The sequence below is a fragment of the Megascapheus bottae genome, chromosome 25, assembly GCF_031878675.1.
Source record: "Megascapheus bottae isolate mThoBot1 chromosome 25, mThoBot2.hap1, whole genome shotgun sequence".
NCBI lineage: Eukaryota > Metazoa > Chordata > Mammalia > Rodentia > Geomyidae > Megascapheus > Megascapheus bottae.
This window is the reverse complement of record NC_143533.1, coordinates 693,504-948,112: the sequence shown is the minus strand read 5'-3', so window position 1 is coordinate 948,112 and position 254,609 is coordinate 693,504. Positions and strand designations below refer to the sequence as shown.

At 45.0% G+C, this 254,609-nt stretch overlaps 4 protein-coding genes, 1 long non-coding RNA gene and 2 other non-coding genes across 9 annotated transcripts; 3 read left to right on the top strand and 4 right to left on the bottom strand.

The window, feature by feature from the left end:
- Positions 1-11,611: 11,611 nt before the first annotated feature.
- Eef2k (eukaryotic elongation factor 2 kinase) lies at positions 11,612-69,533 on the bottom strand. Of its 2 annotated transcripts, none has more exons than XM_090357827.1 (18): positions 69,448-69,533; positions 49,624-49,931; positions 36,341-36,441; positions 34,029-34,089; positions 31,942-31,979; positions 30,823-30,994; positions 26,485-26,634; positions 25,758-25,890; positions 25,370-25,497; positions 23,253-23,451; positions 20,993-21,060; positions 19,794-19,871; positions 19,549-19,611; positions 18,354-18,488; positions 17,997-18,185; positions 16,584-16,708; positions 14,101-14,279; positions 11,612-11,775 (listed from the first exon to the last, which is right to left on the bottom strand). In XM_090357827.1, the coding sequence occupies exons 2-18, from the start codon at positions 49,864-49,866 to the stop codon at positions 11,666-11,668; spliced, it is 2,172 nt and encodes a 723-aa protein (XP_090213953.1). In that variant the 5' UTR covers positions 49,867-49,931; positions 69,448-69,533; the 3' UTR covers positions 11,612-11,665. The 2 variants fall into 2 exon arrangements, with proteins under 2 accessions (XP_090213953.1, XP_090213954.1); XM_090357828.1 differs by having other exon boundaries at positions 23,253-23,448.
- A 7,611-nt stretch (positions 69,534-77,144) lies between these two features.
- Trnal-uag (transfer RNA leucine (anticodon UAG)) lies at positions 77,145-77,226 on the top strand. Its single transcript has one exon. It is a non-coding gene; the product is annotated as a tRNA-Leu (tRNA).
- A 2,075-nt stretch (positions 77,227-79,301) lies between these two features.
- On the top strand, positions 79,302-79,383 carry Trnal-uag (transfer RNA leucine (anticodon UAG)). The gene has a single exon. It is a non-coding gene; the product is annotated as a tRNA-Leu (tRNA).
- A 1,973-nt stretch (positions 79,384-81,356) lies between these two features.
- Positions 81,357-99,395, bottom strand: Sdr42e2 (short chain dehydrogenase/reductase family 42E, member 2). The gene is given in 11 exon segments (XM_090357826.1): positions 81,357-81,776; positions 85,108-85,181; positions 87,225-87,288; positions 88,611-88,676; positions 89,642-89,779; positions 91,072-91,154; positions 93,880-93,955; positions 95,147-95,265; positions 96,392-96,449; positions 98,001-98,096; positions 99,031-99,395. Coding segments are annotated over 11 exon segments (1,476 nt in total). The 5' UTR covers positions 99,319-99,395; the 3' UTR covers positions 81,357-81,362.
- Positions 99,396-109,082: 9,687 nt separating this feature from the next.
- On the bottom strand, positions 109,083-162,995 carry Vwa3a (von Willebrand factor A domain containing 3A). The gene is made up of 35 exons (XM_090357824.1): positions 162,852-162,995; positions 161,951-162,069; positions 159,339-159,425; positions 158,126-158,258; positions 151,608-151,726; positions 151,433-151,510; positions 147,924-147,978; positions 146,280-146,378; positions 144,624-144,730; positions 142,357-142,482; positions 140,605-140,713; positions 140,102-140,167; positions 138,370-138,495; positions 137,687-137,822; positions 137,148-137,251; positions 134,701-134,781; positions 133,572-133,666; positions 130,921-131,040; positions 128,837-128,911; positions 128,470-128,614; positions 127,308-127,503; positions 125,992-126,062; positions 124,974-125,123; positions 123,238-123,328; positions 121,265-121,375; positions 120,150-120,247; positions 119,499-119,636; positions 118,018-118,126; positions 115,503-115,647; positions 114,288-114,432; positions 113,786-113,937; positions 113,156-113,279; positions 111,412-111,509; positions 111,180-111,245; positions 109,083-109,520 (listed from the first exon to the last, which is right to left on the bottom strand). Exons 2-34 carry the CDS (start codon positions 161,965-161,967, stop codon positions 111,194-111,196), a joined length of 3,558 nt encoding a protein of 1,185 aa, XP_090213950.1. The 5' UTR covers positions 161,968-162,069; positions 162,852-162,995; the 3' UTR covers positions 109,083-109,520; positions 111,180-111,193.
- Positions 162,996-165,290: 2,295 nt separating this feature from the next.
- LOC150046109 (uncharacterized) lies at positions 165,291-177,007 on the top strand. Of its 2 annotated transcripts, none has more exons than XR_016539642.1 (3): positions 165,291-165,413; positions 166,548-166,646; positions 176,772-177,007. It is a non-coding gene; the product is annotated as an uncharacterized LOC150046109 (long non-coding RNA). The 2 variants fall into 2 exon arrangements; XR_016539641.1 differs by lacking the exon at positions 176,772-177,007 and adding an exon at positions 168,783-168,883.
- A 1,673-nt stretch (positions 177,008-178,680) lies between these two features.
- Positions 178,681-249,185, bottom strand: Mosmo (modulator of smoothened). Its single transcript, XM_090357825.1, has 3 exons — positions 249,080-249,185; positions 185,586-185,798; positions 178,681-179,514 (listed from the first exon to the last, which is right to left on the bottom strand). Exons 1-3 carry the CDS (start codon positions 249,183-249,185, stop codon positions 179,330-179,332), a joined length of 504 nt encoding a protein of 167 aa, XP_090213951.1. The 3' UTR covers positions 178,681-179,329.
- Positions 249,186-254,609: the final 5,424 nt, after the last annotated feature.

Here is a 254,609-nt window from a genome sequence, read left to right as displayed (position 1 = left end):
TCTATGACCTCCCGGCTCTGATTAATTTGATTGGCCAAGCACAAGTGACTAAGATCTGACACCATCTCTGCCATCCAAGCAGAGGCTTTCGTGTCCCAGTAGTGTCTCTCCACACAGGGATAAACATGCCATTGGCATTTCACTTTGTTGGTTGCTGTACTTGAACTCGGGGCCTGGGCACTGTCCCTCAGCTCTCCAGCTCAAGGCTAGCACCCTGCCACTGTGAGTCCCGAGCTTGGTGCTTGAGTGCTTCCCCCCAGCTTTTCAGCTCAGAGCTAGCACTCTGCCACTTCGAGCTCCAAAGCAACTCTGTCCCAGCATCCTGCTGGCAGATTAGACACCACAGTCTCACAGGGACTTTGCTTTGCCCGGGCAGGCTCAAAGCTGCGGCTTTCAGATCAGTGAGTCCTACAAAAGGCCACGTTACTCCAATTAAAGCAACAAGGTGGTCAACACAGAAATAGTCTCTAAGCATGAGCTTACCTAGAACTTGGTGAGGGCCAAACTTACATCTGAATGAGGATCTGCTGTCCTTCTCCATGGGCCTGCTGGAGATTGCTATAAAGTAACTTACAAGAGTAAGCTGAAATAGCAATAAAGCAACCATTTTGGTAGTCCTAATTTTCCTTGTTTCTTTTTTAGAAACAAAACTTTAGGACAACTTTACTTTTAAATTTTGTTCAGAAACCATTTCTACTTTTCTTTAAAACTTTTACACCTTTTAACTTAAACTCTTAACACTTTGGTCTTTATTTGCATTTGAAAAACCTTTAAGGCTAAAGGAATTCCCTTTGCCTCCAGGCCCCCTAGGGCCCAGGTCACTCCCTTTGCCTTTGCAGAGGCTTTTTGTTTTATTCTGCAGTTTAGATTATTACTGCCTAAAACTCCATCAACAGTTTAAACTCAAATAACACTTTTTCCCTAATGCAAGAATTACAAACATCAGTGCACCAAAAGTTATCATCAGACTTCCAGTGTCAGTCTGTAAGAAAAGACAGATAGGCAAAGTTTTTGACATTAATGAACAATTTTACATTTAAATCTCTAATACATGTCTCCAAACTTTAAAGGTAATAAATCCCAAATACCCTAATACCTCTGGGCTAAACAGGATACAATGTTTACAATGTAAACAGCTGTATGCCTAGCAATAAAATGCAGATTTCAGGATCTAGAAAAATATTTACCAGTTTTTCTTTAAGACAACATAATAATCCTTTGAGACATTGTAAAACATTCAAACCTAATATTTTTCTTGAAGTTTTAAGCTTAGATTTACCCAATTGCCTTTGTGTTTAAGTATGAATTTATCCATAGTTTTATACAGCATGCTGGTAATTTAACCTTGAACATGTTCACTCACTCATTCACACACATTCATACTCAAAGATCTTAAAGCGCGCAAAATTAATATCGGCCATTCATTTTCCGGAAGTTTGTGTCAAGAGAGCTTTGCCAATTTTACTCTTGCAGGTGAGAACCAGGTTCAAAACAAAACTTTTTGCAAGGCAACTTAGCTGGAATTTATTTTTCCAGGGCTTGTTACAACTGCAGACATGGGGGAGCGGCCATGCTAGGCCCAGAAATGTTCAAATAAATAACAAGAATGTGTGCTTGAGTATGCACAAAAAAACCATAAAGATCCATACTTAGAAATGGTACCAATTTTAAAGACAAAACTGGACAAGGAAAAATATGTAACACGAACAAGACAGAGAAGCGGAGACTTTTAAATAATCAGACATTGACATATAACAAGAAAATTGGACTCAATCAGATGCACTTAACACAAAAAACATGAGCTCAGATGAATGTTTTCACCAAACAGCTATTTTTAGATTTAGACATGTCTTGCTGGTGGGACTCTCAGGTATGCCTTGTTATTGACAAGAAACCCAGAAGGGGAAGGGGGGGTCAAGGCATCCCTTGACCACCCAGGCCTCTATTTTAGGCCCACAGTGCACCCTTTTTTAAAAAAAAAATAAAATAAAATAAAAAAATAAAACAAAACACAGTCATACAGGGGGTTGGCCAACTTCTACTTACCTCTGGAGGCCTTTGCTTTTCACCTCGGCATCTTTTACAAAAAAAGGTTATTAAGAGGGATGGTAAAGACAAAATAAAAAGAACAATCCTTTATCTCAATAGTATACAATTTGTAAAAGAACAATTGTCACATATTAAATTGTGTAGAGTCAATGAATATGTTAAAAGGTCCCTACATAATAGTAAAAGGAGGAGAAACACAGCTCATATGAATGTGTGGAACAAGTGGATCAGTAGCAGTCCCAATTGACATGCACAAATAACTCAGGTCCTTCCCACGTCGCAGGATGCACCACTGGAGGGTTGGGGGTGTAGGCCCAGTGAGTCGCTGCTTGGATGGCCACTGTCGCTCTCCACAATCCGAACGCAGCATTCAGGCAGCCAGCAGGCGTCATTTTCTCCTTGTGAAAAAACACATACATGCCCTCGACCCCAGGTTAGAACAGGATCGGGTCCATGCCAAGCACCAGTTAGGGGATCCTTCCACTTTACTAAGGCAAAAGCACGCTGCTCTCTTTTTTCCCAGAATCGCTGAGCAGCAGATAAATTATTTGAATCCAAATTCAAAAAATTTAAAACAAATAAAGCATGATTAAGTATATTCACAGGGGTAGCGGGATACGACTCTCCTTTCTGTATTTTAGCAATTTGATGCTTTAATAATCCATTAGCTCTCTCCACGATGCCTTGACCTTGAGGATTGTAAGGAATGCCTGTAATATGAGTGATATTATAGGAATGGCAGAAGGATTGAAATGCTCGGCCTGCATAGCCAGGGCCATTATCCGTTTTTATTTGCGAGGGAATCCCCATCACAGCAAAACATCGAATGCAGTGAGAAATACAATGTTTAGTGGCTTCCCCAGCAAGGGGGATGGCCAGGATAAAATTAGAATAAGTATCTACAGTAACATGAACATATTTTAATCGGCCAAATGATGGAACATGTGTGACATCCATCTGCCAAATGTGATTAGAAAGCAGTCCTCGTGGATTTACCTAAATGAGGAGCTGGTGAGAAGGGCACTTCTACTAGATTTTTTTGTACGATTGGAATTACATAACCTTTTCCAAGCCTCTCTCGCCGCAGCATTTATTTGTAAATAGGCCTCCTTTGCATAACCCAATTGATCTTCGGTGTTTTTATAGGTTCCCTCTCCTAACAACTGATCAAAAGTGTAAGGCAGGTTCTTAGACCTATTTGTTTCAATTTTAGCCCGACACTGTGCAGTGAACTCTGTCTCCCATAATAAGTACTCTCCTGCACTAAGGCATGCTCTGGCAAGCCGCTTCCAGTCATTTGGGCATGCAATACCAGCACACGCGGCCTCCAATATTACTTGAGTAAAAGGGGCAGTTGGCCCATATTGGGAGCAGGCATTTTTTAAATCCTGTAATAGTTTAACAGGAACAGGTTGATGGTATACTTGTTCATCATGATCAACTAAACTAGGGAAGCATCGAGGCCCTGAAATATCTTCCCTCTCTCTAGCAGCCTGAGTCAGGTTTAATTGCGATGCACTGTGCCTGGTTGTAGTGCCTGTTAAAAGGGACTTGTTGCTAGGGCCTTTAGGCTTGCCTAAAGGTTGAGAAAGGGATTGAGGCCGTAAGGCTGCAGCCGGAGGCGGTGGGTGTGAGGGGTAAGGTTTAGAATCAGACACCATAGTGGCCTGAGGGTCATCTTTCTTTCCTACTTCTGGGGGTGCTCTCTGCTCCATCCCCATTTTCGATAGAAGATGTAGGATTTCTTCTAACTTCTTCTCCATCGTAGCCATCCGGCCCTCCATTGACTCATCATAACTTTCCTCCTTGATATTCAAACCTGAATTCTGATACTCAATATCTACTGGTTGTTGTTCCCTTTTCAAGATCTCACTTAGACTCTCTTGGGCTGCGGCATATGGCTCAGCCTCAGGTTTTTCAGAAGGGTCCTTTAACTCATAAAGTTCCCTTAATTCAAGATTAAGTTCAGCATTTTCATGTAGAGGATCTATGCATTCACTTACTAAATTCCATACAGTAATAGCCTCTACTGGGGTCTTTTCGGGGCCATATACATTATAATAATCTTGAATTCCTTTTCCTATCCGCTGCCAGGTTTTTAGGAATTCCTCCTCTATAAACCTTGGGCATGCCTCCTCGACAAACTGTAGGAAGCTCTGAAGCACCCCTTTTTCCACCCACGTTCCGTGGGCTTCAAGTAGGCCTGTTAAAATCGGTACATATGACCTATGGCTATGAGTTTGACCCATAATTTTTACTCCTGACTATACACTCTCTTAAGATCCTCTCTTAATAGTCCTACGATGTGTTACTCACCACAGCGGGGTCCTCCACCGTCGTCCCAGATTTTCAGGGTCCCTGTTCGGGCGCCAGTTGCCGGGGCCTACCGGCAGCAAATTGGGGTTCCTGAAATAGGGGGCAGGGACTGGAAAAAATAGAAGAGACAAACACATCGGGTCTGGGAGGTCTGCAGCCCAGGCAAAAACTGCTGCCGCTTTATTGTCAACTCCAGGCTTATATCCCTTCTTGAAACCAGGGAACTTCCAGCTGTTACATTCATATGGTAAATCTCAGGTCATTTAAACAGAATAAGGCCAGAAAACAATAAGACAATAAAGTCATTTTCTGATGCAAATCAAGGTACAATTTGATTCCACTCTGGCTCCCAACAAGAGACAGCATTCAGGTCCTGAGTTTGAAAAAAAAAAAGACAGTTCTGGTTATGTTATGTTATATATTAACTTTCATTAGCACAGTCCAAGCTGTGGTTCATAACCTTTCATCCAGGCGAGGCGTTTGGGCTTTCCATGTTTCTCCTTCTCCTTGAATCCCTTCTCAATCTGGTTTTATTTGATTCTCCATCAACCTTTAACACGTATCATAATGTGCAATGTTTTATTTTTCTGGGGGAGTTTGTTACTTAAGATCTCAGCCTCTAGGGCAGCTACAATTATAGCTTCAAGTCACTGGTGCCCAACTGGAATCCTTTGGTTTAGCACAGGTTTATTTTAATAAAGGAAGGAGGAATTTTTAAAAAGTGGGAAACATCTCCTGCTCCCCACACCGGAAATAGAAGGGAAAAGACTCACAAAGATGGCTCTCATTTGTAGCCTTGGAACTCTGAAGCAGGGAAAACACACCTTCATCCTAAAAGACAAAGGATTTTGGGTAGATAAGATAGAAAGGGTAGCTAGAGCCACTGTAAACACAGGGATAATAGATAATTTTAAGAATTTCCAGCTGGGAGCATGACCTAGTGGTAGAGTACTTACCTAGCATGCACAAAGCCCTGGGTTTGATTCCTTAGTACCACATACACAGAAAAAGCTGGAAGTGGTGCTGTGGCTCAGTGGTGAATACTAGCCTTGAGAAAAGCCCAAGACAGTGCCCAAGCCCTGAGTTCAAGCCCCAGGATTGGCAAAATAAATAAATAAATGAAAATAAAATAAATCCTTTGCTAGACTTCTAATTCTCTGAGTTGACAGTTCATACTTCAGTAAGGGAAGAGGACAATGCACCCTTTAAATCTTTTATTCTTGAAACCACATAAACCTAAGGGTAAGATGAACTGGGAGCTCTGCATTTCTATTTTTCAGCTTCTCCTGGTATTTTATTGTGTGGCTACTGGGGTTAGAACTCAGGGGGCAAGGTGCGTTTCCTTGGCTTTTTCCACTCAAGACTGGCAGGCTACCACTTGAGCTACACTCCACTTCCAGATATTTCCTAGCTAACTGGAGATGAGTCTTAACTGCCCGGGATGATTTTTTTTTTGGGGGGGGGTGTTCACTCATAGGGTTTTTGTACTCTAGGCCTGGGCTCTGCCCCAAAGCTCTTCAGCTCAAGGATAGCGCTCTACCACTTGAGCCACAGCACCACTTGTTTTCTGGTGGTTAATTGGACGTAAGAGTCTCATGAACTTCTGTGCTTGGGCTGGCTTTGAACCATGATCTTCAGATCTCAGCCTCCTGAGCAGCTAGGATAACAGTAGTAAGTCACTGGCACCAGGCCCTGGGGTGATTTTTAGACCTTGACCTTCAGCCTCCTGAGTAGCTGTGATTACAGTCTTGAGCCACTAGAACTTAGCTTAATTCTAGGGTTGGTTTTTTGTTTTGGGCCAATACTGGAACTTGAACTCAGGGTCTGAGCACTGTCCTTGGACTTTCTCAAGGCTAGAGCTCTACCACTTGAGCCACATCTCCACTTCTGGAATTTTCTGTGTATGTGGTACTGAGGAATAGAACTGGGGTCTTTGTGCATGCTAGGCAAGCACCCTACCACTGGGTCAAACTCCTGGCCCTCTAGTCTTTTTGATCATGTGGCTTAAACTCTGTCCCTGAGCTCTTCAGCTCAAGGCTACCACCCTACCCCTCGAGCCACAGTGCCACTTCAGGTTATTCTGGTGGTTAATTGGAGATGAGTCTCACAGACTTTATAGGGCCTGGGCTGGCTTTGAACAGCAATCCTCAGATTTCAGCCTCCTGAGGAGCTAGGATTACAGATATGAGACATTGCACCGAGCTCAGAATTAGTTTTAACTGAATAAAAACTTCTTGGGCTGGGAGTCTGGCCTAATGGTAGAGTGCTTTCTTAATATGCATGAAGACCGGGGTTCAATTCCTCAGTACCACACACATGTAAGTAGTGCTGTGACTCAAGTGGTAGAGCTCTCCTTGAGGAAAGCCCAAGGACAGTGCCCAGGCTCTGAGTTCAAGCCCCAGGAACTTCTTTTGTAGAAGACCAAGAGATGTAATCCTCCATTTTTCACCCCATTTTATTCCCCTTTCTCTATGCCAAGTTCACTATGCCAATTCGTCAGCCTTGTGGGACTTCTCTGACAATAAAATTGGGTTCTCAGTTTTTTCTTCTGTTGACCTAAAATTTGGCTTTCTTAGTTCACTGATTCCAGGAAGCCTGTACCTTTCTGGGTATCCAAAATTTTGCTATTGACTCTTCAATTTTCATGGATTAGTGCCACTAAATAAATACCCTTCTATCACTGCTTTGAGGGTTAGGAGTAAGAGGACTTTTTTTTTTTATCTTGAAACTGGATGATCACCAGATTTATTTATTGACTAATTTATTTTGGAACAGTAATAGGGCTTGAACCTAAGACCTCACATTCTCACTGGGCATTTTCACTCAAGGCTGGCTGTTGTTCTACCACTTGACCACACCTCCATTTTGCTTTTAGGTAATTGGAAATGAGTCTCTCAGTCCTTCCTGCCAGGACTGGCTTTGCATAATGATCTTCAGATTTCAGCCTCCTGATCTACTAGATTACAAGACGTAAGCCAACCAGTGCCTAGCTGCTAAGATTTTCTTAAGATTTCCTTTGAATCAAAAGAAATTTATGACGTTTATTATCTTTTTTGAATCTGACGCTGTAGAATATCCTTTGTTTCATAGATGAAAAAAATGGGAGACAAAGACAGTATTGTATATTTTATCTAAAGCAAACCACAACAGAGGACACATGTGGGAATCATTTATTAACTTTTTTTTTTTACAAACGTTAAAAAAATTGGGAGACATTTCATTAAAAAAACAACAAACAATTCTCAGTAGCGTGTGAAAAATTGGTAGTACAAAGCATTTGATGGGTGAATGGGATGGGAATTTTTTTGTGTGTGTTTGTGAATAATTGAAGAGTCCTGCCCCAGCTGGCTTTGAAACACCAACCTCACATCTGTCTCCTGAGTAACTAGGATTACACCCAGCTTGGTTTTGTTTTTGTTTTTCTTTTTTTTTTGCCAGTCCTGGGCTTGAGCTCAGGGCCTGAGCACTGTCCTTGGACTTTCTCAAGGCTACAGCTCTACCACTTGAGCCTCAGCACCACTTCCGGCTTTTTTTTCTATATGTGGTACCGAGGAATCGAACCCGGGTCTTCATGCATGCTAGGCAAGCACTTTAACCACTAGGCCAAACTCCCGGCCCCTTGGTTTTGTTTTTAATCAGGTGACATTTGAATTTGAGATGGGAAGGCAACAGTTTTATTGGCAAGGATGAAATGGAACTTAATATATATGCACGAAGAAGAAATCTGAAACATAAGCTACTTCTCTGGGTCCCACTCAGGGAACGACAGACACAAAATCCAGGCTGCAGATACGTATGTAAACATCTATTAACTCATAAAACATGTCCAGAATGAAGGAAATAGAATTACTAAAGCAGCAAGACGGGCAGTTTGTGTGTCTTGGCTCTGCAAGAGTTTATCTGATGATGACTGAATCCACACTGATATCTAGAACATCAAGGTCAGCTTTTCATAGGCTGTGGATAAAACTGAAAAGTAAAGGCTCTGTTCATTTATTCAAGGACATTTTTAAGTTTGATCTAAAATTTAAGAATATAGCAGTGTCTTTAAAAATGGAAACCCAATAACTGGTCTTCATACTTAAAATCCATTTTTGTAATTGTAAATACAACTTAATGACTTTTACAGAAATGATGTATCTATTATAGTATTAAGACTCAATTATGGAAACAAAAGGTTTATCTTTGTGATTACTGTTCTTAATGTCTACATGACGTTATTTCTTCTCTTTTTTGCCCCCCTTATGGTTTATATCATATTGTTACTGTATCTGACTTTGGTAAATGGTATATTGTATATATGTTAATTTGTTTATTTGAAATAGGGAGAGGAAGGGGAAAAACAAGATGATTGGGAGGAGGTGAGGAGAGGGAAAGTGGGAGAAAAACATGGGAAGGGGTATCAATGTTCAAGATGTACCCACTACCTGACAAATGTAACTGTAACCTCTCTATACATTACCCTGACAATAACATACAATAAAAAAAGAAGTTTAGTGCCCAGGATTACAAGTATGAGCCATGAGTGTTGGCTTTATGACTGGTTTTGCATGTACTTCAACAGCAAGACTGAGTAGTTTAACCGAGACCAAAGGACCTTCAAAGCCTCAAATCTGTCCAATTAGCCCTTTACCAAAAACTCTGCCTACTTCTGCTGGAGGACAGGTGATATACAACTGAGACATGAGATGGGTGGCTAGAAAAGCTCTTTGCATATTAAAATCTCAGGGAGCTATCTGCATATTAATCTCAGGAAGGCAGGAGGCTGAAAATAATGAACGAAAAACATTAAGTATAAGATGCTTGATGATATGTTGCTTCTTAATTTTTTGGCCCATTATGGGCTTGAACTCTGGGCCTTGGGCGCTGTCCCTGTGCTCTTCAGCTCAAAGATACCACCCTACCCCTTGAGCCACAGCACCACTTCTGGTTTTCTGGTGGTTAATTGGAGATGAGTCTCATAGACTTCTGTGCTCCGGCTGACTTCGAACTGCCATCCTCAGATCTCAGCCTCCTGAGTAGCTAGGATTACAGGTGTGAGCCACTGTGCCCAGAGCTCCTTACATTTAACATAAGAATAGTAATGATGTGCACTGGTTTAAAACATGAAGATTTCATACAAACCAACTACTACTTAATCTGGTTCTGAGGAAGCATGAGTGATTTTAGGGCCCATTTCTAAAGTGCAAACTATGAAAAGTTCATACACAGACAATGGGCATAGCCAGCTGTGGGTGAACTGAAGGATGTTTTTCCTCTCGGGTAGTCATTTTTATTTATGTAGGTTCTGAGGTTTGAATTCAAGGCCTTGTACTCACCATTCTAGGCTGGCACTCTATCACCTGAACTATACCTGGGCTTTCCTGCCTGGTCTGGCTTCCAAGCAGAATCGTCACATCTCAACTTCCTGAGTAGCTAGGATTTTAAGTGTGAGCCATTAGAGCTCAGGAGCTAACATGACTATGGTTTCTCCTGGAAGACTGCACTATGGACTTTAGCACCTAATGCTTGACTGAGTTCATGACTTTCTAGCATTCAACATCAAAGTCCTCAAGATATGTTTCATTTTATTTTTATTTTTTTTTGCCAGTCCTAGGACTTGAATTAAAGGCCTGAGCACTGTCCCTGAGCTTTGCTCAAGGCTAGCACTCTACCATTGAGCCTCGGTGCCACTTCTGGCTTTCTGTTTACGTAGTTCTGAGGAATCAAACCAAGGACTTCATGCCTTCTAGACAAGTATTCTACCACTAAGTCACCTTTCCAGATCAAGGACCTGTTTTGTTTTTAATTTTTTTTAAATTTATTTTTTGAGGGTGCGTTAGGATCATCCATTTTATAACTCTCATCCTAGTAGGAATCAAGGACCTGTTTTAAATGAACAGGTTAGAAGGGCTTAGATATTATACTCTAGCTTTTTTATGTTTGACTTTTACCCAAAGGAAGAGGCTGCTCTAGTAGTTGTGGTTGATCAAAGCAGGCTCTTTTCTTGTTGAGTTGTGACTCCAAATGAAGTCAGGCTAACATTAAATCTTAACTCTTTTTAAAGAAACTCAGTAAATAAAGTAAAAAAAAAAAAAGGCCCTAGGGAAACTGCTGTATGAGTGTTTACAGTTTTCACCCTCTGATTCTCAAACATTTAAGTAAGTCTCAAGGGGCTGCTACTGACAACAGCTGCAAATGACAAGAAAATCAGCCCAGCTTTAAGCAGAAAATGCCAATGTGATGGGTAGGGAAGGGGGTTCTGCCAGGGGGGTCGGAGCCCTGTACTCAGAGGCTGTACATTGTGGGAACTTGACTGGCATTGTAGTGGCTGTCCATGAGATACACAATTCGAATTCCAAAACCATTGTCTTTATTTTTGCCAGTCCTGGGGCTTGAACTCAGGGCCTGAGCACTGTCCTTGGACACTTTTTTCTCAAGGCTAGAGCTCTGCCTCTTGAGCTATAGCACCACTTCCGGCTTTTTCTATGTATGTGGTACTGAGGAATTGAACCTGGGTCTTCGTGCATGCTAGGGGAACATTCTACCACTAGGCCAAACTCCTAGCTGAAAGCCACTATCTTTATAAAGGGAAGTTTTCTACCCCAGCTGATTTAAGAGGTAGAGGTAGTAAATGCATGTGTACAAAAAAAAGCAAACCTGTTTTATAAAGCCTATGTTAAAAGGAAAGCATGTATTAAGAATTGAAATCTAGCTGTTTTCCAGAAATTTGGGAGCAGGCAAGGAAGAAATTTTGTAACAGTCAGCTTAGGTTCAGCCTGAGGAAGGCAGCCTAGATTTTGAAAAATGTCATGCGCACTTCCACACACTCGAAGCAGGAAGGCTCTGCTCCAAAAACTCCCCCAGGGACAGTGCGTTTGGGCACTTTCCAATTGCTTGTTCTCATTCACTGAACACAGGACTCTAAAGGCCTGAGATTGGAGCCCAGCCTGAAAAGGCTGATGAGAAAACCCCTGACCTAATCCAGTCAAGACAGACAAGCACTTCTTACATCCCATGACCAAAAACAAGGAAAAGAAAATCAAAACAGTACTTTATAACAATATATTGGGTCATTAGGCTGTCTTTCAATCCTCACTCCCCTAAAACACTGTCCTGAGGGATAGTTAAGAGTATCTCTGCTAATCGCAAAGACTTGGTTCAAGCATCAGAAGAAAAAAAAAATACAAAAGTAGATTTATATCACCCTATAAAAAAGACTTGCCCCTCCTAAATCAAAAAGGATCCCCCCCACCCCAGGCCCACCCCCACCTCCAGCCCTTTTGTTTAGAACTAGCTGGCAATGACTTTTCCTGGCACGTTATTCCTCCATCTGGGCCCAGGCTTCTTCTGCCTTCTCATAGTACTGGTTGGCCAGCCGGCCCTTCATGGCTTCCATTGCTGCCTCAGCCGCCTGGGTATACAGGTCCCCTAAAAGACAGCAAAGTGGGGCACAAGAGTTAAACCACTGACAGTATTCACTGCTCAAGCCCTCAATTTGCTACAGAACCCAAACTAAGCCCTGTGATCCCTCAAGGGGTGTCAATCTCTTGTCATGTGATTAAACCTGGCCAATCAGAATGCGCCTCCAATCTCTACTAGTTCAGAGGCTTGGGCTATGCTTAGGTCAAACAGTAAATTGTGGTTTAGAGGTGGGCAGATGATTCAATTTGAGACAATGAGAAGGACTTTTTGTAAAAATGAATTCATGCGTCAGAAGTGTAAGAACTGGGAACGTGGCTTAGAAGTAGAATGCTTGCCTAGCATTCATGAAGCCATGGTACCACATAAACAGAAAAGGCCAGTGGTGCTGTGGCTCAAGTGGTAGAGTGCTAGCTTTGAGCAAAAGTTCAGAGACAGGAGCATGGCCTAGTGGTAGAGTGCTTGCCTAGCATGCCTGAAGACCTGGGTTCGATTCCTCCGTACTACATACACAAAAAAGTGAGAAGTGGTGCTGTGACTCAAAGGGACAGAGCTCTGTCCTTGAGAAAGCCCCCAAATAGTGCCCAGGCTCTGAATTCAAGCCCCCAGGACTGGTAAAAAAAAAAAAAAGTAAGAAAAAAAGAAATTACAGCCAAGCCAGATGCTGGTGGCTTATATGTGTATGTAACCGTAACTACTCAGGAGGCTAGGATATTAAAATCAAGATTGAGCCCTAGCAGAAAAATCTGTGAGACTTTTTTCTCCAATCAACCAACAAATAGGTAGACATGGAGGGGGGCACAGATGGTAGAGCACCTGCCTTAACTGAAAAAGCTAAGAAACAGTACTGGCATGTGTGCACACACACCCACATACACACAATTTATGCTGGGCACTGGTAGCTCATGCCTGTAATCCTAATTATTCAGGAGGCTGAGATCTGAGGATCAAGGTTTAAAACCCAGCTTGAGAAGCAAAGTTCACAAGACTCTTATTGCCAATTAATCACCAAAAAGACAGATGGGGAGCTGTGGCTCAAGTGGTTGAGCATTAGCCTGGAGAATAACAAAGCTCAGGGAAAGCACCCAGACCCTGAGTTCAACCCCCAAGATGGGGAAGATTTTTGCTTTACCATTTGCTACTTTTTTTTTTTTTTTACATAACTTTAAAAATCTTTCCAAATTTATTCCTGTGAGGTTGGTTGAATCTGAAGCTACAGAATCTGAAGATCATTGGCTGTATAATCATTAAATTACTCGGCTAGGTATTAGTGGTGCGTATCTGTAATCGTAGCTACTCAAGAGGCTGAAACCTGAGGATAGTGGTTCAAAATCAGCTGGAGTCGGAAAGTCCATAAGACTCTTACCTCCAATTAACTTCACAAAAAGATAAAAAGAAGCTGTGTTCAAGTAGCAGAGCCTTGTGCCAAAAACCTCAGGGACAGTGCCCAGGCCCTGAGTTCAAGCCCGAGGACCAAAACAATAAATAACTAACACAAATGAAGAAATAAATATATCCAGCCAGGTCCCAGTGGCTCATTCCTATCATCCTAGCTATTCAGGAGGCAGAAATCTGAGAATTGCATAGTTTGAAGCCAGCCTGGGCAGAAAAATCCAAGAGAATCCATCCATGTTAAAAGGTTGACATGCAGAAATGCTAAGGTGCAACATGGTTCAAGTGAGAGATTACCAGCTTTAAGAAAAAAAAAAATTAGTATAAAAAAACTGGGGGCCAAAGCCGGGTGTGGTGGCTCATACCTGTAATCCTAGCTACTCCGGTGGCTGAGGTCTGAGGACAGTGGTTCAAAACCAGCCCAGGCACTAACGTCCATGAAACTCTTATCTCCAATTAACCACTAGAAAACTAGAAGTGGTGACATAGCTCAAGGGGTAGGGTGGTAGCCTTGAGCTGAAGAGCTCAGGGGCAATGCCGAGGCCCAGAGTTCAAATCCCATTACTGACAAAAAAAAAAATCCAGGGCTAGGATTGTGGCCTAGTGGTTAAGTGCTCGCTTAGCATGTATGAAGCCTTGGGTTCAATTCCTCAGTACCACATACACAGAAAAAGCTGGAATTAGCTTTAAGCTTGTGGCTCAAGTGGCATAGCCCTAGTCTTGAGTAAAATGTATCCAAGGACAGTGCCCAGGCCCTAAGTTCAAGCCCCAGGACTGGAAAAAAAGATAGGGGAGTGAAACCCTAAATTCACACAATAAATAAAACATTCACATACAATCCAGTTCCATAAAAACCCTTCCAGGTGAAGAGATAACCTGGTCCTTGTGAGACTAGTAGGAAGAGAATTACAGCCTTCCCTGGCCAGCCATGTCCTGTCCTACCTGACCTCTGCATGTCCTTCTCCAGCTGGAAGCCACCAGAGTACAGCATCTCGGCCTCTCTGGCCAGCAGCGCGTACCGAGGCTCATGCTGCATCCCGTCGTACTCTCCGCCCTCGTCACAGTCTGTGGTCTCCAGGGCAGTGCTGTACCAGTGCAAAGACTCGGGCCAGTCTCGGCATCTTGTCAAGAGAAATGGAGGAAAAGTGGGACCTTAACTACAGCAATGCAGCAATGTGGAAAGATGGGGATCCCCTCTCTTTTTCCTATAGTACTTAGGTCAATCCATTCAAGAGATACCTTCGTATCCTAGGCCTCTGTATTTATCAAGAGGGCAGTCCTTCACAAAAATGGTAGCTGGGTATCGGTGGCTCACACCTGTAATCCTGGCTAATCAAGTGGCTGAGATGTAAGAATCATTGTTTGAAATCAGCTTGGGCAGAAGAGCCCAAGAGACTCGTATCTCCAATTACCTAGTAAAAATCTGGAAGTACGTGTGTGGCTCAAATGGTAGAATGCCAACCTTGAGTGAAAAGTCAAGCAAGAGCATGAGACTCTGAGTTCAAGTCCCAGTGCTGGCATATACATACAAAAGCTTTCTGTGGGATTGTCAAGACATCCTGAAATATTTTAAGTGGAAGAAGCTTCTTTAAAAGATAGTGTTTTCTTATTTACAGTTGCATTGCACATGTTGAAACAAAGCTGAGAATCTCAGAAACACTGAAGTAATTTTCCCTGGTAAAAATGATAGCCAGGTGTGGTGGCTCACACCTGCGATCCTAGCTTCTCAGGAGGCTGAGATCTGAAGTTCAAAGCCAGCCTGAGTAGACAAATTCCAGAGCCTTAAAAAAAAAAATTGGTGCCAATCCTAGGATTTGAACTCAGAGCTTTTGTACTCAAGGCCAGCACTCTTCTCACCTAATCTACAGCTCCACTTTTAGCTTTTAGGTGGTTAATTGAAGAATCTCATGGATTCTTCTGTCCAGGCTGGCTTCCAACCACAATACTCAGATCTCAGCCTCCTGAGTAGCTAGGATTAAAGGACTGAGCCACCAGCATCTTGCCCAGACTCTTATCTCCAGGTAGCCAGTTAAAAGCTTGAACTAGAAGCATGATGGCTCAAGTGGTAGAGTACCACCCTTAAAGTGTTAAAAAAAAAAAAAGCCAAGACAGCATGAAGCCCTGAGTTTAAGACCTACTACTGGCACAAAAAAAATAAGCCAAAAAATACCTGCCTTGTCTAAGTCATAAAGATGCATTGGTTCATTCATTCAAAGAACCACTGGCCTTAGGCTTCAGTAACTCATTCCTATAATTCTAACTACTGAAGAGGCTGAGATCTGAGGATCATGATTCAAAGCCAGACTGGGCAACAAAGTCCCCGTGAAACTCTTATCTCCAATTAACTACTAAAAAAGCCAGAAGTGGAGCTGTAGCTCAAAGTGGTAGAGTACTAGTCTTGAGCACAAAAGCTCAGGGACAGTGTCCAGGCACTGAGTTCAAGCCCTAGGACCAGTATCAAAAACAAAACTACAGATCCGGAGTTTGGCCTAGTGGTAGAGTGCTTGCCTAGCATGCATGAAGATCTGGGTTTGATTCTTCAATACCATATACATAGAAAAAAGCCGGAAGTGGTGCTATGGCTCGAGTGGTAGAGCTCCAGCCTTGAGAAAGTCCAAGGATAGTGCTCAGGCCCTGAGTTCAAGCTCCAAGACTGGCAAAAAAAAAAAAAAATTCAGGAGGCTATGTCATCTACCTAGTTTTTGACACAGAGCTGGATATGACAGAACCACAAACGTGATTACCCCTTTTGAACCAGTAAGACAGCAGAAGAGCCCTTGACACTAAAGAGGGGGAGCTAGCTCCCAACCTGATTTAGAATACAAACATGTTCTCCACACTCCCTCCCCAGAAGACACCCCCACCCCCAGAAGCCAAGTTTCAGTGTGAACCCTTAGAGGGTAAACAGAAGGCTCACTGTGGGTTCCATTTCCACAAGCACCCTGGGGTCCTCCACTCCTGGGCCAAGCTGAGGAGTTGAGAAGACACTCCAATGAACCAGAAAAAAGCTGGAAGTGGAGATGTGACCCAAGGGATAGAGTGACAGCTTTGAATAAAAAAGCTCAGGAACAGGGCCCAGGCTGAGTTCAAGCCCCAGCACTGGAGTGCGTGCTCTCTCTCTCTTTTTCACACACACACACACACACACACAGTGGAAGACAGTACATATCAAAACAAAAATAGGAAAAGTCTATTTGTTAAAACTGCCACTAATCCTATGATAATAGATAGAATAGTGATTCTATGAGATTTTTCTTCTCATACTGGATACAATGGCTGCCATCTGCTTTATGTGCCACGTGATGTGAGAATGATGGGTCCATGGTCAATGGATAGGTAACGGGCTCCGGTCTGATCTGATTCTCAGGGGAAGGAGACGCCAGCAGCCCGTTTCCAGAGGCCCCACCTGAGCACAGTCTCAGTACCTGTCTGGGCTGAGATTCTGTCCAGTGTCAAAAGCTCGTGCCACTAGGATCATGGATTGTCTGTCACCAGCTTCAGCCGCCTTCAGTAAGTAATCGAATCCTTTTACTTTATTCTCTTCTGTCTCCTGTCAATACAAACAGAGGAGGAGGGGCTTGAGGTTTGAATAAGAGGGGGCTACCAAGATCTCATTCAGCCTCATTATCAATTTCTGAATATTTTCAACAACCCAGAAAGAAATACCACACCTTTGAACTGTCTCTCCCAATGCTGGAACTCACCCTTCCCTTCTGCCCAACCCTAGGCAACAATGATCTACTTTAGGTTTCTATGGTCTCTAGACACTCTATATAAATGGAGTCACACAACTGGGCATGGTAGCACACACTTGTAATTCCAGCACTAGGGAGGCAGAGACAGAAGAATCATGAGTTTGAGGTTACTTTGGGTTACATCCTGTCTCAAAAAATCAATAAAATGCTCAGCCTAGTGGCTCACGCCTATAACCCTAGCTAATCTGGAGGCTGAGATCTGAGGACCGTGGTTCAAAGCTAGCCCAGGCAGGAAAGTCCATGAGACTCTTATCTCCAATTAACCACCTACTAACTGGAAGTGGAGTTATAGCTCAAAGTGGTAGAGTGTCAGCCTTTTGGCAGAATAGCTCAGGGACAGTGCCTAGGCCCTGATTTCAAGCCTCACAATCACCAAATAAAGAAATTCATAAATGTCTAGAGTCATAAATGTGTCTTTTGGTGGGGAGGTGGGGCTTGAACTCAGGGCCTGAGCACTGTCCTTGGGCTTGCTCAAGGCTGGAGCTCTACTATGATGGGTCACAGCACCACTTCCTGCTTTTTCTGTGTATGCGGTACCAAGAAAGAAGGAAAAGCAGACAGACAAGATAATGGTTTCAATGTATCAATACATTGCTTTGCATTAATAAATCTGTTCCAGCTTAAGACTCTTTTATGTTCATCCCTAAATTCTTCATCTGATGAGACCAAAAAGTTACTAACCCCAGACTCAGTGTCCCAGGGAGGGGCCCAGATGCTGGTGGCTCCCACCTGTAATCCTAGCTACTGAGGCAGATGAGATCTGAGGATCGTGGATAGAAGCCAGCCAGGGCGGTAAAGTCTGTGAGGTTTTTATCTCCAACTAATGAGCAAACATGTGGAACTGGGCCTGTGGCTAAAGTGGTAGAGCTCCAGTCAAGCAGAAAAAGCTCACAGAGAGGCCTTGAGTTCAAGTCCCTAGACAACAGTCTTTCTCACTTGTTTCTATCAGTGTTTTCTGTCTTTTTCATTACATGTTGCCATTTATTGCCTGAATGTGACTGTGCCCTCTCACTCACTCCTCCAAAGTTGATCAATTCTGCATCTTTCAATTACTTCGGGTTACCTGAGTGCTGAACCCCTTACCTTCAGAGAGACATCCGCCAGGACGCGGTGAGGCAGCTGCAGGTACATAAGTCCCAAGGCCACAATGGCCTCCAGCTCACCCAGGTCGGCTGCATGCTCCAGATGGAAGACTGCTGACTCTTTGTCCCACTCCTCATCCTTTTCACAAAAGCGTCCACCCTCGTGGTAGCGTACCATGGCCAGATGGACCTGCCACACAGACTGTGGTGTGGGCCTGGCCATCTGGAGGCCAAGGCCGCACCCAAAGGCCACCTAGTCCACTTCCTGCAGGAGGAAGCAATTAGCCAAGCACAGGCATGAGGCTGGGGCTCTGGCTTAGTAGCGAGGAGGTTTGCAAAACAAGGCGTCTAATGGTACCTTCCCCAGAACAGATTTTCCAATTTTCTTGTCCAGTTCCAGAGCGTTAAGGCGTTGTACTTCCTTGGCAACAGCTGAAGGCCTCGGCAAGTGGAGGCGGGAGGGCGTGAGAAGGTTCCATGTTTCCACAGAGACCTGGGAAAAGATCAGTGAAGAGTTTACACACCAGAAAGGAGCGGCTGGGGCCAGATGTGCAGTCACAGCTGTAGGCAGTTCCTATGACATGCTAACAAGAGAACAAGCCCTTACAACATCAAGCCCTTTCTCTCCCTTTCCTCTCTACAACCCTTGGCTTTTTCACTCAAGGCCCTGATTGAGTTCAAGCCCAGGCACTGGCACTGAAAAAAAAAAAAAAAAAAAGTCAGGAACTAATGACTTATATCTGTAATCCTAGCTACGTAAGAGACTGAGTCCCAAAGATCACAGTTCAAAGCCATCTCAGGCTAGAAAATCCATGATTAACTACCAAAAAAAGGGCAAGTGGATCAGTGGCTCAAGTGGTAGAGTGCCAACCTTGAGTGAAAAAGCTCAGGGGCAGTGCCCAGGCCAAGTTCAAGCCCCATGACCAGCAAACAAATAAACAAAACCAAAAATGAAAGTAAAGCCAGACTTCTAAACACATGAGCTACAGTTATCAGTGTCATTTTGTTAGAAACAGCTTAGGATGTAGGAATAAAGACAAAACTCAAAAGGAACTCAGCAAGGCAAAGTTTACCTCTCCAGAAGGGTGTATCATCAGCCAAAATCCTGGCAGGCAAGCACACAGAGCAGGCAGGCTACTCCCTTTCTATCCCTAATCCAGCAGGCCACACCCTTCTGCTTCCATTGGAAGAATGGCCTTTCATTTACAGGATGTAATTAACATTCAAGGAGCTTCTAACAGAATCTCTTAATTAAAGTGCTCAGGAAAAGGATGTATATAAAATGTAATTAACAAGGGCCAATCACCTTGCCAAAGTAGAAAAACTTCAGAAAAACAAATTTTCTCAAGATTAATAGAAAGACTCTGATAGAAAATTGCCTCACAATTTCCACTCCAGGACCAAGTATTATATCTTCCACTAATTCTCCAGCATACTACACGAAACTGGGCTCAAGGAATTTGCACCTTTGCATAATGGACATGTGCAGGGCAGGCGGCAGCAGGAAGAGAAAGAGCAAGAGAATTTGCAAGAAGTTCCTAAGGGAGCATTACCCTTCCTGAGCTGCCCAGGCTGTCTTCGTCAGACTCCAGTCTCCGGTTGCCATTTGAGTGGCCCTGCAAGGGAAGTGAAGATTGACAGTTGACAGGCACGAGCCACTAGTGCCCAGCTGGTTTGATATTTAATTCAACTTGTTATGCTCTCAAGATCCATTCACAATCGTCCTCTAATATTTTATCCTATTGGGGGGTAGATGAGGAAAAAGAGGCCTCATTGCTATTGCTTGGAGGACACTTACATGATCTCGGAGGTCCAGATCATCTAGTTCACCCCGTCTTTCACTGGGGTATCCACTGTCCCCACTGTTCTCAGAGTCCTGGGGAAAGAGGGTAACCTTAGGGTCTTAGTGGACCTCTGGACATTTTCTTTTTTTTTTTTTTGCCAGTCCTGGGGCTTGAACTAAGGGCTTGGGCACTATCCTTGAACTTTCTCAAGGCTAGTGCTCCACCACTTGGGCCACAGCATCATTTCCAGCTTTTTCTGTGTATGTGGTACTGAGGAATTGAACCCAGGACTTCATGCATGCTAGGCAAACACTACTACTAGCTCACACTCCCTGCCCCCCAATCATTTCTTTTTCTCCTTTGTCCCCATCACCTTCCTTAACATCCCCAAGCCTCTGGCCCTTGCTGCTTGGGAGACCAGGAAGCATTAGGAAGCAATGGGAAGTACTTGAGCGCTGGAACCATACTGCCTGAGATACAGCCTGGTTGTTAGTCTCTAGCTGATGGATAAAAGTCTTGGTCCTCAGTGACTGGGCTATGACAACGCTAGGTTCAACAGTGGAAGAATCAATTCTTTGATGAGTTAGTTTATAGTTTCTAGTCAGAGGGGCGAGGTCACTGGTGTAGGCCTTTGAATTTTTTTTTTTTTCCTGGTTTTTGAGCTTCAACTCAGGGCCTGGGCACTTTTCCTGAGCTCTTCAGCTCAAGGCTAAGATTCTCATGAGCTCCAGATCTCAGCCTTCTGAACAGCTAGAATTACAAGCATAAGCCTCTGGTGCCCAGCTTTATAGTTTTCCTTTATACACTACATACATGTTTGGGTGGAGGCAAACCTGCTACCTTTAGTTTCTCTCTGCATCCACTGAAGCTGTAGGAAGCACTCTTTATCCAGTCACGGCCGGAACCTCATGGCCCCCTGTGCACTAGGATCCCAGAAGTTAACCATTCATATGCATGACAAAACCTAACTCAGACCAGCCAGGCACTGCCTGGAATCCTCCTTCCATAACCAGGTCTGGGGACTGCAACAGACTCAGCTCTTCTCACGAGGAACATCTGCTTGAGGAGCTGGTTGAGATTCACCCACCTTTCCCTGCCCCATCCACACTCTCCTGGCAGTGCCCAGAGCAGACCTGGGCTGGTTGCCCACAAGGGACGGGCTGCCATGCAGAATTACCTGCGGGGGACTGGAGCCCCAGGCCCTTCCACTCACCCGATGGTTATCCAGATGGTCAGGATCTCTGTGCACCATGTTATCAAGGTCACCAAACATGGGCCAGTCTGAGCAGGGACAGACAAAATGCATTAATTGACTCTATGGCTCAAACTTTCAAAAGAGCAACCCATGGCCTACAACAGACCATACCTTCTCTAAACCTTTATTTCCCTTCCTTTTTTTTGGTGGGGGAGGAATCAATCACGGGGCTTGAACTCAGGACTTGGGAGCTGTCCCTGAGCTTTTGTGCTCAAGGCTCTATCACTTTGAACCACAAGTCCGCTTCTAGTTTTGGATGATGACCTGGAGATAAAAGTCTCAGCCAGCATCGGCAGCTAGGCAGCTCGGTAGCTCTGCCTGTACTCCTAGCTACTCAGGAGGATGGGATCTGAGGATCAAGGTTCAAACCCAGCCCAGGCACAAAAGGACCTGAAACTCTTATCTCCAATTAACCTCTAGAAAACAGGAAGTGGGGCTTGGCTCAAGGGTAGGGTAGTAGCCTTGAGCTGAAGAGCTTAGGGACAGAGCCCAGGCCCAGAGTTCAAGCCCCATGGCCCACAAAAAAAAAAAAAAAAAAAAAAAAAAAAGTTTAATACGTGTGTGTGTGTGTGTGTGTGTGTGTGTGTGTGTGTGTGTGTTGTGTATGTTTGTAAAGAACTATTTTTCCAGGGCTGGAAATTTGGTCTAGTGGTAGAGTGCTTGCCTAGCATGCACGAAGACCCAGGTTAGATTCCTTGGCACCACATACATAGAAAAAAGCCAGAAGTGGTACTGTGGCTCAAGTGGTAGAGCTCTAGCCTTGAGAAAGCCCAAGGACAGTGCTCAGGCCAAGTTCTAGCCCCAGGACTGGAGCAAAAAAAAACAAAAACAAAAACAGGGGCCAGGAGTTTGGCCTAGTGGTAAAGTGCTTGCCTAACATGCATGAAGACCCAAGTTAGATTCCTCGGTATCACGTATATAGAAAAAAGCTGGAAGTGGTACTAAGGCTCAAGTGGTAGAGCTCTAGCCTTAAGAAAGTCCAAGGACAGTGCTCAGGTCCTGAGCTCAAGCTCAACCCCAGAACTGGCAAAAAAAAAAAAAAGTTTTTCTATTTGCAAATAGTTAAAAAAAAAAAAAAAACCCCAAAAGATCTTATTTTGATATGTGAATGCTGTATGAAACAAATTTCAGTATCTATAAACAGAACTTTTTTTGGAACACAGCCACAGTCATTCAAATATTATCTGATTGCTTTCAAACAGCAAACACAGACACCATATGGCTTATAACTTAAGACATTTATTCTCTGACCTTTTATGAAAAAGTGTGTTAACTTACAACTTCAAGCTAGTCCAAAGGTCTCCCCCAGGAGACATCTAATTAAAAGACTGGTTTCATGTCAAAAATCTCCCTCTACTGCTAAGTCTGGTCATTCACAGCCTGTCCCAGAGGAATAAACAGCCAACAATTCCAAAACTTGATCAGGCTCAGCCTAGCCATTGCTTTTTATCAACATTTTTTGTGTTATTTGTTTGTCCCAGTCTTGGGGTTTGAACTCAGGGCCTGGGTGCTGTCTTGAACTTTCTCAAGGCTAGTAGTGTGCTACACTTAAGCCACAATACCACTTCCCCTGTGTATGTGATGCTGAGGAATCGAACGCAGAGCTTTGTGCATGCCAGGCAAGCACTCTACCACTAAGCCACACTCCTGACTCCCTTGAGGCTTTTTATTGATTTCTGTTGCTGTTTTGCTCAAGCCACAGCTCTACTTCCAGCCTTTTGCTGGTTAAGAGGAGATAAGAGTCCCATGGACTTTTCCTGCTCCAACTGGGTTAGAACTATGATCCTCAGCTCTCAGCCTCCTTAGTAGTAGTAGTAGTAGTAGTAGTAGTAGTAGGTTTACAGACATGAGCCAATGGCACACAGCTAGGCTGAACCATCTTTACATTTAACTGTGTCCTACTATGTTTTTATTCGTGAATACTTTATTCTGAATTTTTACATTGCATATATAAAAGGAGATTGGGATAAAATTTTTGTTTTTGTCTAAGAAACTGAAAAACGTTACCTCATTTCTGTAACGAGGGATATTTTCAAGGCATTTGGATAAAGTGCATTTCCACAGTTCATTCAAAGAACTCACTTGTGAAAAAGAAGCTAGAGTGTAAATCTTTGGGGACTAGCATATATGATTTCTTAAACTGGAAAACCAGTTTAGTTCTGTTTGACCTGATGTGTGTCCCTTCCAATCACAGTGGCCAGGCCAAACCATCACTCACGGAGCTGATCCAGTTTCTGGCTTGGTGTGGCAGAAGACGGGGAAGAAGGGAGAGAGTCGAAGGTCACATCACTCATGTTGTCATCTCCAGAGTTCTCTGAAAGGCGAGGGAGCAGGGGGGGGCGGCTGCCAGAGAGGGTCCTTACTCGGGGACTCCCACACTTTTCCTCTGTACCTCTCAAGATGGTTTTGGCTGACTGCTGTGGACACGAACAAGGATAGTCAGGTCACACAGGCTCCCTCTGGGGTGCTCTGTCCAGTGTTCCCTCTGCCTTTCTGCCCTTTCAGACAAGACTCTTGCACTAGCCCAATCCTCTTGCCGGTTCTGGGGCTTGAACTCAGAGCCCGAGCACTGTCCTTGGACTTTCTCAAGGCTAGCGCACTACCACTTGAGCCATAGCACCACTTCTGGCTTTTTTTTTTATGTATATGGTATTAAGGAATGGAAACCCGGTCTTCGTGCATGCTAGGCAAGCACTCTACCACTAGGTCAAACACCCGGCCCCCCAAAAGAAAATCATGAAAAAAATTATTAACATGAAATGAGCCAGTGTCTCATGCCTGCAATCTCTAGGTACACAAGAGGCTGAGATATAATGATCCCGGTTTGAAGCTAGCCCAGGCAAGAAAAGTCTATGAGACTGTATCTCCAATTAACTACCAAAAAGCTGGAAACAGAGCTGTGGCTCCAGTGGAAGAGCACTAGCCTTGAGCAAATAAAGCTAATGGACTTGCCCACGTCCTGAGTTTTAAGCCCTAGTACTGGCATAAAAAAAGAAAAAATGTCAATGGAAGGTGCAAGAAGGGCAATGTGGAATGGAGCTCAGATGGCCTGTCAGCCACCATTCTCTAAAGTGCCAAACTATATCCAGAGTCCCCAAGCTGGTCTTGCCAGTATTGTGCCACATCTGGTCTCTGTAGTGGGAATTTGGGGGGATGGTCCACCCTTCTCATATGAGGATTATGTCTGGTCCACTCATTTGTCAACATACCCTACACCTCCACTTGCTTTCCTTTGCTCTACCACTTGAGCCAATTTCTGCCTCTGGCTTTTGGTGATTAATTGGAGATAAGAATTTCCTTGACTTTTCTGTGCAGGCTACCTTTGAACTCAGATCCTCAGATCTCAACTTCCTGTGCAGGGTAAACCACCATATTCAATTCCTCTCAATTTTCTACCTGCCTGTTTTCTTTACTCTATGAATGAAGTCAAGCAGGACTCCACTGATTGTTTTGGGGATTCTTAGATTTCAACTTCCTGAGTAGTTAGGATTACAGGCAAGAGTCACTGGCACCCAGCTAAAACCTGTATTTAGTTAAGTGCTGCTGAGCCTGGCTACATCTCACTGGAAGTGGGGCTTACTGTGTAGATGGCAAAAGGGCCAGTCACCTGAGTGCTAGTGGCTCACACCTATGTAATCCTAGCTACTCAGGAGGCTGAGATCTGAGGGTCGTGGTTTGAAGCCACTCCAGGCAGAAGTCTGTGAGACTTTTTTTTTTTTTGGTGGGTCATGGGGCTTGAACTGGCCTGGGCACTGTCCTTGAGTTCTCCAGCTCAAGGTTACCACCCTACCCTTGAGCCAAGCCCCCCCACTTCCCATTTTCCAGGGGTTAATTGGAGATAAGAGTCTTAGCTCGGGGCCGGGAGTTTGGCCTAGTGGTTAAAGTGCTTGCCTAGCATGCATGAAGACCCGGGTTCGATTCCTCGGTACCACATACATAGAAAAAAGCCGGAAGTGGTGCTGAGGCTCAAGTGGTAGAGCTCTAGCCTTGAGAAAGTCCAAGGACAGTGCTCAGGCCCTGAGCTGAAGCCCAGGACTGGCAAAAAAAAAAAAAAGAGTCTTAGGTCCTTTAGTACCTGGGCTGGCTTTGAACCTTGATCCTCAGATCTCAGATCCTGAGTAGCCAGGATTACAGGCATGAGCCACCGCACCCAGAAGTTTGTGAGATTCTTGTCTCCAATTAACCACCAGAAAGTTGGATGTGGAGCTGTGGCTCAAGCGGTACAGTGTTAGCCTTGATCAAAAATAGCTCAGGAACAGCGTTCCTGGGTTCAAGCCCTATGACAGACAATAAAAAGGGCCAGCTAGGTCAAGTAGGGTCATACAGGGTACCCACCAGCAGCTTGGTGTTCTGATTTACTGCATCCTGTTCTCGTGGGGAGAGGTCGAAAGGAGTGAGGCCCATGCTCTCACAAATCCTGTTGCAGGAATGAGAGTTGAAGAAGAGAGCCATCCCTCGGACACCTGCGGACAGAACAGGAGGATTTGCACTATATTCTGACACAGTGATGGGAGACCAGGTGGTATGTGATACAAATTCATAACCACAGCTAATGGAAATTACACTGAGTTGGAAGAGAAGGGTCAGACTTCTCAGGATCCCATGTGGGTGGATTTAGGAAGGGCTGTCTCAGCATGCCTTCTTAAGTATGCAAAGGATCTTTTAGGTGAGAGAGGTAGAAGAGCATGGTTTCTATAGAAACTGGCTGGTTTCCCCCACCTACCAAGGTTGCCATCTCCAAAGTCAGTGCCCATCTCAGTGTGGATCTGGGGATCAGTGTAGAGGTCACCCACACCCTGGATGTCCACAACAATCAGCTGATGGCCAGAACGTTCAAATGTGAAGTGGCTGAAGGCCTGTGGGGGGGTTAGAAAGAAAGAGGTGGCTGTAAGAGACTAGGCAAGCCAGATCTCAGGAGGCTGAGACCTGTAGAGTGAGGTGTGAAGCCAACCTGGGCCAAGAAGTCCACGAGACTCTCATCTCCAAATAACCACTTAAATGCCAAAGTGGAGCTGTGGTTCAAGTGATAGAGCCAGCCTTGAGCAAAACGTCTAAGGGACAACACTCATCTCCTGAGGTCAAGCCCCAGAAATAGCACCAAAGAGATGGGGGGAGGGGAGGAGACGTAGGAGAGGAAAGCGACACAGAGATCAAACTGTAGACTCTGTAGACACAGGCCAGACACTGCTGGAGGTTAAAACGGTCCAGAGCTGCCTATGTTGGGGTGCTTTCTCCACAAGAGGGAGTTGACATAGGAGGAAAAGACAAAGACTGGAGATCTGTCCACTTCTGCAGAGAACTTGGGGGATGCAGGCATGTGACGACCCTCTTGGGTCTATACAGACCTAAGATGATTTCTATTCTCCAAGAAGCCTGAGGGGTCTCTGGGATGTGAGACCCCATTCCACAAGGATCCTCCTCTGTGGGTGATGGTGGGTGGAGCTTCTCACCTGTGGTGTCAGGCGGATGTTGTCATCGCGGACAAAGCCTGAGTTGGAATTGTATTTGATGTACTTGCCCTCGATGTAGTGCTCTAGGTGGAAGAGGGGCTGGCCTGGCCTTTCCTTCAGCTCTACAATGCATACCTGCATGATGTCCACCTGGTGAAAGGGCAGACAGCAAGGTTAAAGGGAGGGGCAGCGCCCATGTTATCCTCTCTGTCTGGGCTCAGATCCTGGCTCCAGGACTTAGTAGTTTTCTGTGGCTGTGGCAGGAACTGCTGCCTGTTCCTAAAATTCACTTTCCACTCCCTGTCTTCTTTTAGAATAAAAAAACCTTGATCCCTGAGTTTTAACAGGATATACTACCAGGATCCATCACCAAGGGAATCACATCCTTCAGCTTGCCATGCAACTAGATGTTATGTGATCGCACTGGCGAACATGCAGGCCTTAGCTTCAGCCTGTCCAGCAAAGTAGGCTCTGCTTTAGAGCTAGAACTCCCCTCATAGTCCACAGCAACCTCAGAGGGTGCAAAGCAACAAGGTAGAAGAAACCAGGCTACCCAATGACTTCAAGGGCACATGACACTAGCCCATCCTGAGTGAGAAAGAAACCACTTGTCTCCGCATATACTCCTGAGTCTGTTTGCTGGCCACTTCCCTTGTGTCTTATACTAATACTGTGAATTTGGGCAGTTTCTTACAGCTCTCTGTGCCTCAGTTTCCCCACCTCCACAAAGGGTATCTGAGCACAGAAAGAAATGTGCTGATTCATAAGGAGTCTGTTAATATTTAATGTAGACAGTTTTAATCATCTCAACCTGTAAATAATGGATCTTTCCCTGCAATGAGTAATTGTGAGGAACTCTGATTTTTTTTCTTTTCTTTTTTTTGGGTGGATCATAGGGCTTGACCTTGGCCTGGGCGCTGTCCCTGAGCTCTTCAGCTCAAGGCTACCACCCTACCCTTCAACCAAGTTCCAATTCCCATTTTCTAGAGGTTAATTGGAGATAAGAGAGTCTCAGGTCCTGTTGGGAGTTTGGTCTAGTGGTAGAGTACTTGCTTGGCGTGCACAAAGACCCAGGTTCAATTCCTTGGTACCACATACATAAAAAAAAAAAAAAAGCCAAAAGTGGTGCTGAGGATCAAGTGGAAGAGCTCTAGCCTTGAGAAGGTCCAAGGACAGTGCTCAGGCCCTGAGTTCAAGCCCAGGACTGCCAAAAAAAAAAAATGAGTCTCAGGTCCTTTTTTGCCGGGGCTGGCTTTGGCTTTGAACCTTGATCATCAGACCTCAGCTTCCTGAGTAGCTAGGATTATAGGCGTGAGCCACCATGCTCGGCTGGAACTCTGATATTCTTTCCTCAGTTGTTTTTTTGGTCAGTCATGGGGCTTGAACTCAGGGCCTGGGCTCTGTCCCTAAGCCCTTTTGCTCAAGGTTGTCGCTCTACCACTTTAACTCACGACTCCACTTGCACTTTTCTGGTGGTTAATTGGAAAGAAGAGTCTCACAAGAACTTCATCTCAGCTTCCTGAGAAGCTAGGAGTATAGTTACGAGTCATCAGCACCCTGCTTTTTCTTGATTTTTTTTCAAAAATGTGATATATCTTTAGTTTTATGCACCGAGAAAATGCAGTAAATATTGTACATGGCTTATAAAGGAGGGTAGAGGAGATCTGTGACCTTGTCACACAAGGACTTAGTCACAGCACCTCAATGCCACCCATAATATGGGAGGAGCTAGATGGGGCGTTACGTAGAAAATGACCTTCCAGGGAGACCGAGTCACGAACAGGCAGATAGAAGCTAAACAAGCAGAAAAACCCCAGAACTGACAGCTGAGATATTCTGGACACACAGTCCACGCACAGGAAGTGAGAGGGTGGTGCTCAGAGTTCTGAGTCAGTGCTGGCCTCATGGCTTAGTCAGAGGGCTCAACAGGTATAGAGCTCAGGTCAAGTTTACAGCCAGCACAGGCTTCCTCTACCATGCTCCTGTCCCTTAATTCAATACTGTGATCATTTCCTACTCAGCACATGAAAAATACATCAAATCCCAGTAACTAAATAAGTCTGGGCGCTGGTGGCTCATGCCTATAATCCTAGCTACTCAGGAGGACTGTGGTTCAAAACTAGCTATGAGGGGCCGGTGTACTGAGGAATCGAACCCATGCCAGGCATGCACTCTCCCACTAAGCCACATCCCCAGCCCACTGCCAGCTTTTTGGTAGGTAACTGAAGAGTCTCACAGATGCTCCTGCTTGGGCTGGCTTTTGAACACTGATTCTTAGATCTCAGCCTCGTGAGTGGGTAGTTACTGGCATGAGCTACTAGCTCACAGTAAAATGCTTCTTCAGATATTTGCAAGCAACAGGAAGTTCTGCTTGGCAAAGTCATGAAAGACTCTAGGGACTCAAGTGAAAGCACCAACCTGACAGAGGATGGGGAAACTCTAAATTGGAGACCTGGTCCCTAATCCTGGCCTCAAGAGTGGGCATAATGGCTCAGCAAGAGACCAATCAGCAAGTCCTGCCCTCTGGACATTATGATTGACTCAGCACCTGACCTAATGATAGCCAATGGTATCCAGAAGCTCTGAGACTTTCTTTCATTGGGACTTATGAGAAAAGATGTTAATTTTACCTAGGAGGAGAAGACAGAGAGCCTGAAGCTCACCAGGACAGACCTGTCATTACAGGTAAAGAAGATTCCTGACAGTGACATCAACATCAAAGAATACCCAAGCCAGAGGTAAAAGAAGACCTCGGTTTGGCCAGGATGCCTGTAGCTGGGTCTATTTTTTTTCTTTTTGTTTTGTTTGGTTTTTTTGGTTGGTCGATGGGGCTTGAACTTAGGTTTGGGCGTTGTCCCTGAGCTCTTCAGCTCAAGGCTACCACCCTACTCCTTGAGCCATAGTGCTACTTCTTAATTAGTCTCACGGACTTTAGTGACTGCGCTGGCTTTGAACTGTGATCCTCAGATCTCAGCCTCTTGAGTAGCTAGGATTACAGGTGTGAACCATTGCAGCAGCCAGATCTACTTTTCTGGTTCAATAAACAAATTATCTTTTTGTTGTTGTTTTGTGCTGATACAGGGCCTTGTACCCTTGCTTGGCTTTACTTTTTTTTAAATGGAAAAATCAAATATATTCAGTAGAGATAGATTTTTCTTGTCTTTTTTCTTTTTTTCCTGGGGGCTCAGAGCTCCCAGATGGGTTACAGGCAGGAATGAGGGCTTCTGGGACACAGACTTCCTGTGAAGACATGGAAAGGGCCCCAAGGAACAGGATCTAGGCACAAAGCCACCAGTAGATGGTGCCTCACACTTTCTCCAGTACAGGGTCTTCCTGTGTGCTTTCTACTCATTCTCAGACTGGAGGTACCTGCAACTGGCTACACACAGGGCTTCACTTTGGCATATGGTGAAACCTCTGATGGCACGAACCCCACCCTCACCCAGGCTATGTGGGAAACCCCACCTGGGGGCCTTCCCAGGGCTACCAGGCTTCTGTGCCTTTAAGCAGGGTCAGTCCAGTGAGGATCCAGACTGTTACCCAGCATCCTCTCTGCTCAGCCACCTAAGCCTTAAGCTTTATGGTAAGGTGTATCCCATTTTCAGTCTTACTCCTGAGCTTCTTCACATTTGTCCCTTTTCTCATTCATGTTATACTGCTTTATCGTATTCCCTGAATTTACCTTTAGCTCAAGGAATCTTGTTTGTTGTTGTTTGGTGCCTGTCCTAGGGCTTGAACTCAGAGTCTGGGTGCTGTCCCTGAGCTTTTGCCCAAGGCTAGGCATTCTATCACTTGAGCCATAGCTCAACATATGGCTTTTTGTGATTAGTTGGAGATAAAAACAAAAATGCTAACACATCTCATCTGTACATGTATATAAGAAGATTCCAATCTCAGAGCTCTGTGTTCAGGAATAAATAACTCTGCAAATAGAGTATATGGTTCACTGTGCCCAGTAAATCCTGGCTCTCATTGGTGGCTCGAGGCTAAGATATGAGATCCCAGATCTCAGCCTCAGCTGACAATTGGCTCAGAGACAGCCTAGGCAGGGAAGTCCGTGAGACTTTCCTCTCCAATTAACCACCAGAAAAACAGAGTGGTCTGTGGCTCAAAATGGAAGCACTAGTCTTGAGTAATAGAGCTCAGGGACAGCACCCAGGTTGTAGAGTTCAAGCTCTACAATTACCGCCACCAGCAACAAAAAAAAAGGTGGTGTCATTGGCCACTGGTAAGAAAGTTAAGAAGGGACCCCCCTGGATACTTCCATCAACCTTCTTAGAACCACACACTGCCCTTGGCTGCACTGTGGGGAAGGGAGGCAGGTGGGGTAGCACACACCTGTTTGGGGGGCTTGTGTCGATTATACTCCTCCCCCCAAAGCTTGGCCTCCATCTGCAGGCGCACGTCTTCAAAGTACACATCTCTGTCCACGGGCTCGATGTAGCGCTTGGCCACATAGTTGGAGGCTCCTTTCCATTGCTGGGCATGCAGGAACTTAGAGAGCTTCTTCCTGGGGTAGAGAAGAGAGCCATCTGCAACTCTGGGGTTCACTCAGAATACATCTCTGGGGCCTCAAGGCATCCTGACCCTGCCTGACCTGGTTGGCTGCAAGAACAAAATGCAGGAGATTGGGGCGGGGGGTGGGGAGGAAACACTGCACCCTTCAAAGGCCTGGAAACAGGTCCCAGTCACTCAGTCTTGTTTTCCATTATAAGGGCCTGGGCACTGTCCCTGAGCTTTTTTTGCTCAGGGTTAGTGCTCTACCACTTTGAGCCACAACCCACTTCTGATTTTCTGGTGGTTAATTGGATGTAAGACTCAAAGGGACTTTTCTGCCTAGTCTGGCTTGGAACTTTGATCTTCAGTATTCAGCCTCCTAAGTAGCTAGTATTTTAGGCATGAGACACCAGCACGCAGCTGCTGGTGGTTTTAGGGAGGAGGGGGGGAGAGAGGAGAATAAATATACCAGGGCTTGAATTCAGACCTGGACACTCTTCCTTAGCTTTTTTACTCAAGGCTGGTTCTTTATCCCTTGAGCCACACCTCTACTCTCACTTTTTACATGCTAACTGGATGTAAGAGTCTCAAGGACTTTTCTGCCCAGGCTGGCTTTGAACTTCAGACCTTAGCATCTTATATATCTAGGATTACAGGTGTGAATCACCAATAGCACCTGGCTTGGTATAGGTCATGGTTAAAGATCTTCTCTTCTAGTTCCCTTGACCACCAGAGTAGGGATGGGCAGTCTAAAAATGAATAGTTCCCATTTTCCTGCAACCTATTCCTATAGCTGGGTCCCATAGCTGGTTTAACAGAGACTAGATGGACAGGAACTTGGGCTGCAGGGAGACAGAGGCCACTGTCTTTGGGTTTTGGCTTGTGATATCCAAATGTCCCAGGATTTAGGATTCTGATGGAGTCTGGTCAGGACCCCGAGCACTGGACTGAGGCACTTACGTCCTGAAGCACTCTCTCATGGCTCCACGACCGAAGGGCTGAAAGATATGACACAGACAACCATCAGGCTTCATGCCTCCTGCTCCCCATCAACATCATTTATCCAGTGGGTGAGCACTGGACCGCATCTCAGTCTTAACACTCTGGACCCTCCATCCTGTGCCCCTAGGCCAATGCACAGAGGCTCCTGGAACAAAAAGGACCTTCTATTCCTCCACTGTAACTCAGGAAGCCAGGATGCTGGTCAGGAGGGGGGTGGGATAAGATCCCTAGCCCTGAGGAACAGAAGGTAGAAATAAGAAGGTACACCTGTAGTATACACCTGCAGTCCCAGCTACACCAGAGGCTAAGGCAAGATCATCACTTGAGCAAAGGATTCAAGTACAGGTTAGGCAGGTATAGTATGACCCTGTCTGCTGTCATTTGATCATTTTTGTTTTTATTTATTTGTTGACTTTTGTGCCTGTCCTGGAGTTTGAATTCAGGGTCCTTTGCTCTCACTTGGCTTTTTTTGCTCAAGGCCAGCATTCTAGTGCTTGAGCCACACCTCCACTTCTGGTATTTTGCTACTGAATTATATGATAAGACTCACAGGCTTTTCTATCTAGGTGGGCTTTGTTTGCTTTTAATTGCGTTCTTTCTTTCTTTCTTTTTTTGTCAGTCGGGGGTCGGGTCGTGGGACTTGATCTTTTGACCTGGGTGCTGTCCCTGAGCTCTTCAGCTCAAGGTTACCAGCCCTACCCCTTGAGCCACAGCACCACTTCAGGTTTTCTGGTGATTAATTGGAGATAAGTCTCATGGACTTTAGTGCCCCAGCTGGCTTTGAACATCGATCCTCAGATCTTAGCCTCCTGAGTAGCTAGGATTATAGGCATGAGTCACTATGCCCGGCTTTTAATTGTATTTTTTTGGGTGTGTGCCCTTTTTTTGGCACTGGGGATCGAACCCAGGACATTATACTTGCTAGGCAAATGCTTTGCCACTGAGTTACATCCCAGCCTATTCAGGCTGGCTTTGAATCACAAGTCTAAGATCTTAGCCTATTTAAAATGCTCGGATTAGCGGTGTGGGCTACCAGGACCTGGATTTGCTATACATTTTTTTGTTGTTGTTGTTGCCGGTCCTGGATACCGAAATCAGGGCCTGAGCATTGTTCTTGGGCTTTCTCAAGGCTAGCACTCTACCACTTGAGCCACAGCACCACTTCCAGCTTTTTTCTATGTATGTGGTACCAAGAAATCGAACCCAGGTCTTTGTTCATGCTAGACAAGCACTCTACCACTAGGTCAAACTCCTGACCCCTGTTACACATTTTGGAGATGAGAGCTCTCACTACGTTGCCCAGGCTGGCCAGAAACCACTGGCCTCTAGCCATTCTCCAGCCTGACTATGGGGACTACTATAGGTATGCACCACTGCACCCCACTTCTATAGCTTGGTTCCTGAATATCTCCTAAGGGCCTGGAGAGGCGCTGCTGTGGAAGCAGGCTGTAGTGGGAGGTGGTGAAAGCTTGAGGTGAAAGAAAGTGAGGTCACTGGGAGTTAGGAGAGGCATGTTAAGACCCCCCCCCCTTTACTTCCTGGCCACCATAAGAACAGACCTCCACCATAGGCTCCGGGCATGATGTACAATGCTGCAGCCAGTCCAACACATCAGCTCCAAGCCACTAGGACTGAAAGTTCTGAAGCTATGACACATACTAAAAAAAAAAAGGTTATGTTTTTGGTTTGGCATCAGTGGCTCCTGCCTATAATCCTAGCTACTCAGGAGGCTAAGATCGGAGGACTGGCCAACCAAAAACAAAAACCAGCCTAGGCAGGTAAGTCTGTGAGACTCTTAGACTCACTAGAAAGCCAAAAATCAGAAGGGGAGCTGTGGCTCAAGTGGTAGAGTGCTGGCCGTGAGCAGAAAAAAAGCTGAGGAATAGCACACAGGTCTGGAGTTCAAGCCCCAGAAATGGCAGAAAAAATTACATATATTAGCATGAGGAATCCCTAAGTTTAAAAAACTTAGAAAGGGTGTAGAGAGGAGGGCACAGGGACTAAAGCTGGCTGGAAGGGGTTTTGGGGGTTCAGGGTTTGCTCACCTGAGATGCCATCTTGATTAGAACTTCATCTTCCAGCCACTCCCCGGTGACAGCACTGTATCTGCAGAGACCAGAGCCAACTCAGTACTTTATTTTGTCTCTCTGGAGTCCCCACAGCCTTGTCTGCAGCTGACTCCTCCACAAGACAATATCACAGAGCTGTGCAGTTTTTATTCTTTTCTTTGGTGCTAGTACTTGGACTTGAATTTGGGGCCTAGGTAGTGTCTCTTAGTTTTGTTTTGTTTTGCCAGTTCTGGCTTGAACTCAGGAGTTCAGCACTGTCCTTAGGCTTTCTCAAGGCTAGAGCTCTACCACTTGAGCCACAGCTCCACTTCTAGCTTTTTGCTAGTTAAATGGATTTAAGAGAATCACAATTTCTTGCCTGAGTCAGCTTCAAACCTTGATCCTCAGATCTCAGCCTCCTGACTAGTCAGGAGTATAGATGTGAGCTACAGGCCCCAGCAGGGCTATATAGATCTTAACAAATGCATGCCGAATAAATGTCTAAATAAACAAATATAACTGGTTTATGTAATCAAATAACAAGCCCCAAGGAAAGAGGCAGCAGTACCCTCATCACTGCCAGGCTCTTGGGAAGAAGGAAAGAGGAGAAGAAAAAGAAGAAGGATGAAGGAAGAGAAAGAAAGAAGAAAAGAAAGAAAGGGGGGGAAGGAGGAATGGAGGGAGAGTAGGAGGGAGGGGGAGGAGGAGGAGGAGAGGAGAAGGAAAAAGAGAAGGATCAGGAGGAGAAGGAGGAGAAAAAGAAGACAAGTGAGAGATGAATATTCTAGGATACATTCATCTTTCTGAGAAAATTCTAGCGTAATCCTCTTTCCAGGCATTCCCATCCCTCAGGGTTTTAAACAGGCTGCCTGGAGGAAGCTCCTGATCTCAGGGATCACTAATGTCCAACAATTCCCCTGGGCCCAGTTGTTCTTAGCTCTGGCTGGAGGTCTCCTCTGGCCCATTTCTCAGCTGGGGCAGACTCCAGGACACTCTTAGCCCTGATGAGAACAGGTTTCTCAGATCTGGAAACCTATACAAGAATAAACAAGCAGAGGCCTGGCAGGTAGCCCCTCCCTGGGGGAGGTGGGAGCAGGGTGTGTGTGTGTAGCTCTCCAGAGCTGTGCATGCTGCATGTGGCCTATCCCAGGCAGTGATTTATTATTATTATTATTGGGGTTTTTGTTTGCTGGTGCTAGAGCTTCAACTCTGGGTCAGAGTGTTGTCCCTTGACTTTCCTTCTTTTTAATTTTTTTATATTATTATTAAAGGGTGATAGTTACATAAGTCAGGTAATGACTACATTTCCTTTTAGACAATATCATCCCTTTCCTACCTCTAAGTTTTTTCCTCCCATCCTCACCCACAAGTTGCATAGTTCATTTTCAACATGTTCCTTAGCTTTTTTTTGTCCTTGGGCTTTTCTTTTTTGGGGGGGGGGGCGGGGGGGAGGCATTACTGGGACTCAAACTGTGGGCCTGGGTGCTGTCCCTGAGCTCTTCAACTCCAGGCTACCACCCTAAAGTAGCCTGCATCCCAGAGCTGCCCTGAACTCTCAATCCAGAACCCCAGGATTATTTGGTACTGTGGCAGAGGGCAGCCTAACCTGTCTAATATGTCCCCGCGGCCCCATTACGACTCCATGAAACAACCCACAGTGCTGGGAACATGCATAAACACTCAAACAATGGCTACTGTTCCATCTTTCCTCTCTTTCTTTGGTGGTACTAATATTTAAACTCAGGGCCTTGCCGGGACGAGGCAGAGGCTCTACCAGTGGAGCCAGACCTGGCTGCTGTGATAATGGGTACAGCGTACCTTATCCAAAAAGCTTGGAACCAGAAGAAGCATTTCAGATTTCAGATGTTTCCAGATGTTAGTAGTATTTGTGTAGACCTGACTGGTTAAAGGTTCATAATTTGAAAATTTGAAAGGCTGCCAGGCACAGTGGCTCACGCCTGTAATCCTAGCTACTCAGGAGACTGAGATCAGAGAACTATAGTTCACAGCCAGCCCAGGTACAAAAGAACTGTGAGATTCTTCTAGAACACTGGATATGGGGCTCAAAGGATAGGGCAGTAGCCTTGAGCTCAGGGACAGCGCCCAGGCACGGAGTTCAAGCCCCATGACCCACAAAAAAAAAAACAAAAAAAAAAAACAAAACATCTGAACGGCTCCAAAATCCTAACTGTGGATTTTTCAATTGGGGTACTTGCCCTGTATTACTCCATTAAGCCTCCCCTGGGTATGAGTGGACACAGAACCCCGTCCTCTCTGGATTCTTCAAGGCCCCCAGAAAAGTCACCAACCTGTGCCTGGTTGCTCGCTCTGTGGTAACATCCTCAAGGTGGAACTCAGCCCAGGGGTCAGGCATGTGCTTCGCCTTCTCAATCGCATGCTTCCAGGTTTCCTGGCAAAGGGGACATTAGATCCATGTGTAACTCCGCTGTCTTTGTCCTGCTATCTTCCATCTTCCCTAGGGAGGATGGCAGCTTCCAGAAGAAGGAAGGATGCTCAGTGACTGACTCAAGACTTTCACTGACATGGAATCTTTGGGGACTATGCCAGTCCTGGGGTTTAACTCAGGACTAAGATGCACTTCCCGAATTTTTGTGTTCAAGGCTAGTGTTCTACCACTTGAGCCCAACTCCACTTCTGGCTTTCTGGTATTTAACTGGAGATAAGAGTCTCACAGACTTTCCTGCCCTGGTTCCCTTAGAACTGCAACTCTCAGATCTCAGCCTCCTAAGTCACTAGGATTACAGGCGTGAGCCACTTGGTGCCCAGCTAAGATAGGCATCTTAATTATATACCTCTTCATTTGCATACAAAAAGTTGAAAGTGAAAATGCTGGACTGGGAGTGTAGCTCAGTGATAGGATGCTTGCTTAGTTAGTGTGTACCAGGCCCAAGGTTCCATCCCTAGAGCCAAAAAAAAAAAAAGCCAATGTTGAGGCTGGGAGTTTGGCCTAGTGGTAGAGTGCTTGCCTAGCATGCACAAAGACCCAGGTTCGATTCCTTGGTACCACATACATAGAAAAAAGCCAGAAATGGTGCTGAGGCTCAAGTGGCAGAGCTCTATCCTTAAGAAAGTCCAAGGACAGTGCTCAGGCCCTGAGCTCAAGCCCAGGTCTGTCAAAAAAAAAGTTTCAGCTGCGAGTGGAGCCTAGTAGTAGAGTACTCACCTAGCATGCACAAAGCCCTGGGTTCATTTCCCTGGAACTACAGATACAGAAAAGGCTAGAACTGGTGCTCTGGCTCAAGCAACAGAGCACTAGCCTTGAACAAAAAGTGTCCAAGAACAGTGCTCAGGCTTTGAGTTCCCAGGACTGCCCCTCCCCCCAAAAAGGTGTTTTGTTTGTTTGTTTGTTTTTTAATTTAAGTGATTCATGACTATAATCCTAGCTACTCAGGAGGTTTAAAGCCAGCGTGGGCAACAAAGTCTTTGAGACTCTAATCTGCAATTCATTACCAAAAAGCTGGAAATGGAGATATGGCTCATTTGTGGTAAGCCAAACCAGAACACAAAGCCCTAGGCTCAAGCTCCAATACTGGAATAAATAAAGAGGAAAAAACAAAACAAACAAACAAAGGCTAAGCATGGTATACATGTCTGTAGTAATAGACATTTGGGAAGTGGAATAATCACTTGAATTTAGGAATTCAAGGCCAGCCTGGGAAACACAATGAAATATGTCAATCCTTCGCACATATATCTACCCATTCATACATACATACAAGGCTCCACAGTTTTTCAAAAGATTGCATTTGGGGCTGGGAATGTGGCTTAGTGGTAGAGTGCTTGCCTGGGTTCCTTAGTACCATATGAATTAAAAAAAAAAGATTGCATTCATCTATAATAGGAATTTCTGGCCCTAAGGACACATACCCCTATTTATCTATTTATTCATTTATTAATTGGTCAAACCTAGGGCTTGAACTCAGGGCCTGAGCACTGTCTTGGGCTTTTTTCTCAAGGCTAGAGCTCTACCACTTGAGCCACATTACTACTCCTGGCTTTTTTCTATGTATGGGTATGGAGGAATCAAACCCGGGTCTTTGTGCATGCTAAGCAAGCACTCTACCAAACTCCTAGGCCAAACTCCTGACTCCTGGAGATAAGAGTTCTGGAGAGACTTTTCTGCTCATACACCCTTTTAAAACTAAATATATAATATCTCAATTCATTGTCCTGAAAGCAATCCATACAAAAGCTCAGCGGATAAGGCATCATGTTAAAGGTATGTTGCCTTAGCAGGGTACCAGTGGCTCATGCCTGTAATCCTAGCTACTAAGGAAGCTGAGATCTGAGGATCCCAGTTCAAAGCCAGGACAGGCAGGAAAATCTGTGAGACTTTTATCTCCAATTAGCCACCAGAAAACTGGAAGTGGTGCTGTGACTCAAAGTGGTAGAGCACTAGCCTGAGCATAAGAGCGCAGAGAAGGTCCAGGCCCTGAGTTCAAGACCCATGACCAACCAAAAAAAAAAAAAAAAAGAAAGAAAGAAAGAAAGAAAAGAAAAGAAAAAAGCTCAGGACAGCTCCAAGGCCCTGGATTCAAGCCCTAGGACTAGCACACATGCATGTACACACACAAAGGAAAGAAAAGGTAACCTCCCAAACAAGAGTTAAAGCATCATGTTACAGGTATGTTGCCCTAGCTGGGTGCAGGTGGCTCATGCTTGTAATCCTTGTGACTCAGGAAGCTGAGATCTGAGGAACCCAGTATAATGCCAGACTGGGCAGAAATGTCCCTGAGACTCTTATCTCTAATTAACAACCAGAATACCAGAATTGGAGCTGTGGTTTCAAGTGACAGAACCCTAGCCTTGTGCACAGCTCAGGGACAGTGTCCAACCCAGAACCTGATTTCAAGCCCCATGACTAACAAAAAATACTTTTAAAAGGTATGTTGCCCTAACACAGAACATGGATTTAACCTCTGGACTCAGAAGCCAGGAAGCAATCCCCATAAATACTGCCAAACATGTGCAGTGCAAGACAATGAGTCAGGTAGAATTTCACTGTTTTCTTCAGTGTTCCAATCATGCCCAGCTCTACCTACTCAATGCCAGTGATGTGAGGGCCAAAATCACCTGCAGATCTGTGTGTGTGTGTGTGTGTGTGTGTGTGTGTGTGTGTGTGTGTGTCCTGAGGCTTGAACTTGGAGCCTGGGTGCTGTCCTAGAGTCTCACGCACTTTTCTGCTTGGGCTGGCTCTGAACTGCAATCCTCAGCCCTCAGCCTCCTGAGCAGCTAGGATTATAGACAGGAGCCACCAGCACTGGCTCATTGTTTCTTTTTTTTTGTTTTTGTGCCCATATTGGCACCTGAATTCAGGGCCTTATGCTCCTACTTGGTTTCGTACCCTCCCCTCCCCACTCAATTTGGCACTCTACATTTGAGCCATACCTGCCCTTTCAACTTTTTGCTGGTTAGTTGGAAATAAAGAGTCTCTTGGATTTGTCTGCTTGGACTGGATTCAAACTGTGATCCTTAGATCTCAGCCCCCAGTAGCTAGGATTACAGGAATAAGTTACGAGCACCTGGCTTGATTCCCCTTCTCCAGGTCATGTGCCCAGCCTGCTTGCCTGATCTCATTTCCTTTCTGAGACAGAAAGCTAGCAGTTGTATAACAGTGCTCCAGGCCATCTGTCTAGCTCTCACGTGACTAAGTACTTGGATTCACTTCCCCTGGTCCTATGACCAAGAATACTGAACTAAAAACACCTTCCTGTCTTCAGCTTTACACTCTTGTGCAATAGCTCAATGGTACACACACACACACACACACTTTTTTTTATTGTTTTTTGTTTTGTTTTGTTTTTTTGTTTTTGTTTTTGCCAGTCCTGGGCTTGAGCTCAGGGCCTGAACACTGGCCTCGGACTTTCTCAAGGCTAGAGCTCTACCACTTGAGCCTCAGTACCACTTCTGGCTTTTTTCTATGTATGTGGTACCGAGGAATCGAACTCGGATCTTCATGCATGCTAGGCAAGCACTTTAACCACTAGGCCAAACTCCCGCCCCCCCCCCCTTTTTTTTTTAATTTAAATGCTGCATGCATGCATTAAAAATCTGAATGGAACTGGGCACGCCTTTATCTCCAATTAACACCCAAAAAACCAGAAGTGGAGCTGTGGCTCAAGTGGTATAGTGCCAGCCTTGAACAAAAAAGTTAAGTGGACAGCACCCAGATCTCGAATTTAAGCCCCAGCACACATGCACATACACAGGCAAACACACAACCAGTGACATTCACTAAAGTAAAAGTACCCTGGCCTCTTGGGAGTCCTTGCCAAGATGTTATCCTATCCTTCACCCTGTGGCAATCTGTAATCACATTCCCCATCTACCATGATTTAAAGAACCAGGCTTAAAGAACAAGAGGATGTGGGGCTAGGAAAAAAAAAAAAAAACATGAGAAGGGTAACAATGTCCAACAAGAAATATACTCACTACCTTATGTATGTAACTGTAACCCCTCTGTAAATCACCCTCATCATAAAGACAAACAAGAAAAAAAAGGAACAAAAGAAATTTCTTGCCAAACACCACCAGCAGTTCAGGGACTCAATGCCAAGCCTGCCACACCCTGGCTACCTCATAAGTTATAAAAGCCATAAAGAGCCAAACACAGAATTATCACATGACAGTGATTCCATGTAACAGCCCAATTCCACCAGACCAACCAGGAAGAAAGGGAGAGAAGGAGAAAGGGAGGGAGGGAGAGAGGAAACATGCTCACAATAACAACAGCACAATGACTATGCAGGAAGAAATAATCCAAATGCACCATGAAGAGATTTAAAAATATGGTACCCGTTCAATGGAATAATTCTCCGGAATAAAAAGGAGGGAAGGGTTGGGTGCATTGCCTCACATCTGTAATCTTAACTACTCAGGAAACTGAGATCTGAGGATCAAGATTCACAGCCTGAGGAAGGAAAATCCCATACACTCTCCCCCTGTTCCCAATTAACTAGCAAAAAGAGAGCTATAGCCTGAAGTAGGAAAGAAAAAAAAAAAAAAGCTGGGTGCAGTGGCTCATGCCTGTAATCCTAACTACTCAGGAGGCTGAGATCTGAGGATCAAAGTTCAACAGGCAAAAAAGGACCTGAAACTCTTATCTCCAATTAACCTCTAGAAAATGCAGAAGTGGGGCTTGGCTCAAGGGTAGGGCAGTAGCCTTGAGCTGAAGAGCTCAGGGACAGCGCCCAGGCCAAATCAAGCCTCATGTGCCCCCCCCCACACAAACCTATGGACAAGTATGTAGGCCTTGAGTTCAAGCCCCAGTTCACACACACACACACACACACACACACACACACACACACACACACACGAAAAAATAGGAGCCAGGGGTGGGGGGAATGACAAAGAGGGAGATGGGTATAAGAGTGATGGGATCAGTGGAGTATATCTATACAAGGGTAACACATCATGATGAAATCCCCTCTTGTAAAATGTATGGGGGTGAAGGAGGAATCACACAGAGTCTAACATGAATAAATCTTTAGAACCTCATGCTAAGACAGAGAAGCTTAGCACAACACACACTATATGACTATGTATAGGAGATGTCCAAAAAAGGTAATGCTTGAAGACAGGAAGCAAATTAAGGCTGGATCCAATGGAGATATTTTAGAGTCAGAGTGTTTCTTTTGGAGGGAATGAAAACATAATGGCTGCAGTGATGAAATCAGAAGTGCATGACTATATGAAAAGCTGTTGATTTGTACGTTTTACTAAGTACTTTTTTTTCTTTGGTCTGTCATAGGGCTTGAACTTAGGGCCTGGACGCTGTCCCTGAGCTCTTTTGCTCAAGCATAGTGCTAAACCACTTTGAGCCATAGTACCACTTCCAGTTTTCTGGTGGTTAACTGGGGATAAAAGCCTCACCAACTTTCCTGCCTGGCTGGCTTTGAACCACAATCCTCAGATCTCAGCCTCTAGAATAGCTGGGATTAAAGGCATGAGCCACCAGCACTACTGGAACTTGAACTTGGGGCCTCACATTCTCACTTGTCTGTCCATTCAAGGCTAGTACTTTACCATTTGAGCCACACCACTTTTTGTTGTTTCATTGGCAATAAGAGTCTCATGGACTTTCCAGCCTGGACTGGCTTCAAATAATGGTCCACAAATCTCAGCCTCCTAAGTAGCTAGGTATACAGATGTGAGCCACTCGGTTGATTTGTACATTTTATTTAAATGGATACACTGACCAGGTACAGTGGTTCACATCTGTAATCCTTCCTACTCAGGAGACTGAGATCAAGAAAACTGGTTCAAGGCTAACAAAGGGGAAAAAAAAGTTCACGAGACCCAAACTCAACCAATAGATGAGTGTTGTAGAGAGTTGTCATCCTAGCTACAGTGCGAAGTATAAAATCAGAGGATCATGGGCTGGGCAGGCAAAAAGGAAGACCTTATCTTAAAAATAACTAGTGTGGGGGCCGGGAGTTTGGCCTAGTGGTAGAGTGCTTGCCTAGCATGCACGAAGACCCGGGTTCGATTCCTCAGTACCACATACTTAGAAAAAGCCGGAAGTGGTGCTGAGGCTCAAGTGGTAGAGCTCTAGCCTTGAGAAAAATCCAAGGACAGTGCTCAGGCCCTGAGCTCAAGCCCAGGACTGGCCAAAAAAAAAAAAAAAAAAAAAAACAGTGTGAGGTGGCTCAGGCCTGTAATCTTAGCTACTCAGGAGTGTCAGCCAGGGCACTAAAGCTCAGAGAGACTCTTATCTCCAATTAACCACCAGAAAACCAGAAGGGACTAAGTGACAGTGACCCTGTGGCTCAAGGGGTAGGGCAGTAGCTTTGAGCTGAAGAGCTCAGGAACAGCACCCAGGCCCAGAGTTCAAGTCCCAACAACTGACAATAAATAAGTAAATGAATAAATAAGCAGTGTGAAAAAATAATGAGGGGAGGCTCAAGAGAGTATGCAGCGTAGTAAGTGGAAAGTTTCTTTCATCTCATTTATCTGGCTGGCTGGCTGCCTATCTCTATCTATGATCCTTTGATCCATCCATCACCGTGCTGGGACTTGAACCCACAGTCTCAAGCCCTCTATCACTGACCCACAGCCCAAACCCTTAAGCCTTCTTAAGTCTCCATTCCCAGAGCACTGGGCTGTGCACCTGGGTACCGACACACACATACATGCCTGCATGTATACACGTGAGTGCAGGCACACATGCACACCACACGAGTTCATTGCCTCGGGATTGTTTGCTGTGGTCACTGCCTTATGAAGCCTGAGGCTGCCCGGCTGAGGCCTCTTGGGCCCTAAGGGTTGGGACACCTCTTTGCCAGGTGAGTCACTAGGCCAGTCTCCTAATCTTCCATCCTTATCTCATTCCAGAGAACACAGTTTCTCACAGTCCCTCCCCACCCACTAGCTTAAGTGCAATGGAAGGTGGCTGACAGAAGTGGGAGAGCAGGAGAGCAGGTGTGCCCATACATGCAGCGGATGGAAGACATTCGTGTTAGCCCAACCTCTCTGAAAGGTAACTAGTGACACCCAGCATGTCATTTTGATGTTGTTGTGCCAGTACTAAATCTTGAACTCAGCACCTTGCATCCTTGCTTGACTTTTTCCCATCAAGGTTGGAACTCCACCTCTTCAGCCCCAGCTCCACGTTAGGCTTTTTCCTAGTTAACTGGGGATAAGAGTCTCAGGGACTTTTCTTTCCCTGTTCGCTTTGAACAGAGATCCTTACATCTTAATCTTCAAAGTAGCTAGGATTACAGGCATGAGCACTAGTACTAAAAGTCAACTTTTGCCTCAGCCATGTTACTCCTGGGGCATTCTCTGATAAGGGCACACGCAATATGCAATATCTTCCAAGGAAATGATATTCAAACACTAAAAATGACAACAAAACCCACTGATGGCACACTTGAGGCTGGGGATTCTAACTCTACCCTTGAAAACAACAAAAACAAAAGACAAGCACAAAGGAAATAAGACCAGGCCAGGCACTGGTGGTCATGCCTGGAATCCAGCTACTCAGGAAGCTCAGATCTGAAACTCACAGTTGAAAACCAACCCAGGCAGGAAAGTCAGAGACTGTTATCTCCAATTAACCAGCAAAAAGCCAGGAATGGAGATATGACTCAAGTGGTAGAACACTAACCTTGAGCAAACTAAAAGCTCAGAGACAGCACCTAGGTCCTGAGTTCAAGCTCCAGGACTGGCAAGAAGAAAGGAGAAAGAAGAAGGAAGAAGACCAAGGACCAAAAAAAAAAAAAAAAGCTAGTCAATAACAGAATCAACTCAGAAGCAAGATCTCCTGAGATGGAAAACAGCCTCACCATTTCCTGGGAAAGCCACTTAGGTTCTTAGAGCCTGAGGTTTGTTACTGGGCAAAATGCCAGCTGTCAGGGACTTGCTGTACATGCAAGCAAGGCACGTACAGCCAGCCCACCCCGCCCTCAATGCCTGCCACACAAGTTCAAGTTACTGGCTGCTCCCAGGGGAGGGGAGGGAGCCACAAGAGCGAACAGGTTTGCAATGTCTCTGGGAGATCCCATGCAAATACGTGCTTCTGTATGCAAAGGATCATTCTGGAAGAACAGCCCTGGGCTCAGCGGTGGAAGGCTCATTTTTCCCATCGTCCATACAGAGGGTTTGTTTGGATGGATTCACTTTATCTGGGACATATACTCATCACATATTATGAAACATTCTGTATTATAAAGTTTACTTGGAATCTATTATCCCTACATATTATATAGAATATAATTTACTACTACACTGTTTATAATAGGGAAGAAAAACAGAATTTCAATCAAAAGGCTGGAGTGTAGTTCAGTGGAGAGCACTTGCCTAGCACACATGAGGTCTTGGGTTCAAATCCCAGTATTGCAATTTTTTTTTTTAAGTCAGCTAAGTAAAATGGCTCATGTCTATACTATTGGGGATATGAGGATGAAGGTGTTTGAGGCCAAGCCTAAGTAGACAAACCCAAGAGACTCCTATCTCCAAGTAACTAGCACAAATGGTAGCATGCTAGCCTTAAGGGAACAAGCTAAGGGACAGTGCCCATACCCTAAGTTCAAGCCTCACTACTGACACAGCTACACACACACACACACTAAAAACCCTCAAGAAGAGCTGGACTGGCCAAGCACCTGTATTCCCAGCTACTTGAGCCAAGACTTGAGAACTACAGTTCAGAGCCAGCTCGTGCTTATCTCCAATTATCCAGAAAACAAATCAAAACAAAACAAAACAAAACAAAAAACCCAACAAAGAGAAGTACAGCCATGGCTCAAGTGGCAGAGCACCAAGACTGAGCAAAACAAACTAAGGGACAGCACCTAGGCTTGAACTCGTGTTCAAGCTCCTTTACCAAACACACACACACACACACACACACACACACACACACACACACACACACCACACATGCACGCATGCGCACACACGCATATACACACACACACACACATACACACACACACACACACACAAAGGACTGATTAAATCACATCTATTATATAATGAAATACATGCACTGAAATTTTTCTTAAAGTGTTCTCTAGATGTGCTGATATGAAAAGAGCCCCTCAATATCCTCAGAAGACAGTTTTTATAAAATAAAATTTCTCACCTTATTACAAAATTAAAAACATGTGGCTGGGCCCCAGTGGCTCATGCCTATAAGCTTAGTTACTCAGAGACTGAGACTGATCATCAAAATTCAAATCCAGCCTGTACAAGAAGATCCAAGAGCCTCTTCGTTTTTGTTGGTGGTGGTGGAGTCAGGGAGCTTAAATACAGGGCCTGGGTGTTGACTCCGAGTCTTTTGATCAAGGCTAGTGCTCTACCATCTCTGTTTTTCTTTTTTTGGTGGGTCATGAGGCTTCTACTTGGCCTGAGTGTGCTATCCCTGAGCTCTTCAGCTCAAGGGTACCGCCCTACCCTTGGGCTAAGCCCAACTTCTCCTTTTCTAGAGGTTAATTGGAGAAAAAAATCTCAGGTCCTTTTGTGTCTGGGCTGGCTTTGAACTCTGATCCTCAGATCTCAGCTTTCTGAGTAGCTAGGATTACAGGTGTGAGCCACCACACCCGGCTTGCTCTACCACTTTGAGCCAGTGTTACTTGCATTTACATTCATCTTTCCTACCCGGGCTGGCTTTGAACTGCAATCCTCAGATACCTTGAGTAGTTGGAATTACAGGTTTGAGCCATGGGGTGCCGGATTCTGTAAGACTTACCTCCAATTAACCAACAAAAGGCCAGAGATAGAACTGTGGCTCAAGTGGCACATTGCTAGCCTTGAGCAAAATAGCTCAGAAACCCAGGGCTCAAGCCACAGGACTGACATAAAACAACAAACAAACAAACAAACAACAACAACAACAACAAAAACCTGTATAAGATATATGCTTATTCTAGAAATGACAGAGATGTAGAAAAATAATCTCTCCTAATCCTAGTCAAAGGCAACCCCAGTGAGTGGTAATAAGCTTCCTCAGAAGCTGTTATTCTTTATGTGTACATATATATATTTATGTAACACATACATATTCCATGTGTCCACACACATGTATGCATATGCACATGTGTATATGTGCCAGTATATATGTGTATGCATGGTATATATATATATGTTAATTATCCCCTGCATTCAGAGAGTGCCAGCCATGTCTGCAAACTGAGAGAACTCCCTATAATACACACACACACACACACACACACATACACACATACACACACCTACACATAATTGAAAGACATTATAGTCAGGTGGGAAAAGGGGAGCTAATTCCAGTAACCCCCAAGCCATGGAGAAGGTGAACACAACCCAAAAGAATTCTGCCTTATACAGGTCAGGACTTTAGAGGAAAGGTTATCTGTCAATTTGTGTGGATTATTCATACAAGTAATTCATATAAGTAATATATACCTTGTAGGGATGTGTGTGTGTGTGTGTGTGTGTGTGTGTGTGTGTGAGAGAGAGAGAGAGAGAGAGAGAGAGAGAGAGAGAGAGAGAGAGAGAGAGAGAGAGAGAAAGAGAGAGATCACCAAATAAGTTTTGCTATGTAACTACTAATACATATTCTTTTTTTCTTTTTGTGGGTCATGGGGCTTGAATGTGGCCTGGGCTCAAGGCTACCGACCTACCCTTTGAGCCAAGCCCCACTTCCTGTTTTCTAGAGATAATTGCAGATAAGAGTCTCAGGACCTTTTATGCCCAGGCTGGCCTTGAACCTTGATCCTCAGATCTCAGACTCCTGAGTAGTTAGGATTATCGGCATGAGCCATAGTGCCTGGCAATCATATATATGGTGGGTTTTTTGTTTTTTTCTTTTGCCAGTCCCGGATTTGAACTCAGGATCTGAGCACAATCCTTGGGCTTTCTCAAGGCTAGAAAGAGCTCTACCACTTGAGCCACAGCACCACTTCCAGCTTTTTCTGTGTATGTGGTACCAAGGAATCAGACTTGGGTTTTGGTGAATGCTAAGCAAGCACTCTTACCACTAGGCCGAACTCCCAGTCCTAATATATATTCATTTTATGTTTAACAAATACTAATACATATTCATGCTTATTAGTATATTTTATCTTAATATATATTGACCACTTGAACCATGGCTCACTTTCCAGCTCTTTGATGGTAAACTGAAAATAAGAATCTCATGGACTTTTTTGCCCAGGCTGGTTTCAAACCTTCATCCTTAGATCTCAGCCTTCTGACTAGTTAGATAAGGTAACATCAACATCCTGTCAGGACCATGTCTGTCAGCTAAAAAGATCCTTCCTCCCATCCTCAGGGACAGCATCTAGGGCTGAGTTCAAGCCCCAGGTCTGGCACCCAGATGTGTATGCATGCACATGCGCAAAACAGGCGCCCCTCCTGATGTACAGGAGGTCCTTCCCACGACCCCTGGACCCAAGGCTAGGAGTCCCTTCCAAAGCTGCTTCAGGAAGGGAAGTGATATAAATTGCATCCAGCCGCTTTGGGGGGCCCCCAGCCCCAGAGGAGACCTTCAGGACTATTTCTGGAGCTGCCTGCCCAAGTTAGAACTCTGTCCTGAAAGGGACATCCCTGAGAACAAAATTATTAATTTGCTAAATACAGACTAATTCTGAAGTTACAAAAGAATGGTTTTAATTTCAAATCCCACAATGGCAATAGAACTTTTTCGCTTATTTCTAGTGCCTACAGGTATTTATTGTTTGAAAGTATCAATTAAATGACAGCAGCATTGTTACCTTATTTTGAATTTTGCCTCCACTGTTTTGTTTTGTTTTGTGCTGGTACTGGAGCTTGAATTTTAGGCCGTGAGCTCACTCAGCTTTTTTAAGACTGATCCTCTATGGCTTGAGCCACATTTCTACTTCTGACTTTTCCTTGGCTAGCTGGAGATGACAGTCTCTTAAATTTGAGACTGAACTGAAATCCTCAGATTTCAGCCTTCTGAATGGCTAGAATAACAGGCATAGGCTTTCAGTCCCTGGCTCCATCTCATTCTTTTTTATTTTTATTTTTATTTATTTATTTATTTATTTTTTGCCTGGGCTTGAGCTCAGGGCCTGAGCACTGTCCTTGGACTTTCTCAAAGCTAGAGCTCTACCACTTGAGCCTCAGCACCACTTCCGGCTTTTTTCTATGTGTGTGGTACCGAGCAATTGAACCCAGGTCTTCATGCATGCTAGGCAAGCACTTTAACCACTAGGCCAAACTCCTGGCCCTCTTTTTTTATTTTTATTTTTATTTTTTTAAAGATATATTGCTGACTATAAGTAACTGGTAATGCTACGAGTGTGTGTGTGTGTGTGTGTGTGTGTGTGTGTGTGTATCTACATTCAAGAGTAATATGTTTATAGTGTGCAATGTGCTCTATGTTTTCTATTTTATTCTGTTCTGTTCCATTACTTTAAAAGAACCTGGGTAAGCTGGACTGGTAGCTCCTCCCTATAATCCTAGCTACTCAAAAGGCAGAGAGCTAAGGATCATGGATCAAAGCTAGACTGGGCAGAAAAGCCTCTGAGACTCTTTTCTCCAAATAACCACCAAAAAGCCACAAGTAGAGATGTAGCTCAAGTAATAGAATGCTAGCCTTGAGTTTAAAAAACAAAAACAACAAAACAAAACATAACAAACTAGCAAGCCAGATGCTGGTGGATGATGCCAATAATTCTGGCTACTCAGGAGGCTGAGATCTGAGGAAAGTTGACAGAAGCCAGCCTGGGCAAGAAAGGCTGTGAGACCCTTATCTCCAATTAACCACCCAGAAACTGAAAGTGACACTGAGGCTCCAAGTAGTAGAGCACTAGCCTTGAGCAAAAATGCTTAGGGATAGTGCCCAGGCTGAGTTCAAGCTGACGACTGGCAAAACACACACACACACACACACACACACACACACACACACACACACACACACACACGAATAAAGGACGCTAAACATCCTTTAAGGAGGTAGGGGTACAGACTCCTCCCAGCTTGGCAGACAAAACCTCAGACTTCAGAGTACTAGCCAGGGTTTGGAGCCACGAAGGACCCCTACCAGTGAACCCCCAACTCCTCAGCCATCTTGGCAGGGGAGGCAAGTGCTAAGGGGAGAACAGGTGTGTTCACTCACCTTGAAGTGGAAGGAGCTAGCCGGGGATTCACAGGAATCATTTTGCTTGCTTTTCCTTACACTGTATAAGTTATCAGCCTTCAAATTGGCATTCTGGTGGGAGCCGGGGTCCTCAGTGATGGGGCAGATGAAGTAACCATCCTCATCGTCGCTGTCCAAATCAGAATCTCCATCTCTGCCCACTTGGGAGGTCCGGCCGCCATCGACGCCTTCCATGCGGAAGATAAGGTCTTCGTCTGCCATGTTGCAGGGGCAGCACAGGGAGGCGTGGTCCAGCCAGAGTTACTGAGCAAATGCAGCAGAAGGTCCTGGGAGGAAGCAGAGCCAGGTGTGGGTGCTGGCACCCCAAGTGAGAGCTAGCCAGGTGCCTCAAGGCACGCAGCAGCTCCCTGGAGATAGCAAGGACCACACCCAAGCCTTTGGAACCACAGAACCCTTCAGGTTTTTTGGTAGATAACTGGAGATAAGATTCTCATGGACTTTGTTTCCCACACAGGCTTTTTAATCACATTCCTCCGATGTCAGCTAGGATTCCAGGCATGAGCTACCAGCACCCAATCAGAAATGCCGCTTAAGCAAGCACAAGGTACCTTTTAGGACATAAATTAGATCAAAACTCCTCTGCTAAACACTTTCCAGCAACTTTCCTTTGTTTTAGATATAATATATACAATATAGGTTTATATAGAGACACATATAATAATATCTATTTTATATGTACACATTATATATTATATAAACTTATTTTTTTTGTTGTTCCAGTACTGGGGTTTTAACAGAAGACCTTGGAGGTTTTCCTGAGCTTTTCTGCTCAAGGCTGTCTTGATACCACTTGAGCCACATGCCCAGCTCCCTTTGTTTTCCTAATAAAACCTAACACCGGATTGAAGCCGCAGCTAGAGTGGTGTGCTTGGCCCCTGCCCACTCTCTCCCAGCCTTGGCTGTCCTCCGGGGACAATGGTTTTTGCCTGTGGAACTGTGAACACTTCAAATGTGTTCCTACCTCACGGCCTTGGTACTTCCTGTTCCCTAGCCCTGAAACAAGTTTCCCACAATGGGTTCTTTTTCACCATTGAGATCCCAACTCAAAAGTCTAAATCTGAGCCCCCCAAATTAAAGAACCACCTGCTCAAATGCATGCTCAACACTTCCTCTCTTTTTATCTTTCTTGTGCCAGGATTTGGGCTTGAACTCAAGGCCTACATGCTCTCCCTGAGCTTTTTTTTTTCTGAAGATTTAGCACTCTACCACTTGAGCCACAGTTCCTTTTCCAGCTTTTGGTGATAACTGCAAATAAGAATCTCACAGATTTTCCTGCCTGGGCTGGCTTCTAACCTAGATCCTCACATCTCAGCCTCCTGAGTAGCTATGATCACAGATGTGAGCCATCAGTGCCTGGCCTACAACATCTTTCTGGGGCTTGAACTCAGAGTCTGGGTGTTGTCCCTGAGACCTTTTCATTCAAGGTCTGAGCCATAGCTCAAGTATTCACTGGTGATCACTGGAGACAAGAATCTCATATCCTTTCTCACTTATGCTGGCTCCCAACCACAATCCTCAGATCTTGGCCTCCTGAGTAGCTAGAATTAGACATGAGCCACATTCTTCTTGTTCATTTTCTTCCCAATAATTCTACCAAGCTGAAATGGATCTGTTTAGCTTTTACTCTGTGTTGCCCATAGGATAATTCAGAAAGTGCCTGGGAGAAAAGGTACTCAGTGCACTGCAGGAATAAATGAGCACCTCTGACTATGTTCTCCACAGCATAAAACCTAACAGAACTAACTGTATATCCATAAGGCCGGTTAGATAACTACTACTGTGCCTCTTCCTCCCCCAGGCAAAAGCACTGTGACTACAAGATGGAAAGAGGAAGCTCTGATAAACCACAGGCTTGCAAAGATAGTCACTATACGTTCCTTGAGTTTATAGGGTAGAATGCACAGCAAACGAGTAATTCATGCTCACTTTTACAGCCCCTGTGTTTTTATTTTTATTTTTATTTTTTTTGCCAGTCCTGGGCGTGAGCTCAGGGCCTGAGCACTGTCCTTGGACTTTCTCAAGGCCAGAGCTCTACCACTTGAGCCTCAGCTCCACTTCTGGCTTTTTTCTATGTATGTGGTACCGAGGAATCGAACCCAGGTCTTCATGCATGCTAGGCAAGCACTTCAACCACTAAGCCAAACTCCCGGCCCCAGCCCCTGTGTTTTTAACAGAAGTGCTAGGAACTGGGTGGGGAAAGAGACTCATCTTTTCCACAGTGCTAGGATAATAGACCAGCTGTATGTGTCTCTTCCTCACACTTAGGCAAAAATTACCTGAAAATGGTCTGAAGACTTCATTATAATAGGTAAATCTGCCAGGCACTGGCAGAGGTCATGCCTGTAGTCCTAGATACTCAGGAGACTGAGACTGAGGACACTGGTTTGAAGCCAGCCTGGGCAGAAGAGTACCTAAGACTCTTTTTTTTTTTTTTTGCCAGTCCTGGGCTTGAGCTCAGGGCCTGAGCACTGTCCTTAGACTTTTTCAAGGCTAGCACTCTACCACTTGAGTCTCAGCACCACTTCTGGCTTTTTTCTATGTATGTGGTACCGAGGAATCGAACCCGGGTCTTCATGCATGCTAGGCAAGCACTTTAACCACTAGGCCAAACTCCCGGCCCCATACCTAAGACTCTTATCTCCAATTATCCACCAAAAAGCTCTAAGTGAAAGCCTAGTAGAAAGCCAGCCTTTAGTGAAAAAGCCAAGTGAGAGCGTGATGCCCTGCATTCAAACACCAGGATCAACACAAACACCTTATGGCTACTAAACAAACAGAACTTTTCTGAGCATTACAAACTCCTGGGGGTCAGGAGTTTGACCCAGTGGTAAAGTGCTTGCCTTGCATGCACAAAGACGGAAGTTCGATTCCTTGGTACTAAATACATAGGGAAAAAAAGCCACAAGTGGTGCTGTGACTCAAGTGGTAAAGCTCTAGCCTTGAGAAAAAGCCCAAGGACAGTACTCAGGCCCTGAGTTCAAGGCTCAGGACTGGCAAAAAAAAAAAAAGAATTACATCTGTAAGGAACTGGGAGCTGGAAGTAGAGGGAACTTTTAGATCATTTTAACTTATTACAAAGCTGAACTTCTCTCAACCCAAATTAAATTAACTAGTTAAAAAAAAAAAAAAAACTTTAGGATCAGGAGAGTAGCTTAGTAGTAGAGTGCTCACCCTGCATGCCCAAAGCCCTGGGTTCAATTGTGGCTCAAATGGCAGAGCGCTCACCTTGAGCAAAAAGTGTCCAAAGACAGTGCCCAAGCCCTGAGTTCAAGCCCCAGGACTGGCAAAACAAACAAACAAAGAAGCAAAAAACCCACAACACTTTAGTCCAGGTTCAGGTGGCTCATGTCTGTATCCTAGATCTCAGAACTATCACCAATTAATCCTGAAAAAAATAGGGGGTGCGGGACAGCAACGGCTATGGCTCAAGTGGTAGAGCAAAGAAAACTCAGGGAAAATGTCCAGGCCCCAAGTTCAAGACCTAGGACCAGGAAAAACAAAAACTCTTCAGACACAGTTGTGATGACACACATAGCACCATCTATACATGAAACTGACACTGGAGGCTGACTCAGCCAAGTCCCAATGTGTGTACGTATGTGTGATTAAGCACCCATACACACATACACATATGCCAGTCCTGGGGCTTGAACTTGGGTCCTGGATGCTGTTCCTTACCTATTGTGCTCAAGGCTGGTCCTCTTCCACTTGAGCCATATCTTTTACTTCTGGCTTTTTGTTGAAATCTCCCAGACTTTTCTGCCAGGGATGGCTTTGAACCATGATCCTTGGATCTCAATCACCTGGGTACCTAACAAGTCCAAGCCACTCATGTCTAACTGTTATTTTCCTATCTTTTATTCTATTATCCTTTTTTTGTTGTTGTTGTTAATGCTCTGCCTATGAACAATTTGAAACTCCATGATCTTTGCTAAATTTGTTTCTTACCCTCTGGCCAAGACAGAGCCCCCAACCTGGAGCCAAGATTAAACAGATTTGATCCTACCTGCAACTCCAATCTCGAGGTCACCTGTTACCCACACTTCTGTGCCTGCTCTGTCCTGGTCAGTGCCTGGCTAGAGTCCCTGCTGACTGAGACAGCATGGTGGCCAGAGCTGCTAGTGGACTGGGCAGACATAGCATCTCTGGAGGGCAAGACAGTGCCAGGAAAAAGCTAGACACACAGCTTCACCTGCAGACCCTCAGCCCTTGCTCAGTGTTTTAACCACAGAAGCCTGGCTGTCAGAAGAAAAATCCTGGCTCTGCTACCTGGGACCTTACCAAATTAATCTACCTTGCAAACTCCTCCATTTATTTATTTATTTATCTATTTATCTGCCATTTGAGATTGGCTTGGACTCAGGCTTTGTGTTCTCCCTTAGCTTTTTTTTTTTTTTTTTTGCTAGTCCTAGGACTTGGACTCAGGGCCTGGACACTGTCCTGTCCTTGGACATTCCTCAAGGTTAGTGCTCTACCACTTGTGCCACAGCACCACTTCTGGCTTTTTCTGTGTGTGTGGTACTAAGGAATCAAACTTGGGTCTTCATAAATGCTAGGCAAGCACTCTATCAATAGGCCATGCTCCCAGCCTCTTGCTCAGCTTTTTCACTAACATCTGAGTCTGGAAACCCAGCCATCAGAATGTTTAAGTCCAGCATTTTTGTTTGTTTGTTTGTTTGTTTTTTTATAATGCAAGCCCTTGCATGGCAATCCAAATTTATTGAACTACTGATGCTAAGTTATACAAAATTGTACCACTTTAATTAAGGCTTTTTAGTTAACATTTGGCCACCTCAAAGTAGTTGTAACATTATGTTGGTCAGTTTAAATACTGTGGCTCCCTGTTGGATAGACACACAATCTTTATACCCAAACGTTAATGCATACAAAGCAACAAGGCATTGTTAAATAAAACAGCAATAATTACTGCAAATTAGGCCTTGTGACTAATTATACATGATTAAAATTACTTCCCACAGGGGCCAGGAGTTTGGCCTAGTGGTTAAAGTGCTTGCCTAGCATGCATGAAGACCCGGGTTTGATTCCTCGGTACCACATACATAGAAAAAAGCCAGAAGTGGTGCTGAGGCTCAAGTGGTAGAGCTCTAGCCTTGAGAAAGTCCAAGGCCAGTGTTCAGGCCCTGAGCTCAAGCCCAGGACTGGCAAAAAAAAAAAAATTACTTCCCACATTCATATCCACAGTACTCGTCCACCATTTAACATCTCAACCAAAACGTTACACATGGGAAACAATCACTAACAGGCAAAAATACTAAACCTGTATATTTGGTATTGCAAATACACTTATGCATGAGCAAGCAAGGGGTTCACAGTGAGAATCTACAGCTGCAGAAGCCTGAAAATGATTTACAAAAATTGTTAAATCAGGGGCCGGGAGTTTGGCCTAATGGTTAAAGTGCTTGCCTAGCATGCATGAAGACCCGGGTTCGATTCCTCGGTACCACATACATAGAAAAAAGCCAGAAGTGGTGCTGAGGCTCAAGTGGCAGAGCTCTAGCTTTGAGAAAGTCCAAGGACAGTGCTCAGGCCCTGAGCTCAAGCCCAGGACTGGCAAAAAAAAAAAAAAAAAATTGTTAAATCATTAAAAAATTATTTGAAAATATACACTTCTTGTTGTAGACCCCCACTGTATACACAACTATAAACATTTTTCCTTATGTAAACAAAAAAAGAAAAACACATCATAAGATTTGAAAGGTCTGGACATTTCCTTCCCAACAGATATTAAAGGCAACGTCTTTAATCTAATACATTATACTGAAAAGACTATTGAATTTTAAAGACAAGATCACTGTCTCCACAGGTTTTTGAAAAATTAAAAAAACTATATAGCTGTGTTAATCAAAGCGCTTATTTTGTACAATGATAATGACCTTCAATTTTTTTTTAAATTACAATAAGCTACAAGTATCAAAGAAGCAAAGTTATCTGGAGTAGTCTATATAAGAGCTCTTTGGACTTTCTTTTATTATGCTAAAATAGTGGTGCTTTTAGGATTTACATTATTGTACTCTCCAATACAAAGAATGGGGATGTGTTAAAGTATACAGTACACCATTTTCATACATGTACAACATTGGTGGATGAAGAATGTCTCTTAGCAGTAATACTGCTCTGGTTTTACCAGCAGCATACTGTAGGACTATTATATAAGTAAAAATCTCTCTTGTGATACTGGAAAGTGATTAGAATGTGCAAACTGATATAGTAGCTTTCATCTGCCTCTTAAAGGTACCACCACAGGAAAGCCCATTTAAGATGTTGGTAGGTTTAACAAAGTTGGAATGCTGGCACTGTTGAATTGGGCAACAGTTCTGGCTCAGAGCTACAATGCATTTATTATATTAAAGCAGATGACATGAAGACTTTTTGCGAGCCTTCCCAGGTACTGGAATTTTTCTGTTAATTTGCCACACTAGGTCATAAAAAATCTCATTAACATTTATTTTTGATTTTGCAGAAGATTCTAAGAACGCACAGTTGTTCCACTGTCTTACTAGATTTTGACCTTGTTCCTTTCCTACAACTCTTTCATCTTCCAAGTCACACTTATTACCAACCAGGATAATTGGAACATCATCAGTGTCTTTAACTCGAAGAATCTGCTCTCTCAGATCTTGTAAGTCATTAAATGTGGTAAGTCCAGCATTTTTTGCTGGCTCCTTTGGAAATGGAATCTTGTAGACTTTTCTGTCCCAAATGGCTTCAAACCTTGCTGTTCAGATCTGGGCCCCCTGAATAGCTAGGATTACAAATGTGTACCACAAGTGTCTTGGCTCCAACTCCATTTTACAGCTAAGTTACAGTGATTCCACAGCTAGTGCCCAGAGCTCTAAGGCAGAACCACAGCCCATGGCTATATCCTGACCCTGGGACCCCAAAGCTGCTGCAGATAAGCAGCTGTGACCTCGCCTGGCACTGAGCCTTGTACTCACACACTTGATGCATCCAGAATTGAGGGATCCTGGTAGCCCTGTAGTTTGTGAACTGTCTTAAGTCTGTTCCAAATGCAGCTGTAGTGGCTTGTCAAAGCTTCTTTCTTAGCACTGCACTAAGCACTTGGCCACTTGGAATAAAGAATACATTTCCCAAACTCCTTTGCAGCTCAGTGTGACCAAGCTCTGGCCAATAGGATATAAGCTGAAGGGCTGCATGCAACTTTTAAGGAAGAGCTCTTAAAGGGAGAGAGTGTGAGCTTCCCATTTCCTCCTTCCTTGTGGCTGGAAGGCAGGTGTGAGTGCTAGAGCTTGAGCAGATCTCTTGTAGGCCACAAGGTGCAAGCAAATTGCAGAGACATGAGACAGAGCACTGGTCTCTCACATCACAAGGCAACATTAATAATCGTGGGGACTTACATATAATATCCATAGTTTGATATCTATTTTTTTTTTTTTGCCAGTCCTGGGCTTGAGCTCAGGGCCTGAGCACTGTCCTTGGACTTTCTCAAGGCTAGAGCTCTACCACTTGAGCCTCAGCACCACTTCCAGCTTTTTTCTATGTATGTGGTACCGAGGAATCGAACCCAGGTCTTCATGCATGCTAGGCAAGCACTTTAACCACTAGGCCAAACTCCCGGTCCCCATAGTTTGATATCTAAATCTATAATCTTTTTTTCCCCTCGCTGATCCTATCTGGTCTGACAGCCCTTTCTCTCATATGCCATAAAATGTCATATCCTTTTATAATAAACTGCCTGGCCAAGGTCAGCCTGGGAAAGCTGTGGCCTCAATCCATGTCCTAAATTGCTCTCCCATTTGTAAAAGAAGACAGGGTTTGTGAGGGTACTCCACTCCTCTAGCCAGGCAAGGGACTGTGTGTGTGTGTGTGTGTGCTCTTATAATTCTTGTCATTTATAAAGGTGATGTATAAAGGGGTTACAGTTACATGTTAGGTAATGAGTATATTTCTTTTTGGACAATGTCACACCTTCTATCATTCTCTCCCAGTTTTTCCCTCCAGTCCTAGCACACAAGTTGAATAGTCTGGAGCTTGAACTCAGGGCCTGGGCACTGTCCTTAGATACTTTTTGCTCAAGGCTAGCACTATGCCTCTGGAGCCACAGCGCCACTTCTGGCTTTTTCTGAGTATGTGGTTCCAGGGAATTGAACCCAAGGTTTTGTGCATGCTAGGAGAGCAATCTACTACAAGGCCAAACTCCTAGCCCTGTCCTTCCATTTCCGTGCCCCCTTATCCACCCAAAGACAGGAAAATGAATAAGACAAAAAGAAAACAACAAAGAAAAAAACCTCCTGTTGCCATTTCCTGAAGTTCATTTCAATAAATATTATACGATCAGAGGCATATAAGCACTACACCTTTGCGTTCCACCCCTATGATATCCTCCTTTGGTCTCACTGTGTACGAATGCCTAAAGTCCTGTGTAATCTATCATGTCCCAGGGCATATTTTAGATCAGGCTTTTGCATATGAGAGAAAACATGTACCATTTCTCTCTCTGAGCTTGGCTACCTCATTTAACATTGTTATATGTCAATCCATTTCCCTGCTGGCAAGGGATTCTTTTTCTTTTTCTCCCTTTGGTAGGTTGTGGGACTTGAACTTGGTGTCTGGGTGCTGTCCCTGAACTCATTTTGCTCAACGTTAACAGTCTACCACTTTGAGCCACAGATCTACTTCTGTTAGCCCACAACCCAGCTCCTGACTCCTGCTCGGATTATCAGGCTTCCTGGAAATCTGCAACTCATTTAAGTCCAAAGACAGAGCTTACTCCAGTGCACAGAAAGCCTGAAAGGACCCTGTGCTTTCCCCTCAGGCCCAGACACACTCCATTGCCTCAAAGACAGGCAGTCAGAGACCCCAGCTCCAACCCTGCTCTGCCCCTTGTCCTCTGTGGCTTCAGCAGTCCTGAAGGACCTGACAGCAAGTGCCCACTCAGCTCTGCCACACACATACATACACACACACTGCCCCTTCCATAGTGATGGCACAAAACCAGTGCTGAGAAAGTGCAGCTGTCGTCAACATTTTTATCACGAGGCAGGCTGGCAGCCCAACCATCTGGTTAGTGGCCAAGCCAGCTTCTTCTCAGACAGCAGACTATTTGAGGCTCTAACCACTCTCTCAATCTTGCCAATCAGGGGTCCTCTGGCAGCCAGGGGAGCAGGAAGCTACACTTGCAAAAAGCTTGGGGCAGGCCTGAGGGTCAAGCCACAGTGACTGCTGGACTCCTGGGGCTGCCGGAGGAACGGGACTGCCTGCAGAAGCAGCTGTAATATCCCACCCAACCCCCATGCCAGGAGTTAGCAAGCCAGAGCAAATATGGCCCTCGCTGCCCCAGCCAGTGCACACATGGCAACACACAAGAGCATCTCTCAGCAGTGACACAGGAGACAGAGGTAATTACAGGGCACATCACGTGCTATTTTTTGGTGGGGGGAGGACACTAGTGATTAAACTCAGGACCTCAACTTTGCATGTCTCCTCAGTCCCTGTGCTTTTAGATTGTTCTTCAGATAGGATCTTACACTTTTTTTTTTTTTGCCAGTCCTGGGCTTAGACCAGGGCCTGAGCACTGTCCTTGGACTTTCTCAAGGCTAGAGCTCTACCACTTGAGCCACAGCACCACTTCTGGCTTTTTTCTATGTATGTGGTACCGAGGAATCGAACCTGGGTCTTTGTGCATTCTAGGCAAGCACTCTTTTACCACTAGGCTAAACTCCCGGCCCAGGATCTCACACTTTTGCCCAGTCCCATTCTGGACTGAGATTCTCCTACCTCGGCCTCTCAAGAATGGAGGATTACAGGTATGCCAACTATGTGCATTTTTCTTTTTCTTTTTTTTTTTTTTTGCCAGTCCTGGGCTTGAGCTCAGGGCCTGAGCACTGTCCTTGGACTTTCTCAAGGCTAGAGCTCTACCACTTGAGCCTCAGCACCACTGTTGGCTTTTTTCTATGTACATGGTACTGAGGAATCGAACCCAGGTCTTTGTGCACGCTAGGCAAGCCAAACTCCCGGCCCCTGCATGCTTTTACTCAGAAGAAAAAGAGGCTGCGAACCAGTGTTTTCACCCTAGCTACTTAGGAGGCTGAAATATGAGAATCACAGTTTAAGGCCAGAGCAGAAAAGTCTCTCCAAAATTCCTATCTCCAGAGGCCAGGTGTTTGGCCTAGTGGTGGAGTGTTGGCCTAGCTTGCACAAAGACCTGGATTTGATTCCTCAGTACCACATACATAGGAAAAGCCAGAAGTGGTGCTGTGGCTCAAGTGGTAGATCAAGTGGTGGGAGCCCATTAGTTCCTATCATTGCCAAGTACAAGGTGGCATCCAGTGTTTAGTGGCAGAGCTGTGAGGCCAGTCCCTCACGTGTGCTATTTGTCTATCTAATGTCTATAAAAATCATGTTGCTTTGAGGTTCAGAAGAGCCCAGGCCTCTTCTGCTTTCTTGTCATCCCTGCAGTGCAAAAGTCACACCTTTTTTCTATCTTATGCTGAAAAGAACATCTAACAGGCCTGGAAAGGTGGAGGAGGGGGGAAGGAGAAAGGAGACGACAGGGAGGCAGAAGTGGAGATTAGAGAAGCAAAGGCTAGACAGCCTATAAGCAGAAAAGATCAGAGTTCAAGTCCAGCCTGTACCATATAGAAAACTGTGCCTTAAAAAAAAAATAATAATACACAGGCCTGGAGTTTGGTCTAATGGTAGAGTGCTTGCCTAGCATGCACAAAGATTCCTCAGTAGCATATACATAGAAAAAAGCCAGAAGTGGTGCTATGGCTCAAGTCCAAGGACAGTGCTCAGACCCTGAGTTCAAGCCCCAAGACTGGCAAAAAAAAAAAAAAATACACCCAATATATTGACTTACAGTTCATGCTCTAAGAGCTGTCAGTGAGCTCTTCTGTTCAAGGCTAGTACTCTACCACTTTGAGTCACAGCTCCACTTCTGGTTTTCTGGTGGTTAGCTAGACATATGAATCTCATGGACTTTCCTGCCTGCGCTGGCTTTTTTTCTAGAGGTCAGTCCTGGGGCTTGAACTCAGGGCACGGGCACTATCTTTGAGCTTTCTCAAGACTAGTGCTCTACCACTTGAGCCATAGCACCATTTCTGGCTTCTTCAGTGTATGAGTTACCAAGGAATCAAACCCAGGGCTTCATGTATGCTAGGCAAGCACTCTACCACTAGGTCACACTCCTGGCCCCTGTGCTGGCTTTGAACTGTTATTCTCAGATCTTAGCCTCCTGAGTAGCTAAAATTATAGGTGCCACAGTGCCTGACATCCCTTAGTTTTTTTGCTCAAAGCTCTACCACTTAAGGCACAGTTTCACTTCTGAGTTTTGGGTGGTTAATTAGAAATAAGAGTCCCATGGACTTTCCTGCCCAGACTGGCTTTGAACTGTAATTCTCAGATCTCAGCATCCTGAGTAGCAAGAATTAGCCAGATTGTGTGTATGTGTGTGTGCATCCAATCCTGGGGCTTGAACTCAGGGCCTCCTGCTCACCCTTGTTTTCTTCACTCAAGGCTGGCACTCTACCACTTGAACCATGACTCCACTTCTGGCTTTTTGGTGGTCAATTGGAGATAAGAATTCCATGGACTTTTCTACTCAGGCTGGCTTTGAACCATGATCCTTAGATCTCAGACTCCTTAGTAACTAGGAATACAGGCATGAGTCACCAGCACCCAGCCAATCAATGTCTTTCTGCCCTACACTGTACATGTTTGCTGGTGTCAAACCTCATGTTGGTGTCTCACTACTGTCTACATTCCAATCTGCAGAGACATGGTCAAAGGTAAACACTTAAACTACTTTTTTTTTTTTTTTTTGCCAGTCCTGGGCTTGAGCTCAGGGCCTGAGCACTGTCCTTGGACTTTCTCAAGGCTAGAGCTGTACCACTTGAGCCTCAGCACCACTTCCGGCTTTTTTCTATGTATGTGGTACCAAGGAATCGAACCCTGGTCTTCGTGCATGCTAGGCAAGCACTTTAACCACTAGGCCAAACTCCCGGCGAACACTTAAACTATTAAGAGAAATAGTACTTCATGTCAGAACCCAGGTTTCCAGCCATCCTTGCCCGTCTGTTCTTTCCTCCCTGACATCTCAGGCTGCCTACCTCCAGGCCCAGGACCAGTCTTCAGGGCCAAGCTGGCCTCCTCTCCCTGGCTGCACTCTGTACCTCTCACCCCAACGCCTCTTTTCCCACTCAAGTGCAAACCTGTTTTGTAAGATTCACCTCCACTTCTGACTTCCTCCTAAAAGCCAGGGCTAGGACATTTCTTCCCCTATTAAAACAGCAGATAGACCAGGCGTGTAGTCTAGTGGTAGATTGCTCACCTAGCATGCACAAAGCCCTGGGTTCAATTCCTTGGTAGCACATACACAGAAAAAGGTGTAAGTGGTGCTGTGGCTGAACTGGCAGAGTATTAGACCTAAACAAACAAAGAAGTCCAATGACAGTGCCTAAGCCCAGAACTGGTAAGCAAAAAACAAAACAAAACAAACAGCAGTCAAGTCCAACCCAAGGGGTTGATCAAGCAACTGGTGCCTGACAGACAGCACTTTATTCCTACCAGGCTTTCTTCCCCTCCTTTCCTTTTCTTTCTTTTTTTTTTTTTTTGCCAGTCCTGGGGCTTGAACTCAGGGATTGAGCACTGTCCTTGGGTTTTCTCAAGGCTCTACCACTTGAGCCAGGGTCTTTGTGAATGCTAGGCAAGCATTCTACCACTAGGCCAAACTGTCCCCTACTCCTTTTTCTTTCTTTCTTTCTTTCTTTCTTTCTTTCTTTCTTTCTTTCTTGTGTGTGTGTGTGTGTGTGTGTGTGTGTGTGTAGAGGCATAGGGACTTGAACTCAAGGCATCATGCTCTCATTTGGCTTTTTTTTTTTGTCATCCGTCATGAGACTTGAACTCTGGGCCTGGACCCTGTCCCTGAGCTCTTCAGCTCAAGGCTACTTGCCCTACCACTTGAGCCACAGCACCACTTCTGGTTTTCTGGTGGTTAACTGGAGATAAGAGTCTCAAGGACTTCTGTGCCTAGGGTGGCTTTAAACTGTGATCCTCAGATCTCAGCCTCTTGAGTAGCTAGGATTATAGGCGTGAGTCACTGTGCCTGAATAGTCTCACTTAGCTTTTTTGCTCAAGACTGGCATTGTACCCATTAGAGTCACACCTCATTTACTGCTGGCTGGCTGGGGTCTCACAGACATTTCTGCCTAAGCTGGTTTTGAACTGGAATCCTCAGATCTCTGCCTCCTAGCTAGGATTACAGGCATGAGTGAGCTAAGGGCATATAGTTAAGGTGTTCAGTAAGTGTTTCTGTTGCACCCAGAGCAGTGTGAGTGGCAGGAAGAATCCTGACCCCTCTGGAAATACATACCTCCTAACCCTTGGAATCTATAAATATATGTGACCTTTTATGGCAAAAAGGACTTTGCAGAGGTGATTAATAGGAAAGCCATACTGGATTGACTGGCTATTACATCACAAAGAAAGGAGATGGCAGGACCTCAGGGAGAAGGGCCAAGAGAAGCCTGGCCTTAGTCACAGGAGACACGGAGCTGGCAGGGAGGGCGTTAGCTCAGTGGTAGAACCCTTGCTGGACATGCACAAAGCCCTGAGTTCATCCCCAGTGCCAGATCCAACAGCCAAACCAAACCAAACCAGGATGGTTTGAAAATGCCATACTGCAGCGGTGAGGAAATAGGAGGCCACGAGCCAAGGACTGCCAGTGGCAACTAGGAGTGAGAAAAGGCAAGGGAATAGGCTGACTGTGGCAGATCATACCTGGAATCCCAGTTACTGAGGAGGCGGAAACAAGGAGGATCAAGATTTGAGGCCAGCTAGGGAAGAAAAAAGCGGTGAAACTCCCCCATCTGAATCAGTAAGCTGGCATTGATGGCATGCATGTATCATCCCACTTATGCAGAGGGCACTAAATGGGAAGAAGCCAGCCCAGACTGGCCCAACAAAGTCTCAGGATTATATCAAAGAAATCATTAAGGCACAAAGATCTGTGGACATTAATCAAATGGTAGAGTACATACCTAGCAAGGGTGAAGAGCTGAGTCCAAATCCCAGTTCACCACACACACACACACACACACACACACACACACACACACACACTTCACAAGAGCATGTCAAAAGGAACACAGCCCCACCTGACATTTTGATTTTAGAACTTCTGCCCCCAGAATCGTAACACAGTATCTCTGTGCTGTCTTAATCTACTTTATTCTATCAAATTTGCCCCGCCCCAGCCTCAAGTGGCTCAAGTTTATAATCCTATAATCCTGGCTGCACAGTAGGTTTCCATCTAAGGAGAAGCAATTCAAAGTCAGCCCAAATCTGAGGAATGCTTACCACCAAGTAACCAGTACAAAAAAACAGAACTGGAAGTATGGCAAAAAGGGTAGGGTATGAGCCTTGAGCCAAGTTCAAGCCCCAGTATGGACAACCAAAAACAACAACAACAAACAAAACGAATGCAACCTGTCCTAAATGGATCTTAACTGGTGGCAATTTTGGTACCTCAAAAGGCACACCTGTAATTCTAGCTACTCAGGAGGCTGAGATCTGAGAATCAAAGTTCCAAGCCTAGGTAGAAAAGTCCATGAGATTCTCAACTCCAGTTAACCACCAAAAAGTGGAGCTGTGACTCAAGTGTCAGAGTGTTAGCTTTGAGGAAAAGAAGATCAAGGTCATCAAGGTTAGCACGTAGGCCTTGAGTTCAAGCCCTGGGACTCACACACACACACACACACACACACACACACACACGCCTTCATACTGTCAAAATAGATAAAATAAAATGAAAGCACACGGAATCACACTACAATGAAGAATTATCACATTTATGGAATGGTGCACAGCAGAAGGCTGGTAGCTCTTCTCAGTGGAATGTTACAGTGCTTCCATTAGCCTCCCTTCTCTCCTCTCCTCCTTAAAAACCAATCTTCATGGACTGGGAGTTTGGCCTAGTGGTAGAGTGCTTGCCTAGGATGCATGAGGACCCGGGTTCGATTCCTCGGTACCACATACAAAGAAAAAAGCCGGAAGTGGTGCTGTGGCTCATGTGGTAGAGCTCTAGCCTTGAAAAAGTCCAGGACGTGACAGTGTTCAGGCCCTGAGTCAAGCCCAGGACTGGCAAAAAAAAAAAACAAAACAAAAAAACCAATCTTCACCCCTCACACAGAAACAGGGCAAATAGCAACCTGCTATGGAAACCCCACAATAGAGTCAACAGCGGCTCTGCTGAAACTCACAGAAATGTTACTGGCCATACTTGATTTACAGAATATTGTTTTAGAAATTAGAAAATTGTGCTACAGAAAACAAAGCAGAAAGGAGTGTAGTTAGGAGTTTCACTTAGCAAAATATACTTCAAATATTAATTTTTTTTCCCTCAAAATTAAATCTGCCAAGTTGGGTGCTTGGTGGCTCATGGTCTAGAGGAGACTCCAGCTCCAAAATAAATAACCAGAAAAAAAGCTGGGTTAGAGGCATGGCTCAAGTGGTAAAGAGTCCCAGCTGAACAAGCAAGCTGAGTGAGCATGAGGCCCCTGAGTTCAAATTGAAGTGCTGGTAACCAGCCAGTCTGAGATTTTTTTATAGTACCATCATGGTTTTCTTTGGCTTCTTGGCTTCGTTTAATACATTGGTAAATAGAAAGAACAAAATGAAATTGTAAGCCAGGCTAAGTGGCTCATACCTGTAATCCTAGCTACTCAGGAAGCCGAGATCTGAGGACTGAGGTTCAAAGCCAGCCTGGGCACAAAAGGACCTGAGACTCTTATCTCCAATTAACCCCTAGAAAACCAGAAGTAGCACTGAGGCTCAAGGGATAGGGTCATAGCCTTGAGATGAAGAGCTCAGGGATAGCGCCCAGGCCCAGAGTCCAAGCCCCATGACCACCACCAACAACAAAAGGAAATTGTAAAAGGAAAAAAAAAATTGTACAAGATACAAAGTTCAAAAAGCTCTTGAAGTATCTATATTATTACCAAGAAATGGCCTATATGTTTATAGATCTGCATATTTTACCTATATTTGGAATTTTTATTCATGTATACTCTGTATACATTCTTCCTAGAACTCAATAACTAATGATAGTCTTTTCTGGATGAAACACTCCCTATTTTAGAAATATAACATGTGCTGGTGGTTCATGCCTGTTGTCCTCGCTACTCAGCAGGTTGAGATCTGAGGATCCTAGTTCAAAGGCAGCCCAGACACAAAGTCCATAAGACATTTATCTCCAATTAACCCACTAGAAAACCACAAGTGGCGCTGTGGTTCAAAGTGTAAAGTGCTAGCCTTGAGTGAAAAAGCTCAGCAACAGGACTCAGGCCCCATGACTGACAAAAAAAAACCAAAACCAAAACCCTAACTTTTAGTCCTCTGCTGGACACTGTCCATGCGTCCCCTAGACACAGTATCCTCCAGTAGGTGAGACCCTCCTTCACACTGCACTGTCTTTGCACATCTCTCAGTGGCCAGGCCACGTGTGCATGTCAAACAAGGGTCCACATCTAATGTCTCTTCTAGTCCCAACCCAGAATGCAACACACACCCCATGCGAGACATCACATGAATGAATGAATGAATGAATGAAGAAAAGCTCAGAGACTAGGCATGGAGGAGGAGAGTAAAAAGACTTCTGGGTCACCAGCAGAGGTTCCGGCTGAGACACTAAGTGGAAATACCAAAACCTAGACCATGGAGAATGTTGACAGCACCACATCCAAGATCAGGCCATCTAAGACCTTTATGATAAACAGATCTGAGTTCAAGTTCCAGCTCGTCCACAATAGCTAAGCAATTCTGGGCAAATTATCTCACCTCTCTGAACCTCAACCATCTCCTCTGTAAAATTCTTTCATTCAACAGGGGAGAGCAGAGCAAGCATGGTGGAAAAAGACTTGAAGTTGGAAAGTTGGCTAGGAAAAGCCACCGTGGCACACACAGTCAACAGTCTACCATGAATACGTGACGTGATCCTCTGTTCCCAAATACACTTCCCTACATCCTCTACATCTTGGCTCAGCTATGTGACCCAATATATTTTGGCCAATGGAGTTGCACCAAAAATGATGGTTCCATTAAGAGCTGGCGGCTCATACCAATCATCCTAGTTCATACTCATGAGGCTGAGATCTTAGGATGGAAGGGGTTCGAAGCCAGTCCAGGTAGGAAAGTCTACGTGCTTCTTATCTCTATAACGACCAAAGAGTGGAGATGTGTGAGAGCACTAGAGCCCTGAGTGAAAAGCTAAGGGATACCACCCAGGCTCTGAGTTCAAGCCTCAGGACAAGAAAAAGGAGGAGGGTCGGGAGTGAAACCTAGTGATAGAATGCTTGCCTAGCATACATGAAGCCCCAGGTTCAATTCCTTGGTACCGTACACACAAAAGAGTCAGAACTGGTGCTGTGGCTTAAGTTGTAGAGCACAAGCTTGGAGAAAGCCCAAGGACAGAGCCTAGGCCCTTGAGTTCAAGCCCTAGCTACTGGCAGAGAGAGGGAAAAGAAAAAGGAGAAGGGGAGAAAGGAGGGGAGGGGAAGAGGAGAGGTCCAGCTCTAAAGGCCCTGGTCAGCTGGCCTCCCCTGTGGTCATGCCCAGAGCAGATTCACCCCTGCCTAGCTCCTCAGAGCCCTCTAGAGATGGAATCTCTGTCCTGGGTTTCCACTCAGCATCCCACTCCTCTGTCTGGCACCTATCCAAGGCTGCCCTCCCTTCTGTCTCCTGCCCAGTTCATCTCCTCTTCCATCAGGCCTCAGCTGAGAGGCTATCTCCTCCAGGAAGCCTCCTGTGAGTCCCAGGCAGCAGGTACTATGCATTTCATTGTACAGATAGGGAACCTGAGGAATGGAGAGGTTTTGTGATTTGCTCCATATCGAATATATAAAAAGTAGGTGAGTTGGGTTTAAAACTAGCCCAACCAAATCCTGGGCTTTTCATGTGATCACTTCCTGAACCAATGGTTCTAAAAGCCTAAAATCACAGTCCAGGAACCCCAGGAGAACCACCAGCAGCTTACTGTTGGGCCTCTGGGGGTTGTCAGGGCAACTGAAGTTCTATCACTCCCTCTTCTGATAAATGACACAATGCTGATTGAGCCTGCTCAGTTGCACCTGCATGATGTTGACTGACTCAGTCCCCACAAGCTAAAAATGTTTTTCTTCACCTGCCTATAAAAACCCCAGCTTGCTTAGGTTCTGGAGCAACCTCTCTGGTCTTGACCATGGAGATCTGCCCGGGAACCTACTTTAATGAACTTTCCTTTGCCTCCACTTACCCTCATGTTTCTCCTCTTTCTCGAACCCTTACACTTATCTGAAATTAGTTAGAAATGCAAATTCCCAAGCCAGACACTGGTGACTAACTTCCTGTAATCTTAGCTAGTCAAGAGGCTGAAGTCTGAGGATGGTGATTGGAAAGCCAGCCTCAGTCTCAAACCTGAGATTCTTATCTCCGATAAACCAGCAAAAAGCTGGAAGTGAAGCTATAGCTCAAGTGGTAGAACACCAGCCCTAAGAGAAAAAGCCAAAGGAGAGTGTGAGGATAAGCCTGTGTTCAAATCCCAGTACAAGAAACAAAGAAAGAGGGAGGAAGAATGGAAGGCAGAGAAAGCAATGCAAATCCCCAGAGTGTAGAATGAAACTGTAGAGTGGGCCAGCAATGCAGAGAGAGGTTTGCTGAGCCTCTAGACATTGTCTTGCCTTTTAGCCCCCTAATGGCAGCTACTTCCTGTGGCCGGTCAGGTCTAGGAACGGTACTACTAGTAGAAGGAGCCCTTTGAATCTCTGCGACTTGCAGTCTGGGACAATGGGGGCCTGGAGGCCAGAGCTAGTGCCTTATGTTAATGACTGACCTTTCCCGATTCTTTCTGTGAACTTGGCCCTGGCTGCAGGCCTTTTCAACTCTTCGACCCCCAACCCTCCCACCTCCCAGTTGTGGATGCTGTCTCCTTCACTCCAGCTGCATCCTGCAAAATAGTCCCCCTTTCAACAAAACCTCAGTTGTGTTGTTCGGTGCCAGCCTCCCGCGCTGTCCCTGAAGCTCTGTCATTCAAGGCTATAGTGCTCGGAGCCTCATCTCCACGTTACGGATTGGAGTGCGGGGTCATCGGAGGTGAGGGTGTCCATCAAGAGCTTTCTCCCTACCAGGCTGGCCTCCAACTGCCATCCTCCGATCTCAGCCTCCCGAGTGGCTGGCGTTACAGATGTCATTGCACTAACGCCCAGCTAAAACCAGCCCCTTGTCGTTTGCCTCTGGAGCTGATCTTGAAACTTTTTCCGCCTCAGGGACAAGAACTGGGCCAAACTCACCCGAGTCTTCAACACAGACCAATAAAGCAGCCCAGGAGTAGCGGAGGGGGTGAGGAAACCTGTGTCCGTCTGTCCTGTGTCCTCCACCGCCACTCCCCGAGTCCTGGCAGTCGGCTGCCAGCCCTGCCCAGCACGAGACCAAAACTTCTCCAGGGTTTGCGACCCGATGCAGGAGAAGCAGCAGAAAAACACACCCCGTGGCGGGGTGCGACAGCCCCAGGCCCTGAGTCCGGGGCTTCCACGGAGTTGGTTTTGCGCCATTCTTTCCAGCGGACCGGCCCGGACCGCGAGGGGAACCAGGGGGCGGGGGGACCCCGGGCTCCTCCACCGCGCCCCCGAAGCCCGGGGCACAGCCGCGGGGAGCCGCCTCCTCCAGGGAGCCTTCCCGGCGGGCGCGGTCCCGCCCGGACGCACGTGTCCCGGAGCCCCGAGGACCCCCGGGGGGCGGGGTCCCCGCGCAGGCCTCCCCGGCAGCACCTACCTCCCGATCCGCAGGCCCCGAGGTCCAGGGTGGAGCACCGGCTGGCCGGCCCGGGCGTGGCGCGGGACGGGTGGGCGGACGGGCGGGTGCGGTGCTGCGGCTGAGCCTGAGGCGACAGCCGGGCCAGGCGGCACCCTGAGGAGCGGCGGCCGCGCCGGGGCGGAGCGGAGTGCGGCGGGGGCGGGGCTGCGGCGAGGCCCGGGCGGGGGGGGGCGGGGGGGGGGGGAGGGAGCGCGCGGCCTCGTGGACGCCCCCTGGTGGCCACCGCTGGAGCCGCAGCGCGGAGACCCTGATGTCCGGGGGGGGGGGGGGGGGACTGGTGCACATGCGCACACACACCTCTCCGCCCCCTCCCCTCCACCGCCAGGCTCTGGAACGCCACCTGTTGAACGCATGCGCCCTTGCGTGGAAGTTCCTACACAGAATTGTAAGATGTTCTCATCAGAAACTCCGCTTTTACTAATGAGGGCCTTGCAGATACTGAGACTCACAGAGCAACTGTCGTTCTACCGGCCGTGATTTAGTATTTCCTCCCTTTGCTCTTTGAATGGCATCTTCTCTCCAATCCTTGATGTCAAGATTCTATGCTGTAATTTTTTTCCTTTTTTTTGCCAGTCCTGGGGCTTGACCACCTCAGGGCCTGCGCACTGGCCTTAGGTTTTTCTAGAGCTCTACCACTGGAGCCTCAGCACCACTTCCAGCTTTTCTATGTATGTGGTACTGAGGAATCGAACCCGGGTCTTCGTGCATGCTAGGCAAGCACTCTACCACGAGGCCAAACTCCCGGCCTGTGGAAATACATTTTTTAAAATTTTATTTATGTGGCACTGAGAAATCAAACTCAGGGCCTCGTGCACGCTAGGCAAGCACTCTACCACTACGCCACATTCCCAACTGGAAATACATTTTTTAAGTAAACTTAAAAAAAAAATGGGGGAGACATGACACTTGAAAATATAATGTAAAAATCCATGTTAATAAATTCTTTAATTTAAAAAAGTTTTTAAAAAATTGGGGGAGGAGCCAGGCCGTGTGGCTCACGCCTGTAATCCTAGCTACTCAGGAGGCTGAGATCTGAGGGTTGCCTTGCAAAGCCAGCCCAGGCACTAAATTCCTCTGTGAGACTCTAATCTCCAATTAACCTCTAGAGAAACCAGAAGTGGGGCTGTAGCTCCAGGGATAGCCTTGAGCTAAAGAGCTCAGGGACAGCTCCCTGGCCCAGAGTCCAAGCCCCCGCAACTGACAAAAAAAAGAAAGAAAAAATTAGGGGGGCCTTGAGTTTGGCCCCAAATTGCCAAGTTTGATTCCTTGGTACCACATATATAGAGAAAGCTGAAAGTGGTGCTGTGGCTCAAGTGGTAGAGTTCTAGCCTTGAGAAAGACCAAGGACAGCGCTCAGGTCCTAAGTTCAAGCCCAGGACTGGCAAAAAAAGATTTTTTTCCCCCACAAGCACTGTCTTGTCTTAGACAAGATGTTTTATTCCAAATTCTGAACCCAGGCCTATCTAGCACATAGGATTTAATGAATACCTGAGGGACAAATGGGTACATATAGAAAGGTATGAAGAAGAAAAAAATACATAATAACTATGTTATTATATTGTTTCAGATACTTTTGTAATGGAAAATTAAAAAGTTCACACCTACCAAAATCCTAGCTACTCAGAAAGAAGATGAGAGCTGAGGATCACAGAAGCCAGCTTGAGCAGGAGAGTTTATGAGACTCTTATCTTCAATTAACTAGCAAAAATAAAAGCCTAAAGTGGAACTGTGGCTCAAGTGTACCAGTTTTGAAGGAAAAAGGCAAAAGGAAAGAAGGAAGGAGGAAGGAAGGAAGGAAAGAAAGAAAGAAAGAAGAAAAAAAGGACTAGGGCATGAGTTCAAGGAGTAATATTGGCACATTAAAAAAAATGTTCAAAAACAGGCACCAGTGGCTCAAGCCTATAATCCTTGCTACTCAGGAGGCTGAAATCTAGAGGATGGAGGTTTGAGGCCAGGCTTTACAGAAAAGTTGACTAGATTCTATCCCCAGATAACTGGTAAAAAGCCAAGCTGATGACGTGGCTCAAGAGATAAGGTGACAGCTGTGAGCAATCAAGCTAAGGAAGAGCACAAAGCCCTAAGTTCAAACCCCAGTACCAAAAGAACCTTCTTTGACACAAATAGTCTTGCATTCCTTCAGTGGGTACTGCTTTGGGCCCAGTGGGGATGGGTGAAGGAGTTCTCTCATAGAGTGGAGGTTATACCAAGTTCTTTGTGGAGGAAGGTTCTAGACAAACAGATGGCAAGTGCATAGCTCTATCTGAATCTGGGTCTGCACTTTGTGCTTTTTTTCTTCCTCTTATCACTCAAATGTAAACATTTTTCTTTGGCAGGAACCATCTGCCATTTTCTCTCTTTCTTCCTTTCTTTCTTCCTCTCTCCCTTTCCTCCTTTTTTCCCTCCCTTCCTTCCTTCCTTCCTTCCTTCCTTCCTTCCTTCCTTCCTTCCTTCCTTCCTTCCTTCCTTCCTTCCCTCTTTCCTTCCTTCCTTGTGCTGGCCCTGAGGCTGAACTCAGGCCTCGACACTGTCTCTGAGCTTTTCTGCTGAAGACTTTACCTCTTAAGCCACAACTCCACTGCTGGCTTTTTACTTGTTAATTGGAGATAAGAGTCTCACAGACTTTCCTTCCCTGGACTGGCTTCAAACCTGAGATCCTCGCCTCCTGAGTAGTTAGGATTACAGGCATGAGCCACTGGCACCCTGCCTGCCTACCTGTCATTTCAGCATGCCTGCTTTGGTATAGCCTTGGGGGAACTCATAAGAGTTGACAATGACAGGGCAATTTGCTTTGTGCTAGGGACTGATAATTACTTCCCAGACTGTTGAGTTTGGAATATGATTTTAGTGTGTTTCCCAAAGCTTTGTATGCTGAAATTCAAAACCCATTAGCAAGTATTGTGGGCGAGGGTGTAATCTAGGGATAAAGCTTAGACAGGAGGCTTGCAGCAGGTGACTGGAAGCAGAGAGATCATGGCGGGAGGAGGGGTTGGCATGACTGCCTTGATGAGAAAAATAAGAACAGAAGTGACACCATGCTGTGATTTTCTGCACATCTTGGGAATCTTCTAGCAAGAAACCCAGTACCAGACGCAGCCTTGACCCTGTACCCCCAGATGGTGATGTAAACTAAACTTCCTTTCTTTAAAAATCTTCCCAGTCTGGGACTGGGAACATGGCCTAATAGTAGAGTGCTTGCCTAGCATGCGAGAAGCTCTAGGTTCGATTCCACACTACCACATACACAGAAAAGGCCATAAGTGGTGCTGTGGCTTAAGTTGTAGAGCACTAGTTTTGAGAAACCCAAGGATGGTTCTCAGTCTCTGAGTTCAAGCCCCAGGGCTGGCAAAAAAAGAAGAAATCTACCCAGTCTGTGGTATGGCATTCTTGTTATGGACAAGAAATATTGTTTTCTTTTCTTTAATTATTTTTTAGTTTTTGTGCAGGTCCTGGGACTTGAACTCAGAGCTTGGGTGCTGTCCCTGAACTTTGCACTTGAGTCATAGCTCCTCTTTTGGCTTCTTTGGTACTGAATTGGAGATAAGAGTCTCACAGATTTTCTTACCTGGGTTGGCTTCAAACCTTGATCCTCAGATCTCTTGAGTACCTAGGATTTGAAGTGTAAGTAACCAGTACTGGCAAGTTTTGCATTCTTTCTTTCCTCCTCCTCCTCCTCCTCCTCCTCCTCCTCCTCCTCCTCCTCCTCCTCCTCCTCCTCCTCTTCTCCTCCTCCTCCTCTTCCTCCTCCTTCTTTGCCAGTGCTAGGGCTTGAACTCAGGGCTTGAGTTTTTCTCCAGGCTAGCTCTTTATCACTTGAGTCACAGCACCACTTCCGGCTTTTTTCTGTGGATGTGATACCAAGGAGTTGAACCCAGGGCTTTGTGCATGCTACTCAACCACTCTTGGCCACACTCTCAGCCCCAAGTTTTGCATTCTTCTTGGTGGCTCACACCTTTAATCCTGGCTACTCAGGAGGCTAAGGGATCATAGTTTAAAGCCAGCCAGACAGGAAAGTCCTTGAGACTTTTTTCCCAGCCCCATCCTTGAGACTCTTATCTCCAATGAACCATCAAAAAGCTGGAGGTGAAACAGTGGCTCAAAGCTATAGAGCACTAACCTTTAGTGAAAGAGCTCAGGAATGGAAGCGGTGTGGTGGCTCAAGTGCGAGAGCACTAGGGGAAAAAATCAATTTGTCAAATGGTAATCCCTTTGTACAACTACTTAAACACAAAATAATAATAATCGCAATACCAACAGTTTCCTTTATTCCAAAAGTTGAATGGAGAACTACAAGGTGGATGATGTGCTTTTCTCTCTTTCTTTGCGTTTTCAACAAGGACAACAGATCACTTTTGCAAAAATTATTTTTAAATGTCACGTAGAAACACACACACACACACACACACACACACACACACACACACACAAAGCAAAAGCATCCAGTTGCTCCAATGTCTGTGTCTCTGCCCACTTGCTAGGCTGTGGCTGGCCTTGGAATGTGATCTGTTCTTGCTGCATCTTGGAAACAAATACATAAATCATCAGAAGAGCGGTCAACAGGCCAAAGGGGGAGGCTGAGCAGAGCAGCAAATAAAGAGTTTCCCAACAAACCATGGACGGTGGAAACAGCATTTGTCCAGAGGTTCTGAGCAGCTCTTCCAGAAACAGCCCCTCACCAGCCAGCTTGCTTTCTGTCCATGGGGTCTAGTAGAAGAAGTATATGCTGGAGGGAGGCAGAGGAAAAGGAGAGGGGGAAGGAAAGGAGAAAGGGAAAGGAGGTAAAGGGGAGTGGGGGAGATGGAGAATGAATATGGGATTGGTGGGCTTGTTTTCAAGCCAGCCTGAGCAGGAAAGTCTGTGAAACTTTTTTGTTGATGTTGTTTTTTTAATTTGCTGGTCCATTGTGGGGCTTGAACCCTGGGCCTTGGCTCTGTCCCTGAGCTCTTCGGCTCAAGGCTACCATCCTACCCCTTGAGTCACAGCGCTACTTCCCATTTTCTGGTGATTGAGTGGAGATAAGAGTCTCACAGGCTTTTGTGCCGGGCTGAAGCCCTGGCTGGTACCCCAGCAGGCTTTAAATTGGGATCCTCAGATCTCAGCTTCCTGAGTAGCTAGGATTACAGGCGTGAGCCACAGAAACCCGACAAGTCTGGGAAGCTCTAGTTAACCACCAAAGCAAGCAGTGAAGTTATGACTCAAGTGATAGAGTACAGGCTTTGAGCCTAAAAGCTCAGAAGCAGTGCCCAGATCTTGAGTTCAAGCCCCAGTATCAACACACACACACACACACACACACACACACACACACACACACACACACACACACAATCTACTGGAAAATGCTTTGTGTGACTGTGAGCTGGTGATCTACAGAAAACTCTGTCACCTTCCTCTGCTTCCTGTCCCCACAAGAGTGACCTTCCAGATGGGCAGAAGCCAGTCTCGCGATGTCTGGACACATAAGTCGGGTGACACTTAGGTGTAGGCGGGAACACTGCTGCACACTTTATACCATCGCAATCTGAACCAAGAAAGGGAAACTGAAAGGTTGGTCTGTATCTCTCTGGTAGCATAACATGCTTAGCATGTATGAGGTTCTGGCTTTGAGTCCCAGCACCAGAAAAAGAAGCAAAACGAGCTGAATCCTGGCAGTTCATGCCTGTAATCCTAACTGCTCAAGAGGGTAAGATCTGAGGATTGTAGTTCAAAGCCAGCCTGGGCAAGAAAGTCCTCCATGAGACTTTATCTCTAATCAACAACAGTAAAAGCACCAGAAAAAGCCAAGGGAGCATAGAGGTCTCAGTACCAGCATCAAAAGAACAAAAATAGTGGACTGGGTGCCAGTGGCTCACACCGGTAATCCCAGCAACTCAGAAGGCTGAGATCTGAGGATCACAGTTCAAAGCCAGCTTAGGCAAGAAAATCTGTGAGTCTTTTCTCCAATTAACCATCAGAAGAAAACCAGAAAGTGGCGCTGTGGCTCCCAGTGGTAAAGAGTTATACTTGAGCAAAATAGCTCAGGAACAGTGCCTAAGCTCTAAGTTCAAGCCCTGTAACTGACAAAAATTGTCTAAAGAAGTCACTTTTCCTACAATGTGTGTGTGTGTGTGTGTGTGTGCACACCCATGCACATGCACATATGCTAATTACGGGACTTGAACTCAGGGCCTGGGTGCAGTCCTGAGTTGCTTCTTCATTCCTCTTCCTCTCCTCCTCCTCCTCCTCCTCCTCCTCCTCCTCCTCCTCCTCTTTCTCCTCCTTCTTCTTCTTCACCAGTCCTGGGGCTTCAACTCAGGGCCTGAGTACTGTCCTTGCTCTTGTTCCTCAAGGCTAGTACTCTGCCACTTGAGTCACGGCATCACTCCTGGCTTTTCTAGGTATGTGGTACTGAGGAATCAAACCCCAGTCTTCATGCATTCTAGGCAAGCACTCTATCACTAGGCTAAACTCCCAGTCCCCACCTGAATTTCATTCCAGCTGTAAAGTTCCTTTTGCCACCTACTTACGTGTTCTTCTGCCAGAATGTCCTTCAGTTTCAACTATTCACTATCCTTACAACCCTGGAAGCTGGCTTTCTTATTGATGCAAAGAAATATACAACCACGGGAAAATTAAGCGGGGGAGAAAACAACAACAACAACAACAACCCAAAAACCTAGGATGATTTGAAACTGCTATGGAAAGAAGACTTGAACTTGCTCAAAGGAGAGTTGCATTTTAGCTACCAATGTTTGCTTTGTTTTGGGAATGGAATCCAGGGCCTTGTACTTGTTAGGAAAGTGCTCTACCACTGAACTAGTTCCATTCTTTATTAAAAACAAACAAACAAACCCCAAAACTATTTTTTAATTATCTTTACCTAGCCCCCATTTTAAAATTTAAAATAGTTGAGGTAGAGCAGGGATAGGAGGGAAAAACCAGGTGGGGGAAGTGAAGGAAAGGATAATATTGTCCAAAAAAAAAAAATGTACTCATTACCTGACTTACAGTATGGCAATCCCTCTGTACAACACATTAATAGTAACAATAAAATTATATTTAAAGAAAAGATTTCAGGCAGATCTGAGAGATGTTAACAATTCTGCAAAGTGGGTAATGAAGGGTTCATAGGCGGGGCTCTAATTCGTTGCATTTTTCTAAAAATGTCTTGAAACATCACAAAAATAATCGGGTGGCTGGTAACGTTTGGCTATGGCTGGACAACTGGGACGAATTGGTCAGGGTAATATAGGTTTGGCATTTATGACTGAGGGGTCTTCCACCTGCCAAGAAAGAAGTGGAAGGGTCACAGGCTGGATTCAATGCAAACCCGCCCCACCCCGGGCCTGGAGACAGAGGCGGCGCAGCACTGCCACCTGGTGGTCGCAAGCAACATCTCGGAGGAAAAGCAAAAGAAAAAAAAAATCACTCACGCGAGGAGGATATCAGTATTTAGCATTTTAGGAAATTATTCTTTCTTTTTTTTTAGTAGTTCATCCCTACCGTACTTGCTGCTGTCGGCTACGAGACCATGATGACTTATTTTTAAAAGTTGGGGCCGAGCCTAAGCGAGACATCGACCCCACACTGAGCATGCGCAAACCTCCGAGGGCGGAGCCTGCAGAGCGGTCTGCGTCGTCACACTAACATGACCGAGGAGGAGAGCACCGCAAGCGGGCGGTAGCGTGGCCGAGTGGTCTAAGGCGCTGGATTTAGGCTCCAGTCATTTCGATGGCGTGGGTTCGAATCCCACCGCTGCCACACCCGTACGGTTGCTTTTTATTCCATTTCTTCCTTCACTACCCCCAACCCTTTTCCTCCGGAGAAATTTTATTCTTTAAAATAAAGGAGGAGAGAACGAAACTAGTTCAAGCCTTCACTCTCTAGTCCAGTACACACCTCTCCCACCAATTTCATTCTCTTCAAACAGAATAAGGCAAAAACAAAACCATGATCTGAGGGCAGGGATGGGGGAGACTGATAGAAGGGGTGATATCAGTCGGGTTGCATTTTTTTATAAGCTGATTTGCTGAATGGTTACCCCTTTCTACTAAAAGATCATAAAAGCATACTCAAAAAAACCCCAAAACGACAACATCTGCTCCTATTTCCCCCCAAGGGATCTTATCTGGAACACACCTCAGAAGTTGTCTAGGTCTTACTGCTTCTAGGTCTGAGGCTATGGAAACTAGGTGCCCTTACCTCCACTGGCCAAAGACAGGAACGGCTGACTGTAATTGTGCCTTGATTTTGGGAGGGGCTGGGGCTGGCCCAGAGCAATTGGGGGCTCTGCCAGATACCCAGAAACCTCTGTGCCTGTCAAGGGGTTGGGCAGGTGGAGAGGACACCACATGGGAAGGCAACCTCGAGGTGTCAGTGCCAGCTTCCTACATGGTCTTCAGCCTTGCTTCAGGAGCCCTTGTTTATTCATCCATTAGTGAGCAAGGAAAACATGCAAACACATGTACAGACGTTTTTATTTATTATATTTTTCTTTCTTATTTTTTTTTCTTTTCTTTCCCTCCCTCCCTTTTTTTTTTCTTACCTTCTTTCTTTCCTTCCTTCTTTCTTTTGTGCCAGTTCTGGGACCTGAACCCAGCGCCAGGGCATCCACCCTTAGTTTTTTCCTAGTCAAGGCTGGCACTCTACCACTTGATCCTGAATAGCTAGAATTACAAGCGTGAGCCAGCAGTGCCTGGTTTAATTTCATTATTAATTACACCCCTGAGGAGTGTTCAGCAGGAAACTTGCTAAATCTGGATCAGAAGAGGTTCAGGAAGTGACATTTAGCAGGCCTCGATTCTGAATACCAGACCACAGAAGGGAACAGCGAGGCCTGGTGCTGTGGAGGTAATTCAGGAATGCCAGCAGAATGGACCAACGGCAAGAAATGAAGCTGAAATCATGTGTCTGGGACCCATGCTACTCAGGAGTCTGTGATCTGAGTATCACAGTTCAAAGCCAGCCTGGAGCACAAAAGCCAAGTAAGGAAGCCCTGAGTTTCAAGCTTTAGCACTGCCTCTTCCCCCAAGTCATATAATCATCTGGCTGGAGTGGTTTTTCAACATGAAGACCCTCGCATGGCACTGTGAGATGATTCACCCCGCCCTCAGGGGGTCCAGAGAATTCCTTTGGATTTCCAGCTCCTTGTCTCCCCAAATGGAGCTTAGCCCTGGCTCATGCCAAGACAGTTCTGCTCGCTCCTGGTGGCTCTGAGGATGTGATGCTGAGGGTGGGGGCGGGGCATCTCCAAGAACTGAGGGTCCCAGACAAGGCTGCTCTGTCTCCAGGCTGGTGACCCTGAGTTGTGAGGGGCTGGGGGGGGGCATGCATATCAGCCTGTCCCCTTCCACCTTGGCAGGGAGAGGAAGTAGAGGCCCAGAGCAGAGCACGGATTCTGCTATGGAATGGCAGGCCCAGTGCCACTGGCAACTCTCCCCTTTGCAGCAGCTGGGCAAGGGGGGGCACTGTCTGCATACATGGAGGTGGCTGTGGGATATTCTTAGCTGTCAACATCAATGCCACCAAGATGACAAGTCCTAGATGAGGCCCCAGGTCATTATTCCTGCCACTAGCTCTCCAGGGCTGCCCTCATGCTTGTCCTTATGCCACATCCCTCCAAAGCCCCTCCAGTGAGCCAGGGCCAATGTCTCAGCATCATAACTGAATGCATCCTAAGACACCTTCACTTTACCACAAGGCTCGGAGTAGAGGGTAACAGGACAATGCTAAAGAAGAAACGCCCAAGGCGGAGCCCAGTGACGCATGCCTGTAATCTCTACTCAGTTTGTGTCTTCACACTAAGATGAACAAGGAGGAGGCAGCCACTTGTGGGCGGTAGCGTGGCCGAGTGGTCTAAGGCGCTGGATTTAGGCTCCAGTCATTTCGATGGCGTGGGTTCGAATCCCACCGCTGCCAACATGTGCACACTGAGATCTTTTGTTTTGTTTTTTCTTCCAGTCCTGGGGCTTGAACTCAGGGACAATTTGGGCTCAATGCTGGCTAGCTCTCTGCCATTTTAGCCTCAGCATCATTTCCGTTTTTTTTTTTTTTTTTTTTCTGTGTATGTGGTACTAAGGAATCAAACCCAGGGCTTTGCACTCTACCAGTGGGCCACGCTCGCTCGCGGTTACCATTGTTTTTGTTTTTTTAAATTTTTAAAAATATTGCTACAAATGCCATTTTGAATCTCCAAATGTCATCTCCTCCTCCTCCTCCTCCTCCTCCTCCTCCTCCTCCTCCTCCTCCTCCTCCTCCTCCTCCTCCTTCGTGGGGCTTGGACTCTGGGTCTGGGCACTGTCCCCGAGCTCTTCAGCTCAAGGCTATCACCCTACCCCTTGGGCCTCAGCACCACTTACGCTTTTCTAGAGGCTAAGTGGGGATAAGAGTCTCAAAGTCTTTAGTGCTCAGGCTGGCTTTGAACCTCCATCCTCAGATTTCAGCCTCCTGAGTAGCTAGGATTACAGGTATGAGCCAACGTGTCCGGCTTCCCTTTTCTTTTTCTTCCTGAGATTTATTATTTTTAACACAAGGAAAAGTTAAAGAATAAGGGGGAGGAGAAAGAAATTAATTCAAGCCTTTACTCTCTAGCCCAGTACACCCCTCTCTCACCCACCAATCCCATTCTTTTCAAACAAAACAATGCCAATAATAATAATAAAAAACAAACAAACCATAAAACATTACACAGAGGAAGGATGGGGAGAAGGATGGAAAGGGTGATATCAGAGGGGCTGCATGTTTTTTGTTTTTGTGGATCCTGGGGTTTGAACTCAGAGCCTGGGCACTGTCCTTGGGTTTTCTCAAGGCTTGAGCCACAGCACCACTTATGACTTTTTCCCCCCCTTTTTCTGGATATGTGATACTGAGGAATTGAACCCCGGTCTTCGTGCATCCTAGGCAAACTCCAGCTGTCAAGTCCTCGCTTGACTCTTCCCTTTTGATTTTTGTCATGTGTCCTCTTTTACTGAAACTTGTTTTGCCCTGCTTAGTGTTCCCCGACTCATAAAGCAGGAACCTACAAAGGTTCCGCGGGACTGCAGAGGAAGCCCTGGGCCCAGCGTCGCCCCGAACCCGGGCCGTCAGCCCCCGGGGATCGCGGTGGGTGAGGGGGACCCACAGTCTTCACGCCTGCGCAGACTCAACACTCGCGGCCCAAACGGGTCTGAGACCCAGGATGACAGGTGGATCTCAGACGTGCTCGGACAAGCCCGGGCAGCGAGGAATCCCGGGTACGGGGAGCGGCTGCTGGCCTAGCGGATTCCACACTGGCCACCAACCCGCACTACGCCATCTACACCGCGGGGGCCCCAGCGTCCCCCCCCCCGCCCCGTCCGGAGGCGGGGCTGGAAAGGATAGGGAGCTACGAGGACGGGGTGGGCCCGGGAGGGATTGAACACACAGGGTGTGGCCAAGGCCCCCAGATAGGCTTAAGTGCACGTGTGGGGTCTGAAGGTAGGATCCGCTGCGAATGCTCGTGGCAGGGCCGGACGCACCGGGTATGGGCAGCTGCCTGGAGAAGGTCTCAGAGGTGGTGCAGGCGGTAGAGAAAGGGCTAGGGCAGAGGGAGGGGGCGTGGCCACGAAGCGGGGAGGCGGGGCATGGCGTGTCCGGGGTTAGCCTGTGAGATCAGCCCTCAGGTGGAGAAGGAGGCGTGGCCAAAATCCGAGAGGAGGGATGCATAGCAGCGTCCAACCAGAATTGAGGAGGCGGGGTCAGCACGCAGAGGCCACGCCTGCGAGAGGGGGCGGGGCCAGTAGAGGAAGGGCGGGACCTCGCTCGGGGGCCAGGACCTGGGAGCTCCGTCGGTGCCGGCGCGGGCAGCAGGTTCCAAGCTGGAGCAGGTTGAGAGACTTCGCTAGCAAGAGGCGTGGCCTGGACTTAGGGGGTGGGAGCGATCAAGGGAGTGTCCAGTCGGAATCCAGGAGGCAGAGGTCCCGCCCAATAACAAGGCAGAGGGGTGTGGCCAGTAGCGTGAGGGCGTGGCCAGGACCGGAAGCTAACCCAACGCTCTTAGGGCGGGGCGAATCCGGGCGGGTGCCGGGCCGGAGGGAGGTGAAGCCGGGTGGCACAGCCGCCTACAGAGGCTGCAGGCTTAGGAAGTGCAGCCCCAGGCTCACCAGGCCGAGAAGCAGCAGCAGCCCCAGCAGCAGCCGCAGGAGCGCGCGCGCCGTGCAGCCGCGGGTCTGCGGGGCGGTGGACTGCACGTAGCGCTCCACCGCGTCGGCGAAGCTGAACTTGTCGGGCGCATAGCCCAGCTGGGCGCGGGCCTTGGCGATGCGGAAAGTGTGTGTCACGGCCACGCTGTGCACCTGCGCGGGGGGGGCGGGGGGGACGGGGCGGTCAGGCCCGGCCAGTGGGAGGGCCGAGCATCCCGAGGGCAGGAGCTCCCTCCTTCACCCCAGGGCTAGGAAGGCCCGGCGGCTGGGCCTTGTTCCTAGGTTGCCCTCGTGGGTCATATCCATGCCCCTCTCTCTTGTTTTTGAGGGCCCGCCTCCAAGATGCCTTTTCCACGGGAGCTCTGCTAAATTCACACCCTGGGCAGCACCTCCTGGCCGCCAAGCGGGTCCCTATCCGCAGTCTAACTGTGGCAGATGGGGGTTCAGGGGCAGCCTTCACCCCACCCTGCTAGACTGATTAAGGGTCCCTAAGAGAAGAATTCAATTATGCACAAGTGATTCCAGCCAGAAGTTTTGAGCTCCTGCCATCTAGCCTGGGGTCCACCCACTTCAAGGGTACTAAAGATAGCCATCGATTATGATACTCTGGTTGGCTTTGATAGGCCTTTGGTCATTTAGTTCTCTGAGGTGGCTCCATTTCCTGTTTGGGGACTTGGAAATTCAAGATCAGAGAGGTTAAGGGATTTACCTAAGGTTACAGAACAGCCACATTCGAATCATGTTGCTCCCTGCCATCCTGTGTCACTGATGCCTCCAGTTCCAAAGACACCAGTGACATGATTTTCCTACAGCAGTGAAATAGTCCCTTGGGATCAAACTCTGGTCCTGGACACTTCTGTGCAAGAGGCAGAGAAGCCAGGTTTGTCTGTGTGTGTGTGTGTGTTGGCATTGTTAGGTTTGAACTCAGGCCCCTTGCTTAGCTTTTTTTTTTTTTTCCCCCTTAAGGCTATGATTTGAGCCACAGTTCCACTTCTGGCTTTTTTTTTTCTGGTTAATTGGAGGTAGAACATGTCATGGATTTTCCTGCCTGGACTGTCTTTAAACTACTATCCTGAAATCTCAGCCTCATGAATGGTTAGGATTTTAGGTATGAGCCACTGGTGGTTGACTTAGAGAAGCCAGTTTTTGTCCCTTTCTGGTTTCAGCTACTAAGGTCAGGGTTCGAGGGCATACAGAAGCAAGTTTATTCCAGCTGAGTACGTGAACATTAAAAAAAAAAATTACTACGGGGGCTGGGAATGTGGCTTAGTGGTATTAGAGTGCTTGCTTAGCATGCATGAACCACATCAACAGAAAAAGTTGGAAGTGGTGCTGTGGCTCAAGTGGTAGAAATGTAGCCTTGAGCCAAAAGAAGCTCAGGGACAGTGTCCAGGCCCTGAGTTCAAACCCCAGGACTGGCAAAATAAAGAAATAAATGAAATTACTACAGGCCTATTATATGGGGGACAGCTGTGAGCCATAGAAACAAATCCTGGCCCACAGTGTTCTCAGAGACCAGGCCCAACTGCGGCCTCCACCCAGTCTTCCTCAGAGAGGGCTTAGGTGCCAGTCGGGCAGTTTAGGAAGTTCAATTCCCCCTTCTTTCCCTCAGTGTATCTGGGTTTTTGGGCTGTCTTTTCCTTTGGTCTGTGATCTACCTGGGGAATTACTAAGCTTTATTACCAGCATTGCTCAGGACTGTGTCTGGCACACAGGAGATGCCCAATAAATAAGTGATAATTGGTCACTGAATTAAAAGGCTATGAAGGGCTGATGTGTGTGTTACTGATAAACCAGAGGGCACATGAACTACCGCCCTCAAATGTCCCCAAGTCATAATCCTCAATTCCTGAATTGAACCATGAAATCCAGTTTAGACAAGAAGGATGGCTAAGTCTTTGCCTGGCCACCTTTCACAACACCCTGGCAGCTTTCCCCTCACCCCCCCTTCCATCCATGTGATTCCTGATGCCTTCTACAAAGATAACAGTTATGGTCTGAGATTGAAACCCAGCAACACCACTTACGTGCCAGACTCAAGAGGGTACTTCACTGAATTTCATATCTTTTTATATGGTCACTATTGTGATTATTTATTCCTCTCCCTTTCCTAGTCTGCATGGAATATAGGATAAGTCAAACACCTCTCCCTTCTTTTCTCCTCCTCCATCTTGTATTTATTTTTTCCTTTTCCCTCCCTCCTCCCCTCCTCCCTCCCTCCCTTCCTTCCTTCCTTCCTTCCTTCCTTCCTTCCTTCCTTCCTTCCTTCCTTCCTTCCTTCCTTCCTTCCTCCCTTCCTTCCATTTTGTTTGGCAGGTACTAGGGCTTGATTTCAGCTTTTTTGTTGTTGCTTTTTTTGGGGGGGGGGGGTTACGGATGTTGAACTCTGGGCCTGGGCATTGTCCCTGAGCTCTTCAGCTCAAGGGTACCACCCTTGAGCCCCATTTCCCATTTTCTAGTGATTAATTGGAGAGAAGAGCCTCCTGGCTTTGTAATGCCTGAGCTGGCTTTGAACTGCGATCCTCAGAGCTCAGCCTCCTAAGTAGCTAGGATTACAGGTGAGAACCACTGTGCCCGTCTGTGCTCTCAGATTTTATGTCCACAGCTGGCTCTCTACCACTTGACCCATGCCTCCTCTCCACTTATTTGTTTGCCTGCTAATTAGAGATGCGTCTCGTGGACCTGACTGCCTAGACTGATTCTGTACTGCAATGCTTGCACCTCGGTCTTCTGAGTGGCTGAGATGATAGGTGTGAGCCACAGGTGCCATCGCTGCCGTCCACAGTAGCTTCTCACTACACAGCCACTACACAGTGAGTATGAACTGTGAGCCGGGAGATACAGGCCAGGCTTTGTGTGAGTGTGTGCATGTGTGTGCTGACAGCAGGTTGATAAAGGAGTTGAATGGTTGAACTTGCCTTTCAGAACCTCCAGTCTGGCTGGAAGGATCTGCTGTGCATGGCTTGAACACTGCTGATGAAGAGTGGGCTTTAGGGCCCGGAGTTTGGCCTAGTGGTAGAGAGCTTGCCTAGCATGCACAAAGACCAGGGTTCGATTCCTTGGTACCATAGACATAGAAAAAAGCTGGAAGTGGTGCTGTGGCTCAAGTGGTAGAGCTCTGGCCTTGAGAAAAGTCCAAGGATAGTGCTTAGGTCCTGAGTTCAAGGCCTAGGACTGGCACTTCACACAGGGCACAGCCTGAGCAAATGCCCAGAATTTGGGAGGATCAGAAAGGAGAAAGGCAGGGCTGGAGACATGGCTCAGCTGTTGAGCCCTGCCTTATCAGCACCAAATCTTGAGTTTGAAGCCTAGTACCATCAAATGAATGAATGAGGGAGTGAAGGAGCTATTTATTCTAAAACCCTGACGATTACCCAGCCACAGGGCCAAAGGGATGAGAAGGCGGGCAGTGGGGGGTGCGGAGAAGAGACGGAAGGGGGAAAGCAGTGGCACAGGCCCAGTTCCCCTGGGGTCCCCCTCTTACCTCGCTGCGGGTGAGCAGTGGCGGGATGTTGCAGAGCGGCCTCAGGGCCAGATGCAGGTACTCCATCACCGTGGCTGCAGGGGGAGGGGGCAGGGCCGAGGGGAGGGAGGGAGATAGAATGGGGAGGGCAGAGCGCAGCCAGTTAGCCATCTGGGTTTGTGAGGGAGGGGAGGATGGAAGGGGGGAAAGGAACCTTTGAGGGAAGGGAGGGCGGGGGAGTGGAGAAAAGACTGAGGATTCCTCCAGACTGAGGACTGGTGGGCGGGGCGGAGGGTCGAGGGGCGGGGACAGGGCTGCAAGGAGGGAGGGGCCAAAAGGAGGGGAGGGAGGGGCCAAAGGGAGGGGAGGGCGGGTCCTGTGAGGGGTGGGGTCTGAGTGGGCAAGGGGCGGGCCTAGCTTTAGGCAAACTTGGTAGCTCCTCAGCTACAAATCTTTGCTTTACTGGAGTTTCCTTTGCCTAAATTCCTCTAAACCAGAGGGGGCCCTGTTAGCCGGGAGCCAGGCCACAGAACTTCTTCTTCCAATAGTAATGACGGAAAAGATGCCAAGTTCTCCCTCCAGAGTTTCTGTCTCTTCTGTTGATCCCTCTCCCTCCCTCCCAGCCACCCCTCTCCATCCCCCACCCACAGCCTTGAGTGGGAGAAAGAATGGAACTGAACTCTTTACCTTGTGTTTGAAGCCCTGAGCCACTTTTAAAAAAATACTGCTAGCCAGGTTAATCTAGCCACTCAAGAAACTGAGGTCTGAGGATCAAGGTTCAGAGCTACTCCCAACAGCTCAACAGGAACGTTCACAAGACTCTCTTTCCTTCTTTCTTTCTTCCTTCCTTCCTTCCTTCCTTCCTTCCTTGCCAGTTTTGGGACTTGAACTTAGGCCCTGAGCACTGTCTTTGGGCTTTCTCAAGGCCAGTGCTCTACCCCTTGAGCCACAGCACCACTTACGCTTTTTCTATGTATGTGGTACCAAGGAATTGAACCCCAGTCTTCGTGGATGCAGTCTTACCACTAGGCCAAACTCCTGGGCCCAAGATTCTTATTTCTAATCACTCTACCAGTGGCAAAGTGCCAGTCTTGAGCAAAACAGGTAAGGGTCAGTGGCCAGGCTCTGAATTCAAGCCCTAGTAAAGGCACAAAAGGAAAGGAAGGAAAGAGAAAGAGGAAAAAGTCTTGCCCTTAGTGCCATGCAGTGAAGATACAACAAACATAGGGCCCAGAGTGTGGTAGAATGCTTGTCTAGCATACTGGCAAAAAAAAAAAAGTACAACAGACCTAAAGAAAGGTGCAGCAGGAAAGGCCCTCCTTTGTGGTGATTGAGGGTGGCCTGGCTAGGCTGCTCTCTGCTCTGCACTCCAGCTGGAAGGAGGCCAGCAGAAGGTGCTTGAAGGTGCTAGAAGAATACAGGGCAGCTGTTGGCATGGGGGTAGGAGCAAAGACCCATCTGAGGGTGAGGAGGAGAATACAGTGTCAAATTGAGTCTTCTAAGCCGGGAGTTTGGCCTAGTGGTAAAGTGCTTGCCTAGCATGGGAGAAGGCCCGGGTTTGATTCCTCATTACCACATACATAGAAAAAAGCTGGAAGTGGCTCAATTGGTAGAGCTTTGGCCTTGAGAAAAGTCCAAGGACAGTGCTGAGGCCCTGAGTTCAAGCCCCATGACTGGCAAAAACAAACAAACAAAATGGAGTCTTCCAAAGATGTCATAACTTGCAATGACCTTGCAAGAGGAGGGATTGCTGCTGCTCCCTGCTCCTCACTGAGCACCCCCCACACTGACCTCAGCTTTACAAAGGCCCGGATCACTGGATCCTTGCCAGAGGTTTGGAATTTGAGTAGAGTCTAGATATTGAAGGGCATAGTGGGCTATAGTGATGAGGATTTTGCCTGATAATACTGAGGATCTAACCCAGGGCTTAACATTGAGCTACACTTTCAGCGTTAGGTGATACATTTAGCTGCAGTTGCTTATGCATAGCTGGTATTGGGCTGGGTGTATCTCTGCCTCATTCTAGTCTAGGCCTTGGGTTTCAAACAAGAGAAAATGTGTGCACGTGCACACACACACACACACACACACACATACACTCCTGGTGCATAGAGGGTTTTAATGCACACAAGCCTTACCTGTTAGGTAAACCCAGGCAGTAGGTATTTGGATCCAGGGCTGGCTATATCCTAGCTTGTCAAACTGCAAGGGAACATGGTCTGAGATAAGAAAGTAGGTTGTTCTAAGCCTGGCAGCAGCGGTGCAAGCCTTTCTTTCTTTTCTTTTCCTTCCTTTCTTTCTTTCTTCTTCTTTTTTTTTTTTTTTTTTTGCCAGTCCTGGGCTTGAGCACTGTCCTTGGACTTTCTCAAGGCTAGAGCTCTACCACTTGAGCCTCAGCACCACTTCCGGCTTTTTTCTATATATGTGGTACCGAGGAATCGAACCCGGGTCTTCATGCATGCTAGGCAAGCACTTTAACCACTAGGCCAAACTCCCGGCCCCTCTTTCTTTCTTTCTTTCTTTCTTTCTTTCTTTCTTTCTTTCTTTCTTTCTTTCTTTCTTTCTTTCTTTCTTTCTTTCTTTCTGCCAGTCCTGGGCTTGAGCTCCCCTGTCCTTGGACTTTCTCAAGGCTAGAGCTCTACCACTTGAGCCTCAGCACCACTTCCAGCTTTTTTCTATGTATGTGGTACCGAGGAATTAAACCTGGGTCTTCGTGCATGCTAGGCAAGCACTCTACCACTAGGCCAAACTCCCAGCCCTCTTTCTTTCTTCCTCCCTCCCTTTCCTCCCTCCCCTCCCCCTCCCTCCCTCCCTCCCTCCCTCTCTCTCTCTCTCTCTGTCTTTCTGCCAGTCCCTGGCCTTGAACTCAGGCCTGAGTACCATCCTCGGCTTTCTGAAGGCTAGAGCTCTAGATCTTGAGCCATAGCACCACTTCTGACTTTTTCTGTGTATGTGGTTAGTGAGGAATTGAACCAGGGTTTCGTGCATGCTAGGCAAGAACTCTACCACTAGGCCACATTCCCAGCCCATCCCTGAGCCAATCTTAAAATGAAAAGTTATTCCTGTCAGAAAAACTCGAGCAGGAATAGAATGAGGGTGGGGGGTATGGGGGATATAAGCTCGGATCATTCAAACCCCTTAGTTACTGCAGCTGCCTGCATACCATAGGAAATGCATGAAGAAATGCATTAAAGGATTCAACATGGTTCCTCTCTAACCCAATAATTCCACTCACACATGTGGACCCAAGAGAAATAAACGTGCACATGCACACCAAAAACAGTAGCCCAAAAGCAGAGACCCCAGCCTGATACTGGAGCACTCGAGCTACATCTCCACATCTGGCCTCTTCTGGGTCACTGGCGAGAAGAGCTTCATGGACTTCCAATGATGATTGCCCATCTCAGCCTCTTGAGTAGCTAGGATGACAGGAGGGAGCCCCTAGCACCACTAAGAAGCCACACACGTCTAGAAATGAAGGGGAATCGGGGAGCTGGATGGAGCGTATGGTTCTGAACACCTACCAGGGGAGCCATCCATTCGAAGACGTTGACACTTTCCCCATCATTGATGTAGTACGCCTGGCCACTCTGAGGGAGACATAGGCAAGGGTGGGGGTTGGCTATGTGCTCACCATTCCTGTCCCCGTCCTGTCCTTGAGGATAGGCTTCCAGACACTGCTGTAACCTCGTCATTCTCTCGAGCAGTTCCCAGGCCTAGGGAAACAGCTGGGCGATATTCCCTTTGCATCTGGGGCCGCTGCTACACTGACCAGCTGTGAGGCCTGAAAGTGCCACTCAACCCTCAGCCACTTCAGGCTTTAGGGATTTATGTATTTGCTGTTGTGTATTTTTGATTCTTTTTTTTTTTTTTGGCTGATCCTGGAGCTTGAACTCTAGGGCCTGGGAACAGTCCACAAGCTTTTACTCATGGTTAGCAATCTACCATTTGAGCCACAGGTTCACTTCTGGAGAGAGAGAGCGGGGGGCAAGGGGGGAAGAGATTTATTGGAGCTATAATTCTCCTGAACTTTCCTGCTTGGGTTGGCTTTGAAGTTTAGATTGCCTTGAATCCTCAGATCTCAGCTTCCTGAGTAGCTAGAATTCTAGGTGTGAGCCACTGGCATTCTGCACCCCCCGCCCCTCTCTCCTGGGGCTTGAACTCAGTTGAAGCACTGTGCCGTGCCTTAACTTTTTTTTCTTTTCTATTTTGTTTTTTTTTTTTGTCAGTCCTGGGGCTTGACCTTGGGGCCTGAGCACTGTCCTTGGGTTTTCTCAAGGCTAGCACTCTACCCTTTGAACCACAGTACCACTTCTGGCTTTTTCTATGTATGTGGTCCAGAGGAATTGAACTTAGGGTCTTCGTGTATGCTAGGCAAGCACTCTACCACTAGACCAAACTCCTGGCCCCAAGTGCTTAGCACTTGGTGGTCGTTACTCGGAGTCACAGGGTCACTGGACAGAGCTCATGATGGTCTTTGAGGCTTCCCCCATCCACCTCAATGCCGATGGGTCTCCTCTAGGGGCAGCAGCCGGTGGGACCCCCGGACACTCACAGCCACGTAGCCCTTGGATGCAGTGAGGGCCTCTGCTGCCAACACATGAGCCCGCACCAGATTTTGTACATGGACCCAGTTCATCCTTGTCCTGCGGTCCCCAAACCGGAACATGAGCAGCCTCTTCCTGATGTGGCTCTGGTGGGGGGCAGGGGTGACACAGGTATGCTCACGCTCAGTGGGTGGCTTTCTTTCGCTCCACACCCCCACATCCCCCGTGTTCACACCAGGCCACACTCCTGTGTGTCATGCAGGCTACCGGAGGGGACACAGAGCCATCTGGGAAGATCTGCCTAGCCTTCCCTCCCACATATCCAGCTGGCCTCCCTCTCCAAACCTGTCTGGAATCCATCCCTTCCCCTCTTCTGCTGCCCCCACAGCCACCCTCACCCCTTACCCGCACCCCACTGCAGCCTTCTTTCTTCCCAGCTCTCCACCCCAACTCCTGCAATTAGATCTCTGCACAACCAGGAGGGACCCTGCTCTGCTTCAGTTGTGTGTGTGTGTGTGTGTGTGTGTGTGTGTGTGTGTGTGTGTGTGTGTCTGGCCCAGAACTTTTTACAAATGTCCATGCTGACACATTGAAATGTGAAATAGTTCCTCCTCCTCCTCTTTTTCCTTCCATTCTTCTCCTTTTTATACGCTGATTCTGGGGCTTGAACTCAGGGCCTGAGCACTGTCCCTGAGCTTTTCTGCACAGAGCTACTCCACAGAATTGAGTTGAGTCAAAGCTCTACTTGTAGCTTTTTGGTGTGTTTTTGTGTCTGTTGTTCGTTTTTGCCATCCCTGGGGCTTGAATTCTGGGCCTGGGCGCTATCCTTGAGCTTTCTCAAGGCTAATACTCTACCACTTGAGCCACTGCACCATTTCTGCCTTTTTCTGTATATATGGTACTGAGGAATCGAACCCAGGGCTTGGTGTATGCTAGGCAAGTATTCTATCATTAGACCATACTCCCGGCCTGCCTTTTGGTGTTTTTAATTAGAGATAATAGTCTCATGAACTTTTCTGCCCAGCATGGCTTTGAACGATGATCCTCAGATCTCAGCTTCTGGAGTAGCTAGGATTGCAGGCATGAGCCACCATCATCTGGCTGGAGTGGTTTTCTAACCTGAAGACCCTTGCATGGCACTGTGAGATGATTCACCCCGCCCTCAGGGGGTCCAGAGAATTCCTTTGGATTTCCAGCTCCTTGTCTCCCCAAATGGAGCGTAGCCCTGGCTCATGCCAAGACAGTTCTGCTCGTTCCTGGTGGCTCTGAGGGATGTGATGCTGAGGGTGGGGGCGGGGCATCTCCAAGAAGTGAGGGTCCCAGACAAGGCTGCTCTGTCTCCAGGCTGATTGATGACCCTGAGCTGTGAGGGGCTGGGGGAGCATGCATATCAGCCTGTCTCCTCCCACCTCTGTTCCAGGATCGTGGGGTGACATACCGCCACACGGGGCAGGTGCCTTTGCTCTTCAGGCCCATAAATCCCTGGGGGCCGCAGCACACAGGTCCGAAGACACCCTCCTCCTAGGACACAGCAGAGGCAGTCAGCGACCTGCAGAGCAGGGGCTTGGCAGGGAGAAGAAGCAGAGGCCCAGTGCAGAGCATGGATTCTGCTATGGAATGGCAGGCCCAGTGCCACTGGCAACTCACCTTCCTTTGGGGAACTTTGGGGGAGGTGGCTGTGGGATAAGAATATCCCACATCCAAGATCATCATCAATGCCTCCAAGATGACAAGTCCTAGATGATGCCCCGGGTCATCCTTCCTGCCACCTAACTCTCCAGGGCTGCCCTCCTGCTTGTCCTTGCCAAGCCTGGCAGTCACTTTTCTGGGAGAAGCTGAGTACCAATGGCTGCAATCCTAGCTACTCCAGTCCATCACCAAAAAGGACAGTGCCCAGTCTCTGAGTTCAAGCCCCCAGGACTGGCAAAAACATATATGCACATCTAAGGATGCTGCTACCTGTGCCAGGGCCCTCTCTGCTAAGGGAGGAAGACAGTTTGAGGGAGTGGACTCACCCTGAATGACCATGGCGGCACTCCTGGCAGGCGGGTGTCAGGTGTGCTTTTCTGTAAACAGTCTCAGCTAAGTTTAAACTCTGGGTCCCCAGGGCATGGTGGAAAGAGGTCAGATGACAGCTGCCAGTGGCCAGTGGAGCGCCAGGCAGCCACACGACAGAGAGGCCAGCCCAGGGTATCTGTAACTCTCTGGACTAAGGAAAGCTAGGAATGGTCACATGAATAATTCTCTGACAGAGGATTAGGTGTCCAGCATACCAGCTGTGATCTGACCTGGCCAGGGATGCCCCCGAGAGAAGGGAACCCAACAGCACTGGGTCAAGTCCCAAGGGATGACACAGCTGGATGTTCCTACTGGGACCAAGCAGAAAGGCTGATAGGTCAGGATGGGGTGGAGGGGAGGACATTTTAGGGCAGAGCTCTCCTGTAGGGAGTTAGGCTCTAGGTTGTGGTGCTAACACTGCCCTGGTGTTCAAATCCTACCTGTACCACCTAAGAGCTGTGCTATCCCGTGTGAAGGTAATCAGTCTTGGTGAGTTTTGGGGCCCAAACTCAGTGCCTGGGCATTGTCCCTGAGCTTTTGTGCTCAAGGCTAGAACTCTACCACTTTGAGCCACAGCTCCACTTCTGGTTTTCTGGTGGTTAATTGGAGATAAAAATCTCACAGTCTTGGGCTGGCTTTGAACCTTGATCCTTAAATCTCAGTCTCCTGAGTAGCTAGGATTATAGGTACGAGCCACCAGTGGCCCAGCCTGCCTACCTGCTTTCCTTCCTTTCTTCCCTCTTTCCCTCTCTCTCTCTCTCTCTCTCCCTTCTTCCTATTCTCCCTTCCCTTCTTTTCTTTTCTTTTTCTTTTTTCTTTTGTCATTCCTGGGCCTTGAACTCAGGGCCTGAGCACTGTCCTTGGGCTTTCTCAAGGCTAGAGCTCTACCATTTGAGTCACAACATCATTTCCAGCTTTTTTCTATGTACGTGGTACCAAGGAATAGAACCTGGGTCTTTGTGCCTGCTAGGCAAGCACTCTACCACTAGGCTAAACTTCCAGCCTGTCCTTGGGCTTTCTCAAGGCTAGCATTCTACCACTTGAACCAGAGCACCACTTCTGGCTTTTTCTGTGTATGTGGTACCAAGTAATTAAACCCAGGGCTTTATGCATGCTAGGCAAGCACTCTACAACTAGGCCATGCTCCTGGTCCCTCCCTCCTTTCCTTCCTTCCTTCCTTCCTTCCTTCCTTCCTTCCTTCCTTCTTTCTTTCTTTCCTCTCCCCCTACCTCCTTTCTCCTTCCATACCTCTCTTTTCCTTTTCTTTTATGCCAGTCCTGGGGCTTGTTCTCTTGATCTTGTTGCTCAAGATCAGTACTCAATCACTTGAGCCACAGCTTCGCTTCTGTCTTTTTTTTGTTTTGCCAGTCCTGAGGCTTGAACTGAGAGCTTGAACACTGTCCCTTAGCTTTTTTACTCAAGGCTGGTACTCTACCACTGTCGCCATACCTCCATGCTTCACTACGTGCCAGTTAGAGATAAGTCTCACAGGTTTGTCTGCTTGGACTGGCTTCAGTCTCAGCTTCTTGGGTAAGTAGGATAACAGGCATGAGCCATTACCTTTGGGATGCGGATTCAAATCTACTTAGGTGGATCTGGCACCTGATTTCAAAAACCCAAGAACACCTCAGATGCCTATTTCCCAGGATGCTCTGAGCAGTGAATGAGCCTTTGGCATACACAATTATTGAGCAGAGCCAGGTACCTCATGAGCCAGTGCCTCACGTCCGGGATCCTAACTACTCAGGAGGCTGAGATCTGAGGACTGTGATTCAATGGCAGTCAGAAAAGTCTGTGAGATTATTATTTTTGTTTGTTTGGTTTTGGTCCGTTGTTGGGCTTGAATTTTGAGCTTAAGGCTGTACCACTTTGAGTCAGCGCCACTTCCAGTTTTCTGGTGGTTAACTGGAGATCAGAGTTCTCACTGGCTTTCTTACCTAGGCTGGCTTTGAACTGTTATCCTCAGATCTCAGCCTCTGGAGTGGCCAGGATGACAGTTATGACAGTGATGTGCCCAGGCCTTGCTCCTGGGGTAAAGCGTACAGGATGCATTCTGAATACTTTGAATGGCAGAAGGCCAGACCTGGGCGTGCTGTCCGGGGAATGGCGGGCCTCTGGGGTGTGTCTGTTAAAAGCTATAATCATGCACATACATGGGGGAGGTGGCAGCCCCCCTCCCCTTACTCACCTGGGAGAGGTGTCCCATTGGCCAGAAGGGTCAGCTGGTCTGCAATGGCTTTGGTTCGGGAGTAGTGGTCCATGTGCTGCCAGAGAACAGGTACAGCTGAGCTGGCACAGGGGGGTCAGTGCTGCTGCCAGAGGCATCTACCCAGCCCACCCTGGCCCAGGCCTAAGCCTTCCTTTTAGATTCTGGGAACCGGATGTGACCATAGTGTTGGTTCCGGGGTTTGGACTTAGGGTCTTGGTGCTGTGTCTGAGCTTCTTTTACTCAAGGCTACCATCTGAGCCACAGCTCCAAGTCCAGCTTTTTAGTCTGTGTGATGAATTAGAGATAGGAGTCTCGTGGACTGGATTTGAATTGTGGTCTTCAAATCTCAGCCTCCTGAGTAGCTAAGGTTACAGGTGTGACTTACCAGCTCCTGGCTGTGGCCCCGTTCTGAGTGCTACTGCCTTAAATCTCCCCTGGGGGTAGACAGTGTCACCTTATAGAGTCACTAGAGAAGAGGAACACTAGTTTGAGAGCATTAAGATGACCAGGACACTCAACATCTGCCCTTCCAGGCTCCTGTGACATTTTCTCATTGGCTGTCTCACCTTCTCTCCACAACTTCCCTGCTTAGCACACACCAGGAAGAAACAGAGGCTCTGAGTGTGAAATGACTCGAGTAGAGTTATAGGTAGAAAAGGGCCAGACAGGGAACCAAGGCCAGGTCTGTCTGATTTCAAAGTCTCCTCTGGAGCTAAGTGCTTATAATCTTAGTTACTCAGAAGGCTGAGATCTGAGGCTTCTGGTTCAAAGCCAGCCTGGACAGGAAAATCTGTAAGGCTCTTATCTCCAATCACACACACACACACACACACACACACACACACACGCACGCACGCACGCACGCATGCACGCACAAGAAAAAAAAAGAAAGAAAAAGAAAAATCAGGGCTGTAAATGTGGTTTAGTGGTAGAGTCTTTGCTTCGCATGTGTGAAGCCCTGGGTTCTATTTCTCTGTACCATCTAGACAAAACAAGTTGGAAGTGGTGCTGTGGCTCAAGCAGTAGCTAACCTTGAGCAAAAGAAACTCAGGGACAGTGCCCAGGCCTAGAGTTCAAGCCCAACACTGGCCAAAAAAAGAAAAAAAAAATCAAAGTTCCCTGTGAGCCTGGCAAGCTGAAATAGGAATGGGTTTGTGTCACAGCTGGGGGCTCCTTACCGGGACACACTGGAGTTAGATGGAGCCCCGCCCACTGGCCCCGCCCACCTCTCCTGATCACCAGTTACCTTGTCCAGTGGTAAGTATGGCACGGTGTCCTCATCCCCTTCCTCGATGGGTTTTCCTCCGAATGCCACGTTCACAGTGCTGGTATAGATGAGCCTCTGAACCCTTCGACGGATACAGACTGCAGAGGCAAGTGCACACGTGTGCAGACACACACACACACACCCAGAGCAGGTTGTCAGCTAAGGATGTGGCTCGTAGGAACCTCCTTGGGCAAATCTATGATTTGCAACACCCTCCCCTCCCCCCACACAACCTACACACCTCCTCCAACACCGCCCAAACCCTGGGTCCTCCTAGAAAGTATCCCTAAGCTTTTCAGCTCAAGGCTAGCACTCTACCACTTCAAATCACAGCACCACTTCCGGTTTTCCAGTTTTCATTGAAGATAAGAGTCTCACTGATTTTCCTGCCTAGGCTGGCTTTGAACCACTATCCTTAAATCTCAGTCTCCTGAATAGGTAGGATTAAAGGCATGAACCACTAGTGCCAGATCCTTTTATATTTTGTGTCTGTCCTGGGACTTGAACTCAGAGCCTGGACACTGGTCCCTTAGCTTTTATGCTCAAGCCTAGTGCTCTATCACATGAGCCACGGCTCCATTTCTGGTTTTTTGGTAGTTAATTGGAGATGAGAGTCTCATGGACTTTTCCTGCTGGGGCTGGCTTTGAACTGTGATCCTCAGATCTCAGCCTCCTGACTAGCTAGGATACAGGTGTGAACCACAAAGTCTGGCAGCCTCCTCCTTTTAACTTGGGGGTATGGATTCAGTTTTTGCTCTGGGAGGTGGGGGATGGGGAAGGCAGGCTTGTTTATTTTCCTCCCAGTGTGGTCTTAGTCCTGAACTACCCTGAACTATACAGGAACCAATCAGAAGAAAGACTCACTCCATGAGGACAAAGGAAGAAAAAAAAAAAAAAAAGACCCTCTAGAATCAGAGAAAAATGGATGGCAGACAAGGCTGGACATACTCAGAGGCCTCAGGCCTATTGGGTGCTCTGGTGACTTTTCCTATTGTCCCCAACTCCAGTCCCCAATCCCCCATTTCCAGATACACTGAGGTCATTGAGGCTTGAGCACATCTGCACACAAATAGGGGGTACTTCCACAGGCCCTCAGTTGGGGTAGGGAGGCCCAGAGGCTCCTCTTTTTATGTACCAGCCCTGTTCACACCCTCAGGAGCTGGGCCTGTGATGGGAGACAGGAGAAGAGAAAACACACAGCCACACTTCACTCTGAGCCCCTACCATTGATGACTACTTTGGTGCCTCCAACATTTATAGACTCAATCTGCTCTTTTTGTAGCTAAAAGAAAAGGCGAGGGTGGGAAGTCACCGTGTTACAGGGCAGGGGGTAACAGAACATTTAGATCAGAGATAGAAATTCAAGAGGCAGCCAGGCCCGCCAGTGGCTCACATCTGTCATCCTAGCTACTCAGGAGGCGGAGATCTGAGGTCAAAGCCAGCCCGGGCACCAAAGTCTGTGAGATTCTTATTTCCAATGAACCACCAGAAAACCGGAAGTGGCACTGTGGCTCAAGTGTTAGAGCCTTGCGCTGAAGAGCTCAGGGACAGCACCCAGGCCCAGAGTTCAAGCCCCAGGACTGACCAAAAAAAAAGAAAAAGAAATTCAAGAATTCTTCAGGTAGGAGCAGTGCCCAGCTTTGTCATCATCATCTTGGGTAACCAGGAGGAGACCCAACCCCACCAGGCCCTCAGGTCCCTCTATAAAGTGGGACTGATTCCTTAGTGAATGTCAGCAGGTTTCCTTTTTTTGGGGTGTGTGTGTGAAGGACTGGGGCTTGAACTCAGGACCTGAGCACTCTCCCATAGCTTCTTCACTTAAGGCTGGCACTCTACAACTTGAGCCACAACTGCATTTCTGGCATTTTGCTGATTAAACAGGAGCTAGAAATACCCAGGACTTTCCTGTCTAGGCTGGGTTTTGTTCATCATAGGTTTCGAACCCAGGGTTTGGACATTATCTCTGAGTTTTTTTTTTTTTTTTTTTTTTTTCCTGTGGGTCATGGGACTTGAACTTGGCCTGGGCGCTGTCCCTGAGCTCTTCAGCTCAAGGCTACCACCCTACCCTTGAGTCAAGCCCCACTTCCCGTTTTCTAGAGTTTCATTGGAGATAAGTCTCAGGTCCTTTTGTGCCCGGGCTGGCTTTGAACCTTGATCCTCAGATCTCAGCCTCCTGAGTAGCCAGGATTACAGGCGTGAGCCACTGTGCCCGGCCTATCTCTGAGCTTTTTCTGTTCAAGGCTAGAGTTCACCATTTGAGCCACAGCACTACTTGTGGTTTTCTGGTGGTTAATTGGAGATGAATTTCACAGACTTTCTTACTTGAGCTGGCTTTGAACCGTGATCCTTAGATCTCAGCCTCCTGGGTAGCTAGGATTACAGGCGTGAGCCACTGCGCCCAGCTCCTGGGTTTTGTTAGTAAAAACAATACTGATAATACTGTAATATACAAACAAGTGCAGTCTTGGAGTCGGAGGATACATGTACACACACACACACACACACACACATACAGACACACACACACACACACACACACACATACAGACACACACACACACACATGCTTTGACAAACTGTCACCCAGCTCCTTAAAGAGGCTGTGATAGGAATATCCGGCAATGTCCTCACTCTCCAGTGAGAAGCACAGCTCAGAGAGGTTAGGTTATCTGGTGCTGGGTCACAGCCAGAAAGCAGCAGAGCTAGTATTTGGCGTTGTGGACATGGAATAGTCTAAATCCTCCCAGGAAGAAGTGAAAAGGGCTGTGGTGGGCGGAACCAGGATTCATAGCCCCGCCCCTCTCTAATCCGGATGAGAAGGGGAGGCTCTTACCTTCTCAGCACCAGACATCCCATAGGAAGCCACGTGGAAGACACAGTCCACCCCCTCGAAGGCCCTGAACAGGGCTCCTTCATCACGCACATCAGCCTGAAACACAGAAGGAAGACATAATGAAAGGTCAAGTTCAAGGCAAACAGACATGCCACTTCCAGACCTTGTCACTTACCAGAGCCAGCCCCTAACCTGCCCAGACCAAGCATGTGTGGGTTAGGATTTACTATAGGACCTTACAGGACACTGGCATGGTCATCTGTCCTTACACATTTAGGGCCCAGAGCTGTGTGTGTGTGTGTGTGTGTGTGTGTGTGTGTGTGTGTACCCAGGGGCAAGGCACTCTCTCTTAGCTTTTTTTTTTTTGGCCAGTCCTGGGCTTGAGCTCAGGGCCTGAGCACTGTCCTTGGACTTTCTCAAGGCTAGAGCTCTACCACCTGAGCCTCAGCACCACTTTTGGCTTTTTTTTTTTTTTTGTATGTATGTGGTACCGAGGAATTGAACCCGGGTCTTCATGCATGCTAGGCAAGCACTTTAACCACTAGGCCAAACTCCCAGCCCTCTCTTAGCTTTTTTGCTCAAGGCTGGTATGCTACCACTTGGGCCACAGCTCCACGTTTGGCTTTTTAGTGATTTAATGGAGATGAGAGGCTCACAGACTTTCTTGTCCTGGGTGGCTTTGAACTACCACCCTCAGATCTCAGTCTCCTCTATGGTTAAATTACATGTGTGAGCCACTGGTGCCACCACTTTTGTTTGTATTGGAGGCACAATCTCTTCCTATTGTGTGCCTTTGGCTTGCCTTGATCTCCTGCCTCAGTTTCCTGAGTGCTAGGGTGATAGGTATGTTCTATAAAGTAGGCATTATTGTCTCTTCTGCGAGGAAGACCCTGAGACTCAGGGAAACAGCCACTTTCCTACCTGGAAAGTAAAGGAGCTGGAGTGGACTCCACGGCTGACCCCCACACTGGCTTCGCACTGGACCCCATCTACCACCTCCAGTCCAGCACCCTAACCTCTGTTTTCCCACCTGGATGAACTGGATCCCTGGAGGCACTTCCCACTGGGGTCTGCGGAGGTCAAGCAGGACGACAGAAGAGCCGCTTTTGGCCAGGCTGGAACCCAAGCTAAAGCCCAGGTAGCCTCCTCCGCCTGTCACCAGAACCTGCTGTCTGCGGCCCTGCGTGGGGCTGGCTTGAGTCTTCTGCGTTGGTACGGGTGCGGTGCTTTCCACTGATTCACTGGGTTTGGGCCCAGACTGAGGTGATGGTGCAGCAGCCGAGCCAGCTCCTGACCAGAGTCCTAACCTAGGTCCCATCCCAGCTCCTGACCTGGGGCCTGACCCAGTTTCTGTCCCAACCCTTAACCAGGGTCCTAACCCAGTTCGTGTCCCAACTCCTGTCCAGGGCCTTAACCCAGTTCCTGTACCAGCTCCTGACCCAGCTCCTGTCCCAAATTCTGATCCGGGTCTTGAGCCAGCTCCTGTCCCAGCTTCTGCCTGGGGACCCAACCCAGTCCCTAACTCAGCTCTAGGCCCCAGTCCTGACCCAATTCCAGCTTCAGATCCTATCCCATCTCCTGACTTAGGCCCTGGCCAAGCTCCTGATCCAGCTCCGGACCCAGCTCCTGCTGGAGGTCCTGCGGCAGGTCCTGACACAGCTTCTGACACAGCAGCCAGCCCTGGTTCCGACCCAGCTTCTGTAGCTCCTGGCCTAGGTCCCCACCCAGCTTCCAACCCAGCACTCAATGCAGCTCCCGACTTAGATCTTAGAGCAGGGCCAGATCCCAAAACAGCACCGGGTCCCTGTCCGGACCCCGGCAGGGCACTGGGTCCCGGCCCTGCTCCCAGACCAGCTCGGGAACCTGACCCCCACCCTAAACCAGGCTCTGGACCCGAAACTGCTCCCCAAGCCTGGCAGACAGGACAGCCCTTCTCGCCCTGGCCCGTGGCTCTGCAGGGCGCTGGCGAGGTAACGGTGGGATTGGGCTTCATTCTCTAAGGAGCCATGCAACCCCAAATCTGCACCTGTAGAGAAAAGCAAAAGAGAACATTCCAGAGTCATCTCATGTCACCCGCAGACCAGCAGCCTCCTGGGATGGAGGGGAAATTAGAGTTCCTTGGCTAGACACACATGGCAAACGCCTGGAATCCTAGCTACTCAGGAGGCTGAGATCTGAGGATTTGTAGTTCAAAGTTAACCTGGACAGGAAAGTCCAAGAGACTCTTCTCTCCAATTAACCACCTAAAAGCCCGAAGTGGAGCTGTGGCTTAAGTGGTGTAGCACTAGTCTTAAGGAAAAAGAAAGAAAGAAAAGAAAAAGAAAAAAGAAATTAGGGCCGGGAGTTTGGCCTAGTGGTTAAAGTGCTTGCCTAGCATGCATGAAGACCTGGGTTCGATTCCTCGGTACCACATACATAGAAAAAAGCCGGAAGTGGTGCTGAGGCTCAAGTGGTAGAGCTCTAGCCTTGAGAAAGTCCAAGGACAGTGCTCAGGCCCTGAGCTCAAGCCCAGGACTGGCAAAAAAAAAAAAAAAAAAAAAAAAAAAAAGAAATTAGAGACTACTCTTTGAGCCTCTAATTTGAGGGGGACCTATCTCTCTCAGAGGTCAAGAATCCCCAGATCATTTCACATCCCAGAAGGAATCTTGTCAGACTGGTCAGTTAAAGCACCAATGCTTTGAACTTTATAGCTGGAGAAATGGGTGCCCCACATCAGGCCACATGACAGATTTGTACTGCATTTCTGACTTCCCAAGCCCAGTCCCCCTGTAGACAAGAAGGAGCTGGCTGGAAGCAATAGTCACTGTGTCCGTGTGTCCAGTGAAACTCACCAGACTGGGAGGAACTTTTTTTTTTTTTTGCCAGTCCTGGGCTTGAGCTCAGGGCCTGAGCACTGTCCTTGGATTTTTCTCAAGGCTAGAGCTCTACCACTTGAGCCTCAGCACCACTTCCAGCGTTTTCTAAGTATGTGGTACCAAGGAATCGAACTGGGGTCTTTGTGCATGCTAGGCAAGCACTCTACCACTAGGCCAAACTCCTGGCCCCTGACTGGAACTTTCTAATGGATGATGTATAAGGACTTTTGGAGAAGAGGAAAAGGAAGTGGAAGAGGAGGGGAAGCAGGAAGAAGAGAGAGAAGCCAGGTGCTGGTGGGTCACACCTGTAATCCTAGCTACTCAGGAAGCTGAGATCTGAGGATCACAGTTCAAAGCCCACCAGAGGAAGTCCATCAGACACTCATCTTCAATAAACTGCCAAAGAACCAGAAGTGGAGCTGTGGCATAAGTAATAGAGTGCTAGCCTTGAGTTCAAAGCTCAGTATGAAGAAGGGCGGGAGGGAGATGGAAGGAGAGGGAAAAGGAGTCGTACTGTGCACCAGGCATTAATTACACAAGTAATTAAGTCTCTGTTATGCCATTTGTAATGGCTGTGAGATATGGCAGATGTTCCTTAAGTGACTGAATGACTGATAGGCTTCATGGTTGATGATGCTGACAGTCATAAGAACTCTCTTTCTTCTCCTTCCTCCTTCTTTCCTCCTTCCCCCTTTCTTTCTTATTCTTTTGTATCAGAACTGGGGCTTGAACTCAGGCCAGGGCACTGTCCCTTCGTCTTTTCTCTCAAGGCTGCTGCCCTACCACTTGAACCCTAGGTACCCTTCTGGCTTTTTTTTTTTCTCTCTTTTGTCAGTCCTGGGGCTTGAACTCAGGGCCTGGACACTGTTCTTGGACATTTTTTTGCTCAAGACTAGTGCTCTGCCACTTGAACCACAGAGCCACTTCCAGCTTTGTCTGTGTATGTGGCACTGAGGAATAGAACCCAAATCAGCAGAGAAATGAGCCATGGAAGGTAGAAGATACAACCCCCACCCATGGAGTCCTCCTCTTCCGAGCCCCACTACTTGATCCATGCCTCCAGTCCAGCATGTTGCTGGTTAATTGGAGATGGAATCTCTCAGACTTTTCAAACCAGTTATCCATATCTCAGCCTCTTGAGTAGCTGAGATTAGGGCATGAGCCACCAGTACCAGCTCAGCATTGTCCTATGGAAGGAATTGCTGTGGCAGAGCGCGGGGGTCTGGTCTTGGCGGCCCATCCTCTGAGTGTGCCCTGAGACCCTCATTGGACTTCAGTATCCACAGCCCCAGTGACCTCGGGTGCTCTGTCTGCCCAACAGGTTGGTGCTTAGAGAAGAGACGCCACAGCACTTTGCAAACCAACAGAATGCACACGGCACAAGGGATTTGCTCGGGGGGGGGGGGGTCACAGACGCCGAACAGTGCCTGCACACTGCACACAGTAGGGCAGCACAAAGACGCTGAGTGGGTGGAGTCACACGGGTGCTCTGGCCAGGGGCAGGGCTGACTCTAGAGGCTGCATTTCATTTTCCTGGGGAAGCAGAGGCTACTACTGGTTCCCCGTCATCCAGAGGTGGAAACCGAGTCCCAGAGATCGCTAGGCACAATTACAGGGGCTTAGTGAGTTCGATTCCAGATCCATGGTGGACCCCAGAATGGAATCTGGTGAAAGAATGGGCCGATCTGAGACCATGATGTCAGGAAAGAGCGATGCCCCGCCCCCCCTCACTCCAGCTTGGCCCGGCCAGCTGGCGGGCAGGTCCTGGGACCGCTGTCCTCCCTTCCCTTGTCCACATCTCATCTCCCGGCTGTGCTCACCTGGCCTGGGCTCCAGCGGCGCTGCGTTCTCCGGCCGCTGCGCGGGTCACAGCGCCCAGGACTGCGCGGAGCTAGGCAACGGCCCCGCCCCTCGAGTTAAGCCACGCCCCACCGACACCCCTCCCAACTCCGAGCCAAGCCTCACCCGAACGCCCCGCCCCTCGAGGCCCCGCCCCCTCGGGGCCCCGCCCCTCACCCCTCCCTCACCGTAGCACTGAACAAGCTCCTCTGGGAGGTGGAGCCCTCAGGTTGTCATATTCCCTTGACTGTGAAATGAGCCTGGTTCCTGGAGGCAGAGAGAAGGCCCAGCGGTCGGACCCTGTCCTCCACCCGTGTCCTGCCCTCCTCCACCCGTGTCCTGCCTGCATTGCCCTCTTGCCTATGACCTCCAGTGTTTCCCCACCTGCCGCCTGAGATCCATTTTCCCTCAAGCTCCTTATGTAGCTTGTCTTCATTCCTCCTTTCTCTCCCTCCTGCTTCTTCTCCTCCAACTATTCAGACTCCACCTGTTCTCTGAGCCATCTCGTTAGCCATTCATCCGTCCTTCTACTTTTATCGCGTTGTCTATCCACCTCCTATTAAAGTCTGTCATTCTGTCTTTGCATCTGTCCATTCAAAATTCTCTGGATTCATCAAATCATAGCCCCACTTCTTCCCTCCCTCCCTGCCTTCTGTCTTCCCCTCGCTTCTCTTTTTCTTTCTTCTGCCCATCCCTGCGTTCATCTGCTCACCACACCCTTCATTCTATGTTCAAGGGGTACTTGAGTGTTTTTCCCTATACTGAGGATTCAGGGGCCCCATTATCCCTGGGAAGTTCAATCTCAAGTGACAGCAGCAGAGGGACAAGTGTACACCCAACAGCCCATCCAAGTGTGACTGTGTATGAAGAGGGTAGCTGAAAGAAATCTCCACTGAATGAACAAGCTTGTGGGCATGGAATGGAAGACAGACTGTCTTGATTCTGCTTCACCCTATGTGCCAAAAGGTTGTTTGATCTTTATGATTGTTTTAATCCAATTTTAGAGACAGGAAAACAGGTCCAGAAAAAAAAGAGTTGATGTGCACAGGTAAAGAGGGTCAGTTAAATATTGGTGGCTTACACCCGTAATTGTACTTATTCAAGAGGCTGAGATATGAGGATCACAATTTGAAATCAGGTTGGACAGAAAAGTCCATGAAATTCCTATCTCCAGTTCACCACACACACACACACACACACACACACACACACACACACACACACACGGCAGAAGGCAGAAATGGGGCTGTGTGACTCGAGTGGTAAAGAACTAGACTTTTATTGAAAAACGTAAGAGACAGTACCCAAGCTAAATCGGAAACAGGGTCTACTGTACATATGTGACTGAGATAATGGTTACATGATACCATACATGCAAAATGCGGAACATGGGAACTGCCCACAGTGGTACACAATCACTTTAGGAGAAGTTGGTATTCAAACACAGCCCCTCAGATGATTACACAAGCCTGGGGCTCTGATCTATCTATGGGCTGCTTCTCTTCCTCCTCTCCATCCTTCTCCTCCCTCTCCCGCCTCCCCCCCATCTTCATCATTGTCATCCTCCTCTACCTCTTCTCTTCTTCCTCCTCCTACCCCTCCTCCTTCTTTTGCATGGGTACTAGGCCTTGCTCTCAGGTCCTATGTGCTATACCTTAGTTTTTTTGTAAATTCAAAGCTGGTGATTTACCACTTGAGCCATATCTCCACTTCTGACTTTTTTTGGGTGGGGCTTGGGGCTTGAACTCTGGGACTGGGTACTGTCCCTGAGATCTTCAGCTCAAGGCTACCGCCTTACCCCTGGAGCCACAGTTCTACCTCACGTTTTCTAGTGATTAATTGGGGTTTGTGCCTGGGCTGGCTTTGAACCACAATCCTCATATCTCAGCCTCCTGAGTAGCTAGGATTATAGGGATGAGCCACTGGTACCCAGCTTCTGGTACCTCCTCTTCCCCCTCTCCTCCTCCTTTTCTCCTCCCCCTTCTCTCCCCCTCCCCCTTCCTCTTCCTCCTCTTCTTCTTCTTCTTCTCCTCCTCCCCCCCCTTCTTCTTCTTCTTCTTCTCTGTCGTTCTGGGACTTGAACTCAGGTTCTGAACACTGTCCTTGGGCTTTCTCAAGGCTAGAACTCTACCCTTTGAGTCACAGCACCACCTCCAGCTTTTTTCTTTTTGCTAGTCCTGGTGCTTGAGCTCAGGGCCTGAGCACTGTCCTTGGACATGCTTTGCTCAAGGCTAGCATTCTGCCGCTTGAGTCCCAGCACTACTTCCAGCCTTTTCTGAGTATGTGGTACCAAGGAATTGAACCCAGGGATTCCTGCATGCTAAGCAAACACTGTACCACTAGGCTATACTCCCAGCCCAAACTTCCAGCTTTTTTTTTTCTATGCAGTACCAAGGAATTGTCTTCATACAAGCACTCAACCACTAGGCCAAACTCCCCGCCCTCTGGTCCGTTCTATTCACCAAGACAATCCTCTTCCTTTTCCACGGGCAAGTCCATTGCATCTGTCATCCGTAATGCCGGCTGCTGGTGTTGGCTTGTAAGAAGCCTGGGTAACAACACAACTGTTGTTTTGAGTCTCTTGCACAGTTCATACATTGAAAGTCTAACCCTTAGTACCTCAGAATGCGATCCCCCCCCTTTTTTTTTTTTTTTTTTTTTTTTTGCCAGTCCTGGGCTTGAGCTCAGGGCCTGAGCACTGTCCTTGGACTTTCTCAAGGCTAGAGCTCTACCACTTGAGCCTCAGCACCACTTCTAGCTTTTGTCTGTGTATGTGGTACCAAGGAATTGAACCCGGGTCTTCATGCATGCTAGGCAAGCACTTTAACCACTAGGCCAAACTCCTGGCCGTGATCCCCCTTTTTAAAAAAAGTAAATCAGTTTGGAGGTGAGGAGTTAAGATGGGGTCAGGATACAGTACTCCTCTATAAATGATATCGTCATAAAGACGGGGAATCTGGAGTTGCTTTTTCTTTCTATGAACTGAGCCATGCCTTCAACCCTGATGCTCTTTTTGGGTGCCAATACTACGGCTTGAACTCAGGGCCTAGACACTGTTCTTGAACTTTTTTGCTAAAGGCTAGCCCTCTATGACTTGAGCCACAGCGCGCCACTTCCAGCTTTGTCTATTTATGTGGTACTGAGGAATGGAACCCAGGGTTTCATGCATGTTAGGCAAGCACTCTACCACGAAGCCACATTCCCAGCCCAACTCCATTTTCTAAGAAGTGGAATTTAGGCACAGACATGTACAGAGGGAGAACATTTTGTGAGACTATCAACCATAGAAACTACTAGAAAAAGACCTCTGGAAGGAGTATGGCTCTGCTACTACTAGGAGTGTGTGTATATGGGGAGGGGGGGCATGGATGCTGTCCCTGAGATTTTTTTTGCTCAACGCTAGTGGTCTACCACTTGAGCCACAGATCCACTTCTGGGTTTTTGGTGGTTAATTGAAGGTAAGAGTCTCATGAATTTTCCTGTCTTGGCTGGCTTTGAACTATGCTCCTCAGATCTCAGCTTCCTGAGTAGCTAGGATAACAGGCATGAGCCATTTATAAGTGCCTGTTTTTTTTTGTAGGTCACGGGATTTGAACTCTGGGCCTGGGCATTGTCCCTGAGCAATTCAGCTCAAGGCTACTGCCCTACCCCTTGAGCCACAGCCCCCCCCCATTTAATTGGACAGATTAATTGGAGATAAGAGTCTTACATTCATTTTTTTTTTTTTGCCAGTTCTGGGCTTGAGCTCAGGGCCTGAGCACTGTCCTTGGACTTTCTCAAGGCTAGAGCTCTACCACTTGAGCCTCAGCACCACTTCCAGCTTTTTTTCTATGTATGTGGTACTGAGGAATCGAACCCGCGTCTTCATGCATGCAAGGCAAGCAATCTACCACTAGGCCAAACTCCCGGCACCAAGTCTCACATTCTTTAGTGCCCAGGCTGGCTTTGAACCATGATCGTAGCCTCCTGAGTAGCTAGGATTACAGGCGTGAGCCACCACACCTAGCATTATTTTTTTTTTTAAAGCTACTTGGCTTATAACATTTGTTATAATAACTTTAGCAAGCTAATACAATCGCTGCGGATGCTTTTTCTCTCTATATATAGTGATCCTGAAAGACAACCATCCAAGATCAAGCAGACTGACATTCATCAGGCCCAAGCTTGTGGTCATCACTATCTCTCTGAGCACAGCCAGTTTGGTCAAAGAAGGAGCTTGTTGGGCGGGGAGTTTGGCCTAGTGGTTAAAGTGCTTGCCTAACATTCACGAAGACCTGGGTTCAATTCCTCAGTACCACATACATAGAAAAAAGCCGGAAGTGGTGCTGAGGCTCAAGTGGTAGAGCTCTAGCCTTGAGAAAGTCCAAGGATAGTGCTCAGGCCCTGAGCTCAAGCTAGGATCATGGGCTTGTTCCATCTCCTGGTTTAGTCTGATATGTGAAGCTGAAACCGAGTGACTTTAGGAGGACATTTTGGCTCATAGTGTAGGAGGTAACCAGGTCAGGAGACCATTACCTAGTGGCGGCCTTCTTGCTGGCAGAATTCCAGCATGATACATAGTAGCCCATGGAACATGTAGGGAGTGTGATTGTGTCTATTGTGGTCTTCTTCCCTTCCTTCCCCTTTCCATTGCCCTTCCTCCCTCCCTTTCTCCCTTCCTTCCTTGTTGAATATGACTGGAGTTTATTCTCTTTCTGTTGGTGTGTACTTTGCCACTGTACAAATATATCACAATTTATTGACTCAATGGACACTTGGTAAATTTCCAATAGAGTGCTTTTTTTTAATTTTATTTTTTCTTTTTCCAATACTGAGACAAACTCAGGACTTGGCTGTTGTCTCTTTGCTTTTGTACACAAGCCTGGTATTCTATCCTTTGAGCTACAGTGCCACTTCTGGGTTTTGGGGGGTTAACTGGAGATAAGAGTCTCACAAACTTTCCAGCCCAAACTGGCTATGAACTGTGATCCTCAGATTTGACCCTCCTGAGTGTTGCTGCTCTTGAGCAACACAGGTATTAGAGGGACACCCAGGGCCAGCCTGAAGTCCCCCCAGAGCCGAGGGAGATGGCAAGTATCGATGACCCAGCCCTCCCCCAATTACTGGGGGAAGAAACCACACTGAGCCAGGAGCTGTGTCAGCCATGAAAGTGCAGCAGATCTCTCTTTTATTATATACTGTTGGGGAAAGAGAGGGTGGGAACTGGGAAGCTAGCCAATAGGAAGAGGGCCACCGTGCTATCACTAAGGGTCAGGGCAAACTTTATTTATTTATTTATTTTTGGAAGTCCTGGGCTTGAGCTCAGGGTTTGAGCACTGTCCTTGGACTTTCTCAAGGCTAGCACTCTACCACTTGAGCCTCAGCACCACTTCTGGCTGTTTGCTATGTATGTGGGGTACCGAGGAATCGAACCCGGGTCTTCATGCATGCTAGGCAAGCACTCTACCACTAGGCCAAACTCCCAATCCCAGGGCAAATGTTTAGGTACTAGGTGGGACCAGTGCAGGAAAGCATGCAGGCTCAGTTGAATCACGTACATAGAGATGCCTCAAGAGAGGTATGCAAGGACTGCGAGAAATACCTGGCCAAAGCCCATTAATGGCCGCTGAGCTGGAATGATGAACAGGCCTCAGAGATGGAGGAGATCAGGCCCAACACCTGAGTAGCTAGGATTGTAGGCATGAGCCACCAGTGCCTCACCCACTGGCTTTTTTGGTAGTTAACTGGACATCAGAATCTCTTGGAGGCTCCTGCCCTGGCTGGCTTTGAACTGTGGTCCTCAGATCTCTTAAGTAGGGTTACAGGACTGAGCCACTTACACCTAGCTTAGTGATAGTTAAACAAAATTATCTTCATGGGCTGCTAGTGTGGCCTAGTGGTAGAGTACTTACCTAACATGCACCAAGACCTGGCTTCGATTTCTTGGAACCACATACTCAGTAAAAGCAGGAAATGGCACTGTGGCTCAAGTGGTAGAGAGCTAGCTTTGAGAAAGCCCAAGGACAGTACCCAGGCCCTATGTACATGCCCCAGGATAGGCAAAAAAAAAAATTATCTTTAAGTAGTTGTGCAGACATTTTATTTTAAAGTTCTTTATATATACTGGATAGTTTTTTGTTTGTTTTTGCCAGTCCTGGGGCTTTCACTCAGGGCCTGGGCACTGTCCTTGGGCTTTTCCCTCAAGGCGAGGGCTTGGGACCACAGCACCATTTCTGGCTTTTTCTGTGTATGTGGTACCGAGGAATCGAACCCAGGTCTCATGCATGCTAGGCAAGCATTCTACCACCAGGCCAAACTCCCAGCCCTATACTGGATAGTTTTTATCTCACTCAGACTTTACACACACACACACACACACACACACACACACACACACACACACACACACAGATCACTTGACATGATCACGTGATCAAAGTCAGGTCACTTCAGCCATATTAATGAAATGAGAATTCTTTAAAAAAAATTTGAAAATGACATCATACATGACACCTCTATTTCATAGATAAATAGTGGGCTAGGCCCACTAGATGCAACCTGGCTTTCATCAGCTTGAGCAGAGCATCTGCTCTTGACTGACTTCCAGAGATGTCTTCAGTTTGGTTAGGGGTGCAGGGTGGTCATGAGGCTCTGTTGTTTCTTCTACCTCCAAGATGGGTTGACAGTGACTTTGCCTTGATCATGGAACACTGAGGGAGGAGTACACACAGAAGACTTGGAGGAAGTAGCCTCATCTGGCTGGTTTCCAGAGTTGTGTCTTCACACACAGCTCAATGTTCACCTTGCTTGCTAGGTTCTAGCAGGCTCCAGCAGGTTCTAGCAGGTTCTAGGGGCACATAGATGGTAAGAATAGCAGCCTCCTTTTGAGAGTACCAAGGTTAAGGGAAACAGATAATTGAACAGGAAACTCAAGTAACAAAGGAGCATGGCCAAGTAGAATGCTAAGATAGGAAGGCTGGAAGCTTCTAATTCTGCCTGGAAGTTCCCCACTCTAGCTATATGCTAGGAAACTTTCCCAGTAGAGCTGATGTCATGTGAACTGTGCCTTGGTGGATGAGATGTCACTAGGAAGAGGTGTCAAGAAAGAGAAGCTTCTAGGCAGGGAGTTCCATGTGAAGTTTTGTACTGAGTGACAACTTTTTGTCTAAAGTGTTGGGGGACAGGGCAGGAGAGAGAGAGTAGCATGATGGATGGTCCCATACATGAAAAGCCTTCTCAGTATTCAGGCCATCTTGCAGCCTGGAATGGTGTTTTTCTGTACATAACCTATAGGGTACTCTGTGTGTGTGTGTGTGTGTGTGTGTGTGTGTGTGTGTGTGTGTGTGTGTGTGTGTGTGTGTGCGCGCACACCAGTCCTGGGGCTTGAACTCAGGAACTGGATATCCCTGAGCTTTTCTTTCTTTCTTTCTTTTTTTTATGCTCAAGGCTAGCCCCTCCTTAACCACTTTAACTACAGTTCTACTTCCGGCATTTTGGTGGTTAATTAGAGATAAGTCTCATGGATTTTCCAACCTGGCTTAAAACTGTGATCCTCAGATCTCAGCCTCCTAAGTAGTTAGGAGTATAGGCGTAAACTACGCCACAGCTTTCTATGTTATTCTACCTCTATTCACTAAGCTATGATATGCTTAGTGAGTGATTCTCTGGACCATTCATGGAATAGGCTTTCTGTTTAAAGGAATCATAATTTATGATTCCTCCTTTCATTTTTTATTTTTGTGCCAGTCTTGGGGCTTGAACTCGGGGTCTGGGTGCTGTCCCTGAATTTTTTTTTTTTTTGATCGGTCATGGGACTTGAACTGGGCCTGGGTGCTGTCCCTGAGCTCTTCAGCCCAAGGCTACCACGCTACCCTTGAGCCAAGTCCCATTTCTTGTTCTAGAGGTTAATTGGAGATAAGAGTCTCAGGTCCTTTTGTGCCTGGCTTTGAACCTTGATCCTCAGATCTCAGCTTCCTGAATAGCTAGGATTACAGGTGTGAGCCACCATGCCCGGATAAGAGGATATGCTTTTATTTTTAATTTTTTTTTTTGCCAGAACTGGGTCTTGAACTCAGGGCCTGAACACTCTCCTTGGACCTTTTCAAGGCTAGAGCTCTACCACTTGAACTGTAGCACCATTTCCAGCATTTTCTATGTAGGTGGTACTGAGGAATCAAACCCAGGTCTTCGTACATGCTAGACAAGCACTCTACCCCTAGGCCAAACTCCCAGCCCCCTCCCTGAACTTCTTTGTTCAAGGTTAGTGCTCTACAACTTGAGCCACAGCTCTCCACTTCCAACTTTGTTTTGGTAGTTTAGCAGAGGTAAAGTCTCACAGACTTTCCTGCCTGGGCTAGCTTTAATCCCCAATCCTCAGGTCTCAGCTTCCTCAGTAGCTAGGATTACACGCATGAGCCATGGGTGCCTGGCAATTTCTCCCTTTCTAGGAAAGAGAGTATGTGGCTTGACCCTTAGCATGAGAAGTCAGTCCATCCTACCCTCTTACCTGAGCCCATCTTTTTAGCAAAGCCCAGTCTTGGGTTCTGTGTTCATGTTCTTTTGGAGTTGAGATCTGGTAGGCAGGAGATGAAGAAAGATGGTTTTCCTTGAGGCCCATATTTCTGGGCCTGGCAGGGAGAAACATGGCAAGTTCTTACAGAATAAGGGTGTTATAACCAGAGTGGGCCTGGTCTCAGTGGGGCCTGGGGCTCAGGTGGGAGAGGCTGCTAATGGCATACCTGAAGAACTGGGCTTGCCTTAGGAAGGTTCTGGCTTTGTTGATCTCCTGGGCTAGTTTTTTTAAGTCATCTCCTTCGAAGCATGGCAGTGCAGGGTCCTTGGAAAGGGGAGATGAGTGTGATTTTAGACTATTAAATGATTAGATAGGATGTAAACGTTTAAAATTGTCTAAAGTTTTGCACTGGGACTTGAACTCGGAGACTTATGCTCTCCCTTAGCCTTTTTGTTCAAGACTTGAGATCTACAACTTGAGACACACCTCCACTTCCAGCTTTTTGGTGATTATTGGAAGAGAAGGGTCTCACGGGTATTTCTTGCCTGGGCTGGCTTTGAACCCTGATTCTATCATCTCAGCCTCACAAGTAGCACTGGGCTTTCAATTTCTAGTTTTAAGAATGAATGAATGTAGCTTCCATGCAGGACTTCAGCTTGAATACTTCCGGGGCTGGGAAGCCCATCACCTATCTGAGAAGCCAATCTACCCAGGAGAACTTTGAATAATTAGTGTGAGGAAGAAGAGTAGTCAACCAAGATGATCTTTGAACTGCATTTACATTAGGTATTTTTTTTGTTTTTGTTTTTGCCAGTTCTGGTGCTTAAACTCAGGGCCTGAGCACTGTCCTTGGGCTTTCTCAAGGCTAGAACTCTACCACTTGAGCCACAGCACCACCTCCAGCCTTTTCTGTGTATGTGATACCTAGGAATCAAACCTGGGTCTTTATGCAAGCACTCTACCACTAGGCCAAACTCTCGGCCCCATAAGGCAATTTTAAAAGATGATGAATGAACAGTTCATGAATAATCTCAAAACATATCCACACCCTCTGTTCTTTCTTTCTTTTCTTTTCTTTTCTTGCCAGTCCTGGGGCTTGAACTCAGGGCCTGGGTACTGTCCCTGAGCTTCTTTAGCTCAAGACTATTACTCTACCACTTGAGCTACAGCACCATGTCTGGCCTTTCTATATATGTGGTACTGAGGAATCAAACCCAGGGCTTCATAAATGCCACATTCCCAGTCCATCCTCTGCTATTTCTTGCACAGTCTGGGGCATGTCATAATTCCATATTAAAAAGAAACTAGTTTAAGACAAAACCTTACACTGTATGCCAACACAGTTCCCTATTCCTAAGCCTGAGCCATGCCACCATCAAAAAGTGGTTTTAAGCAATAGGCATCCACCGAAAAGACAGTTTTCCTCACACTCCCTAAGCTACCTGCCCATCACTTGGGCTCACAAGGTCTTAAGCTGAGAACCCAAGGACACTGTCCTTGGGCTTTCTCAAGGCTAGTTCTTTACCCTTGAGCCATAGTACCCCTTCTGGCTTTTTCTGTGTAGGTTGTACTGAGGAATCGAACCCAGGGCTGCATGCTTGCTAGGCAAGCATTCTACCCCTAGGACACATTCCCAGCCCCACTGGTGGTCATTTCATGGGATGGACTCACTCATTCAGCAGCTGGCAACATACCGTGTCAAGGATGAAGCCTCTCGTGAGCCCATCACTTGGGCTCACAAGGTCTTAAGCTGAGAACCCAAGGACACTGTCCTTGGGCTTTCTCAAGGCTAGTTCTTTACCCTTGAGCCATAGTACCCCTTCTGGCTTTTTCTGTGTAGGTTGTACTGAGGAATCGAACCCAGGGCTGCATGCTTGCTAGGCAAGCATTCTACCCCTAGGACACATTCCCAGCCCCACTGGTGGTCATTTCATGGGATGGACTCACTCATTCAGCAGCTGGCAACATACCGTGTCAAGGATGAAGCCTCTCGTGAGCAGCTCATGAATCTGGCAGAGGATATCCTCACCCACAGGGCAGTGGTAACGGCCCCCAGTGAGGGCAGCCAGCTTCTTCAGGAACTCAATTGCAGCTCTGAAAGAAGTACAAAGGTCTCATGGGCTCCTATAGGTGGAGGGAGACTGGCTGAGATCCTCTAGGCCCATAAGGGAAACTTCAGAAGGTGTCCTGGCCCTGGGCCTTGGCTAGCATAGAAACTCTTTTTCCTTCTTTTTCTTTTTGGTGCTGTTACTGGGGCTTGAACTCTGGACCTGGTCACTGTCCCTGAGCTCTTCGGCTTAAGGCTACAGCACCACTTCCGGTTTCCTGGTGGATCATTGGAGATGAGAGTCTCATGGACTTCACTGCCCGGGCTGGCCTCAAACCATGTTCCTCAGATTTTAGCCTCCTGAGTAGCTAGGATTACAGGTGTGAGCCAGTTGTGCCCAGTGCAAGGGGCTTTCTTTTGTAGCATCTGCTTAGGCCTCTGGCAAAGCAATGTCTTGACACAGGACACCCTTAGCTAAGGGAGGCCCAGGATTAGCCGAGGAACCCAGACCTCTCTCTATGACATGCAATTTAGGGAAAGCAACTTGGCCCACCTGTCTTTGCAGTTCAGGGAGATTGTGTGCACCTTTATGTCTTTGTCATTCTGGAACTTTTGGACGGAGTTAAGGACAAATCTGCAGCTTGTGTCTGGCTTCCCATCGGTCAGAAGGTACAATCCTTGTACATCATGGAAACTGAAGGCTTTCTGAGAGCACACAGAAAGGAGGAACAAGGGAGCAGCCTTATCTCAGCCTCCTGAGTAGCTGGGATTAAAGGTGTGAACCACTGATGCCTGGCTCTTACTGGGTTTTTTAAAGGAAGATAAAATGCAGTGGTAGATCTTATCTGTAATCCTAGCTAACCTAGTAGGCTGAGATCTTGAGGATCAAGATTCAAAGGTAGCTCCAGCAGGAAAGTCTATGAGACATCTATCACTAATGAAGAGGTGTGGCTCAAGTGGTAACAGGTGAGGATGAATTCTGAAATGTCTCATGCTGTGAGGGAAGCGTTTGTGGCTCCCTTTGCTACAGGGTCAGGTTTAATGGAGGTACTTGCCTGTAAGGCTGACAAGATTGAGGTACTCCCTTGAGTCTGCAGGTGAGTCACCCATCGCATGGCCTCACGACACGCTGCCTCTGTGGTCTCTACCAAAGCCTCCTTCCATGGCTGTAGATTCTCTGCAAAGCTGAGCAGGTTAAAACTGGAGAGGAGGATAAGGAGGTGGTGACAGAGAGTGGTTATACCAGGCTGGAGCCCAGGAAGTCACTTCTGAGAGGATTCTCACACCCACTGCGTAAGAGCCCTAGAATGAGCCCTGTGGCCCCTTGAGGAGGGCTGTAGTTCACCCTAGAGTGAGAGGGTCTACCCTGAAGATTCTGGATACAGATAGATTTCAAGGCTCAGCACTGCTGGCTCACATCTGAAGTCCTAGCTACTCAGAACAGAAAAGTCCTTGAAACTCTTATCTTCAATTAACCAGCAAAAAGCTGGAAGTTAAGGTGTGGCTCAAGTGGTCATGTGCCAGCCTTGAGAAGAAAGCAAAGGGACAGCCCCTTGAACCAGTCCTGAAATCAGCAACACACACAAGAATTCCAGTTCAGAGACTGGTGTGTAGTTTGGTGGTAGAGCACTTGTCTAGCTTGTACAAGGCCGTGGGGTCCATTCTCAACACTCAAAAAAAAAAGTTCAAAGCCACATGGTGGCAACTTTACTTTCCTTCTGTAGGGAGGGAGAGTAGAGTGCTCTTTCCTGCTCAATATGCCATCCAGAACCTTCCAGGCTTCTTGGAGCTCTGGCAGTGTGCCTGGCCAGGGCAGCTCAGGAAACTGCCCTTGACCTTCCTGGCTCGACCCACCCAATTGCTGACTCTACCACCGCACAGCTCTGACCCACCCACCCCACGCTGGCTCCACCCTGCCACAGCACTGACTCCTCCCACAGCGTGGACTCCACCTACCTACAAGGATGACTCCACCCAGAGCACAGACCCCACCCACCCACAACACTGACTCCACCCCTTCAGTGCAGACTCCACCCATCCACAGGGATGACTCCGCCCACAGCAGGACTCCACCCATAATGCTGACTCCACCCCTTCAGCGCAGACTCCACCCATCCACAGGGATGACTCCGCCCACAGCAGGACTCCACCCATAATGCTGACTCCACCCCTGAAGCACCAACTGCACCTAGAACACTGGCTCCACCTCTCAGTACTGGCTCCACCCACCCGCAGCGCTGGCCCCACCCACCTGCCATGCTGCCTCCTACCTGTCACAGTGCTTCCGCAGTTGCTCCCAAATGAGCAGGACCAGCTCTGACTTCACCTGCTGCTGGTAGGGCCCCATGGACCCAGACATGTCCAGCACAATGCACACCCTGCTCTCCAAGATGGCACCAAACAGCCGGCGGCTCCCTGCTCAGAGATGGGTGAGGACAGAGGTTGGAAAGGAGTGAGGAAGGGGTCCTTCCTCAAGGTGGTTGTGTTTAACACACCTGTTGTCTGATGAGCGAAGTTCAAGGTGAACAAAAGCCATTATGGAGGACAAAGCAAAGTTGGGCAGAGACTTGTGAACAAAGGGATGAGGGATAAAGTAGGGAGGGGGCCCAAGGGTTGGGGAACCCCAGAGGATGACTTGCTCAGGATGCCCCCCCCCCCATTTGGCAGTGGCAGAGCTGAGGTTCCTCCCCGAGTCCTCTGGGCCACACTTCAGTCAGAGGCTTCTAATTCTGGGCCTTCTGACTTCACAAGGTGAAGCAGAGATGATAAGGAAAGGCAGACAGGATGATGATGCGTTCAGGGTTGTGGAAATATGTCTCTGGGACTCACTGGGGTAGCAGGGGGGAAAAAAAACAGACTGTGCTAGAAAGTGGATCAGCTCCTCTCCAGGAAAACTCAAGAGAAAGGAAATGGAGGTTTGGGACCCAAAACTCATCTGGGTGCCCCATAACAATGATCATGTTAAAAAAAAGATAAGAGGGAAGCCGGGCGTGGTGGAACACAGCTGTAATCCCACAATTAGGGTTATTAACACCTGTTTCCTGGACTATAGGCTCTGAAAGCTCACAGAGCATGCTGGGATTTGTCTTCTCTCTCTCTCCTAGCACTTAGCAGGAGAGCATTATTTACTTGAGTGAATGAATGAATGAGGGAGGGAGGGAAGCCTCTGGGTAAGTTGCAAAGTTTGAGTGTTGTGGACCTGTGTGTGAAATTTGGAACTTGTTCCACAAAAGAAGGAGCAGAGCTGGGCTCCAATGTTCATGCCTGTAATCTTAGATATTCAGGAAGCTGAGATCTGAGGTTCAAGGTCCCAAACCACACCCTTGTCTCCAATTAACCAGGAAAAAGGTGGAAGTGTGGCTCAAGTAGTATGTTGAGGTAGGGCAGAAGCCTTGAGCTGAAGCGCTCAGGGACAGCGCCCAGGCTGAGTTCAAGCCCCACGACCCCCCACACACAAACAGAGCAAGTAGGGGACAGCACTCAGGACAGAAGAAGAAGGAGGAGGAGGAGGAAGAGGAGGAGGGGGAGGAGGAGGAGGAGGAGAAGTAGGAGAGGAGGAAGGGGGAGGGGTGGAGGAAGGGGGAGGGGTGGAGGAAGAGGAAGAAAAGCAAGAGGATGAAGAAGAAGAAGAAGAGGAAGAGGAAAGGGGGATTTGCCTTGAGCTCTTCCCCCATGGTCACCAGGACTAGGAATGGGGAGAGGCTCCCCCCTTTTAATCTCACCCAAGCCTCTGACTCAGCAGTGACGCCAGCCTGTGGCTCTTGTAGAGTCCTTGGAAAGCAGCAGCCATGACTACACACTACTGGCAGGGACACAGGGGACAACACCTAATGTCCCCGCACAGGGCCCTGGGGGCTCCCACACAACTTGCTGTATTCCTTCCTTCATGCTGTGCCTGGAACCCTCCAGGCCCTTTCATCTTTCTCTAGCTGTCAACCCAACCTCTCCCTCCCTTGCTTCAGATTCACTCTCCTCTACTTTCTTTTTACCAGTATTGAAGTTTGAACTCAAGGTCTTGAACTTTCTCAGCTTGCTTGCTTGCTTGGCTGGCACTTCACCACTTGAGCCATGACTGCAGCTCTGATTTGTTACTCTGTGTGTGTGTGCGCATGCATGCGCACTTGAACTCAAGGCCTTGAGCTCTGTCTGGTTTAGCTTTTCCTCTCAAGTCTGGTGCTCTACCAATTGAGTCACACCTCCATTTCTGGTTTTTTGCTGGTTAATTGGAGATCAGCCTAGGCTGGCTTTGAACTTCAGTCCTCAGATCGCGGCCTCCACATGTGAGCTATTGGTACCCCAACACAGACTATCTCTGAACCCCTTAGCATCTCTGGGATGCCATCCTTGCTCTGCCCAGTACAGCCCAGAGCATTCACCTGGTCTGGTGGCAGCTTGTGGATATCTAGAACAAAAAAGCAGGAAGGCACCTTCTGGTCAGGACTTCACATCCTGACCAATGGTTAGTTCCATGGAAGACATGGTAATACTCACCTAGACCCATGAGAGGAGCTGCTTCATGCCTGCAGGAAGGTGACCCATGCAGAGGGCCCTGAGTTGGTCAGAACAGGCACTGTTCTTTCTGAGCCTCCTATGCCAAGGTCCCAAACTTTCTGTCCCGAAGCACCTTGCCTGACCTCTGAACCCAGGACTCAAGTTAGAGCTGGATGGCTCTTGGGTCCTTCATCTTTTGATTTGACAGCTGGGGAGAGTCGGGCCTCTGAAGGATTGATTTGGGGGTTCCTGGGTTAGCCTTCCTCTTCCTCTCAGGGCAATAGGCAGACTCACCGGAAAGCAGCCACTGCAGCCTCTGCACATACCGCCGTATAAGCATCTCCATGCTAGAGATGTATGTTTCCATCTCCCGTAGCGTCCACCACAGGTGACGCACCACACCCTGGTTAAGGTTAAACGAAGGCAAATACCCATCAGTCAGTTCTTCCTAGTCTCCAGCTCCTAAGAGCACCTATCCCTTTGTCATCCACCACTGCCCGGACAGCCAGACTTGCGCCAGGATAACCTAGCTAATCAGGAGGCTTAGATTTTCAAGATCGCAGTTTGAATTTTCTTTCGCTTCAATTAGTCAGCAAAAGGCTGGAAGTGGAGTTGTGGCTTAAGTGGGAGAGTACAAATCTTGAGTGGAAAAGTGAAGGGAAAGTATCTTATCCATGAGTTCAAGCCCTAGTACTGGCATGGAACAAAACTAAGCCCGTCCAAACATCTGGGAGGCATGCAGTTGTTGAATTCATTCATTAATAAATGAAATTTTAAGATAGGGCCTTGATGTGCAACTGGCTTGGAACTCAAGATTCTCCTGTCTCAGCTTTTAGTGCTGAGGTTACATATGTATACCACCATGTCCTGCCTGTTTTGTTTGTTTGTTTGTTTGTTTATTTAGAAGCTCTTTTTCTTTTTCTTTTTTTTTTTGCCAGTCCTGGGCTTGAGCTCAGGGCCTGAGCACTGTCCTTGGACTTTCTCAAGGCTAGAGCTCTACCACTTGAGCCTCAGCACCACTTCTGGCTTTTTTCTATGTATGTGGTACGGAGGAATCAAACCCGGGTCTTCATGCATGCTAGGCAAGCACTTTAACCATTAGGCCAAACTCCTGGCCCTCTTTTTCTTTTTAGTACCTGGCTTATTTCCTTAAAAGTAGAAAATGCTTAAGGTGGGGTAGAGTAAAGCCCATACATTTCACGCTTATGGCTAACCTCAGGTGCTAACACAGCCATGAATTTTTGTGATTGTTAGTTTTGTTGGTATTTTTAGTTCCCTCTAATATTGATAAGGACAGGGAGGGAAACAGATTTCTATTTTGTGCTCAATTGTTCTGATGTCAAATCAAAGAAACAAAAGATTTGAGAAGGGCGTGCTGCTTCCTGTCAAATCCCCTTCGCTGGCACCTAGCAGAGTCAGTCAATTCCTGAGTTGCATTTGTTACTATGGAGGGCCATCTAGCCTGTGCTGTGATCTCAGGGCCCTGGGACTTGATTTTCCTTTTCTTTTGTCTTTTTCCTTTTTGTCTTTATGGCTTGAACTCATGGCTTTGATGAAGTTCTACCACTTGAGCCCTACCTTTACTTCTGGCCTTTTGCTGCTTCATTGCAGATAAACACCTCAGTGCTTTGTCTACCCAGGTCTCAGCTCTCCTCACCCAGCCCTCCCCTCCCAATTAGCCCTGATTCCAGGTCTGAGCCAGTGGTGGGGTTTGACTCGAGCTCTATGACATCTGCTCTGTGCTGAGGAAAGCATGGGGCCGCACTGAGACTCACGTGGACCGTTATGCTGGGGAGAGTGCTGCAGTGTCTGGCTGAGGCAGACCTCTGTCCTGCTTTTTGATGGCTGCAGATAGGACCAATGCTTCGGAAAATCTCCATCTTCAGTTTTTTTAGCCCATAATTTGCGATCCACTTTAGGGCACAAGAAAGAACAATTATTACTTATAAAGTATTGTCTATTAAGTAGGAAACTCTGGCTTGATTGGGTTATTCCCTGGCTCATCTGTTAGGAATACACATTTGAAAGCTAGGTACTGGCCCTAAATTCAGGCCCCAGGACTGGAAAAACAAAAGAACCAAGAGCACAGAAATCACCCAATTGGAACCAAGATTAGTTTTCTATTGACTAGCTGGGGAAAGTGATATAAACCAGGATTTGTTGCTTGCAATCTATAAAACCTGAAATTATTAAAGTACTTCATACAAAAATACACTGATTGATTCTCATATCAATCTTATTAGGTAAGTATAATCATCTTCAGCTTACAAACATAGATATTGAATGCAAATACGTGATTTCCCTTCCCAAGGTCAACTTAGGTGCAGTCCTTTATCCACCACAGTAAGCAATCATTTTCTCAGGCTTGTCCTCTCCTAGAAGTAATGGTTGGTGCAAGGAATAATGGTCTAGGAATTATGCAATACCTCTTGACTCGAGCAAACTCTATCCTTCCTGGGCAGCTCGATAGAAGAATTAGGCCTTCTTAAACCCCTTCGTGGTGGGTACTTACTGAACACAGAGCCTAAGAGAAATGGAACAAAGTCATCTTAGCATCCCTCTACCCTCCTCCCCTAACATGCCTCTCTTTCTTAGGTCAGTTTCCCTGCCAGTCAAGTTAGTTGTAAAATTTCTTCTATACGGTTTGTTAATGAGGCAGACAATGAGACTCTTAGGTAGATGGAGAAAATTGCTACTGTTACTGTTTAGATATGAAAGGTTCCTCCCCCCCCCTCAAAAAAAGGCTCAAATATAGAATCCCAGGGTCCTAGCTGGTAGTATTATCTTGGAAGGTTCTAGAAATTTTAAGAGGCAGAGCTAAGATGGAGGAAGTAAATCACTGAGGCATGCCTTTGAAGATTCTATCTGGCCCCTGGTTCCTTCCTCTTTCTGCTTCCTGTCCACCATGATACTACTTCTGCCACTTTTTCCCCATCTCCCTGGCAGGGTCATCTAGAACCAAAATAAAGAATTGTTTTCTATAAGTTGTTCTTCCAGGTATTTTGGACACATTCACAGAAAGCTAACACCACGTGTCATTTAAGGGGAGCTTAGGGAATCTTCATCCCCTTTGCAACCAGTCTTGGGTGTGAGGAATTGTCGCGCGCACACGTGTGTGTGTGTGTGTGTGTGTGTGCGCGTGCGCGCGCGCGTGCCAGTTCTGGGGCTTGAATTCAGGGCCTGTATGCTGTCCCGGAGCTTTATTGGTCAAGGCTAGGGCTCTACCACTTGAACCACAGTTCTATTTCTGGCTTTTTAGTAGTTAATCCAGTCTCACAAACTATCCTGCCGGGGCTGGTTTCGAACTTCTATCCTTAGATCTCAGCCTGTGGAGTAGCTTGGATGATAGGTGTGAGCTACAGATGGCTGGCAGGCAGCTGTCCATCTTGGATGGATTCCAGGGTAACTCAGGACCACAGGAGATCTCTTCTTGAATATTGACTTTTGTCTTTCTCTGGCAGTGTAGACTTTGCATATCCATTTTGCTGGGTTGAAAGAACTGAATTCTTTATTAAAGACAGGCCTGTAGGCTCCGGCTTACCTACACGATTCCCAGATTCGGTGTAGAACAAGTCCATAGCTGTCTCTGCCTCCTTGGTTTTGGTCTTTTGCTTCTGTTCTGCCGTCCATTCTTTCCTGAGCAGATCTGCAGCTGCAGGACATTAATTTGTTGGGCAGGTTAGCCTTATGGGTTCCTGCAGTACTGTTGAACAGCCCGGCAACATTTCAGCCATTGTGCTCCTGTCTAATGGGCCTCTGAGAAGGCTTCGAGGTATCTTTTGTCCTCACCCCAAGTTCCAGATCAGGAATAGCTGGAGTTAGCCTCCATGAGTCCTGATATTTGCTAAGGGCTTGTGTGCCTTATGCCTTCTCAGACTCACATTGCCTCCAGGTTACAGAGGAGCTAGTAAGAAGTAGAGTGAAGCCTAGTGTCTGTGGCTCACACCTGTAATCCTAGCTACGCAGGAGGCTGAGAGCTGAGGATAACAGTTTGAGAGAGAGAGAGGGAGAGAGAGAGGGAGGGAGAGAGCAGGGGGGAGAAAGCAGGGGGGAGGGAGGGGAGAGAGAGAGAGAGAGAGAGAGAGAGAGAGAGAGAGAGAGAGAGAGAGAGAAAGAGAGAGAGAGAGAGAGAGAGAGAGAGAGAAAGAAGAAGAAGAAGAAGAAGAAGAACAACAACAACAACAACAACAACAACAACAACAACTAACCTGGAGGCAAAAAGCCAAGCAAGAATGTAAGAAGAATGTAAGGCCTAAAAGCCAGGCACAGTGGCTGACGCCTGTAATCCTAACTACTCAGGAGGCTGAGATCTGAGGATTGTAGTTCAAACCCAGCTCAGGCACTAAAGTAAGTGGGACCCTTATCTCCAATTAATTACTAGAAAATGGGGAAGTGGGGCTATGGCTCAAGGGGTAGAGTGGTAGCCTTGAGCTGAAGAGCTTAGGGTCCGTGCTCAGACCCAGAGTCCAAGCCCCATGAACCCCACCCCACATACACAAAAAGGTGAGGCCTTGAACTCAAGCCCTCAGTACTGGCGTGCGCGCGCACACACACACACACACACACACACACACACACACACACACACAGAATCCCATCCTAATCTAGAACTCTGCCCTGAGTGCCCTCTTCCCCCCCTCCTCTGCTGATACTGAGGGAACTCAGGGCCTGAGTGCTATCTCTTAGCTTTTGCCCTCAGAGCTGACACTCTGCTAGTTGAGCCATGTCTCCATTTTTGGCTTTTTGCTGATTCATTAGAGATAAGAGTTTCACACACTTTCCTGCTAGACATGGCTTCATGCCACGAACCTCAGATCTCAGCCTCCTGCATAGCTAGGAAAAGCTGTATCTTTTATCTTAAAATGAACATAAGTCTTTGATTTATGATTACATTTATAAAAATAGTGATGACCAGCTGGCTTATCAGAAACTCCTCTGAGTCTAAATTTCCCCCACCATTAAATGATAGAGAACCTCCTGCATAGGACTGACAGACAGGTCTTACAGGGATTATCACCATCATCACTATCATCATCATCATCATCATCATCATCACCATCATCATCATCACCATCATCACCATCATCATCATCATCATCATCATCATCACCATCATCATCACCATCATCATCATCACCATCATCACCATCATCACCATCATCATCACCATCATCATCACCATCATCATCATCATCATCATCATCATCATCATCATCCATGGGGCTTAAACTCAGGGCCTGGGTGCTGTCCCTGAACTTTTTGGCTCAAGGCTGGCACTCTATCACTCTGAGTCACAGCTCCATTTCTGGTTTTTAGGTGGTGATAAATCTCATGGTCTTTCTTGCTCAGGCTGGCTTCAAACTGTGATGCTCAGGTCTCAGCCTCCTGAGTAGATAGGATTACAGGTGTGAGCCTCTCATGCTGCCAGTGCACTGATCGTTCAGTCATCTTCATTAATCACTGAGGTTGCCTGAGCCTTCCCTCCATCCTGCCCCTCCCAACACCAGGCCTTACCTGGGGAGATGGCTGCTCTGCTATTGAGTGGAGCCCACTTTTGAGCTTTCAATGGAGGGATCTTCTCTCTGACCAGGTCATCTTTAATGTTCTAGAAAACAGGCCATCTTTCCCATCAGAGGCCTGGTCCTTTTGGCAGCCCATTACTCCACCCTTGTTCTGTCAATCAGAAACGTCTGAATGGAGGGGGCTCAAGGGTGTGGGAACACACCCTCAGATGTGTTTGAGAGCAGGTTCAGAGGAGACTCTGTGCTTTGGGTTGAACAGATGTACACATGCGCACCAGTGCCAGCAGGCAGTTAAGATTTTTGTTTTCATTATTTTTTTTCTTTCTTTTTTCCTTGGTGATGGAGCTGGGGCTTGAACTCAGGGCCTCAGCACTGTCCCTGAGGTTTTTTTTTAGTCAAGACTAATGCTTTACCACTTCAGCCACACTTCTACTTCCAGCCTTTTCTGAGTACAGTAGATTAGAGTCTCATGGACTTTCCTGCCCATGCTGGCTTCAAACCATGATCCTTTAGACTCCTACATAGTTAGGATTACAGGTGTGAGCCACCAGTGCCTGGCAGCAGACATGTAAGGTCGAAAGGAGGATTCCTTCTCCTGCTTCTCATCACCAGAATGTAGAGACAGCTTTAATCGCCTAGGACTCTACACTGGCTAATGACATCTCTAAGTGGCCTGCTGTGGAAATGACCTGAATACTGCTGCTTGCAGGGGTCTCTAGCCCAGTATTAAGCCTCTTCACTAGAGATCAACTCAGTACCACTGAAGGCCTTGGATCTTGAGATCCTAGGGCTTTCTCTTAGAATCTGGCAAGAGAAGGTCCTACGTCAAAACCTGAGGGAACTCTTTGAATGAGGCAGTGCCTGCAGGTACAGAATTCTCTGGGAATAAACGAACCACTTTCTGGGCTGTTTTTTTTTTTTTAGCTTAAGATTAGCTGTCGCCACAGGGTCTTAGTCAGTGGGCAGTTACAGGATTTCCAGGTGCTCTGTTTATAGAACTGCTACAGGCTGGAGAAATCTTCTCTCTAAAGGTAACTCTAGGGCCGGGAGCATGGCCTAGTGGTAGAATATTTGCCTAGCATACACCAAGCCCTGGGTTCCATTTCTTGGTACCATATACACAGAAAAAGCCAGAAGTGGTGCTGTGGCTCAAGTGGTAGAGAACTAGCCTTGAGAAAGCTCAGACAGTGCCCAGCTCCTGAGTTAAAGCTCGAGGACTGGTAATAAATAAATAAGTAAAATGTGACTCTGTGTGTGTGTGTGTGTGTGTGTGTGTGTGTGTGTGTGTGTGTGTATGTGGTGGGGTGGGTGATTTATGCAGAACACATTTCACAGGCTGTGACTGGGCAGGTCCAGGTACCTTTAAGGTCCTGTATGTCCCTGCTAAGAGCTCATAAGGAACCCCATTTCTTTGAGACCCTCTAATAGAGCTATTGATATATTGGGGGACTAGGTTAGGGAACAAATCAGAGCCAAAGAAGAGTGCCAGGGGGTACCCCTCAGAGCTGAGAAGCAGCTGAGAAGCAGGTCCCCTCCCTAGATGCCATGAAAGAGGCACCTTTCACAGGCCCGGCCATTCCTGAACTGGCCTTAAAAGCCAGGGGTGGGAGTGTGGAGTATGTGTGTGTGAGTTGTCTGGCCCAGCCATTTGGAGACTCAGGAAAAACCAGGAGACAGCAAGCTGGACATAAAATCCTCTGTGTGTTATCAGGGAGAGGGGAGTCAAACCATTCTGGCCACTGAGGGGACCGTGGGCTTGGGAGGACAGAATTTGCTGGGTTGATGTTGCTTCAGCATCACTGGCTTCTCTGTCAGGACGGCTGCCTTTTCCAGTTCTTTCTGTGAATGATTCTTCAACGAGGCCACAAGTAAGGCACACTGAAAGGGGGATGGGGAGGGTTAGATGCGTGCGCATGTGTACACATAAGCATACATGGGAGATAAGAGTCTCAGGGACTTTTCTGCCTGGTTGCGCTTTGAACCAGCACCCAGTTTGTGGGTCAGTCTTATTAACAACAGTAAGTACCCCAAGGCTTAAGGTATTGCAGGCACGAGGCTAGTTAATATCTGGGGATCTCAAGCCCTTAGGCTAAGACGTGCCAGCTATGTCCCTGGGCAGTGCTCTTTAATCCCTGTCTTTTTTTTTTTTTTTGCCAGTCCTGGACTTGAGCTCAGGGCCTGAGCACTGTCATTGGACTTTCTCAAGGCTAGAGCTCTACCACTTGAGGCTCAGCACCACTTCTGGCGTTTTTTCTATGTATGTGGTACCGAGGAATCGAACCCGGGTCTTCATGCATGCTAGGCAAGCACTTCTACTACTAGGCCAAACTCCCGGCCTAATCCCTGTCTTATAAAGGAAGAAGCCAAAGCTCAATGAGTTCAAAGCTCCTGTCTAAGACCATAGTACCTGTTCCCAGGAGTAGGAGAGCCTTTAGGGCAGTGCTATTTTCATTGTAAGACATTTAGGCAGCCTGGTGCCAGTGGTTCACACCTGTAATCCTAGCTACTTAGGAGGCTATGATCTGAGGACTGTGGTTCAAAGCCAGCCCAGGCACAAAAAATTTTGTGAGACTCTTATCTCCAATTAACAGCCAGAAAATTGCAAGTGGCGCTGTGGCTCAAGTGGTAGAGAGCTAGCCTTGAGCTGAAGAACTCAGGGACAGCACCCAGGCCTAGAGTTCAAGCTCCATGACTGCCCCCAAAATAAAAAGACCAGGCATGGGGCCACAGCTCATGGCATACATACCTTCTGGGAGTAGTTGCGTGCCTTTTCGATCTCAGCTATGATGGCGCTGATGTCATCACTCTCATAAATGCCTGGGAACAAACCAAGTCCTGAGTTGGGGCCTGGCAAGGTTTCATATCTGAATACATGGGGGCCCAAGGGCCAGATGAGTTATAATCACCAGTAACTTAGCTGGACAGGCCAGGACTTTTTAGGGCACAGAGTCCAGCCATAGTGATGCCACTAATGTCATAGCCCCACAAATGTCACAGTTCTGAGTTAGGGAGGCTGGAGGCACTAAGTGTGTTCCAGCGTTGGTCACTCCTCTGTTGTCATGACGGTTTGGGTATGAACATACCACTGAATCTGTTATTTATTTCATACATTCATCAGCCCATCTATTTATTGTTGAGATGGGTATATGAAAGAGAAAAATGTAAGCTGGGCACTGGTGGCTCACACCTATAACCCTAGCTACTCAGGAGGCTGAGATCTGACAATCGCGGTTTGAAGCCAGCTTGGGCAGGAACATGTTAGATTTTTATTTCCAATGAACCAGCCAAAAACCTAGAAATAGAGTTGTAGTTTAAGTGGTAGTGTGCTAGCCTTGAGTGGAAACAAAGCTCAGGGACAGAACTCAGGTCCTAAGTTCAAACTCCAGTATTAACACACACACACACACACACACACACACACACACACACACACACATGACATGAAAAAATTGTATTCAAATATAGGATTTACCATTTGATTTTTTTTTTTTGCCAGTCCTGGGGCTTGAACTCAAGGCCTGGGCACTGTGTCCTTGGGCTTTCTCAAGGCTAGTGCTCTATTACTTGAGTCACAGCACAACTTCCAGCTTTTTCTGTATATATGGTGCTAAGAAATTAAACCAAGGGCTTTTGTTCATGTTAGACAAGTACTACCATTAGACCACACTCCCAGTCCCATTTGATTTATTTTTTATATTTTGGTGGGGTGGTGATAGGACTAAGAATGGAACGTAGGTCCTTGTGTTTTTGTTTTGTTTTACGATTGTGGGACTTGAACTCAAGGCTTGGATGCTGTCCCTAAGCTCTTTTGCTCAAGGCTAGCACTCTACCACCTTAAGCCACAGCTCTACTTCCCATTTTCTGGTGGTTGACTGGAGATAAACATCTCATGGACTTTCCTGCCTAGGCTGGCTTTGAACTGAGATCCTCAGATCTCAACCTCCTGGGTATTTAGGATGTCTGGTATGAGCCACCAGGGTTCAGCTAATGTTATATTTGGAAGTTATGATTCATGTGTACCTTTGGTGGAATGTATCAATGGTGTCGAGATAGCGCACTCACCTGTTTCTCCAAACCAGTGGAAGCGGCCGCCAGAAGCCTGTGTGATCTCTTTGTAGGCAGCAGCCGTGTCTGTCCGGCTGGCATAGCGGGCAGGAGGTGTAGCATCTATGTGTGGCTCCCCCACATAGAAGAGACACACGTTCAGCTGGATATCGCAGCCCCCACAGGCCTCTGCCACATAGTCACTGAGTATGGACTGTGGAAGAGAGGAAAAAGAAGTCCTAAAGGCCTACAAGCCTCTGGCCTCCTAATGTGTCAGCATAATGGACCTTTCTTAGGTCTTAACTGTGTGTAGAGTCTAGTACGCAGCTCTGAGCATGGAAATCCGTGAGACTGATTTCTTTCAGCATGAATAGAGTTCAACTCTTGACTTGGTCAAAGAAGATCTGGTTTGTGACCAGCAAGAGAGCCGTCTCCCTACGAGAAGCTTGCCGAGCTAGAAGCAGGGCTAGTGCTCTCCCTACCACTGAAACCACAACTCTACTTCTGGGTTTTTGCTAGATTATTGGAGATGGGTGTCTCATGGTCTTTCTTGACCAGGTTGGCTTTGAACTGTGACCCTCAGATCTTAACCTCCCGAGTAGCTAAGATTATAGGTGTGAGCTACAGGTTCCTGGCTGGTGCAGCATCTTGCACCTTGTTTTTTGTTGTTGTGGTTGTTATTATAAAGGGGATGTTCCGAATGCAGCAGCATCTTAACATCTGGTCTACACAGTGTCATTTATGATGGAGAGGTTAGAAGGGTAAAAGTGCAGAGTGCTTGACAGCGTGCATGAAACCCTGGGTTCTGTCCCCAGGTACTCACAAAGCACAAGCAAAGCGGAGCACTAGTGGTTCACAGGAAGGAATCTGAGATCCGAGGAACATGGTTCAGAGCCAGCTCAGGAATGAAAGTCTGTGAGACTCATCTCTAATGAAACACACACACACACTCACTCACAGACGTGTGCCAGAAGTGAAGCTGTGTTCAAGTGATAGAGTGCTAGTCTTGAAAAAAAAAAAAAAAAAAAAGCTCAGGGACAGTGCCCAGGCCCTGAGTTCAAGCCCCAGGACTGGTATGTGGGTACAAGTGTTTGTGCACACACACCCCCAGAATCCCAGAGAAGCCACTGTAAAGCTGGGAGCAGAGGGATAACGAATGCCTGGCACCAGGCCTACCTACCACATCCTGGTCAGGGATGCCGCCTGTGAAGAGGTAGATGCCCTGAGAGTGGTGTCTTTCTTTGTCCTTGAAGTCTACTTCCATGGTCTTCCTCAGGGCGCTGAGCACATTTCTGCTGCCTTGACAATGCAGGCCCAAGGCCCACCTGGGGAGGCAGGCGTGAGGCTGAGAGGTGCCATTCTCCCCCCACCTCCCCCGCCACCTCCCCCAGGGGAGACAGTGGACACATTTGTCCTCTGACAATTTCCCAAGGCAGTTGAGGGGCAGGGAGTCTAGACCTCTTGGTATAGGGGGATGGAGAAAAGCATGCCTGCCCATAAGGCCTGTCTTCAGACACCGCAGGGACAAAAGGCTTCGGGTCACCTACCGCCAGGCATTCTGCAAATTGTTGTGGTTCACGGGAACCATCTCTGGCCTCCAGCTTTCAATTGTGCTTCCAAACCTTTGAAGAAAGCAAAGGCAAAGCTGGATGCTGGTGGCTCTCACCTGTAATCCCAGCTACTCAGGAGGCTGAGATCAGAGGATCACAGCTTGAGGCCAGCCCAGGCAAGACAGTCCAGGAGACTCTTATTAACCACCCAAAAGCTGGAAGTGGAATACCAGTTTTAAGTGAAACAGCTAAGAGATAGTATCCAGGCCTGAATTCAACCTGCCCCCCCCCCCCATATACACACAGAAAAAGAAAGAAAAGAAAGAAAGAAAAAGGCTGCCTTTTCTTTAGGGAAAGCATGCATCTAGTCTGTAGCCCAGATCTCTTGGATTTAGGTGAACAAAATTCTGGGAGATTTTCTTTCTGGTTGTGACTTGTTCTAGAACATACCAAGTACACAGAGCTGCAGCTTTCAGCATTGGTTGGCTTCCTTTCTGACATGCTGACCTAAGCCTTCTGTCTCCTGTCTCTGCATTAACTCCCCATACCCCAGTGTTCTTTTCTTGGTTTTCTTTTTAAAAATACACACACACACACACACACACACTCCTGGGACTTGAACTCAGGGCCTGGGTGCTGTCCCTACATCTCTTTGTGCTCAAGGCTAGCACTCTACCATTTGAGCCACTTCTGATGGCCACTTCTGGTTTTTAAGTGGTTTATTGGAGATAAGAGTTGCATGGGACTTTTCTGCCTGGGCTGGCTTTGAACCATAATCCTCATATGTCAGCTTCTTGAATAGCTAGGATTACAGGCATGAGCCACTAGTGCCTGGCTTGCTTTTTGATGGTTAATTGGAGGTAAGATTCTCATGAACTGTCTTCTCCAGGCTGGTTTCTTACTGTGACCCTCAGTTCTCAGCCTCTGAGTAGCTAGGATTTCAGGCATGAGCCAACAAAGTCCAGCCTAAAAATATCTAATATTAACTGTTCAGTGGGCTTCTGACAAGTTTTATTTGGTATGAAACTGAGTAAAAATGTCCGTCTCAAGTGGGTTTCTTTTCTGTCTTCCCTAAAGATGGTTTGCAATCTCAAAAGCTACGTATAATTTAATAAATTTTTGTGATAGCGGTATAGTATACATAAAATACAATTTAAAAACTATGTATTGGGAGTGTTGTCTAGTGGTAGAGTGTTTGCCTAGCATGCATGAAGCCCTGGGTTTGATTCCTCAGTACCACATACACAGAAAAAGCCAGAAGTGGTGCTGTGGCTCAAATGGCAGAGCATTAACCTTGAGCAAAAGTGCTCAAGGACAGTGCCCAGACCCTGACTGGCAAAAACAAAAACATACATGTAAAATGTAATTTTAAAATCAAACATAGCATAATAATTTTAGCTATTCAGGAAGCTGAGATCTGAGGCACAGTCCAAAGCCAAGCTGGATGGAAAAGTCTGTGAGAGTTTTGTCTCCAATTAATCACCCAGAAGCTGGAAGCAGAAGTGTGGCTGGAGTGGTAGAGTACCAGCCTAGAGCAAAAAAAAAAAAGCCAAGCAAGAACACAAGGGCTTGAGTTCAAGTTCTGATATCTGGTATGCATGTAAAAATCCATATAGTTTTAAAATTATAAATGGATAAATAGATAGAATGTAAATATATGTGTCTTCTATTTTTATTTACATTTAGAAATGAGAATCCCAGATGGTTGAAATTTTGTAGTCTGCTAGATCAGTCTAAAGGCTTAAGACTCAGACCTGACTGAAACCATCTTTCTAGTTTATTGGCTTGGAAGCCAAATGGGGCAATGAGCTGAGTTACCTTATCCTAGCTGTGTTTTGGGGCCACTTAACTGCCTGCACCCCAGTGAGACAATGTTGCTATCACTTAATTATTCAATGACCCAAACAAGATCACCTCAATCAGATAAAGTGATTAGCCTTCCTGGACTGCTGAGTCGGTGGGATGTCAGTATCTATGGTCTGTCTACTACTTGGGGCTGAGCCCCAAGCCCCAGTCCAGTGCAGCCAGGCTCTGGAGCCCTTGGCCCCGCCCCTCCCCAGGGGAAGCCCAATAGCACCTACGCAATGAGGTTGAAGCAGTCCTTATTGGACAGCTGCTCTTCTAGCAGCAGCCGCAGCGAGTGCTGAATATGAATAATGTACATGGAATTGGTCACGGAGACATCTAGCAGTATCACCACCCTAAAAGAGAAACACAAGCTTCAAGTAGAGAACCAAATCGCTCAGATAATCTTCATTTTGTTCCATTTTACTATTTAAAGTGTTTTCCAAGGACCGGGTAGAGGGGATGCAGGGCGGGGTGGGGGTAGATTTTTTTACAGGCCAAATTTACAGCTTGCCAAAGTCTTCTGTGGGGTGAGGGCGGGGGCTCTGAGATCAACAGGGGTTATAAAGGGGCTTCTTCTTATGGAATGAAGTCTGGGGGATGGAGATCTGGTTTAAAAACTGGGTATAGGTACAGAAAGATTTGCATAAATGTCTTTACTGAAAGGGCTAGCATTCAACATTTCTATAGATCAAGGTGTTTTGTTTTTGGTTTTTTGCTAGTCCTGGGGCTTGAACTCAGGGCCTTGGCACTGTCCTTGGACACTTTTGCTCAAGGATAGTGCTCTGCCACTTGAGCCACAGCACCACTTCTGGCTTTTTCTGAATATATGGAGTCAAGGAATTGAACCCAGGGCTTTATGCATGCTAGGCAAGCACTCTACCACCAGGCCAAACTCCCCAGTCCTAAATCAAGGTCTTTTTGCAGCGAAAACAGAATCCAGAGAAATGGAACTAGGTGAACCCGGGCCTTTGGGGAAATGTCTATTCTTTTAGTGTGTGTGTGTGTGTGTGTGTGTGTGTGTGTGTGTGTGTGTGTGTGTGTGTGTTTGAACTCAAGACCTAAGCACTGTCCCTTAGCTTTTATTTTGTTACCGACTAGACATTTATCACGAGTTATACCTCCACCCTGGCTTTGTATGTATATGCTGGTCCTGGGGCTTGAACTCAGGGTCTGGGTGCTATCCCTGAGCTCTTCAGGTCAAAGCTAGTGCTCTACCACTGGAGCCACAGTGCCACTTATGGTTTTCTGGTGGTTAATTGGAGATAACAGTCTCCCAGACTTTTGTGCCCGGGCTGGCTTTGAACCACAGTCCTCAGCTCTCAGCCTCCTGAGTAGCTAGGATTACAGATGGGAGTCATTATATTTGGCTACTTTTGGCTTTTTGATGGTTAATTTTTGAGATAATCATCTCATGGACTTTTCCTGCCTGGGTTGGCTTTGAATTTGCAATTCTCAGACCTCAGCTTCCTTATTAGCTAGGATTACAGGAGTAAGCCAACAGCATCCAACTCTCATTTGTATCTTTAAGCTCTCCTGTCCCAGGACCCACCCTGTTCTGTCTCCCTCTAATTTTACTACTTTAAATCTGTTCTCCGTTCTCTCTCAATTGCTCCTTCTCTTGTGCTGGTCCTGGAGCTTGAACTCAGGGCCTGGGTGCTGTCCCCGAGCTTCTTTTGCTTAAGGCTAGCACTCCACCCCTTAGGCCATACCTCTGCTTTGAACTTTTTTTTGGTAGTTTATTAAGAGTCTTATGGACTTTCCTGCCCAGGCTGGCTTTGAACTGCAATCCTCAGATCTTAGTCTATGAGTAGTTAGGATCACAGGTGTAAGCTATCAGCACACAGAGCCATTCTCAGGTTGAGACAGTATAGATAGCAAAAGAAAAGCCACTAGCTGGGCTTTCTTTTGATCTTCATTGTCTCATTCTCCTTAACATCTATTACTTCTTCCTTCAACCGTGACCTAATTTCCCTTTAGAAAACACCTCTGCCTCTATCAGTTCATTTGAGCTGGGTAAAGCTGATCCCATGCCAGGCCCCAGGGCTAGGCACTTGGCCCTGAATAATCAGAGCATCTTGTCTCCCTGGCTCGAGGGAATGGCTTATAGACGGGCTGATGTTTGAACCCTGGAGGGGTAGTAGAAAGCAGTTCTCAGGCTGTAGGCAGCCACACCTACAGCCTCACCCCGAGGGAAGGGTCTAGCCATAGCCAAAGCACATGTAGAAGCAAACTGAGCTAAGGATTCGAGATTCAAATCTGTGCTAAGGCTGGGTGGTGGTGGCTCATGCCTGAATCCTAGCTACTCAGGAGGCTGAGATCTGAGGATTAAGGTTCACAGCCAGCCAAGGCACAAAAGACTGTGAGACTCAATGAACCACTAGAAAATTGTGTCACTGTGGCTTAAAGTGGTAGAGCACTAGCCTTGAGTTGAAGTGCTCAGGGACAGCACCCAGGCCCAGAGTTCAAACCTCAGGACCACCAAATCAAAACAAAGAATAACAACAACAACAACAACAACAAAAACCATCAACAAAAATCCACCAACAAATTGGAGATGAGGAGATGGCTCAAGTGGTAGAGCACCAGCCTTGAGCAAGAAAGCTAAGAAAAAGCACCTAGGTCCTGAGTCTAAGCCCCAGTACCAGCACCAAAGTGGGGGGTGGCGGAGAAGAATCTAGAATGACACGCTGATGATACTGTAAGTGACAATGATAATATTGTCCCATTTCCTCTGTGCTCCTCTAGTTACTCTGCTCAGAGGCTCTGACTCCCCCCTCCCCACCAAGCAGCAGCTTCTGAGGCTGCCAAAAGGGAAGTATGAGTTGGATAAAGCGAGGGTCTTCCTGCAGCTCCACAATGGAAGGAGCAGGCTTGGAAAATGTACCTTTTCTCACAGAGCGTGCCCCAGATTCTTCTGCTGGCCAGGGAGAGCCATTCAACTCGCCTCTCGTACATGCGCACAACTCTTCCAAGCTGCTTCTGAAGAGCACGAACAAGCATGAGTGTGAGTGTGTGAGTGTGTGTGTGTGTGTGTGTGTGTGTGTGTGTGCATGCGCGCGTCAGTCCTGGGGTTGAACTCAGGAGCTGGGCACTGTCCCTGAGGATTCCACACTCCTCTCCCCCTCCAAGGCTGATACTCTACCACTTGAGCCACAACTCCATGACTGGCTGTTTTTGGTTGTTAATTGGAGATCAAAGTCTGTGCTTCATGCCTGGAATTCTAGCTACTCAGGAGGCTGAGATCTGGAGGTTGTAGTTTGAAGTCAGCCCAGGCAAGAAAGTTCAGGAGACATTTTTTTTTTTGTCAGCCCTAGAGCTTGAACTCAGGGCCTGGGAACTGTCCTTGAGCTCTTCAGCTCAAGACTACCAACCTCTTCTCTTAGAGATAAGATAGAGATAAGAGTCTCTGTGGGGAGGGAGGGTCTGTGCTTGGGCTGGCTTTGAACCGTGATCCTCTGATCTAGCCTCCTGAGTAGCTAGGATTACAGGCATGAGCCACCAATACCCAGATTTGTGAGGTTCTTATTTCCAATCAGCAGCCAGAAAACTGAAAGTGGATCTGTGGCTCAAAGTGATAGAGCGCTAGCCTTGAGCTCCATGACTGACAAAAAACAACAACAAAAAAACCCCACCTCTCAAGGGCTGGAGATAAGAGCCAACCCGAGCTGGCTTCAAACCATAATCCTCAGATCTCAGCCTCCCGAGAGTCACTGTTTTAAGGGGGACAGTTGAGAAGTAGGGACAGAGGGGTGGATACTGCAGTGTCCAGCCCTTCTGAGCTTGCAGAAGGGCTGTGTTTTAAGCCGAAGTGCCCAGTCTCTTCTAAATCATGGGAAGTTCTACCATGAGACTAGGAAAGAGAGGGTCAAATGGGTTCTATATGGCTTATCCAGTGCTACATTTGGGCGTGTACTTGTGGGTGGAGCTCAGAGACTGTAATTTAAAACAGGACAATGGCTTGGTCTCACCTCAGCTTTGATCCATATTCCAGATGAATGGCACACATCACTCACCTGGTATTCACAGAGGAAGGGCAGGTCCACGTGGATATTTTTTACTGTCCCATCATGCCATTCAAGTTGTACCATTGCCTTCTGAGCTCAGGTGTGAGTGGAACAGAAAGCAGGGGACCAGAGGCACATATGAAGAAGGAGTGTAAGTTTAAATTAATTAGTTAATTCATTGCATTGTGCTGGTATTGGAACTTGAACTCAGGACTTCAGGCTCTTGTTTAGCTTTTTTCTTTCAGACTAGAGTGTTCGACCATTTGAGCCACAGCTCCACTTCTAGCTCTTTCTTTCTGGCTCTTCATTGGATAGAAGAGATTCACAAACAGGCCCTGGCTCGCTTAGAACAGTGATCCTCATATCTCAGCCTGAGTAGCTAGGATTACAGGCATGAACTGTTATTTTTATTTTTCAGTCATTGGGCTTTTCAACTCAGACATGTGTGTGTGCCATCGATTTGTATGGAGCCTGGAACACATCTTCTTTGGGAAATGGGTCCCCTGAATGAGCCAGCCTAGCACATTCTTGGAAGCTACCTCTAAACCCCCACCTAAGCCCTTATCATATGGTTAGCAGCCTTTTTTTTTTGTCAGTCTTGGGGCTTGAACTCAGGGTCTGGGCACTGTCTTTTGCTCAAGTCTAGTGCTCTACCATATGAGTTACGGCACTACTTCTGGCTCTTTCCATTTATGTGGGACTGAGGAATTGAACCAAGGCTTTCATGCATGCTAGGCAAGCATTCTGCCACTAAGCCACATGCCCAGCTTTGTGATATGGTTAGGAGTTGAGGTAATAAAGCAGAATCATAGTAGCCACTGCTAGGTATTGGCTAACATTGGATTCCCAATGTATCCATTACTGTTCTGTCCGCCACCAAACTTCTCTCATCTACCAGCTGCTAGAAGCACTCTGCTGCTACCCCTCTTGCTTTCATTTCAACCTTGTACCTTTCCAAGGATCTTTCTATTGGCCTAGCAACCCTTCCTTCAACTTCTCCTTCTATCCTTTAACTTTTGGGGGGCTGGGTATGTGTGTGCTGTTCCCGGAGATTGAATACAGGGAGTGGACATTGTTCCTAGGCTTTTTTTGCTAGCATTCTACCACCTGGGCCACAGCTCCACTTATCCTTTAATTTTTACTTTCATAATTTTCTTCCTTTACCCCTTTCTATTATCCATCTTTCCATCCTCCATTCTTCTGTTCACACATCAATACGTCCATTCATCCACCCACCTATTTGCCTGCATTCTTATTCTGTTTCCACCATCATCACTCTTTTCATTTTCCCTCCTTACCTTCCTCCCATCTGTTCACATATCCTTCCATCTATTCTCCCTCTATCCACTGACCTATCGTCATGTTCATTCATTCAACATGTCTATCCACCCATTATTCTTTTCCTTCTTTTTCATTCTTTCTCCCACTTCTAATCTGTTTTTTTTTTTTTTTTGCCAGTCCTGGGCTTGAGCTCAGGGGCCTGAGCACTGTCCTTGGACTTTCTCAAGGCTAGAGCTCTACCACTTGAGCCTCAGCACCACTTCCGGCTTTTTTCTATATGTGGTACCGAGGAATCGAACCCGGGTCTTTGTGCATGCTAGGCAAGCACTTTAACCACTAGGCCAAACCCCCGGCCCTCTTTTCCTTCTTTTTATTTTCTCTTTTTCGCTCTTCACATTTCCAATCAGCCAGCCAGCCATTCATATATAAATTCATACATCTATCTTATCATCCATCTACTCACTCACCCATACATCAGCCTATATTTCCATTCATTTACCAACATGTCCATCCATCCATCCATCCATCCATCCATCCATCCATCCACATTTTTCATCCATTCATCAGCATTTCTATTCATTCATCCATCTACAATTCCTACCCTCTTTCCCTCTCCCCCTTCCATTTACCCCCTCATCCACTCAGCTATCCAATAAGCATTCTCTGACTGCTTCTGTATAGCAGATATGGGGGACACAGAGCTGAAGAGTTGTTTCTCTGGGGGGTCTACATGCATGAGCATATGGTAGGGTAATCATAGATGTCTGTATAAGGCACAGCGTGGATGCACAGGCAAGTGTGTCTGTGTGGCTGGAGGAAAGCTTTAGGGGATTGTGGGGTCTCATCTATTCCCTCTTGCTTCATTGACCAACTTTCATTTCTAAGTCTTTGAAAAACGAGTTATTATAGTAGACTTTTTTGGTTTTGCTTTGGTGCTGGAGATCAAACCCAAGGCTTTTTGTGTGCTAAGTGGCACAGTACTCATCCAGCCCTCGCTCTGTTACATTTGGTTGGATGAGTTCTGGAGTCCTGAGTGGCAATTCTGCATTCCACCAGGCTTTCAGGCCCATCTATCCTTGGTTCTGCCTTATGATTCCCTTGCCTGAACTCACAGTAAGGCTGTATGCAGAGCAGCCCTGCTGACGATGGGAGAAAGCCATAGCTCTGAATTTTACCTGGTGGATAGTTGACGATACTGTTTTCTGGAGGATGGGTACAAATTCTTCTACAGGAGAGTATGCGTTGGGGGCTAGCACCTGATAAAGGCTCAACTTCTTGGCTAAAAATAAGAAAGAAAGAAAGAAAGAAAGAAAGAAAGAAAGAAAGAAAGAAAGAAAGAAAGAAAGAGAAAGAAAGGGAGGAAGAAAGGGAGGAAGAAAGAAAGGGGGGCTAGGTAGGTGGCTCATACCTGTAACCCCAGCTATTCAAGAGGCTGAGATCTAGGATCCAGGTTTGAAGCCAGCCTGGGCAGGAAAGTCCATGAGGTTCTTAGTTCCATGGATTTTCACTGAACAGCCAGAAAGAAGTGGAACTGTGGGCTCAAATGGTAAAATGTTGAGCCCAAAAGCTAAGGGATAGTGCCCAGGCCCCAAGCCCTAGTACTTGAAAAAAAAAATAGTGGACTTCAAGGCACTGGCCAAGAACCCCCAATGATTCCATTCTTTTTTTGTTAGCTACCTGTTGTCCTGGAAATTGTCCATCTTCGGGAATTTACCTTTTAGACCATTGACCTTGAGCCATTCTGCAGAGGTCTTGTCCAAGTTTGGGAATTCAATTGTGAGAGGAGCTTCGTGCTTTGGGGGTTTAGGCAAAAGACTTGTGAGGTGTCCTTTGACAATCTCAGTGGAGATCTAAATTAAGTTAGAAAACTCTCATTTAGCTGGGCGTGGTGGCTCATGTCTGTAATCCTAGCTACTCAGGAGGCTGAGATCTGAGGATCGTAGTTCAAAGCCAGCCCAGGCATTAAAGTCTATGAGATTTATCTCCAGTTCACCTCCAGAAAACCAGAAGTGGTGCTGTGGCTCAAGGGGTAGGGGAAGTAGTTGAAGAGCTCAGAGACAACACCCAGGCCCCAGAGTTTAAGTCCCACAACTGACAAAAAAAAAAAAAAGAAAAGAAAATTCTCATTTTACAGAATAGCTTAAATCTAGCAAGTTCTCTGCCACCCGCCCTGTCTTTTTACCACCTTCCCCTTCCCTCCCATCAACTTTACCCACTTCTCTGAAGATTTCTGGCATTTCCAGAGAGGTTGACAGATTCGTCTTTAACATCCTGCCATGCTAAGGCACTTAGGGAACTTGGTTTAGCCCAGTCTCTCCTTGTCCATAGGTGTAAAGTGAAAAACTGAGGTTAAATCTCCCAGCCTGGTGGCAGGGAGCAGAGAGATGATTCCCTTACCTGCTTCATGACATAAGCCAGCTCCTCACATGGGCCACTCTGGCGCAGGGTTTGCACATGGTGCAGGAGGTTCTGGGCCTTCTCAGTTTCTTCCAGCAGCTCATCTACATCCTGGCTAGTGTAGAGCTGGGTGGGTTGATCGGGGGTGGGAGGAGGAGTGGGGGAGAAGCAATGAGCCATCCAGAAATCATTTGGCTATACCAGCAGTGGCCAGAGCAAAGTGAAATTTACAGGTAAGGGGCCCAAGGTCAGAAACTGAGGTCTGATGTGCCAGAAAGAGCTTTCAAATATATGTTGTTCTTTTCAGGGGTGTGTATGCCAGTGCTAGGCCTTGAACTCAGGCCCCGAGTTCACACAAGGCTAGCACTCTATCAGTTGAGCCACATTTCCACTTCTGGCTTTTTTCCTGGTAATTAGAGATAAGCACTTCCTGGACTTTCCTGGTTGGCTCGTTTGGAACCATAATCCTCAGATCTCAGCCTTCTGAGTAGCTGGGATTAAAGGCACCAGCCACTGGTACCTGACTTTTTAAACTTTTTATTATTTTAATATATTTATTCTGTCAATCCTGGAGCTTGAACTCAGGGCCTGAGCTCTGTCCTTGGGCTTTCAGAGCTCTATCACTTGAGCCACAGCACTATTTCTAGCTTTTTCTATGTATGTGGTACCCAGGAATAGAACCCAGGTCTTTGTATATGCTAGGCAAGTACTCTACCACTAGGCCACACTCCCAGCCCCTATTATTTTATTTATTTTATCAATTGTAGGGCTTGATCTCAGGGCCTAGGTGCTATCCCTGAGGTTTTTTTTGCTTGAGGGTAGTACTCTACCACTTGAGCCACAGATCTACTTCCAGTTTTCTGGTGGTTTATTGGAAACAAGAGTCTCATGGACTTTTTTGCCAGGCTGGCTTAGAACTATGATCCTCAGGTCTCAGACCTGCTGAATAGCTAGACTGACAGGTGGGAACCACTAGTGCCTGACTTAATATTTTATTTCTTCAAATTTGTATTGTTTTCCTCAACTAGTCATGCACAAGTGTTTCCATTTAATATAACCCCCCCCCTTTTTAAGCACATTGCATTTTTATCAGAGTCACCCCATGCATCTCAACTCCCCAAGTTCAATATTCACATATGTACATTGAGTATTATGGCTGTGTTCACCCATTTTGGGGGGGGTATTTTGAGTCACTATGCATTGCCCAGGTTGTCCTCGAACATACCATCCTCCTGTCTCAGTCTCCCAAGCACTGAGATTACAGGTGTGTACTACCATGCCTGGCATGATTAGATCATTAATATGTCAAGCGATCGACACATTTGCTAACTGTTACTTCCAGAAAGAAGAAACAACGTGGGTAAGAAACAGCTGTCAGCGAAGACAAAAATATGGCAGATATGGCTCATTCTGTCTTGTTTTGGGTCCCTCGTAGTAATAAGAACTCCATCTTGGGGAGATAATTGTTTTGTACTTGGAATGCCAACTGGATAGTGACTGAGGGGTCTGCTAACACAGTGATGGGAGGCCCCTAGATTCCCAGGCCTGCCCTCAATTCCCGATTGCCACTTCTTTCAGCCTATCCCAGGCCTTTTCATCAAGTCATTGTAATCTGACTTTACCTGAGGCCACGCCCTGAGTGTGAGATGGGGCAGAAAGGAGGGAGCAGGCCTAGGGCCTGCTCTGTCCTAGCCCAGCAGGCTAAGGGCCCACATCCAGGCTGAGTGCTTACCTCCGTCTCGGGACTATAGCTATGGTAGTAGCCCCCAAGTGCTTGTGCGAGGTTCTTCAAGACAGCCTGTGGGGACAGTGACAGAGCGGACCTTACTAAAGTTACACCAGCACTCTATCAGGCACTCAGCTCCCATCCCTGCAAAGCTGCCAGTTCACCCACAGAAGTGGGGCAAAAAAGGCAGGTCCTGTCCTGCTTATTTTCTTTTCCTTTTTGTGTTTGTCTTGGGTATTGAACTCAGGACCTGGCATGCTGTCTCTGAGGATTTTTTTGTTTGCCTTTTTTCCTCTACTGCTTGAACCACAGCCCCATTGCAGGATTTGGGGATAGTTCAGTGGAGGTAAGAATCTCACAGACTTTCTTACTTGGGCTGGCTTTGAATCATGATCCTCAGATCTCAGCCTCCTGAGTAGGGTTACAGGTGTGAACCACCAGCAACTGGCATCTGCCCAGCTCCCTGCTGCCACATCCAAGGGACAACTGGGCGGGCCTCAGGTACTCACCAAGGGTACGTGCTCGTCGCATCTGTAGGTAATAATGTGGGTAATGAGCTCCTGCCCCACAGTGGACTGCTGGATATAATCACACAGGAGCTCAAAAGGCTGGTCTGGACTGAGGAGAGAAGTGAAGTGAGCATCTTACTTTTTGAGAACATTCCAGAGCAAACTGTTCATCCCCAGGGAATATCTACTGGTTCCTAAACTGGCTCCCTGGCTCTCAGGGAACCAGGGTAAAAAAAATAAAATAGGGCTGGGAGTTTGGCCTAGTGGTAGAGTGCTTGCCTAGCATGCACGAAGACCTAGGTTCGATTCCTCGGTACCACATACATAGAAAACAGCCAGAAGTGGTGCTGTGGCTCAAGTGGTAGAGCTGTAGCCTTGAGAAAGTCCAAGGACAGTGCTCAGGCCCTGAGTTCAAGCTCAGGACTGGCAAAAATAAATAAATAAATAAAACAGGGCGGAGGGAAATTGCAGGTGTGGCTGCTGTAGACACGTGGCCTGTGCACCATCTTTCTCACAAGTGTGTGTCAACCTTCTGCTTGGTGATTGCTTCTAGAATAAAAATTTTGCCTGGCACTAGTGCCTCATGCCTATTATCCCAGCTCCTTAAAGAGACTGAGATCTAAAAATCACAGTGTAATGCCAGCTCAGGCAGGAAAATCCATGATTTTTTTTTTTTTGGTGGGTGGTGGGGCTTGAACTCTAGGCCTGGGCACTGTCCTCTGAGCTCTTCGGCTCAAGGCTGGTGCTCTACCACTTTGAGCCACAGTGCCACTTCTAGTTTTCTGGTGGTTCATTGGATATCAGTCTCACAGACTTTTCTGTCTAGGCTGGCTTTGAACTGCGATGCTCAGATCTCAGCCTCCCAAATAGTAAGGATTACAGGTGTGAGACACTGGTGCCTGGGTCCATGAAAGTCTTATCTCTAAGTAAGCATCAAAAAGCTGGAAGTTGGTATGTATATACTTGCTTGTTTGATTTCTGGCTGATGGTGTATTCATCTATAGAAGTAAACTCTGTCTTGATGAAAAATAATACACAAAGCCAGGCGCTGATGGCTCATGTCTGAGCTACTCAGGAGGCTGAGATGTGAGGATCTCAATTCAAAGCCAGTGTGGGCAGGAAAGTAGGAGATTCTTTTTTTTTCTTTTATTTTGCCAGTCCTGGACTTGAACTCAGGGTCTGAGCACTGTCCTTGGACTTTCTCAAGGCTAGAGATCTACCACTTGAGCCTCAACACCTCTTCTGGAATTGAACCCGGGTCTTTGTGCATGCTAGGCAAGCACTCTTTTCTTTAACGAGTGAGCAAAAAGTCTGGAGTTGTGACTCAACTGGTAGAGCACTAGCCTTAAGTGAAAAAGTTTAGGGATAATGTCTAGGCCCTGATTTCAAGCCTTAGTACTGACACAACAATAATAATTAAGTTTGGTTCTCCTTTTCTCCTCCTTTTCCACTTCATGTAGTCTGTTAACATGATGAGCAAGAAATAACTTAGCTAGGCCCTGGTGGCTCACACCTGTAATCTTAGCTACACAGAAGGCTGAGATACAAGGATCATGGCTCAGAGTTAGCCCAGGCAAGAAAGTCTGTGAGACTCTTACCTCCCATTAACCACCAGAAAACTGGAAGTGGACCTGTGGCTCAAAGTGGTAAAGCACTATCTTTGATTTTCAAAAAGCTCATGGGCAATGCCTAGGCCCTGAGTTCAAGCCTTGTGACCAGGGTAAATAAATAAAAATAAGAAATGAGACCTACCAACTTCCCAATATGGTCACCAGAGAATTCAGCCCCGGTACAGAGAAGATTTTCTTCAGGGCATGGAGCAAATTGCTGCCTCCCTCAGGCTGTAGTTTCTCCAACCAGAGCTTGAGTTCCTGGAGGCTGGAAAGAAACTAACCTAGCAACTTAGTCACCATCACATGCCATGTTCTGAGAAATATCTTTTGTACAATTTCTTCATTGACCCCTACAAGTCTACTTCATACCTGGGTTGCAACATATGTATGCACTATAGGCTATTTCTCCTAAGGCCATGCACAACAAGAACAGCCTTATCATCCTAGCTACTCAGGAGGCTGAGATCTGAAAATCATGGTTTGAAGCCAGCCTTGGATCTGTGAGAGCTCAGGGTCTGGACATTGATCCTTTTCATTCAAGGTTGGCACTCTACCACTTGAGTCCAAGCACCACCACCAGCTTCTTGTTGTTTAATTGGAGCTAAGCGTCTCACAGACTTTCATGCTGGCTTCAAACATTGATCCTCAGATCTCAGCCTCCTGAGTAGCTGAGATTGCAGGGGTGAGCCACTGTTGGCTTGTGTCAGTCTTTTCAACAGAGAAACCAGTTTTAGGCTTGATGAATTCTTTAGCCAATAAGTTTCAAGTTCAATTTAACATCATTGTCTTGCATTTATTTCATGTATGCATATATGTATGTATGTATGTATGTATGTTTAATTTTTTGTGCCAATCCTGGGCTTTAACTCAGGGTCTGGGCATTGTCCCTGAGCTTTTTCATTCAAAGCTAGCACTCTACCAGTTGGGCCACAAGTCCACTTCAGACTTTTTGCTCACTAAATGGAGATAAGAGTCTCACAGACTTTCCTGGCTGGGTTGACTTCTAACCTTGATCCTCAGATCTCAACCTCCTAACTAGCTAGAATTACTGGTGTGAACCAATGGCACCAGGTACAATTTTATGTCTACTTCCTAATTATGGCAAGTGATAAGGGCTTCTCAACTAAGGTAATGATAAAAATTTTCAATAATAAACAGTGATAGAGGCAGAGGGTAAAATAAGAGCAATGTGACAGAGATACAGCATAAGGAAATGATACGGAAGCTCAGGAATGACAGGTTAAGGAAATCTTAGCCAGTTAACCTCAAGGTGATTGCAAGGTTAAGCATCACATGGAGCAGTCTCTCCCCTTCAAGGAAGCATAGCTTCTGCTTAGATTTCCTGGGTTCTGCTATGAGCTTTGAAATTCAATCTGAGTTGTTTCTCACCAACAAAGTAAGGGTTCTAGGCCTGTTGCAATGGCTGTGATATTAAGTAGGATTGGACATATGAAGTGGGAAGCCTAATACCCACCTAATGGTGAGTAAAATTCTAAGCTGGGCTTATACCTGTAATCCTAACTACCCAGGAGACTGAGATCTGGGAGACTGAGGTTCAAACGCCAGCCCAGCCAGACACTGGTGGCTCATGCCTGTAATCCTAGCTCCTCAGGAGGTTGAGATTTGAGGATCATGGTTTATAGCCAGTCCACGGAGGAAAGTCTGCAAGACTCATCACCAATTAACCACCAGAAAACTGGAAGTGGCACTGTGGCTCAAAGTGGTAGAGTGCTAGCCTTGAGCACAAAGAGGCTCAGGGAAAGTGCTCAGGCCCTGGGTTTGAGTCCATGACTGCCAAAAAAAAAAAGCCAGCTCAGAAAGAAGAGTCTAAGGGACTTTATCCCCAATTAACCAGCCAAAACATGGGATCAAGTGGTAGAGAGCTAGCTGTGAAGAAAAAAGCCTAGGGAAGAGTGGAAGGAAGGAAATAAATGAAATTCTTACACATCTTTATGTTTCGCTCCAAAACCCAATCTAGATTCTTTTTTTTCCTTTTTGTCAGTCCTGGGGCTTGAACTCAGGGCTTAGGTGCTGTCTTTGAGCTTTTTCCAGGCAAGCACTCTACCACTTGAGCCACAGCACCATTTCCATCTTTTTTCTGTGTATGTGGTACCAAGGAATCAAACTCAGGGCTTTGTTCATGCTAGGTAAGCACTCTACCATGAGGGCAAACTCCTGGCCCCCAATTTAGAGTCTTTCAGCTAAAGAACATCTATTCAGGAGACGAGAGCGTGGCTCAGATCTCAGCCTCCTGAGTAACTAAGATTACAGGTATGGGACCCTGGCACCTGACTTTTGTCTGCTTTTGTGAGAAGTCACTTGGTTCTCTCATCCACTGGGGCTGGTGTCATCAGCACTATAGACACTAGGGAGAAAATCAAGCTGGGAAGAGGCAGAGCCACTCACCTGGACGCGTTCACATCCACAGGGCGTGGCCACAGTGCTCTGATGCTTGCGCCGAAAGACAGGACATACAGCTTCTCCTTGAAGCTCAGCTGCTCATCAATAAGCTTCTGTGGACAGAAGGACAGAAGTGGCTCACAGAGGTTTATTTTTAGTCCTCTCATCTGGGTGTGAGCTAAACAGAGCTCAAATAGAGATCTAGCTAGGTGCTGGTGGCTCATGCCTATAATTCTAATGATTCAGAAGGCTGAGATCTGAGGATTGTGCTTCAAAGCTAGCACTGGCTAGAAAGTCCAAGACACTCTTTATCTTCATGGAACCATCTGGAAACCAGAAGTGGAACTGTGGCTCAAAGTGGTAGAAAGCTCAGGCACAGCATCCAAGCCCTGAGTTCAAGCCCTGTGACAATAAATGAATGAATGAATAAAAGCCTACTATTTCAGCTTAGTGGCTGGCCCAGTCTGACATTCGCTCCTGAGCCAATGGGTTTCAAGAGATCATTGAGATGTCTCACCTTAGCAGATTCTGTGTCTGAAGCCTGGGTACCAAATAGGTCTCAGGAACAGGGATAAGTCTGGACAATGGCTCACTTCCTGGGACTTGAACTCAGTGCCTAGGCATTGTCCCTGAGTTATTGTGTTCAAGGTTAGCTCTCTACCACTTGAGACATAACTCTACTTCTGACTTTTTTTGGGTGGTAATTGGAGATAAGAATTTCATGGACTTTCCTGCTTGAGCTGGTTTAAAATAGTGAAGAGTTTGGCTTAACAGCAGAGTGCTTGTCTAGCATGCATGAAGACCAGTTTGATTCCTTGGTATCACATACACAGAAAAAGCTGGAAGTGGTGCTGTGGCTCAAGTGGCAGAGCACTGGCCTTGAGAAAGTCCAAGGATAGTGCTCAGGCCCTGAGTTCAAGCCCCAGGACTGGCAAAACAAAACAAAACAAATACAAAAACAGTGACCCTCAGCTCTCAGCCTTCTGAGATTTGAATTTTGAGATGTGATTTGGTTCTGATTAGAATTCTGAGCTTTTCTGTTCCAGACCTGCCACAGAGACCAGGGTAGCTCCTCTGACCAGAGAGCACCAGTCAGGAACCTCACTCTGCATGGGGCTGGGCTGGAGTCAGCCTTACTCCTCACACTGTGGGATGCAATCATTCCAAGTTGACACTCCCTGAAGGAGTGTTCCCCACAAAATCCCACATACTTCTGTCACATAAGTGCTAAGAAAATGTGAATGTTCTTTATACAAATCAGCTGTTTTCACACCTGCTGCAAACAAAGCCAGTTAGAAAAGTAGACTAAGACTGGGTGACTGGTGGCTACTCAGGAGGCTGAGATCTGAGGATCACAGTTCAAAGCCAGCCTAAGCAGGAAAGTCCCTGGGACTCATCTTCAGTTACTCTCTGATAAAAAGTTGGAAGTAGAAAAACAAAACAAAACTGTGGTTCAAGTAGTAGAGCTCCAGCCTTGAGAAAACAAACAAACAAAAATCTCAGGGACAGTGCTCAGCCTAGGACTGGGCAAGAAAGGAAAGGAAAGGAAGGAAGGAAGGAAGGAAGGAAGGAAAAAAGAGACGGAAGGAAGGGAGGAACGAAGGCAAAGCAGCCCAGGCGAGGCTGCAGTGATTCCAGTTCCCTCCTGGGGCAGAGACTTACCATGAGGTCACTCTGGAATTCTTCCTTCTGGGAGCTGCTGTTCAACATGGATTCATCAATGAGAAGACCCACTCTGGTTCCCCTGATGAGTCCAAAGGCCTGAAACCAAAGGGGACATTAGAAGCAACCAGCTTCACCTACACCCCACCTGTTACAGAGCGGGGCACCCCACATGCAGCAGTGGGAAGAGGCACATGGAAGCCCCACTTATGAGGAAAATAAGCAAAGTGTGATGTTCTGAGTTCTGTTCTAGGTGTAAAGCCTATTATTTGAGATTTCTTCATTTCACCAATGGTTGACATCTGTCATCCTAGCTACTCAAGAGGCTGAGATCTGAGGATCCAGGTTCAAAGCCAGGCCATGCTGGAAAGTCTCTTTCTTCAATGAACTGCCAAAAAAAAAAAAAGCTGGAAGTGGAGCTGTGGCTCAAGTGAGTGCTAGCTTTGAGCAAAAAACAAAAGCTCAAGGACAGTACCGGGGACCTGAGTTCAAGTGCCCAAACTAGGGCAAAAAAGGGGGTGAGGAGAGAGAGACAGGGACAAAGACAAAGAGAGCCTCCTTTGTGAGATAAGGAGTTTTCTATGATTGTATCGATTAAGTTTATTTTCTTTGTATCCTTATTTGCGTGTGTGTGTGTGTGTGTGTGTGTGTGTGTGTGTGTGTGTGTGCAGGTACTATGGCTTGAACTCAGGGGCTTAGACATTATTCCCCCCCCTTTTTTTTGGCTCAGGGCTGGCACTTCATCACTTGAGCCACAGCTCCACTTCTAGCTTTTTGATGGCTAATTGGAGATAAGAGTCTCATAGACTTACTTGCCTAGTCTGCCTTCAAATCTAGATACTTGGATCTCAGCCTTCTGAGTAGTTAAGATGATAGCTATGAGCCACCAGTACCTGGCTGTTTCTCTTTTCTCCCACCCCCATGTCAGTACTGGGCTTGAACTCTGGGGCTTACTGCGCTCTTCGCTTTTTTTTTTTTTTTTTTTTTTGCCAGTCCTGGGCTTGAGCTCAGGGCGTGAGCACTGTCCTTGGACTTTCTCAAGGCTAGAGCTCTACCACTTGAGCCTCAGCACCATTTCCAGCTTTTTTCTATGTATATGGTACCAAGGAATTGAACCCGGGTCTTTGTGCATGCTAAGCAAGCACATTACCACTAGGCCAAACTCTTTCTTAGCTTTTTTGATCAAGACTGGTGTTTTACCACTTGAGCCACAGCTTCACTTCCAGCTTTTTGCTAGTTCATTGGCATACAGATTAGGATTTGACTGCCTGGGCTGTTTTAGAATTAGGATTCTCAGTTCTCAGCCTCTTGAGTAGTAAGGATTAAAGAAATTTTTCCTTCCTTCCTTCCTTCCTTCCTTCCTTCCTTCCTTCCTTCCTTCCTTCCTTCCTCTTCCTTCCTTCCTTCCCTTCTTTTTCTTCCTCCAAAAACCCTGGCAGTGGTGCTGTGGCTCAAATTGGCAGAATGCTAGCCTTGAATAAGAGAGCTCAAAGCCAGTGCCCAGGCCCTGAGTTCTAGCCCCAGGACTGACCAAAACAACAATAACAACAAAATCCACAATGGCAACGAGATCTACATACTGATAGGCCTGTGCTTTTCATTTACGGTGGCTACAAGATTTCTTTTGTGGCATCTCCGAGTTACCTTCTTGCTGTCCTCTGTAAGCCAGCGCAGCCTCTGATGGTAACACTCAAGGGCACTGTGGAGACATTGGAAAGAGCAAGCACAATGTCAGCAGCACACTGAGTACTCATGGAAGGAAGGAAGGCATCATGGGATCTTTTTCAATTATTTATTTATTTTTTCTAGTCCTGAGGTTTGAACTCAGGGCCTAGGCACTGTTCTTGAACACTTTTTGCTCTGCGGCTTGAGCCACAGCACCACTTTTGGCTTTTTCTGTATGTGGTACTGAGGAATTGAACCCAGGGCTTCATGCATGCTAGGTAAGCACTCTACCACTAGCCACTAGGCTATGCTCCCAGCTCAATTTTTCTCTATTTTTTCTTTTTTTTTTTGTGGTCTGGGACTTGAACTTTGGACTGGGCGCTATCCCTGGGTTCTTCATCAGCTCAGTGCTAGCACTCGACCACTTGAACCACTTCTGGTTTTCTGGTGGTTAATTGATAAGAATCTCATAGACTTTTTGTGCCTGGGATGGCTTTGAACCAGATCCTCAGATCTCAGCCTCCTGAATGGCTAGAATTACAGGCATGAGCCAGCGACACCCAGCTTGTTACTATTAGAATCATTATTATATTTTTGTGTGTGTGCCCATCCTGGGGCTTGAACTCAAGGCCTGGACACTGTTTCTGAGCTATTTTACTCAATGCTGGCACTCTATGACTTGTGCCACAGCTCCACTTGCCACTTTTTGATGATCATTTAAAGATAAGAGTCTCAAAGGCTGGGCACAGTGGCTCAAGTAAGAAAGTTAAGAGATAGTGCTAGGCCCTGAGTTCAAGCCCCAAGACTGGCACAGATTCCCACCCCCACACCCTCACACTCACTCATACAAACACACTTGCACATGCATACAATTTGCTAGGCATGGTAGCACAAGCCTGTAATCTTAGTGCTAAGGAAGCTGAGGCAGACCAATTGCAAGTTTGAGGCCAGCTTGGGCTACATAGTACAACCCTAAAAGAGATGTGTGTGTGTGTGTGTGTGTGTGTGTGTGTGTGTGTGTACTGAGGCTTGAACTTGGGTCCTTAAACTCTTTGCCATTTTGTTTCATGGTGGTGCTCTACCACTTGAGCCACACTGCCAGTTCCAAAACAGATTTTTTTAAAAGAATTTTTAAAAACTAAATAGAACTCTGAGCCCCAGAATTTTATCACTTTCAATGTGAAGGTATTAATAGGACTCAAACTGAGCTAATTTGCCAAAAGTCAATTTACTAAAAATCAATTTACTGAACAGATGTGAAATGCTAGATTCATAGTTAAAATCAAGTGCAATGTTACAAAATTCTTTAAAAGTCATTTAATCTTCAAATCCAAAAGAAATCTCAGTTCAAGTTTGCAATTCAATGCAGTTTGGCAAATTTCGTGAATCCGTCTTTCTCTGTTGATCTTCAAGCAGCTATTGGTTAAATCACTGGCACTGTGCTTCCAGAAGCTGCCAAAGATGAAGATGCATGCAGTCCTTAGCCAGATTTCTGAGGCATTGATAAATAAATGTTAATAAATGTTAGCTATTAATTACTATCACAACCTTTCATGAAGCCTCAGGTAAACAATTATGGACCACAGATGGCTACAGCTGGGACAGCAGCTTAAAGACAGTTTGCTTACTCAGCTCAGAATGCACGTCTGTGAGCATGTGTGTACATATTTACGCATTATTTGTGTGCATATGTTTGCAAAGGTAGGACCCCAATGTCAAATTGACATTGAAAGTAGTCATTCTTATTCAGATACCCAATGGCACACACCTGCAATTCCAGCCACTCAGAAGGCTGAGATATGAGGCTCCTGATCTGAAGATAGAGATTTGGACAAGAGAGTCCATGCGACTCTTATCTCCAATTAACAATCCATATCCCCTCCCTCACAAAATAAGAAATGGAGCTATGGCTCAATGGAAGAGTGTCCGCCTTCAGTGAAAAAGCTCAGAGATAGCTGCTAGGCTCTGAGTTCAAGTCCTATAACCAGCATCCCCCCCCCCCAAAAAAAAGTAGTCACTCTAAAACCATTAAATATCAAATGCTAGCATGGTGATTCATCCCTGTAATCCTAGCTACTCAGGAGGCTGAGATGTGAGGACTGTGGTTTAAAGCCAGTCCAGGCAGGAAAGTTAGTGAGATTCTCATCTCTAGTGAATCACCAGAAAAACCAGAGATGGTTCTGTGGCTCAAAGTGGTAGAGTGCTAGCTTTGAGTTGAAAAGTTTAGGAAACGGCACCCATGACAGGCAAAAAGAAAGAGTTCTAACCCCATGACAGACAAAAAGAAAGAAAGAAAATTACTAAATGAAGGTATAGCTTTTTAGTGCTTATCCAAAGAGACTGTCTGTGTATGCATGCATGCATGCATGTATGTATGTATTCATGTATGTATGCATGTGTATGTGTGTGCAAGTGTATGTATGCCTGTATGTATATGCCAGTGCTGAGATTTGAACTCCAGGGGCCTGGGTGCTAGACCTGAACCAAAAGGCTCAGAGGTAGCACTTTACTTTAGCCATAGTTCCACTTCTAGTATGTTTTTGTTCTCTCTCTCTCTCTCTCTCTTTCTCTCTCTCTCTCTTTCTCTCTCTCTCTCTCTCTCTCTCTCTCTCTCTCTCTCTCTCTCTTTCTTTCTTTAATTGGAGATAAGAGTCACACAAGAGGGCTGGGAGTGTGGCCCAGTGGTAGAGAGAGTGCTTGCCTAGTATTCATGAAACCCTGGTTTAGATTTCTTCGTATCACATAAACAGAAAAAAAAAAAACAGAAATGGCACTGTAGCTTGCATGGTACAGTGCTAGCCTTGAGCACAAAGAGGCTCAGGGACAGTGCCCAGGCCCTGAGTTCAAATCTCAGTACTGGCATATACATACATGAGAGAGACTGTGCCTGGGCTGGCTTCGAACCTTGATCCTCAGATCTCAGTAAATAGGATTACAGGCGTGTTCCAGTGGATCCAGATAGGGCTGTGAATTTTGTTTTTTAACTGTGTATGTGTGTGTGTGTGTGTGTGTGTGTGTGTGTGTGTGTGTGTGTGTGTGCGCATTGAGGATCAAACTCAGAACGTTGGTACACCCCAGCCCAATGCTTTTCTTTTTTGTCTGTTGTGGGGCTTGAACTCTGCATTTGGGCGCTGTCCCTGAGCTCTGCAGCTCAAGGTTACCATTCTACCACCCGAGTCACAGAGCTACTTCTGGTTTTCTGGTGGTTCATTGGAGATAAAGTCTCATGGACTTTAGTGCCTGGGCTGGCTTTGAACGTTGATCCTCAGATCTCAGCCTCCTGAGTAGCTAGGATGACAGGCGTGAGCCACTGGACTGTGGAATTTTCAAACGGGCATAAGACACTGATGGGATGATGGCAGATTGGGGTGCCAGGCTGGGATGTGGGGGGTACCCTGTCCTGCTCTGAGAGAGTCTAGTTCCATCCAGGTGGGAACAGGAACCAATACCTAAGCTCTGGGGTTGGCAGGATATGGAGGAGCACTCACTCTGAAAGCCTTGACTCAAAATGGCAGATGGTCTGGGGGGAGAAGTTCATCTTCTCTGTCATCCTGCCCCCTTCCTCCCTGTGGAAACAAAGCCTTGTGAGTGGAGGTCACAGCCTGGGGGGGGGGGTCTTGTCCCTTACAGCCAATAGGGAAGAGGGCAGCGAGTCAGACTTACAGCATGGCAGTGCCTTGTCCTATCAAGTCTGCCAGGGTGAGTTTCTCAAGCTTTAAGCTGTGAGTTGAAAGCCAGTCTTCAGAATCAGACGAAGCTGATCTGCAAGTTCTCTGCAGCCTCTGGGAGACAGAAAGCAGGAAGGGAGGGAGGGCAGCCCTCAGTTTCCCTTACATGCACCAAGAGCTGCTGCTGACCCAGTCCCCTACTTGAGACAGTGTAAAAGACTGGCATTGGTACCTCGTGCCTATAATCCTAGCCTCACAGGAGCTTGAGTTCTAAGGATCATGGTTCAAAGCCAACCTGGGCAGGAAAGGCCATGAAAGTCTTATCTCCAATGAACCACCAGTAAACCAGAAGTGGAGCTGTGACTCAAAGTGGTAAAGCACTAACCTTGAGCAAAAGACCACACACACACACACACACACACACACACACACACACACACGTGTGTGTGCGTGTACCACTGCAAAACTACTCACCCACAATGTTCAAAAAGAAATGGACTCCTTTGCCTGACATGGGTAACTGTAACCCCTCTGTATATCCTCTTCATAACAATGATTAAAAAACAATAACTCAGAATTAATAAACTACTTTAGCAAAGTGGCAGGATATAAAATTAACCTTCAGAAGTCAGTAGCCTTCTTGTACACCAACAATACACAAACAGAAGGCCAAATCAAGAAAATGATTCCATTCGCAATAGCCCCCCAAAGAATAAAATACTTAGGAATTATTTAATGAAAACTATAAAAGCCTAATGAAAGAAATTAAAGAGGACACTAGGAAATTGAAAGACATCCCATGCTCATGGCTAGGGAGAACCAACATAGTGAAAATGGCTATACTGCCAAAATTGATATACAAATTCAATGCAATCCCCATCAAAATCTCAGAGACATTCTTCATTGAAATAGAAGATATAATCCAAAGGTTCATATGGAACAAGAAAAGACCTAGAATAGCCAAAACAATTCTAGGCAAAAAGAGCAATGCTGGTGGTATTACAATACCAGACTTCAAACTCTACTATAGAGCCATAATAACAAAAACTGCTTGGTATTGGCACAAAATCAGACCAGAAGATCAGTGGAACAGAATAGAAAACCCAGAAATAGAACCACATACCTAAAGGCAACTTGTATTTGACAAAGAAGCCAAACATATACAGTGGAACAAACACAGTCTATTCAATTATTGGTGCTGGAAAAACTGGGCAGCCACATGCAGAAAACTAAAACTTGACCCTAGCCTTTCGCCATGCACAAGCATTAACTCAAAGTGGATCAAAGACCTCAACGTCAGACTGGAAACCTTGAAACTGCTACATGATAAAATAGGAGAGACACTGGAACTCATAGGCACAGGCAAAAGATTCCTGAACAGAATCCCAAGATCACAACAGATTGGAGAGAGACTCGATAAATGGGACTACCTAAAAATAAAAAGTTTGTACAGATAAAAGCATAGTCACAAAAGAGAGACAGGCAACCAACTGGGAAAAGATATTTACCAATAATAGATCTGACAAATGCTTAATATCCACTATCTACAGGGAACTCAAGAAACTAATCCCCCCAAAACCTAATAAACCATTCACTAAATGGGTGTGGGAACTAAAGAGAGACTTCTCAGAAGAAGAGATTAAAATTGCATAAAAGCATATGAGAAAATGTTCATCATCTATGATCATAAAGGAAATGCAAATAAAAACAACCCTAAGATACCACCTTACCCCAACAAGAATGGCCAAGATTTTGAACTCAGACAATGACAGTTGCTGGCAGGGTTGTGGAAAAAAAGGAACCTTACTACACTGCTGGTGGGACTGTAATCTAGTTCAGCCACTCTGGAAAGCAATGTGGAGGTTTCTAAAAGAACTGAAAATTGACCTTCCCTACGATCCTGCCATACCACTTCTGGGCATCTACCCTAAACATCATAACCCAAGATATGACAAGGACACCTGCTCAGCTATGTGCATCTCTGCACTATTCACAATAGCCAGGTGATGGAAACAATGCAGATGCCCTACTGCAGATGAATGGATACAGAAAATGTGGTATATATATATACAATGGAATTCTACATAGCCAACAGACAAGATAAAATAATGGCATTTGCAGGGAAGTGGATGAATCTAGAGAGAATCCTGTTGAGTGAGACAAGTCAAGACCAAAGGAACAAAAGATGCCTGGTATCCTTAATATATGGCTATTAGATCCAAAGAGTACAAGAGTGAGGACTCAATATTTGCATATACAATGCTATGGACATGGTAATGGAAATATAAACATAACTATATAGACATAAAAACCTATGACTCTGGGCTTGGAGTTTAGCCTAGTGGTAGAGTGCTTGCCTAGCATGCATGAGGACCCGGGTTCAATTCCTTGGTACCACATACATAGAAAAAAAGCCAGAAGTGGTGCTGAGGCTCAAGTGGTAGAGCTCTAGCCTTGAGAAAGTCCAAGGACAGTGCTCAGGCCCTGAGTTCATGGCCCAGGACTGCAAAAAAAAAACACAAAAAGCCTATGACTCTATAGACATGTTTTTATTTCATAAATTAATACGTATCTATGATATACAAACTCTTAGCCTAATTTTGATTAAGTTCTAAAAACTAAGTGCCAGTGATTATATATAGAGATTCCCTTCTTGAACACTTGTTAAACATGTCATTTCAAATATAGTGTAAAAATCAATGCTAATATATTCTTTAATAAAAAATCTATACTAAAAAACAATAACTCCACTCACCCCATGCCCATTTGATAACCCAGATGTGGCTCCACTGTTCAAGGGCCATGCAACCATGTCTCTCCCCACTTTGTGAACATGCAGACCTATCTGGCCTGAACATCAGATTGGCCAGGATTTAGCCAATGCCTTAGGGTCTCCTGTGTGTCAGTTAGTTGTAAAACTGCAACTCAGGGCTGGGTGCTGTCCCTGAGCTTTTTTTTTTTTTGCCAGTTCTGGGGCTTGAATTCAGGGCCTAAGCACTGTCCTTGCACTTTTTCCTCAAGGCTAGCACTCTGCCACTTGAGCCACAGCACCACTTCTGCCTTTTTCTGTATATGTGGTACCAAGGAATTGAACCTGGATCTTCATGCTAGGCAAGCACTTTACCACTAGGCCAAACTCCCAGCCCTGTGCCTGAGCTTTTTTGTTCAAGGCTAGCACTCTACCATTGAGCTACAGTTCCACTTCCAGCTTTTTTGGTTCATTGGAAATGAGTCTCATGGACTTTCTTGCCCAGGCTCCACACCCACACGAGGGGAAGCTGGTCGTAGGTTCTCTATGGGATGGTCCTTGTTTCTTGTCAGACTTGATTCTCTGCATCTGTTCATGTAAGTTCTGCCTCCTATCTGCCTAAGGGTCCTCAAAGCATGTGCTGACTCACTAGTGGAAGAGGGGATGGGTTATTCTGTCCTTGTTGGGGCCAGAACCAGGAGCGGAGGGGGATGCTCTAGAGGAACGCGTTCCAGCCATGACAGAACAGAGTCGAAAAGAGGCCTGTATGCAGAATGCAGGCAGTGTGACAATCACACACACATATACACAGATACATCTACAGATACACAGATACACACTGTTACTCACACAGATATACAGATATACAGATACATCTACAGAGACACAGATACACAGACACACTGATACACAGACATACAAATACATTTACAGAGACACACACACAGGTACAAAAGCAAACACAGACACATGAATCCACATACAAACACATATACAGATACATAGACACAGAAATACACACACATGCAGATACAGACAGACATACACACAGACCCACAAACACACAAATACAAACCCAAGATACTCGCAGAGACACCCACACACAGATACATACACCCACACACAGATACATACACACACACACACACACACATACACTCATAGAGACACCAGCACATACGCAGACCAGTTTCAGATGGTGATGAGATGAGCCTGAGTCCTACTTGGCCAGTGGCGCGTGGGTGCCAGGTGGGCTTTCTTTGGGGGGAGGGGGGCGTGATCAGGGGTGCTCTGCTCCATGTACGAACCACTCCATATGGACAGATGGCACAGGAAGAAGAGAAGCCAGTCGCCAGTGGCTCACGCCTATAATCCCAGCTACACAGAGGCTGAGATCCAAGGATGGCAATTCAAAATCAACCCAGGCAGGAAAGTTCATGAAGCTCTTATTTCTAATAAATTACTCAGAAAAGCCAGAAGTGGAGCTGTGGGGTAAGTGATAGAGTACCAAGCCTTGAGCAAAGAGAAGCTTAGGGACAGTGTCTGGGCCCGGAGTTCAAGACCTGTGACAAGAAGAAGAAAGAAGGAAGAAGAAGGAAGAAGAAGGAAGAAGAAGAAGGAAGAAGGAGAAGGAAGAAGGAAGGAGAAGAAGGAGAAGGAGGAAAGGGAGAGGGAGAGGGAGAGGGAGAAGAAGAAGAAGAAGAAGAAGAAGAAGAAGAAGAAGAAGAAGAAGAAGAAGAAGAAGAAGAAGAAGAAGAAGAAGAAGAAGAGGAGGAAGAGGAGGAAGAGGAGGAAGAAGAAGAAGAGGAAGAAGAGGAAGAAGAGGAGGTCGGGGGCTTGGCACAGCGGAACAGACCTTGCCTGGCAAGCGCAAGGCCCTGGGTTCGGTCCCAGGTGGCAGAGGAGGAGGATGATGATGATGAGGAGGTGGTGGAGGAGTTGGAGGAGGAGGAGGAGATGGCCAGAGAGGACAGGTGTGCACAATGCTTTCATGCCACATTACAAGGCAGTATCTCTCCTCCCTGCCTGGCCATGGGCATAGTGATGCTGGGGGATACGACACAGCCTTGAGCAAGAGACCTTTGTAGTCCCCTATTCTGATTCAGATATAAAAAAAAAACACCAGAAAGGAAAGACAATGAAATATGCTGCTACTCTATTTCAGGTAGATCCTAGTATATAAGTTTTGTGCCCAGGTTCTGTTTTTCCCTCTGTTGCAAAGGAAATTAATAAGTGTGTAAACAATGACAGAATCACTCATAAAGAGTGCAAATGCTGATATAGCACTTATTTTGTGTCAAATACTCTTCATATAGTAACTTTTAAAATCCTATAGAGTAGGGGCCAGGAGTTTGGCCTAGTGGTACAGTGTTTACCTAGTATGCACTAAGATTGGGATTTGATTCCTTGGTACCACATACATAGAAAAAAAAAAAGCTGGAAGTGGTGCTGTGGTTCAAGTGGTAGAGCTCTAGCCTTGAGAAAGCCCAAGGACAGTGCTTGGGCCCTGAGTTCAAGGCCCAGGACTGGCAAAAAAAAAAAAGAAAAAAAAAAAGAAAAATCGTATAGAATAGAAGTCCATCCTTCAGACAGCAAGCAGAGGCATGGAACAGTGAAGGGATCTGCCCCAAGCCACACAGCTGACAACCAGGGAGCTGTAAAGCTCAAGACAGCTGTGTAATCCAAACATGACCTTGCCTTTTCCAGCTAGCACCATGTTGTCTCTACCCAAGAAAGGACTGGCAAGATGACTTTCTCATGATAGGATTCCATGCTAATTTATGTCCTGATCCTAAATCAGTGCCTGTCCCATAGTTCAGCCAACATTGCAGTGCATCATTCAAACACTAGATGTCGCTCTTCTCATGTTTCAGGTTGACCGTAGAGTGCCAGCACAGCCTTTTGAACAACAGTCCTCAGCTCTTAGCCTTTTTACCTAGAATTACAAGCATGAGCCACTGGCACCTGGCTTTTAAATTTCCGATCCATCAGTTTCCAATCCAAAAGAGGGCCTATAGTTCAACACCAACTCAGGCAGATAAATCTAGGAGACTTTTATCTCCAATTTATCTCCAGGAAAAAGCCAGAACTGGAGCTGTTGCTCCAGCAACAAAGCCAAGGGAGAGTACAAAACTCTGAATTCTAGGACCAGATCTGGTATGTGCACATGCATGCATGTGTGAATACACACACAGAGGTAACTTTAGAATTAAACGTTTTTTAAACTTGAGACTTTGATATCATGATTAAGATCTTCCCTTATTCTTAGTTAACCATGTGATCAAATTGGTTATAAATTTCTATAAATAGTATAAAGCTTCCCCCCCCGCCCTTGCTTTTGTAGGTGTGTCCCTGTACTGGGGCTTGAACTCAGAAACTAGAGGCTGTTCCTTGTCCTTTCAACTCAAGGCTAGTGTGCTACCACTTAAGCCACAGCTCTATTTCCAGATGTTTAGTGGTTCATTGGAGACAAAAAGTCTCACAAACTTTCCTCCGCAGGCTGGCTTTAAATTTCAGATCTCAGCCTCCTGAGTAGCTAGGATTCCAGACGCAAGCAAGCTACTGGTACCTGGTTCTCTTCGTTCATTTTTTTCCCCCTTCATTCATTTTTTTTTTTAAAGCAAAGCGTTAGAGATGAATGCTTCATTCATCTTTGTGAATCCCAGGATATTACATGAAGAAATGAAATACCCAGGGTTTACCCTGTATTTCCTGGGTATGATTTGTTAAGTATTTCGAGTTGGTTAAAGGGTTCTGGTTTATACCAGTAAGTCCTGTGTTTGGTTAACATGCGTAACCAGTAGACTGTTGTCTGTACTGGAGCTCTCGCTGTGCATATCCTTCTGCTTCACAGAATCCTTTTGCTTCTCTGAGTCTTTCATGGTGTTTCTCTTCTTGCTACAAAACACAAAAGTGTTTCATCAATGTCCCAGGCCTAATGCTCAGCTCTATTCCACCAGGACCTCCTTTCTTTCCCCTGCTTCCTTCAAGAACTTCAAAACCATTTGTATGTTAGCACAGTGGCTCAGGCCTGTAACCTTAGCAACTCAGGAGGCTGAGATATGAGGATCACAGTTCAAAGCCAGCTTGGGCACCAAAGTCCAATGAGACTCTTACTTCCAATGAACCACCAGAAAGCCGGAAGTGGCAGTGTGGCTCAAAGTGGTACAACACTAGCCTTGAGCTGAAGAGCTCAGGGACAGTGCCCAGCCCCCTGAGTTCAAGCTCCATGATCAATAACAACAAAAATATATTTCTATGCTCAGAATGAAAGCATTCCTGTAGAGGACTCATAAAATGAGGACTCCAGGTTCACAAAACTTTTTTTTTTTTTTGGTGTACCAGTACTGAGGCTTGAACTAAGGGCCATGGCTTTTTTGCTCAAGGCTGGCACTCTACCACTTGAGCCACAACTCCATTTCTGGCTTTTTGCTGGTTAATTGGAGATAAATATATAATAGACTTTGATGCTTGGGATGACTTTGAACTTCGATCCTCAGATCTCAGCTTTCTAAATAGTTAGGATTACAGTTGTGAGTCACAGGCAGTAGGCTTAAAGGCATTTTGTAATATTGTTTGAGGATTCTTGGAAGCCTCCAGGATGATATTGAAATAATCATTTGCCTGGTCTCACTTCAAGGCAGCCATTTCCCTCGACTCCCAGGGGCAAAATGCTGTAAGATATTTTCTTTATTATTATTATTATTATTATTATTATTATTATTATTATTATTTACTAGCGCTCTACCATTTGAACTACAGATCTACTTCTGGCTTTATGGAGTTAGTTGGAGATAAGAATCTCACTCTCACAGACTTTCCTGCCCAGCTGGCTTTGAACCTCAGTCCTCAGATCTCAACCTCCTGAGTAGCTAGGATGACAGGTGTGAGCCGACTGATGAGAATTTCCTTTTTTTTTTTTAAACCAACATAAACTGTAAGCTATTTTCAATTGCAAACCCAGAGAACTGAACTTACCACTGAGCTTCCAGAGACAAGTCCTCTTGACCATAGAAGACATGACTAGCTTGGGTTGCCATTATTAAAATACCCAACACTATTTTTCTAAAAAGGAAAAATAACACAGGAAAAGAGGGTAAACACAATAGATAGGCCATAGTTTGGAGAACTAGTTAGCTCAACTCGAATGTGTGAATGTGTGAATGTGTGTGTGTGTGTGTGTGTGCCAGTACAGGGGCTTGAATGCAGGTCCTTGGCACTGTCCCTTGGCTTTTCTACTCAAGCCTGGCACTCTACCACTTATGTCACTGCTCCACTTCTGGCTTTTTGGTAGTTAATTGGAAATAAGGATCTCATAAGGGCTGGGTGCCAGTGGCTCATGCCTGTAATCCTAGCTATCAGGAGGCTAAGATCTGAGGATCACGGTTCAAAGCCAGCCCAGGCTTTCATGAGTCTCTGATCTCCAATTAAGCACCAGAAAACTGGAAGTGGTGCTATGGCTCAAAGCGGTAGAATGCCAGCCTTGAGCTGAAATGCCCCAGGAGAGCCTGACAATCCATAAATATTTTGAAGAGATAAGTAAAGGCGGAGCAGCTGGAAATGTGGCTTAGAAGTAGAGCATCCAGACAGCCCTGGGTTTGATTCCTCAGTACACAAAAACAGACAAAGCTGGAAGTGATGTTGTGGCTCGAGCGGTAGAGCACTAGCCTTGAACAAAAGAAGCTCAGGGACGGAGAAAGTTCTGGACAGAGCAAGTTCAAGCCCCAGGACTGGCAAAAAGAAAAAGAAAAAGAAAAAGAAAAAAGTAAAGGGAGAGAGAAAGAGACCTAGTAACTGTCTTAGTTTTTTAATTTGCTAATTCTTTATTTCAGGCATTTATAAGAACTGATTTTGAATTTATGCTCTTAGGTCTCTCTCTCTCTCTCTCTCTCTCTCTCTCTCTCTCTCTCTCTCTCTCTCTCTGTCTCTCTCTCTGTCTCTTTCTGTCTCTGTCTCTCTCTGTCTCTCTCTCTGTCTCTGTCCCTGTCTCTGTCTCTCTCTCTCTCCTCTTTCCCCCGTCCCTTCCTCTCTCCCCCTCCCCCCCTCTCTCCCTCTGGCTCTCTCCCCCCTGCCTCTCTGTCTCTGTCTCTTTGCCTCTCTGTCTCTCTCTGATCAGTTGTGGGGCCTGAACTCAGGACCCTGAGCTCTTTTTGCTCAAGGCTGGCAGTACTCCTCACTTTGAGCCAGTCCCCACTTCTGGTTTTCTGATGGTTACCTAGAGACAAGAGTCTCACAGACTTTCCTGCCCAGCTGACTTTGAACTACATGGTCCTCAGATCTCAGCATGAAAGTCTGAGAGACTCTTACCTCCAATTAACCACTAGAAAACTGAAAGTGGCTCACTGTGGCTTAAGGGATTGGGTGGTAGCCTTGAGCTGAAGAGCTCAGGAACAGTGCCCAGGTCCAGAGTTCAAGTCCCACAACCGACCAAAAAACTAACACAAAAACAACAAAAAAAACCCAAAATACATCCTCCAAACCTGCTGTCTCTTCAAGCTCTCCCACCTCATGAACACATCTGGATGTTGCCAACCACATTTGTGCCTCTGGCTCTGGGGCCCATATAGAGCTGCGGGGGCGTGTGTGTGGGGTGATTAGGAGACAGATGAGCAGGGCAGCCCTCACCCCACCCCCCAGTCTTTGTTCAAGTAAACCCCAGTTAGAGCTAGCCCTCAACTCATAAAGCAGCTCTTCTCCCCTGCTGTTTTCTGTCACACCTGTCACCTGAACACACACCTGTGTGTTCTGACTGTGTGTTCCTTCTCCCAACCCAAACACACTAGAAATAAGACTCTAAAAAGGCAGCGGTTTTTAGCAGAGTTAAGTATTAGAACTTGTTTGCAGCCGAGCACTGGTGACTTACACTTGGAATAGCAGCTACTCAAGAGGCTGAGGTCTGAGAATCATGGTTTAAAACCAGCTCGGGCAGTCCTGGAGACTCTGATCTCTAATTAACCACCAAAAAAGCCAGAAGTAGAGGTGTGGTTCAAGTGGTAAAGTGCCAGCCTTGTATAAATAAGTGAAGGGATAGTGCCCAGGCCCTGAGTTCAAGTCCTAGGACTGGCATACACACACATTCGAAGTGAAGGTATGGCCGAAGTGGTAGAGTGCTAATCTTAAGTGAATAAACTAGGCCCTGCGACAACCCCACTTACCCCAGGTAGCTATTTTATATTGCTCTGTATTTAAAGCTATTCTTATTTCTAGGAATGCCCCCTGTCCCTTTTGTCTGCCAAGAAAGTCAGTGTATGTATGTATGTATGTATGTATATATATATGTAATAATATGTATATATATAATTTCCTAAACTCCATCTATTGCCTCCAAATCCCTACACTGAAAAATGCCATGGAAGTTCTTCTTGTTATCCCCTAGTCTCTCATTTCTCATTTGACAGATGTCTGCAACCAGCTCTATTACTCAAAACCTCTCCATTTTGGACCCTTACGCCTAGTACAAAGCTTGGCCTGTAAGAAGCTGAGGCTTTTGGACCTGAGGTTGCCTAAGTCTCAGTCCCAAGCGTAATATCTGGGCCTCCCCAGCCCTTTCTTCTCTTTCTCCCCATCCTTGCCAACCGTGTGCCACTCACCTTGACTCGCACTGCATTTATTTCTCCATTACTGAGAGAAGAGCCCTGGCCGTCCTAGGGCCTTGCTTTCAGGTTCCTTGCTGCAAGCTCTCCAAGCACTTTCCCAGCGAGGCTTTGCCCTGTGGGACAGTGTTAGCCGGTCTCCAGGGCAACTGCCAGCACCAGTGCAGTGTAGCTCACCCAGAGAAGGCACCACCTCTCTCATGTTCTTCTGCCTGTCGCCGCCCTTAAAGAAACCTGAAAGAAGGTCTTGGGCCTCTTTTTTGTTGTTTGTTTTGGAGCTGGTCCTGGGGCTTGATCTCTGGACCTGGGCGCTGTCCCTGAGCTTCTAACACTTGAGCTACAGCACCACGGCCAGCTTTTTTCTGAATAGTTTACTGGAGATAAGAATCTCCTTGATTTTTCTAACTGGGCTGGTTTTGAGCCCCAATCCTCAGGTTTCAGCCTCCTGAGTAGCTAGAGTTACAGGTGTGAGCCACTGGCTCCCAGCTTTTTTTCAATTTTAAGAAATTCTGGCCCGGCACAATGGCTCATGCCTGTAATCCTAGCTACTCAGGAGGCTGAGATCTGAGGATCAAGGTTCAAAGCTAGCCTGGGCACTAAAGTCTGTGAGACTCATCTCTAATTAACCACTAGAAAACCAGAAGTGGAGCTGTGGCTCAAGTGGTAGAGTGGTAGCATTGAGTTGAAGAGCTCCGGGACAGTGTCCAGGCCAGAGTTCAAGCCCTGCAACTTACAAAAAAATAAAATAAATTCTGAATCAAGAGGACTAACTAGAGGTTAGACCAGTAGAACCCCACTATCTGCTGCTTTTTTACCCCCAGAAGATCCACTACAAGTACGAGAGTTGGTGATTTTCTTATCCTCCACAGGATGCCCTAGACAGGTGTGACTGTCTTACCGCCACCAGGTCCAGCCTTCTAGAGTCTCCTCCTCATAGAAGCCAGGCCTGTGGACTCTACATCAGATCATCTGCCACAGCAGCTCTGAACCCAGGCCCTCAGAATTACCTAGGTAATTTTCTAAGAAAACATAGAACATTCTCATTTAGATTCAGAACTGTGGGGAAGCATAGAAACAGGAACCAAAGGATGGTTACAAGTGATTATGATGTAACCAGGCCTTGTCCCCTAGCTGGGACCTCTTAACCCTTTCTTTACAGAGGCCATTTGAGATGAACTGAAGCATCCAATATCAACTAGCCTGGAAGTGATCAAGGGAGCAATACTTGATTTTTCTTTTTTGGTTGGTCATAGGGCTTGAACCCATGGCTTGGGCACTGTCCCTAAGCTCTTTTGCTCAAGGCTAGCGCTCTACCACTTTGAGTCACAGCACCACTTCTGGTTTTCTGGTGCTTAATTGGAGATAAGAGTCTCGCAGGGACTTTTCTGCCCTGGCTGGCTTCAAACTGTGATCCTCAGATCTCAGCCCCCTGAGGACTACAGCATGAACAACTGGCACCTGGCTGACACTTCGTTTTTCTTATCCAGGTGTGTGTGTGTGTGTGTGTGTGTGTGTGTGTGTGTGTGTGTGTGTGTGTGCTCTCTTGCATAGCTTTTTCCACTCGAAGTTGGACCTCTACCATTTGAGCCACCCCTCCACTTCCAAATTTTTGCTGGTTAGAGATAAGATTTTCTCAGATGTATCTGCCTGCGCTGATTTTGAACTGTGATCCTCAGAATTCAGCCTCTTAATAGTGAGGATTATAGGGGTGAGCATTTGGCATTCAGGTCATTTGTCAGCCAGGATTCAGTTCCTTGGTTCTAACTTCTACTGAAGTTAGACTCCCGATTTTGACCCCAAGACATAGCAGTAACCATTAAACTTAAAACAAACTGTGCTGAGTACACAGTGGCTCATGCCTGTAACTCTGGCTACTCAAGAGAATCGTGGTTTACAGCTAGCCCAGGCAGGAAAGTCCATGAGACTCTTATTTCCAATTAACCAGCAAAAAGCTGAAGTGGAGCTGTGGCTCAAGTGGTAGAACACTAGCCTTAAGAAGAACAGTTCATGGGGGTGGGGAGGACCAAGACATGAGAAAGGGTATCAATGAATATAATGTAACCCTTCTATTAATTACAATGAAAAAAAAAAAAAAGAACAGTTCAGGGACAGTGCCCAGGCCCTCAGTTCAAGCCCTAATACTGGCATAAATAAGAACAATAACAACAACAACAAAAAGACATCAGAAACTATTTATCCATTAGGAGTTACTCTGGGCAGAACAGTCAGAGGCTAGGAACATCACATGTAAATTCAGGCCACTTACTATTTGACCAATACCAGTGGGAAGAGAAGAGAGAGATAAAAATAATCACACAGCCATGAGCAAGCAGTGGCTATGCTGTGAACTAGCAGCAAGGGTTCTGGGCTGGAGAGTGGCTCCAGTGGTAGAGTGCCTGACTAGTGAGTCCTGAACACACACACACACACACACACACCCCAAAACAGACGGAAAGAAAAACCCAACACTAGAAACTGTTATCACTTTTTTCCATTTTGTTGGGACCTTGCATTTGTTCCACAGGTGCTCTACCATTTGAACCATACCCTGTGTGCTTTAGTTTTATTTTTTCCAGCCTCGAAGCACAATCCTCCCAAACTTCTGCCTTTCAAATGGCTAGAATTCTAGATGTAACCCAGCATGTCTGGCTTGTTACTGCTTTCTTCTGGGTGTGTTTGTGTCATTTTTTTTTTCCAGGCTATCTTGAGTAGCCAAGTAGAAATCTACATGTGGTATGGGAACCATAATTCTCTGCTCCCCTCAGAATACAGGTCGTGAACAACTAGAATCATTCTCCTTCTACATTAGGTACATTAGGGTCTGTTCAACTATTTTTGGGTCATTTCTTTGGGTGCTCTTACATCGTATGACTTACATACTTATGACTATGGTGGAAGTTTTTTAAAGGTATAATACTATTTGTTTTGATTTCTTTATTTTAAAGCAGATGTCTTCTGCTAGGTTGAGAAGTAGCACAAAGCCAACCATTCCTCCCCACAACCCCACTGACTTTCTAAAAATCTGACTCACAAAATGATATGCCAAAGCAGGGGAGGAGTTGTGTTTAATGTCAGAGGAAACAGAATGTGTTAAGTGTCTCCATTAAAAGAACCAGAAACCTAATTCAAACTGGTTGAAGGAAAACAAAAATGGAAGAGAAATATTCAGAGATAGAAAGGATATAGCTTTGGGCATGGCTTGACCCAGAGGCTCACATGTCCGCAGAACCCTTCTTCTTGGATCTTCTTCTTGGATCAGCATCTTTAGGTCAGATTGTGAGGTCATCATAACTTGGATTCAGAAGTTCTAAAGTTTCTCCTGACAACCTAACAACTATATTGGAAAGAGAACAAGAGCATCCACTAAATGAAGTCTTAGGCATAGCATCTTAGTCTCATGTCATGCTCTCTCCTAACCCAGTCACTATGATTCTGATTGGTCAAGTCACTTCTGGATCAGGTGAATTTAGTCCCATGAGATGGGAGAGAACAGTTAAAAAAAAAAAGCGCTAGTGGCTCATGCCTATGATCCTGGCTACTTAGGAAGCTGAGATCTGAGGACTGAGGTTCAAAGTCAGCCCAGGCACAAACAAAAAAGCAGTAGTCTTATCTACAGAAGACTTGGGGAGCGAGCATTAAAATTATCAACCTGCTGGTAGTCCTAGCTACTCAGGAGGCGGAGGTCTGAGGATCAAGGTTCAAACCTTCCCTGGGCAGACAAGTCCAAGAGCCTCTTAATTCCAACTATCCAGGAAAAAAAAAAATAGAAGTAGAAGAGTGTGAGGCCCTGAGTTCAAGTCTCTGTACACACATATTACAAAAGCAAAATAGCCAAAATAGCACCTGGCTCTAGTTAAATTATTTTAAGAGCCCTGAGAGGGGATGGGCAGTTCTTTGTTAGAAAAAATTTACTTGCAGGGGTGGGGTGGGGGTAGGGTGGGGCAGGAGCATAGCCTAGTTGTAGAGTGCTCACCTAGCATACATAAAGCCTTGGGTTCAATTCCTTGGTATCACATACAGAGAAAAAGAAGTGGTGTTGTGGCTCAAGAGGTAGAGTGCTAGCCTTGAGAAAGCTCAAGGATAGTGCCCAGGCCTTGAGACAATAGTCACAGTTCTAAATAGGAACTACTCTGTGTGTGCAGGTCCTGGGGCTTTCTCAAGGCTAGAGCTCTACCATGTTAGCCACAGCACCATTTCTGGCTTTTTGCTATGTAGGTGGTACCGAGGAATTGAACCTGGGTCTTCATGCATGCTAGGCAAGCACTCTACCACTAGGCCAAACTCCTGGCCCCTGTCCCATACATTTTTGCTTAAGGCTCGCACTCACTCTACCATTTGAGCCACAGCGCCACTTATGATGTTTTTGGAGATAAGATTCTCATGAACTTTCCTGTCCAGGCAGGCTTTGAACTGTGATCCTCAGATATTGGCCTCCCACGTAGTCAGGATTCCAAGTATGAGAGTCACCGGCATGCAGCCGGGCTTCCTTCTGTGGTTCTTTTCTGGTTCTACAACCAGAAAAAGCAAACTATGGATTGAGTTATTTGAGCCAAGGAATCAGGCAACTGGGCCAGGCTATTTTTATTTCTTTTAGACTTGCCAAACTGGCAGCGGATGTCATCAAGAATCCCAGATCTGAAGTCAGGGAACCGAGGATTAAACCAACATCTATACCAATTAATAGAGGACTTGGGTAAGCTCTTCAAATCCCCACTTCCTTTTTCGAGGTACTAATTTTACCTTTTTTTTTTTTTTGGCTATTTATTTATTTTTGTCAGTCCTAGGGCTTGAACTCAGGGCCTGGGCACTGTCTTGAGCTTCTTTTGTTAAAGGCTAGCACTCTACCCCTTGAGCCATAGCACCATTTCGGATTGTTGTTTATGGGGTACTGAAGAATGGAACCCAAGGTTTTCTGCATGTTAGGCATACATTCTACCACTAAGCTATATTCCCAGCCAGGTACTAGTTTTAAACAAAGGACCTCAGGCTTTATCACAGGAGCCTCTGTGCTTGTCCTTTTTCATATTGGCTATTTTTGCAATAGGTCTTGCTTTATGCCCAGGTCTATCTAGACGGCAATCCTCCCATTTCACTTGTGGCTAGGATGATAAGGAATAAGTAACTGCATCGGCTATTGCCATCTCAAAAGTTTGATGCTTCAAATTTCAATCTTCTATATGGAACCTAATTGCCTCTGATCATATAATATTTACCAAAATGAATTCCAGGAAATGGAAACGTGAGGATTTTTTTTTTGATCTTGTTTGTTTACCTGTTTTGGGGAGGGGAAAAGGGGGTTCTAAAAAAGGTGGGACAAAGGATGAATAAAGTGGTACTCACTGGATACTATGTTGAAAACGAGCTGTACCACTTGTGGGGAGGAATAGGAGGGAAAAACTGGGAGAGCAAGGGAAGAGGTGACAATGTCCCAAAATAAATGTTCTCATTATCAGATTCAGGAAATGGTAACCCCTCCTTATATCACTTTTATAATACCAATAAAAGTAAAAAAAAATTACAGTCCTCTGATGTCTAGATCCTGAGGAACTAGAATGGCAGGCCTGAAAGACCATGCCCAGTTGTTAGCCTTTTTGATGCTGTTTTCTAGTCAATAAAATACTACCTGTTACTACACAGGAAAACTATTAAGATGACATGGGAAATCAAATGAGTTTACTGTAAGTTCATTTGTTAAACTTTTTGAGTATCACAATTACTCAACTATAGCACTTATTTAAATATATATATCTCTCTTTTTCTTTTCTTTTTTTTTTTTTTTGCCAGTCCTGGGCTTGGGCTCAGGGCCTGAGCACTGTCCTTGGACTTCTCAAGGCTAGAGCTCTACCACTTGAGCCTCAGCACCACTTCTGGCTTTTTTCTATGTATGTGGTACTGAGGAATTGAACCCAGGTATTTGTGCATGCTAGGCAAGCACTCTACCACTAGGCCAAACTCCTGGCCCCTCAAGTATAGCACTTTTGAAAATATGTGCTGCTATGGGTTGGGAATGTGGCTTAGTGATACAGTGCTTGCCTGGCATGCTTGAAGCCCTGTGTTTGATTCCTCAGTCCCACATACACAGAATAAGCCAGAAGTAGCTGGGTGCTGGTGGCTTATGCCTATACTCCTAGCTAGTCTGGGAATGAAAGTGAGAGTCCCAGAAAACCGGAAGTGGTGCTGTGGCTCAAGAGCTAGAACACTAGCCTTGAGCTGAAGAACTCAGGGACAGCACCCGGGTTCTGAGGTCAATCCTCATGACTGCAAAAAAAAAAAAAAATGCCGGAAGTGGTGCTGTGGCTCAAGTGGTATACTGCTACCCTTGAGCAAAAGAAGCTCAGGGACAGTGTCTAGGCCCTGAGTTCAAGCCCCAGGACTGGAAAATAACTAAATAAAATAAAATAAAGATAAGCCTGGCGCCAGTGGCTCACATCTGTAATCCTAGCTGCTCAGAAGGCTGAGATCTGAGGATTATGGTTCAAAGCCAGCCCACACATGGAACTCTGTGGGACTCTTATCTCCAATTAACCACCAGAAGTGTTGCTGTGGCTCAAGTGGTAGAGTGACAGCCTTGAGCTGAAGAGCTCAGGGACAGCATCCAGGCCCAGAGTTCAAGTTCCACCACTGACAAAAAATTTAAAAATAAATAAAAATATGTAATATACATATTATATACACACATAGAATATTCTGCAGCCTATAAAGCAGTAGGAGATGTTTGTATATATAAAATATATATGTATATAAAATATAATGTGTAACATATATTTATATACAGAAACAGATTATGCAGCCTATAGCAGATAAAATTTGATCTTGCTTTTATGAACAGCACAATCGTAAAATGTCTGCCATGAAACAAAGCTGGGCACCAGACACCTATAATCCCAGCTAATCAGGAAAATGAGATCTGAGGATCAAAGTTTGAAGCCAGCCAGGGAAGCCAAATGTGAGAGACTCATCTCCAGTTAACGAGCAAAAACTCACATGGAGATGTGGCTCAAGCAGAGCATGAGCCTTGAAAAAAAAAATCTAGATGAGAGCAGAGGCCTTGAGTTCAAGTTCCAATACTGAGAGGAAAAAAACCCCCAACAAACTAGGCCTGGGGTAATGACTTAAATGTCAGAGTACCTACCAAGCAAGTGTGAGGCCTGGGTTCAAACCGCAGAAACTACACAAAGCAGAGCCGGAAGTTTGGCCTAGTGGTAGAGTGCTTACCTCGCACGCACGAAGACCTGGGTTCAATTCCTCAGTACCACATACATAGAAAAAAGCCAGAAGTGGTGCTGAGGCTCAAGTGGTAGAGCTCTAGCCTTGAGAAAACCTAAGGACAGGGCTCAGGCCCTGAGTCCAAGCCCCAGGACTGGCAAAAAAAAAAAAAAAAAAAAAAGGTTACCAATAAACTATTAACAATGGTCTTGTGCAAGACAAGGTGATTATGGGAGTAGGAAATTCTAATTTCTTAAATCTCTATACTGTTCAGGGCTTTTTTTTTTTAGAGTTTTATAGATAGGTGCTAATATAAAAAAATGCTTTTTGTCCCAAGTTAGTCACCAAACAAAATAAACCAACGAAAACCACAACAACAACAAAAAATAACATAACAATACAAAACAATAATCCAATAGCTTAGGATATGCCAGAAAGCATTGTTGATGACCTTGAAGGCAGAAAAGAATAAAGTCTGGAGAGAGGAGTGTAAAGAGGAATTTTTAACTCCCATTACATTTTTCTAACTACGTGAACAAAATACACAGAAGGTGAGGTTGCCAACTCTTTCTTAGACATGCAGATTAATTTTTCACCGTAGGGCAATTATGGATGTAGAACTTTTTTTTTCTGCCTGGTTTAGCTGCACTTGCATTGGCCATAAAGAACAAAGCATTATAGGAGAGTTCTAACTTTTCAATTTAAGAACACACATGAATTATCTTAGACAAGTACTATTAAAATTTTAAATAGCATAAGAAAAGATCACCAGAGTCAGGGCACGGTATTTATTTCACTGATTGGCTCTGTCAGATAATGAATGGGGATTGATTTGTGATCAGATACAGTTGGCAATATTTACTAAAGCAACTTCAAATGGCCATTTGGGAATAACCACATCTTAAAAGGACAGCAAATCTCCAAATTTACCCTTTACAGCAGAAAGAATTCAAAACATCCTGGCAGGGTCTAGAGTCGTGGTAAAAATGTACCAGATGTATGGCTTCTAGACAGCAAAGAAATTTGAAGCTTGAGGTGGTCTCCATAGTTCTCTTGGTATCAACTGGGTCCATCTAATATTGGTCTTCTTTGTACAAGTAGCAATGACAGAGTCGTAGATGCCATAGGAAAAAATCTCCTGATTCTTCAGCCAATGACAAAAGGGCAAAAGAATGAAAATGCTATGCAGGTGACCACACATGAAACAGCTTCAGCACATAAGGCTGAGTAACATGAAGTTTCTGTCTTCAGGAAGTTCATTGAGACAATTCTAATAGATAAGTGACTGGGTTTTTTTTCATAGTTCCAAAAAAAATAAAGGGTTTCATATTTCCTTTTTTATTACCGAGGCCCCAATTCAAATCTTGGTCATTTGACATGGAAAACACTGTTCCATGTTTTGGGGAATATAATATGAGAAAGCTAGCTATTTAAGGAGGCTGAGATCTGAGGATGGAGGTTTGGAGACAGGCCAGACAGACAAATCCTTGAGCCTTTTTGTTTTTCTTTTAGGTCATGGGGTTTGAACTCATTCAGATCCTGGGTGCTATCCCTGAGCTTTTTTGCTCAGAGCTAGTGCTCTACCACATACTTTGAACCACAGACCCAACTTCTGGTTTGTAGGTAGTTAATTGGAGATAAGAGTCTCATAGATTTTCCTGCCTGGGCTGGCATTAAACCTTGATCCTCAGATCTCAACCTCCTAAGTAGCTAGGATTATGAGTGCCTGACTCTTTGAGACTCCTCTCCAATTAACTACCAAAAAGCAAGAAGTAGAGGCATGACCCAAGTGGCAGAGTGTCAGTGAGTAAAAAAGCAGATAGTTCAAGGCCCTGAGTTCAAGCCCCAGTACCAGCTCCAAATATAAACAAATGAGCTCTAATTGTGAAGATTTGTTTAGTGAAAATAAAAGCAATACACAGCAAGAAGCCAGTAGCTCACGTCTGTAATCCTAGCTACTCAGGAGGCTGAGATCTGAGGACTAAAGTTCAAAGCCAGCATGGGCAGAAAAGTCTATGGGACTTTTCTCTCCAGTGAACCAAAAATGTAGAGTCAGCTAAGGCTCAAATGATAGGGTGTCAGTCATAAGCAAAAAGGTTGAGTAAGAGCGCAAGCCCACAAGTGCCAGGACTGGCAAAACAAACAAACAAGCTGTGCATAATTATCTCTGAATATTGACTACACACAAGGGCCTTTCTTTCTTTCTTTCTTTCTTTCTTTCCTTCCTTCCTTTCTTCCTCGCTCTCTCTCTTTCTTTCTTTCTCAGACTTGAGGCTTTAACTCAGGATCTGGGCACTGTCCTTGAGCTCTACCATTTGAACCATAGCACTACTTCCAGCTTTTTCTGTGTATGTGGTATTGAGGAATCGAACTCAGGGCTTGGCACATGCTAGGCAAGCACTCTACCTCCCAGACACTTTATCTCTTTTAAGTCAACAATATCCTATAAGTAGGTCCTATTATTATTAGTTCCGTTGTAGATTTGTAGATATGGGGGGGAATGGAATAAGACAGAAGTGAAGTGTTTGACTAAGAATTCCGCAGCTCCAGTCAGGGAACTGGTTTTTGTGTGTGTGTGTGTGTGTGTGTGTGTGTGTGTGTGTGTGTGTGTGTGTGTGTGTGTGTGTGTGTGTGTGTTTGCCAGTCCTGGCTTGGGGCTTCAACTCAGGGCCTGAGCACTGTCCTTGGGCTTTCTACAGGCCTAGTGCTCTACCACTAGAGCTACAGCACCACTTTCTGCTTTTTCTATGTATGTGGTACCAAAGAATCGAACCTGGGTCTTTGTGCAAATTAGGCAACCACTAGGCCAACCTCCTAGCCAGGAACTGGGATTTGAATCTAAGCTCTACTTCCCTTTAGTACTATTAAAGAGTAGCAATCAAGAAGGACTCAGGCACAACAGATTAGATACATTTTATATGTAGGAGAGACCAGGCGGAGGTAGGTAAGATGCAGCCACAGCAGGGGAAGGTTATAGTGAAAGAATGAACAGGGTGGTTGTCAGTGAAAAGGAGAGTGGTGGGCAACTGACAAAAGGAGTTTGGGAGATGGAAATGATATATCCTGAACCTGAATAAGGAGTCCATCTGCTTGCTTCTGAGTTGAAGCTTTGTTACACAACTGACCTGGATGAGCTGAGGAGGACTGGCTCTAACACTGGAGCACTCCCCATCCTGTGCTGGGTGTGCCACGAGACCAGATTGTGACTTTGGAGTATGAAAAAGGATTGTCTTTACCCAGTTGCTGGTGGCTCACAACTGTAATCCTAGCAACTCAGGAGGCTGAGATCTGAAAATTGTGGTTCAAAGCCAGCCTGGGCAGAAAAGTCTGTGAGACATTTTTTTCTCCCCCATCATTAATTTTCAGTCAGGGCCTGGGCACTGACACAGCTCTATTGCTCAAGAATAGCACTCTACCACTTTGAGCCACAGCTCTGCTTTTGGTTTTCTGGGGGTTCACTGGAGATCAGTGAAAAAGCCCCAGCTGGCTTTCAACCACAATCTTCAGATCTCATCCTCCTGAGTAGCTAGGATCACAGTCAATAGTCATCCGTGCCCAACTGACTCTTACCTCCAATTAGCTATCAAAAAACAGAAGTCTAGCTGTGGCTCAAGTAGTAGAGTACTAGCCTTGAACACAAAAGCCCAGGGGACAGCACCCAGACCCTGCGTTCAAGCCCCAGGACAGGCACACACACAATAAGAAATACTGGACATGCTATCCAAATCTGAAGTTTTGAGTATCATGAAAAAAAAAAATTCTTGAAATTTAATGGAAAGCAGTCAGTCTGTGACTGTCACTGGAGCTGATAGATAAAACTCTTTAAAGTGCTTGCAAATATCATCCCACAACGTTTTCCACTAGAAAAAGAACTAAAACTCTAAAAAGGAATACAGTATACTTTCTATCTTTAATTCCCTTTATAAATAACTTCAGTTTATTGTGTTGCTGGGTAACCATGATCTAAGAGAGTTGACTTTGCATGAAAGAACTCACCGTCCTCTCTTTAATCCTGACGTTCTTCCTATGTACTTCTCATACAGTGCTTAGAATAGAGTTGAGGGAGGGCTAGCTAAATAAAGTCAGTAATGTGTGTGTGTGTGCAGAGACTAGGGTTTCAACTCAGGGCTTTGTGCCCTTGCTTAGCTTTTTCTACATGACTGGCACTCTACTGCTTGAATTCTACCTGCATGCAATTCCAGATTTTCTTTTGCTGGTTAGAAAATTCTCCAGAAGGGCCAGGAGTTTTGCCTAGTGGTAGAGTGCTTGCCTAGTATGCACAAAAACCTGGAGTTCCATTCCTTGGTACCACATACATAGAAAAAAGCTGGAAGTGGTGCTGTGACTCAAGTGGTAAAGGTCTAGCCTTGAGGAAAGCCCAAGAATAGTGCTCAGGCCCTGAGTTCAATCCCCAGGACTGGCAAGAAAGAAAAAAAGAAAAAGAAAGCAAAACAGGAAAGTCTTGAGGATTTGTCTGCCTAAGATGGCTTGGAACTATGATCCCCAGATTTCAGCTTATTAACAAGGATGGCAGGTATGAGCCAATCTGTGCCAAGCAAAAAAGAAGAGAAGAGAAAAGAAAAGAAGGGCCGGGTGAGGTGACTCACACTTGTAATCCTGGCTACTCAGGAGCCTGAGATCTGAGGATCACAGTTCAAAGCCAGCCCAGACTCTTATCTCGAATTAACCACAAGGAAAACAAAACAAAACAAAACAGAAGTGGTGCTGTGGCTCAAGGGGTAGGGTGGTACCCTTGAGCGGAAGAGCTCAGGGACAGTGCCCAGGCCCAGAGTTCAAGCCCCACGACCAATGAAAGGAAAGGAAAGGAAAGGAGAGGAGAGGAGAGGGGAGGGGAGGGGAGGGGAGGGGAAGGGAGGGGAGGGGAAAAGGGAAGGGGACGGGAAAAGGGAAGGGAAGGGGAAAAGGGAAGAGGGAAAAAGGAAAAGGGAAAAGGGAAAAAGGAAATGGGAAAAGGGAAGGGAAGGGAAAAGGGAAGGGAAGGGGAAGGGAAAAGGGAAGGGAAGAGAAGGGAAGGGAAAAGGGAAAAGGGAAGGGAAAGCATTTATAAACCTGAGTCATTAGTAAAGACTTAGTGTCACTTCTTCCTAAAGCATACTCAAGAAAAAGAAGCCAGGCACCAGTGGCTCACCCCTATAATCCTAGCTTTTCAGGTCTGAAAATCATGGTTCAAAGCCATGAAAGTCCATGTGACTCTTATCTTTAATAAACCATCAGAAAACCAGAAATGGTCTTGTGGCTCAAGTAGTAGAGCACTAGCCTTGAGCTGAAGAGCTGAGGGGCAGTGCCCAGGCTCAGAGTTCAAGCCCTACGACTGATCAAAAAAAGAAGAAAAAGGAAACATCAATCAATCACTCCTTCGAGTTTATCAAAAGCATGCCATTACAATTCCCAATTGTCCTGTTAACATTTATGGAAAAGAATTCACTGACTACTGCCACTCTGTGTAGTAAGTCAGGCCAAGCTCTCAGTGCCCATCCTCTTTGGTCTGTAACTCTCTCCAATACAGAATCGTCTATCTGGAGGAAAACTCTTAGTTTCCTGACACACAGGATTATGTGGGCATCCTCTACAATGCCCTCAAGTCCTAAAACCCAAGAACATCTCATGCTTACCCTAGCTGTCTACAATGCTCCGGAAATGGCCAGATAAAGAAATACCCAAGCTGACTCACACCTGTAATCCTAACTACTGAGGAGGCTGAGATCTAAGGATCCTGGTTCAAAGCCAGACTGGGCACAAAAATCTGTGAGACTCTTATCTCCAATTAACCATCAGAAAACTGGAAATGGTGGTGTAGCTCAAAATGGTAGAGTGGTAACCCTGAGCTGCAGAGCTCAGGGGCATGGCCAGGTCCAGAGTTCAAGCCCCAGGACAGACCAAAAAAAAAAAAAAAACCAAAACCCAATGTGTAAAGAAATGCACAATGTGTGAGATTTTATTCTTAGTTCTTATAAGGTTGAATAAATCCAAGTGTAAATACCAATATTCTATGATGTTCTGCTGAATCATACTTAAAGGTCTTAGAAAGCAAAAGCCTTTGGTTTTCAGGAAAATCAAGTCAATGGTTGAAGCAAAGATGGACTTAGAATACAGGCAAGAAAGAAGATAAGAGAAAGATGGTTGGCCTTCGGAGATTTGGCTCAGTTTTTCTCTCAGCTCATAGACTATGATGGTTTGGTTTTCCAGTTGGTATGTGCTATTGTATTGCTAAAGACTCTTCTTACTTGCATATGAGTAAATTCAGTTTCTGGAATATTCATGATATCATTTTCCTGGGCTGGTGTTAGGAGTAGAAGAAAGGGGAGTCTCTGGCACATGGCTAACAAGGAAACTAGTTTGAGGCATGCAAAAATCCCTGTGTGATCAAGTAAAACTCTACAAGAAATCACATTGCAATATCAAAGCTTATTACAAAGTAATAGAAGGCTTTTTTTTAGTTTCTTTAGTAGACAATTTATTTTGATAAACTTGCTCAATAACAAAAATACAAGTGAAGAAAATTATGTTCATTTTATACAGTTGTATTAACAATTTGTTTTGAAACTATTGATTGAAAAAATGTTATAACCAATTAGAAAACAATTCTTCATAAAGTTTGGGATAATATACAGACCTTGATCACAAACTTTAAAATCTCTTGAGGTGATACAACTAAAAGTCCCATGTAGGGAATTCTACCCACACAGGCCACTATTTTTTTTTTCTTCATGTATTTTTATCCTTCAATTTTTTCTGAAAGACAGCTTACTGTTCTGAATTGTGAATGTAAATTTCATTTTTTAAAAGATCAAGATGGGTTGATAAGATAGCTACTACAATCAGAGTGACTGGTGGCTATAGAAGTCTTTTAACAAAGACAAAATAAGTGCAATGTGTTCTTCTCATGAAGCCCACGATGCGAAATAATAGCTAAGAATATACGCAAAGTTAGTTTGCAATACTTTTCCAGGGCCTTTCCTTTAAATCAATATACCATTCGTCACCAGGACTGTGGATTATTTCACTTAAGAAATTAAACTGAATTCACAGAACACGTGAAGATATCAAAGCTTTAGGCAAAAGGGTGAAAACCAAAGAAGTGTTTTGGTCATCTAGAACATTAAAGGGCGGGGGGAGCCGTCCTTCAAAAACAAAACAAATGAATCAGAAAGTTGGTTTTTAAGAGGTGGAAGATTCAGAAAAATCACATACACACATTAACAACATAGAACATGGATTACCTTTGGAAAGAATTATACTGAAATGTTTGCTTTTAATGAATTTTAAGAGTTTTATGTTTACAGATGTTTAGGCATGTTCAATAGGAGCTTCCAAAATTTTTCAAACGAATTCAGCTTTGTGCAAATAAAACCTAAAAATACTTTTCAGCAGATTTTACAGTGATAGATTCTTAGGTATGAGAAGAATGCACACTCTAAAAACAATGTATCAGACAAAAGTTTGACAAATGATTGCACCATAAAACAGTTTTATATACATTTTACAAGATATGATTTCCTGCTATAAATTAATAAGGTACTATAGAGTACTTATTAAGAGTGACTTTTTGAAAAAAGCAACTGTTGACAGTTGGCTATCTCTTCACTTACAGGACTGACAGAAATTTCTATGATTGAGTCCACTTCAATGCTTGGTTGGAAGCGTTACAAAGACTGGACTTCACATACTACTAGCTGCGATGGTTTCAGTCCGGGGTGAGGAGGTAGAATGCCTAGAGGGCCTGCTCTCCTGCAGCCCTTCATACACCCCCACCTCGAAGACAATGATGAAATTAAAGACAGTTCAACAGTTTTGGGTAATAGATACAAATAAAAACCTTAAATGTTGTCATCTTCTATGCAATACCACTATAAGTGACAGAAGTAAACAGTGGGGAAAATTCTTAGCAGCTGAGAAACTTCCTCTCCCCATGCTCATGATCCAGTTAAAAATACTTTTGAGAAACTATTTACAATAAAATCCCATCTTTCGGAAGAGAAAAGCTCTTGGCGATATATGTAGATATATTTAGTATATTTACATATATCATCATCAGGTCATTTGAGCCATACTTTGCTAACACTTGATCTCAGTGGCATAATGGTGACAACCAGAGCTTCCTACCAATTGAGGAGTAACCACAATTCCAGGTGGGAACCGCAATTCCAACTATCCACAGAACATCTGAATTGGCTGGTCATCATAATACTTGGGGGGAAAATGGTTTCCCAAAGGCTTCTAATACCTGGGGCAAGAAACTATGATTTCTCTCCCAGTCCACTAAAGAAATATACCCAGGGAGTACTTAGCAACCCCTCTGTTCCTGAGTGAGCTGAAACACGGGGGCTTTTATTCACCCTGAAATACTGTGGGACTAACAATGAAATATATGATTATTAAACAAGTCCAAGTGGAACTCCTCCACCCCATACTTTGAGGAAACAACCCACTTCTGAAGTGACCATTCTGTAATCTGGTACGTGTTTCTACTTGTTTGTAGGAATTTACTCAAAGGACAGGGACATTTGTCACCAAGTCACTTTAACAGGACCAATTCTGCTCCACTGCCATGCAACACCCTCCTGCCCCAGATTTCACACAGGAGATTATCTATTGTGTTCACCAGGAAAAATAGGCATTGACAAGAAGGCATGGAAATGTGGAGAAGAGGAATACTGTATTCTAAAAACTATGCATGACTGAAAGGTTAGCGGCAGTGCTCCCTTAAAACTGTGGGCTTTAGTAACAGCCTTTGAAAGTAAATGCAAAAAAAAAGGGTTAGCTCTTAGCAAACAAAGGCATACATCATATAAAGAAAATATTGTATTGCTCAAGTTTTTAGTCAAGATATACTAAGAACACTTACAAATGAGAACCAAAATTTAACTTTTATGGCAAAATGAAGTTAGTGTTGTAAATAGCCAGGACAGCCAGATATTTGCTAGTAATCTTTGTATTGATGTAAAGTTGTGTGCTCAAACATAGAAAATGTGTTATTAATGTAACAGACTGAGCCAGTAGGGAAAAAAAAAACTCTATAATAGACAACAGGTGCCAATAATTTAAAGTGTCAGAATCCCCAAATTATAAGGTGTGACATGATCTTACCTTCTATTACCATATACAAATAAATTAAACCTAGAAAGAATTTTTAGCTTAACTTAAAATTGCACCTAGAAAGGTATGGGATTATCTGCACCTATTACAAAAACCTGTTAAAATCAAGGGCTGCTACAAAGAATGAGGTAAACTGAAGACTCTCTCCACTATGCAGCCTTCAGCTAAATGGCTTTTCTCTATTGAGTTCTAGATTTGCACACCACAGTGTTTTGCTAGCAAAGCATTCAGAGTTCTCTTCCAGGAACTGTTTGCATGTGTGTGTTTATAAACTTACACACACATACACACACACACATACACACACATACATATATACACATTGTATACTGCATCAGCAAAATATATATATATTATATATTTATATAAATATAAGGAAGATTTTCCCCACCCACCCACCCCAAACGGGTCTCTTAGTGTTCTTTTCTTTTTCTTTTCTTTTCTTTCTTTCTCTTTGTACACAAAGATTAGGGAATTTTAGAATTTTTACATACATTTTAGCAAACAAGGTTTGATCTATTGGCTTCTTGGTACAGTAATGCATCAGCAACCCCTTCTGATGCTAAGGGCTCCCACCATTACAGGGAAGCTGTGAACACTAACTTCTTAGGATGTGAGGCCAGCCCCACGCTTCCTTCTCTTGCATCCCTCTGGTCCACCATGATTCATAAATACTTAGACTTTTTTTTCCTCAAATGAATTATCAGACATTAAAAACGGAACAATGGAGTCTCAAAGGGCCACATGCTTTTCAGTATAAAGCATTCTCCTCTAGGTCCCTATCACAGTGCAGATTGACTGCCTGAATATACTCAGGAGATTTAGTCAATATTGTCTGTATTTGGTTATGGAAAAGGCTCTCCTTATTTTTTTTTTAATCCAAAGTGCATAGTGAGAACAAATCAGAAGCATTTTCGGCATCAGGTTCATCTAAGCATCTTCCTAGGACAGGACTGCTCCGATGCCTTGTCTTTGTCCTCCTGTCTCTCAAAATTAAAAAATAAAATAAAATAAAATAAAAAAATAATAAGAGTCAAGCAGTTTAGACATTCATCAGCCGGGTAAACAAACTTTGCCAGCAAACAGAAGTCCTACTATTGTAAAGAAAATCGATAAGACAAACAGTACATATGATGACCCAACCACTGTGTTGTTGGGTAATTTATAAGGTTGACCTCCGACTTCATTGATGTAAAATCCTATTGGAAATATTAGGGCAGCCATACAGAAAAGGATCACTGGAAAACAAACCAAAACATAGCATTAGTCACATAATTTGGTGATGGAAAAAAAACTAAACAATGAAAATCTGGCACAAAAGAAATGTATAAGGGTTGTAAATTGATCAAGTCCAAATCTGCTGAAATATGGACCAACTATCAAAAGATCTGCATATACTACAGAAAATGTTTCTGATATCTAATAAATATAGCATATGCTGAGTTTACCCTTTATACACATTCCAGGAGAATTTTGAATCATCAGCATTAAGGAAGGTCTCTTCTAAGTACTGAGCTATACCATATTGAACCACTTAGAATAGGCTCTAAGGGCCTGGGATGACTAACCAATTGTAGAGTGGCTATCTCTTATCACAGACCATGTTCCAAATAGAAATAGAAATTGTATCAGGTTTCTACATACAGAGAAATTCAAATGAGGGAGGATAGGAAACCTTTACTGGGATTTTACATATAAAGATAATGAGATATATTACAAAAATGGTTTTAGGAACACATCAGAAACTCAGTGTCCTGGGAGAAGTAATTCTGGTCCAATCTTTTAGCAAACAACATGTTCTTACCAAAGAAATACTAAGTGAAAATAAATCACCTACAGATGGCTAGCTTTTCTGAAAACAAATTTAGGGCTTTAAAGGCACTCATAGTGTCTCAAATTTCTTTGGTAAAAAAACTATTTCTTCCATGTAATCTGCAGAGATTCTCTAGTCACTGTAGATGAGGAGCCGACGCTTTCAACTATTAACTAAATGTGAAATCTTTTCTAAGTTAAGCCAGTCTCCAGGAATATGGAAGGAGACCTGGATAACTATCAGCTGACACTTGTTTCTAGATTTTTCTGGGTCACCACTTAGCAGAATTTAACATAGAAGCCAATCAGGAATTCTTTTCCTGGTGGAAATACTTCCAACAATACATTTAAAAAGTAGCTAATGTTTACTATGGTAATATACCAGAGTTCTTTGCTTTTACCACTGAGATAGCTTACTATGTATTTTTACAGGCACATAATATACACCTACTATTTCAACTGGTTTCATTACCACAGCAAATAGTATTACATAAGAAAACTTAGGTTCTTTATGATACCTACAAATGATATGATATAGAACAAATGAAAAATTCAGACATTTAAACTTTATTACAGTTTTGGTCATTTTGTGGTAGTCAGCTGTTAAATATTCACTTATCATGACATACCAAATACTAATTGGTCTTATGACTTGATTTGGTTTTGGTGATAAAATGAAACCACAATTTATGTGGTATAACAGTCTAAAATAAATAACACAATGGCACTAGGCATGGTAATACATGCCTATAATCAGAGCACTTCAAGACAAGGGAGGACATTTTGAGTTCAAGGCCAGCTTGGACTATTCAGTGAGACTATCTACACACACACACACACACACACACACACACGCACACAAAATGGGACAAGATTTTTTTTGAGGGGGGTGGTTGGCCTCTTTGTACTCAAGGCTAGTGCTCTGCCACTTGAGCTACAGTGCTACTTCTGTGTTTTGCTTCCCCCACCCCAGTACTAGGTCTTGAACTCAGGGCCTGAGCACTGTCCTTGGACACTTTTTGCTCAAGGGTAGCGCTTGAGCCACAGCACCACTTCTGGCTTTTTCTGTGTATGTGGTACAGGGAAATCGAACACAGGGCTTTGTGCATGCTTGGTGAGCACTCTACCACTAGGCTATGTTCCTGGCCCCACTTCTGGTTTCTGAATGGTTAATTAGAGATAAGAGTCTTATGGGGACTTTTCTGACCAGGCTGGATTCGAACTGCATACTGCAAACTACAATGCTCAGATTTTCTGAGTGGCTACGATTACAGATGTGAGTCAGGAACAAGATTGCTTTAAAAACAGATTTTTGGGGGCCAGGGGCATGGCCTAGTGTTAGAGTACTTGCCTAGCATGCACAAAGACCAGGGTTCGATTCCTTGGTACCACATACATAAAAAAGCCAGAAGTGGTGCTGTGACTAAAGTGGTAGAGCTCTAGCCTTGAGCAAAAAGTGTCCAAGGACAGTGCTCAGGCCCTGAGTTCAAGCCCCAGGACTGACCGGGTTGGGGGGAGGGGGCCAAAACAAAACATTTTTTTCCTAATGCAATTTGACTAAGCCAATTCAAGAAACACTAAAGTAATTTAAAGTAGTGATAAGCATTAAATTCGTTCATTCTGTTAACATGTGCTCACCTCATTTCTATTCTTTCCTTTTTTGTACTGTAAAATAAAAGTCTATACTTCATAATGGAGGGCCCATTCGGCAACTGTATTTGGAATTTAATATTTGAAAGTTAGATATTTTCCAAGTTAGGTAGGAAAAATTTAATCAAGTATTAAGGAGGCAGTGAGCTCCCACTGGATCTATATAGGACCCAGGAATCATTACTTCTCTATACTTCCTGGGAACTAGATCTAATGTAGATGGATGAGTTTTCCTTTGAAGCTACTGATGTCTATGAGGTTACTTTAAATCAGGAAAAACCATCATTAATGCTCATAATATCTGCCAAGCTGTGAAGATTCAGACTGAGTCATAATGAGTTAGTGTCCTCCATGCATACATTTCTTGGTGGTGAGAGGGAGAAAGCAGGTGTTCTAATGGATGAGGCTGTAAACTGGAGTGGGGGTTGGGGGGAAGTACCAGAGAGACTTGAAGCCCAGGCCTTGTCTTTGTCTGTCTTGTGCCCATGGGTGTGACTCATCTTGTGAGGCTCTCCTGAGGCAGCCTAGCCATCAGAATGTTATAAAACTAAGCCAGGTGCTGGTGGATCATGCCTGAAAGCCTAGCTATTCAGGAGGCTGAGTCCTGAGGATTGGGGTTTGAAGCCAGCCCAGGCAGGAAAAATCTGTGATACTCTTATCTCTAATGAACCACCAGAAAATCAAATGTGGCTCCAAGTAGTGGAGCATTAGCCTTGAGCAAATAATGCTCAGGAGCAGTGCTCAGACCCAGAGTGCAAGTCCCATAACCCACCAAAAAAAAAAAAAGAATATTACAAAACTGCAGGTTGACTGAAATTAGAAATTAGAAAATTAGAAATACACACAGAAGATGGAATGCAAATGTTCCGGGACTTGAAGCTAACACTAGGGGGAGCCAATGCCCACTCAGACAGCTACCCACTACAGGCAAAGGCACTCTAGAGGCAACAAAAAACTAATTAAAGAAGCTAAGAGCAAATTAGGCAAAATAAACTCCAAGACAGTAAAAACAACAACAAAGGCACAGAATAATGTGTAGCAATTTTTATGTAAGTTAATAGAACACATACATATACATAGCGTTTTCTGTGTACAGAATACTGTTAGTAGAAAACTACAGAGTGACTGACTCCAGGAAAGAGGTTATTGAGAACTGGGAGATGGGATCATAAAAGAGACATGTACTTGGTTATACTCTCAATAAACTTTGAAATATGTATCATATACACATTATTTCACGACATTATATCACTATAAAGACAAAAGAAAAAAAAACCACCCTGTACTTGGTCTCTGTTGAAGGGTGGGGAGGGGAGAAGGTAACCCTAGCTCTTTCCTTTAGTGTGTCAGCTGAACTAAAAGCCCATGAAAACATTGTAATGCTTGCTCTGCCTCTCACTTAGTTAAATTACAGTTTAGACCTTGGTGCTCAGAGCACAGTATTACCAAGTTTCAAGTGAGTGCAGATACTAAGTCCTTCCTGGATATCATTGAACACTGTGAAGAATGAATTCTATCTAAGTGGTGGAGGGTGGGTGGTGAGATTGTGCCTGTGACAAAGAGAGGATTATCCTTTTTATGGTCCTTCCTGATCCTTTTTTTTTTTTTTTTTTTGCCAGTCCTGGGCTTGAGCTCAGGGCCTGAGCACTGTCCTTGGACTTTCTCAAGGCTAGAGCTCTACCACTTGAGCCTCAGCACCACTTCCGGCTTTTTTCTATGTATGTGGTACCGAGGAATCGAACCCGGGTCTTCATGCATGCTAGGCAAGCACTTCAACCACTAGGCCAAACTTCCGGCCCCCTTCCTGATACTTTTTGATTTAGCAACTTTGCCCCTTATAGTTAGTTGCCTCTGGTCCTTACTCTCCAGAAAAGAGCTGTTGGAAGACTTCTCTGACAGTGAGATCATTAACTTGTCTCCTCTAGTTTAACAAGCATGGAGGTGTTCAGGTCAAAGGCAATTAAGTGATCTAGTACTAAAATCAAGGGTGATATATAGACAACACAACAGAGCCAGACATGTCAAGAGAAAGTTTCATAGGCAGATAGGAAGAGTGCAATGGAGGCGTGGCTTGGGTGGCAAGTCACTGAACTACATCTCTGCCCAGATACACTGAGATCTAACACACACACACACACACACACACACACACACACACACACACAGACATACAGACAGACACACACACACACACACACACACACAGCTGAGCTGAGTTTGAACTCAGGGCTTTAGGCTGGCTCGTCTTGCGTGCTTGTTGCTCTATCACTGGAACCACACCTCCTGCTTACCTTGGAGATAGTATCTCACAGAATTATCTGCCCTGGCTGGCTTTGAACTATAATCCTCCAGGATCTTAGCCTCCTACATAGCTATTGAGTTCTAGTATTAATAGGGACACTTGAGATAATCCCTTCGTTCATATTAGTTATTTTTGTTGCTTCTACTTGCTAGGCAGGCACTCCATTGCTGCATCACATGTCTGGCCTTTTTTTATTTTTTATTTTTTTGCACCAGACTGGCACAGACCAAAATCCTTTATTTTTGTTTCCTGCTTTAGCAGGGATGATAGGCATGCATCACAATACTCTGCTATGAACTGAGATGGCATCTTGAAAATATTTTTCCCAGGCTAACCTTGAACCAAGTGCCTGATTTACTGCTTCCTGTGTAGCTAGGATTACAGTCATAAGTCACCATACCTGGCTCCACTCTGAGGAAAGCAAGCTGTGTTTCAGCATTCACCTTTAGAAATCTATGCAAACCTGGCTTTATAACACTGAATTTGCCATCTTTTAGTACTCTGCACATGTAGGATCCTGCCATTCCTTTACTTTTTAAATATTTATTTATTTATCTATTTATTATTGCCAGTTCTGGGGCTTAAACTCAGAGCCTGGATCTCTCTGTGCTGAAGGCTAGCACTCTACCACTTGAGTCACAGTACCACTTCTGGCTTTTTCTGTGTGTGTGATACTGAGGAATGGAATCCAGGGCTTCATGCATGCTAGGCAAGAACTCTACCACTAGGCTACACTCCCTATGCCCTGCCCTTCCTTTAGAACAGCTTTCATGTGGGGTCAGGTGATGCAGATGTGGGGAACTGTCCTGTGCGTATGCTGGATGTAACATCATTTCTGGCCTCTGTATAGTAGATGCCAGGAGCATCTCCATGAAGTTGTGACTATTAAATATGCTTGCAAATATTGCTAATGGTCTCCTGGAGTGCAAATCTGCTTCAGAAAAAAGAAAACACAATTACAAAAATAACTTTTCTTTGTGCCTTTATGCCCTTAAGTTGGGATAAGCATCTAGTATTTTGAAGTTAAACCTATTTTGCAAAATATAAGTCAATGTAAGCCACGAATTTATTGTCACATGACATAGTAGAATGAGAAATGCTGAAATATAATGATTAAAAATCAAATGTATTGTCTTTTCAGTGGTCATAAAAGACAGCAAAACCTCAAAATCAATATTGAAAAATCAATCATCACCTTTTACCTAATTCATGCAATGTTTATATATTTTTCTAGATTCATTTTAATTTGGATAGAAGATACTAACATCTTCAAGAAAGAAAGGAAAAGACTCAGGCTAGTAATAGCTCTAAGTCACAAACCTGGAGTACTTATATCACAAAAATAACTTTTTCCACAAAGCAATCAATTGTGAATTCCTGGCTTTGAAGGACGAATTCTGAAGAACTGATGGGCTGGGCAGTCTGTAGCCAAAGCAAGCGGTGCTCTTCGATGGTTATGGAATCGTTGTTATTGAGTGTTGATTAGCATCATGAAACACCAAAGTGGGCCTTTCTAGATAAATGTAGTAAGCACGGGTTACTTACTTCCAGTGAATGCTATCCATCGAGCATATTTTGTAGCTTCTCTTCGCCAGTGGGAAGCCACTAGCAAACCACATGTGACAGTCAATGATATGATTCCCATGATGATAAAAAACAGTGTGGTGACCCACTCTGGGGGAAGCCGGGGTGGAATGCATGTCCGGTCTCGTCCATGGATAGTTTGACATTGTCGCACTAGGCCCACAGTGAGTGCTCCTAGGAGAAAAGGAGGGAGGGCTTTAGTAGGTCTGGCATGACTCAGGGATTATCCCTGACTACTTTCTCATGATCCTTAATTCCTATTTGTCTCTCTGTGTGCCATTCAGGCACTTCGTTCAGGGAATCAATCCCCTTCAGTATTCTGCTGCCCTTCATACTAGAACCACGTCACATATAAGTAAACCTAATGCAACAACAAACACTGCAAACAAACAAAAAAGAAACTTTTAAAAAATTATTACAAAATTTATCTTGGAATATTGTATATAATATATCAATGTGGCATACGTGCACATACATATATATGCATATATATATATTTCAGCCAGTGAAAAAAGAAAATATCTTCAGTATTTTATCATTATTTGGAGACAAAAGCTTTTCTGGAATTTAACTTTGGGGAGAAATTTATTCTTTAGGTGTCATTATTTCTTTTCTTCTTGCCAGTCCTGGGGCTTGAACTCAGAACCTGAGCTCTGTCCTTGGGCTTTCTTAAGGTTATGGATCTACCACTGAAGCCACAGCACCATTTCTTGCTTGCTTTTTCTATGTATGTGATACTGAGGAAATGAACCTGGGCCTTCGTGCATGCGAGGCAAGGACTCTACCACTAGGCTAAAGTCCCAGCCTAGATTTCATTAGTTAAGAAAACTTGATAACTATGAAATAAGTTAAATGACACTTTTAAGAATGATGGTATATTACTGTTGAGATAGATAATTTTTTACAAAACCATTTCTAAAAGCAAAACAATTATATCAGTAACTTAGTGGAGGTCATGTGGGATTATAAAGGACTATAAATACTGTATTACTTCCTGATGATATAACAACACAGGAGAGACCATAGAGAAATCCCCTCTAAAATTTATATGATGAAATTTTGACCTGCAATAGCTCAAAAAGAAACTTTTATAAAGCAGTTATTTCAGTCATTCATGAGGCAAATGCTTCATTAAGCAAAGCTAAGTTCACTTTGTTGTCAGACCCTCCTGCCCTCATCTTCCAAGTACTTTTCTGGGTACTTGTTTCAGACACAATTCTAGACTCTAGGAAGCAACAACAAAGCCACTAAGCTGGGCGCAGTGGCTCACGCCTGTAATCCTAGCTACTCAGGAGGCTGAGATCTGAGGATCAAGATTCAAAGCCAGCCCAGGCACAAAAGGACCTGCAACTAACCTCTAGAAAATGGGAAGTGGGGCTTGGCTCAACAGTAGGGTGGTAGCCTTGAGCTGAAGAGCTCAGGGACAGCGCCCAGGCTGAGTTCATGACCACTCCCCCACCCCAAAAAAAGAAAAATCAAATCCAGAAACAAAGAAAAAGAAGAATTTTGCTCTCATTGATTTTTCATACTGGCAGAAAGAACTGGCATTTTTTTTCATTCCCAGACTCAATATTACTTTGTTTTGGCTTAGAAGAAAAATACGTTTGGGAAAACGTAAGATAAATTTAAAACATGCTGAATCATACTATATATAAAAGTTTATATATATATATATATATATATAATAAATTAAGTACTAGATGGGTGATAATTACCAAAGTTAAAAAGGTCTACATCACTATTTTTTTTCCTTCCAGGGCTGGGCACTGTCCTTGGGCTTTCCTCAAGGCTAACACTCTACCACTTGGGCCACTGAACCACTTCTGGCTTTTTCTGTGTATGTGGTACCAAGGAATTGAACCCAGGGCTTCATGCACGCTAGGCAAGCACTCTACCACTAGTCCACGCTCCTGGCCCTACCTCACTAATTTTTATACAATACACAAGAGTTTTCTTTCTTTCTTTCTCTTTTCTTTCTTTCTTTCTTTCTTTCTTTCTTTCTTTCTTTCTTTCTTTCTTTCTTTCTTATCTTCCTTCCTTTCTCTCCACCCCCCCCCCCTCGCTTTCCCTTCCTTCTTCCCTCTCTCCCTACCTTTCTTTTTTGGGTGCCAGTCCTGGGGCTTGAACTCAGGGCCTAAGTACGGTTCTTGAGCTTTTATGCTCATGAGCAGCACTCTACCACTTGAGTCACACCTCCACCTCAGGCTTTTTAGTGTTAATTGGCAATAAGAATCTCATGGACTTTTTGCCCAGGTTGGCTTCAAACCACACTCCTTAGATTACAGGTGTGAGCCACCAGAACTTGACACAAGAGTTCATACATAGAAGGTTGATCTGAGGATCATGGTTCACAGCCAGCCTAGGCAGCAAAGTCTAGGAGATACTTATCTCTAGTTAACCACCAAAAAGCAGGAAGTAGAGCTGTGGCTCAAGTAGTAGAGCACTATCCTGGTGCATAAAAGTACATGGACAACCCCCAGGCCCTGAGTTCAAGTCCCAGGACTGACACACACACACACACATACACACATGTGTGCACATGCACCCGCATGTGCACACACAGTTTCCTTGAATATAAAGTTGAATGTCTTACTGTGATCAAGCATTTAATTGTAATTCTAAAAATAAAGAAGACATTCAGAGCAATGCCAAGAACAGGAAACCACTCCTGATCATTCAGCAGATTTCCAACAAATTACCCTCTTGTAGCCACAGATCTATTTATAAACACTATAACTACTTTAAGAACAGATAATAGCAGTGAAAGACCCTCCTACAAAATACAATACTGTGAAGTACTATCACAGAAGCAACTTGCTTCCCAATTTAATCTTAAAGTTTCATTGGTAATGCTATATACATCTATGATCTTAGATTTACATTTGAGGTGGTTTTTCTTCTTTTTTCTTTCTTTTTTTTTTGCTGGTACACAGTAAAAATTGTAGGTTCAGTAAGTCATGACTAAAATATCTCTCTATTAAAACATCCTGAGTACCCAGTGCTGGCTGGTGGCTCACATCTTAAGTCTTAGCACAGTTTGAAGCCAGCCAGGAAAGTCTGTGAGAGTCTTATCTCCAATTAATCAGCAAAGGGCCAAAAGTGGAGCAGTGATTCAAGTGGAAGAGCATCAGCCTTGAGCACAAAAGGTCAGGGACAGTGCCCAGGCCCTGAGTTTAAGCCCCATGACTGGCAAAAGAAAAACAAAACAACAGTAAAAAAAAAAACAACGAAAAAGAACCAAAAAAACAGAAAAAAAACCATTCTGAGTATCTTCTGTTGCCTTAATCCCTGGTATGCATGGCAAGGACTTGAGGGGCAGAAATTACCTGATACCTTAATTACCTTAACATGTTAATATTTGTTGACTGTCAAGCTTTTGCAGTAAGAGTGACTAAGATAGCTTTTCCTTTCCTCTCCTGTCTGATGAATCACACACACCAAGTGGACAGGATGAGTAAGAAAATGATCATTACAGGAGCTGGGAGTTTGGCCTAGTGGTACAGTGCTTGCTTAGCATGCACAAAAGACACTGGTTTGATTCCTTGGTACTACATACATTAAAAAAAAGAAGCCAGAAGTGGAGTTGCGGCTCAAGTGGTAGAGTCCTACTCTTGAGAAAGCCCAAGGACAGTGCTCAGGCCCTGAGTTGAAGCCTCAGGACTGGCAAAAAGAAATATTCTTTTTAAAGAAAATGACTACTACATGGACTGGAAGCATAGACCATGTGGTAAAGCATCTGCCTAGCAAATGTGAAGCCGAGTTCAATCCCTAGTAGTGTGCATGCATATGTGTGCATGTGCTCACACACACAATATAGATATATGACATACATGATACACACACACACACACACACACACACACACACACACACACATATATATATATATATATATATATATATATATATATATATATATATGTTCTGGGCCTTGAACTCTAGGCCTGAGCTCTTCAGTGCTCTACCACTTTGAGCCACAGCACCACTTCCAGTTTTCTGGTGGTTAACTGGAGATGAGAGTCTCACAGACTTTTGTGCCCAGGCTAGCTTTGAATATATAGTGCCCAGTTATATATTATGTTATATCCTCTATAAATCATCCAGAAATAACCTGCTAGATGTTCAGCACTAGGAATTCTCCTCATGTATTTATAAAATTTGTCAGAAGCTCTGTTCTGGGAGAATGGAAAGCTAATTTGAAACGTCAACCAGAAGTTAGCACTGTTGTTACGGTCAGAGGATACAAAACTAGAATTCTGTCATATTTTCAGTGAAAATGACTTTCCTCAAATATGTTATAAAAGGCCTAAAGCAAACATTAAACCAGAAAAATTGTTAAAAATTCACTTTCTAGCTAGGTATCCATGGCTCACACACATCTGTAATCCTAGTTACTCAGGAAGCTGAAATCCAGAGAATTCAGGTCCAAAGCTGGCCAAGGCAGAAAAGTCTGTGAGGCTCTATGTCCAAAATATTCAACAAAAAGGTAGGCTGGGGTGGGGAGTTTGGCCTAGTGGTAGAGTGCTTGCCTAGCAAGCACGAAGATCCGGGTTCAATTCCTCGGTACCATACACAGAAAAAAAAAAGCTGGAAGTGGTGCTGAGGCTCAAGTGGTAGAGCTCTAGCCTTGAGAAAGTCCAAGGACAGTGCTCAGGCCCTGAGCTCAAGCCAGGACTGGCAAAAAAAAAAAAAAAAAAAAAAAAAAAGGTAGGCTGGAGGTGTTGGCTCAAGTGATAGAAGACCAGAGAGGCGAGGAAGCCAATGCCAGTGGCTCATGCCTGTAATCCTAGCTACTCAGGAGGCTAAGATCTGAGGATGATGATTCAAAGGCAGTCTGGGCACAAAAGTCTGTGACACTTTTACCTCCAATTAACCACCAGAAAATCAGAAGTGGTGCTGTGGTTCAAGTGGTAGAGTGGTAGTCTTGAGCTGAAGGGCTCAGGGACAACGCCCAGGCACAGAGTTCAAGCCCTACAGCCAACAAAAAAAAGAAAAGATAAAAGAAAGCCAGGGCCGGGAGTTTGGCCGAGTGGTAGAGTGCTTGCCTAGCATGCACGAAGATCCGGATTTGATTTCTTGGTACCCCACATACATAGCAAAAAGTGGTGCTGAGGCTCAAGTGGTAGAGTGCTAGCCTTGAGAAAGTCCAAGAACAGTGCTCAAGCCCTGAGCTCAAGCCCAGGACTGGCCAAAAAAAAAAAAAAAAAGAAAGAAAGAAAGAAAGAAAAAAGAAAGCCGAGCAAAGGTGAATTCAAATTCTATTACCATCAGGCAAAAAAAAAAAAAAAAAAACTAAAACAAAACTCATCATTCTTTAGAGTAATATTATTGAGTCAGGAAAATTTATGTAAGTCATATATTTTCTTTCCTTTTTTTTTTTTTGCCAGCCCTGAGCCTTGAACTTAAGGCCTGGGCACTGTCCTTGACCTTTCTCAAAGATAGAGCTTTGCCACTTGAGCCCCAGCACCATTTCTGGCTTTTTGCTATGTATGTGGTGCCGAGGACTCGAACCCGGGTCTTCATGCATGCTAGGCAAGCTCTCTACCACTAGGCTAAATTCCCAGCTATGTAAGTCACATATTTTCTATAAGCTAACAGGGCAATTGTACGGCTATAATTATATATAGTGAAGTCAGGCCATGTTTGTAACTCCTCATACTTTTTCACCAAGTCTTTAAATTTCACCTTTATTTCCTGTATAGACATTCAAATCAATCACTCACACTTGCGGTCAAGGGCTTTTCTTCCTCCAGATTCTCTTAACACAACTTGGTCTGCATACACAACCAGAAACTTGTAGTGTGTGTGTGTGTGGGGGGGGGGGTCATGGGGCTTGAACTCGGCCCTGAGCTTTTCAGCTCAAGGCTACCACCCTACTCTTGGGCCTGGGCATTGTCACTGAGCTCTTCATCTCAAGGCTACCACCCTACCCTTGAGCCAAGCACCACTTCTCATTTTCTAGATAAGAGTCGCTGGTCCTTTTGTGCCCGGGCTGGCTTTGAACCTTGATCCTCAGATCTCAGCCTTCTGAGTAGCAAGGATTACAGATGTGAGCCACTGTGCCTAGCTCAGAAACTTCATTTTCAAAGGTATTTTTTTTTTCCAGAGATGAAATCCAAGCCACTCTAGCACAGAGCTACCACACCCCTGACTTCAAATTTAACTTTCACTGTTGGTGGTGGTAGTGGTATTGGCTTTTGAACTCAGGACATGGCATTTACTTGGTATGCCCTTTACTGCTTGAGGTATGGCTCCAGACCTTCTTTGCTCTGATTATTTAGATAGGATCCCACATTTTGGAGCAATATCTTCCTTTTTACATTTCTTGCTATAGAGTGGATGATAGGTATCCATCACCAGATTGAGCCTTTTCTGTTAAGATAAAAGTCTCACAAAATTATTGTAATGGCTGACCTCAAATTTCAATCCTCCTACCCTCTGCTTTCCATGTAGCCAAGATTACAGGAATGAGTCACCATGAATGAGTTAAAGGCAGTGTGCACACCCCACTCCCACGGCCTATTCCTGGTTATACACAGGGAGTTAAAAGGCAGTTGATGGTAAATGAATAAGAAGGAAGTTAAATTTAAAACTGCGCTGCAGGCTAGGCATTGCCTATAATCCTAGCTACTCAGGAGGCTGAGATCTAAGAGGATTGATGTTTGAAGTCAACCCTGGGCAGGAAAGTTCAGGAGACTTTTATCTCCAATTAATCCACAAAAACAAAAACAAACGTAGAAGTGGTGATTTGGCTCAAGTGGTAGAGCTCTAGCCCTAAGCATTTTTTTCTTCTTTTGGTGTCAGTCCTGGGGCTTGAACTCAGGGCCTGAGCGCTATCCTTGGGCTTTCTCTCCTATCCAAGTACTACCCAGGCCCGACCCTGCTTAGCTTCTGAGATCAGACGAGACTGGCACATTCAGGGTAGTATGGCCATAGAATCCTTGGGCTTTCTCAAGGCTAGATCTCTACCATTTGAGCCACAGGACCATTTCTGGCTTTTTTCCTATGTATGTGGTAGCAAGGAATTGAACCAGGGTCTTCATCATGCTAGGCAAGCACTCTACCTGTAGGCCAAATTCCTGGCCACCCTGAGCACTTTTGCTAAGGACAATGCCCAGGTGTTGAGTTCAAGCTCCAAAAATGGCACCAAAAACAAAACAAAAACTGCATGGCATTAGGTAGAACCTTCTACTGCACATTTAAAAGGCTATATGTTTATTTTTTGTTTTTATCTAATGAGTCTTTTTATTTTTAACAATTGTGGAGCTTCCACTCTGGGCCCCAGAATCTTAACTAAATCAGCTCTGACACTCATTATGTGGAGATTCAAGACACTCTCAAGTGACTGCCCTGCCATGTGAAGCATGTCCGCTGCTACAATGAGGTTGATTATAAGGTGTGTCATTATTCCATGTAAAATCAGTGTCACAGACAATCTGTAACCCGAGGGCTGAGAAGCAGAGACACACACCTGAGACAGAATTGGTGGGCACAAGGTCACAGGGAAGCTAGAAAATATATAAAAAACTAAGCTGGGGCCGGGAGTTCGGCCTAGTGGTGTAGAGTGCTTGCCTAGCATGCACAAAGACCCAGGTTTGATTCCTTGGTACCACATACATAGAAAAAAGCCAGAAGTGGTTCTGTGGCTCATGTGGTAGAGCTCTAGCCTTGAGAAAACCCAAGGACAGTGCTCAGGTCCTGAGCCCAAGCCCAGGACAGGCAACAAAACAAAACTAAGCTAGTAAGAGTAGAGGATCACAATTCTAAGCCAGCCTGGACAAGAAATTCCTGAGGTTTCTTTTTTTTTTTTCTTTTTCTTTTTGTGGGTTCATGGGGCTTGAACTCAGCCTGCGCACTGTCCCTGAACTCTTCAGCTCAAGGCTACCGCCCGACCCTAGAGCCAAGCCCCACTTCCCATTTTCTAGAGGTTAATTGGAGATAAGAATCTCAGGCCTTTTTGTACCCGGGCTGGCTTTGAACCTTGATCCTCAGATCTTAGCCTTCTGAGTAGCTAGGATTACAGGCATGAGCCACCATACTGTACTGGCTTTTTGTTGTTGTTGTTTTGTTTTGTTTGTCAATCTTGGGGCTTGAATTCAGGGCCCAGGCACTGTCCCTGAGCTTCTTTTGCTCAAGGCTAGCACTCTACCTCTTGAGCCACAATGCCACTTCTGGCTCTTTCTGTTTATGTGGTACTGAGGAATCAAACCCAGGGCTTCATGCATGCTAGGCAAGCACTCTACCGGTAAGCCAAATTCCCAGCCCAAGTCCTTTTTGTTGTCACTAGACCCTTTGGTTTTAAGGCCAAATTTTTATTTCTAATTAATCATCATCATTTTCTCTTTAAAATGGAAGTGTAGCTGGTGCTTGATGGCTCAAGCTAGCTACTCAGGAGACTGAGATCTGAGGATCATGGTTCAAAGCCAGCCTGGACACAAAAATCTGTGAGACTGTTATCTCCAGTTAGCCATCAGAAAAAAGGAAATAATGCATGTGGCTCTAAGTAGTAGAGCACTAGCCTTGAGCTCACAGGCTCAGGAACAGCGGCCAGGCCCAGAGTTCAAGCCCTACAACTCTCCCCTCCCCCGCAAAAAAAAGCTGAAAGTAGAGCTGTGGCTCAGGAGATAGAGCACTACCCTTGAGCAAAATAGCTTAGGGACAATGTCCAGGACCTATGTTCAAGCCTCAAGACTAGTAACAAAAGAAAACCAAAAAACTCTAAGCGGGGTTCAGGAGCAGAGACAGAAAGCTGAAAAGTCACCAAAAAAGCAAGAACTTGATTCAACTGTTCCAAACAACAGAGACCAGAATTCTTTCCATGTTCCACTTCTCTTCTCCATGTTCCACAAAACATTGTTTCTAGAGGACTCCTATTAGGTCTTGGAATAAACAGTGCCTGGTTTTTATAAGCACAGCACCCATGTCACCAGACCCTTTAGTTATAAAGCCAATGCCAGACCCTTTGTCTCCAGGCTTGAGTGATCTTATCGAAACAGATAAATGAGAAGTTGCTAGGCAACTGGGAGAGAGGGAGGGAGGGAGAGAGAGGGAGAGAGAGAGACAGAGAGACAGACACACAGAGACAGTGAGAGAGACACCAGTTAGGGAACTGGAAGCGCCAGCCTACCAGTCTTTTCTTCTCCCATCAATGGACAGCCTTGTCAGAAAGTGCTGCTAGCTTATTCTCTGTCTGTGCACCCTGCTTTGTCTTCGTGACATGTTTCTGCTAGTCTGCTACCTTGGGTGCCTTCTATGTGGATTACTTAGAAAATTCATTTTGTGCTATTCCAAGTTCCTGGGGAGTCTCAGCAATAGAGGGAACTTAGAAAAATCAGAATTCTTCCCCTCCTTAATTGGGGAAATCTCTTTTTGGAATGCCATTGTGACAAAGCAAATCATACAACATCCACCGATCTGGCCAGAGAGCATTAAAACTCAGGGAAAATGGTGACATTAAAATCTGTGATTGGGGGAGTGGCCTAGTGGTAGAGTGCTTGTCTAGTACACACAAAGACCAGGGTTTGATTTGTGAGTACCACATACACAGAAAAAGTTGGAAGTGGTGCTGTGGCTCAAAGTGGTAGAGCGCTAGCCTTGAGAAAGCCCAAGGACAGTGCTCAGGATCTGAGTTCAAGCCTCAGGACTGAGAAAAAAAAACTAAATCTGTGATTGGGGAAGTAGAAGTTTGGTTCAAGTGGTAGGATGCCTACCTTGAGAAAAAAAAAAAGCTGAGCAAGAGTGTGAGGCCCTGAGTTCAGGTCCCAGTAGTGGCACAAAATACATAAAATAATATTTTTTTTAAACTTGTGATTGCTGGACACTTGTGGCTCATGCCTATAATCCTAGCTACTCAAGAGGCTAAGAATTGAGGATTGTGGTTCAAAGTCAGCCAGGGCAAGAAAGTCATAAGATTCTTATCTCCAATTAACCATCAGAAAACAGGAAAGTGGCACTGTGGCTCAGTGGCAGAGTGCTGGCCTTGAACAAAAACAACTCAGGGACAGTACCCAGGCCCAAGTTCAACCCCTACCATTGCCCCCCCCCAAAAAAAAATCTGTGATTGGGCTGGGTACAGCTCATGAGAGAGAGAGAGAGAGAGAGAGAGAGAGAGAGGAGAGAGAGAGAGAGAGAGAGAGAGAGAGAGAGAGAGGAGGGAGGGAGGGAGGGAGGGAGGGAGGGAGGGAGGGAGGGAGAGAGAGAGAGAGAGAGAGAGAGAGAGAGAGAGAGAGAGAGGTGATTGCATTCTTCATAAATGCTCTTTCTCTTCTTGTCAGCTCCAGTACTGATTTGGGCTCCCCAATCTCTGCACTGAAGGGCTTGCTGGTCTCCTTTCTAGAAGCAGGTCTAAGTCTGTTTCCAGGAAGCAATCTCATCAGGTACATAGATCAAACACGCTTCATCACAAATGTCTGGATGGTTTACTAAGCAGAACCTCCCAAGGGCATTTGTATTAAGCCATGGACAGCAGTTTTAATTAGACTACAATGATGGAGTTTCATATTTTAGTGGCAGGTGAGCTGAAATCCTTAAAAGAGAGCTGGGGAAAGGTGAGGAAGAAGGGTAGTGGGGCAGGGTGGCTTCTAAGCAGGGGATGCTGATGCTTTAACTCCCTGAGCGTTCCTTGGCAGCTCATATTTTCAGAGTAGATGCACAAGCCCAGAAAAGAACAGTGTAAAGGTAATTTTAAACCTCTATGTATTTATTTTTACCCCAGAAATGTACCTAGTGGTGGTGATTTATTTTTCTCCTCTAATGTTTGTATTCTGCTGTAGGATAAAGGTGAGCATTAAGAGAGAACTGGTCATGGGATGAATAGAATCGATACAATGTATCTACAAGTATGAAAAAGAAAAAAAACCCTATAAACCCTACTGAAACTTTTCGGAGGGGGAGCAGGACCCTGGGGAGTCACAGAGACATGAGGTGATCGAGATACATTGTTGACATGTGTGGAAATGTCACAAGAACCTCCTCCCTCCAGAACTAATGTACACTAAAATGAATAGTAAATTAGTCCAAACCAGCATGCAGGTAATACAAATGATTTTAATGAGATACAACTTGACAGTGGCTGCAGTCCTGAAGAAAAGTAGAGGTTAAGACTAATTATGAAGAGTTAGCAGCAATATGTGTGGCCTATTCCTCTTAGAGCCTCTTCTGGCTTTTCTGATACCAGCCCCTATTCCTCCTCCCCATATCTTTTCTGTTGTCTTTTCTTCGTCCCCTGTCCAATCTGGACTCCTCAATCCATTATAAATTTGTTCCTTCTTGTACTTTTCTCCTGGCTGATTGGGCAGGTGCCACTGTAGATTCCCAAATCTCAGTATCAGGACCATCATCACTGGCCAAGCTAGATAGATTTTCTTAAATTCTACACATCCCCACCTGTCCTTGCTGGGCTATTCCAAGTCTCCTGTGCTTTCCTTTAATATCAGAACCATCTGCTGCCATACTTTTGTTCAGTACAAGTGGGTCTCTACTACCCCTCAAGAAGAGAAGAGGGCACCAATGGCAGCTGCTCCACTGTCAAATGTATAGTTTATCTGCATGCATTTACTCTGTCATCTTGTTGAGGATTCCAGCTTCTTCTTTTCTTTTGCTTCTCTTATCTATCCACTTCTGAGCCTCAAGGACATTTGAATGTGCTTAAGTCTGCTCTCTCATAAACAAAGCTATGCCAGCATGCCAAGGCAACATCTAGTGCTTTATGCTCTTTGTGCCAGTCTCGAGCTGCCTAGCCTCCTCCTCCCCACAGTTTTGTGGAGATTTCCTGCATCCATTTCCCTTGCAGCTAACCCACCACTGCCTGAAACAGGCCTTGCCAAGCTCATTGCTGGTTTTAACACATAAGAAATACATATATGTCCTGGCTTAAATATGCTCTTCAAATACATTTCTTTTGGTTTTGTTTATTTCCTCCTCTTCTACTGGATTTCCTCCTGCTTCTGCCTCTGCCTTTACATCAACCTCCGAATATTTACTGTGCTTCAGGGATTCCTCTTGGAACTAGTTTTTCTACACACTATCTCCTCTTAGTCCAAACTAATGGCCTATGAAGGTAGGCCATTTTAAAGGATGATAATGCTTTTATTTTTTCTCCCGATTTTTCTTGTATTATTTATTTGTCAAAGTTAGTACTCAAGTTCTTAAGTTTAAACTCATTTGTATGTATACCTTTCTCTATATCATCCATAGACATGACCTTCAGATGTGCTATTCCTTCTAACTGAAATACTCCATGTCTCTTTCCCATCTATGACTCACAATTGCACTATCTCCATTCTGGATTGAGCACTGGTCCTGGGCTTGCATGGCTCCTATTATTACAGTACTGTTAACTGTCTCAGAAAACCCAGGGGGTAGTCCTTATCAATATAATTAATATGTGAAAATGGCCATAATCCCAAAGGTGACATACATACTCAGTGCAGTATTCATCAAAATCTCAATGTTGTTCATCACTGGAGTAGAGAAAACAATTCAAATATTCATATGGAACCACCAAAGAGCCCTGAATAGCCAAAGCAAATATGGGCAAAAAAAAAAAAATGCAATGCCGGGGACATCACTATTCCAGACCTCACACTTTACAACAGAGCTATAGCAACAAAAACAGCTTAGCACTAGCATAAAAACAGGCCAGAATACCCATGAAATAGAAGACTCAGAAATAAACCCTTACCTCTGGTCATCTGATATTCCACAAGGAGGTCAAACATATGTGTACACACACACACACACACACACACACACACACACACACACACACACACGTTGGGGGAAAAAGGCCTCTTCAACTAATGGTGCTGGGAAAACTGGAAATACATCTGTAGAAGGCTCAAACTGGATCCCTGTCTGTTATGTTGTCCTAGTATCAATTCAAAATGGGTCAAAGATTTCAGTATAAGACCTGAAATATTTTTCTTTTCTTTTTACTTTTGGTCAGTTATGGGCTTGGGTACTGTCCTTGAGCTCTTCATCTCAAGGGTATCAGAAGTGGAGCCACAGTGCCACTTCTGGTTTTTGGTAGTTAATTGAAAATAAGAGTCTTACAGACTTTTGTGCCCGGGTTGGCGAGCTTTGAACATTGATCCTCAGATCTCAGCCTCCTGAGTAGTTAGGATTTGCAGGCGTGAGCCACCAGTGCCCAGCTAAGACCTGGAATCTTGAAACTTGAAATACGTTTTCATGTCTACAAATCAGACATTTATATAAATAGCCTGAGCTGTTGATGAGCTGTCCAATTCCATAAACATTTTTTTTACTAAATGAAATGTTAGCATTGAAAAAAATAATAAAAAATGAATATTCCTTCCTCCCCTCCCCCACTAGTCCTGGGCCTTGACCTTCAGGGCCTGCGCACTGTCCTTATTTTTTTTTTTCTCAAGGCTGGAGCTCTACCACTTGAGCCACAGCCCCACTCCCAGCATTTTTCTATGTTAAGTGGTATCAAGGAGACGAACCCAGGTCTTCGTGCATGCTAGACAAGCACTCTTACCATTAGGCCAAACTCCCAGCCCTATTCCCTACTTTTAAGTTGCTCACCGAATTATTTGTTATAACAACAGAAAGTCTAATACAGGGAATTACTGAGCAGTAGGGTCACTGCTGTGACTATTGCTGATAATGTGCTTTAGAAGCTTTTCGTGGGAATTGGGAAGTTTGGAGATGTGGGCAGGAGAACCCTTAGGCTGATGTACGTAAAGCTTAATATGTGATTCTGATGGGAGCTCAGAAGACCAGAATGTCAACAGAAATACAGGCAGCAAATTAACAACCATCTCAGGCCCTGAGTTCAAGCCTTAGGACTAGCACAAAAGAAAAAAAATAGGTAACTTAAAACATTCATTTCAAGGCATGAACAAATATATAATGATCTGAACACCACGATGTACTTTTATTACAAAAGAAAAAAAAAAAGCAATACAGGCAGCAAAGACCTCATGAGGTCAGATAGGAACAAAGATGATTGGGAAATGACATGTTATAGGCCACAGATGCATGTTATATTTAGTCTACATTTTGTCTTTCCCTGAGACTTTGGGGAAAGCTTAATTTGGTGTAGCAGCATGGCTGGCTGCTTTAAACCAAATTATAGTGAAAATCTGGAGCAAAAATAGCAGCATAGAGGGTTGAAAAACCTTCAAGTTGGGCAAAGGACTGGTGGCTCAAACCTATAATCCTATTTACTCCAGAGGCTGAGGCCTGGAGGATTGGAGATTTGAAGCCAGTGGATGCAAAATCTGCAAAACTGTATCTCCAATTAACCAGCAAAATGCCAAACTAGAGGATTGGCTCAAGGGATAGAGTGCCAATCATAAGCAAGAAAGCTGAGCAAATGTAGAAGCCCTGACTTTAAGCCTACATACTAGCAAAAACAACAACAAAAAAACCCCACCAGCCTCCCAGCCCGTGAAACTTGATTATGAAGAGAAGTCTGTGGTAGACCAAGAGGGTGCTGTTGAAGAGATAAGCGTCTAGTCATGTGTACCAGGGCAACAGGGTGTCTTGAAGAACTCAATGACACCTCATTCACTGCATGACTATGGGGACTTTTATGGCATCTTGTTTGAAAGCCTTTCCCTGGAGATGAGTGCTGTGGGGCCTACTTGCACAGGGCCACTGAGGGAAGTGTTGTTTCCCCAGGTTCACTGCCTTAGCACTCAGATGCTGCTGCAACTAAACAGGCCTACCTGCCATCAGAGCTGGTGGCAGACCATGTGATGCTAGTCTTGAAGCATACAAAATGCAAGAGCTATGGGTTTATGGGGACTTCCACACAGATTTCAAAGGCAAGCCTGCAAGGCCAGGCAATATGGGATAGAGTTGGGATCTTCGAAAGAAGCCCGAGAGAATGATGGATGAAGCTGTTTAGAGTGAAACTGAAGGAGCTGGTAGAATGGCTCAAGTGGTAAAGTTGTCTGCCTAGCAAGCATGAGGCCAGAAATATGGAACATTTGCAAAGAAAGTCATGGATAGTGAACAGTGCCAGCTCAAGAAAGGGCACAGGAGCTGTCGCCTGCAAGGCTGTAGGGATGACCCTGCTCAAGCACACATGGTTGCTCAGCTGTTTTTCAGTTTTTGCTTTGATCTCATCCCTCTTTTCTGCCTCCATTTCTCCCTTTTGGGAATGGAAATACTTATTGTTCTAATTTATGTTTGAACTCTGTAATTTCCTTTTTTATTTTAGCGTCTATAACTGTTTCTATTGTGTCTCAGTGGAAATGGACTTGAGTTTTGGGGCATTACTGATACTACTGAAACTTTTGGGAAGGAATTAGTGGTTTTATGACAGTTATATCAAGTTAGGAGAACAAGGATTAGAAACTTATTTTTGTCTTTGTTTGGGTGTCCTTTTACTTTGGTCTGAATAAACTACTAAGGGTGATAGAGCAATGGAAGGTAGGACCTAATTTTGAGTCACTAGAGTGTTTTTCTTGGTATTTTTGTTTTTGCCAGTCAGTCCTGGGGCTTGAACTCAAGCCTGGGCACTATCCTTATGTTGGGGCCTAGCCTCCATCTCTGAGGCCTGATTCTGGCTCAGCTGCAATTAAAGGGCTTTGTCTAGGCATTCGGTCCTTTGCATACCTCTCTTAAGGCATCTCTGTGTACGTGACTCGATTGAACCCCCCGCAGTTTCGCGGGTCTCGCAGCAGCTCAAGTCTCGCGCGCTTTCCTGCACCTGTCCTGCCCACTACCTGAAAGCCCACCCAGACCCTTAGTGGCAACACAGAGGCCCTCTTCCTATTGGCTAGCTTCCCAGTGCCCACCTTCTCCTACCCTAACAGTATATAACTAATTGTCTGACGCAATAAAGGAGGAGAGCATCAGAGAGAACGAGAGATCAGCAGAGATCAGCAGAGAGATCTGATGCGCTTTCATGGTTAACACTGCTTCTGACTCAGCGTGGTTTTTTCTTCCCCGGTGATTGGGGGAGGGCTGGGTCTTCGACACTTACCATCTCGCTCGGCTCCCGGGGGACTACAGGCTGGCCCTGTGTGTCCCTCCCCGTTCCCGTGTTGCTGCCCCGGAGAGGAGGGGAGCAACATCCTTAGGCTTTCTCAAGGATAGTGCTCTACCACTTGAACCACAACATCACTTTCAGCTTTTTCTATGTATGTGGTAGTGAGGAATTGAACCCAGGGCTTCGTGCATGCTAGGCAAGCATTCTACCACTCGGCCATGCTCCTGGCCTAGGTGGGTGTTTTTCAAAGGTAGATTTCTTGGTCCTGATCCCTTCCTGTTACTTCCCTCTGCTTCCTAGCTGCCACAGGTAAGCAACTTGCTACACACTCTTGCCAGTACAATGTTCCACTCACAGTAATGAAGCATGCTGACCACAGACTAATGGTTTATGGTTTCAGAGGAACTACAACAAAATCTTTCCTCATAAAAAATGAAGCTCAGTTTGGGCAGGAACGTCCACAAGAGTCTTATCTCCCATAAATTACCAAAAAGCTGGACATGGAACAGTAGCTCAAATGGCAGAATGCTAGTCTTGAGCAGAAAAGGTCAGCCCCAGGTCATGAGTGCCCATACGTGTACACACACACACACACACACACACACTCATATTTCTGATGGGGTTTCTTTTCATGGAGCGATGCATAATACTGTGACTACAGAAAGCTACCAACTTACAGGCTTTATTATTTTATTTTTTGTAGTTATGGGGCCTAAACTCTGGGCCTCGGCGCTGTCCCTGAACTCTTCAGCTCAAGGCTACCTCCCTATCCCTTGACCCACAGCCCTACTTCCCATTTTTAGAGGTTACTTGGAGATAAGAGTCTCTCATTCTTTAGTGCCCAAGCTAGCTTTGAACCGTGATGCTCAGATCTCAGCCTCCTGAGTAGCTAGGATTATAGGCGTGAGCCACCTCACCGGCTTATTATTGTTGTTGTTGGTGGTGATGGTGGTGGTGTGTGTGTGGCCTGAACTGAAGGCCTGAGTGTTCTCCCTGAGGCTTTTTGCTCAAGGCTGGCTCTCCCACTTGAGCCAGTTCCATTTTCAGCTTTTAATGGTTAATTGGAGACAGGAGTCTCCTGCTCAGGCTGGCTTTAAATTGTGATCCCCTTAGATCTCAGCCTCTTGGAAGCATTGCTAGCTTATATTTTTATACATTATAAACCTATCAGCTATTTCTGAGCACAACTGCAGTGCAGAGACCATACCTCAATTTACAGCTGCTGAAGCCACACTCAGCGGCACTGCCCGCTCCCTCTTAGCAGTTCCTCCTTAACTTGGTGTTGGGTCTATGCTCATGAAGATATCAAATACTAACTAGCAATGGATCGCTAGCAATGGATCGCTACTAATGCGCTTTACTGTCCAGTACAAAAGTGCAATGAGAGGACCAGGAGTTTGGCCTAGTGCTCGAGTGCTTGCCTAGCATGCAGGAAGACCTGGGTTTGATTCCTCAGTATCATATACATGGAAAAAAGCCAGAAGTGGTGCTGAAGCTCAAGTGGTAGAGTTCTAGCCTTGAGAAAATCCAAGGACAGTGCTCAGGCCCTGAGCTTAAGCCCAGAACTAGTTAAAAAAAAAAAGGAATGAGAATTTGTTTTCACTATGACTCTTCTAATCATTACAACACCTAACAAACAATGCATAAGGAACTAAGGGACTGCTTACCCCCAACATTTCAACAATACAAACAACATGTGGAAAGATGTCTGTCACACACCAAGACTGGCCTACTCTGAGCAGGAATGGGAAGTAAAGTGGGAACTAGGTTCTTTCTTTCTTTCTTTCTTTCTTTCTTCCTTCCTTCCTTCCTTTCTTTCTTTCTTTCTTTCTTTCTTTCTTTCTTTCTTTCTTTCTTTCTTTCTTTCTTTCTTTCTTTCTGTCAGTCAGAAAGGTCCACAGAGTATTATACACTGAAGTAAAATGTCTAGCTGCACTTATAAATTGTGGATTCTTCTAGTCACACATGAATGTAAGTAGATGTCCTGGATCTAAAAGCAATTACAGACTAAAGTAAAGCAGGTCTAGAGCTTAAGTGAAATTTAAATCACATAGTCTAATGGAACCATTAGATACCCCTGTGGGAGAATTCACTAGATCATACTGGATCATTGCTGATGGATGTGACAGAAGAATATCATTGGTTTCACTTAGAGTAATTTCCATGTTTTCTATATAGGACTGAATTGGTTTAAAACAAATGATACTGACTGACAAATGAGAATAAAAGCTAAATAGATTGAGAAGGCCAAATATAGTTTGTATGGGCAGAAAAGTAGTATGGTTATTTACAAAGGATGTTAGAAATACTGAACATTACGTCCAGTAAAGTTTCACCTACATACAATGACCAAGAAAGAAAGCAGCAAGGCAGAAGACAAAACAAGCTCTGAGTTATTCAAAGGTCCCTAGCTCAAGTACTGATAAAATTAAGAGAGAGCCAGGAGTTTGGCCAAGTGGTAGAGTGCTTGCCTAGCGGTAGAGTGCTTGCCTAGCATGCATGAAGACCTGAGGGTTCAATTCCTCTGTACCACATAGAAAAAGCCAGAAATGGTGTTGCGGCTCAAGTGGCAGCACTCTAGCCTTGAGGAAAGCCCAAGGACAGTGCTTAGGCCCTGAGTTCAAGCCACAGGACTGGCAAAAAAAAAAAAAAATTAAGAGAAATTTAGAACTGGAGGGAATCTTGCCCAAGTTAAGTTTCAAAGAATGCTAAGGCCCAGATACAAATGATAAATACCCAACTACATTAAAGCCCAGGTTTTCCATTACCCACTCTGAGATGATGGCCAGCATTAGGATACTAACTGTCCCCAAACTACCCACTAAGTAGACAAAATGAACTGTGGTCCTAAGAAGGAACTTCAAAGACATACACATTTGTATCAGAGTAGACTTAATTACAATTCTGTAAGCCCAGAGGAACTTCCCAGGAAGTAAAAAAATATACAAAGAGGGAGACTGCCTTGGGGTTCCTCTCACAGGAGTGACTCCCCTGAGAGCTATTTACTCCCAAGTGCTGCTTCTCCCACTAGCCACTCCTCCAGTGAATGCTCAAGGAATTCCCCTTCCCAGATTCTTCTCTTTAAAGAGGTACCCCAAGTTCTTATCTCCAGAAAACAAAGATTGCCCAGCCAGGAGTTTGGCCTAGTGGTAGAGTGCATGCCTAGCATGCACGAAGACCTGGGTTTGATTCCTCGGTACCACATACATAGAAAAGGCTGGAAATAATGCTATGGCTCAAGTGGCAGAGCACTAGCCCTGAGAAAATCCAAGGACACCGAAAAAACAATTGGAGTTCAGCTATTTATATTCTATTCTGAAACATCAAATGAGTATTTCTACTAGTCCTCTTTATTTCCATAGCCCAGGAAATATATAACACCACCTTCTTAGAAAGGAATGTATAGTATAAGTCACAATAAATAACTTTCCTGAGTTTAGCAAAGGTTCCATTTCACTGTATCAAAGCCTGTCAAAATAATTGTCCCCCCCCACAGCCACATCTAGTTAATGTTTTATTATTAAGCAACTCTAGGCCAGGTATGTTAGTATATACCTGTAACCCTAGCACTCATAAGGCTGAGGCAGCTGGATCTCAAGTTAGAGGCCAGCCTGGGTGAGCCCCAGGCCAGCTTGAGCTACATGTTGACACCCTATTTCCACCTACTCCCCCACAGATACCAAGGATAAAACCTTTCTGTCATAAGTCATATCCTCTTGACTTACGTAAGTACAATAATTCAAACTAAATCAAACTCTAAACTACTCAGTCATACATTTGTTGTCTTAACCAGGATGCTGTGCATCAGTGGTTAGAGGTCAGGATTAGACATCAAATTATTAAATTATTGGAAGGCAAACTATTTAACTTCTGGGTACCCCAGTTCCTCAATTACAAATGGGGATAACAGAATTGTTTCATAGGATTGTGTAGATTAAGACAGATCTCTAGGGACCAAGAGTTTGGCCTAGTGGTAGAGTGCTTGCCTGGCATACATGAAGACCTGGGTTCAATTCCTCAGTCCCATATACATAGAAAAGCCGGAAGTGGTGCTGTGGCTCAAGTAGTAGCGCTCTAGCCTTGAGGAAAGCCTAAGGACAGTGCACAGGCCCTGAGTTCAAGGCCCAGGACTGGCAAAAAAAAAAAAAGACAGATCTCTATACTAAGCACTTAGAACAAATGTGTAACACATTAAAAACCTGAGAAATGTTAAATATTCACGATACACTGCTTTATCACTTAAAAAGTGTGTTTTTACTTTAAGAAATAAGACAGTCTCATACATATATATAAAATCCTAGCTACCTAAGAGGCTGAGATTTAAGGTTTAAACCAGCCTGGACAGATATATCTAAGAGACCCTTATCTCCAATTAGCCAGAAAAAAGTACAAACTAGAAGCACAGCTGAAGTCGTAGAGTGACAGCCATGAGGGGGAAAAAAAGTCTATGCAGTTTTATTTTTCTCTTAAATGTATTTTTTTCTCATAGCTTTCTGGAGCTTAGGAAAAATTACAAATTTTGAGTTCAATTTGTGTGTGTGTGTGGGGGTCAGATCATGGGGCTTGTACTCAGCCTGGGCACTGAGTTCAATTATGTAGATGAATTGTAAAAGCTTTGGAATCTTAGCTGAGTGAGGTGGCTCACACCTGTACTCCTAGCTACTCAGGAAGCTGAGATCTGAGGATTGTGGTTCAAAGCCAGCCCAGGCACTAAAAAGTCCATGAGATGCTTATCCCCACTGGACGTGGCACTGTGGGTCAAGGGATAGGGCGGTAGCCTTAAGCTGAAGCGCTCAGAGACAATGCCCAGGCCCAGAGTTCAAGCTTTGGAATCTTACAAATATGAAGAAATCAAGTTTAACAATGAGAAAACATCTATTCTGTTTATTAATATGGCCTTCAGTTATAGAGGAGGGTAGATGCATGCATGAGTGGAGAGCTCTTGAGAAAGATACAATTTTTAATTCTGCCAGCTGCTCTTCCACTTCATCTTAAAGAAGAGCCTGTGCCCTCGCTACAGTTCTTTTTGGCTTTAGAATGAGGATGTAAGGTGACACTACGCTGTTTCTAATATCAGAAAACACTAAGGTTTTGCAGAAATATGTTGAATCGATCCATCATTAATTATCTTATATTGTGGTAGTTGTGATCTTTTAAGCAGAAAAGATGTTGGTTTAGGGAAACTAAACATTAGCAGGTCTCTGGTGAATCTGAGAAGCCTGGCACAATGCCATGAGATATTCCAAACTCTTCTGCCCAAGTCTGCTAAGTATAATGTGCTGCAGCAAGCTTCCATTCATTTGGCACATAGCCACTGAACAGACAATGTAAAAGAACACAGGCTTGGTTTGTGCCCTTCTGTATCTAAGAACTTACATACACCATACCAAGATGCACACCCACAGAACGGTAAAAGCACAACACAGCACAGAGCTGGAGGGGATCTAATATAAAGGATCCTAGAAGCTCTGTGAGACTCGGGTTCTGAAGATAAACACATTCTCACATACGACTGAGCAAAGACTTTATTTCTTTAGGTTTACTGTTCTACTTTGCAAAGAAAGTATTCCCTAAAAAGCTCCTGATGAGCCTTTGCTAAGTTTAATTTAAAATTAGGTTTACAAAAGCATAATTAAGGGGCCGGGAGTTTGGCCTAGTGGTTAAAGTGTTTGCCTAGCATGCATGAAGACCCGGGTTCGATTCCTCGGTACCACATACATAGCAAAAAGCCGGAAGTGGTGCTGAGGCTCAAGTGGTAGAGCTCTAGCCTTGAGAAAGTCCAAGGACAGTGCTCAGGCCCTGAGCTCAAGCCAGGACTGGCAATAAATAAATAAATAAATAAATAATAAAAACTCTAAAAAAAAAAGCATAATTAAGATGCAATAACATGCATCATTTAAAAGAGTACAACTCAGCCAGATGCTGATGGCTCACATCTGTACTCCTAGCAACTAAGGAGGCTGAGGTCTGAAGATCCAGGCCCAAAGTCAGTCTAGATTGAAAAATCCAAGAGACTCATCCCCCAGTGAACAAGCAAAGAGTCAAAAGTGGAGTTGTGGCTCAAGTATTGGCCTTAAGGAAAAAAAGCTAAGGAATAACATCCAGGCCATAAATGCAAGCCCCAGTACTAATACCAAAAAAGAAAGAAGGGGGTGGAGAGAAGGAAGGAAGGGGGAGGGAGAGAGGGGGGAAGAGGAGAGGGAGAGAAGGAAGGGAGGGAGGGAGGAAGGAAAGAAGGAAAATGCTGGATACTTGGCCTGTAATCTTAGCTACTCAGGAGGCTACGATCTAAAGGATCTAAAGGATCGTGGTTCAAAGTCAGCATGAGCAAGAAATGTCAATGAGACTCTTATTCCAGTTAACCACCAAAAGCCAGAAGTGGAGCTTTGGCCCAAGTGTGTGCTAGCCTTGAACAAAAAAGTTCAGGGACAGCATCCAAGCCCAGAGTCAAATCCTAGAAGTGGTACCAAACAAACAAAAAAGTGCAACAAAGAGTTCTGAGAAATGCATATGGCCACCTCAATCATGTACAGAGTATGTTTACCACTATAGAGGTTTCCACAAAATCATCTGCAGCCAGTCCCCACCTCCACATTCCCAAGATATAGTTCCCAATGTACAATCCTTTGCCTCCTGTGGAATTTCATACATAATGAATAAGATTGCTATTTTGCATACTGACCTTTGAAGAGTTGTTTTCATCTTTATGTTCATATACAGTGAAAATGCTTGCTATGTATGTGTGTATGTATGAATGTATAGGTCTAAGAAACTACAAATTTTAAGTTAATACATTCTAGTATATATATGTATATACATAATTCTAATATATTCAGTTTGTATGTAAACTATTTTTCATATATTCTTGCCAGCTGTTCCTCATACTCATCAACCCTGAGTAATACCAGACTTTTTAGTTTTAGCTACCATAAAATTGTACAAGTGTGCAGAAGTCTTATTGTAATTATGTCTCCCTAATGTCTAATCAAGTAGAACTAAGTTCATATACATGTCATCTTTGGCCTGTTCAAATTCTTTGCCTATTTAAAACATGTCATAATAATGAGTTTAGAAGCTCTTTCTTTATAAATTCTGAATACAAGTCTATCATTTGAAATGCTAATTTTAAACTGAATTTTAAGTTAAAAAGTCTCACATTTAAATTTTCTTATTATTCCTTTAGAAGGGCGAAGTCTTAAATTATTATTAAAAGTCTAATTTATCCTGTTTTTGCTTTTTAAGTGCTGGGGGATCAAACGCAAGGCCTAGAGCATACTAGACATGTGCTGGGCTGCACCCAGCCCTAGCTGTTCAGTATCTTACCATCTGGCCTACTGGCAAAGAAGGCAATCCACCATCCTAATTGAAACAGGAACTCTGGCAATCAGAGACGACATCAGACAAAACATCTGAGTAAGAAACATTGATTAATTTCAAAGCTATCTATAAGAGATGACACACGGCTCAAACCTCTTTATTATGTCTGCACAGCTGTAACTCTATCCTCTCAGCCACTTATAGGATACAGTCATAAAAGGATACTTCTTTCCATTGCTTACCCATAGACGTAGAAAATATTGAGAACATTACCTTTGGTAGGTCAAGTATAGTTTATTCATAGTTGAATAAATAATAGCTAGAATAAATAAGTAATCAAATAAAGAGACAAATAGATGACAATAGATCTGGCAAAGAAGAAAAAGCTTCCCATATTACTATAAAGTTTCAGTTAAAATAATCAAGGTTAGCCAGGTGCCGGTGGCTCATGACTGTAAACCTCACTACTCAGGAGGCTGAGATCTGAGGATCAAGGTTCAAAGCCAGCCAAGGCACTAAAGTCTGTGAGACTCATCTCACAGATGAGTCTGAACCACCAGAAAACCAGAACTGGCACTGTGGGCCAAGTGGTAGAGCTCTAGCCTTGAGCTGAAGAGCTCAGGGACAGCCTTAGGCCTCGAGTTCAAACTCCATGAGGAAGCCCCCGAACATACATACACACACACACACACACACACACACACACACACACACACACACACACACACACACACCAACAAAAAAACCAGGTTATTATGAAGTACAATTCTAATATAATAAAACAGAAGTGTGGACCAGTGGTAGCCTAGCATGCCCGAAGCATTAGGTTTGATTCCCTAGTACCATATAAACAGAAAAGGGCAGAAGTGGTTCTGTGGCTCAAGTGGTAGAGCAACTAGCCTCGAGAAACCCCAAGGACAGTTCCCAGGCCCTGAGTTCAAGACCCAGGACTGGAAAATATAGATAGATTGATAGATAGATAGATAGATAGACAGACAGACAGACAGACAGACAGACAGACAGACACCTGTCATCAACAAGTTCAAGTCTGTTTCCAACCTGCCTTTCTCTTCTCATTGCATTTCTTTCTAGGACATGTGAATTCGGTTCATCAATTTCATTGTTACCTAGATATGCCAATCCCTTCCAAATTTAGTTTTTGCTAAGAAATCCCTTTTAAGGGCTTACTGTGCTTACTGCTTATCTAATATTGCCATTTAGATGCCTTACAGGCACCTCAAGCCTAAGGAACGCTTTCCTTCCAGCATCCTTAATGTTCACTGTTGACTCAGTCCCTTTAGCAAATTGCCTGTAATGCTCCTTTTCAAACTCCCAGAGTTTCTCACCCCCCTATCACTGTCAAGCAGAATCCACCCTCATCCCTCCACTCTACATCCAGTACCCCAGTACATCAATGTCAGTTCTCAACACTGAATTCTTTTTTTTTTTGGGGGGGGGGTCAGTCATGGGGCTTGAAAACCAGGCCTGGGCACTGTCCTTGAGCTCTTCAGCTCAAGGCTACCAACCTACCCATTGAGCCACAGCACCACTTCCTGTTTCTAGTGGTTAATTGGTGCCCAGGCTGGCTTTGAACCATGATTCTCAGATCTTGGCCTCCTGAGTAGCTAGGATTACAGGCATGAACCATTGAGCTTGGTTTCAACTGAGTTCTTATCCCTCCCATTCTTCTCCATACTGTAGGTTAATTTTTTTAACATATGGTTTTTGTCACGGTGCCTTAATCTTTTAATGGCTCCCTAGAACTCTTAGTATAAAGTTCAAAACCTATACCAAAGCCTCCCAGGTCCTGTATGTCTATTTTGTCAGTGGATATCTCATCTCCCAACCCCTACTTGCTCTTTGATGTCCCCATTGCTTTTCTTTTTTCTTTTTTGCCAGTCCTGGGGCTTGAACTCAGGGGCTGGACACTGTCCTTGAGCTTTCCCAAGGCTAGGTTTCTGCCACTTGAGCCACAGCACCACTTCCGACTTTTTCTGTATATTGTGGCACCAAGGAATTGAACCCAAGGTTTCATACATGCTAGGCAAGCATTCTACCACTAGGCCACACTCCTGACCCCCTATTGCTTTAGTTCCCAAACACACCACTCTTTTACACTTCAAGGCCTGACACTCCTTATTCGATAGCACTTGTACTGATGCCTTCCTTTCCTTTTCCTCTTCCTACTTTCCTTCCTTCCTTCCTTCCAGCTGGCCTGAAACTCATGATATCCACCTCCAAACCTCCCAAGACTAGGATAATAAGTATATGCCACCATTCAGGGCTTTCTTTCTTTCCTTTTTTTTTTTTTTTTAGCCAGTCCTGGGGCTTGAGCTCAGGGCCAGGCACTGTCCTTGGACACTTTTTGCTCACAGCTAGCACTCTACCACTTAAGCCACAGCACCACTTCTGGCTTTTTTGTGTATGTGCTAAATGAGCACGCTACCACTAGGCCATGCTCCCAGCCCCTTCCTTTCATTAAGGAAAACTTTCCCAGAACTTTCTTTGTAGTATAGGTTCCTATCAAACTGTACCTCTCCTTTTCGAGCATTTATATTTCCCTGATTTTTATTATAAAACCCAGTTTATGGTGAGCACTTATTTACCCATATATTCATTTACTAATACACTAATGCCTACTACAGTGCCCAAAATATAGTAGCCTCTCGGTAAGGGTTAGCTATTGAATGACTGTCGGTTTGTAAAAGTATTGTGCTTAATAGTAGAGAGCCCACATGCTATGACTAGAACATGTACCCTAAAATTTACATGCTGGAAATTTAATTCTCATTTCAATACTCTTGGGAGACAAGGCCTAATGAGTTGTGTTCAGATAGCAATAGCTCTGCCCTCATAAATGATAAAAATTGTAAATAGTGGGGCCGGGAGTTTGGCCTAGTGGTAGAGTGCTTGCCTAGCATGCATAAAGACCAGGGTTTGATTCCTCGGTACCATATACATAGGAAAAAAAAACCCAGAAGTGCTGAGGCTCAAGTGGTAGAGCTCTAGCCTTGAGAAAGTCCAAGGACAGTGCTCAGACCCTGAGCTCAAGCCCAGGACTGGCAAAAAAAAAAAAAAAAGTAAGATATGTAACTAACCCCTCTGTATATCATCTTTATAATAACAAGAAATTTAAATAATGTTGAAAAAATAGCAAGATCTGATCAGCCAAGATTCTGTAGTCCAGTAAAAATTAAATAAGAAAAAGAAAAGAGTGGGTTCATGTCTTTTTTCCCATCTTCTACATAATCAGACACTATTCCTCTCCTTGAAGGATTAGAAACTGATCTTTTACCAGATGTTTGCTCTCAGTACCTCAACACTGGGACTTCTTGGTCACCAGAACTGTGAGAAATAAAACTTGCTCTTTATAAATACCCAATCTCGTGTTTGTTATAGCAACACAAAACAAATGAAGGTACACATTTTGTCACATTTTGTTCTCCAAAATAAATGACAAATTATTTTTCATTGTAAGGAAGAAATCATTTAGACAATTACATCCCTAAGTAGATAAATAGCTAGTGTGAGTGTGGAGAGAGAGAGAAAGAGAAGAGAGAGAGAGAGAGAGAGAGAGAGAGAGAGAGAGAGAGAGAGAGAGAGAGAGAGAGAGGTGTACAGATCCTGGGACTTGAACTCAGAACCTGGGTATTATCTCTGACCTTTTGTGCTCAAGGCTAATGTTTTACCATTTAAGCCACAATTCTACTTTCAGCGTTTTGCTGGTTAACTGCAAATAACAGTCTCACAGACTCTCTTGCCCAGGCTGGCCTTAAACCTCTAGGATTTATAGATATGAGCCATTGGCACCCAACAGTAAGTAACTTTTGAGATGAAGGAAAACTGAAAATAATAAACTAGAAAGTATCCATCTTAATAAAGTAGTAAAGCAAGTAACATTTTAGTGACATATCTAGATAATCATGAGTCTTGAGAATACTCTCATTTACTTCATAGACTAACACTGTACCTAGAACAGGATCAAAAGAGCACCTTAAACATGGCTAGCCCAATGTTGAGTCTTGGAGAATATGCTGGTTCCTAATAAGCTAGGCTGGCTCCTGGGATAATAAAACGCAAACACAGGTATTTACTGAATTTGAAAGGAGAGAAGAAATAATAGAAGTTTGGAGGTGGGGGGGGAGGATGAAAGTATTGCTAGTTTATTTTTGGTGCCTAAGCCCTGAGTGCAAGTCTCAGTACAGAAAGGAAGAAAGAGAAGGGAGAGGAGTGAAAGAGGGAGGGAAGAAAATGTATATGCATTAAAGATATGGATTGCTGTGTGAAGAATCTATTGTAATGGGAAAGGTAGTCTAGAAACAAATTCAGTACAGCAGCAGAGCTTCTAACATCATCACAGAAAGCAAATGTGAAGCAGGCATCATGTTCAGTTCAGGTGCTAAAATGGAGCACAGAAGCCATCTTCCACAGGAGACAACCCTGATGGCTGGAGGAAGCTGCATAGTCACATAGAGAAGCAGCAATGGCAGCCAGCAGGTGCCATGCAGCTGAGGGGAACAGCTTCATTCTAGGCAGAACCCATGCAGGCTACAAGGAGGCTCGCCAGACTTGTCCTCCCTCAACACTTGAGAAGGCAAGACTTGAGAAGGAGGCTAGAGGCTTTTTGTTTGTTTGTTTGTTTGGGTTTTTTTGTGTGTGTCAGTTCTGGGTCTTGAACTCAGGGGCCTGGGCACAGTCCCTGAGCTTCTTTTGCTTAAGGCTAGTGCTCTACCACTTGAGCCATAGCACCACTTCCAGCTTTTTCTGTGTATGTAGTACTAAGGAATGGAATCCTTCATGTATGCTAGGCAAGTAATCTACCACTAAACTGCCTTCCAAGCCCAGAGGCTAGAGTTTTATATGGGTAAGAGAATTCACGAGTCAAATAAATACAGGCCACATTCATCTATTTCAATTATTTACAATAAACCAGCAATTTTTATTTTTGCCAGTCCCGGGGCTTGAACTCAGGGCCTGGGCACTATTCCTGAACTTCTTTTGCTCAAGGCTTGCACTCTACCACTTGAGCCACAGTGCTACTTCTGACTTTTTCTGTGTATGTGGTACTAAGGACCAGGGCTTCACACATGCTAGGCAACAGTCTACCACTGAGGCACATTCCAAGCCTCCCCAAATTATTCTCTTTAAAATGTGGGTCACGCCTGTAATCCTATCTACTCAGAAGGCTGAGATCTGAGGATTGAAGTTCAAATCCAGCCCTGGCACTAAAGTCCATGAGACTCTTATCTCCAATTAACTATCAGAAAACTGGAAGCGGTACCAGACTCAAGGAGTAGGGTGGTAGCCTTGAGTTGAAGAGCTCAGGGATAGTGTCTAGGCCCAGAGTTCAAGTCCCACGACCAGCTGAAAAAAAAATACATACATACATACATATATATATATAATATATATAGTTTTGAGAAAAAAAGAAAGTTATTCAATTAGTCTTCTCAATTAGTACAAAGATTGGTTTTGTTTTCTACTACACTGGCAATACAAGTTTAGGTATTGTTTACTAAGAGTCGAACTATGAAGAGAATTAAGAATATTTTTCTCCCTACAAAACAAAATATCTGAACAAAACTTGAGAGGGTCCCCATAAGACACATAAAAGCAGTGAGGCTGGTGAGGCCTTGGAAGAGGGAGCAGAACAGACCATCAAATTATCTGTGCTGAGTGTTTTCCACACATGCAATTGAACCTTCCAGAAAAGCTGGCATGCAAGGTGAAGGATTTAGTCAACAAAAGTGTGTCTTCCTTTCATTTCAAATGTGGTTTGGCAAAACCTGCAGTCATCAAGGTTAGAAATGATCCTGAAATTTCTGCAGGCATCTCTCATAAATGATAAATGACTTCCAGGCACATATTTTTTGAACTAAATTTGAATAAAGTACTTTGCATACTGCTACAAAAGGGCTAGAGGCTGGTGGCTCAAACCTGTAATCCAGCTCATCAGAAAAGTGAGATCTGTCAGTCATGGTGATGTCAGCCTGGGCAGGAAAGTCTATTTTATTTTCCCCTGCCCGTCCTGGGGCTTAAACTCAGGGCCTGGGTGCTATCTCTAAGCAGCTCTGTGCTTAAGACCAGTGCTCTACTACTTAAGCCATAGTTCCACTTTTGGCTTTTTTGGAGTAGTTTGTTGGAGATAAGAGTGTCCTGCCTGGGCTGGTTTTGAATTGGGATCCTCAAATCTCAGCTTCCTGAGCAGCTAGGATGACAGGTGTGAAACTCTTATCTGCAAGTAGCTACCAACAAGCCAGAAATGGAATTATTTCCAATGAACCACCCAAAACCTAGAAATGGAACTGTGGCTTAAGTGGTAGAGTGCCAGCTGGGAGTGAAAAAGCTCAGGTCCTAAATTCAAGCTCCCATACCAGTCCAAAAAATATTTTTTAGTATAAAGGACATATACTGTAATGGTCGGTTGTGGGGCTTGAAGTCAGAACCTGGGCACTGTTTTGAGCTCTTCTGCTCAAGTGCTCTACCATTTTGAGTTATGTCATACTTCCAATTTGCTGGTGGCTGACTGGAGATAAGAGTCTCATGGTGACTTTTCAGCCTGGACTGGCTTTGAACCACAATCCTCAGATCTCAGTGGCCTGAGTAGATAGGATTATTACAGGCATGAGCCACCAGTACCCAGCAGTAAACTTCTTTTTAACAACTGGCCCAATTGTCCTGTCTTTTCTTTTACCAGTACTCTCAGGTTGTACAAGTGAAGGGTTTTGTTGTGATATTACCATGCTTTCCTATACATACCTTCTTACAAATGCATGCATTTGATTATATACATATCCTCTTAGTCTTATTCCCCTGGGCCTCTTCTAAACTCCCTTACAAATATGTTAAGTCTTTCACATGTGTACACATGTATTTCTGTCATATATTCTCCTCTTCCTTTCCCACCTCCCCCTGCCCCTCACCCTGCAGTCCCCTTTTCAAATTCATAGCCTTTTACTTTTTTTCTTCTTCTTCATGCCAATCTTGGAGCTTGAACTCAGGTCCTGGGCTCTATCCCTGAACTTCTTTTAGTAAAGGCTAGCCACAGCTCACTTCCATCTTATTTGGTAGTTTCGTGGAGACAAAAGTTTCATAGACTCTTACTGGGCTGGCTTTGAACTGTGATCCTTAGATCTCAGTCTCCTGAGTAGTCAGGATTACAGGCATGAGCCACTGGTGCCTAGCTGGGCCTTTTACTTTCACCAACTAGATTCTAATGCCACATTTCCTCTCAGTTGCAGAATCTATGTCTTACATATCTTAATAGAGTTATTGTAATATCTTGTTTTCTTTACAGAACTGGGAATTGGGCTTCCTGTATGCCAGGCAATGCTCTACCATTAAAATAACATTTTATACCAATGCGGCACACTTTGATTTTCCTTGTTTTTGGGGTTTTTTTTTTGTTTTCTGTTTTTTTTTTTTTTTTTGCCAGTACTGGGGCTTAAACACAGGGCCTGAGCACTGTTCTTGGGCTTTCTCAAGGCTAGAGCTCTACCACTTGAGCAACAGCACCACTTCCAGCTTTATCTATGTATGTGGTATCAAGGAATTGAACCCGGGTCTTCATGCATGCTGGAGTAAGCACTCCACCACTAGGCCAAACCCTCAGCATACTTTGCTTTTCAAAACTTTTTTAACTCTGTGCTTGCATGCTGTCCCTTAGTTTTATGCTCAAGGCTAGCACACTTGAGCCACAGCTCCATCTGTGGCTTTTTAATAGTTTACTGGAGTTAAAAAGAGTGTCACAGGGCCAGGAGTGTGGCCCAGTGATACAGTGCTTGCCTAGCATTCATGAAGCCCTGGGTTCAATTCCTCGATACCACATATACAGAAAAGGCCAGAAGTGGTGCTGTGGCTCAAGTGGTAGAGCTCTCCTTTAGAAAGTTCAAGGATAGTGCGTAGGCCCTGAGTTCAAGCTCTAGGACTGGCAAAAAAAAAAAAAAAATACACAAAACATTTTGAAATTCCATGATATAATGAACACTCAATGTGTGTTAATCAAATATGTGATGTAATGAAACGTGAGATTGGGAAAAAATATTTACAACTATATACAACTCTGCAGCAATATTTTTTGTTTTTTTTTTTTGGTATTGAGACTTTGAACTCAGAACTTTATTTTTGCTTGGCTTTCTTGCTCAGTGAGTGCTCTACCACTTACATCACATCTCCAGCCAAGAATTTTGCTAGGTGTTTTTGGAGGCAGAATCTCATATACTTTTTTGCCCAGGCTAACTTTGAACTGTAGTCCTCCATGCCTGGGCCTCTTGAGTAGCTAGGATTACAGGAGTCCTAAGGGAATTAGGAAGAATGATCACATAAACAGATTTAATTTCTCCCCATCCCCCATTTGTTTTTCAGTACTGGAGTCTGAATTAATTCAAAGCTTTGCACTCTAAGCAGTGCTTTATCACTTGAGCTACATCCAAAATCTTTTCTTGGGCCGGAAGTTTGGCCTAGTGGTAGAGTGCTTGCCTAGCATGCACAAAGACTGGGGTTCAATTCCTCGGTACCACATACATAGAAAAAAGCTGGAAGTGGTACTGAGGCTCAAGTGGTAGAGCTCTAGCCTTGAGAAAGCCCAAGGACAGTGCTCAGGCCCTGAGCTCAAGCCCAGGACTGGCAAAAAAAAAAAAAAAAATCAATCAATCAATCAATCAATCCTTTCTCACTTTACTTATTTGCTAGATAAGGTCTCACCATTTTGACAACAGCCAACTTTGAACTTGGAATCCTCCCAATCATTACCTTCCTGTTTCTGCTTCCCCAGCATCTGGGATTACAAGAAAATATCACCATACTCAGCTTTTGTTGTTGAGATGAGGTCTTTCTACCTTTTTCTTAGGCTGTTTTTTTTTTTTTTTTTTGGCCAGTCCTGAGGTGTGAATTCAGGGCCTGAGTGCTGTCCTTGGGCTTTCTCAAGGCTACAACTCAACCACTTGACGTCATAGCCCCATTTCCGGTTTTTTCTATGTATGTGGTACCAAGGAATCAAATCCGGGTCTTCATGCATGCTAGGCAAGCACTCTACCACTAGGCCAAACTCCTGGCCCAGGCTGTTTTTTATTTTAAAAATCACATTCCTCCTACCTATGTGTTGCTGAGATTAAAGATGTATACCAATATAACTGGCAAAACTTCCTTTTTATAGCTGGGCACTGATGGCTCATGCCTATAACCCTAGCTATTCAAGAACTGAGATCTGAGGATCACCATTCAAAGCCAGCCTGGGCAGGAAAATCCATGAGACTTTTACCTCCCATTAACTACCAAATGGTTTATGGCTCAAGTGATAGAAAGTTAGCAAATGGTTTATGGCTCAAGTGATAGAAAGTTAGCCTTGAGCATAAAAACTCAGACAGTGTGTAGGCCCTGAGTGAAAGCCCTAGGACAAGCCCAAACAAAACAAAACAAAAACCTCTTTTTATTAAACTCCCAATGTTGCATGTCTCTAAGGATGGTTCTACACGAGGCAGAAAGTTTTTTCCAGTCAGACATTACTAATTAATCAATAGTCCTATTGTTGCTTTATTCCACCCATAAAAATTAATTGGCTAGACTACTTCCTATTCAGTGTAGCATGATATAACATGGAGTGTGGATGTGGAATGAGAGAGAAGTGGGTTCTCTAACTTCTGTGCTAATGACCTTCTGTGCTTTAGGACTTTGGGTAATGTAGATGTTACTAAAGAAACTCCATTCTCAGTACTCCTATATAATAATAAAATTCAAAGCAAGATGCACTTCCCTTCAATGACCCTTCCTCAGAGTACCAGCTCTGCAGGGAAATTTATCTCACTTGTTCATGCATTCCTCACATTCACCTCACTGCTCTATTTAAATTGGTCTTCCTTGGGATTACCCTTGTCCTCTTAATCTCTAACTTCAAAGGTCTTGTCTTGTAGTTTCCTTTAGCCTTCTGAAGCATGTAATGTCTTCCTTGAGTGCATCCTTCTGTGTTCTAGCAGATGGGCTGCAGTTTCTGTTTATTGTAAGCTTTCCATGTAAATGCTGTAAAATTCGAGGCCCATGGTTCTTCCACAGTCTTAGCCTTATCTGCTTCAATGTTGTATTGTTAAACATGATGCTTCTAATATCCATTCTTCATTCATTCATTCAGTATTTACTATCTACTTGGAAGGCTGATTTTAGGGTCATGGTTCAAGTCCAGCCTAGGCAAGAAAGCCCACGAGACTCTTCAATTAACCACCAGAAAACTAGAAGTAGTTCCTAGCACTAAAGTGCTAATCCTGAGTGGAAAAGGATCAGGACAGTACCCAGGCCCTGAGTTCAGGCCCTACTACCAACAAAACAAAACAACAACAACAACAAAAACGTGAGGATTCTATTGGAAAATTAACTAATGAGAAAACAGGGTTAGGGGTAAGGCTCAAGTGGTAGAGTACATGTCTAGCACAAGGCCCTGAGTTCAAATCCAAATACCATAGACAAAACAATTCTCAACCTCAGAACAAGAAAAATCCTTAATTAAGTATCAACTATTCTTCTTAGGTCTATCAAAAGGGGGAAAGGGTTGTAGCACATGTCACAAAACTGGCAAGACAAATAAGTAGATACAGCAAAGTTGTAAGGAGAAACTTCTAGAATCTTTCTGTGGTGGCTCACATCCATAATTCTAGTAATTAGGAGGCAGAGGCCAGCCTGAACTACATAGCAACACCCTGTCACACACACACACACACACACACAGAAGGCAAAATCTTTATGGGAACCTGTACTTAGCAGGAAAATCTAAACTGTAGCAGATGAATTCCTAGAGGCTCAGAGTAGTCCACTTTGAAAATTAAAATTCCAAGATAGGGCTGGCAGATGGGCTCAAGTGGTAGAGCGCCTGCCTAGCAAGTGTGAGGTCCTGAGTTTAACCCCTTCTATTACAAGGAAAAAAATTCTAAAAGAGACCAGTCTGAGTCTGAAAGGGATATATTTTTTAGAGTTTTAACTCTAAGTGCCCTAACAGGTTCTCACAATGAAGAACCAAGAAAAATCTTCTCCTATCCAGTGGAAGGGCAAAGCAACCATTTTAAAATTAGTCCATTTGTATGTGTGTGTGCATGCACACATGTAATCTTAGGGTGAGTTTGCATGTACTGGGGCTTGAACTCAGAGCCTTGAGCTCTTGTTCAGCTTTTTTGCTTAAAGACAACACTTGACTTGAGCCATGTCTCCAGTCCTGACTTTTTTCTGGCTCATTAGAGAGAAGAGTCTCATGGACTTTTCCTGCCCAGACTGACTTCAAATTACAGTCCTTAGATCTCAATCTCCTGAGTAGCTAGGATTATAGGTCTGAACCACCAATGCCTGGTTCAGAGCACCTATTCTTAACAAGTACTGGCTAAAAAGAAACCATTTCACTAGGGACAAACTGAATGTCTAACTCCAGCTCTTATCTAGCCTTCCTCTGTCACCAAAGAGGAGGAAAAAGCAGCTGAGAGGCACCTGTCCAAGTCACAGCTCAGGGTACTTGCCTTCCGGTATCAACAGGGTTCCAGCATAATAGGAAGGACAGAGTGCAGAACTGCAGATCTCAGTTCTTATTTAACAATGCTCAAAGCCACAAAGAAATCAAGGGAGATAAAAATCTATACATAGGCACAGCATATTCCAATTGTAAAAAATAAAAGATTTAGAGAAGCTGGAACTCTGGGACACTGCTGGTGGAAAAGCAAAATGTGAACAGTCTGGCAGTACCTTGCAAAGCTAGACAATTACCATATTACTCAGCAATTTCCCTACTAGATATGCATATATACAAGAGAAACAAAATCATATGTCCACACAAATAAATGCTCATAGCAGCATTATTCCTAATAGCCACAAAAGGTGGAAATAATCCAGATGTCCATTTGCTGATGAATGAATAAATAAAATGTGGATTAAAGCCATGTAATGGCAACCAAACTGCTATGATGTGGCTACAACTTCAAAACATTATGCCAAGTCAGAAGCCAGTCATAACAACAACAAAACCCACAAGATGTGATTCAATTTATATGAAACAGGTAACTTATAAAGAGACAGAACGCAAATTAAGTAATTGCTTCCAGCCAGGGAAGTTGGAAGACGATAGTCAAAGGGCACAGGGTTGATGAAAATGTTCAAAAATTGACCAAATCTAAATTGGCAATGGTGCACAGCTCTGTGAATATACTAAAAAGCAGTAGACTGGGGCCAGGAGTTTGGCCTAGTGGTAGAGTGCTTGCCTGGCATGCACGAAGACCGGGGTTCGATTCCTCAGTACCACATACATAGAAAAAGCCAGGCAGGAGTGATACTGTGGCTCAAGGGGTAGAGCTCTAGCCTTGAGAAAGCCTAAAGACAGTGCTCGGACCCTGAGTTCAAGCCCCAGGAATGGGGGGCGGGGGAGAGCAGTAGACAGCATATCCTGAAGGAGTAAGCTGAATGATATTGGTTTATTATCAAATCCACCTGTAAAAAAAATTTTTTTAAAGAAGAAAATGGAAAGTAAGCTCTTCATTCAATAGTCTGTCATCCCACTCATCATCCTCTGATGTCACTCCTGTTTGTTGGGAGCCACAAAGAGCTTCCTAGTCTCCTACATGACATTTCCTTTTCTTAAAGCCAAAGGCACTGCTGGGCACTGAGGGCTCATGACTATAATCCTAGCTACTCCGGAGGCTGAGACCTAAAGATTGCAGTTTGAAGCTAGCCTGTGCAGAAAGGTCTATGAGACTCTAATCTCAATTAATCACAGAAAAAGCCCCAAGTGTCTGTGGCCCAAGTTGCAGAGTTGCTAGCCTTGAGCAAAAGGAGATCAGGGACAGGGCCCAGGCCAAGTTCAAGCCCAGGACTGGCAAAAAAACCCCAAACTTTTGAGACTTCAAATTTGCTTTTCTTTCTACCTAAAATATTTCTATCTCTTTCTTCTTTTGCCTTTTTTTTTTCTTTGCTTTGTGCTGGTACTGGAACCTGAACTCAGCGCCTTGGGTGTTATCTCTTAGCTTTTTCGAGGCTGGTGATCCACAATTATACTTCTGGCCTTTGGGGGGTTAACTGGAGAAAAGAACCTCATAGACCTTTCTGCTCAAGCTGGTTTTGAACCTCAATCCTCAGATGTCAGCTTCCTGAGTAGCTAGGATTATAGGCAGGAGCCATAGTTTCCCAGTTGTTAGCTTTCTTACATATACTCTAGACGTTGCCTCAATGTCTACTCCATGTAGCCATTGTTAACCTTGTATGAATGAGTTAGAGGCACACTCAATGTACCTGTGCAGCAGTAAATATCCACAGAAGCTTTAGTACTTTTTTCTTGTTTTTCTGGTCAGTCCTGGATCTGGTCACTGTCCTTGAGCTTCTTTGCTCAAGGCTAGTACTCTACCACTTGAGCCACAGCACCACTTCCAGTTTTTTCTGGGTATGTGGTACTGAGGAATCCAACCCAGGGCTTCATGCATACTAGGCAAGCACTCTACCATGAAGCCACATTCCCAGCCTCTACGTTAGCACTCTTTACACCAAATTTCAATAAACTGTTTCTCAGTGCTGCTCATTAAATCTGGACCTTGTTTATTGCATCTGAGTGTGGAGAAGGCAAACTGTAAGAACTTTTTCAAGATTGAAATATAATAATCTGAATCAGAATCAGTTTTGTGATCATTTGTCAGCTCCAAAGAACCCTTCAGAAAAGAAAAAATTTCTCTCACAAGAAAAGTCACAAAATGCTGGAAATATTTCATTGTAAAGACAAAAGCACTGATGCATAATCTGTCTGAAAATATACACAAAAACTGTGTTCAGAGACTATGAAGTTTTCAAATGGAAAAATTCTGATGTGTCTTGTTTAGTTACATTTTATTAGACATACACATGTTTAACCCAACTGTTTGGAACGAATCCAGTTTTGATTTTCAAATACTTTGTATTTGAGTCTTGTCCTGTGGTGATGTATGAGGTTCAGATTCCCACTATCATCCAGAGAAGTCTGACTCTATGGATCAGTCATTCCCTCAGTGCAGACAACCAGGATGGGGGACTTGGGAAGGGAACTAGTGCAGACTCTATCTGGAATCTTGAAAGTCAGGAGTCAGGAGTATGGCCTAGTGGTATGATGCTTACCTAGCAAGCAGAAAGTTCTGGATTCGATTCCTTCTTACCATATGCACAGAAAAAGCCAGAAGTGGTACTATGGCTTAGGGGATAGAGTGCTAGCCTTGAGATAGCTCAAGGACAGTGCTACAGGTCCTGAGTTTAAGTCCCAGGACGGGGGGGAGTCAGGGGAAGGAGAAGAAGAAGAAGAAGAAGAGGAGGAGGAGGAGGAGGAGGAGGAGGAGGAGGAGGAGGAGGAGAAGGAGGAGGAGGAGGAGGAGGAAAGAAAAAGGAAAGAAATACTGTGCTGATGCACTTTGTCTAGATTCTCTTCAGATTCAAGAATGGACTTTAAATACTACTTTGCTAGAAAATGTTCAGAATTTGAGGGGTGGAGGCCGGGTGCAGTGGCTCATGCCTGTAATCCTAGCTACTCAGGAGGCTGAGATTTGAGGATTGAGGTTCAAAGCCAGCCTGGGCACTAAAGTCTGTGAGACTCTTATATCCAATTAATCTCTAGAAAATGGGAAGTGGGGCTGAGACTGAAAGGGTAGGGCAGTAGTCTTAAGCTGAAGAGCTCAGAGACAATGTTGAGGCCTAGGGGTAGGGCAGTAGCCTTTAGCTGAAGAGCTCAGACTTCAGGCCCCATTAGACAATGCTTTCCAAATTGGAGATATTTAAAATGTCAGCAAGGAAGCCAGGTACTACTGGTGGCTCATGTCTGCAATCCTAGCTACTCAGGAGGTTGAGATCTAAGGATCACAGTTCAGAGCCAGCCCAGGCAGTGAAAGTCCATGAAACTCCTCTTCAATGAACTACTCAGAAAAAGGCAGAAGTGGAACTGTAGCTCAAGTGGTAGAGCACTAACCTTGAGCACAAAGAGGCTGAGAGACAGCACCCAGGCCCCAGAGTTCAAGTGCCAGGACTTGAACTAAAAAAAAGTCAGCAAGGACAGGGAACGGGGAAGCTGTACCCTGCATTGTGTACATGGAGGAAATATGACTGTGTCACTTTATCATCTTTGGAAAAATAAAGTTTTAGAATGAAAAGAAATTCAAGGAAATATAGCTGTTACATATAACCATTCAAAGAGACTAAGTATAGTAAGTAAAAGGGCACTTTAAAAGGAAGCAATTATTTTAGAAGTTTAAAAAAGTTCTTCAGATATTTAGAGTATTTAATTATGTGCTTCTGGTGTTAAAATCCTCTAAATTCTGGAGTCTAAAAACCTACTATGATAGTGCTGAAATGATTATAATAAAAACAAACATTAAGCCTGGATTGAGTGGCTCATGCCTGCAATGCTAATTACTCAGGAGGCTGAGATCTGAGTACTATGGTTTGAAACCAGCCTGGGCAGGAAACTCTGAAACTGTTATCCCTAAAGAACTAACTCAAAAAAACAGGAAGTGGCACTGTGGCTCAAGTAGTAGAGTGCTAGTCTTGAGAAAAAGAAGCTTAGGAACAGCACCCAATTCCAGAGTAATCACAATAAAGTGAGTTATATTTGTTTATCTGAACATACAGCTGTTTCTCTGTAACTCTCAGCTCCACATTCTCGTTACCCAAGGTTAAAAATATTAAAGAAAATGACTATGTCCATATTGGAAATAGATAGACACACGATGCCAACAACTATATGTTCATCATTTCCACGATATTAGGCATTGTAACTGAGAAATGCCAAAGTAAACCAGTTGGCCCCTGTGATTAAATGCAAATGCTATTTGCTTAGGGATTTGGTATCTGTGTGTGTGAAACAGGGGTATGGATCCTGGAACCAATCCTCTAAAGATACAGAGGGATAACTGCATATGAGTATGTGTCTATTTGTTTGGTGAGCTGATTATAGGATGAAAACTTGAAGAAAAGAAAAGCCAAGTCGTTTAACTGAAAGTATTGTTATCCACATATTTTGATCTAAGTAGAAAATATTGATCTGTTTGTTGGGAATGATGGGGCACACCTGTAATGTAGCAGTTGGGAGACAAGACAGGAAATTTTACAGTTCAAGGCCAGCCAGGCTACATATCAAGACTTAAGGGCCAGGAGTTTGGCCTAATGGTAGTGTGCTTGCCTAACATGCATGAAGACCAGGGTTCGATTCCTCAGTACCACAGACATAGAAAAAAAAGCTGAAAGTGGTGCTGTGGTTCTAGTAGTAGAGCACTAGCCTTGAGAAAGCCCAAGGACAGTCCCTGAGTTCAAGCCCCAGGACTGGCAAAAAAAAAAAAAAGACTTAAAAAAATTGGCATTGGCCGGGAGTTTGGCCTAGTGGTTAAAGTGCTTGCCTAGCATTCATGAAGACCCGGGTTCGATTCCTCGGTACCACACACATAGAAAAAAGCTGGAAGTGGTGCTGAGGCTCAAGTGGTAGAGCTTTAGCCTTGAGAAAATCCAAGGACAGTGCTCAGGCTCTGAGCTCAAGCCCAGGACTGGCAAAAAAAAAAAAAAATTGGCATTGGTGGTTCACACCTGTAATGTTACTTAGGCTGAGATCTCAGGATTGAGATTCAAAGCCAACCCAGAGGAGAAAGTCCACAAAACTGTTATCTCTGATTAACCACTAAAAAGCCAGAAATGGAGCTGCAGCTCAAATGCTAGCCTTGAGCAAAACAGATGAGGAGCAGCTCCCAGGCTCTAAGTTCAAACACCAGAACTGGGACAAAACCAAAACAAACAAACAAAACCCCCAAAGGATTAGAGATGTAGCTCAACATTAAAGTCCTTCTCCAGGAGGCATGAGGCCATAGATTTGATCCCCAGCACTGAAGGAGAAAGAAAGAAAAAGAGAGAGGGGGGGGGAGGGAGAGAGAGAGAGGGGGAGAATCTTAAAATGGATGGCCACAACCCAGAAAAAGAACTAAAACCAGTAATTTAGACATCTAATGGCCTCAAAAATTATAGATTTTAAAAATGGAAATGGTACCCAGATGTTCTTCCAAAAGTTTATGGTTTAATGAAACTCCTGAATATTATCCCTCTTTTCATTAGACAACTATATCTCCAAAGGATATAGAAATTTCATATTGAGACAGTGGAACTGGAGGTAAGGAAATGCTAGAGGTAGGGCTCAAATTAGAAATCTAGTCTTCTTGGGGCTGGGAGTTTGGCCTAGTGGTAGAGTGCCAGAAGTGGTGCTGTGGCTCAAGTGGTACAGTGCTAGCTAGCCTTAAGCTCAGGGATAGGGTCTAGTGGGAGGGGAGGGAAGGGGAAAGGGGAAGATGAGGGGAGGAAAGGGAAAGAGAGCAGGGAAGGGAGCAAAACAGACTCAGGTATGAGGGAGGATACCAAGAATTGGGAGGGCTAAAGAGAAAGATAAATTAGGATGAATATGGTGAATGCAGTTTATTTGAATGTATGATAACGGAACAATGAAGCCTGTTAAAACTGTTGTAACAAGGGGGAAATAATATAGTGAAGTTAATTGAGCTATACTGAATGCATGTGTGGAAATGTGTATCACAGGGAAAATTCCTTTGTACAAGTAACTTCTACTACAGGCAAACTGCCTGGTACAGGTGGCTCATGCCTACAATCGTAAAGCGGCTGACATCTAAGGAACACAGTTCGAAGCCAGTTGGGGCAGAAAAAGTCCATGAGGCTCCAATTAAAAATCAAAAAGCTAGGAATGGTGCTGTGGCTCAAAGTGGTAAAGCACTAGCTTTGAGGAAAAATGCTCAGGGGCAGCAGCCAGGCCCTGAGTTCAAGCACCAGGACTGATACCAAAAAGCAAAGGAAATTAAACAATAAAATACACACTTAAAAATTTTTCAATCTTCTTGCCATTAAACCGGAGTAAGTGTTTAGCAGCTTTCATTCTCACTTTCCAAACAGAATCTCAAGTGTTGTGGTTTGGAAAAAATCTAGCTCTGTCCTTATCTTTAGTTCACAATGCTAACAATAAAATTAACCACACCGAAGAAACTTTCATTTTCCACTCTTCATTAGCTGGAGGAACAGGTAAAAGGATAAGTAATAGCAGCTGCCACTGTGTGCTCAGCTGGAGTGACGAGTATGCTACTATAAATGCTGATTTAATTCTCAATTCAATGAGGAAGCTGAGAAATCAGGCTAAATACCTAGGTACCAACCAGAAAAAGCTGAAGTTGGGACATGAACAAAATATGGTGGGACAGTTGTGTTCCAAGGTTTTTAGAACTAGTTGGGCACAACAGTTAGTTTTTTACTGAAAGTTGTAGTGATAGCTCATAAACATTGATTTCCAAAGACAAGTGGCACATTCCTGACAAATGACTATTTGGGACAAACATATTAAAATAATTTACTTCTGATGTTTAGACATTAATGTCATAAGAGCACCACAATACTGTTTTGTAATCGTAATCCTGATATAAAGAAGTTTTTCAAACTAATCTGACCGCCAACCTTTCTTCCATTTGAAATAAATTGAAATGCTAGTCAAGATTTCTCTGATTATATAAAATAACATTTCAAAGCCACACTGCAAAAACTATTCAGGGGTGATTAAAAAAATTATTTCTGTTTTTACTTTGTTCATTCAAAAAGTCTTCAAATAATATAATTTGCAGGGAAGTGGATGAATCTAGAGCAAATCATGTTGAGTGAGACAAGTCAAGTCCAAAGGAACAAAAGGTACATGGTATCCTTAACATGTGGCTATTAGATCCAAAGAGTACAAGAGCAAGGACTCAATATTTGCATACCCAATGCTATGGACATGGTATTGGAAATATAAACATAACTACATAGACATAAAAACCTATGACTCTATAGACATGTTTTATTTCATAAATTAACATCTATCTATGATATACAAACCCTTAGCCTAATTTTGATTAGGTTCTAAAAACTAAGTGCCAGTGATTGAATATAGAGATTCCCTTCTTGAACACTTGTTTGTTAAACATGTCATTTGAAATAGGATGCAAAAATCAATGTTAATAAATTATTTAATAAAAAAATAAATAAAAACCCAAGCTTTTGGGTTTGCTAAACCAAAAATTTTTTCTATTTTTATTTTGTTCATTCAAAGAGTCTTCAAATAATATAATTTTAAAAATATTGGAGACTTAGTAACAAGCACTTTAAGCAAGACCCAACTGCATCTCTGGATAGTTTATTTCCACCCACTATTTTTTTGTTCTGTTTTACTGGTCATGGGTCTTGAACTCAGGTCCAGGATGTTGCCCCTGAGATTTTTCACTCAAGGGCTAGTACTCTATCACTTGAGCAACAGCTCTACCTTCAGTTTTGGGGTAGTTAACTATAGATAAGTCTCACGGACTTTCCTGCCTGGACTGGCTTTGAATCATAATCCTCAGATCTCTGCCTCCTGAGAAACCAGGATTCTAGGCATGAGCCACCAGCACCTCTCCAGCTATCATTTGTGCAAAGTAAAATTTAAACTAGAAGCTTGTCTACCAGGTTATTTACATATTCCTTCCTTAAAATCATCTTCTTTTCAAAGCACAGTTCATTTAGCAACCAGTTATGTCTTTACTAAAAATCAGGTAAGACTAGTTTACACTATCTCTCATGTAAAAAAAAATTCAGGGCTGGGATGTAGCTCAGTGGCAAAGCGCTTGCCTAGGAAGTGCAACGTCCCGGGTTCGATCCCCAGCGCCAAAAAAGAAAAGACAAAAAAAAAAAAATAAAGTTAAAAAAAAAAAAACAACAAAAAATTCAGATCCAACAATTCGTGTGTGTGTGTGTGTGTGTGTGTGTGTGTACACGTGCCAGTTCTAGGGCTTGAACTCAGGGCTGGACACTAAGCTTTTGTGCTCAAGGCTAGTGCTTCTACCACTAGAGCCACAACCCCACTTCTGATATTTGTTTTTGCTGGTTAATTGAAGACAAGAGTCTCACTAACAGGAACTGGATAGTTAGATCTGGTGGGAGACTGAGATCTGAGGATTGCTGTTGAAAGCCAACCTGGAGGGAGGAAAGTCCCTGAGACTCTTACCTCCAATTAACCACCAGTAAACTTGAAGTGGCACTGTGGCTCAAAGTGGAAGGGTGCTAGCCTTGAGCAAAAGAGCTCAAAGACAAGGCCCAGGCTCTGAGTTTAAAACCCAAGACTGACTATATATACATACATACATACATATATATATATATATATATACACACACATATACACATAGAGTCTCACAGACTTTTCTTTTTTATATTAAATATTTTTATTGTAATATATAGAGGAGTTACAATTATATTCGCCAGATAGTAGGTGCATTACTTCTCACACATTGATACTCTTTCTGTGTTTTTGTCCCCATTTCCCTCCCCCCTCACAGAGCTCTACCATTTGAGCCACAGACCACTTATGGCTTTTTCTGTGTATGTGGTACTAAGGAATCAAACCCAGGGTTTTGTGCATGCTGGACAAGCACTCTACTACTTTGTCACACTCCAGCCCCTTGTATTTTTTTTTAATATCTGCTAAAATTCAGGAAAAGTAGTTGGCTTAACAACTAGTTTACCTACTCTCCTACTTCAGAGCATGAGAATCCAGAGAAAAATCCTTCATTAAGGAATATGTAGAGTGAGGAGAGTGAAATACCATGAAATACCTTGAAATATCTTTTTTTTTTTTTTTGCCAGTCCCAGGCTTGAACTGAGGGCCTGAGCGCTGTCCTGGCTTTCTCAAGGCTAGAGTTCTACCACTTTAGCCACAGCATCACTTCTGGCTTTTTCTATGTATGCAGTGCCAAGGAATTGAACCTGGGTCTTTGTGCATGCCAAGCAAAGCACTCTTCCACTAGGCCAAACTCTCGGCCGAAATATTTTTAATTCAAAAAGATGGGCATGATCCTATTTTCTGAAATTTTTGAGTGAAAGAAGATTCAAGAGGCAAAGAAGCTCCTGAAAATATGGTTGTGACTAATCACTGATGATGCCAATAAAACACTAAACAAACTGGGATGGTCATCCAGGAGTCGTCTGTCAGTATGCTTTGAAAAAGCTGTGCAGTACACTGAACACCACATCATTTTTTTTTTTTTTTTGCCAGTCCTGGGCTTGAGCTCAGGGCCTGAGCACTGTCCTTGGACTTTCTCAAGGCTAGAGCTCTACCACTTGAGCCTCAGCACCACTTCTGGCTTTTTTTCTATGTATGTGGTAACGAGGAATCGAACCCGGGTCTTCATGCATGCTAGGCAAGCACTTTAACCACTAGGCCAAACTCCTGGCCCCAACACCACATCATTTAATGCTGGGTATGTCATTCTGATCTGCACAAGCGTTTTTGTGATCATGGGGCTTCAACTCTGGGCCTGGGCGCTATCCCTGAGCTCTTCAGCTCAAGGCCTACCCCTGGGTGTACATGCATTTTCATTAGCAAAATCAGAAAGACGCTGGTCCTAAACTGCTGCTATAGGAAGTCTGTTATCTTTGCAGCTCCTTTGTCCTCAGGCTATACATCACATTAAGAGAGTACAAACAAGCCCAGTGCTGGTGGCTCAGTCCTGTAATCCTAGCTACTCAGGAGGCTGAGGCTTGAGGATGAAGGTTCAAAGCCAGCCCAGGGAAGGAAAATTAACTGCCAGAAAATCAGAAGTGGCACTATGGCTCAAAATGATAGTGCACTAACCTTGAGCAAAAAAAGCTCAGGGTTAGCACTCAGGCTCTGAGTTCAAGCCCACAACCAATTAAAAAGAAAAAAAAAAGGGAGTACAAATTACTATGTTTCAAAGTTCAATGAGTGAACCCATTTTTCATAACACTAAAATGGACCACTGATTTTCATCTGTACTCATTATTAGGATTTACTTTTTCTTGCCATTTAAATTTTTTGCCATATATAATTTGCCATATATAATTCAAACCAAGACTACTGTTTCACTGTAGTAATAGTACTATACTGCATGTACAAAGGTACAAACTTAGCCAGTTGACTACGGGCTAGAGTTTATATGCTAGTATGGTACCATTTATGCCTACAACATAAACTCACTATTTCAAGTTAGCAAGTTAGCTACCCCTGCTAAACAGATTATAGCTAAGAATCTTCCAAAGTTAGTGTCATTAATTTTAGGCAATCTACATGCCAGGCACGTGTGTGTGTGTGTGTGTGTATGTGTGTGTGTGTGTGTGTGTGTGTGTGTGTGTGTGTGTGTGTGTGGTTGTGGAGCTTGAACTCCAGGCCTACATGCTGTCTCTGAGTTCTTTGGCTCAACGGTAGAGCTATCCCACTTTGAGCCACACAACCACTTCCAGTTTTTGAGTGCTTAGTTGGAGATAAAGAGTTTCTCAGGGCTCTTCTGCCCTGCCTTCTCCAAACTGGGATCCTTAGATTTTAGACTCCTGAGTAGCTAGGACTACAGGCCTGAACTGCTGGTGCCTAAACAAACTTTCTTAGTGTTTTATATACATGCACATTTTAAGCTTCCATCAGAGCTGGCTAGGTGTGTTGCTTCAAACTATTACTGCTAGTAAGCAGCACAGGCAGAATTTGAACCCAAGCCCTAATCTGTATTATTAAGCTCTAAAGTGACCACACATGTTCTTGCTGTAAATGGGGTCCACAGAACAGAAACCTAAGAACTATGCGTCCTTAGGAAAATTACTGTATCATAATTTCCCACTAATTAAACATTCAAAGGCAAAAAGCAAATATGGAAGAAATCTCTTAAACGTAAGTATGCTACATAAACAACTCAATTGGGGCTCAACTGGTATTAAAAGCTATGGATAGAACAGGGCACTGGTAGCTCACACTTATAATCCTAGCTACTCACGAGACTGAGATCAGGGCAGGAAGGTCTGTGAGACTCATCTCCAACTAACTACCAGAAAACTGGAAGTAGTTCTGTGGCTCAAGTGGTAGAGCACTAGCCTTGAGCTGAAAAGCTCAGGGATAGCACCCAGGCCCAGAGTTCAAGCCCCATGACCACCACCAACAATAACAAAAAGGAAAAAAAGGAAGGGAAAAAGAATGGGTAATAAATGAGTAGATTTTACTATACTGTCACTCCAAATCCCACAGGGAATCCGATATGCATGTATTTCGATATATATTCGAAGCTAGACAGAAATACATACAACTCAGGGATACATACATATGCATATATATCTTCCCAATAGGACCTAAAATATCTTGGTTCAGAAAAACTACTTCTGTCCAGAACTCCATCTCAAAGCCCTGCAGACAGAAGTAATTCTGGAGCACAAGGACCCCAACAACAAGCAGAATTGCTAATGTTTCTGAAATATATAAAGAGCAAACAGTTTCACACACGCACACAAAAAAGACTAAAGTTGTAGCTTGTACTAATACAGTCAAGCAAGATAGGCTTCTTCATAAAAGGGAAAGGATTCTTCCCAAATACTCAGTAGAACTGCAAGCTCAGGGGCGCAAGGGCTGAGCAAAGAAATGCGCTGGGGGGAAGTCAGTGGATACTGCTTGAAATGGATTGTGATACTTTTTTACCTAGGTAAAAACTGCTTGAACACAGAGCAGTAGGAGTGATGGATAAGCAACATGGTATTTTTAGTTCACTCTAGGATAGGAAAGACAGAACAAAATCACTGCCTAACAAATTCTAGAGGCAAAAAATAAATAAAAGAACGATCACAGTAGGAGAAATCTCTAATGTACTAAGACTCCCAATAACTGCAAAGGTATGCTTGTTAAGAGATAATTAAGTCCTAAATAAGGGTTGGTCTGCTTAAAGCAGACATTTTATGTAACTACTGGTGTGATTCTAAATGGTTACAGTTTGACAGCTATCTACAGGAGAGTAAGTAAGATAGTAAGAAATAGTCCTCTTAAATTCTGAGGATTAGTGCTATATCTGAACCTCCTAGGTCACATCTACAATGACCTGAAACTGACACATGATTGTAACCATTTGCTTTACATAAGATTCACTGCTAGTTTTCAAGGGACTCAACTAAAAACACTTAAAATTTTGGGCTGGGAGTTTGGCCTAGTGGTAGAGTGCTTGCCTAGCATGCATGAAGACCTCGGTTTGATTCTTCAGTACCACATACATAAAAAAGCTGGAAGTGGTATTGTGGCTCAAGTGGTAGAGCGCTAGCCTTGAGAAAGCCCAAGGACAGTGCTCAGGCCCTGAGTTCAAGCCCCAGTACTGGCAAAAAAAAAAAAAATATATCAAACACTTTTACATTTAACCCACACTTCAAAATTCCTAATTGTCCCTGAACAACTCCAAAATCAGTATGTCAGTCATAACAGTCTTTTCAGCATGGGCTGAATGCTACCTACAACTCAAAGATCAATAAATCACATCCTGCGTTCTCAAGGAACTTAAAAAAAATCTATACTAGAAAACAGGGAGGGCAAGTAACATGTATAACAACACTGGCATGCTAGATTGAAGAATGTGCAAGGTGAAAAGTCACTTTAGTTGGGAACCAAAACAGTTTTGATGAAGATTGCAATTCAATACTCTTGGAAGGCAGATAGCATGCTGACAAAACAAGGATGGGAAGGAGGGAGCAACAGGGCATTCCAGGGCAAGACTAAACATAAACAAAGCTTCTGAGGAGGGTTGGAGGGAGAGACTGTATTTAGCAAGAGTCACAAAGAGGGCTGGGACTGCTGCTTCGCTCAGGAAAGATGGATCTATGATGTGTACAGCGGAGCTACACTTTGACCTTCTGCATGCTTTTTCTTCTTTGAGGGGGAACAGGCACAAGGGTTTCTGTCCAAGTATAAGCCATAGTTATGGACCAGGATCAGCTGAGATTTTGGGACAAGTGACTTAACTCTTTTGTATCTCTGTAGGACTAACAACAGCAACTGGGATGCTGTAGGGTTAAATCACTTAACATCTGGAAAGAGTCTTAGTACATATCTGTCACAAACCAAACACTATGTATTTAACCTATCCATCTATTTGTCTTTTAGAAATATCTATTTACCAGCAATGTGGAGAAATGCATGGGAATGGCAGTCTCTTTCCTTTCTATATCTTTCCACCTGCCACTCCACCTTCAAGAGCAGGTACTGCCCAAGACTTTCTCATTATTTAAAGACTACTAACAGTATCCATCACCTTGGCAAGTTCAAACTCCACCTCTGTCTAACCATCTGGTCTATTTTATCTTCCCAGAGAACATGTCAATCCCTCAGTGATAAAAACAATTTTTCATTCACTTAAAGTATTACTTTTGTGAATAGTCAGTACAAACTCCTTAGAGATAACAAATACTTCAACAGCATTTTCTGAGACTGTAAGGGATACAGTTCAGTGGTTTAGGAAAAATCTATGGGAGCGTTAATATATATTTATAATATTGACAATAAACATTTTATCATTGGTTAAGTGTGATGACTAATATCTATAATCCCAGCTTCCTAGGAGATGGAGATCAGAATTGCTCCTCAAGGTCAGACTGGGCAAAAAGATTCCATCTCAACAACCAAACACTGAGCATAACAGAGTATGCCTGTAATCACAGCTATTCAGGTGGCCTGGGTAGGAGGATCATAGTCCTGGCCTCTCAAGTTTAAAAAAAAAAAAATCAAGACTATCAAAAAATAAAGAAAGAGGGCCGGGAGTTTGGCCTAGTAGTAGAGAGCTTGCCTAGCAAGCATGAAGACCCAGGTTTAATTCCTTGGTATTACATACTTATGGACAAGCCAGAAGTGGTGCTGTGGCTCAAGTGGTAGAACTCTAGCCTTGAGAAAGTCCAAGAACAGTGCTCAGGCCCTGATTTTAAGCCCCAGGACTGGCAAAAGGGAGGGGGGGGAAGGGAGGGGAAACTGGGAGCATGGCTCAAGTGCCTTTGTAAGATAGTGAACTATGCCAGGTGCTATGGCTCATGCCTGTAACCCTAGCTACTCAGGAGGCTGAGATCTGAGGATCAAGGCTCAAAGCCAGCCTGGACACTAAAGACTGTGAGACTCTTATCTCCAGTTAATCACTAGAAAATAGGAAGTAGCACTGTCACTCAAGGGGTAGGGCAATAGCCTTGTGCTGAAGAGCTCAGGGACAGTATCCAGGCCCAGAGTTCAAGTCCTATGACTGACAGAAAAAAAAAAAAAAAGATAGTGAGCTGGTTAGAACTGATCTGAACAGGACTTGTCTGTTTTTGTATCATCACAGTTGAATGCAGAAACACTAATATTCCAGGTAAATAATCTGTTGTTTTGCAAAGAAGAACTAGTGAAATTTTGCTCTTCTGTTTTCCTACTTGATTCACTTAATTGCATTTTTTTTACTCCTCTTTAGTCCCAAGTATCATAGGATATGATCCCTGATTGTACAGATCTATATTAAAAGTGAACAGCTGCCATTTGCTCAATATACACAATGGCAAGTGTCAAAATGCCAAATGTGACATTTTATTTATAGTCTAAGACTAGTAGAGGCACATTAAAAAATGTAGCCTTTTTATAATTAAAAAAATCAATGAATTAAAGCAATGATTTAAAGTAGCGTTGGTTTACTTCAAAACTGAACTACAATATTAACACTGGAGCTTTATTAAGCAGACTGCATGCTGGCTGGAACATTCACACAAACATGTATGTTACTAGTAGCCATGCTCAAACCCACATATCCTTTACTGTCCATTCTGAAGCAACAAATCCCAAGAGAGATTACATCCTACTTGCTCAATGAATCCTGGTTAGGACTCTCTGTGCAATTTGCAGTCAGTGACAACATATGCTATAGAGTACCTAGGTACATTACTGGAGCATGGCTTTGCTGTCTGGGCACATCTAGTGCCCTCTATGGTCAGAATGAAATCACCACCACTCCTGCTGGTGATGGATCACACCTGTAATCCTACTCAGGAGCCTGAGATCTGAGGATCAAGGTTCAAAGCCAGCTCAGCCAGAAAAGCCTATAAGACTTTTCTGTCCAATTAACCACCAGAAAACCAGAAGTGGAGCTGTGTTTTAAGTGATAGAGTGCTGGCCTTGAGCAAAAAAAGCTCAGGATTTTATCTCATCCCAGTTAGAATGGCCATGATCAAAAAATCTAATAACAACAGATGCTGGTGGGGATGTAGACAGAAGGGATCACTACTACACTGTTGCTGGGAGTGTAAACTTGTTCAACCACTCTGGAAAGCAGCATGGTAGTTCCTGGAAACACTAAACACAGAGCTCCCCTATCACCCAGCAATCCCACTCTTGGGCATTTACCCAAATGTCCAGGCCATACTAAACCTATCAGCACAACCATGTTCACTGCAGCATTATTCACCATAGCTGAGATACAGAACCAATCCAGATGCACCTTAATAGATGAATGGATCAAAAAGATGTGGTATATATACACAATGGAATTCTACGCTGCCACCAGAAAGAATACCATTGCTCCATTTATAAGAAAATGGAAAGACTTGGAAAAAATTATATTAAGTAAGCCAGACCCAAAGAAACATAGGCTCAATGGTTTCCCTTGTTTGTAATAATTACTATGTGTCTAGGAATTTCCTAGCTGAGGAGCACAACAGCTCAAAAGCTATGTACACATAGCCAAAAAGGATGAGGCTAAGTGAAATGAACTCCAGGATAAGTAAACAAGAGATTTTTTTCTTGTGGTTATTGTTTTTAATGTTCTATGTGAACTTATTTATTTATTCTTTTTTTTCTCCCCCACCCCCCGCAATGGTTTATCCTCTGTTGCTGCTGTATCTGACTTTAGTACCTGGTATATTGTATATACATTTATTTGCTTATTGAATCAAGGAAGGGAAAGGGAAACAAGATGATGAGGCAAAGGACAAAGGATGAACCAGTGTAACAGAGATATTCATGAGACAATATATTGGAAATGAACTCTACAACTTGGGAGGGGTCAGGGGAGGGAAAGAAGGAGAAAACCATAGGAAGGGGTAACAATGTTCAAAAGAAGTAATGTACCCACTACCTTACAAATATAACTATAACCCCTTTATACATCACTATAATAAATTTTTTAAAAAAGCTCAGGGACAGTGCCTAGACCCTGAGTTCAAACCCCATGATCAACAACAACAACAAAAAATAATAAATTAAAATTTTAAAAAATTTAGGAAGAACCATCACTCCTAACCTGGTGCTACTAAGTAGAACACGTTTTACATTTATCAAACTTCGTGAAGAGCTAGCTGCTTAGGTGCATGAGAAATTCTAGAAAGTATTAAAAATAAGTAAATAGCTTCAAAACTTGAAAATAAAATATTTGGACAAAAAAGAAATGTCCTGCTTATATAACCATCACCAGCAGGAAACACTGTAAATATGAAATTAATCCTGTACACTAAAGCTGATCTCTGAAGTTGGTAGGAGAGAGTATGAAATAATATCCGTTTGCAAATAATTATCCATTCAGGTTGAATTATGAATAATTCAACAATTACAATTTCAGAATCAGCAACATTTCATTAGGTGCCTAAATTTCTCTTACAAAAATTATAAAAGATGGGTTGAGATCTAGCAACTGTGAAGCTGTAAAAGAAATTTCATGCCATAAACTATTTTTCAGTTATTCTGTTTGCAGTATTTCTATAAAGAAAGAATTTATCTCTGGCGTATGTGGTAGTGCATGCCTGTAATCCCAGAACTCACAGGGAGACAGAGAAGAAGAAAGTGGGTGAGGCAGAAAGATCTAGTTTAAGGCAGGCCTGGCCACATAGTAAGACCTATCTGAATAAAACCAGAATAGAAGAGAGGAAAGCAGAGGAAGAAAGGGATGGGAGAAAGAAAAACAAAAACTTGTTTCAGATATTTCATGCTTACTTTCAGTCTTAGAGATAAAATAAGTTGAGTCAACACTTCAACGGTACTTGGAAGCTTTAACTGTTGTTTTATAACTTACTTTGTGCGGAAAGAGTATTAATCAGGCCTGAATAATGTTTTTTTTTTTTTTTTTTTTTTTTTTTCCCAGTCCTGGGCTTGAGCTCAGGGCCTGAGCACTGTCCTTGCACTTTCTCAAGGCTAGAGCTCTACCACTTAAGCCTCAGCGCCACTTCCAGCTTTTTTCTATGTATGTGGTGCCGAGGAGCTGAACCCGGGTCTTCGTGCATGCTAGGCAAGCACTCTACCACTAGGCCAAACTCCCGGCCCTGATTAATGTTATTTTTATTACAAAAAGCACTCAACTGCAGCATATGAAAGATCAATGTCATGGTTACCAGTGAAACCAGGACTTAACTATATGCTGGTATGCCCCAAACCTGTGTACCCTTCCCATCATGCTTGACTGCCTTTCACTTAGAAAACCTCTTCAATCTGTTCCAGAAACATAAACCCGATGCACTCCTTAGGCTTGGTAGTTACATGTGTCCCATTAAGTTATATTACTACTGCAACTGACTGTGCACTCTCTCTGCCCAGATTGGACCCAGCTGGGTTTCAGGAATATTCAACTACAGACTCACCATGTTGCCTTAAATTTCTTTTTCAAACAAGGCAGGGCATTAAGTGAATAAATAACACAGACAATACAAAAAAGAAACACAGAAAAATGCATGTTTTGGTCTTTTGTAATAGTACTAGAGATTATTAAGAAGTAGTGACAATTATAATTAACACTCAGGCATTAACTATGCACAGACAACATGCTAATTCCTCATATACTATATTTGATTACTCTGCAATCATTTTTTTTTTTTACCAGTCCTGGGCTTGAGCTCAGGGCCTGAGCACTGTCCTTGGACTTTCTCAAGGCTAGAGCTCTACCACTTGAGCCTCAGCACCACTTCCGGCTTTTTTCTATCTATGTGGTACCGAGGAATCGAACCCGGGTCTTCATGCATGCTAGGCAAGCACTTTAACCACTAGGCCAAACTCCCGGCCCCTCTGCAATCATCTTTAAGGTCCATATGACATCTTTATTTTATAGCTGAAAAAATCAAGTTATATGCCTAAAATCTACTACAATGAGAATCCAAAAATGTTATCTAGATAGGTCTGAGTTTAAATTCCCCTGAACCATTTACTACTGAAACTCCAGTACAGACTCAGTACTTCTCAGGATGGGGCTAAAAAAATGACCATTTCCAGACATACTAAGCTAAACAGGAAAGGACTCATATATGTGCATTATCAGGCTAGTATTTTAGAAACAGGTTCTTATTTCTTGATCTGCTGAAATAAACATTGATAACTTTTTTTTTTTTCTGGGCCCTGTCGCTGACCCTCTTTACTCAAGGCTAACACTCTACCACTGGAGTCACAGGGCCATTTATGGCTTTTTCTGAATCGTCTACTGAAGATAAGAGTCTCATAGAGTTTTCTACCTGGGCAGGCTTTAAAATTACAATCCTCAGATCTCAGCCTCCTGAGTACCTAAGATTCTGTAATCCTAGGCGCACACTACCAGTGTCTAGCTAATACAACTTTTTTTCAAAAGTCAAATCAAGTTTCTCAGATAGTAAGATCTGTGGTTAGAGGTCAGCACAAGCAAAAGTTAGTAAAAACACTACCTCAAAAACAAGCTAAGGGGCTGGGAGTTTGGCCTAGTGGTAGAGTGCTTGCCTAGCATGCATGAAGACCCGGGTTCGATTCCTCGGTACCACATACATAGAAAATAGCCAGAAGTGGTGCTGAGGCTCAAGTGGTAGAGTGCTAGTCTTGAGAAAATCCAAGGACAGTGCTCAGGCCCTGAGCCCAAGCCCAGGACTGGCAAAAAAAACAAAACAAAACAAAACAAGCTAAGATAAATGGGTCCATTGGACCAGGCAGATAATCCTGGAGGCCGAAATGTGAAGATCATGGTTCAAAGCCAACTGAGCAGAAAAGTCCATGAGACTTTTACCCTCCTATTAACCACTAGAAAACTAGAAGTGAAGCTCCAGCTCAAAGTCACAGAGCGCTGCTAGCTTTGAGCAAACAAGTTCCCAGAAACAGTGCCCACGCCTGAGTTCAAGCCTACAACTGAACAAAAAGAAAAAAATTAAAAACTCAAGCTGGGCATTTTCATACTTGCCTGTAATTACAGCTATTCAATCTGAGGATAGTTCCAGGTTAAAGTACAAGATACTATCTAGCTGAAAAGCTAAAATCAAAAAGACTAGGACCGTGGCTTAGTTGGTAGAGCTCCTTCCTAGCAGGCCTGAGGCCCTGAGTTCAATCCCCAGTACTACCAAATAAATATACCACTTTACCATTATAGAGTTTTATTCTTAAAAGAAAAATAGGGTGGGGAATGTGCTTATTGCTAAAATGCTTGCCTAGCATGCATGAAGCCCTCGGTTCAATTTCTCAGTACCACATAAACAGAAAAAGCCAGAAGTGGTGCTGTGGCTCAAGTGGTAAAGTGCTAGTCTTGAGCAAAAGAAGATCAAGGACAGCACCCAGTCCCTGAGTTCAAGCCCCAGGATTGGCAAAAAATAAAAGCAAGCAAGCAAGCAAGCAAGCAAGCTCAAAAATCCAGTAAGTGAATAAATAAAATGTAGTCTGTTCACATAAGGGAATATTATTCAGCAGCACAAATACATGTCCTAATTATGGAAGAACTATATAAACATTATGCTGAGAAAGAAACCAGTGGCAAAATTGTATATTCCTTTTTATATTAATTATCTAGAGCAGAAAACCTTAGAACAGGAAAACATACAGATAGAAAGATCGGTTGATGCCAAGAGTATGGCCTAGTGGTAGAGTGCTTGTCTAGAATGCACAAATCCCCGGGATCAATTTCTTACTACCACATACACAAAAAAAGCCAGAAGTGGTGCTGCGGCTCAAGAGGTCAAGTGCTAGCCTTGAGAAAGCTCAAGGACAGTACCCAGGCCCTGAGTTTGAGACCAAGACTGGAAAAAGAGACATGGAGACAGGGAGGGAGAGAGATAGAGGAAAAGAGGAGAGAGGGAGGGAGGGAGAGAGGGAGGGAGGGAGAAAGGGAGAGAGGGAGGGAGGGAGGGAGGTAGGTTGGTTGAGAAGGTTAAGGGTAAGGGCTAAGACATGTGAGGCTGATTTGTGCAATAATAAAAATATTCTAAAATTGACTATCACAGGGTAGTATACAACTCTGTGAATACACTAAAACCCACTGAATTGTATATTCTTAAATGGGTACATTTTATGGTATGTGAATTCTAACCTAATAAAGATGTTAAGAAAAAGAATTATACTGGAAAAGGGCTCAAAGGGCCAATGAAGACATTGTATTGATGCTTTCTAAATTAGAGAACACAATGCCAACATTTCTGTCCTCTTAGGAATCAAATTCTGTCCTTTACAAGTCAACCCCCAGTGATTAACACCGCCCAGATCTAGGTCACTTGGTTGGTTCCTTTAACAAGATGTTAAAAGTTCCTTCCTGCCAAAGGGCAGGATCAACAGCCCAGAGGAAGGGCTTCGTAGCTTAATAACAGCCCAGTATGTAATACATGAATCTACTTGGCTAGGTGTAATGTTAATGTCTTAAACAAAGCATCCCCAGCTTGTGGAAGGAAGCGCCACAAATACCTATATGAGGTGGACTTCCTGTGGACAGGAGAAAGCAGAATCCCATTCCAATGGCCTTTGACTTCCTGCCATCTTTAGACTTGAGACTGAAAGTTCTTCTTCAGAAAGGGTCAGACACCTGGATTTAAAGAGGTAGGTCTTTCTCCCCATTCTTGGTTTTTCTCTCTTTAACGGATTATGGGAGGGCAGGAAGAAGAATCCTGTTAACATAATACTGTCAGCTTACCTGTACTTCCCACTGAGTTTCTCCTTTCAGGAATGACTTCATTTGGCTAGCAGTTTAGGAGAAAATACTGGGCATCCTCAGTCTAACTTCTTGTTTGTGGGAGCCCTGAGCCCCCTTATCTTTCACACCACACACCTTACAGGCACAGGTGCCCTCGTTCTGCTTGAGACTGAGGAGTTAAGTCTGGTCAATTTTGAGGTCCACTAAGAGGAAGCTACTTGCTCCTAAATATAAGTTACATTCTTTAATATCCTCCTTATATAATAAAGTAGTATTTATAAAATACTACTTTAGTCCCTATTATATTCCCCCCTCTGTTAATTCAAAAACAGAAGCAGGAATGAAGCTGGGCATGGTAATGCATGGCTATAATCCTAGTACTCAGAAGGCAGGGGTAGGAGGATTGCATTTGAGGTCAACCAAGCCTTCCGTTCCCTAAGATGAAGAAGTATGGATCCCTTTAAACACTGTAATCCTAGCTATTCAAGAGGCTGAGAGCTGACGATCCAGGTTCAAAGCCAGCCTGGGCAGGAAAGTCCATGCGACTCTTACCTACAATTAAGCCACCAGAAATCTGTAAGTGATCAAGTTTGAAGCCAGTCTTGTCCAATTAAAGCCTGTAAAATTCCATCTCCAAAAAACTAGCAAAAAGTCAAGCTGGAAGTCTGGGTCAAATAGTAGAAAACGCCATTTGAGTAAGCAAGCTATTCAGGTGTGAGACCCTGAGTTCATTTCAGTACAACCAAAAAGGAAGGAAGGGAGGGAGGATGGGAGGGAGAAAAGAAGGAAGCAAGAGAGAGGGAGAGAGGGAGAGAAGGCGGAGCAAAGCATGTAACTTTAAGACGGAAATCTGAAACTCCTTTCTGGCAAAAATGTCAGCCAGTGAAGAATTTAAACCTTATTGAAGATAAAATTATGCGTAAGTAAGGTATAAGAAGTAGATCAATGAAGTTTTACTTTTATTCAATGCTGGCAATCAAATAAATTTGCACATGCTAAGCAAGAGCCATACCAGTGAGCTACAGCAGCTGCCCCCCTTCCCCCCACTCCCACCTTCCCAGCCCAGAAAAGTTTTCTTGAAGTGAGCTTTGCCTTTGCCATATTGGAACTTGTGTCAACCACTGAAATGTGCAGAAAACATTTCCTGACTATTCTGTATCCGCCAAATATAAAAAGCCAAAGCAATCAAATCGAGCAATGAAAGTCAAATGCTTCAAAACCTACAGAGCACTACATAAAAATGAAAGACAATGAATACTAGTGGCAAGCTTCAGTGCACAGTAGAAAGGTGATCTCAACATAGAAAAGTTACAAACTTCTGCCACTATAGTTTAATTTTGACATTATTCTGTCATTAGGAGTTTTCATGGTTAAGAATCACTATTTTCCTCCCTGTACTTTCTCCATGTATATATCAGCTCTCAGTTCCATTATATCTGCAAAAGTTGTGCATAATCTACAAGCTCCTACAACAGCGCAGTGAATGTCATCACACACAGGTGAAAATACAAGGAACAGACTTAGTATCTGGACCAATAGAGCAGAGATGAACAAATCTGCCAGTTTAAATAGGGTTTGTCATATAGTTTATCCGTTGTAATTGAAGGAAGCTATTCTATTCAGGTTTTGTGGTTTGACATTACATTGCTTTCCAGGGTAGCTCAAGAAGAAGCTGAGACCAACAGAGATTAGAGCAGAGAGACTGAAGAGAAACAATGTTGAAAGGATGGAGAAAGTGCAAAGCCACCAGGGGGGACATTTAACTTGTTCTAGGCCCATGTGTGCTGTTCTTGATGCTTTTCTGATTTCTAAGAACATCTAATAAAGACCCGTCATTCTCATAATAACAAGGTCAGGGCTTTCATGGCGAAAACTGGGATTCTGACTTTGGGCTTATAAATCAGAACAGCAATAATGATTTCTAACTTTAATTGAACATTTACTACGTGCTCAGGGCACTGTTCTAAATGTTTCCCATGGAACAACTCAGTCATCGCACCGTCATTAACATGGCTATTATTATCAGCCCTAATTTTCAGCAGAGAAAACAGACATACAGAGAGGCAAGGGAAAAGTTACTATGTGACAAAAGTTTGGATCTTAATCCCAAAACTTTCCTGTAGTAGTTCACAGCTATGGTTTTTTTTTTTGGGGGGGGGGGGGTAGGCGGGGGGGGGGGGGTTGTTTTGTTTTGTGCAGGTCCTGGAGCTTCAACTCTGGACCTCGGTACTACTGCTGAACTTTGGTTTTTGCTCAAGACTAACACTCTACCATTGGAGCTACATCTCAATTTATTTATTTATTTTTGTGGGTCATGGGACTTGAACTCGGCCTGAACATTATCCCTCAGCACTTCGGCTCAAGGCTACCACCCTTTCCTTAAGCCAAGCCCCACTTCCCATTTTCCCATTTGGAGATAACAGTCTCTGAGCTGAGACTCTGTGCCCAGGCTGGCTTTGAACCTTGATTCTCAGCCACCTGAGTAGCTAGGATTACAGGAGTGAACTACATATCAATTCATATATATATATATATATATATATATATATATATATATATATATATATATGGTTAATTGGAAACAGAATCTCACAGACTTTCCTGCCCAGGCTGGCTTTGAACCACAATCCTCAGACTTCAGCCTCCTAAGTAGCTAGAATTCAGGCATGAGTCATCAGCTCCTGGTCTGAAATCCATGTTTTAAATTATGATAAAATACAGACTTAATGTATTGCACCGAAGGAAACATGTTAACTTTTTGCTTCCTGGTAAAGTCCCTTTTATGTGAACACTGGAATAAAGCTATTCCTCTTACCTCTGAAGTCTTATTTGGCCTTCTTACTACTTCACTGGTTTGGAAGATGTACCTCTTCATATTTTTTTTTTAAGCTGAAGACTGTATATGTGTGCTTCCGTGGAATACAGCAAGCAAGACCAAGTTCAAGTACAGTCTTAAGAGACTTATTGTAGCTCAAGGCACCAGTGACCATTGGAAAGGGTTAGTTTTGGATTTTTAGGTTTTTGTTTTACAGACGTGCTGGAGACTGAACTCCAGGCTTGGCAGGAGCTAAGTAAATATTCTTCTTAGGATCTGTATCTCTAATTCTCAGTTTAATCTTCAGCAAGTCTATTATTTAAGGTAAGAAATGGAGATTGGATATTTATTTGGTCATTGGTGGGGGGGGCTTGAACTCTGAGCCTGAGAGCTGTACCTGAGCTCTTCAGCTCACAGTTAGCACTCTAACACTTGAGCCTCGATACCACTTCTGATTTTCTGGTGGTTATTTGGAGATAAGAGTCTCACGGTCTTTGTGTTCCCATTGGCTCTGAACCTCGATCCTCAGATCTCAGCCTCCTGAGTTGCTAGGATTACAGGCTTGAGCCATCAGCACCTAGCTATAGATTTTATTTTTTAAGCCAAACACCATTTCTTAAACTCACACCTGCAATCCTAGCTATTCATGAATCTGCAGATCTAAGATAGATTTTAAACCAGGCTGGCAGAAAAGGCTGTAAGACTCTTATCTTCAATTGACCATCAAAAAGCCAGTACCAGTCTTAAGCAGAAAAAGTCCAAGTCCACCCACTCTCCAACAAGGAAACAGTTTTTACATTTTTCCTACTGCTCCTAGGGTTGCCTATTTATCCTCTTTTTAGCCAAATAATATTTTAACTAATAGGCAACTTGGGATAGCTAAAGAAACAGGAACTGGGCTACATACCCACTCTCACAGTTGCTTTGGGCTTTGAGGCCATAGCCCCTGGCCATATCATATTGCTATCGCAAGGACTCTCACTCCCACTCAGTTCAGCAAGTTGACTGTGTTACCATGTTCACAACTCCACTGACCACTGTGCTATCTGCTACTCTACCAAACCATCAGCTCTTATCACACAAAGATACTCTGGCCAATACGCTCAAGGCCTTGGCTGCTGTCACTTTTTGCATGAAGGTGAAAAAAACCTAACCCAGATGAAACCTTTTACTGGCTTTCTCATTAGTACTCCATTTTTATTTATTCATTTATTTATTGGTCGTGGGACTTGAATTCTTGGTCTGGGCGTTGTCCCTGAGCTCTTCAGCTCAAAGCTACGGCCCTACCCCTTGAGCCACAGTGCCACTTCCTGTTTTCTAGTGGTTAAAGTCTCATGGACGTTAGTGCCTGGACTAGCTCTGAACTGCAATCCTCAAATCTCAGCCTCCTGAACAGCTAAGATTACTAGCATGAGCCACTGTGTGCCTGGCCACATTAGTACCCTTGATGTTTCCTTATTTCCAAGGACATCTAGAAGTCACCTACTTAGCTACACTTGTTGCAAAGTAGCTGAGCAGTAACAGAGATGGCCAATAGGACAGATAGGTTGTCACATTGTGGGTTCACAAGGCTTTGATGCTGCTACACAATCCTACTGTGCTGGGTGGCCGCTGCAATGCTGGCTTTTCTATTTCTTCAAACAATGCACTGCTGACTCTCCCCTGTCCACAGCAATTTACAGCTAATGACTTTGCCTTCAAATGTGAAGAACTCTGGTGGCTCATGCCCGAATCCCAACTACTCATAAGGCTGAGATCTGAGGATAGCAATTCAAAACTACTCTCAGGTACGAAGACCCATGAGACTTATCTCCAATTCTCCAATTAACTACCAAGAAAAGCCAGAGTGGACCTGTGGTCAAGTGGTAGAATGCTAGCCTGGAGCAGAAGCAGCTCAAGGACAGGGCCCAGGACCTGAGTTCAAGCCCTAGAACCAGTCAAAGGAAAAAAAAAGTGGGGGGGACACAGCTTCTCCTTTCCACCTTCTCAGAAATGTCACACCATTCCCTCCCCCCCCCCTCGCCATAAGTCATTCTGTCCTCTCTCAATTATATGTACCCTAGACCTTGAGTGTGTGTATTCAGGTTCTAATTTGCAAAAGATACCTGTAGTGGAACAGTAAACTCCTTTGTTCAGTAACTATGAAAGTACCCAAAGCAGCAGGGAGTTTGGCCTAGTGGTAGAGTGCTTGCCTAGCATGCATGAAGATCTGGGTTTGATTCTTCAGTACCACATACATAGAAAAAAGCCAGAAGGTGCTGAGGCTCAAGTGGTAGAGCTCTAGCCTTGAGAAAGTCCAAGGATAGTGCTCAGGCCCTGAGTTCAAGTTCTAAGACTGGCGTGTGTGTGTGTGTGTGTGTGTGTGTGAGAGAGAGAGAGAGAGAGAGAGAGAGAGAGAGAGAGAGAGAGAGAGAGAAGAGAAAGAAAGAGAGAGAGAGAGAGAGAGAGAGAGAAAGAGAGAGAGAGAGAGAGAGAGAGAGAGAGAGAGAGAGAGAGAGAGAGAGAGAGAGAGAGAGAGAGGCGCCCAACAGAACATCTTTCTTCCTCTCCCATTCCTGGGGCTTGAACTCAGGGCCTGGGCACTGTCCCTGGGCTTCTGTTGCTCAAGGCTAGTGCTCTACCACTTGAGACACAGTGATACTCTGGCTTTTTCTGTTTGTGTGGTGCTGAGGAATTGAACCCAGGGCTTCATGCATGCTAAGCAAGCACTTTACCACTAAACCACACTCAAAAGAACATTTCATAAAAGGAGTCATTACCAATATAACTAGAATAAAAACACAAGTTGTGAGCTGGACATCACACATATAAATGCATAAGGTGTCTGGAATCATCAATGCATTCAGAAACAAAGCCTCACACTATCACTAATTCTAAAATCACCCTGACACTTTCTTTGATGCTTTACTTAGCTCTGCTAAATGTAATGTGCAAGAAAAGTAGCAGAATTCCTTAGTGTTATCTTAATAACCCCTAAATATGACAGCATGATTTTGTGTTACTAGGTCTACTGGGGGAGTGAAAGAAGGGAAGGAGGGAGGGAAGGAGGAGGCAACAAATGTCCCAGCTCATTTTTTTCTCCCTTCTCTAAGGGCTAAAAATATTGCAGGATAAATAGAGAACCACAAGTAATCCTTAAGAAGTTTGTCAGCATAGTGATCCATTTTATAGCCAATTATTCATTCCCACCCCTCACTAACTACAACTAACCGCAGTTAATAAGGCACAATCCTTCCTTAATTCTGAGGCACTCTCCTGACAGCCTAGTTTACATTAATTAAAGGTTTGGTCTCTCAGGTCTGGATGAGAGACAGGAGGAAGAGAAGAGGGAGAAGCAATGGCCCCAACTGGGGCAAAGTCGCCTCGGGTACCCTCGCCTGGGAAAGACGCCTCCTATTTTTTTGGGGGGGGGGGGTGGCCTGGGATACCCTTCTGAAAGACACCGCCTCTTTTGGGGGGGATGGGGACGGGAACCACCTCGCCTTCCCTTTGCCTACAGCTCGGAGGCAGGCAGGCGCTATTGCTGAGCTGCCTGCGACTCTAATGTGTTATTTAATTTTCTAACTACTATTAAGATCTCCACAGCGGATTTCTTTCTTTTTTTTTTTTTTTTTGGAGAAGGTGATACACTGGAATGAAAGATGCTCCATAAAATCAAGTTTATTATTAATATTATCATAGCTCCCGGGCCTAAAATAAAAGCAAAATTATAACCACAGACACTCCAAAGGGAAAATTGGAAGACACAAGCATTTCCAACACTGCTTAGCATGCAGAGTTAGATAAGCTGAAGGCTCCGATTCCTCCGCACCCCAACTCGGCTCCCCCATATCAACCTTCAAAACTCGGCCTCCTCGGGTCGGCGCTGGGACACCCCTGGGTCTTCCCATTCCAAGCTGCAGCCTCTCCGCCTGCTTTCTAGATTCCTCCAAATGGGTTTCCTCCAGTCCCCCGACCCTGTTTTTTCCCTTATAAAATCCAAAACGAAGCTGGTTCCTTCGCAGTCCCTCAGGGCGGCCGGCTGCCCTCGTCTCCTCCCCAGAGTCTCCACACTGGCGGACGGGGGGGGGGGGGACCCAGATCTCCGTACAAGCTGGGGGTCCCGGGTCCGGATCTGGGCGCGGGAGGTGGGGGTGTCTCTGCAGATCCCGGGGTTCTCCACACGGCCCGGGAGTCCCGGGACCCAAGGGTCTCCGCACACCCGGGTGTCCTGGGCCCAGGTATTTCCACAAGGACTGGGGCTCCGGACTCGGGTCTCCGCACACCTCGGGGTACCCAAGGCCTAGAAGTTTCCGCACAACCCAGGGATCCCGGGCCCAGGAGTCTCCACACAGCTCCGGGCACCCAGGCCGGGGGTCTCCACACAGCTCCGGGCACCCAGGCCGGGGGTCTCCACACAGCTCCGGGCACCCAGGCCGGGGGTCTCCGCACACCCCGGGATACCCAGGCCGGGGGTCTCCGCACACCCCGGGGTACCCAGGCCGGGGGTCTCCACACAGCCCGGGGGTCTCCGCACACCCCGGGGTACCCAGGCCGGGGGTCTCCGCACACCCCGGGGTACCCAGGCCCCGCAGTCTCCTCGCAGTTCGGGAGGGTCCCGAATCCCAGGCCCGGCCCACGCCGGGGGGTCCCGCGGACACCGCCGCCCCGAGGTCGCGCGTCCCGTCCCTCCCTCCCGGGCCCGCCCCGCGCGGCCGCCGCTCACCCGCGGACTCCCCGGTGTTGATCCAGTCCGGGTTGGCGATGCTGGCGATGGCGAAGATATCGGCGGCCAGAAAGAGACATCCTGAGATGATGGTCAGTTTATCCATCTCCCCGCCCCGTCCCCCCACCCCCCGAGCCCCGGGCAGGCCGCGGGCCTCACGCCTCCCGCCCCATGGGCCGTCGCCGGGGCCCGGAGCACCCGCGCCGCCGCCGCCGCCGCCGCCTCGAGCCCCCCTCAGGCCCCCACGCGCCGCTCGCGCTCTCCGCGCGCGCCCCGGGACCAGCCGCCGCCGCCGCCGCCGCTGCCGCCGCCCGCCCCGGAACTGTTTGGCCCGCCCGCAATCTCACCCGGAAGTGAAGCTGCGGCGCCGGCGGGTGCGACCCGCGGTGCTCAGGCTCCGGCTCCTGCTCGCGGCCACCTCGCCGCCTTCCCGAATCCGCGCTGGCTTCCCGCCTCCACCAGCCCCGACGTTGCCCGGATCCTGCCCCGCGCCTCTCGAGTGTGTGACCGACGGCCTGCCTCCGGGACAGGGACACTGCAGAGGGAGCCAGCCGGGTGCCTGCCCTGCGCCCCGTCACCTCGGGGCGGCCCCACGGAGGAAGCAGCCCTGACACCCACCATGGGGACATTTGGTGCTCACGATCCCGGCGTGGGGGAGAGCCAGGAACGCGCTGGGACACCCCTGGGTCTTCCCATTCCAAGCTGTAATGCAGAAATCCTTTTGCCGGCTCCTGTCTGGAATCCTAGCGACTCTGGAGGCTGAGATCTGAGGATTGTGGTTCGAAGCCAGAATGGGCAAGAAAACCATGAGACTGTGGTCTCCAACTAACCACAAAACCACAGAAGTGGAGGTGTGGCTCAAGGGGTAGAGCACCAGGCTTGCATGAAAAAGCCTGGAGACAGCTCCTAGGCCCTGGAGTTCAAGCCCCAGGACTGGGACTTACGCCTCCCCCCCCCCTTTTTGGTGCTAGGCAGTGAACTACAGAAGGGTCGGGGTGATGGGGGATGGCCATACTCTATGATGGTCTTGGAAGGGTGCGTCTCCATTGAGAGCACTGATCAGTGATCCTAGCTAGCTACTACTCAGGAGGCCGAGATCTGAACATCGGAGTTCTGAGCATCTTGTTTTGAAGCCAGTCTGATCAAGAAAGCCTGTGAGACTCTTTTATCTACAAGTAACTAGCAAAAAAAGCTGGAAATGGAACTGTGGTTCAAGGGGTAAAGCACTAGTCATGAGCAAAAAAGCTAAGGTATAGTGCCTCGGCTTTGAGTTTAAACCCCCAGTCTCTGCATACACACACACGCTGATGAAGAGCTAGTGCAATATTGCAATATTACCTCCAGACACGGAAAAGGCAAATGCAGTGGCCATTAGGACAAGATGCAATGAAGAGATTGGTACGTTCTAAAACCTACAAAAGCTGGTGCAGGTGGCTCATGCCAGTAATCCTAGCTACTTAGGAGAATTATCTTTCAAAGCCAGCCCAGGCAGCAAGGTCCATGAGACCCTTATCCCTAATTAATTACAGAAAAAGAAGTGGTGCTGTGGCTCAAGTGGTAAAGTGCTAGCCTTCAGCAAAAGGAGCTAAGGGAACAGGGCCTAGGCCTACAATTAAAGCCCCAGGACTGGCAAAAAAACAAAACAAAAAACAAAACCCTACATAATGACCTGTGGGCTGCAGAGTGAAATGAGGGCCCTTGAGAGCGATGATGAACCTTTGGGTTTTGTTCCAAGTGCCTGAGCTGGAAGGTCATAACCTAGATGGTAATGATTTAATTCAGTCTGTAAACACCCATAGCATAAATTAGAGCAGGAAGTCGGGAAAACAGTTAAGAGGCTAAGTTGTCCAAGGCAGAGAATCGTGGAGAAAAGGAGTTGAGCAGACTCAGCAATGACTCGGAGTTTTGGGCTTGAACAACTTGGTCTGTGGTGATACTGAGGCACAGTAAAAAAAAAAAAAAAAAAAAAAAAAAACAGGCAGAGAATCAGAGAAAATCAGGCATGGGAACTAGCAGCCAGCAATTGAGAGACAAATACTATATTAATGAGCAGCTCTATTAGAAACACAGAAGCACTGATCTTTTCTCTTTTTTTTTTTTTTTTTTTTTTTTTTTTTTTTTTGCCAGTCCTGTGCTTGAACTCAGGGCCTGGGCACTGTCCTTAGGCTTTCTCAAGGCTAGAGCTCTACCACCTGAGACACAGAACCACTTCCAGCTTTTCTATGTGTACCGAGGAATCGAACCCGGGTCTTTGTGCATACTAGGCAAGCATCCTACCACTGAGTCAATCTCCTAGCCCCAGAAGCACTTATCTTTGTTTTAAGCCTTATATTCTTCATAAGTTTTGATATTCATTTTAAAGAGATATTTCCCTTTGACCTTCCTTGCTTGCCTAAAATAATTAGTGCGCTCTGATAACTGAGCACAGATATCATAAAGACAGCTGGGACAAACAGAAAAATTATCTCCTTGGCACAAAATGTGCTTGAAAGTTTTATTAATTTCAGGGATAGACACCTTTCTGGGAGTATGTGCAAAATCTATTCTTTCATTAAAGGTGTGTTCAGATACCAGTGACCAAAGTTCAATGAGCAGGTCAATCTTAAAGCATCTGAGACCAATTGATAAGAAGTGAAACAGCAAGAATAAATGTAACAGGAGTGTGACCAAGAAGACATTGGTTGTGTACTGTCTATCTTTTGTGTGTGTATGCTAGTCCTGTGGCTTGACCTCAGGGCCTGAGCACTGACCCTGAGCTTTTTTTGATCAAGGCTAGGATTCTACCACTTGAGCCACAGCTCTACTTCCAGCTTTTTGGTAGTTGATTAGCGATAAAACTATCATGGACATTTCTGTCTGGTGTGGCTTCAAACCACAATCCTCAAGCCTTAGCCTTCTGAGTAAAGATGTGAGCCTCTGTCTCTGTCAGTCAGTCAGTCAGTCAGTCTGTCTGTCTGTCCATCTATCTGTCGTAGGGCTTGAACTCAAGGTCTGGACAATATCCCTAAGATTTTTCACTCAAGGCTAGTTCTTTGCCACTTTAAGCCACAGCACAAGTTCTGATTTTCTAGGTGTTACTTGGAAATAGGAGTCTCAAGGACTTTCCTACCCAGTCTGCTTTGGAACCATGATCCTCAAATCTCAGCCTCCTGAGTAGTAGGATTACAGATGTAAGTTACCTATGACCATCTATCTATATTTCTTTTTCTTTTCTTTTCTCTCTTTCTTTCTCTCCCTCCCCCCTTCTCTTCCTCTCTCCCTCTCTTTTTTCTTTTTTTGCCAGTCCTGAGGCTTGAACTCAGGGCCTGGGCACTGTCCACTGTCCCCGAGCTTTCTCAAGACTCTACCGCTTGAGCCACAGCACCACTTCTGGCTTTTTATGTGTATGTAATACCAAGGAATTGAACCCGGGCTTCGTGCATGGTAGGCAAGCACTGTACCACTAGGCCGTACTCCCAGCTCCTCTATGTTGCTTTGCTTTGCTTTACTAATGAAACTTTCCTGGTATCCACTCTGATGTGTCTTCAAATCATATCAAGAACAAGAACTTGGTATTCAAAGACTAGGCTAAGACTGCTTCCCTTCTGGATACTTCCTCCCCAGATCATCACCAGGCACCAATCTGGTGACAATACTATTCTCTGAGTGAGGATGCAGGGAAAATGTTAGGGTAGAAGGATGAACAAGAGAAAATAAGCATTTGCACAGTTGCTTAACAGTACAGATGACACAGCCATCCACGATTGCACTATCTAATGTAGGCTTTCTTTTTTTTTCCCCCATAGCTTGTAGACTAAGTCACTATTGATCTAACTTTAGATTCATCTCTCTTATTCCTGGGCTAGTGCTCCATGCAGCAGATGGGAAATGAAACACTCATTTTCTCCAAAAGTGTCACCCGATTCATCTCTAGAAAGACCTAGAAGGGTGACATCTGTCTCTATTTTTGGAATTTCTTCATGACCATAAAACTCAGCAGGTTTCAAATTCCACCAAACCCAACATCTTTACAGAAATATAGAGGTATCTGTAGCATTGCATAGATTTGAGGAAAGATCTGATTGATGGTTTAAAGATTTTTCTGCCCAAACATGGATCTCTTGGGGAAAAGGATTTTTTTTTAATTATGGAATTTATTTTTCCTCTACCACAGAAATTGACACAAGATAATACTAAGGTTCCAAATGCATGTTATATTGCTGGCCCGAAGCCCAGATCCTTTCAGTTTGCCCTGGGCCAAGTGTATGCACGCAAGTTCTTGCTGGCTAGGGGGCCAAGTGTGGGCTAGTTCACTCAGTAGTTCACCCCGTGTGAAGCAGCCTGGGCCATCACCTGTCCAGCAGGCATGAGCAGGCCAAGCCTGACGATCCCAGAACCCAAATGAATAGATCACAATGAAAGATTACAAGATTCATGAACAATCAAGACAACAAAGCAAACCAAAAAGCCAGGGAAGGAGCCCAGTGAGATGAAGAAAAGATGGGGGACAAAAGAACAATTTCAAAAATAATGACAGAAATGGCTAATGAAATAAAAGGGGGAGATGCAAAAACAATCTCAAGAGTAATAAAAATGAAGATCCAGGACTCCCCAAAAGATATGGAGATAAAAATACGAGCTCTAGGCCAGGAGTTTGGTAGAATGCTTGCCTAGCATGCACAAACCTGAGTTCGATTCCTCGGTACCACATACATAGAAAAAGCCAGAAGTGGTGCTGAGGCTCAAGTGGTAGAGCTCTAGCCTTGAGAAAGTCCAAGGACAGTGCTTAGGCCCTGAACTCAAGCCCAGGACTGGCAAAAAAAAAAAAAAAAAAAAAAAAAAAGAAAGTAGGAGCTCTATACACCTCATGAGAATGGATCTCAGAAGCATAAAAGGTTCAATTTCCACATTGCAAATCACAATGGAATGCATATGTAACAGAATAAATGATATGCAGAACAATATCAGGAGTGGAGGATAAAACAGAGGAGCTATAACAAAAAGCCAAATGTGTCAGGTACCAGTGGTTCACACCTATAATCCTAGCTACTCAAGAAGCTGAAATCTAAGGATGGTGGTTCAAAGCCAGCCCAGGCACAAAAGCGCATGTGACTCTTAATCTCCAGTTAAACACCAGAAAAGCAGAAGTGGTGTTGTAGCTCAAAGTGGTAGAGCACTAGCCTTGAGCTGAAGAGCTCAGGGACAGGGATAGTACCCCGGCTCAGAGTTCAAGCCCCACAACGAACAAAAAGACAAAAAAAAGAAAGAAAAGAAAACCAAAATAAAAAATATATGAAAAAAATTTAAAAAAAGAAAAGAAAACTAAAGGGAAATCCAAGAATTGGCAGATTTAGCATAGAGATCTAATTTACTCATAGTTGGGATCAAAGGGAAAATTCAATACTAAAGGCACCAAAAAACCTATGCAGAAGCTGGAGATGTGGCTTAGTAGTACAGTGTTTGCCTAGCATACATGAAGCCCTGGGTTTGATTTCTCAGTACCACATGAACACAAAAAGCCAGAAGTGGTGCTGTGGTTCAAGTGATACGG

Excerpts from the sequence above, each read along its gene's own strand:
- Eef2k (XM_090357827.1), bottom strand. The coding sequence starts at position 49,866 with ATGGCAGACGAAGACCTTATCTTCCGCATGGAAGGCGTCGATGGCGGC. Across the intron at positions 26,635-30,822 it reads GACACAAGCCCCCCAAACAG|GTGGACATCATGCAGGTATG; the intron begins GTGTGTGCTACC and ends CCCTTTCACCAG. Across the intron at positions 19,872-20,992 it reads ACCATCTGGATAACCATCGG|GACTCTGAGAACAGTGGGGA; the intron begins GTGAGTGGAAGG and ends CTCTTTCCCCAG.
- Vwa3a (XM_090357824.1), bottom strand. Across the intron at positions 123,329-124,973 it reads TCCCCTCAGTGGCCAGAATG|AACATTAAAGATGACCTGGT; the intron begins GTTTGACTCCCC and ends CCTGTTTTCTAG. Across the intron at positions 120,248-121,264 it reads CGAATCTGGGAATCGTGTAG|GCTCTGTGTTCAGTAAGTAC; the intron begins GTAAGCCGGAGC and ends CATTTCTCTTAG.
- Mosmo (XM_090357825.1), bottom strand. The coding sequence starts at position 249,185 with ATGGATAAACTGACCATCATCTCAGGATGTCTCTTTCTGGCCGCCGAT. Across the intron at positions 185,799-249,079 it reads CAACACCGGGGAGTCCGCGG|GAGCACTCACTGTGGGCCTA; the intron begins GTGAGCGGCGGC and ends CTTTTCTCCTAG. Across the intron at positions 179,515-185,585 it reads ATGGATAGCATTCACTGGAA|TGATCCTTTTCTGTATGGCT; the intron begins GTAAGTAACCCG and ends TTTGTTTTCCAG.